At 41.0% G+C, this 288,358-nt stretch overlaps 1 protein-coding gene across 4 annotated transcripts; it reads left to right on the top strand.

Annotated features, from left to right (window-relative positions):
* Positions 1-8,524: 8,524 nt before the first annotated feature.
* On the top strand, positions 8,525-209,650 carry NTRK2 (neurotrophic receptor tyrosine kinase 2). 4 transcript variants are annotated; one of them, XM_072859244.1, is made up of 17 exons: positions 8,527-9,342; positions 26,378-26,452; positions 26,684-26,755; positions 33,837-33,905; positions 37,618-37,772; positions 50,981-51,117; positions 54,096-54,228; positions 55,784-56,083; positions 61,023-61,055; positions 66,129-66,229; positions 67,484-67,583; positions 126,478-126,666; positions 159,583-159,713; positions 165,976-166,148; positions 169,758-169,992; positions 208,014-208,172; positions 209,034-209,650. In XM_072859244.1, exons 1-17 carry the CDS (start codon positions 9,134-9,136, stop codon positions 209,217-209,219), a joined length of 2,457 nt encoding a protein of 818 aa, XP_072715345.1. In that variant the 5' UTR covers positions 8,527-9,133; the 3' UTR covers positions 209,220-209,650. The 4 variants fall into 4 exon arrangements, 3 of the variants coding, with proteins under 3 accessions (XP_072715346.1, XP_072715345.1, XP_072715347.1); XR_012042107.1 differs by having other exon boundaries at positions 8,530-9,342; positions 169,758-169,855; positions 209,034-209,173; XM_072859245.1 differs by lacking the exon at positions 61,023-61,055 and having other exon boundaries at positions 8,525-9,342.
* Positions 209,651-288,358: the final 78,708 nt, after the last annotated feature.

The following is a 288,358-nucleotide window of genomic DNA, read 5'->3' on the forward strand; positions in this document are numbered from 1 at the left end:
GTGTCTGAAGAGCGAAGGTAGGATGAGTAATGAAACTGCAAATGATGGAGGAAAAACAAGTTTAAATGCTTTATATTGGCACCCTCAATAGAAGGTCCTGAATTTCCTCTGCAACTTGCCACCAGTAGAAAGGTTACTAAAATCTGCAGACTCCATTTGGAATGAGTGAAACATCTTAAGATGCAGGGATCCAGCCAAAGAGCTGGAGCAGCTGAGTCACTAAGTGGAAAGCAGTGCTTGGAAGGGCAATTGGGGCTGGCTCGTGGCAGGTTCTCAGAAATCTGCTGAGGTAAATCTGCTAGTGGGCAGAGAAAGACTGAGCCATCACTCTTGGCTTATGCGAAATTACAGTCTAACGCAAAGACCAATGAACTCAGGGACACAATGATGATGGACAGATGGACATTTGGATCATGCCCTCAAGAAAAGGAATGCACTTAAGTGGAATGCAGATTTTGATTTTAGGCTTCGAAAGTGTTAGCATAAACTACGGCAAAAGAAAGCAAACCCTAATCTTCAATTTGCATTGACAGAGGTAAGGACGAATTATCCCTTTCCTTCCCTCTCTCCTTTTTTGCTCTGTAATTCTTGAATGAAATGTTCAAGTGAAAAACATATTTAGTGAAAGTTCAGGCATCAACATGCAATGTGAAAAAAAATGCAACATGGGAAGAGAACATAATCAAATATTTTGGGCATGAATAGACTACATTAACGAGAATTTTCATACATCTAAAAAAGATAATCCCTACAAAAACCTCAAGCAAATTGCACTGAAAGCAGGTATAAACTTTTGCTGCATTATCAGTTCAGGCTAACAGACGGAACATAAGGCCAAGGCTAAAAAGTACAACTCAAACAGCATTTAACTGCTGAGGACTAAGCTGTGCGAGATAGATAAGCTTCAGTTAAGGCAATAGGAATCTTCCACCGAATTCCGCGTCAGGACCTAAGCTGTAAGGTGAATTCACCTTAAATGAATGTGAATACTGTTCACAGTCAACGGACACTGCTTCCTGGGCTGAATTGTACGTGATGTGCTTCATGCAATAAGCCCAGCTGCTTGGGGGAGGCAGCTGGACACTGCCTTAGCTAAGAGATTTAGAGAAGATACCAAAAATACCGAGATTAGTTTATGCTAAGACTTTCAAAACTCAAATGTTCTCGGATTGTGAACTTTTATGACATTGTCTGTGAACAGAAGGGTAACTATCAGCTCTTTCTTTGATCCAGATGTTGCCAAGCCACAAGGCAACGTTGCTTGTTTGAACTTCAGAAAACTGACACCAAATGGTGCCTCTGTCTTACCTGGACATGACAGTGTGAAAAGCCAATGTTATCTGAATCTTGTGAAAAGGAGTAAGAACTGATGATGATGGTACAGCTTAAAATGTCTCCTGCTCCGTGTGGTTGCTGTGGGAAACCGAGTGAAAGTACCATAGAAACCCGCTGAACATTATGTAAGAGAATCCCTCATGCCCTGTGACCAAATCCGGGTGTTGTTGGCAGGAAAAGGCTCTGGAGGAGAAGGCGAAAAGATCACAACATCTTGGTGGCCAGCAAAAGCTGTGGGAGCCACAGAAAATAATCAGCAAGGGAGTGGTTTTATCCATGGAGGGGGAGGAGGGGGGAAGGAGAGAGCAGGGTGGAAAAACTATTAATCAAAGGGATCTGCATAGCTTCCACTCTAGACTAAATCCTGAAATTAAACTTGAACAGGAAAGCCTCCAGATGATAGCAGAGTTAGCAGAGATAGCAGAGATAGAGGCTTAGCACAAACTTGTCAATATGTTTTCTCAAGTCAGGCCAGAGGGTGGCAAGGAATTTTATCAGCATCAAGAGATGATTTCATAAACAGGGGACAAGACAGACATTTTCTGAGAGTAAAGTACTTCACTGTTCTGTAAAAAAGTTAGCCTGTCTTTTATAACAATTCTCCTGTTTTCTTCTTGCTCAGTCTTAAAAATAGTTAATATCATGTAATGTCTTCTATTGTACAGAAGCTGTCCAAGCACCTGTAGAACATCAGTAGACACAGGCAGAAAAAAAGGAAACAGAAACTGCTAACAAATACTACATTTACATAGTATAACCTCTAGTACCAGTATTTTTAACTTAACCAAAGAAAAAAAAAAGAAGAATACTCCCATATACCTGGATTTCAGATAGAAGGAGATTAGCTTTACCAAGCCATTCACAGTATATTACCCATAGGATAAGCGGAAGAATTACCTCCACTTCCAGCCACAGTACTGACCACCAGGATCTCTCAGTCCTAAATGGATCAGTTGAAAACAATTGATTTCTGACCTTCTAGGTGTCTACTAGTTTGACTGCTTATCTCTGCTCATGGCTGTTATCTATGCCATTGTGAGAAGAGACATGCTCAGACATCATCAGTAGTTTTGGAACAGAATTACTGTGTCCTGCCTGTGCCATCAACAATAAGCACAACTGTACAAGCAATATTTTCCCTTGGAGAAACAGGCCATATATTGAGATTTGACCTCAGTTTGAATGAGACACTAGCATGGCCACAACAAGCATATCTGCACCATAAATTAAATGATTTCTATCTATCTTGAGCAATAAACTACAGAGCTTTCTTTCTCGAGGTCAGTGTATTGCATTCTATTGGCCTAGAAGGACAAGGAGTCAAAAATCATGTTCACCTCTCACTTTAAATGATCGCAACCCCATAATCATGAGCAATGCACATTCATGGTATGTAGTCCATGTGAATGGGGAAAAATAAATGATGAGAGCAGCAGTAACTCAGTAACTTCTGATGCCAGCTGAAGTTGGCTTGCAATGTTCCAACAGCTAAGTTTTCAGATGATTTCTGATCCTTTTAATTAGTGTACTGGAGACTGGGGTTTGGGTACTCTTTTTTTTCCTTTCTTTTCACTGATTACTGTAAAGGAGGATTCAGAATATCATCAGCTCATCATGGACAAAAAATCCTTACTGTTTGGACTGCTTTTAAACTGGGAGAAAACTGTCAACTGTCTATCAGATTTTTATTATGTTGGCATTTGCCACCTGTTGAACCCTTGTAACCAGAAAGACAAGCATGTCTTCCACAACAAAATACGTGTGTGCAAACAGGCGTACAGACAGTCAGCTGGATTATCTGAGGGAGAAACAATTTCTGTGAACTGCGCAAGGCCATGCATTTGATACAAACTTAACTTGAACATGTACCGTTTGACAAAACCAGCAAACCAGAACATTAGAGCTGATCAGCTGCTTTGGGATTCCTGCTGCTGAGACCTTACTAGTAAATACACCATTTACATTTGCTGTCAGAAGGTGTCCAGAAGGTGGTAAATGGATAGTTGCAGAATCAACAAGCTGCCCTGTTTGGCTGGCTGCAGAGAGACTTAGACAAGTGGTGGATAAAATAGACTGAAGTAGAGGTAGAAGCTTGCAGTGACACAGAGGAGGCAATCAAGCATGGGGTGGAGGAAGTAATCCTTTTCAAGTCCTTGTTCGAGTTTTACCACCTTTGGGATGATGATTGCTCTCACAGCATTACTAGAAAGCTACTTGTGGAGTCCTGTCAGCCAGAAAAAAAGAGTGCTGCCTTGGACGTCAGCAGAAAAGGGAGATCCATATTCCTTACAATCATTATTTTTACTGCCACCTCAAAAAATACTTTTTTTTATAAATGAGGAGGGTCCTTCCCTCCACCCTATGATGTGCTTGCTTATTGATAAACAGAAAGTAGAGCTGCTCTCGTAGCAAACAAACGTGACCAAGGGCTACCAGGAACTCTGTGGTTAATACCTCCAGCCATCAGACAGGCACAGACTATGGGGCAAGAGGCTAGGTTAAGTGTCTCGCCGTCATTAGGTCTCGGGGGAGGCCACAGCTTTCAAACCCTGTGGGGATATGAAAAGTGACACTCTGTGGTGTGAACAGTGCCCCTAGAAGAGTGATTGCACTTGTGAGGAGGTCCCAGGTAGACATCTCAGGCAATATCGAATTGGACCCAACCATTAGACCCTCAGGCCCTCGTTTAATTCCTTGTGTATGAGAAACATGGTAGTTAAGTTAACTTTTCCTTCCCCCTTCTGCCTTCTTCCCTCCTTCCCAAAATAAAGAGGTGTGCTAATTTTCTTGAGCACAAGGTGGCAGGATTCAGCTTCACTGTAAAGCCTGTAAGAGCTGAACAGTGCTTGAAACAGATAAGGTAAAAATGCTTCCATTATTCAGGAGTGCAAAATCAGCTATGATCAAGTAGCTAGAGAAATCTGCAAATAGGTGGAACATTGGAAATAACAAAAGCCAGGCTAGGACGCTCAGAGAGTGCCTCGTGTTTGTTGGAAATTCAGGAAAGGGCTGTGTGGAAGCCGATTTTTGTCATTGAGGGAAAAGATGTGGGAGGTCAGGGAAGAGAGGCAAGTACATGTCGGGATAGTTATTACCCCAGTAGATGCTGGAGACTTGAGTTCACATGCTTGCTCTGGGTCACAGAGCAATGCATATCATATGCAGCCGTGTGTCTCTGACCACAGTTCTAGCTTGAATGCAAGAAAATCTTCATGTGGAAAGTTTCATGGGAATCAGGATATTTCTCTGGAAAACAAAAGGATTCTGATAAAACCAGGAGTTTCTGTGAGCTGTCCAAGCTCTCCCTCTTGTAACAGCTAAAAATCCTCACAGTGTAAACAAAATGTAAGCAGTTTATTTCTATGCAGTTTTGGTAAGACTGGTCTCTCTCTATGCACGCCTTTGGACAGGATAGGATATCCTAGTACACACACAAATCATGCGGCCCTTACTTTTTCCCAGACTCTGTGGGATAATTTCTTATTCCCCCACCTAAATAACAGTACTCTCACAGGGATTCTTTGAGTTCTCAGCTCCTGCCTCTTTTCCAGAAATCCACATTTGCACCTTTTCAGATATTTACTATAATTTCTGTGCTATGATACAAAGATACTTTACGTACGGTGTATGAGTTAGAGTTCCAGAGTGATCAAACTCAATTTCAGTACAGAAATTTCAAGAAAACACTGAGTATTTCAGCATCTTCAGGTTTTGCTTGTAATATATTCAGATGAATGTGCTCTCATAACTTTATCTATGAAAGTAAGAAAAATGGGCAAGGAAATGTATTGAAAGGGAACAGAATCTCTGGGAGGTCATGAATTTGTTTTCACCCGCCTAAGGCAAATCTGACTCTACTTCACCTGCTCTGGAGAGATGCTCACCTCACCTGCTCTGAGAAGGCTCTACTGCTCAAGATTCCGGCGTTCTTCAAGGTGATCTATTTGTTGTGCTTAACTGTCCTTTCCATACACAAGTTTTCGTAATGTCAAACATGAATCTTCCTTGCTGTAAATCAAGTGCATTCTTGTCCTATCCCATAGACAAGGAAAAAAATTATTACCTGTCCCTTTGCATACCCTTTTACATATTTCAGAAGTGTTATTGCACTTTCCTTCAGTCTTTCATGCACTGAAGAAAGCCAGTTCTTTCAATCTTGACTAAGAGTTCATATTTTCTAGCCTTCTGATCACACTCTATAGCTTTGTCATATTTTCAAGTCTTTGCTCTAGTTTTACCACCCTCAGGATGATGTTTGCTCTCACAGCATTACCAGAAAGCTCCTTGTCTCTAGTGGTTTAGTTGTGGCTCTCCTTTAAGTAATGGTTCACAGGAAGTGTTTGAGCACTTCTTTCCTACTTCCTTTAATCTGTGAGAAAAACCATAGAAGAATGCTGTTACCTTTATAAATAAAACTTATCTATGTAGAAATAAAGTCACAACTTATCACAGCAATTCATTGTACAGCTATCCTTTTGTAAATCTAGAATTAAAAGACTCAAAGCATCTAGCTGTGCACATTGAAAGAGCTGCTGTTTCCCTCAGTAGGCCAGCAATGGTATTTCTTGCTGGATCATTCCCTAGCTTTCATTTTGGCAACTGTGGTGGCTCTAGCATAATACACATTCAGTTTGTTATCTTCCCATATTCTCCCGCTGGTCTATTTTGATAAAATACTAATTTTAGGGGGAAATATATTTTTAACAGAATTTGGTATTTTACCAACATGTTTTCACACCTGGTCATTTTTGGCATTGTCACGCAGAAATCTATGTGGAGAAGTCCCAACCCTTCTAAGAAATGATTACTGTACAACTCAGCAACACTCTTGTGAGAAATACCTTTGAGCTGCAGAAAATACAAACTGATGTTTACCACAACAGGTGATAATACCCCTTTCCAGTGTGTGCTCTAGTGTTATTTAACACTTACCTGCAGCCTTACGAGTTCTTACCTACAGAACTTTACCCTTCCAACACTGTTGAATTACCTAATTAGCCAGTTTGATCCAACGGCATGGTTTTATCTGAAACGTCTTTGACAACTTCTCAGTTTCCCGGAATCACAGAAAATAGACATAAGATGCCCATGAAGCAGTAAAGTCCAGTATGCGCCCATATACATGATCAGACAGCTGTGAGCTTATTGTCATAAAATCACTAGGAGTATTATGATGAGTATTTATTGCCTTAAAGAGCTGATGTCTTTGTGTTCATCCAGGAGAGAGAGAGGGAATTAAGCATATTTTTTGAAGTTGTAAGCAGAGTTGGCTGGAGAACAGTAATGCAGGTTTTGCAGCAACTTCCAGGGTTTCCAAATTTTATTTCTGTCCTGCATTAGAGACCTTTCTCAAGGTTTTTTGAAAATGGAATCATATTGCAGTGTATGCTATTAATTTTTCTTTTTCTCTTAAACACTTTCCTCCAAGTCCTTTAAAAATCCCGAACTATTTTGCCTCTAGAAAACTGTTCCATTAAATTTTTATCTTACTTGCTATCCTTCTGTAAATATTTCTGTTTAGAGAACTGTTTTATTTTAAAGCTATTAGGGCCGTTTTTTCCAATTTTGTATTACCTGTAGACAAAATGCCTTGTGCTTGAATAATATTTTTTATGGTTCTTCCCTGTTTTTGTGCTGCATTATGTGGCTTTGTTATTCCTTGGGACTCTCTTGATCTTCCTTGTGTTTTATTTAGAAAGGACAAAGCACTGAACTTGGTAAGGAGGAGATATATTCTAGGTACAAGAAATGTATCTATATAACAATTTTACTTAAATTTCAAATAAACCTGGTTTAAATATGATAACAAGATTGACAATATTTTCAATTATGTCTCTTTATCTAGTCTTCACTCATTGAGTTATAGGGAGGTATAAATCAGTGTTTCAGCTAGGTATGGCTATGACTTGCTTAGTAGGATGTTCTTTGCAAGCTAAACCAACCCTGCCTGTGACTATGCCAGGCCTACGAATGCACCCAGTAAGAACTGGATTTTTCTGTAACCTAAGCAAATGCAAAAAGAACGGAGTGTGCTTTCAATTAATAAGTGCCATGTCAAATTGATTCCTGAGCACTGCCTAGCAGTGTATTGACTACTTGTTCCGTACCTTTGTAACAAAAATTCTGTAACCTACCTTTCTTTAATTCACCCTGATTTAGTCATTTCAAAATACTCAGCTCAGGTAATTAGATAAGAAAGGACTGTCATCATCTTTGGATACGATGGTACAGAGGTAAGTAAACAGCCCGCCAACACGAAGCGAGGACTGCCTGTCTCTCATTTATCAGGCCAGAAGGAACACGGCCCCAGAAATGGCAAGGGAAGAGCACCGTTAGCAGGCCCCATTTCCCAGACCAGACGCTCTTTGCACCTGCGAACATGCCGTACGCACACGTGAGCCAGACCTGCCTCAACCGCGGTGCACGGAGACGGTAACGCCTTGCCCCCCCGCCCCTAACGCGGGCCCTGTACTGGCCCACAGGGCGGCCGGGGGTTAATTAACCCCCCACGCTAACCGCAGCCGCTCGCCCCGGGGCCGGCGCGGCACGGCGCGGGGCGCGGGGGGGTGCGGGCAGGGGCGCGGTGCACGGCGGCGGCGGGACGCGCGGTGGCGCCGGCGGAGCGCCCAGCGGCGGGCACTGCGGCGGGCCCCCGCGCACCGGCCGCGCTGCGGAACACCCGCAGCCGGCGGGGGAGGGAGCGCGAAGCATCCCCGGCCGCGGAGCTGCTGAGGGAAGGACCAGGCGTTTCGGGGAAAGAACGAGGCGGTGCAGGGTCGCTCCTCCGCCGCCTGCCGGGGCTCTTACGACATCCCCGTTTATCACCCGGTGGCGAGATCCCGCCCTGGCGGGGATGCCCAGTGCCCCTCGGCAAGGTGTCCCCGGCAAGGCGTCCCCGCCCGCGCCCGGCGGGGCGGACAGTCCGCCCCGACGGCGGGGCGCTCCCTGTCCCGCGGGGTGCGCCCGCGCGTGTGGGCATATGCGTGTGTATATGCGTGTGCGTGTGTGCATGTGTGTGCGTGTGTGTGTGCATGCGTGCCTGTGTGTGCGCGTCTGAAGGCTCAGGCGCAGACTGCCTATTGGTATCTCCTCTTCGGCACCCTCCCTTCTCTCCCCCTCCCCCCTCCCTTGTTGCTTTTCTTTTTTTTTTTTTTGGATTTCAGGCTCATTTTGTGGAGTTTCTGCCCCTCTCTGCGTCAGCCCCACGTCACTTTGCCGGCAGCTCCCCGGCTTGGGCTAGAGCCGGAGCCGGGGCTGCTTTATTATCAGCTGGAGGGAGGAGGAGACGGTGCGTAAAGCGGCGAGCACGGCGCCCCGAGCCCCCCCGCCGCCGCGGGCTGCGCCTCCCTCCCTCCCTCCCCGCCCGCCCTCCCTCCGGCGGGCAGCGGCCGCCCGAGCCCCCGCAGGTAGGAGCGCAGCCTCCGCCACCTGCCCCCGCCGCTCCGCGCGTTTTGCAGCATCATCGGGAGCCGCCGCGGGGGCAGGCGGCGCCGCTGTCCGCCCGCCCGCGGGGCCGGGGCAGGTGCCGCGCCGTGCCGGAGGCCCCCTCGCCCCTCTCCGCCCCGGTCCCGCCGCAGCGCCCGGCTCCGGCTGCCCCGCGGAGCCCCCGGGCGGGCAGCGCCGCGGGGCGGCTGCGGCTGAGGCTGCGGCTGCGGCGCGGCGCGCCCATGTGAGCCCCGGCCGCGGGGTGCCCGCCCGCGGCGCGGAAGGCTGCGCACCCTCCGGGCGTGCGCCCCGGCAGCGGCGGCGGGAGCAGGAGGAGGCCCGTCGGGGCAGCGCTGGAGTGAGCGGGGGCGGCATGGTGTCCTGGCGGCGGAGGCCGGGGCCCGGCCTGGCGCGGCTGTGGGGCTTGTGCTGCCTGGTGCTGGGCTGCTGGCGGAGCGCGCTGGGCTGCCCCGCGTCCTGCCGCTGCAGCTCCTGGCGGATCTGGTGCGCGGAGCCGGCGCCGGGCATCGCCTCCTTCCCCGTGCCGCAGCGGAGCGCCGAGGGCGACAATGTCACCGAGATGTGAGTACGGCCCGGGCCCGGCCCGGCCCCAGCCCGGGCGCGGGGGCGGCGGGACGGAGCAGCCGGGGGGGGGACGCTGCGGGAGGGGGCGGCGGGCGGCGGGAACTTCCCCGCGCCGAAAGGCACTTGCTCCGCGGGCGGACGCGGCGGCTGGAAGCCTAAAAGCCCGGCGTGATTTAATTTGGACGCGACTTCCCAGAGACACCGCTGCGAGCCCGTTTAGATGATGAATCCTAATTGCCCGCGATGCGGTTCCCGGGGAGCGGGGCGGGAGGCCGGCGCGGGGGTCGGCGCCGGCCGCTGCGGGAGCGCGGGGCAGGCGGGGAGCGGGAGGGCGCGCTGGGGTGCTGCCTCCGGCCGCGGCCCCGGCCCCTACCCCGGCCCCTGCCCCTGCCCCTGCCGGGGGCGCGCACCGCCCAGACCTCACCTCTGCGGCGGCAGCAGATGTGGAAAGGGACGCTTATTCTATTTATATTTTTACTTCTGCTCCCTCAGTTTATTCCTGCGAAGCGATAGTTTTGGTGGGTGGCTTCCCCCCCTCCCCAGACCTCTCCTGTACTCGTTTTCTATTAAAAAAAAAAAAAAAGCGAAAAGGAAGGGGGAAAAAAAAAAAGGAGGGGATGCGGCAGATTCTGGTGGAAGGTACAGCAAACTCTGCCCTGGCCGTGGACATCCGAGCTTGCTTTGCCCTTCTCAGTAAGGTGGCTGGAAGGAGAAAATAATGAGCCTGCAGAGGAATGAGCATTGTGCTGTATCTAAGCAAGTGCTGGAGGATTAGGAAACCGTCATCAATACTGAGGAATGTGCAAAAAGTTTTTTTTTTTTTTCCCCCCTCTCTTACCCATGCGTTGCTTCCATCCTTGCTTGCCTGCAGATGATATTCGGTGAGGGAGTTCTGTAGCTTTTCGTGTTCAATCCTGCATCGTTTCACAGCTCTGTACTCTGTGGCGTCCACATATGTTGCCTTAGAAAAGCTGCAAAGGCTCTCGCTGAGCAAAAAATTTTGGATACTGGACTTGTAGATGATAGATCTGGGGGAAAAAACCTTCTAAAGCTGTTTTGTCCTTCTCCATATTTCCCAATCCGTGTTGTTTCTGGATTGTTTCCCATAGCATTTTTAATGTAAAAGATACCAGAATATTTTCCCCAAAATCTATACAAATTTCTCACTCTTTGCATTCTCCATCCTTCTTCTCTTTCTCCGTTTCCTCTAGAAACAATATAAAAATACCGTGAAATACTGTGTGATTTTAGATTAAATTCTAGCCTTTGAGCTACCTTTCTGCAGTTTGCTGAAGTCAATTTGCTGCATTTCCCTGCGTGCGTTTGGGGAAAAAGCTGGAGACGTTGATATCTACTACTCATATACGGCCTACCTTTGGTAGATTTTTAGGACCTATGGTAAAGAAACAGTCTTTCTGAGTTGTTACAGCAGTTATTGTTTCAGATGTTTAATATTCTGTGGATTGCTTCATTAAAAAAATTGCTTTCAGCTATGCATCTCTTGCTCATTTTCATAGGCTTTGCTAGCCTTATTATCTGGTACTTTCAATTTGGAGGTAACAGAGCAATTTCCCCCTAGAATTTAAACTCTTTTTAAAAGGCCAGAAAACACATATGTAAATATGTTTTCCAGCCATGATCAACTTAAAACATGTCTAGTCATTTTACGGTGATGCTTTTGGTTTTCATTTCCCTGTGTTTTTTGAGCATCACTGTCTTTACAGTTCTTTTCAGTTTTTACTGTATCATTCTGTGACATTGCACGTTGTTGTGTTTGGTGATCTAAAAATAATTTTGAGTCACGGATTTCTCAGGAGATGCTGTTGCACGTATTTAAGATGGTCTTTTCATGCGTACTTTTAACATAAAACACAGAGGCCCTTTAGTTTATTGGCATAAATTAAAAATCGGACTGCAGTAGCTGTCACGTTACTTCATTGTGGGAGCTCAGTAAACAGTAGATATGTAGGGAAGCGGTTCTAATATGGTAGATACAGATTGTGGAAACATTTTTTAACATCGCACATCTTGCTTTGTTCTAGCTAAGAAACAGGTTTAAGAGGCTGGGGCGTTGCATTTTACTTGGGAAGCTTCAGGCCTGCTCCTTCTTTTATGTGCTCTATAGATACAGGAGCACAATTCTATTGGTCTCTGGTGAAATTACTCCTGCTATAAATAAGAGTGAGAAAAGCGTAAGACAATTAATTTCTAGTAACTGATTCCTATGTATTTCCTGAGTGCGTTGAAACCAATCCTTCATTTGTTGCTTATGTCCTGCTCTTGACGGAAGTGGATCCCGCAGTCCTAGGCAAAACATCCACAGGCGCCTGGGGCGCGTGGGCTGAGTCAGGGTCCTCACCTGGGCCACGTCCAGTGGGAGTGTTGGGGTAACTGCATGGTTAGGCTGGGCATGTGAAACCCATGGTGGTGCAGAGGGTTGGCTGTGGGCCAGGTGGATGGCACCGAGCAGGCAGGATGTGAGTGGGCAGCGAGGGTTTCCCCTTGGCTCCGAGAGGTGGGGGAGAAGGCTGCGGTGGTGCTGGTAAGAATAACAGAGCTGCGGTCCCACGCGTCGGGCAGCCTCCACCACTTGATACCCAGGTGCTTCAGCTCTGTTTTGGCCCGTAGGTAAATTGTGGTTCAGAGCTTAATAAACACTGTCCTCCCAGGCCAGCTATTTCTTGATTCCTGGTTGGATCCCCCATCCAAATCTACTGAGAGCAGCAGAAAGACACCCAGAGCACTTCTGCATCAGCCCTGTGAGGGCCAGCTGCTGAAACTTGGTGTGGGAGGGCATAAGAGTATTTGTGCCTGGTGCTCTTCTTAGTCATCTTCCTCTCTCTTTCCCTTCTGAGTTGCTTTTGCATAGTTTTCTGTTAAGGTGAATAAAAGACAGATTTTGGAAATTCTCTGTTTCTAACAAGATTTTAGATTTGTCCAGTTGGCTAGGGTGCTGATGTGGGCTGGTCTTTATCTGGAAAGCATGTGCCAGTGCAAAAATCACTTACCATAACAGAGCTTAACTGTAACAATTGTTTGGTAGTTTTGATATTATTAGAGATAAATTGAACTCCAGAGTGAGACCCTGAATTAAAATCATGGTATCAGTCATTGAAGCTCACATTAAGAGCCAAGGACCAAGAGTGGTGAGAGCAAAATGAGTACATAAGTATTGTTAAATCCATGCATTGTAGGCACAATAGCAAGTAAGTAGTCCTTGGTGAGATCACTCAAACGAAAATATTAATAGGATAGTAAATGAGTCATTTTTAAAGTGTTGAGGACTTCTTGTAAAAGGACTGGTCTAATATTTTTTCATTATCTAGAATGTATTGTTAGTATATCTCAGCGTATATGACTCTTCAAAGACTTTGATTTTAAAGTGTCTTCTTGCAGTGCGAGTATATTCCTGGCCTAGTTTCACAGTTCTGGTATCAAGTCATTAATATGTTGACTTACGATTATTCAGGTGAATGGGGTTTGAAATTAATTGGTGTATTTCAGGAAGAGCTGCTTGCCAACAAAATAGTAGGTGACTTTTAAGCTCTTGCCTATTAAAAGAGAGGTGATTGTGTGTTGCGTACATTTCAAAACCACAAAATAAATTTCTAATGCAGTTATATAAAGCACTCTAGAATTGTTAATAAATAAGACAGGATAAGTAATTTATAGAGTAAATTATTTAACAAGTCATGTGAGCTTGTGCTAAAAAAAAGGCATGTTTAAATTCATATGAAGCTCAGTGCTGTTGGTATTTTGGGTCTCTTTCATTTTAGATTTCTAGGCTGTTGTAATTGAATATAATATAAAACCGTCCACAAGGCTCCTCAACCCCCAGTCCCTTACTCCTCAAAACAACTTTTGGCTATGCAGCATTGCATGGGTTGGCTGGATTGAAAAGTTATTTCTGGTGACTTGGAATTGTACAATAAAGCACAAGGCATTAGGCTACAAATTACTAAAGGGGTTTTGGACAGTAGTGATACAATAGTGGCTTTTAGGAATTTGTCCTTTTTTTTTTTTTTTTTTTTAATCTTCCTTTAAAGATCTGGGTAATTGGTTAAGGGGATTTGAAAGTAAGCATTATGAAAATAATTTTTGTAATTTCTAGGCTCTAAAAGTACTCCAAATATCACAAAGCATTGGGTTTTGTATATACTGGGGTTCTTTTTTTGCTCCCAGGAAACGTTTTGTATGGCTGATTTTAGTCCTTGTCCTTTGGGTCGATGAGGATTGATGGGGCTCCTGGGGGTGCCCACTGGGGTTGTCTCCAGCAGGCGAGGACGAAGCAGCTCACGCTGGAGGAGGGCAGCATCGTTCAGGAGGTGCTCGGCGCTGGGCAGGGTTGGGCTGGCAGAACGCTGCCCCTCCCTCTATGTCTCCGGTCACTCAAGAGTTTTAAGAGAGGTTTGGGGTTTATATACTAAAATGAAAGCCACCTGTATGAATTCAAGGATTTGGTCTTGAATATGTTTTTTTCAGGAAACTTCCACTTCTTTCCATACTAAAGAGAAAACAGAGGGCTGGGCAGTCCAGCCTGTGATATCTTTAGGATAGTATTTTCCAGATTTCTCAGGTTCTATTTTTGCTTTATTATTTTTATGCTGACAGTGTAAAGGAGAGAGTAGCTTGGCAAGATGCTAGATCCCAAATCATTGTAAACCAAAAACTTTTACTTAACTAAACGAGGGCCTTATTTCTCTATTTTGGATTTCATTTTAAAGTAAGAGGGCCACCCCCCCAACCCCGCCCGTTCTTTTTGGATTGTAGTTCTCTCTCTCCCCTGTTTCTCATCTGTCACTGCAGGAATGTCTAACAATATGGTAAGGAAGGTGGCCATGCAAATATCCTTGCCCAAGCTGGATGAGTGTAGCAGGTAATGAAGAGTAATAAAAGATGAAAAACAGAGCAGAGAACTCTTAATACCATCTCAATGCTTTATTGATGTTAAACGTGTATTTAGCTTGTTACGTGTGAAAAACCTCTCTTTGAAAACTGTCCTTTAAAAAGTGAGGCACTGGTTGTATAAATTTATTAATTTCTTGCATTTCAAATGGAAGAATAAATTCACAGAGGTTTGAAAGCAACATGCCTGTACTGCCTGGGATGTGAGTACCCTCTGTTACTGGACGCTGCTTGTGTTCACTAAGATCTGTTCATCCAAATATAAGTAGGCACATAGCTGCTACTAGAATCAAATATAATCAGGATACACCTTAATTCCTGTTTGATTGTGAGCCTATATTTTCAGAAACTGCATAAAGCAAACCAAACTATTCCCCCTCCTGAAATACGCGTATGGAGATCCTGTTTTTTACATAGCTACTATTAACTGCAACATTGCACAATCATAACGGACTTACAGGAAAGGAGCCATGCCATGGAAATTCTGTTGTGAATATGCAAATTTTTTTATTTTCCTGGAAGAAAATGACCTGCATTGAGTGTTAATCATCAACAGAAGTTATAGCTGAAACTTAAATATATTTAATACCAATGCAGCTCTTCTTGTTTCTGGCTTGTGTTGTCGTCGGTAGGTTACATTCTTGAAGATCAGCTTTCAGGTCAATATTCTTTGGTTCCTAGACAAGGCCTGAAGAAATGAGATTTTTTTTCAGAAGTAAGAAAAAGTGGAACAAGGCAGGCCCAAGGCATTTTCAGAGGCAGTTTAAGAGATCGTAATCTCTGAATTGTATGACTTGAACCAGACTTTTGCTGGTCCTGATCCAGCAGGTTACTTAGATGCCTTGTATTTCAGGGGGAAACTGAGGCTGAGATTCTGGCCTTGTTAAAGTCAGTGGCAAAACTGGATGGAATTATTGTTTCACCAGGGTAGAGTAGTTTAGAGGACACGTCTGAAGGATGAAAAGAACTTTGATTCAAGCATTTTCCTGCCTATTCTAAGTTTGGAAGAGAAGGGGCCTGTTGCTCCGTTACTTGATGTGTTTTTGACTTGTGGCTTTTCTTGGACCTCATGTTTTTTCCTGCTGTGTGAAGACTAAATATGTTGAGGCAAGAGGAAGTTGAGATTGAGCATTTTAGAGGGGTCTTTTACAAAGTTTTAAATAATTCTCTACTGAAATGAACCTACACTTCCATATGCAAAACAGTAGCAGCTGCAGTCACTACAGGAGCTTGTGCTGGATCCATAGAGGATCTGTGGTTCACTGTATACAGTTGTCTGATGTATTAATAAAAGAAGGGCATTACACATTACATACATTAATCAAAGTTAGTCCATTGCCGAAACAGAAGAGCAGTGAAATGGCAACACTTCTGAGCTCCTTATGGAAGAGTCTGTCTATAGAGCTCTAGTTGGGGCTGGGCAAGTTACCTATTTTTCCTCTTGGTTTGACAGTTGAGCCAGAAGTAATATTCCAATTTTAGATTTAAATGAAATTATTTTTACCTTTTTATTTCCTAACCATACAAGTAAAAATAATTAAGGCCATATTCAGCAGATACGTTGTGAAGCACGGATATCCCACATTGCACAATCAGATGCTGTATTCCATATGAAGAGTGTATGGGACGTGACTTTTCCCATTCTTTTGCAACAACTGTCTGATTTTCTGAATGCCAGACGGCACAGCGAGCATATGCGGATAAATCATGTGCACATACTGGGCATGTCAGACTTACTGGGCATGGACTGGGAGACTTTTCACAGCATGTGCTGTGGGTGTCATGTGCTGGACTTGCTAATCATGTCTGGGACTGTCCCAGGCCTCAGCATTTAAAATCTGGCAACTCCCTGCGAACTGTGTAGCGAAGGCGCTTCACTCAGCTGGCAACTCTCCTGCCAGCGATGGAGAGCCCGCTTCTTCCAGGAAGTGATTCAGGAGGCTAAATTAGGTTCCTACTGAAAATTACCCAGTGGAGGCGTCCCCTCCTCTCTCCACTGAGTATAAGAAAACCTTGGGGACTTAGTTCATTAGGGTGAGTGGAAGAAGCAAGACCTTCCTTTTAGCGAGCAGGATCACGCTGTGGAGTAAGATGTTGGTGTGGTCCCAGATGAACCATTTCGGAGTGCATGTGGGGAGCTGCTCTGCTTGAAGCAGGGCATGGGTCTGAACAAAGGTCTTGCATGTCAGCATCTTAACTGCTGTCCTGTATGGTGTACAGATGTGGGCTTGCCTCGGTTCTTCCTTCTGAGTCACCTTGCTTGGCATGGAGTATTTAAATGTGCTTTTGGGTCAGAGAGCAGGACAGTCTGTTTAGCTAAGCAACTGTGACGCTTAGTTGTGTAGTGAGGCACCTGGGTCCTGCTCCTGCTCCACTGAGTGTTCAGTTACGGCACAAATTAGAACAGCACGAACAGGTAACGTTGAGACTGCCCTCTCTGAGGTTGCTTTGTAGTATGGTATCTTCTGAGAGCTTGGGATCACATTGCCTTAGGGAGAGGAAGGAATTTAACCTGGTAATCCTGGATGCTACTGGAGCATTACTTCCAGCATTTCTTCCAAATCTGTGGTCTTCTACCTCACACAGATGTGTCTTTTTTTTTTTTTTTTTAAAACAGGTGAGTCTATTTGGTGAATATGGGTCTAGTTCAGGAAGGTGAAATTCCTCCCCCCGCCCCCGCTAAGTGGGTGAATAGTCTATTGCATATTCATCTCCTACTCCCCTCTCCAGTCTTGCCCCTTCCTAATTTTTAGAAACAGGTTTTTGAACACATTATGGATACTGTGATCCTCACCTGGTAAACACATAACACTGTACTCGCCTCCTGGGAGCAGTTCTGTTGACTTCATGGGACTAACTATGTAGCGTACTTAAGCATATGCTGACGTATTTTACAGTGTAGAGTGGTAGCAGTATAAGTATCTTTTGAAGACTGTGTATTGCACATATATTTATACATATACACAAAATTTTAAACTTTTTGGGTTGGATTCAGATAGATTTACAAACATTTTGCATTGGCACAAATCCACATGTGACATCAAGGCACCTAAATAGAAAAATATTAATGCTGGATACTATTTCTGCACTAGACATCACTGCAGATCACGGACCATGTTTGTGCAGCGACTGTCTTGTTGCCTGGAGCCTGTGTCATTTGGGGGATGTGGACCTAGGTGGCACAGCTGCAGAAATAGGTACGCCTAGTCCTGGAGATGGGCATGGGTGGAAGAATGACTCTGTTGATCTTTCCTGCCCTGAACGTTTCTCCCAACCCTCCATGGCATTCCTGTCTGCATGGAGACAGGGCAGTTGTTCCTTCTGTTTGCTTGGTCCGGTTGTATGCATAGTTTTCGCCGGCTGTAGGGCACTTCTGCATATTCTTACGACTTTTAATGAACAGTTTAACTTGAAGCAGTTTTGCTCTTCACAGTGAGTATCCGAAATGAAAGGTTTAGGAGGTGAGAGTCCTAACAGTTGGAGGTATCATTGAAATGTCTGCTCGATCTTGTATAATTGCAGGTGAACACTTCACCTTCACCAGACGCATCCTGGGGTGGGAGGAGTGCTGCAAAAAGGCGTGTGCAGCAGTATGATGTGGTCTTGAGAACCATAAGGAGAAACAGGCTGGCGGATGAAAAAAATATTACTCTACTCATAAGCAGTGGCAGGGACAAAAGCTGTAAAGGTAAATGAGGAATGCTATGAAAGTAGTGGTGGGTAAGGAGAGGGCAGCTTTGCAGAAATAGTGAAGAAGTTTGAAGACTACTGTAGCAAAATGTGTCACCTTGTGAAAGAGGTGTGTGCAGGGTGAGAGTTTAGTTTGAAGAGGAAATGGTAGAGAAGATGATCTAAGACTTGAAATGATGTTAAAATGGAAAATTAATGCTTACAAAATAGTATATTTTCCTAAAGTATAACAATAAAGACATCCACAAGTGGCTTTTTAAGTAAAGTTGATTTCACTCTAGAAGAGGCAATGCGTATGTCAGGCAGCAGAATGAACAGAAATACAAAGAAAAACCTGAAAGGCAGACACAGGACACTTGTCTGCCTGTACCATTGCAAGAGAGAATTTCCAAAAAATCAAACTGGCCAAGTACAGGAACGTGGAAAGTTATGGAAACAGTGGCAGCGATGTGGCAGTCAGCATGAGTATTCGAAGTACTCTGGATACTGACAAATGTGCAGAAAGTGTAATAAACACATCATTATGTTAATATATGCAGTGCAAGTAAGAAACTACTTATATTAAGTGAAGAACAGGATTCCTCAAGTGAAGAGAAAGTGCTTTTTTTAGGAATGCTAATGGAAGAAGCTATAAATTCAAAAGATTGGCCACTAAAGAGGGGAGAAATGGACTGTACAGGACAGAGAACGGAGTGGAAATAAACATGATAAAAGAAAGTGAAATAGGGAACTGTGAAGAGCACATAAATGTGGAAGAGTGAAGAGTCCCTCTGAAAGGCTTTAACAAAGAAGCAATTTTAGTGCTGTTGAAATGCTCTCTGAAAAAATGCATTGGTTAAATATAAATATAAATAGTAAGATTGGTGTTGACATACAGAACCTGTTCCGGGCCTAGAAGAGTGAGGTAAACGTCAAGAGAGTCAATAACATGGAAAGTCAAAAAGACAACCCATAACCCTTTTGGAATGCATTGGTAACATAATGTGAAGATGTATTCATGTATGTGTTCCATTAGAAGACAAGATAGGGCACGGAGAAGAGACAGATCTGTGGTAAGGGCTACATACAATGTTTCACAGGTCTTGCGAAAGAGGCTAGGAAATCCATTGTGAACCATGGCAGCAGATGGTATCATTTGAAGAATGGAAAAACATCTACCAATTGGGTTCTCTATGTAATAATTGCAGAGAAAAAGGGCAGAGATTATGACCATATGTAGACTTTCAAGACTTAAATAAAAACAGAAGAAGGAAAATTTTTACTGGCTTATGGTAAGGGAAATATTGTTTGAGATGTCAGGAGTCAAATTATTCAGCAAATCTAATGCATTAACAGGATATAGATGGATTTTCCTGGATAGATGGCTTCAAGTTTTGCAGTTTCACTCCATTGTTTGGAAGTACTATCTTTTGATCTCTATTTGGCATGAGGTGTATTGCATGCAGTGAATTGAGACAGTGGATAGTGTGGCAGGTATGGACATATGTCTTGATGATCCAGTGAATATCGGAGCAGATTGAACAGAGTATTTGACATTCCAAGAGCCAGTAATTTTAAACTGAATAAAGCTAAGTAGTAATGTCAAACAGTGGAAATAATATATGTGGGGGGAAGACTGACCTCAGACGGAATTTCAGATGAAATTTCTTAGGCAGAATCAAAGAGTCAGGGAATACTGCACATGTCAAAACCTGGAGATAGAAAAAAGATTTAAAATGTTGTGAAGCATACTGATTTACATCAAGAAGTGCTTATCTAACTCTGAAGGACATGCAGCTCACTTAAGACATCCCTTCCACAAAGTCACTGCCTGAGCATGGGTGCCTGGAAAGAAGAGAATTCAAAGGTTTTGCCATCAACCAAGATGCTTTAATGTTTTGATTCACTTGAGGGACCTAAAAAGATGCATATAAAGGATGGTTAGGAACAATCTTACTGCACTGTTACGGAACTGATGTTTTGCCATTCTCATTTGCATCAAGGCCAGTGACAGCTACAGAGGTGGTGCATGCAAGTGCTGAAAAAGAGAGTGGTTGTGTTAGTAGTCTTTGAAGACTACTAGGTGGTTCTGTAGGAGAAAGAAATGTCAAATATATTTGTTTGTATTTATACATTCCTTTGAGATGCCCTTTCTTCCTTGCAAGCCAAATAATAATAATAAAAAAGATTAGTCTTATGTCTGCTTTCTGTTGAGAACTAATGGAAAGCCACATTCACTACTCTCCTTTTGTGTGTCATTTAATGTGTGATTTTTAGTGTATTTATTGTAAAGAGACTGTACAGGAGTTTAAGCCTCTTCCTAACGGTGTGCAGAGATGATTTCATACACAGTGGATGAAATGTGGTGTTGTAGATAAGGTCAGTGATTAAGACATATATTTTTTAATAAATAGGTTATTGTCTGGCCAGCTGATACTTTTTTCTGACTATATCAAAGAATATCAACATTTCCAAAACGTCTTTGCTAAGGAAAAGCTAGACTGTAGCTGTCAGTTGTCCTCTAGAGAAATGTCAAAAATTGATGTCTTGGTGAAATATCAAATGTACGAACTTCGTGGAGCTCAAGGGGGAGGACAGGTCTCTGAATGGAGAAAATAGTTAAATAAGCTTTGCATGCATTTTGGGAAAAGTAGTTCTGAAGGTGGAGCTCATCAAGCGCATGAATCTTAAATCTGGAAAGCTGCATGAAATGTCTTGAGAGTTTGCTTGATTTGGTTGTCTGCGGTTTGAAGAGAACAGAACAAACACCTTGAAGCCAAACCAGAAACGTAAGTAAGCCCAAGGGTGCATTACGTTTCATTTTCCCTGCCTCTAAATATAGTAACTGTTTCCTTAAACTCTGCATTGCAGACGTATTCATTTATTTTTACTTTTGCCTTTGTGTTTGCATACTGTAAAGAGGGAGCTAAGGTTGGCTGGCAAACCGTAGGCTTTCCATTTCCCAGGGAGCTGTAGTCATAAGCGAGTACGGATTCGCTCCTGCAGTGCCAAAACAAGATTGGGATCTCCACTGAATTCCTGCTTTCTCCTGCTTTAAGCTGGTGGGTTGGCACTAATTGTTCAGGATGACGGCTTTGGAGAAGCTATTCCCAATGGCAACTGTGTACTACTAATTGGATACTACTAATTGGGTAATCATAGTATATTGGCATGGAGCAGAATGTCTGAGTGCCGTGTCTCCTTGGCAGTTGACACAGCCACACATCAAGAACAGGGAATTCTTGAAGGTAGCTGTGATCTCTGACCTTGGCCGTGAGATGCTCAGTTCCAGATCGGCCTGAACAATGCGTTATCTGAATGCGGGATATATGCAGTGAAGGATTTGCTCAAAAAATGGGTGTGCCTGTGGGTGTGAAGAAAGATCCCAGAGTTAATTATGTCAGCTCCAGAGCTGCTGTACTGACACGTGGAGAGCTGCCTCCTGTAGTCTTCTGTGACTCATGGTTAAATACTCTAAATGGGAGGGAAAAAAACCCTGAAGGATGACTTAAGGAGCCTGTGATAGTGGCAATCAGTTTTTCACTCTTTGTGAAATGCAGAGTGATTCACAGTTTAAAAAAAAATACCACCACAGCACTTGCTCAGAATTTGTCAGGAGACACCAGACAGCTAAGGAGTTGAGCACCTGTTTGTAAAATTGCTGAATGCTAGGTAAGTCCACAGTGGACTAACTCGACACGCTGCCTCTTTCCCGAGTTATGGCATGCTCTTTTAGCAATAGAAGTTCTGTTTCTTGGGGTTGGCTTAATGAAATCTGGTGCTGATGGTACCAGATGGAGACAGCAAAATAGAATAAAATAATTGGAATAAGCCTGTGTATCTGTAGAGAGCTTGTCACTTGTAGGTGTCTGTATCATGCTCATTGCCTGCTGTTAGAGTTTCCTTCCTAGGGCGAGCTTGGTCCTATGTAGAAAGATTTCTTGGTTGAGCGGAGATTATATCATTGGTCCCTACATCTGTCTGAAACCTGGCATTCCTGATGTGCAACATTGTGTAGCTCTATGCTTCATTTTCAAACTATGTGAGTTCACACCCCTCAAGCATTATTTTAAATTTGGTTTCAGAGGGACTGCAAATGAAACCCATTTGAATCTGCCAAGTTTCATCAAGTATTATGTCAAGCTTACAAATTTTGCATGATTTTGATGCATAACCATAAATCAGCCCAGGTGTGTTGAAAAGGTCCCTAACTTTTAGCATAGCTTTTGATGAACTTGGTCTGACATTTGAGTTTGTAAGAAAATACAGCACTAGGGAACTTTGCAGTGTTTAATTGGCGATGTTGCCATACAGATTTCACAGTAGTGTAGACTAGGGACATACGTGACCTGTCATTAAATGGTAATTTGTCTACTGACAGTTCAATGTCTGGAGTGTGCTGCCTTTTTCCCTAAAGATTTAGTGAAAAAATAACTCAGAGTATAAAGTTTTCCCAAGGTTCAGAAACATTTCACCAGGGAATGTTTATTAATTTTAAAAACTATTTTCCCAGCTGTTTGAACCAGAGCTAAACATATAATTGATTTATTTTTTGGAGTGTTAAGAAAATATGTTTCCCATAAAGGGAGTTTTCTGGCAACAGAAATACTTCTGGAGCTGAATTACAGTGTTACTTGCTTGCATCTATGTTGTTAAGACTAGTGTACGCTAGTTTTCCAGCATGTCATTATAGCTCTAAATGGAGTAGTATACCTTAACATACATTAATCCAGAGTAAACCAAATAACTTAGGAAGGCATACTTCTGCTGACCAGTTTTTTTCAGGTTAAGGAAAAGATTTGAAAGTTAGAGTGAAATCCTTTTTCTTTTTTGAGCTATTGAGGCGCAAAATAATCTAGACCGCTTTAAAGAGCAGAACCTGCTTTCTCTTCATGCTCTTGCAGTTCAGGGGTTGCTTCACTGACGTTTTACAGACTGTATCCGTAGTCTTTCACATGTGTAATGAGCAGAAGTGAAGACCACCCTCTTAAAGGAGAACTTATTTGGAGGAGCTAACTCTTTTATGATAGGATTTTAAAATAACCTTTCCAGAATGTTGCAGCAGCGGTGAAGTATGAGTGTGTGACATTATTCAATAGCTGCTGGAGTGTGCCGAGATGAACGTGTTATTGTAGGTTGCAATGTGCAGTCAGTAGGTGTCTGATTCTGAATGCCTTTATTAGAATTAATCAGTAGCTTACAAAGGGGAGATGAAACTAAAGGTCTGAAAACAAATACTGTTTACTGATGACTCATTGAAGGAGAGGCAGAATGCTATAGTATAATCAAGCGAATAGTATTGTAGGCAGCTGCGGGTTTGGTTTAGAGGCAGCAGTCGGCATTGGTGAGCTGATTCGTGTGATCCGGCTGGGTACTATCCAGGCAGGTTTTGGCGGTGCTGCACTTCGCTGTGGTGTGCTTCCAAGCTCCTCACGTGACTGCAGCCAGCTGTGAGTCAGGATGTTTTTCTTCCGTGCTACAATAAAAACGTTCAGTTAAAGAACAGGGTGGATATTCTTAAGGGCAGGCAGGCAAATTACATTTCTCAGCGTCGCCCACTGCAAGTCAGAGCTTTTAGAGTATTAATGTTTGATGATAAGTAACATCACGGTGGAGTGGTTGTGAAGAAGGTAAAAATAGACTTCAGTTAGGGAGAGGTTTTATTTCAAACCTCCCTCTAAATTAAACAGAAGAACAACTTCCCCTTACAGTGTACAGCTACAGTCATCGTACTCCATTCTTTCTCACTGCTATGAAATAGCTGCAAAGGCTTAACTTAAAACAGACTTGTTAAGCAAGTAAGGAAGTGTAAGAGGACGTGACCTGTTTATGGTAAATTACATCTGACCACTCTTTCTTCAAGGATCTCCAACTGCGTGAAATTAGCTTGACTGTCATGTTCTGTACTGAGAGTGTTTTTACAAATGTATTGAGGAGCAGTTATTGTTTTGAGTTAGTCGCACTTAGCCAGAATTTCTTCTGGGTCCCTACCTGAAGTATGGTTATGGAAAATCAGTGGTTTATTTTGGTTATTTCAGTTAGGAACTGGAATCATAAATCATTCACCATAAAGAGACTAGTACCAGCTCAGAGTAAAGTATGCCCCCTCTCGCTTTTCTTTTAAGGGATGCAATAAGAGAAGGAAAGAAAACATCATAAATTCATGCTGCTGCTGCTTCCCAAATATCATACTTTTGGTTTGTTCCCTAATGGACCAACACTGATCTTTTTATATAGGTTATGTGCTCATACTCAGATCTTCGTCTGATGTAAATTGTGGTAGCTTCATTGACTTCAGCAGAGCTGAGCTGTTTTACACTGGCTGAGGCTTACCACAGGATATGATATACTAATGTATTTGTGTGATGCTGTAAGTTATGTCAAGTTCTGGGGCTTCTTGTAGTGGGAGGTTTTGGTTAAATGTTTTTATGATTAAAATTGCAATGTCAGATTTGGATGGGTGATAAGTGCGTTTAAATGATGGACCTGTGTTCTGGCAGTGTTTGTCGGATGTTTTTTTGATGGCTTAATCTCCAGCTAGTACAACTGGTCACTCAGTTTCTTTTCCTTTACTCTTCTGAGTCTCTTTTCCCTCTGTGCTCCTCTGCCTATTTTCCTCAATTCCTGCTCTTCTGTGTTTTCCCTATCTCTGTCTGGTCTTGACAGGATTCTCGTTGGTTGAACACTGAGGGCAGGATGAGGAAGGTATCTTCGATACCTCGTGCATAACTTTATGTTAGCATGATGAGGTCCAAGTGATGGAGAAGGTGTTACTTAATTAAATTATGAATGCTTCTTCAGGGCAGGTTCAGAGGAAGTATGATCATTCATTTGCAGGACCCTCAGGTGGAAGAACAGATAGTCTTTTATAAACTACTTCATTGCTTTTACTTGGCAAAATACATACATTTACCAACCAACAAACAGAAAAATAGATTAGTGAACCCAAGGGAGTAAATCAGATTGCCTTAGAAAATCCAAGGAAGGAAACACAAAATACGAAGGACTCTATTGTCTTGTCATGGGGTACACCATGTTAATCTTATCCTAAGAAGTCCTGCAGAGCACTCAGTGTCATATGATGCTGTAGTAATGTGCTTTGTCTGGTGTCATGCATCGTCTTTTTACTGCCCTTCTTTTTCCCAAGGGACATGAATCCCATTAGGGGAAACTTTTTGCTTTTCCTGGTACTTGGCAAGAGCATAGCCCAAGTCAGCTTTGCGGCTTTGGAGGAGAGCCCAACCCAGCTTTTGGGATTCTCAAGCTTCTGTTGGGATGTGGGCACATAGTGAATTTCACTAACACACCAGTTGAGATAGATGGGTTGCCTTTGGGAAAGCAATATGCCTTTCCAATTCAGCAGAATTCCCTTTAAATAAAAAAAAGGTGCTTAAAATGAAGACAAGTTTTATTCTAGCAAAGAAAGACTCCTTCTTTTTAGGAAAACCTGCAGATTTGGTTAGTTCTGGATGCTCATGAAAATACAGGTCAGTCTCTGTTTAAGTTTCTCTGGAGCTGGGGTTATCCTTTGAAATGCATGGACTCTTTAGCGAGGCATCTCTTACATCAGGCTTACTTTTCTGCCCATAATATCAGCTGAATTGCCATTTCCACCGATTTCTTCCTCTTAGACTGCATGATTTGCACTGTGAAACTTTTTCTTGCTGCAGAAGAGGTAACAGATTCTATATCATCCCATGCATTATCTGTAAAACATTTTAATTTTGAGTCTGTGGGATGTCACTGGTTATTCATAGATCTCACATGATGATAACACAAAGGCCTGGCTTGCATGCCCACATCCTTTTGGGGTTCAGGCAGATATTCATGGTGTCTGAGTGGACTCAATGCTTTGGTGTACTATGACAGTTTCTCTTGTCTTAATTTCCGCTTGTGTATGTAACATGATGAAGTACAGCCTCTCTTTCCTCAGTTTTCTTACTGCCACACCTTGTAAATAGAACTGAAACTACTTGTGGCAGGGAGAAGATCAGTTGAACAAGTGATTAAGTTAACAACACGAGAGAAGAGACTAGGCCAGTTCGATCCCCCCTCAATGTAAGTGGGGTGACTCCACTGCCACCATTAAAGTTGGCCCTTTTGCTGTTGTGAAATCCATGAGGTAGGGAAGTATGTCCTGGAAAATAGTGACACTGTGATGCAGTTTTATTTACTGTGCCTTCAGGGTGACTTGCTTCCGTGATAAACAGGGCTTCATTTCCCCTGTGTAAAACTCAACTGTTTCTCCTCCAGCCCTGTCCCACAAAGTACCATTTAAATGATGCGGAAGATTTTAAGGAGCACTTTCGCTCTGCAGATGCTCTGACTAGATCTTAGTGTGAGTTGTAGTAGGTCAGCAATCACTGCTGACTTTCAGACATCAGTGCTTGATCTCTGAACAGTCAAAGCCATGGAAGGATCCACTTTCATACTTTTTTCTTTCTTGCTTTTCCAACAGTTATATCGCAAACCAGAGAAAATTAGAAAGTATCAATGACAACGAAGTTGGATTTTATGTTGGACTTAAAAATCTGTGAGTATATGGGATGCATATTTTATAAAGCTATTTTTTCTTTATTTCTTTTATAGAAGCATATAGAGACCTCATCAGAGTGTAGGCCTAACTTTGTGTGTTATAGAGGACAGTTGTAGACCTTGTGGTTCATCTTTGTTGAGATTTCACCCACACTCTTATTTTAACCATTATTATCATTATGCTTTCTATTATATTTTAAATGAAGTATTCTTTTATTTATTTTCACAGGACCGTGGTGGATTCAGGCTTAAGATTTGTGTCCCGTCAGGCATTTGTGAAAAACGTCAACCTACAATACATGTGAGTAAGGATAGCGTCTGCCTTCTACATCAAAACTGCCCAACTCATATTAATTTATTTAATTATTAATGTATTTCTCTCTTTTACCATTTCCTTCATATAAAATGTTTTAACAAGACAGACTTATAATGATTTTCTGTCATTAGTGCACCCTGAATAAGGTATGTATAGTAAGGAACTGGCAGAACATAGGACGTGCATGGTAAGGAACTGGCAGATCATAAGAACATAACGTTGGATGGTAAAAAGACTGTCCAGTTCATTATCCTGTCTCTAACAGTGGCCTCTGGCTGTGTCTTTTGTGGTAAGTAGTGTAGCACAAAGAGTGCCTCTCTCAGCTGAGTCAGTTGGTGCCGAGGGTATGATGTCACACTATGCATCACACTCAGTGACATGGGTTTGACTAGCTCTCGTCTGATTCAATGGGCTGAACATGTTTTAGCAGCTGCGGTGCAGTAGGTACATGCACGGAGCACATCTAATGTAATTTGACCAGTGTGTGTGCCCAGAGACTGTGGCATGACTGTGAATTTAAGTACTGTAAGTGAGGATGATCAGGAGATTCACTTTGGAAGCTCACTCAAGATCTGAACTAATGCACCCAAAGCAGAATATAAGAATGAGGTTACTTTCACACCCAAATGCAATTTGTGGTTCATGAACTTCAGGAAGCAGAGTTGGTGCCAGTGCAGCGTTTTGACTGTGTTTTTCTAGATTACTTATACTTTAGATTTATAAAGGATGAACTGATCGAAGTTCTTTATAAAGGTACAGAGAAAAATGATCAGCTAAAATGAAAGACTTTGTTTCTTTTTAGTATAAGTACATGTCTCTGAGGGACTGTAGTGCCTTTTGGTGGGACAGACATGGAGTAGCTCGCTTTGCTACTTACATGGAAAACTGTGGATCTAGTCCTTTAAAACATTGAGATCACGTGAGGGTCTCAGTTCCTCACAGGTACCCGCTTTTAGCCAAGTATTCAAGTGTGCGTTTCAGTCCATCCATCTTTGTTAGATGTATTTAGCACTTAACCCCTTGCTTTTTTTAAAGTCCTAATGAGATCAGGAAGACATAAGGCCAAGCCTCAGGCTTGTAAGATGCTTCCTTGTAATATGGAAGAGCTGTTGAACTGAGCACAGGGCTGATGGCTTTGCTAATGAAATGGAATAACTTTCTGCACCTGTGTTTTCCAAAGAATGGCAATTAATTCATGTAAGGAAGTGGACATGAATGTCCCTATCTGCCTAAACAGTAACTGCTGTCCTTAATGTGGAACAGTCACTGGAGGAATGTGAACCAGATCTTGTTGGACTATGAGGCTTACGTATTACTTCATATAGTAATTCGTAAAGTAAATAGCTTTTACTGTAATCAGTTGGCCATATAAGGGAAGTATCTTCTAGAGTCAATTTGCGTGTTTACCTGTGTAACAATTGCTCAGTGAATTATGGTTGTAAAAGATGAAATTCCATAAAGCCAAGTGCGTATGCACTGGCTGTGGAAATGCGCAGTAGGAACTTACTGGCTGAGAGGCACATTTGCAGAGAAAGACTTAGTGGCTGTGCTGGAATAGAATCTCAGCGTAATGTGGCAGAACAGAGCAAATTCACTCTGGATGAAAAGGAATTTTGTGTTAGATTTTTACATCTTTTGCTATTATCTTAGCTGCTGGGAAGGCACCTATCAGAATACTGTATATAGATTAGGACACTGAATCTACCCATCTTGAAAGATACTACAGAGAAGAGCAACAGAGCTATAAGGAGCTTGTAAAGCAAATAATTTAAGGAGGCTCAGAGGCTCAGTATGTTCAGTCCAATAAAGAGAAGACTGAAAAGGAACATACATCTTATCTTTAGAAGAAGAGCAATTATGATGAGGAGAGCAATCAGTTCTCTCCATGACCATGAATATAGGGTGAGAAAGAATGCGTTTAATTTGGAGCACTGTAAATAGATATTTGGAAGACCTTCCCAGCTGTATGGGCAAGTAGACACTGCAAAAGGTAACTGAGACAATTGGTGGGATCCTCTTGATAGGCTTTTTTGCCTGTTTCCTTAGGGAAACGGGGTTCATGCAGTCACAAAGTGTCTCTGTCCCCAGTGGTGGCTTCTAACCAAAACTTATACAGGTAAACAGGTTTTCTGAAAACTGACCATTGGACAGAACAGGGAGACCCTATTAGAGTTACCACTTAAGGGAAAAGTATCATTGTGCATATATGACCTGCACTACAGAACCCACATGGACAAGGTGCCTTTAAAATACTTCATCCACAGGAAGAGCTTCAGCTGGAGCACGCAGTCATATGTGGAATACGTATCTGTTGGTAAGCAGGCTTTACTAGATCTGTAGTTCATGAAGCTGCTTGTTAGAAACAAATTAGGCTGACTGACATTTGTTCGGTTGATGTACATGGAATCCTGATCTGGAATACTTAATGTTATGAACCAGGAGCTTATCCAGTCTCGTCCTGTGTTTTCTTTTGGTGGGATGTTAGCAGACACAGGATAAGCCCAGATAAGATGGAAGGTGTTAGGTGGCACTGCCTGCTCTATACGCATGTGACAAAGCAGTAAGTATGAAGACACTTTTTGCCGAGGCTGATTTGTCAGCCCTGCAAAAAATGCATTTGTTTGTTTTCTCTGGGAAGTCTTGATGCACACCAAAATGTTTCTGAAAGCCCCAGTGAATCACTGCTTGTTGTCATCAGCCATAAAACTCCTGTTGACTGCACTGGGAATGAAGTGCAGCTCCTGTTGTGGTTGGGACAGTGAAAATTATTAAGAGCTGAAATCATTTCACTTTGCAAGAGTAACCTCCGAGTACAGGTCTTTGAGAAGTCTTGCATTTTATTTTGAAACAACAGTTCGTTACTATCCTGTAAAGAAAACAGAAACTCTAAACACTTTTCTGAAGACTGATGTAACTGTATAAGCTTTAATTTTGCTAGGAATACTATGACAGTTTTCTTTTTCTTCTTTGAAAAAACTTTTGATGTAGTTAAGGAGCTTTATTATATGAACGTAGTATTTATTTTATGAATCATATATGAATATCAGATTATAAGTAACTTATTAACGCACATTTCCTTAAGCCCTTTTTTGTCATTACCTTATTTTCTTGGCCAAACTTCTGTAGCCCAGATATCTTTCTAGAGATATGTATGATGAGAAGATTTGAGTAATAACATAACCAACAGGAAAAGAAATGCTCTAATAGGTATTACTTAAATGTAATTAATAGCCTTGCTCATCTAATTCTGGTATTCTTGTTGATCTTAGACTCAAATTAGTCAACAGTCACATTTAACAAGCTATTAAACAGTCCTACTTTAGTAGTGCTGTAATTTATAAGCTTATCTGCTGCTAACAGTAATTTTAATGGACCTGTGTAATACACGTCCATGGTGTACTGTCAATACCTTTAAACATAAAAATACATTTCACAGCAAGTGTGTATTTCCAAAAACATTAAAAAATAGCTATTGTTACATGCCAGACTGTGTATAATTGCATCGCTGAATCATAGATTTGTGACTGTAGTATATATAAAGCTCTAAGTATTAAGGTGTGTTTGTATCTCTACACTGTTCAGGTTTAGGTAAGGCAGCCAAATGAAACCATTTGGGACCTTGCTGCAGATTTTCCCTTGCTTGCACACAAGGCTGGCCTCAGCCGTAGGCAGAGCAGACAGTTGCCTGTGGAGGGAGTCTGAGCGTAGTAAAATGGCCATTTCTTCACCTCTTCCCCCCAGTTCTCCTTAGATCTGTTCCCTGCTCTTCCTACTTGCCTCCCCTTGCCAGGAGCAGTATAGGCAGTAGATCTGTGCCTGTGTTGCTAGCTGTGTGAGTATTTATGCAGCTTCTCAGGCTGCTTTTGCACTCCTCACATTGCCACAGGTTTGCTTTTCGCTGAATTAGGTCTAGCAAGTTTAAAGCGAGCTTGATATTCATGTGTAAAATACAGGCACCCTTTTGACTGAATTTGGGTCATCTCCTTAGGTATCGCTTTGGAGCCAGGCTCTGTACTCCCGACTTTATTACTTTTTTTTTTTTTAAGAAAAAAAGGCTTTAGAACCCCAGACGGATCTTCTTTGGGCTGCTCACCATGACCTTTTTGTGTGTAGTTGAATTGGGGAACTAATTTATATTCTCTTCCCATGAAAGTGGAAGTGTGGTCCTTAACTACTCCATAATAAGCCTTGTAGTGATTTTTTTCACTTAACATGAATTAAAGAGACCACAGCAGGCATCTCTATAATCAATATAACGTGCTCAGTTTATGAAGAATATATATAACATTAAATTTATTGTCTAACTATCGTTTAAGGTGATAGATCTGTAACAGTAGTCTGAAAAATTTCTGTTGAATTACTTGTCAGCTTGAAAAACCTTAAAGCACTAAACTACATGGGAGAAAAGGCTACAGTCTTGGAAGTACTAAACGTTTCAACCCATGATCAAGAATATAGGCACAGGAATTTTTTATTACTTTTCTGACTGTTCTTATTTCCTTTTTGTGGCGCGTGTCAAGCACAACTGGTAAAAATCTGAAAAGACAATTAAAGCTATCAAGGTGCTTTTGGTTTTTCAAAACTGGAGTTGTTAAAAACAAAATAATGCCTCTTTATTCTTTTGATAGTTTTACTTAAATTATCAGTCCCATTTTTTCACTGGCTCACATGGAGTCATTGATACCTGCATGAAGTGTTCAGAAAGTAACATACCTGGTGACATTTGAGCAATAGGTCTGGCTCACAAATCTAAACAAGGGCTATTCTTCTGCCTAAAGGTTTGCAATAATCCTGCAAAAGCAATGACTGGCCTGAGGCTAAATGTCAAGAAGATATAGCTATGGCAGCACCTAATTCTCACAGTCTGCTGTCTGATAGAGTTCATAGCTCTGAAGCAGGCAGCTCAGCACCTCACGAAGAGATGGGATGAGTTAGATGACCATAAGTTGAGCAAGGGAACATGCAAGCAGCCAGGAGGAAATCTTCAGGAAAGATGGGACTTCAGTCCTGCCCATTACGTAGGTGGGCTCTTATGTCCACGCTGGGTTACTAACAGCAAACCCTCTCCCACAGTCAGTCGTTATTTAAGATATTCTTGAAAATTTTATTTTTAAGGTGTTACATTCTTAAAAGAAAAAAGAGAGAAATACTGTCTCAGAGGATGGCTGGGGCTCTTACATAAGATGTTTGTAGCCCATTTTCAGATTTGTATTGTGATACTTCAGTATTTAGAAGGGTTTCAAATCCTCTTTGATTTGCCTTGGTCTGGAATAGGAGCTTGAGCCTGGCTCTCCCATTAGGGTGCCAGGGAAGATCACACGAAATTAAATGGCTTCAGCTGAACAGAGATTTCCCGGAGGAACCTGTTGTCTGATGGTTAGGGAGTCCTGCTGGTATGGAAGAGCAGGGTCCTCTGCTGTGTGGAAACCAGGAGTCAAACCTGGTCATCACACAACCTGGAGTATGCTGCCTCCCACTAGAGTAGTGAGTGGCATGGGCACCTGTCTGCAGGTAAAGCCCACTGTGTATCTGGTTTTCTTTTGGGAAAGGTGGGATTTAGTTGCTGTGCAGGTAAGAGAAGCAGGTGCATGCCTCGTTTGGTAATACCACAGGGCCATCTGCATGTGCTGCTCGGCAGCGTCAGAACTGGAGGGGTTCTCCTGCATGGCAAGTGAAGAGTTGCCTGTGGAGGGATGGGGTTTGATGTGCTTCACATTGCCTCGGTGCTGGAGACAAAAGCCCAAGTCCGTGTGAGGATTCAACTTCTTTCTTTCAACCTCCCAACATATGGCTTATACATATTAGGGAAAAAATTATAGTGGCAGTTTTTACTTAAACATGACTTCAGTCCTGTGTGCAAATTGTACTTTAATTTTAATATATCTGACCAGGGTCCATGAGGCGTTTCCACCAGCATCTGCTATAGGGCAGTCCAGTTCAGCTGACTAATGAAATAGTAGCTCATCTGTTCTGTTCTCACACATTAGGACTAGTCAAACAATTTCAGGCTGTTGTTTGTCAGAAGGAATCAACGAGGAAATACAGTAAATAAAATCTCTTAAAGATTCTGTTCTAAATGTTTGTAGAAGATCCAACTTGTAATTTCTCTGAAAATTATCTCGTACTTAGAGATCAAGGACTGAAAGTTTGGGAAGTAAACACTGTGTTCCTTGGTCAGGGAAAAAAAAAGAGGTTTAATCCCTGGTTTTAAATGCAATGCAACTTTAACTGTGGAGCCCCTATGGCGCCTTTATAATACCACATAAAACTCATGTGGTATTTTGGCTCATAACACTGATTTGCACTGTACTGCTGGCAGTTACACAGTTTACTGCTCTCACTGTCTTTAATTGGTGGACTGATAAGGCTACAGAAAAACAGCATTATTTTGCTTTGGGGTGGAGAAAGCAATTTTGTAAGCCTGGGAGGGGAGGAGTATTTCTGATTCAGATGAACGTTTCTTTGCTCTGCATAATGGGAGAGGACCTTTCACTTAATTACCACTGGAAACCGTAAATGCTTAATTGACATAAAAAAGCCCAATATAGGCATTTTACAGTTTTCCTTTTGATCTTCCATGTGGGTGCGTATTGTACATGCAATTTGAAAAGAATAACTAAAAGGCTCTGATGTGGATGTGTGCTAGCATGTGAGGAGGGCTTATGTGAGTACAGAGTCTGGTGCGGCATCAAAGGAAGGGATACACCCATTTCACTTATGAATAAATTGAGCATGTAATTAACACCTGGACTTTACAAAATACTTTTGAAACACAATTAAATCTGCTGCTTTTCTGCAGTGAACAGAAGTGCTAAAAGTGAAGATACTGACCCCTGCTGAGTTTGATTTTGAATGTATTTGACTTCAGATGCAGACTGGATTCAAACCCTTGAAACCCATCAAACCATAAAACAAGACTGAGCACCATTTCTTTACAACTGAAATCAAAACAATGAGGCTTTTTAGAGCTGGTTTGAGTTCTTAATTTTTTTTAAAAGACACAAAATGTATTTTCAGTGTAAGAAGAAGCAATTCTAATTAATGCAATCTTTCTCTTTTCCCATAGCAATTTATCCAGAAACAAACTCTCAAGTTTGTCCAAGAAGCCTTTTCGCCATCTGGGTTTGTCTGATCTGTAAGTTGTCATTTCTTAAAATAAAGTTTATTTTTGGCTGGAATGGAAGAACAAGACTTTGAAGTTTGTTCTGTTGAAGGTAGAGGTCCATCAATGATTAGGAATGAAATTCTGATCCAAAGAAAGCAGCAATCCTGGATGCTTAAATACAGAGAGATTTTCATTCCAGGGCTTCAAGAAGGTCAAGTGTATCTTTTAAAACAATGTAGAGCTCAAAATAGCCTCTTCCCTTTAGCTTTAAAATATTTTATTATGAGATTACTTCACACAAAACTATTGGTGTTTGTATTAAATATTTGAGCTAGTGAAAATACAGCCTTCTACAGATCTTCAAATGAAGCCTCCCTTTCGTACTCTTATATTGGCCCCACAGCTGCTATGCTTATGGCTGGCTATTGAAGAATATTTTTATTTTCTCAGACTCTTTGAGTTGCATTGTGCTTTATATAATCATTTGGTAACGAAGCACTGGTAAACATATTTATTAATTATTTCAATATTACATTTTTATCCTCTGTTCCATCAAGCAGAATTTCTGTATTGGTATACATTCCAAAAGTTTGGTCATCTTGTGCATTCTTTGCTAATATGTGGGACTGCAGAGAGCCTGCGGGAGCTTTGGGAGGGCTGGGGCTGCAGAGGAGAGGGAGAGTGCTCTCCCAGAGCTCAGAGCAGAGTCAGAAGTTGTCCAAAACGCCAGTCCAAGAATTGCAACACCAGCCTTGCAACCCTCGACCTCTTCTGGTGAACTTCAGCAAGTGAGAAATGAAATCGGCAAATCCCAGTGCCACAAAAAGAGGTTATGCCCCTTAAGTATGTTTTGTTGGTAATTAAGTTGGTATAATCACTATCTTTACAACCCAGGGAACATTGCTCACAGGAATTTTCTTTCATGACTTGGCGGTTGCCGAGCACTCTGATGGAGAGGCTAGCTAGTTGCAGAGCACTCCCATTGCTGTATGCCCTGCACAGGTCTCTTGGTTCTTAAGTCCCTGTTTCTTCATATGCTGTATTTAGTTCCTGCCAAAAAGCCATTGTTAGTGTGTACTTGGCCGTAGGTTCTGTATTTTGTAGTTGTCATGACCTCAAAAAAGTAGATACAGGACTCAGGCCAGTGCACAGTGTGAAGCTTGGGCTTCTCCCTAATTTTTCTAAGCAGTTAGTGGAGAAATTGAGTAATCTTTGCCCCTCTCCCTGGGTTGCAGAAATGTAAGAGTGGGTGTGCTCTAGCTTAGGAAGCATGCAAAAAAGGAAATTACTGCAATTTTGAAGGCATACTCTGCTCCCAGTTTCTTGCAGTTTGTCTGCTGCCAGTAATGGGTTTATTCCAAAGCACAAATCAAGCCACTCTTGAACCTCTCCTTCTCAGGTGAACAGCTTATTTTAGGCTGTGGGTAGAGTGAGTGCTTACAAAGATTTTGAAGCAGAACAATGTCAATGTTGCTGATCTTTCTGAAGAAGTTGGTTTGCTCCTGGGCAGAAAGAAGTAAGAAAGGATTTGGGACAGAGAGTGAGAGAATCAAATGTTTCAAATATGTGATGTATGGAAATGAAGTTTAATGAGGCAGGGAAATAGCACTTAGAGGCAAAACAACTGGCTGATGTGAATTAGGAGTGAATATATTTGTGTTGTTAATACCAGAGTTAAACCATGGCCATTCAGTGTCATGGTAGTAGAAGCAGCAGAACAGTACTGGGAGTGAGCCAGACATGGGAAAAATGGATGGTGTGAAGGTTAAACTGAGTAGTATTTGAGGTATGGAGGCAATGTGTGATGGGGGACAAGTAGAGAGAGAGAGAGGATACAAAATTGAGGTAGAGTGTTGTGGGCTTGGGAAAGAGTTGGAGTGTAGGGACAGAAGAACTGAAGTTGTGCAAACAGAGATTGCGATGAAGTGAGATAAAAAGGTGTGGGGGAAGTGAGGGAAAGAAAGTGGGGGGAAAAAGCAGGGCCTGAAGGGAGGAAAAACAGTGATGAAATCAGTATCAGTTGAACAATTCTGTTGATGAGCTGCTAATGCATAGGTGGAAAATCAGGAGAGAAAGAAGGGTATTGGAAGAGGAATCCAAGAGGACAACAGTGCCATAAATAGCTTCTGAAGAGCTTCCTCTAAATCTGATGAACAAGCGTCCTGTTGTTAGCACTCTTGTAAATCAAAACATAAAGGGATGAAAAATTGAGGATAGGGTGAAGTAGAAGATATTCACCAGGTATTGTAGAGAAGGAGATGCTGCTTTGAAAGACTTCTTCTTTTAGAACAAACTGTAGCTGCAGCTGTAAAATTACAGCAAGAAAGATAAAGACACATCATTTGCTTTTACTAGGTCCTGGTTTTGGCTAGACCATCATGCCTCTATGCAGCATCCTGCCTATGATGTGCCTAACTCCCTTGGTGGGTTTAACGCAAAACAGTGGAAGAAAAGGAGTGTTCGGCCACTGGTCAAGGGAAATTTCTCTTTTACAGGGAAGTTATATGATGAAACAGAAGATGGGAAGTAAATCTTGCTGTTTTGAAAATGTGTGTTGTAGGTTTTGACCCAAGGGATCCTAATGTTCATACTCTGTCTTGCATAAGCAGTTCTTGTCCATGCTGTGGTGGTGGTAAAGTCCAGCAGATGACTTCTGTGAATACGAATTGCTCCTTCAGAGGCTTGCGAGAATGATCCCTGAAGCTGTTAATCCTCAAAGAACTGCAGATGGCTTTTGGGGGAACAGGTTACAGCTCTGATAAGCTGAGTTTTTCATGATTTGCACACTTCATGTCCTCAGGAGGCATTTATGAGCATTGAGTTTGGTTTCTGTACATCGAAAATACCCGTGAATTTTGTTAAGAACAATTGTTCTCCTTGTAATGAGATGCCTTAAACAGTCACTTGCACATGCTTTATTGGATCTCATCTATGCCTGTAGGAGAAAAAAAACACTAGGTAACTTCTTACGTAGATATTGAGATGTTTCTGTTCATATTTTACTTGGACGTTATTGCATTACAGTGTTGTGTAGTTTTATTAAATTTTAAAACTAGAATTTGGTAAGTTTGCTAACTTGTGGTTTAAATTCCATGCAGCATACCGTATAGCTAGATGATACATTTCTGTTTCAGGGCTGTTTTTTCAGTTGGTGTTTCTTCATGACAGGGTTTTACTGTGAGATTTTCTAGAGTGTTGTAGCGGATGAATTTTGAAGGTTAGGTAAAATCCTTTTTTATGATTAGAGTTTGTTAGAGCTTACCTATAATCCGTGACTGTTTGACTCTATAAAGAATTTACCACCTCACAGCAGTAAACCATTTCTGGCATGGTCTTTCTGAGGTAGCTGAGCAGAAAGTCAAGCGTAGAAGAGAGGAATTCTGATCTCTGCTTGACTCTTATGAAATAAAATGGAGCTTGATGGAAAGCCCAGTTCTCCATGTGCTCCTGATTTACACCAGCGAATTGGAGATAGTAGTCGAGTCCCCTGTGTGATCTCTCCAATCTATGACAGTCTGGATTCTTGGTGCAAAGAGAGTTTCATCCTCTACATGGAAACCGTTATCCACTTGCAGCTTGCATTGCACTAAGGTTACTATGGTTGCATTCCTTATCCTTCTTAACTAAAGGGGTCAACTTCTACTTTCACCCAGCTGAGTGCTTGGAGTCCCCCTGCCCCCCATTTTTTTCTATATGCATGACACATTCTGCATTGTAAACAAATTGGTTTTTTTTGCTATAGGATATTGGTGGACAATCCATTCAAGTGTTCCTGTGAAATTATGTGGATCAAGAAATTTCAAGAGACCAAGTTTTACACAGAAACTCAGGATTTATATTGCATAGATGACAACAACAAGAGGACAGCCTTGCTGGATATGAAGGTCCCGAACTGCGGTAATAGTCTTTTAACATAAAATTACTGCTAAATTATTGTGAGACAGGAAAAACAAATGTGCTTTTTTACAAGGTACCTATCTGGATGACAACAGCACTGCTAAAGGAAAAGGTTTCAGTGGAGATATTAACCACTCAGTGATCTTTCACCCCACATGGAATAATTCTGGGAGCTTCACATAAAGCTTTTTTTTTTCCCTTGATCCTTTAAGAATGTACCATTATTCATGTGCAGGAAAACAGAACACCGATTATAGATAACACAGAAGAATTATGTAAAATGCATGTGCCTTTGTTAAACTAAATAGTAGTGCTTCCAAGCTCAATAGACACAAGATTTTTACCTCCTTGATTTTTTTTCAGGTATTTATGGTTAATGAAGTCTTTATGTTCCTTCAAAAATACAAACTCTAGTGCTATAACCATAGGAAGAAAATTCAGAAGAGCTGCCTGCTAATAGAAACAAATCAGCAATAGCTCTGTTCTTCACACAGATAAAACTCTACTGAGTTCACTTGTCAAGGCTATGCAAAAGAGTTAGAACAAGCTTAGGTCTGTAGCATTTTGCAGCATATTGTTTTCAGTTAGCTTATATGGATCTGGAGATAGTGGAAAAGTGACGTAACAATAAGGCTTTTTTTGTATACAACTTTGCTGCCTGTATATGGTCCTGGGACAGCTGGTGAAAGGTTTCACCTACTAGTTGAAGAGATTTCTCCTCCTCTGTGTACGAGGGGCAGAGGCTCGGTGTTTCTGACACGACGTGAGACCTGCTGGAGTCTGGAGTTTCCTTTGCAGAGCTGGGAGGTGGGGTGCCCAGCAGCAGGCAGGCAAGAAGGAAAAGGAGCAAAGGTGTCCTCATGGAGGGCTGATTTGGATTGGGAAAGCTGTAAGTGAAGACGAATAGCAGGAGGATCACAAAAATGATGCCTTTTCTCCTTCCACCTCTGCCCATTGAGTGTCCTTTTCTCCACTGCCTATATGGAGGGTGTGACACCCTCTGATAGCAGCTGCCAGTGAGGAACAGCCATGGAGGGAAGCTGCTGCAGAGCCAGCATGTGTGGCATTTAATGGTACACAGTAATGCATTTTATGGCCATGTATCATGCTGTTGGTCTTGTGTCCAGCTTCCTGGTGGGGCCAGGCATCATGGTGTATTCACGACAAAAATGATGCTAGTGTCTGGTGTGATCAAAAAAAGGCAACCTGTTTAAGGAGTCTTGTGAGCTGCACAGTTGGTCTTGTGTGCTGCAGGATCTGATTTACCTGAAGTGGGAGATGATACCAAGCTGAGCTAAATGGACCCAACCGTCTGCTCCTTGGACTAGAAGGCAGATTAATCTGCTGGGTGTAGAAAGGTCTCCTGGTGGATTGGGATCAATTAATACAAACCAGTAACTCCAGCATAGCCTTTTGTAACATTCTTGGCTGGCACATCTAGAAGCTACCAGGAAGCTTGGATTTTCCTTTGAAAACTTTTGTTGTTAAATGCCCAGAATTAAACCTATGAGGCTTTATTTCTTTCTCCTGAGTTCTTGACCATCTGCAGTCACAACAGACTTGTCTGTGACCTCTTGATGCTGTGTAGGTGCACGTGTTGTGTACACGTGCGCTCATCCTGTGGGCATATCTTGACTAAAATACTTGCTATGACAAGGGAGGGTGGTACTTCCAATTAGAGGAGGAAGAGGAGGAGGAAAGGTGAGTATATATGACATTCAGATTGGAATTTCCAGTATGTGGAATTTCCATATGGGAAACATGCATTTTGCTGAAGATCCGTGTGGATGTCAGCACATGCCTGCAAATTATCTATGTTAGTTTACAGGGTCCAAATATGACTAAATTTTACATAATTGGGTTTTTTCCTTTTTTTTCTTTTCTTTTAGTGGGTCTTTCCCCTTAATCTACCTTTTTCAAAATGAACCAATGCAGGACATAAGTTTTTAATAAAGATGACAACACAGCCTTTTCCTAGGCACAGAATAGAGAATCCCAGGTGAAGAGGAATGACTGGCTTGGTGAGCATGGGCTGTGTTCTGGAAGATATCTGAAAGATCCAATGCATGGCTCTTGCTTTCACTATCCCTGCAGATATTTTTCTGTGTTTAAAAGGACAAGACTTAATTTCAAAAAATCCCACTGATGAATCTGGTTTATTTCATTTCCAGAACTTTCTGAGATGCTAATAGGTAGAACTGAAATAGAAGAATAATTCAGCTTTTGACATATGTGAACTTTTTTTCCTGTGAACTACGTGACCTTTTTAGCTCCTTTTGATGTCAAGAGAAATTCTTGGGCATGCAGGCCTTTGAATTTTGTTAATAAAACATATTCTAATTTTCTCTGATAATGAAATGGTTTCATCCCATCTCTCTGGTTTGTTATGTTTTTTTGGTTTAGAAACTAAGCAAACATGCTCTCTTCTTTGTGTGCAGGTGTTATTAATTACTTCATAATATTTTAGTAAGTGGCCTGTACAGTATGTGGTAAATGTCTTGGTAACAGGACGTCTTGCTACTGTGTGCTGTTAATAAATCTCTTGCTGGGAAGTTGGAAGAGGCCACTGTGGTTTCTTGATCATAAGGCTTTGGTTTGTAGATAATTGATGTGAAAATTAGCAAAGTTCTGAGGTACTTTAATTATTGTTTATATAGTGGAAGTGTTCATTAATGTGCTGATTAAAGGCTGGTTGCAATTTAGATGCCATCATCTTTGTGATTTCTTTTCCTGAGGTTTAAAGTCAGGTATGCTTACTATCTAGAAGATCCTTTCCAGCTGCAATATTAGAAGTGTCAATCAATTGTTATGATGTTTGCAGAATTATTTTTTCAACTACATTAGAAATGTATTTATGTATGATGAAAATTGTCAGATTCTTTTAAGTTTTAAATTCACACTTAATTACTATGTCAAAGGTTTTTAAGTTGCATGTACCACAGTAGTATTAGTAGAGCCTTCTATGTAGAGGAATGGTGGTTTTTAGTTTTGCCATTTTCACAGCATTTGCTGGTTGTCTGTACAATATGGACAGCATTACCACCTAGGTCATCCTCTTTTTTTTTTGTTTCCACCTGATAAATAGCATTAGAAAATCAAGAAAGAGAACTAACTAAATAGACACTTTGTTCTTATTACTACTGTAAGCTCTGGCAGCAATTGCCACGGGTGTATTAACTCCTTAGAAGTGAGGCATGTCCTAGCCTGTGGTAAGGTCACTCAAAAATCCTTCAGTTTGCATATCACCTGGAGCTCATCGAGTACCAAGGAGGCAAGACCATGTGTTTGGGACTGGTTATTAAGGTGTTGGTTGCTCCCTCTGGTAGGCATTCAGTTAGTCAGCTGCTATCATTGAACCCACTGATACCGAAAGAATTAACTTTTTTTCTTGTGGTATTTTTGGGAGGGGCCTGGCTTCTACAGTTCTCTCTGCAGCCCCATGTGGATTTTTTGTTGCTCTGGATCTCAGTCTGGTAATGGCATTTTGCCTTATCTGGCCAGTTTAGTTAATCAGATTGTTTTGTATATGCTCGTGTGGTGCTTGATCTGGCTTTCAATTTTGCTTACTGTCCCAGCTTTGTATGCTTATTTATCATATATTGTTTCTGCAGATGTTTTCTTTCTTGCCATTGGTCATGCATGCTAGCTAAAGACTGCTGAACAAAGTGGCAAATTAATCTCATGTACTAATTTGTTGTACATATAACAAACCTATGTTCAGACTGGCTGTTTGTTTACATACGCAGCGAGTCAGCGGAAATGTTGTCCGATCTGAGAACTATGGGATTTTGTGAATGCTAACATTTTTTGTCTATCTCTTCCCTTGCGTATGAAGTACTGTGGTGTAGCTGTTAGTGCTGCTTCTTTTGTATGACTGACAAAATTTTAGATGTTGTTGTAATGTAGAATTACAATCTAAAGGGACAGGTTGCCCATTTCTTGCTTGGTTGGGAAAGCCATGAATTTTTACAGACAATTGTTCAGATGACTCCAAATGGACTGGACTGAATCTGGTTCATTTCAGTCTCTTTCTGGTGATAGATTTTTGTTGTAGAGGGAAACAAGTAAATGGTAGACTGGAGGCAGGTGTTTATAAATTCTAAGGGGGGAAAAAGGCAAACTGAAGGATTGACACGTTTATTTCTTTGAATTTACAGAAAAGATTTGTCATGTTAGTAAGTCAATAAAATAAGCATTAGATCTTAGGCAATCACAGTACAATGCAGTCTAAAACCACAAGCAAAGGCATAATCCAGTGGGTGTTGACATTTTTTTCCATTATCAGCCAGACTTCACAGATAAGACTATCAGAAGGAGAACATTACAGGCAGAATGAAGTGAGTTTAAAAAAAGCCTTAAACATTCTCCATGTTTACCTTTCAGAATATTCATGGGCTCTCTAGCCTATGTTGTTTATTTTGGCTCAAGAACTAGATGTTATGCATGATGTATGGTGGCAAACTGTTCTTATTTTCTCTGTAAGAGTTTTAAATCTTATCTATGATCATGGGCTGCATGAAAAATGTTTTTTATGAGAGTTTTGACAGTAATGGGGTTTCACTGTTGTTCCGAAGTGGAGTTAGAATTTTCCAGACTTAATTAAAACAATTTTCATTATTCCAGCTTTTAAGTGAAAATAACCGATAATTTATGGATATTTGAAAAGGCAACAGGAATCTCATTTTCAAAGACATGTACATAACTTCCTTGTGAGCATGCACACTTTTATCTGTTCATGAAGCAACCAGTAACTTTCATACAGACGTCTAGGCACATGATATGCAAATCAGGGCTTGTGAATGGTGATAGTTGCATGTATGTGATGATGTGAACTTCTCATATTTAAAAAAAAAAAGCAGAATTTTGTTTTATAATTCTGATTCAGTTTCTGCTTTAACTTGAATGAAGCAGGTTTATAATACAAAGCAGGTTAGAAATAGAAAGAAGTAAGGCACTGTCTAAGGGAAGGAAACATGTCTTGATTGCTCAGGTATTGTTCCTGAACTCAGCGCATTGTGCGGGTTTGCAGAGGTACTCTCTACGCCTGACTTGACGCATCTGCGTAAGTGTGGAGTACTGATCTACTGAGGGAGAATGGCTGTCTGACTGTTGGCTGGTGGTATTCTTACTTTGCTCTTATAATATAACTAGGTGAAGACTGATAACTAGATAACTGTATTCTGAAGTCTAAGGAAAGTACTTTTTTCGATTTAAAAGTGGAGACATTTCATGAAGGCATGCCTTCAGCCATATACTTGGTATACGTGGTATCAAGAGTGAAACCCGTCATTTTACTCATTTGTGTGCTTCTCTGAAAATGTTTCTGTTTCAGGATCACGTTTATCACGCTGCAATATTTGACAGGTTGGCATTATTTTCAGTATTTCCTGGACACACCTGAAATTCCCCAGTTAAAGATACAGGAATTACAACTGCGTTACATGCACTTAGTGAGTAAGAATCCATTTGTTAGAGGTTTGCATAAACTAGTTTAGGCCTCATTAACTTGCGTTACAAAGGCTGTTTAGCTTTTGCTTCATCTGTTAAGCTTGTGGCAGCTGTATTCAGCCCAACTGCACTGAATGTATTTCATTTTCTTTGGAAAGTTGTTGTGGATAAACTGAAGCTTAAATACCAGTTAAGAACAGTTTCTCCAGCTGTAATTTAATTTCCTTAACCATTCAGGGAATTTGAGAGAAAACATGGCTGGGTACTTTCAGGAGACTGCTAGCAAGGGAAGTGTTGATAAGGTTGGTAGCCTCTATAGAAACATACAATCTGAAAATTCTTCAGACAAACTGTTGATATTAGTACTGGGGACGAGGTCGATCAGATGATTCAGGTGCTGCAAGATCCTTTCTTATTCAGCACCTTCCTACTAGAACCCAGGTCAGGCCTAGGCACCTTAAGAGAAAGGTCTTGGGCAGAAGTTAAGAACCTGATGTAAACCTTGGAAACATAAGCCCTTCATCTGGTTTGAAATGTCAGCAGCAACCTTCAACCTTCTGCACAGGTTGACTGCAGAAGACGGCTTGCTGTCCAAGTGAATTTGTTCTGGTGCATGGCTTTTGGTGGTTTTTGCCTGCATGGCATTCATGATGGCATTTGAAGCCCTGGATGGGGTGACAGTTCTGCAGAGGTTGCGTTTGTTGCTGTAATTGTGAAGAAGAGTTAGCAAGTTTTGTGGTCTTTGCTGTGGCACACACTGGCTCTACTTACAGAAGTTTGATTCTAGTGATAATTTCAGTTAAGCAGGGAGTGATGGAGTGTTTAAAGGCAAAGTAAGGGTGTATTGGCTCTGGGAAAGCATACTTTAAAGACTCATCATCTTCCGGTAGAGCCTGTACTTGTTTAATTATTTTCTGTAAAGGTTCCCAGCTGAATGTGACAATCAGGCATGTCATGATTGGAGGCAGATTTCTTTTAGTATTTTAAAATATTTGGGTGTCTCAGTGAGCTGCCACATCACTCATTCTGCTTCCCAACAGAAAGACGTTCCTCCATAGACTAACAGGTGGGTGTTGTGAGTGTCAGATCTGGCACGGTAAGAAAAGAGAGTTGGACTTCTAAGAAGGTATGCTGAAACAGCAAGCACATCTAGCAAGAAGAGGTCCAAAATGAGCTTGTTCAGTGTGTGTGTATGCCTTCCAACTGCTCATCAGGAAATGCTGAAGGCATAGGAAAGCCCTAAACTCTGGTCTGAATGACTCTCCTCAGGGCTTTGGCAAGGAGCCTCTCCGTTTGGACTCAGTCTCTCCCAACGGTAGGAGTTTGTGCTTTTCCTTTCAAAAGGGCATAACAAGAACTACTCTCTCTTTTTTTTTTTTTTTTTAAATTAAAAAAAAAAAAGTAGTGGCTACAGGAGGAGCTCTTGTCATCATTCTCTGGATTCAGGTTCAGCTCAGGAATCTAACGTACAGTTTTGGGGATAATGTCCTCACCACCAACCTGTAGAGTGTTTGAGACTATTCTAGATTAGCCGTGTCAGACCTATGCAAAATACCATGGTTGTTGTGGAAAACACCCATTAAGATTTGCTGTGCCACATGGTGAGCATATCTCTACTCAGTGCTCTATTCAGTGGCTATATATTCTCCTAAAGAGTTGAAGAGGTTTTGGTCTGGAACAGTTTCTTTAATTTACATTAACACTCAGTGGGCAGAGTATGGAAATGTGCTGGGGGAAAGGTTCATAATCCAGGATTCCTTTTCCTGTTTCCCCCTTATATGTTTCAGATTAGTGTCTCTACTTTTAACTTGAATCCAAGAGAAATTTCAAGTTTTGTTGTGCATGGCAAAGTTACAGTGGGGAAATGGAGAGTAGTGCCTGGTGATTAGAGCAGTGAAGTGAGAAGTTGTGGGCTTCTCTTCCCTGTAGCTGAAGAGGAAAGTGATCTTTGGGCTCCAGAAAAAAGAAGATATATGAGAGATGGTAATTTTTTAAAATGTTCCTTATTTCTGCTAATTCTGTATTTTATTTGCCTAACAAATTTTTTTAATTTTCATTGAATATGGTTGTGTTTGTCATCTTGGAGTAACGTCTGTGAGATTTCTGCAATTATCTCTATGTATTAAGCATTTTGATTTTGTGGTTGTGATACAACAGGGAATGGAAACAATGATTTATGTTTCTTTAATTCATGTTTTGCATGTAAAATTTCAGGGTATCCTGTTTGTAGTGCTCTAAAGACACAGCCAGGCTGATTTTTGGCCCTGTCGTTCTGCAGACTTTGGTGGAAACATGCCCACTTAGCCCATGACTGAAATTTGGCTCAGAGGTTGTTGGCTGCAGACAGTTGCTAAGTGAAACACAGGAGGTATATCACATATCCTACAGTTCCTAGCTTTGTAGCTAGAATTACTAGAAAGTTTTTTGCTTTGTTTTTTAAACCCATAAAGGCCATAGGAAAAGACCTTTGGAATTTGTAAGCATTCCTCTATTTTCAACCAAGGCAGAATTTTAACAGAATGATGTAAGAAAAATCTGTTTTTTCTTAAATTTTATATTGGTACAACCTCTTCAGGGCCAGCAAGACCTCTGAAATTTGCAGATCCATGTGCACAGTTCTTAACAAATTGCATTGTCAACCATCCTGTTTTCAGGCTCCAGACAGTACAAGTAGTGGGTGTTACCAGGCTGTACTGTAGTGCTGTAATTAGTTGTATGTTTTCTCCCTAGAGAGAAAAAGCAAAACCAGGGGAGCCGAGAACCTTGGAGTGTATTGAAACCTTATGTGAGGCAAACAGACTGGATTTGGGCCACTGTATCTTAAGAATTACAGGGGATATTTTATAAATTAGTGGTTTTGGTAGTCTGCATTTACGTGGTTCAGTTTGACAGATGGTTACTGGCTCAGTATTAATTTAATCATTCTGGGTCTGATATATTTATTGAAAAGATGACTAAGGATTTCAGGTAAGGATTAAAAGGACCTTACTAAAATTCAGATGCAGTTGGCTAGTTTTGAGAAAAAAAAATGTCATTTTTTTCTTGGTAACTGCTTGTTCTTATCACAGAACAGGTTGACTTGCAAAAAGGTGCCAAGCAATAAAGAGATGTCATGGGCCACATTGAAAACCATTTAGTGACACTGCATCGTGGCTAGACTCCCGGGAATTTATCGACAGGCCGATGAAAATCAGGAGCTTAGCGTGCAAAGGATGGCTTAAATGAATGCAATATTGGATTTATGGTATTCTCTCAGGTGGTCCTTTCTTCATCATGTCATTTCTTAGGTATTAGTGACGCTAATTGACCCCATATTGAGAGAATTTTTTTGTGAAGCTTTTTGAGCAGCTGAACAAATCCCAGAACTGAACAGATGAAAGTTGAAGCTGAAAAAGTCAACCTGGAAATAATTTTGTAAAAAGTTTTGTACCTGTGAAGATAGCTAACCAGTGAAACAACATCTTGGGTGTAATGGTAGATACTTTTCTCTTTGCTTAAGACCTTCTTATTCTAAAAGTTGCTGTAGTGTACTGGCTAGAGCATTAGCTTGGTGCTGAGAGTTGAGTTAGACTACAGAGTTTGTATTAATACTCAGTTATTTCTTAATTAGGTCATATCCTTCCTTTGACATAGAGTGACAGTCTGGCTCTAGCAAGGCCAGTGTAAGTTTTCTGTAGAAGGTAGTAAGTCGCAGCATGAAGACTTTGAAAGCCCTCTAGGAATTTAGACACATTCTTTTTATTAATTTCCATTGACAGTTGTGTAGCTAGACGTTGTAGTAACCTTTGAAAATTTCATCCAAAGTATTTGGTTTTGTGATTGCTGAAGTCTCAACTGTGCACAGTGAAGATATGAGTCATGCCTAGTGATGCTTGGCAGTTCCACTGTCTGATGGCCTTGGGCCATCAGTTTGCACTGATGACGGTCTCTGAAGGTAAATAGCCCCCCCCCCTTAAAGGAAGGTTTGTTCCTTCTAAAGCATGAAATGATACGTGGAGAGACTCAGCTGACATAAATGAGTTCCTCCTGCTTTGTCTCTGTTGTGTCCAGTTGTGCTGGGGTGAGGGAATTGACTGCTTATTCTAATCCAGAGCTGCGAATTTCTGGGAATAAAGTGTTATCCATTTGAATATGAGAACAGATATTCTGTATGTGGTGAAATAACATAGCTGTTATACACCCATACATAATGAAACACATGGATTTTAGTGTACGCTTTCATCTATTGAACTGCGTAACTCTCTACAGTTTAAAATTCTCAGTAGCGGGTTCTGTCCTCCCATTTTTGTAGAGATTGAGAAGCTTTGGGTAGATTATTGAGAAGAAAAGGGACTTGAGAAAACAAAATGAAACAGAGTGGTCTTAAGAAGATCATTCAGAAACTCTCTTTTCTCTGTCCCGTCAGAACAGGAGAGCACTCAATGAATTTGAACGTCACAGGCAAATTTCAGAACTCGTAAAAGGGAATGGCTCTTGTATATGGCCTGGACAGTACACCTGTGAAACTCATTGCTGCATAAGGCTATTAAGGCCAAGAATATAACAAACCTAAAAAAGAAATCGGATACTAGCAGGGTTATTACTGATATCCAGAATTATAATAATTAATGCTATCAAAGTTTGAAAGAGATATTGTGTTTCAAACTTTGGGGCACAGGGTAATCCCTGTCTGACATATCAAGATGAGACTTGTGGAAAGATGATGTCATGTCTACCTTGTATGGGCTCTTATACTACAGTATAAACTTACTATGCTGGCAGTGTACAGAAGTATTTGAACCTGTTGTCTGATTGCTTGTGTCAATTACTGTATCCAAAGTCCTTTAAAATGTACATCCATATCAACAGAAGTGACAGTCATCTAAAACACTGTATTTAACCAAATTAAGTCAGGAGTAAATGCAGCATGGTTGGATATCTTTGTAATTGTGTAGGTGTCAAAATGCTACTGACTCGTATAAATGGTCTCTCACTACACTGAGCATACATACTGAGCATATGTGTCTGTTAGGGTGCATTGTGGTTTTTTAAATAGTTATTTTTCAGTACAGGTTTTGCTGCTTAGTCTCATTGCTTTATTGGTAGGTCCAGTGTATCACATTTTCTAGATATGAGGTCTGACACTACTGTCTGCTTTTTCCACTTCTCAACTAGCGTGTATTCTGCTGTGGAGCAGTCTGGGTGCCACTGGAAATAAAAGCCAAAATGACCTTGCAGTTAAAGTTCACTAACTCAGGACACGCAACCAGAAACAATGAATCCCAAGGAAATTCTTGTATGTGTTTCCCACCCACTTCTTATGACTGGGAAAGGGAATAAAAGAAAACACACACAATAATGTGATTATTCTATTCTGTTCTATTCTACTTACACTTTTTTGCTGTAATGTTTTCTGCCGGGTCTTGCAACTGGTTTTTAGTGTAACTTGCGAATCTATAGAATAATAAGCACTATTATTTTATAACCTTCTGGCAGGATACAAGCATGACGTAGCTGTTTCCCTCAGAGATACAACACCAACATGACATGTGCAGACTTTTGCAAATAAACAGAACTGGATCTAATTCTGGGTGGGAACCAGAACCAGTACCAGAGGAATTAAACTTCAGTTGCCTATCCTGTAAATAAACACACTGCAGGAAGAAGTTGTCTCGGGATTTAACAGCTATTAAAGGAGGGCTCTGAGGGACCAAAGTTGTTTTTATTTTTGCTTACATGAGAGGTTTCATGAGAAATGGTGTGTTAGTAGGAACTCTGCAGGCTTGCACAGTGAAATGCTAATCTGTCATGTAGACCTTGTCCCAAGTGCTTGGGTCAGGAAGAAGTGGGGAGCTTTAATCTCTTCGCACGTTCAGATCTGGCAAGAGTAGTTGGAATGGTTTTCCGAGGTGGTGTGGAAGTGTAACTTTATAAAGCAAATGATCTCATTACTTCTCTCCTTGTTCCCTAACCAGCATAATTAATATCCAAATGTTCCCTAAGATTAGTTTTATTTCCTGCCCAGCTAGTCGACAGACACTGCTGAGATTTGAATTCACAGCAGGCGAGAGCAGATGGCTACCTTCGCTAACAGATTACTGTATCAAAGCGTACAAACTGTCCAGCTCTGTCTCAATAAACTTCAACATATGATTTATAAAGTGAACATAATAGAAGAAATCCATGATGCCTATAACGGGAATCATATTACAGCACTACTTAAAGCACTGGGAGAATTGCCTAAGCAGTTATTGTATACTTGTGCTGATCTTCAAATCTTATTAGGCAAGAAAGCATTGCCTGGCAAATTATTTGTCTTGTCTTTGGTATTACTTTCTCTCATTTAATTTTTATTGAACTAATTAAAGGGAGACTTCCAATACATATAGCTTATATTGAAGTTCTAGCAAACATATTAATGTGTTCACACTGATTTTATGGTTAATTGTTTGTATGGGACTTTTAGATAAGCAAAAAAGTCTCTGCTAAACTTCTGTATCTGCAAGTCCATGGTGAAACTACTGTACTCTTAACTAAAAAAAAAAACAAAAAAAGAACCATTGCTGCAGAAAAAGGAAAAGTCGTTGCAAGATCATGCATACATATCCATGCATGCATACAGCACAGCAGATATGCATGCATACAGCGCAGCAGATAAACTTGATTATTTGAGATGATAAATTGCAAGTAAAACTAGCCTGGAACAGTTGATGAGAAATGCCTCATAAAGGAGGCCAAGGCTTTTTACAGAGTATAGCAGCTCCAAATGATGGCACAGTATCTTTTAAGAAAGATACGATATTTCTAGCATGTTGCATAATTATTTGCTATGTAAATAAATATGAAATGTGAGGTCCTCTGTGCCTGAAGTCTATCGATATTGCTAGCATTATCTTTGAAGAGGGCCATTTGTTTTTGTAAGCATTCAGCATATATTTACTCTTCAGGAAGCTCCCATTGCTTTGGGTGCTGAAGAATGAGATACAGAGTTGATTTATAGCTCTGTGAGATGGAGGGGGAGTCCTGATTCTTGCGAAATCTGGGCTTGTTTCCTGGTGAGTGGTACCATCTCACTGCTTTTCTGCTTTCCTGAGAGCAATGGCTAAGTCTGCTGAGATGCGTTGGATAGCAGCTCTGCGCAATTGCTAACCCTCTCTGCTGTCCTTTCTGTCCTCTGGTTTGATCTGTTTAGTGGTCTGTTTCCCTCACTTTGTACTTATCTAGGTTTTGCCCTGCTCTCTGTGAGCTGTGTATGAGAGGGAGGGCTGCAATCTTTTGTGTGATACTGGGAGCTAATGCAATTTTCCTGTTAGTGGTGTGGAGAACAGTGGGGATACCACAATGTCCATTTGTGGAAAATAGAGATTGCTTTGCAGCTGTTACAAAGAGACAGATTAAATTTCCTGTTTTAAAGAATAAGGGAAGGTTGGTTTTTTTTCATTTTGCAGTTAAAAATTGAAGTTAGGATAACTTCTGTTTTCCCACCTGAAACATTTCTCTATATAATTAGCTTAATGTATTTCCACACACAGTAATGTTTTCTTAGGAGGCTGAAGCACACGAGGTGCAGGGAAATGTTATGTAAGAGCTTAAAGATTGTAGTTCTACGTTTCCAAAGATGCTGTTTGTACTCCCTGACTGAATAGCAAGTGACCATAGTGAATATCTGATTTAGCGGTGTTTTTGCTTGCATTTATCCAGCTTGCTTAGAATTGACTGCTGTCTATTTCTGTGAAATACAAATGCATGTGGGTTTTTTTTTGTTGTTGTTTCTATCATAGACTTGCCCTCAGCAAACTTAAGCAATTACAACATCACCGTGGTAGAAGGAAAGAGCATCACACTGTACTGTGATACTACTGGCGGGCCACCCCCTAATGTGTCCTGGGTGCTCACTAATCTTGTTTCAAACCATGAGGTAAGTTTCATATTCAACTATGTGACAATTCAGAGACAGGAGATACCTGCTGAAGGATGGAATGAAGGTTCATGTCCAGCTTTAGTGAACTTTTTATTAGAAAGATGAAATAAGAAATTAATGTTGGGATTACATTTATTTTGCAGTTACTTTCAATCCAGGGTGACTGCCGCAGTGGTTTTGGAGAGTGGCAGGCATTTGCTCCTCAAGACCCTGATTTGAACTCTAGTTTTTGGATGCTCACTTGTAAATGAGAGTACTGTAAATTTTTGAAATTAATCTGGTGAATCGGGATACTGAAACACAAGGCCTTTCTTATTATCACTGATACCTGTATACAGAGAATATATCTAATCTACCCTAATAATGTAAAAGGCTTTGTGTCTCTAATTTTATTATATTTTCATGCCAAAAGATCAGTGTGTTGGAATTTGGTTGTAAATATTTTGTGGCTTGTTTAATTTTCCTTCAACAAACAAAGCACCAACAGGAAGCCTTGGAAATTGAGGTGAAGGTTTTACTAAAAAGAATGGCAGTTTTTTTAATGAAGTATGAAGATGTTTTCTCAATAAAATGATCTAGGAAGGCGGAATTTTGTTTTCTGAGATCTTTGTATTCTGTGTCCCTAGACTGTGTGCACACAGGAGATAGAATGATTAAGTTGTTTCTGATGGAGGTGTTGAGAGGCATATAAGCAGATCTTCAACATGGAGCTGCTGACCTCTTAAATTGCCATTATTTACACAGTGGGCAAGACCCTTTGTTATTTACAATTTGATGGCATTGGCTTTCCTACGTTTATGATGGTACAGACTGCCTAAAGCTTCCTGGTCTGTACAAAGTCTGGCATGTGTTCTTCCAAAACTGTTCTGCAGTGCGGAAGAGACAGGACCTCTGGGGTCTCGTAATCTCTGTACTTTCTTCCTTGAGGTCATTATATTGGGCCTGTATAGACTTTGACTAGCCTGTCTTTCAGCTCTCATAAGAGCTCTGCAGAGCTCTAGTTTTATTTTTAAAATTTTGTCTGATCTGTAAAACTACCCAAAGGCATCAGTCGTCATCAAGAACAAGAAATTAAAACAGTTTGGGGAACCTACGCCAAGTTGTGCTCCTTTTTTTTTTTTTTTTAAAATTTTTTTTGAGTTATGACCCAAAACAAATGTGGGATGCTGTTCAAAAAGTGAGATCACCTCATTTTTTAACCCTCCTATCTTTGCAATGCCATGGTCAGTTTGCTTCAAGCTTTCCAGAAGTACTCTGTGCTGGCATAACTTCATCTTGAGAGGGGCTCATAATATAGGCTAGCTACAACCTTAGCTGTGGAACACAGTAGTCTTTTCAGTAGCAGAAGAATGAGTGCCTTTTAAACCTCATTTGCCATTCACAACTATCCTTCCTTCTTCTGTGAGTGTTGGTTTTGGTTTCCTTTTTCTCACTTCCATATCTCAGTTTCTGCCTCCCTTTTCTTCACCTCCTATGCTGCTTTTGCCTGTTTTCTCTCTTTCCTGTTTTACAAAGAGATACATTAACAAAAGTTAAAACTAAATTCTAGTCCTGCAAAGCTAACTGTATGCTCTCAGTTTCTGTGCTGATGTATAATCAGATTTACGTTGGTTAGATTTTTCTTGCTCTAGATTTCAGCCCTGAGCCTGCGATTGAGCTCCTCTGCTTTCAGTCCAGCTTTGAGCACTACTCACCTCTGAGAACTGCACATAGAGAAATGTGTAATGTGATGTTTGCTTTTCCACTCACCTCCCCTACTGTCACACTGAAATCAAAGGGACATTTAACCTAAGTGGAGATAAGGTGTCATCTTGAGGTTCAAAATTCTGGTCCCACAGGACTGTATGCAGGAGTGTTCCTGCATGTCCCCATTGACTGCCACTGAAAGTCACTGTGGTTTTTCAGATGCAGTGTGTTATTTGTTTGTGTTCTATGCAGCACTGAAGTGTATGTGTACACTGAGAAAAGTACCTCAAAAGTAGTTTTTAAAAATGATCCTAATTATTGTTTATTTTCTGAATGTGTTTTGGTTCCTTTCCTTTTTAAGAAAATAGTCTCGCATTTTATGAAAAATTCAAGTATGGAAATAGTAATTATTTGGAGATCATATGAAGGACCTGATTTAAGAAAACAAGAGTCTTTAACAACTAGCTTTGCTAGCTTTTTTTTTTTGTATTTCAAACCTATTTGCTTTATTCAGTGTTGCATAGCTGCATATTCAATATGGCATTTAAGGCTGTAAATGGGCACTGAGCTTTCTAAGTATCGTAAGAGTCAAGATTTCTAAGAATCAGAATTCTTACCTTAATTAGCCTGTGCTTAAACACATAAAACAGTACTTGGACAGTAGCTTAGGTAGTAGAAGATATGTAACTTCTTGTGGAAGGTTTCATGAGAAGAAGCAGCTTTCAAGAGAAATTGGGCTGAGGGGGAAGGAGAAGACACATTGTTGTCAGGGTGCAGTAGAGCTCAGAAGGCAGCAGGGGAAGAGATGTCAAGTGTAAGTGCAAAGGAAAGGGACAAAAGGAAGAGTAAAGCAAGGATTGAACAGAATATAGGTGGGAAGAAAAAGTTCAAGGGGAGCAGAGATAGACCATAGAAATCAGTCATGAAGTGGAAGAGAGGGATGAGCAAGGGTGTGGGTAGAGAAAAAAATGTTTGTGTAGAGGGGAAGAAGCATTTAAAAAAAAGGCAGAAACTGAAGGTGACAGGACAGAAAAATGGTTGAGTGCAGTGTTTGTAGCAGGACTTCTGGAGCTTTGAATCCACTGCCACTGACGGTTACAATTGGTTCTGTAGGTGTTTTGTGTCTGTTTGGATAAGACACTAAAGTAAGGCTTTGATTAATTGTGGACTGATACAGTTAAAAGGAAGGAAAAATGAAAAGTGCCATTCAGCTGTGTCAATGATTCCCTCCCTCTCTCCTGTTCTTTATGCTGCGGTTGACACATACATGTTTTTGTGATTGCTTGTAGAGTGACACAAGTAAGAACCCTGCCTCGCTAACCATAAAGAACGTTTCATCCATGGACAGCGGACTGTGGATTTCCTGTGTAGCAGAGAACATTGTGGGAGAGGACCAAGCCTCTGCCGAGCTCACGGTATTCTGTACGTACACAGGCCTCCATACAGCTCCCAACAACAAACTGCCTTGGCAGGAACTGTTTTGGGTATAAATATTTTTTGGGCACACAGGTTGTTGAAACAAAAGCCCTTAAGGCATGTAAACTATCTACTGCAGTTAATGCTGGGAGTAGCCCAAGCAGCAGTTCTTGTATTTATCTTTTTCAGCCCTGCATTCTGCAAAAAATGTATTTCTAAATGCTTTATCTTACAGTTAGAACGATCTGTAAGTAAAGGTCTGAAACCCAAAATACTCAATGGCACTGTCAGTGTGGGAAGGTTTGTAATGGTGTGCATGTACATACGCACTGTCGTAGGAATTAGGAAGTGTGAATGCATCAAAAGGCTCATAGAATTAATTATAAGAGACTACAAATGTTTAAGTTCTTATTATCTAAAGCAACAACTGCTTTCTTCAAAAAATAACACACTTGCAACATTTGTACTGCCAGATGTAAATTTATTTGTCATAGCTTTGAATAATATACTTATTTGTCTGGGCCAAGGAAGGGGGAAGGGACATGTAGTGTAGAGGCACTGGCTTCTTAGATCTAAGCTCCAGCCTGAATTCATTGTATGTGAACTAGACAGCATGTTTTCACAAGTTGCAACCCTCTGTTTAATTGGAGATGGGAGTGGAACGCTTTGTAGATGGCAAACTTTGTTCAGCATGTGCTCATGACAGAGTAAACTAGAAAAATCACTGTAGATGTAGGTTTGTAGGTTGAAATTGGATATGTAATAGCTATGGGAAGGGACATAAACCAGAAGTGTTTGAACAGTGTAAATGAGATTCTGAGCTTGGCACTGTTATGAGTGATAAAAGGGAGTATAACTAGATGAAATTGGATGCAGTTAAGAATAAGTATCAAGGAAAATTTCCCAATAGTGAAATAATGGGCAAGGTGTTGGAATAATCTCCTGAGGGAAACAGAACAAGTCTGTAAACTCGAGGCATTTAGCAGGTTTGAACAAAGAATGAGAAAATGTATAGTAGAAAATTGTCTTTCCCTGACAGAAGAATCCAGGGAATTAAGTCATCTGTTCTGGCTTTGATTCTGTGAAGAAAATAATCTGAAAGTTTGGATTCCTAGCTGAATATATTTCCAGTACTACTTGCTTTTGGCCAACTTTTAAATATTTTGAATACTGTTGTGTTCCTTCAGCACTCCTCTGCACCATTTTTCAGCAGAATAAAGCTAAAGTGTCTCTTTTCCCCTTTCTCATTGATCCAGTGAATGAAATTCCCACACCTTACAGGGTTTAAATGATTTAACAGGTGTTCAGTCATTGTCTGAAACCAGTTTGTTTTGTTTCTTTCTAAAGAACAACTTCATTTCAGTTGTGAGCGTAGTACCCTAGGCAGACCAGGTGGGTTCCTGTGTGAGTATCCTCCAAATAGGTATAATTCCTACAAATAATATACTTCTGTACTGATGAATGAAAAATACTTGGCTGATAACTTTGGGGGGAGGGAGGGAAGGGAGGAAAGACGTGTTCAGAATATTCTGATGTTCTTCACTCTTTTTTTCCAATATAGTTGCACCAAATATCACTTTCATTGAATCTCCAACCCCGGACCACCACTGGTGTATTCCATTCACTGTGAAAGGGAACCCTAAGCCCACATTGCAGTGGTTCTATGAAGGGGCTATACTGAATGAATCTGAATACATCTGTACTAAAATACATGTTATCAATCAAAGTGAATACCATGGCTGCCTTCAGCTGGACAATCCTACCCACCTGAATAATGGTGCTTATACCTTACTGGCAAAGAATGAGTATGGAGAGGATGAAAAACGGGTTGATGCCCATTTCATGTCAGTGCCTGGAGATGGTGAGTATAGTTTTTTTTTTTTTTTTAATGTTAGCAATTGCAAATTGATGAGACTATGGAGACAGTGCTCCTGGCCAGTTTAACTCTTTTGGAGGAAGCTTTTAATATGCTTTTGGTTTTTTTCTCTCTGAATGAATGTCTTCAAGATTAGTTGTAAAATAATGGGGTTTTTGAGCATTTTCTTCTTGTTTATTGCTTCTCAAGGGAGGCCACGCTAGTGCTCTGTCAATCTTTCCCTTCCCTCAGTGCTAGCTAAGGTTGCTGTTTCTGAAGTGCTTTCTCAAGCCTCAGTTCTGATCCTGGAAAGCACCGAGTGGCAGTTCAGCCAGTCTGTAAGTTTGCTGCACTGAGTATGAATGCAACTAGGCAGTGTCTTCAAAGATACGGGGAATGCCTACGTAGCATATAGTGCCTTGTGGCAAAATCAGTAGTGCAGTCCAGTGAGTTGATGATTATATGGTAAGACACCAGAGGGAGCTGGCGAGAAAACAAGTAACCCAGAGGCAGGATGGACAATGTCTGAGGTCCTCACAGGCATTTCGATGTCCAATTCCCATTTTTTCCACTGGAGGCTGGGCACCTACATGCCTAGGAATATCCGTACTCAAGATGGTTGCTGTTAAATATATGCATCTTCAGCTGCTCTAAAGGCTTTGCCTCAGCCCTCCTAAATGTTATGTGAGCAGGCTCAAGGTGGACTAACTCATTGAACTGCAGGGACTAATGTAATTGATTGATGTTCACCATGGTTTGATCTTTTCCCACATCTTCAAAACCATATGTGCAGTGACTGTAAGAATAAGAAGGCATCCATGTAAGCATATTGCTTTATGTGGAAAAAACTCTGAGTGGACCTTACACAGCTGGAGTGGAAATAAAGGCCTGTTTTTGCGCAAATAATTGCACAGTCATATCTGAAAATATGAGCATGTGTGTACCTTTGGCTTTTTAGCCATGGGATATAAATAGCTTTCTTTTTTGAAACAGCAATGTGCAGTGCTAATGTTATCTGGCAGAAAAAAAAGTGGATATTTAAATTCTCTCTCCTACATTGCAGGGTACAGACAGTAAAAATATGGTCTGTATTTAACGTTTTTTCCCTATCAGCTCAGTCTGCTGTAGGGAGAGAGATGGCAGGTCTTTTGCTTTCCCACCCTTAGAAGAAGAAGGTGAAGAGCTGATACAACCAGGCTTTATTTACTCCTGCTGTCCTTAGTGCTCCTCTCTTCTTTTTTTTCTCTGGAGTTCTTCCTTAAATAGACTTATTACAGAAACATGCCATGGTTTCAGCTACTGGCATCCTCTAATACTGCATTATAATGGTTCAGTAAAACAATTCACCTCATAGATGTTCTGTGTGCAATGGAAGTTCTCTTACACCCTGATTATTTAATATGAACCTGCTTCATTTTCTTAACAGAATAACAGTTCCTCTAATACATTTCGGTGAATTTATCATTTTTTGTCTTTGATCCAAATCCATTTTACTGTTCTGTTTTTTCCTTTATGCTTTTCTCTCCTGTACACTGAAAATTTCCCAGTTGTGGCCTTCTAAATCAGTAAATAGAGCTGTAGGTATCTGCCAAATTAGAAAGACAACATTATTTACTTGTTCCATCCTCTTTATACTCATAAAGAATATAAGTCTCCCAAAATAATCTGTGCTGTGTTTCTTAAGCGTTTCCCAAGCTCTGTGGTGGATTAAGCTTCACAAAAAGAGTATAGAGGGAACTGGACTATGTATGGACAGGATGTAACTGTGTTAGAAATCAGTTTATGCATAGTGGATGGCACTAAACCAGCCTTAAAAATTAACAACAGAGGAAATTGCTTATCTACTTGGGCTCCTCAATATTGGGGTTTTTAGTGAGGCTTTTTCCTATAAGAATCATGGCATTGAGCTTTAGAAAACGTCACAACATTGTCTCCTCCACTGAAGCTGTCATAAAAGCAAATGTTAAAAAACTAGAATCCTCTGTTGTGCATTGTATTACAATTTTTGTTTTAAACTATTACTATTTAAAGCACTGTCAGGCTTTTTCAGACCCTTAAAAGGCTTTTTCAGTGCTGTCATTACTGTGTAGTTTCTTCTTTTGGCCCACATATTGTACAATGAAGCATAAAGATTAAGGCCCACGCCCTGGTATTATGTTCATTTCCATGCCTTCATGACTGACTTAAATACCAGCCCTGATGTTTCATGGGGTGGGATATACTCACTGAGCTTTAAACTGATTCTGTAGTTATTGCGTCACTTAGGGGCAAATGCTCTGAAGGTAAAAACAAAATAAAATAAAATAAAAAACCCCCTCACTTATAATCCATATGTCTAAATTAAATACAACTAAGTCTGAAGCATGTTCTGTCATCAACAGTGTAATACTCCACTTTCAAAGTTGCATCAAACATGATGAAGGCATGGTTTGTGCTATGATGCTCTCAACTTCCAGCATGCTACTTGCAGAACATGTTTCACTGGTCTGAGGATGCAGGCATAAAGGAGAGGAAGGCATGTGCCGCAGTGGGATTTGGATTGAATTAATGATAACACAGTTAATGTTGTAAATTAAGACTTTATTTTAAATACGAAGGCCTGGAAGAATAAATTTTATATTCTATTAGCTAGATTTTTAGCTAGCTTTAATCTGCTAAAGTTCTTGCATTTCTGTGAAGCTGTTCTTGCTGAGGATGACTTGATTATTTGAGACTACACTGCAGCAAACAATAAGCAAGAAATCTTCATGTTTTATTCTGGATGCTGTTCTCACAGGTGATCTAAAACAGCTAATGAATGCAGGAGACATTTTTACCAATAATGAGTATTTTTAATTTAACTTATTCATCTACCAGCTCTCTACTCTAAAACTCAGCTGAAGGAATCCAAGTCACATAATATCTTGTCAAAATAACAGAATATGTTAAATACGCCTCAGAAGTAGCATCTTGCTTGTGCAGCATAACAACATGGGGCTGTTTTGCCGAAGTGTGTTTTTTGGATTGAGTCTTTTGCTGCTGCTTTGTTTTGAAAATGTTAATTTCATAAAGAAAGAAGCAAGCAAACCAAGTGTACTTGATGTAGTTTATAAAGATGAGAGAATAGGATAAGTCTCTTAACAGTTTGTTTACACAACAACCTGTTCTAACAGGGACCAAAACAACAATGCTGTTCTGTGTTTGCCTTAAAAATAATGGTGTGTAAACATGCAAAATTACTGTGGTGAAGTTTAATGTTAAAACAGCTTCAACTGATGTTTTGATGATTGAGTAGATATGTTTTTCTGTAGGGAATACTAAATAGAAATTTGGGTTTCATCCAGTATCTTGATTTCTGCAACTTTGAAGTGAAGTATTTAGTTATGTGAAAGGTATTTGAATGGAGTTGATGACATCCTAGTTTATATCCCTGGCAGGAGTTAAGGGTTAAAGTAGTCTGATTACTTTATCCCAATTCCAGTAAGCAGTAACAAAAATGGTGCCATTTAACTGAGGAATAAAGGCCTGGGAAGTTTTTGTTGTTGTTTTTCCCTTGATATTACAGAAGGTAAATTTAGAAGTACTGTCTTTCAGCAGATGGATGTTTCATACTGGAAAAACTGAATCCATGAACTTTTGTGGACAGAAAACCCCAGTCAGAAGTTGCTTGAGGACAGATAGTACAAGATTTCTTCACATGTTATTTACTTCTGCAGATTGACATGACAGTTCTCATGGGGTCTATTAACCTCTATCTCTGGATACTAGAATATCTTCAAATGCATTTAAAAATAAAACTAATTATCTGCTGCCATTCTGCAAATTGGGTGCAACTCTGTTTAGTATTTTCAGAGCAGAGTCTCACGCTGTTGACATAAGCAGAAACAATGGTGTTCTGGTCATGCTTCACAGTGGCTTTATGCCAGTGTAATGCTACTGCTATGGATTTACTGTATAGCTCTATAAACAGAATTATGCTTTTTGAAGTTTGGTTCATCTTTAGAGATTTTAACTATCTGTTAATTTTATTTCCAAACCAACAAAAAGAAAGAGTAAAAATGTGGAAGAGGTGATTAGGAGCCTACTACATAAGCTATGCTATAAATACATTATAGACCAGAATGAATGGGTATGCTGAAATACAACACAAATATCTTTCAAGGCGTGAATAGTCTAATAGTATGCTAATTTCAGTGGGCTTTCTGTGCATTATACTCACATATGTGCTCAGCCTTACATATGTGCAGTAATTAGAAAAAGCTGCAAACTGGAACTAGTAAAATTTAGAAAAATGTAGACTAGATGGGTGTCCATTTGCTTGTGTAAAGGCTGGCTTCTCAGACATCTGACTTTTGGTAAGAGTTCTGCCTGTGTATCAGCTGTGCAGCCAGCTTCTTGGAAGCATCCTTTTACAGAGTGAATGAAATGGTGCTGCTTAGGTCATTGCTATCTCTAGCCCTTAACTTGCCAGCTCACAGCTAAACTGGTTTGCTCTCACAGTGGTTTAATAGCAAAATTTTTTGACCAGGTAAAAGTCAGTGATTGTTAATGTTTACTGAAGTCTGCTTCCGCTTAAGGTCAGGGAGAATTTTACCATTGATTTTTCAACAGAAGTAGTTATTGGTGCACTTATTCCAGGTATACATTAACAGCGGAAAGCACAATTTTGCCCATTTGGGAAATATGCCTGCCTTTGCCAGAACTAATGCCCTGTGTGTTAGCTGTGTCACATGAAGGAAAATACTAACCTTTAGGATAGCTCTAAAATGGTTGTAAATGTAATCTCATAAACAGATACTGCAATATATTGATGTTGCTTTGCATTTGTGTAGGTACTGACCATTGCTATTGCAAATAACATGTAAACTCTTAAAAAAATTCCTAAAGAAACTTTCATTCTTCCAGCGTTTGCAATCTATTTACAAAGGCTTTTTCTTTTTTTTTTTTTTCTCTTCTCCATGTACAGGTAGTGGCCCAATTGTGGATCCAGACGTTTATGGTATATATTTGATTTCCTTTTTCTTTTCTTTTAATGATAGAAATGAAGGAACTGAAATCATTAAAAGATTGAATGTCAGGCTCAGTTAAACTGAAATGGCACATATTATAACACAATTCTAAAAGGTACTTTGTATTTTTGGTTCTTCTCCTGCCTTATATCATTTAAGATAAACGAGGGCAATATGATGTTTTACGTACTCTGCTGCTTTTGATTCACATTAGGAGAAGCATAAATCCACTGCTACAAATGGTTGCACTTGATCCTGTAGGATGACAGCTGTCTGATGTAGCTCACAGGCATGGGATTTTGTGAACCTTTTAGAGGCATTTCTTGGAGGAAAGAGAGTTTGTGATTTCTCCCTATATAACTTAATTTATTTTTTCAGAGATGATTCCATTCTTGTTTTGCCTCCAAAAATGTACCCCTAAATCCCACTTAAAAATGAGGTTGGCACAAGTAAGTTTTCCTGTAGGCAATTTATTTTGCTCTGTCTGCTCATTTGTACCTTCCCTTAATCTGTCTTGCATAAGCAGACCATCAACTCAATGATATCTGAGTGTGTGCCAGAAGCTTTGATGACATAGTGTTCACATTAGTTTTTTAGTTAGGCGTAATGTTTTGGTCTGTACCTAGTGAAAGCCAGTGTGCACTAGAATAGAAGCTGCAGAATGAAAAGCAACTGGTTAGTTTTACATAATACTTCTGGTATACTTTTGGTGAGTAGGAAAGTCCATCCTAACCGACATACCCAAACACCCTTTAGCTTCCAGCAGAACCTGGATCCTGTTTGGAGTACTTTTTATTGGGATGAAACAGCCCATCACTCAAATTTCCTTAAGCTGATTTAATGTTATTGCTTTGATTCCATTCCGTGTCATTAAACTTTAGCAAATGTGCAACTGAAGCGTCAGTTTGGCTTTAAATGCTTAGAAATACTAAAGGATAGCTTCCCCTCCCTCTCTTTCCAAATTCTTTTTTTTTTTTTTGGCGGGGTTGGGGGGTGGGAAGGTGGTGACAGTTTGCACAGTTTCTTACATGTGTTGCATTATATAAGCTGTATGCATGAAGATTTTGATTCTGAGCTGTTTATCAAGGTCCTGATGCCTGTGTATGGCTTTTACCATGTGAGTGCTGTGCTTCGATTGTCTTGGGTAGGTTTCTGCTGAGATGTGCACTTTGAGTTGCGCTAGTGGATCACAGCCTGCAAGACCTAGTCCTGATGAAAGCAGCCTTCCTTTTTAGTCCTGGCTTTTCTTTCTGCTTTTTGAAACTGCTGTCTTTGATCTTTGTTTCAGTGACTCCCTGCTTGCTTTGAGAAACACTTTGTAGTCCAGAGTGCCTCCCTAATTATTCCAAATTCACAGGTCCAGTTAGTGAGGTGAATAAATGAGTCTGGCTGGAAAGTCTAGGAACTGATAACGCTTCTTCGGAGAACCACTGCCTGCGTGGCTGACAGTGGGACCCATGGGATGAGCTCCCCCTGAGAGGTTGTCATGACTTTTTTTCGGGCCACTCTATGCTGACCTGTTTACCCAAAACTTAGATTATGTTGGAAGGAAGATTTAAAGCACCTCCCCCCCCCCCCTCCCCCAGTCTTCACTTTAAAATGCATTTTTTCAGAGCCCCGTGCTAATCATGTTGCGAAAGTGCCCAGTGTAACGGGTAAAGATGGCGGCAGAGGATTTGATCCTGCTGGGCACTGGGACTGGCTGTGTGTCTGTCAGTCTGTTGGCTATGGGCAAAGTTAATGGGAGCTGCAAGGTACTTCCCTGCAAGTGTTGGGGCACCGCAGGGCCAGGGGCTCCCCATGGGGGTCTGTCAGGGCAGGGCCTGGCAGCCAGGCCCATCCCACCACCCAAGTCAGGAGCGGGGCAGCTGGGGGACCCATGGGCAGCCACAGCCCCAGGCACCGGGCACTGCCCTGGGGCCGAGGCCAGGCCACGGGCCCGCAGGTGGGTCTGACTCAGCAGGGCTCGTGGCCGGGCAGGGCTGGGCTGTGAGGAGATGGAGGGCAGGGGACCTCAGCCTTGAGTATCCCTCTGTGCGGAGCAAAGCCCTTCATAGCTGGGTTTGGTCTGTCCCTTGGGAATTGACCTTCTGTGTCCTGCGCTCCATGTGGGGTGATTTCCAAACATTTTCCATTAAGTGTTTTGAGCATACAATGGGAAACAGAAGAACTGATGAGGTCGCAGCAGGCTGCATGACATTGTGTTTGCTGGGGGCAGTCCCGGCTGCGCGGGGCAGTCCGCCTGCCACAAGCGTGGAGCCGTCGCTAGTGCCTCCAGCTCACCTCATGGAAAAGGCAGAGAGGAGAGGCTGTCCTGGCCCCATCTGGGAAGTAACTGAGAGAAATAAAGCGACTCATCTGGGCTGAGCAGGCAATCAAATGCAAAGCCAGCTTCTTTGCCTCCAAGTTCACGTTGTGTGCCACGCTGCTCCTTCTGACGTGGCTGTAAACATAAGAGACAGCATGCCCCGTATCGCCCAAGCCCCCAGAGGACTAAGCAGTGTGACCCCCCCCCCGGTGCTGGTATGACTGTGCTCTTCCCTGTATGCCAGCTGCCACGCGCCTGGTTTGTAAAATGGCTGCAAAATACTGCCTGGCCTCAGCTGCCATTCACGGCAGTTGGTGTAGTCACAGGTGGCCGCGTGAGGTACGCCGCACCAGAGAACCTGGCCCTGAACTGGTACGGGTCCCACATAGTGTCTGTCAAGAAGCGTGACCCTGTCTGTATCAGAGTGCTCAATGTCTATGTCAGGATTACATAGTGAAGTGAACAGGAATTTGTTTAACTCTGAATTCCCAGTTTTGGCTAGATAGCTGTTGTGCATGTTTTCCTTGCCTGGCTCACCCATTTCAAGAGGCCTTGAAGATCTGGCTCTAGTTCAAATGCAAGTGCTTCACAGTTATACAGCGGGGAATGGCATCACCACACCAGTGTACCGACGTGGCCTACTTTAGCTCTTGCCCATTTTAATATAAAAGTGCATTCTGAGGATTTACAGACCGACCTGAAGCACTCTGCATAGTTCTAATTAGTCCTTCAGGGTGTGATTTCCAGTAGCTTAGTACAGACATGAGCATAAACAGAACTGCAAATAGCATTGGCTTTTGTCCACCGCTATTTACAGGTAAAATTAAGAGCCAAAGATTTCCCTCTTGAAAGTTTGTATTACAGAGCCAGAGCAGTGAAGGCTCTAAATATTTATTTTATATATTGGTCTTACAAAGCTACCATAAATACAGGGTTGGTCAAAACTATCTTTGTGAAGATTTTGCCAGCTAATTGTAAAGGAAGCCCAATCTTGTAGGCCGAGATACTTGTTATAAAGCGGGCCCTTGCCTGCAAATGAATGAAGCAGAAGTCTCCTCCTTTGCTGTGGCAAAGCGTGTAGTCACGGTGGCAGATGGTCTGCACAGCTCCTCGTGCGAGTGTCCGGGCTGCTTGTGCAGGTGAGCCATTCGGGCAGGGCTTGTGCTGCCCGGAGTGAGGAGTGCTGTTCGTTTGCCTCTCGCTGCTGTTCTAACTTTGCTGCATAGGAAGCTATAGACATAGAGATGCAGCGCTGAGTCAGAGAATTCAAATGGTAAAAGACCAGGAAATTACATTTTGTTTCTCATGAAAGCTCTGTATGCTTAATATGTATTTTGGCTTGAAAGAGTCCTATCCTTCAGCATGCATGGTGTAGAGCCAAAATAGACTACGTGAGCTGATTAGACAACCTGACTGTACTGACTGGAGCACTGGTGCCAGAGGTAGCTGCGTAGCTTCATATACCAAAAAATCTGCAGCCTGCTGAGTGCTTTGCAGAAAGCAGATGTGTTTGTGCATGCGTGAAGATCAAAAGCCCAGTGCAGCTTGTTGCTAGCATTGCCAGCTGAGCTCTCCAAAATGGCCTTGGGAGCTAAAGAAGATAAACTCTGCTGAGGCGCCGGCCCTCCCTGCCCTTGCTCAGCAGCAGCTCTGTGGTCAGAAGAGTTCCTGCCTCTGTAGTTAGAGAGAGCTATGCCTCTATGCTCTGCTTTTTCAGATTCAGTTAAAATTTCATCTGTGGGCTTACAGCACCGTTTTTAATCGAAGTGTGTAAAGAAAAACGCAGTTAATTGCAAATTTAAATTACAATGCTGGAGGTGCATTTTGTAATACATACAGTTATTGCCCTTGTTTGTTTCTTTCATCTGCACACATTTCAGTCATAAAATTAAAATGTTATGTATATTTCCAGATGTAATCATAAAACGTATGCATTTTTTATTTTATTTTAATGCACCTTTCTCTAAGTTTGTATATATATTATTTAATTTTTTAATCTCATTTGAAGAGTTTTGACAGGAAATAATGGGCTGTAAATATCTGTGTTTCATTTTTAAATAATTATAAATAATTAAGCCATGTTAATTCTTTTTGATGGTTCTGGATTCACCCCAGCAGACCTGTCAGTAGAATTATTTTGATGAATCAAATTTCTTCATACCATCTCAGGCATTTAATTTTTTACAGGTTTACCTGTGTGACAGTTTATGATGCTAGACTGTAACCTCTGTGCACACAACAATATTTTGTATTATTTTTTAAACAAAGAAAAACAGCTATTTCACATTTGATAGTAACAAACTAGCTAAAAACCCATCTGCCAAGTTCTTCTCAGCTACACAAAAGTCCCCAAGCTAATTTCTAAGACTGTCCTATATTTGGCTGAATACAAGGCTGGAGAAGTTCAGTGTAGAGGGCAGTCTTTCATTTTTAATGGGAAGTCAGAAGCACATAAAAATAGCTTTATGGATGGAGTTCTTATTTAACTCTAGTTTTTCCAGTAGAGATACACATTATGGTGTAGATCATTTCTCTTTTCAGGTTTATCAGTCACAACATGTTTGTTCGATTATCTGGCACAGGGTTCCTCCCAAAATGTTCCAGCTACATTAGCAATTATGTATTGTTTCCAAAGAGCTCAGAGTCCTGAGAGTTGTTGGTGGCCATACCATCTTACAGAGCAGAAATAATAAAGACAACCATTTCCCCTCTAAGGTTATGAAATTATAAAAGCAACCTTTTCTCCTTTCCTAAGAATATGAAACCACACCTAATGATCTTGGAGACACCACAAATAACAGTAATCAAATCACTTCTACGGATGTTTCCAACAAAGAGAATGAAGATAGCATCACTGTAAGTATATACATTGTTTCCTGATCTGTAATCTTGGCGGATTTTCTGGCTATACCACTCACAAAACTGCGGCGATTGTAATAGGACCCTGAGCTACCGGAACACCAGAGCCATTACTGTGTTTTGATCAAAACTCAGAAAAAAAGAAAAAAAAAAAAAGGAAAATCAGCGCTCCCCATTCTTGCCCTCCCCCCGTTTTTTGAAACAGTGAATCACTTTTCAGTCCCAGTAAAATTGGTAGTTGTTTTCTTTCATGCTTTTTCTGAACAACTAACTAATTTTTTGGCCTAAGACTTTGTTTCCAATTTTAGCCAAGAAGAGCAACTCCTTATTTACAAAACAGAGACATCCAAGGTAGTTTGAAAATTGTTGTTTGAATTCCAGTCCTTGAGTCAGCTCCTCCTTACAGAGGGGGTGTGCTGTAATGAACTTTCAAATTCTAGTTGTATGTTTTTAAACCATGATTTCATGGAGGTTTTTGATCGAATAATTTGCAGTAGATTTTAGTATAAATAGCTGAATTAGCGGGCCTCCTCCTGTGCTGTCTTGCCTCTTGTGCTCTCCTAAACTGAATTGTTGGAAACTGGTAGTGGGTGGCTGGCCTGATTGATCTCTCAGCCTCCCTGCATCAGTGACTCTGTAAAGCAGCAGGCAGTGGAGAGTGTGAGCATTCGTGAACTGGAGCATTCGGACTGTCAGCTGGGACACTGTGCTAAAAATCTAGGAGGATCCCAGGCAGTCTTATCTCATCTGATAACAGAATCATTGAATGGCTGAGGAAGGGACCTCTGGAAATCCTCTGGTCCAATCCCTCCGGCTTAAAGCGGGGCCTCAGGGTTTTGTCCACTCTGGTTTTGATGTCTCCAGGGGTGGAGATTCCATGGCCACTCAGGGCAATCTGTGCCAATGTTCATCCACCCTCACGGTAAAAATTTTTTTCCTTATATGCTTTTCTTACATGTTTTCTTATAACATGCCATGCTGTTGGAAGGGAAAGGGGTTATGTGCACTTCCTTCCACCTGCCTTGAATGTGTAGGATGTTGAAAAAGTTGTTCAGATGTGTCTGAATCTCTGTTCTGTGTAGGATAGAAGAAACCTCAACAAGTGGCTGTTTTCTGTACTCTTTCATCTGGATGCAAATGTTTCCCAGTTAAAATGAATCTCTCTAACTAGGTTAATCTGAATGTATGCTGAATGTCTTTGAAGTTCATGAGAACAAAACAAGCAGATCTGTTTGTGTCCTGTTTTTTTAGGTGTATGTTGTGGTGGGAATTGCAGCACTGGTGTGCACTGGCTTAGTAATAATGCTCATTATTCTGAAGTTTGGAAGACACTCTAAGTTTGGGATGAAAGGTAAGTAGGGTTGTTTTTTATACCTTCCATAAGTGTTGTGGGTTGTATTAGCTGATACTATAGGCTTCTGCACTGAGAGCAGTCAAAATAAGTAGGTTAAATGCAGTCACATTTAGTGTTTTGTTTCTTCATCAGGTAAGTAAGGACAGAGGCAGATGTAGACAGTGTAGAATTTTGGATCAAACTCTTCTACTTCTCTTTTTTTCTTATGACAAATCCCGTTACGCTCCCTTCTGCTGCAGAGCCCCCTGGGACACTTCCTGGAGTAAAATATTACTTGCGTCAGTGTGGGTAGGAAGATAAGAAATGAAATTTATTCTGATATGAGTTTAATTACAACAATTTGATGAGAATCTATGCTGTATGGAAGAGGTATTTCAGACCATACTACAAATGTCATGTTAAGGTGATAGATTCAAGAAGAAACAATGGCAAGAGCAGAAGGTGCATTTGCAGCGAGTCCTGTCATACTGGTGCTTTCTGCCAGATGCATTTTCTTGAGCTTCTGTTTGTATCTTGGGAAGTAGCAGCTGGAGAGAGTGGCTAGTGCTCTTGTCCCTGTGGCAGGGGGAGATCTCAGCCCTTCCATTTATTCCTTTATTTATTTTACAGCCAGATGGAGGTATGTGTAACATGGAGGTACCTGCAACAACTCCATTACCATATTATTTTACTGGTATCATCAGTCTGTGTCTGGCAATGTGGGTGAAATTGTATTAAAAACAGAAAAAGAAAAAAACACTTGCTCTTTTGTTGGGAGGTGCTTTGCTGTGTGCTAAAGGAGATGAGCTTTTGTTCTTAAGGTGTAGTTGAGGGTCAGTGGAGAGAATGGTAAGTAATCCTTTGGTAGGCTCTTGTTACCTGCGTGTCCTTCCTCTCAGCTGTGCTTATGACATAGTATCACATGGATGTATATTTTGGTACTCCTTACTTGCTCTTGAAATGTGCTCTTTTCAAGAGATATCTACTGTATATTTTGGGTTTCTATATTCTGTTTAGAGGAGAGTTCCTGGAACAAATGAGATTTGAGCAGAGCAGAAAAGTAGTCGATGCAGATTAGCTTGCTGGGATGGTAACCTTTTCTCTTGCCTCCTTCTGATATGACGTAGTCTCTGCTCTTTGGGGTGGCATTAAAAGAGGACAGTAATTGTGAAATATCCTCAATAGCAACATGGAGCCAGCAGGATAGAGTTGCAGAGTTTTGGCCAAAGACTAGAAAAAACTTTCTGCGACTTGAACAACAGTTCAGCATAAATTTTATTTGTATCTGAAGCTTTCTGAATTGCATTTAGAGAGCTGAAGTAGGTGGAAGCTAAATGAGAGCAACGATGAGAAATGTCTGATGTTAGCTCTTTAAAGCTGAATGCTTGTTAGATTTTTCAAAATTTGCATTAAATATTTCAACATTACATTATTGGAGGAACTAGGAAGTAAACTCTACCCTGAGGGAGAATGCACGAAGTTGTATTTTGTGCGGTAACATATTAAGTTACCTTCAAGGAAGCTCTTTAGATGGTGGTTGGTTTTTAGTATCTTCAGGTACAACTTTTCTCACAAAAATAATGCTCTTACATGATCTGTAAGTTTGACCTCAGTAGTTTTTTGTTGCAGAATTGTCCATGTAGATCATATTTTAGTAAGGATACACTTTTGGGGAAATGACTATATGAAATTATGAAAAGGCAGCAACCTCATATATGGTGTTTATTTTATTCTTTCAGTTTGACCAGGGATGGTTAGGAAGATCAGCAAAATGAGTTTACAGTTCACGTGCACTCCTTCAAAAACTAATCACAGGCATGGTATGTGTGGTAATGGTGAAATGTCACTGTGAGCTACAAGTAACTCTTGAATGTTTCATTAGAAAGGATTGACCTTCAGTTGTCCCTGAAGTCCTGCCCCCTCAGACTTCTCCGAAGTTTGCATTCACACCTCAGCTTCACAGTCTGGATCTACCCATAGTCCAAAGTCCCAGAAACACTCTCTCCATTTATCATCATCAGTACTATTGAATTTATATTAAAATAATATTTAAAGACCTGAGATTAGAACATAATCTCGATATGTAATACCCAGACTAATAATAAAATATTACCTGCTCTGGAAAGCCTGCAGCATAAGTATATATTGAGAAATCATAAATGAAGATAAACAGAGTGGGGTATTTGAGCATGAGGAAAATAAGGCAAAGGTGAAGAAAAATTTTTTTGCAGTCAGTATTGATCAGTACAATACATTTAAAATGTGTATCTTGGAAATTCTGAGTAAAAGGATCAAGCCAGCTACCTGTGAATTCCTTGAGTTGTTTGCAATTGAATTAAGGGACAGCAAAAGTAGTCCCAACTTAGCATACAGACATCATGTTTTAATTGGTGGTTTAATAAACAGTCTTAGTAGGGAAGTTGGAAGGAATAAAATATCCAGATTGCCATTAAAAATATTTATAAACAAGATTAAAAAAATCTTTTCAGATCTTCCCCAAAATATTAATGAATATTTTGCATTCATAAGAAGGAACTTCCTCAGTTACATCAGACAGAAATGCACAAAAGACTGTGCTTCATTTTTCTGTTATCTTGTGAGAACACAACATGGTCACTTCAGACACCCTGTCATTAAATGTCTCCCCACCCTTCTTCAGCAAGCAGTTTGGAGAAAAACAAAATAGTCACTTAGTAACTGGAGCATTCAAACTGGCACTCAATGGTATTTTTCATGTAACCATGTACTAAGAGGAAAAAGCTGTTCCACTGAAAATCAGTGAAAGAAATGTGTAAATAGACAATCAGCACTGTCTGAATGCTGAGTCCTTCTGCGCTTAAGGAGCTTGAGCATGGTTGGAGAGTGGGACTGACAGTGAGAGTGTCCCCAGAAAGAGATGTGGAACGGGTGGTTGTATCTGAGCTATGCTGCATCAGAGCTGCCTGTACCTGAAAGCACTGCACGTGCTGAAGAGCTGCAGAGACTGCCACAAAGCTCACATGCCCCCATTGTCGTCTTTCCATTACTGTACTGAGCAGAAGAGTCCCGTTTAAGTGACAGGGAGCACCTGGTCCTCTGGGAGCTTCAAGAACTCTGGCAGTACTGATCAATCTCTTATCAAGATCTGTTGAAGAGCTATATAAAAATAACTTACCCTATCTTTTGGCTTCTCTCTTCGTTTTGTGTATCTAAGGTGAGGGGACAACTTGGGATATGTTCATTTCATTCAGTTACCTTTACAAATTGTAGTAGTAGAGTGTTTTTTCAGGTAAGGAGGACAAGCAAAGCACTTGTTCACTGCTAGTAACAAAATGAAAACATTTTGTTTGTGATATTATGGATTCTGGTTAAAGTTGGGTTGCACCATATGAGGCAATTGTTTTAGTTCTTGCCTTGCTTCTTTTCACTCTGTCTTTTAGAGCTAGGAGAAATAGCAGGTTCTGATGATTAACTTTAGGAACAGTATTAGTACAGAACTGGTCTGTGGTCTGTGCTAGGAGAGACTTAAAATAGACTTTGGTTAGTACCAAAAAAATACTGTTCTTTCTACTCTGTGGATAAACTCTCATGTTGTGCTAGACTTCCAGACTTCCATTGCAAAATTAATCAGAATAACTGGTGAAACATAATTCTATTTCTCTGCCTGTGTACATTTTAAGCACCTTCTTATACAGGTTCTGTTGATAACAGCTTTATGTGCAAAGCTGCTTTTAGTTGCTTGAATCTGGAGGTGAGGTTTTTACACCCTTGCAAGATGCTGCAGCATAAATGGTGAAAGCTTCAGTTAATTTCTTAAATGTATTCATTAAGATTTGTGGGTTGCTCTTACAAAACACCTTGGCTTGCTTGCTTGCTGGAGGATGTGAAAGTACTTGTGGTGGGAATTCACTGAAGGCTGCCAAGACATCTCTTATCATTTTGTGTGTATTTCTGACTCTATCTAACCAGCTTATGAAACTGAAAAATAACAAGGGAACTGGAGTAGAGAGGGCAGGGGAAGGTTTGTGAACTTCCTGAGAGGATTTGTGAAGAATAATTCTAGTCGTGTTTTATTCTACCTCCCATGTTGAAAAATAAATGTAAATAAACAACTAGTTGCAACATAACCAACCTGATACACAGTTTGCAAATGTTAATATAGCAGCATGCCACTAAGCATGAATGGAAGCATGGAGGAAACTGATGGAAGATAAATCAGTCGATAAAGTTTGAAATGGCATAATTCAGTTAAAAGGATGAAAACATTTTTGCTGATTTTAGCACATTTTTAGCACAAGGTGTCCCTGTTCCAGCAACAAGGCAATATCCTTAGTACTCCTTGCTTGCTAGGAAAGCTGGAAGTGGATGGTTACGGACAAGACTATTATCGCAGCTGCTTTACTGTAGAGATAAATGGAGTTTCTCTAGTTTTTACCAAAACCAGAAAGGAGAGACAACCTACTCCTCCCCAAAGCAGCCCCTTCTGTCTTTTAAGAAGCTAACAAATAGAGTCTGACAGAAGGAGAGGGAAACGTATGTGAACTTAATCCCTTTGGGGTGAGAGGGGTTTTTTTGAACATTTGTATGAAGTTTCTGTCAGTGCTTTGAGCTGTGTGCAGTAGTGCAAAGGTAAGGGAACAAACTGAGTCTGAAATTCCCATTGTACTTAGGCAGTGCCAGCTATCTTCTTGTGTCTGTGGGCTTAGGTGTCACGCTTTGCAAGGTGCTTCTCCTTCCTCGAGTGCTCTCTGAACTACCTACCATGTCTAAACCTAAGTCCTAGAATGAATGTTTCTCCCATGTCTAAACCTAAATCCTAGAATGAATGCTTCACCCCTTTCACTGTCTTTCAAGTCTGTGCAGTTCAGGGTATAGAAATTTGTCTTGCTCTGATCAGGTAATGAGATTGCGTGGGTTGATTTAAGAAAGAAAACAGTGTCCCTTTTAGGATGAACACCCCAAAATACTACCTTTCCTTCCAGCCCTTGCTAGCTGCTTGTCATAATTTTCGAGTGTAAGTTTAAAATTTGGACTATCAGTCAGAAAGCTGTGCTCTGTCACCAAGCTGATTAAAAATTATGAACACACCCATGGATTTTGCCTGCCAAAGTCAAAACAGGGTACTTTCTCCCACTTGATAGCTTTTTCTCTCAAGTGATTTCTGTAACTTTTGTGCTGGGCCGTGAACTTCCTTGAAAACTCTTTTAATTAAAAGCATTGGTTATTCCAACAGGAGCACGTTCATAGTCATGGAATACTTTTTCTTCTCTGTGTGTCATTCACTATGTTGGTTTTGCTTGTAAACTCTTGTTACACTTTGAACTTTGGTCCAGAAGACAGTGCAGGAGAGGGCAGCGTGGAACTCGTCTTCAATTGCAGCATATTTCTCAGTTGTCTTACAGTATTTTAGTTTGGGTAAGAAACGCTGTACAACTGCATGATAAAAGCCTCCTTACAAAGCAATATTGTCATTCTGACACAATGCATCCGTGATGATTTAAAGTCTTTAACCCTCATTTACCCAAGTAATCATATTTATATGACTTTACATACAGTGCTGTCCAGGTAAGAGTGGAGTGCTTTACCGTTCTCTCTGACTGTGACCATTTATAGAGGCTTTTGCATATTCTTTTGGATGTAACTTTAGGGCCAGCAGGAGAAATACTCTGTCTTCTTTGTCTGTAAGCATATAGCAAATGGTCATTGTATTCTCTGCTTTAATACATTTTACTTTACTCCATGTTGTTGTGGGAGAGAGGGTGATTGCAAAGGACTTCAAAACAAACCCTGCTTCATTCACATTGGTAATTGAAGAGTTCAGATTTTGGAGAGTTTAGGTGATTCTACACGAATGAAGTACTGATACGGGAAAAGGGAAGGCTGTTCTGCTTATTATTAACTCACCCATTATCACATATCTTACTTAAGCAATTGGGTTGCTTATAGACTAGGAGAAGAATGAAATGCAGTTAGAATAGAAGAGCTTTTACTCCTTTTAATTCTGAACCAAGTACAAAATAAAAGCTTTGCCTCTTCAGCAAAGACCTGCAGTTTGACAAATATGATCTAACGTTCAAGTTGGTCTGCAATAAGCTTGCAGTGAGGGCTTCCTGGACAATTTTGCCTTGTTTGCCAGACAATTAAGAGGATAATTTTGTAGCTTGGGAACACGGTCACTGCTTGACCTTCATCAAGTCACTGAAACCCTGAACTTTTTGAGTTTCCATTTGTACCTATAGAAGTGATTTTGTACCGTGTTGTACCTACCCAAATGCCGATTCTGTGGGTGTCGATCCCTTAATGTCTTTAGAACATTTCATTGTTTAGTGAATGAGCAGAATATAAAAGAGGGATTAATTCATGTGAGTCAGTGTCGTAAGATAAGATGTAGAAAAAAATGAATGTGCTCAAATCTGCAGTATTTTTAGTGAGTAGACATGTAAAGGCAATGATAATGTGGCTCATCTGAACCACACACAAGAAGCTATTTTTATTGTTTGACATTGGCATTCCAGTCCCTGCAGTCATGGACAAATCATACAAATTGTTTGTCTCAGGTACATCACTTGTGTAATGGGAGCAGTAATATTTACTTATCACATGATAAGTAATGCTTCCAAGTACCTTACTCTGAAGAAGCAAATTGCTATAAGTACTTCAAAGAATGAGAGTTCTTATGAACTGATCTGTGAAAGTAATTTTGTGTAAAGGATTTTACAAAGATCTTAAAATATTTAAGCCACCATTCTCTTGTGTTCCAATAAAGAAAAGCGGTGTCTCTTAAAGCACTGTTCTGGGGCAATGTCACCCTATCAGAACATACTGTTAGGCATTTCTAGCTTTCCATTGTTGTTATTTATATAAAATTTTGTCTCTAGGTCTCAGCTTTCTGTTTCTGTCTGCTACTAGTTTTCCTGAGTCTGATCCTAAAGTGCAAGGTATAAGAGAGGGATGTAGCTCTGGTTCTGTAGTAGGAACAAGCCAGTGGATGACATGTCTCATATATAACAAAGGATTTAGGGAGACATCTCAAATCTGAAGGTAGGGAATTTTTAATGATGAGATGGTGCATTTGACTATGCTCTCCTTTGGTTGCAAAATTCAAACTCAGTTGTAATGATTGAGGCAGAAAAGGAGTTACTGATCTGTTGAGAGCTTTTAATGATTCAGACTACTATACTGATGGATATTATTAACACAGGAAAATTATCTGAGGCCTCGTGTCTGCTACTAGTAAAAATATATGGAAAGCAAGTGTAAACAAGTACCTGTTGTATTCCACTCTCTCCCCCAAAAAGAGGTATACAAGCAGGTGGCAAAGGATAGCAAAGCCAGCCTATGTTGTTTATTTATTCATTTTTGAGTGGCCCCAATTTTCTAATACTTTAAGCACCACTTACTACAAAGTACATATGTGCTTGGTTTTGATCACCATTTGAGGAAATGTTGAGGCCAAATGATGCTAAAAAACTAGATGCTAAAACACAAGCAGTTCCTAAACAGCATAGGTGAGAACATGAACAGTAGATAAATAGAAGGTATTCCTGGTAGAGAGGAGGTCCATTGTATGATCTCCAGCTAGGAAAAAGGCTAATATGGAAGGGGCTGCCAGCAGAAGCGCTATTAGAGGTTGCTCCTGGAGGCTGATTGAGCTTGTACTGACTTGCCACAGAGCAGCTGAGGCTGGCAGGCACTGAGAGTGTCTAGTCCAACCCCCTGCTCAAAGCAGGGCGAGCCACTGCAGGTTGCTGAGGGCTGTGGGCAGCTAGGATTGAATATCTCCAAGGATGGAGACTCCACAACGTCTCTGGGCAATGTGTGCCAGTGTTCAATCACCCTTAAGTGCAATTTTTTTTTTCCTTATGTTTAAATTAAATTTCCTCTGTTTCAGTTTGTGCCCATTGCTGCTTGTCCTGTCATTTGCTGACTTGCACTGCAGAGGAACAAAAAAGGAGTACATAAAGGTGGCATGTGGACAAAGACACTTTCTGAGGTGTTCTGTGTTGCTTTTGAATACTGGCTTAATTGTGAAGACAGGGAAATACTGAAAGGTTACAGTAGACCGCATGCTATTTACAGTACAGTGACATCTTTTTCAGGGAAATTATTTGGCTCAGGTATGTGAGTCTCAGTTGAATAACACCACCGGGGATTACAAGTATATGTTGCTTAGGACTTTGCTCCACTCCTTTTACAATACCTGTTGGATTTTATGTGAGTTTCCTTCCATTTGTGTTCCTCAGCTTTCAAAGACCGATGTAGGATTCCTCCTCTGATCGAGTTGCATTGATTTCTGTTAACATCTCTGGAGTTTGAACCTTTTTTAAAATTTTTTCTGGAGCTTGGGACAAACCCTGTGCTTGTCCTGAATAGTAGATAATACAATTACTCTGCTTCATAAAGTTCTGTTTCTAAATGCCTGGCCATGTTAGCTACTTATCAATTCTGTTAGCAAATGCTGAGATCTTTTACAGTTGGAGTGCCCTTTTTTTTCGTTCCCATAAAAGCATTCAGTATTGAATTTTGCACAACGGGGAGATTCACCATGGGCTCAGAGCCTGGCTGGCACAGAGCACTGTGCTGTAGCTCTCCTCATAGCTGTTGTCGTTCTGCTTCCTGCAGTGGAGCCATGTCTTCTAAAGTAGCATGGACAGAATCACAGAAAAAGAAGACTTGTTTAAGTATGTTCCAGGCAAATGTGTGTGTCTAAAAAGCCCCACAAACAAAAACTGCTCAGAGATTGAATATGATTTTTAAAGTTTTCTGATGCTTATTTGAACTTTCCCCAAATCAGGCAAACTGCTTGTTCTTTCTTGCCAGATTTTGTAAAAACACACAGGAGTAGTCTTTTATCAACAGCTTCCTTTAATGCATCTGAAGATGCTTTTGTTTTGTTTGTACAGTCTCATGGCATTACACTCTTTGGATCTGAATATTTGGAAAAAGCATCAAGAACAGATTTTTTTGCCAGGTTCATGGCGTTTCTTCTTTCAGAATGAACAAGTGCTGTAAAGCCACTGTTGTAGCAATGCTGTTGCTGCTTAGGAAGAAATAAGAAAGTACAAAAGTTCACAGGAATTAACAAAAATTAAGACAAAAGGTAGCTAAGCTGCTTGAATTTCTAGTAAAAGGAATACTTTAGGTTTTGTTTAAATTCTGGGCAAAAGTTCAAATAAGATTGTTTTATTTGAATGAATGAGTCCTTTTCATACCTCTTTTTTACCCTGCCCCCCCCATGCATGTTTATTGTCTCCCAGGATATCTACAACCCAGTAGCAGCCTTGTATATTAGCTGTTGATGCAGCCCCACCACTGCAGCCCGTGAGTTCCCCAAGGTGTTTTCTTTATGGGTGGCTGAACACACCTTTTCCAAGTGACTCATAGCTGTTCTCAGTTGTTCTCTTCCTGAAGATACTGTACCTCCCCACTGCTTCCTCACTGGTGTGATATAAGTGTGCCTCTCTGCCTCACAGTGGCCACTGTTTAGCCTTTCACATTTATTTACTTAAAACATTAGGGCTATATTCAGTCCTCAGCCTGGATGATAATCCAGTGTAAAGATCAGAATAATATATTATAAATAATGCCTCTTTTCCCCATAAATGAGTAATGACATGAAGTGGGAATGGTCTTCTCTGTTTCCAAGTAGCTTTTTGTGCTGCCCCAAAGCCCATTTTCCCCTAACACCTGTTCTGTATCCTACAAAATTGCTGTTCTGTATCCTACAAAATCAAAATTGCCTTTTTAAACAAGAGTGTCTCATTCTCTCTTTTTTTGTCCTTGGCCCTGTTTTGTCCCATTTAACACTGTTCACTTTGCCAATACCAGAAACCAGGAAGGATTGATGGACTTCCAGTATGTGAATGAGAAACCAGATCTAGCAAAATGAGATCAGCCTTATTTCTTTGAGATTTTTTTTTTTTAAATTAAGGTGGGGTTGGGAATCTTTCTGTTTTGTTCTGTTTGATTTTTTGGAGCTTCTTAAAAAAGGCGGTGGGGTGGGAGCAATGTAACAAGGTCCTTTTATAATTAAGGAAAATGGACAAACTATTTAGTAACTATTATTTATTCTAGGTCAGTTTTATTCTTAGTGTTAAAGGTTAATGCCACTGTTTCTTCAGCTGCCTGGTGTAGCTGAACGCCCTGGAGCACAAAGTGGAGTAATGCAAACATGCAAGAAGTATTTCTAAAAAGTCCTTCATGTGTCCCTGGTAGATGACAAAGTATTTGTCGTGAAGCTTCACTTCTTCATGTCTTCCTGGCAGTTCGGCCAGCCAGTCTGACTGCAGTCCTCCTCCCTTTACCAGCCCCTTTCCTTCTTGCCCGCTCTGAGCAGTTCACTTGTAACCCTTGTGAGGAGTGCCTGTGTTCATGGAGGGCCAGCCCCAACAAGGAGACGTGCCCTGTACGGCCTTGTAAAGTAGGAGAAATTTTAACTTTGGTTCTGGTTGAATTACTCACGTTTTCCAAACTTGGAGAGAAACACTCCTTAAAAATCAGTGAATTGAGTTACAATAACCCTTTGTTTCTCCTGAGAGTGCTCAGGCACAGGAGCTGGTAGCCACGGCTGAAATGTGTGTTACCCAAGGGCTTCTGAGAAAGGTTTGTGGCCTAATCTTTCTATATTTGTGTCCTTTCAAAAAGTTGCAGTTCTGTGATTTGTAAGAATAGGCAGCAGTAGAAATGTACCTCACTGAAATATTCCTTTTTCCACAATAGTGTCTGAACCAGAATTTCTTGACATCCCTTAATTTTTTTGGAGAGGGCCATTGTAGTGTTCCCTTCCACAACCTCTAGAGCTGCACTGTCTTTCCTTTTCCTATGGCATGTAGGATATGTACTAAGAGCAGCCCATGTTTTAGGTCTTCAGCTGGCTCTGATGCAGTTGCTCATTTGTTGAATGTCTCTCACACCCTAGCTGCTTGAGGGTCAAATTAAAAGCAGCAGTCAAATTCTGTGTTTGTGGTTACCACCAGCTAAATATTTCTGGCCATTGCCATCCTCTTGGAGGTTTCCCGTGAGCTCTCACAGCCCTCAGGCACTTTGAAGAGCGGTAGATAGCCTCTCCTGCTAAACCTCTTTTTCTGTGCTTCTGAGTGCCAGTTTGCCAGCTAGGCAGGTACTGTAACTGCTTCTCGTGGTGCCTGAAGCTTCTGCATTGCAGCTACTCTTGCAATGGCCTCTCCCTGCATGCTCCAGGCAAACAATAATGCAGGCTATTCTGCTGCTATCAGAAGAAGTCATGCAACCTGCCAGTGGCACAGTAAACCCCAGGTGCCCTGTGGGTGCAGTTTGTGAGCCAGGTGAATGGCACAGGGCCTGTTCCCTGCCCAGAGGCTGTGAGTTTGAGTGATACAGCTGTTAAGCATGAAGGCATCACCTCTGGCACATGAAATCTTTGGGCTGCAAAGGTATTCTGGATAAGTGTGACTATGTGCTTGCTCTGTGTTTACATGATCCCTCAGGCAGATAGTTTTGGCCCTTGTCAGAGGCAGGGCAGTAGATGTTCATTTGGTTGGACCGACACGGCTGTTACTGCGTTCTACACCTGCTGCAGACAGGAAGGCTGGCAAGGAGGAGAAAGTTTCCTCTCTCTGTCTCTTAAGCACCCTGTTGCTTTGGTAAAGAAGAGTATAAAATAGGTACACGTGGCTTTATTTTAGCAAAGTAATAGTTTGGAATTTCTTATAGTTGATTTAGGGTGCAATTCACCAGATGATACAGCACGAGTGCAGAGGAACCAGAGGAAACATTCTTCTTTTTGCTCCTTGGCAAAGCAGCCTATAGCTGGGTCTTGCATGTGGCATATGTTACAGGCCATGCAGCATGCACAAGAGAAACATGGTAGCAAACCAACAGAGCAACTGAGGAGTGTTTATGCTTTCAGGCTGTTGGACCATACTTTCCTGGGGCCACAGAGAGACTTGGATAGTTTGAACCCCTGCTTTTCCCTTTTGGACAGTGTTTGGACAGTTCCTGAGCACAGATCACAGTCTGTGTGTTCCTGCAGGGATTGGAAGCGTCTGTCCAGTTGCATGGTTCAGGCCCCAGTGTGCCAGATTTGAATCATGAGGAGCTGATATTCCTGGGAGAAGGATGAGACTGTCTTACTCTGCCTTCCTGTACCTTCCTTCTATGGTAACAATCCAGTGCAGTGCTGGTGTGGCCTGTGGCAGCTCTGGGCTGACAGTTGTACCCTCGTGGTGCCAAAGGGAGAGGAATTCCTACCGTGTGTTTGCAGTCTTTATGCAATTGGCTGTGACCCATCTCTGTACTTTGAAAAATGTTGATGCCACAGTAGACATTCACTATTAATCCCAATGATATCGCCTAGCATTTAAGTGCTTAGGTACTGCAGTGATGGCAACTTTTGCAAACTTTGATTTGCTCCCAGCAGTCAGGACAACATTTTTGCTAAGTACAAGCTATGCTTCTACAAACAGGTGCTTTGATTGCATACACTATAAAGCTGAGCACTGTTCTCACTGACCACTACCTGTACAAAAAGGATGTTCATGTGCACCGTTGTGTACACCAGCTGGCCTTGGAACAGTGATCTCTTTGCCACTGAGCTCCCACACTTTGTGCACAATAAATTAATTCCTGTCATTTATTACTTGCCTTTTAAGTGCAAGGCATAGAGCTTCTGAGAGTTTCCCGGTGCCTCTTCCAGCTGTCCTAACTCCCAAGTTTACTTAAATTTTAATTAGATACTTCAGAGTTAGCTAGTTAGATACCCTGTCTTTTTCCAACTCATTCCATTGCAGCTGACTACTGATAATCTTTCTCCCCTGTTACAATCCTGAAAATGCATTCAGGACAGTGAGCAATATTATGGAAATGCTTTAATTGAAAAGTTTTCTTTCAGTTCAACAACTTGGTCACCAGTTTGTTTTGCTTCAGTGTGAGGGGAAAAAAAAAAGAACAACCTCAGCCACAGTGGAGTCTTCAGAATTCAGTGTTTATTACTGTTACTTAGTCAAAGAGCTGTCTTGTTAATGTTTAAAACTGAAGTAATGTCCTTGCTAAGTGGGGGGGATTTTGGAAAGGGGAGGAGGAAGTGGGCTGTATAGAATGGATGATTGGTATCTAAAGATGTTGGTATGCTGATGGCATCCTTCATTTTTTAAAAAAAAAAAAAAAAAAAAAAGGTCAGTGAGCCTGACTGTTTTTTACACAATGGCCCCTTTATACTACCCTGCTGGTAAATGAGTGTAGATAGGAATTGGACTCATTTAGATTGATGGGGGTTAGCATTTCTATGGGGAGAGAAATGCAGCAGGCAGAGGTCCTGCGGTTGGCTGTGTCAGCTTCCATGTGCATCTAGGAAAGTATCTTTGTAGTAACATGGGAAACTAAATCCTCCCAGAGAATAGGTGGAACTTAATCTTGGCCTTTAGCTCCTCAATTAACCTTGGCACTGTAACACACTGGACTCTGGATGAGGGAGGCATCTTAGAGTTCTTAAAAAGCTTCTTAAACAGGGGATGAAATATCAGCGTTTTGCTAGAGTACTGCTTCCAGGCAACATGGCAGGACTTAAAAAAAGGTAACAGAAAAGAGCTCCAGCTAATAAGTCTCTCCTGAACCTGCTCTGGACAAGATATGGACCAGGACCAATTCTCCTAGGTGAGTCTTAGCCACAAAAAGGTAATGGAAGAGGGAGTTTCAGGAACTGAAATTTCAGAGGGTGCCCCTACGTGCACTTCACGTGTACCTGACTGCATTGGCTGGTGTGTGTGGAAAGCACAAAAGGTACAGCAAAAAATATTTTGCTGATGCCAGTAAGAAAACTGCATGTGTCTAGTGGTAGGTATGAACACAGGTTTTAGCCTGAACTGATGAATCCTCTTTACACAGACTGTACATTCATATTCATGTTCATGTATGCTTACACATTCCTGGTTTGGTGTATAGCCTGTCAGCTATAGGCAGATAAATATCTTCACGAATGTGACTCAAAATAGTTTTCTGCTTTGTTTAACAGAACTTTATAGTGTTTGAATATTTTTATTTGTCCAGTATAGTCATAGCTTAGTCACTTAAAAACCAAATATGTCCATTTTTGGAGTACTTTATGGCTTCGCTGCTTATGATTCACTTTTTGAAATGTGGTTGTAGCTCTCACACACTTCTGTTGTTTAATTTCACTAAAAGGGGTTGCTAATAATGCAAAATAGGTCTACAATTTTAAAGAAGGAAAAATAAGAAAAGTGAATTTTTCATGAGTTTGCATGATTCCTGCAGCCAGACTGAACAGATTCAGTTTTCCTTTTCTGCAAAATAATGTTTTGTAGTTCTTTGTGTAGATTTTCATCTCTCTTCAGCAGTAGTACAGGTGGTTGAAGATTCCTTGTATTAGCATCACCTTGATTGCTACTTTGTGAAGAAAATTACATTTTCTTCTTTCTGAGACTGACTGTAAGGAATTCAGGGATCGTTTTGTAAAGAAGTGTAGTGTGTGGCAGTTTGGATTGAACAAATAGCACTAAACCATGGGTCATGCAAAACTCTTAGCACAGAAGGTGAATGATGTGTTATGTAAGGGTAGTAGGAAATACAGTCATGGGTCAGGTCTATGCTAAGGTCTTGGATGCAGACCAGGGAGATTGTAGCCAGAGGGCTGATAGTCCAAGAATAAGACCAGGTGAACCTCTTGCAATTCATTCAGTGCGCTCAGTGAGAAATAAAGGTGGTAGTTTGAGAGACAGATGGGATTACTTTTTTTGAAAAAAAAGGTAAGATCAAAGCCTGCCTTCGTTGTGAGAGAAGGTTGGGCTAAGTGAGAAGTCATAGAGAAGAGTGAGGGCGGAGTGAAAAAAGAAGTAAGGGAAACTAGGAGATGAGATCTCCGGGTCCAAGTGAGAAAGCTAGAACAGGTGAGCAGGTAGGAAATTTCTTAAACTGCGATGGGGAAAAAGGGAAAGGTTGTAGTATAGTTAAAGAAAACATTGTCATGTGACTAGGGCAAAGCAAGCCAAAGAAGGCAAAAATCACAACCTTTTCCAGTTTTGTATGGCAAGGATTGATTATATTTTGAGTAGAAAGAGAAGAGCGGGAGGGGATCAAGACAGGAGCCCAAAGTTGTGGAGAAGTTGCTGGGATTGAAGATGCAATATTTAATTATGATGAGGAAGGTTAGTTAGGAAGGTTAGTTAATTATGATGAGGAAGGTTAGGAAGTTAGTCCCTAACTTCTGTCACTTGGAAGGATGACAGAAACAGGGGTAGTGTGATTTCTTGTCCATCTGGGAGGGTCGGGGAGGTCCCAACCTGGCTTTGAAAGTGGGGGCCCTTATGTCATGGAGAGAAGCAAAAATATCAGTGGGAAAGTGAATAAAGAAAGGAATGAATTGGTAACCCTGTCCAATGAAAGCAAGAAAAAAGATGGTGAGGGGGGAGGATTCAGAGCTATGGAGAGTATCAGCTCTGACAAACTCTGATGAAGCGAGAGAAAGGCCAGATGATGTGTCCCAGAACAACAGTGTAAGAGTTTGTTCTAGGTCAGGCCAGTATTGGGAATGCATCCTCTACAGGAATCTTGCAAAGGTAGCCAGACCTAGCGCAGTCACCATAACCGGGGCCAGGAGCTGCTCTGAGCTCTGTAACAGCGGAGCAAAAGCTTCGGAAGCTGGCTTTTCTCTCCTGTCTAACTGCTACCAACCTGGAATAAAGCTCTTGTAGTCAGTGGAACTGTATGATTGTGAGACTGGTTTGTTAGTGTGGAATTTGATACCAGAAGGTATGTATGTTTCAAAATAATATCATGGGACCAGAGGAAGAAATCTTTGCTTCTGTTGGGAGAGATCCTGCTCCTTAGCTAATAACAGTGTCCTGCAGTCACCTGTCTTTTGCAGTGCCCCTCGCTGAGTCCACATAGTCATGAATTCCTGTGCACCTTTTTAAGAAAACAAAATGAAAAAGAAAAAATGTCAACTTGGGATGAACCAAGGCCAGATCAGTGACAGTGAAAATGGAACAGCTAGGGCCAAGAAATGTGCTTCTTGTGCCACAACCACTACAGAATCAAAAAGATAGGAAGATGAGAAAGCTTATTTTGCAAAGCTTTACACAGTGGCACTCAGCCTGGCCCTAGCCAGGACACCTCTGTTGGCAGAGGTTTACTTAATCTGACCTGTGTTGTTCACACATGGTCACAAGATTGAATGTGAACACATCAAAGAATACAGTAACATATGCAAGCAGCAGCCAGACTTTCTCTGGATATTTCATGGAATACAGTGAATTTCAGTATGTGCAATATGTACAATTAAAATAATGAATGCAAAAAAAATGAGGCCTCCTCCACCCACCACGTGCAAATAATTGTGTACACAGAAGCAGCTGAATAGAACTGTGGATCAGCTCTGTTTAAATCAAAAGGATGGCTAGTTGTGTCATGGTGATGGGTGCTGCAGGGTTCAGCCAGCAGTGAGAGCAAACCTCTTTGCCCTAGCCTGGCTGCCACCTCCTATTGCTTTTTCAGCACCGGAAACACCACTGATGGAAATAGGAGTTACCAGTCAGTGCAGAATAAGCACTGTGATAGACTCCACAGATAGTACATTTGTAGCATGCATGGAAGAGGAGAATATTGCCCTTGGTCTGTAAATTACAGACTTATGCGTAGGATTGTGTGCAGCTCATTTTTTAAAAATCATTACACGTCCTCTCTGATGTCAGGTGGCTCTAGTAGCAATAGCCAAGATTGTAAACTTTTTTTACAGAGAAATGTTCCACTGCATTTTATTCCTCCTCAATTTTGTGTAAAGTCTACGGAAGAGCCATGGAACCGAAACACAACTATGTAACCAAAAGCAGGAAGGTTTGTAACTCTTTGAAATGTAAAGGGAACAAGATATTTAATAATGGTCTTTCGATTTGGAATATTAAAAATTCTGATTTTTTATCAGAAAATTAATTCATAGGTCTTATAGACCCTTGGATATGATGTTTAGATATTGTCCAATTCACAGCACTGAAACACCTCATTATTCATTAGCTGTGTCTTACAGAACAGGCAATGGTAGAGTGAAAATGTAAACTGAACAATAACATTAGGAATGATTCTTCTCTTCCTGCATAGCACCATGTAATTCCTGATGGAAAGCTGTCCATCACCAGATTCTTGCTAAACTTACTGTGTGGTCGTACTGCAGTTTTGGACTAACACTGAAGATGCATTGGTTTCTGGCTTTGTTAGAGTGTAGGTTTGCACATTGTCCTTCATGTGTAGTCTGTCACTGTAATCCACAGCTCATCTCTTTCTCTCTTGCTTAAATGAGTGTCCTTATTATTGCCTAGCTCGCTTACCTATGATCTTTTAATCTTTTTGGATGTTTTTTCGCTAGCATACAAAAATGTAAATTTCCATGGTGAGCAGAACTGTTATGTTTCAGAGTTTAGGGCAAAAGGGATAATGTCCTTTTGAGTGTGATTTTGCAGTATAGAATTTACACTAGAATTTATACACTTTGTATAAATCAGCAAAAGAATTTATACACTTTGTATAACATAATGGTTAGCATTTTATTTTATTCCGTTAATTCAGTAATCATTAAGTATAGAAGCAGCAGTGTTACTCTAGTGGTTTTTTATATCCTATTACTATAGAAGGTACCTGAATTTAATTCCAGTAGTAGTAATTCTGGCCTTTGTCAATGTTACTGTATTTTCCTTGAAAAAGGGTATTTCTAAGGAATATTTCTGATCTCTAGACGGTGGAAATATTGGTAATTAAATAGGCAATTAAAGGGAACCTAATCACATGGATATTTTGAAAATAGCCAACTTCCTACACATGCAAACTCACTGTCTTTGACAGCACTGAGCACTCCTTTGTGCAGATACAGCCTGTAGACTTTTGCCAATGCACTGATGTGTGGCAGTGGGGACAGAAGTTGTTGCATGTATTCCTTCCTGTAGTGGATGGTAAACGGAAAAATCTTTTCATATTTGCACCTTGTTGGTATACCTTTCTTTGCTGAGCATCATCTCTCTGCGAGAAAATGTCTACAGTCAATGATCATTTGGCTGTTCGATGGTTTTCTTCAAGTTCTCTTGATTTGATCCCATTTATTAAAAAATTCAGCTTAGTAATTTTCCAATCTTTTAACATGGATGATTGGTTTAAATAAAGGCATTTTGAAATTAGAAAAGCAGTTATATAATCTAAATTATGACTTCTCTGTAGAAATACATTAATAGAGAATGATTTGCAATAGGACTGCTAGGTGATCCAAGACTGAAGGAGGAGGCTTTCTTTGTGTTGCAGTAAGTAGCACAGTAGCTGGACCTACCCAAAGAAAAGCTATTTGGAAAGGAGACTTTAGAAGAAAACCTGAAGACTGTATTGAGGAGGGAAAACTCACTAAGAAGGAGGATGTAGTGAAATGTAAGATAAATAAGGAGAAAATTATCATACACCTTCCTGTGTCTCGTCTAATGTTTGGCTTTCTGCTCCCCATTTATGCTTCTATATTGCTTTAGTGCTAATCAATATAAAACAGCAGTTATTTGGATTTTTCCTGCCACCCAAATTATAACTTTTCACATAATTTTATTTCATTCCGTTCTATGAAGAGCTATTAAAAAAACCCCAAATTCTCCTTTTTTAGGGCCAAATGGGTATTCCTGATAGAAAGTATGCTCAAAGGCCTTTCAGTCCTAGGAAAGATCCGAAGACTGGAAAATCATATTCTGCATCAGTGGGTACTAATGAAAGCCCAGGTAGTGGCACAGGCAGTCAACAGCATCTTTTAGTTGCTCGCAGTAATGAACATAATATGTATAAACACACACACATATATATGTATATTTTTAAAAATATATAACATATGTTATTATGTATTACATTGTCTAAAGTACACAAAAAGTGACACCTTTGAGTTGTTGCCTAGAGGTACTTCATGTTGTCTTGAATGAATTTGCAGTTTCTTTTCATGAGTAGTTTGTAAACAGGCTGTTTTTGAGGAAGCCTGAAGAAAGATCCACTTGGGTATGTAGGAAAGTGGAGTTAGGAGCATGCTGTGGGAGCTCATTAATGATTCAGGATGGTTGGTTTCAGTTTCCCCTCCTTCCTTTCACAAGGCAAAATCCGATCGATACTTTTCTTTCAAGGTCACAACTGATGCTTGGTCTCTGTCCTTCTCACAACCCTTGCTCAACCATATGAGTGTTTTGGAGGATTTAATTACTAGTTTAATCGAGGTTTACATCAATAACTCTTAGCATAGTCAGGCTCGGACAGAAAGCCATATTATTACAGGAGAGGGCTCTGCCCTCATCCAAGTGCAGGGGTGCTGTGCTCGTGAATGGCTTTGTGTCAGTCGTGAAAGGGGCTCTTCCCCTCCCTTCTTATCCCAGTAATCGTGTGGTTGCATTATGAACAGGAAAGCTGTGAAACTGTGGTATAGCATATGTCGATATTTGATTTTGCAAGATTTGTAAAACAGAGTTGAGTTTGAGAAAGTTAAGCTTCTGTCTTTGCGAGGGAAAGGATGTTTCCACTGCATGGGTGACGATACTTCTTAATGCGTTTCGGCAATTTGTTTTCTAGAACTACAAGAGAAAGGTATATTTAAAAAAATATTAATGGGGTTTTTGTGTACTTTTTTGGTACATTTTTTGGTACTTTTTTCTTTTATTTAGAAATTGGTTCAGTGTAGACTAAGTAAACTTGTTACATACTCAATAACTAACCGTGCTTCCTGAAGATGTATTGTCAGTCCTAAGGGGAGTAACAGATTCAGTATTTTAATTGCAGGAAAGGAAACAATGTTCCTCTAATGGGGGTGGAAACCTTTGTCCATGTAAAATAGCTTTCCTGTTTTGAGAAATATCATAAGCAGTCACAAATACAGAAGAATATATTAATATCTTAGTATCTTTTGTTTGGAATCCTGTTTGAGTATTCTCTCAGCCAAGCATTGTATTTCTGAATATGCTGCTAAAACACAGGTTTGATGCTTTGTCAAGAGGCAATCAAGTTTTACTTATATCTTTACTTAACATGCTTCAGTTTTCACATAGACATCATATTGTGGAACAGGGTCTGCTTTTTGAAATTTAAATTCTGTCGTATAAAAGTGATATTTAAGATTTGTGAACTTGAGTAGAATGAGCTGGATGTGTTTGTATGAGCTAAAAAAGTTGGTCCAGTATAATTTTTATGTTTGCTGAAAAATCTCAAATAAAATTTAGGGCATCATCTCTTCCTTCTCCTGCTTTTTAGGAAAGTCTGGATAGGGTAAAGGTCTGAAGTCATGACAGAATTTGGAGTTATCATAATAATTTCAGGAGCAAGCTCCTGGAGGTCAGCTTTATTGTAGAATTTATGAACACAGTTAATCATGCTTGTTGAACACGATGGATCCAAATGTGCTGTGGGTCATAATCCCTAATCAGTCAAAGATTGTCCACAGTTCACTTTGCTCATTCTACTGGCATCGTATTTAATATGACTTAAATCAGTTTTATATATATTCTGTTGTTTTTATGCTGTTCATAAAATGCTAGTAATAGAAAATCTATTTCTATTACTTTTTTGTGTGGGACTAGTACCTTAATGTTAATACAATTTCCAAGGAAAAAGCTGTTCAGTGACTCATATGAAATATGGTGGAAGGAATTTGTATATACATATATATATAAATGTGCAGCTACACAAATTTTCAAGCACTATAATTTAAGTAGGTGATTTAAGTTGAGCACTGCCATTTGGCTGGGGTTTGCTTTTATATGTTTTTTATTTTTAGACAATTGTCCCTACATTGAATTTATAATATATGTCCAGGTCTGCTGGCCACGGGTCCGTTGCCTTTGCATGTGAAGTTCATTTTTTCATGTTGCAGAGAATACTTAGCACTGGTATCTGAAAACTCAGGACAGAGAGGCTTGAATTTGCAGATCTTTTGTTTATGTTCATTGTGATGCCTCGTACTGAACTACCTTTGACTAGAACAGGAGGAGACATGGAAACCTGTTGTTTTGCTACATGGGTACCTCTGGCCTTACAGGAAGCAGCGAGGGAACACCAGGGTCTCTGGCACAACAGATGGAAGCTTGCAGAAGCTTCAGGCAATGCAAACTGGTTAGAGGTTAATTTCAGTACTGGGAGTAAGGAGTAGGGCCAGGTGTTGAACAAGCTATTTTGATGTTAGGTCATCTGAGGATTCTTTAATGCAGTGAATTACTGGCTTGGCTGTTAATGAATCGGGTCTTTGTCAGTATATGATCCCCAACAAAAGCAAAAGCCCCAGACAAAAACCGTAAACCCTAAGCAAAAAAAGTGCTCCATGCAGTATGACTAAGTGTTGACCCTTGACTTCAGTGGGGGCTATCTGTACCTTAAGTTTGTCTTTGCAGGGCAAGGATATACACCAAGAAGAATTTGGCCAGTGACTGAAGAGTATCTCCTCACTGCTTGTCATAAAGCATATTACAATTTTTTCATAAATATTTTAAAGCCATGCATGTTTCTATAGCTCTAAAACACATGTACAAGCTGTGTCTGGTAGAGTCCAGTCCAAAAAATACCAGTTAACAGTGACAGCCCCCCTCATGGTACACATTGTTAACTGTGAAAAATGTGAACTGGGAACAGTCTAGAAGTATCACAATGGATGTTTTCTCTCCTGCAGAGTAGGATGGAAAATAAAGTAATTGGTGAAGAAATATAAATATAAAAAAATAGTAGAATTGGCAATTGCAAACCAAACCCTTGACAATTGCATTAATGGTAATGCATTCCATTCCAGTTCATGGTGAAGTAAAAGGAGTTGGTCTGGTAGATCAAATATGGCTTTCTTTTCAAGACTGCGACAATGAAGGTGAGATGATAAAGCTATTCAGACTCCTAACCTATAAAGAGTAAAGACTGTATCATTTTTAAATATACCTCGTGAATTTACTGAATTATTTATTAGAACAGATGTCATTATAAAATACTACATTTATTTTCTGTTATATTGCTGGGATGTATCTGTCCTATTATGTATATGTATACATCCATGTATACATATATTTTTGGTCGAAAAAATATATATGCAGCCAAAATTGTGAATAATTAATGATGCATGTTAGGGTGCCTTATGAATCTGGGAAATCCTTTTTGTGTAAATGTCAGAGCTTTGAACAGGGCTTGAAAGGGATTTTATTCTATTGAAATATTTGATAAATTGGGATGGACTGAATAACAGTTTGAGACTGTAACTTGCTGTCTTGTTTTGCTCATTACAAGTATATTGTGAAGCAATTGGTAAGAATCCATTTGGTGTAAGCAAACCCAGCTGTATTTCTAGGGAAAAGTCCCAAATATCAAGTTTAGACTAGTGTCTTTAGATGAGTGGGTTTTGGTTTCTTGGGTTTTTTTAAGTTTGCTAACATGTTTTCAGTCATCATCTTATTTTCCAGTCCAGACGAGTAAAATAACAGGTACTTGAGAGCTCTTGTGAATACATTTTTCAGACAGAATGTCAAAAACTGCTTTCTGTTCCATCAATATTGATTCACGGCACCGAGCCTAAATAATTAGAACTGGTCAAATACCAGGCTTTTGTGTCCTACATTAACAAAATTGGTACAATTATTTTGAAAATTATTTAACCAGTTGCAATACTAGCATGCATTTCACGTACCTGACTCACCTCTTCCATTGTACTTCAGGTAATCAGAAGTAACTGAATTCTGTATTACCTTTTAAGTGGTCTCCCTGGAGAGTAGGCACAGTGTGTGGTTTGCATGTACTATGTAATTTCACTTGGTTCTGGGGCAAAGCACAGCAGTGTTCAAGGCTACCAATATGCCATCAAAGCAAATGGGGCTAGGGTACATTCTCTGAGGTACATGATCTATACCTTAGGGAAAGGCATAGATCATGTTCATATGTTTAAAAAACTCTCTTCTCCCTCATCCCTCAAATAAGGTGGCCTCATACATACTATGTATTGCAAATAATTACTGACCCATGCTCTCCTTTGAACCATACTGGGACATTGTCTGGGAGAGCGCTATTTATCTTATATAAATTAATTAATTGTGGAGAAAAAAGAAGATACACCCTTGCTCAAGCCTGGGCTCTGGCCTTTTTTTATTTACTGAAACAAATATGCCCTGAGCCTCTTTGTCTTTGAAGTTTTCAGCTTAGCAGATGGGCCCTTGGTAGTCTTGCACATCCCGTTTACACTAAAGAGTTTTTGGCTTGTTAACTGCTGTTTGGATCTTCTTGTGTGTCTTCTCCACATCTGAATTCACACAATTACTCTGGTAGGGTGGAGTCATTCAAGCTCTAGTTTGCAGCAGCCTTGCTCCAAGTAAGTCTGAGTTTATTTTCTGGGAGGAAGTTGGGGAGGTGGGGATGAGATGGGAACCCCATCTCATGAAAGGAAGGCAGGTGTCAGCCCTATTGCTGATTCTTTCTGCAGCAGCAGTAGGACAAGTGGAGAGCACCACCTTGGCCAATGCTGGCAGCATCGTGGCCAAGGCATTGCCGGGTTCCAGGGACTCCTGACCTGCAGTTGTTGCAGGCTGGGGCCTGTTTGATTTCTGTAGCCCAAAGGTAGGCAGTCATTCTGTTTGCCTGACCCAAGAAGAGCTAGGCGTATTGGTTTGGCTATTTATTGATTGAAAAGGCAAGGGGATTGGACTATGAAGACGGAGGATTCTGGATTTCTTAGAGAGTGCCTTTAAGGGGAATTGTCACCAAGTAAAGCATCAATCTCTCTTCTTTCAGAAGAAATATCATTTATTTTGAATGCATTTCAAGCATTTTGTTAACCTTAATAGGCCTACAAGACCACTCTTTCTGTAGAAAGAGGGAAATTCAGAAGGCACACCTTGGCAATGCTACAGAAATAACTGAGCAATAGCATCATTCCTTTCCTGGTTCTGTCCCTGCAAAGTCATATGACGATAATATGTTTGGGAGTGGCTTTCTTTGGTTGGGTAACAGGACAGGAGCTTGTTCCACATGCACAAAGAGGGAAAGGATATTTCTATTGCTGTTCACACATCTTGGAAAGTTATGTTCCTAGTGCATCAGTGGTAGCAGACAAATAGGATTCGAATAGGATATATAGTGCATATAGCATACTGTGTGCCAGACATGGATGAGAAACCCAGCAGCTCCAGTTGCAAGAACACAGTTTCAAATAAGAGAACAGTCTTATTCACTTACTTGCTAATAGCCTCCCCTGGCAGTTACGGCAATAAGAAACTAAACATGGTATCCATTATAGACTCATGTCTAATTTATTTCATGTTAATTAAGTTTATAATTACATGGTATCATTTAGTAAAATGGTTTACTTTCTCCTGTAAAGTCGCTGAGTCTTCAGATGGGGCTTTATGGCTGTAATTTATGTGCAATTAGCCTTTTAAATATAGTATGTTTTTTGTTCTGTCAAAAAGGTGCTGTAAAAGGTAGCTTTCGTAAATACAAAGAGTGGGATCTTTCCTTTTTCCCAAGACCATTTTCCTTCTCCATTCCTTGGTGTATGCTGTGAAGAGTGCTTCTTTGAATGGAGATCCATTTTGTGCCCATGTAAAACAGAACAGAGTGAAGCAAACCAAAGCCAGACGGGAGTAAGTGCACATTGTTTTCACTTTGGCTCCAAGCAGCTGTGATTCAGAAGACTCAAGCTGCTTCATTTATTATTGTGTTGTACAGTATTTTTTCCTTAAAAATAATCTCCATCTTCTGTGTTTGGGTGGAATCACAGGGACATTCACAGCCAAGCAGTGTCTTTGGTGTGATTCCCTCTTACTGCAGTATGTGGGGAGAAAGAAAAGTCCCTGGAGCCTTGGAAGAGGTGCAGGACCTGAATGTATATACTTCAAGCTGCCTGCAAAATGTGTGCCGCGCTTTGAGATGGCTTTTCAGGAGTGTAAATCCAGACCACAAGGTTCATGAGGAAACATCCCCTGCCTCATCCTTCTCTTTCCTCAAAGCCCATGCATTGCTGTGGAGGAGGACTGATGTAGATAAGTTTCAGTGGAAGGCAACTGTAAGATTGCCTCTTCCCTGTGCTGTGACATTAAGATTTGTGGTAAGAGATAGTTAGCAGGGCTTTTGGGGTATTTTGGGTTTTTCCCTATGGGACCAATGTCTCTAATTTTCCTATCAGGAAAGAATTTGTGGGGTGAAATACTTGAGCCAAGATTGTATCAAAATGCGGCAGTGATCTCTGGCCCTGAGACCTTAGAGTCTGCACAGGATGGAGGAAGAAAAGATGCACAGAAATGATGTAGTAGTGTTCATTGAACAAAATAGTACCAGGGCTGGCTGGGATTTGGCTCTTTGTTGCTTGCTGTCAGTCCATTATCCCGATAAATTGACCATGCACAGATCAGTTTTTTTAAGGAAGATGGTTAATTGCCACATGGAAGTGCTTGAATAGTAGTGACTGTAAAGGAAGGCAGTTGAGATTAATGAAATAAAAAAAAAATAAATCATTTTACCAGAGGCTCAGTTTACTCAGTGCTTAGGATATGCATCTTGTAAGAAGTATTCAAACTTCACAGACTCAAGGTAAAATGTCATAGAAAGGAAGCTGCAGAATTGCTCAGTAACAGCTGTGAGGCCTGTAATGATCAAAGGATTTAATATTGTTGTAAGGCAACAGTAAGCAAAATAATCCCATTATAAATGGATACATATGATATAGTTCCATAACTCTTACTGTATTGGAATGAGCAACATTATTTCCCTAATTTGTATATAAAAACTGGCTTGGCAGTTCTTGTCAAAAGGCCATATATTGAAAATGTAGAATAACTATTGATCCTTGGAATTATGCAAGCTAACGTGATAGTAGAGTTGGCTTCAATATTCAGGTAGAGACAGAATGGTTTCAAAGTTGACAGTGATTCTCTTTTCCAAAGGGATAAGACATAATTATGCTGTGTCCTTCATGTGCTCTGATCTTCTTTCTTGTGGCTGTAAACTGACACATGTCAAAAGTGTATCTGTGTAGTAGCATTTCTGTATTTTACATGCATACCAATGAGTGTATTAGGCAGAAATGCTAAGGGTGTCATAAGGTAAACAGCCTTTTTTCTTAATAGCTTTGACTTTTCAAGTACTTGCAGAAAGCTTTGAGAAAGCGTTCCTTGATATATTGATTGATCTCTCAGGCATACAGTCTCATGCAAATGAAGTGTAAAGTAACCTGCAGATGTCCATGCTCTAAAATGTGTATGCAGATAGTAAATGCTATGCCCTTTCCTATGAACTGGGTTTCTATTAATGTGCATTTTCTGTGGTTCTATGGGGAGCTGCTGTTACTGCAGAGTTCTGAGTCTGAACAGTTGCTTATTCACACTCTCTCTTTTTCACTTTAACCTGTCCCTGAATTAGAAGTTGTACAAAATATATGCACTGACTAGCTCTGAGCACTGGTGGTTTGAGCTTCAGCTTTTCATGTCCTTGACTCTCACTAATCAATAGCAAGCAAAACAACTACAGCATCAGCAGCGGTACTGTAAAAGGAAACGTCTGTTGGATACTGTGCTGGAAGACGTGAGGGTAACGACTTTCCTTGAGAAAGATGCAATATTTTCTCCTTAAGAGTGCTGAGCACGTGTTTCATTTTCTGCTGCCTGCTTGGAAAATGAGCGTGTCTTCCAATATATCATACTGGGAAATAAAATAAAAACTCCAAGTCAGACTAAGGAAAAACGGATAAAGATATTAAATGATCCTTGTTAGCAATGTAGAAGACCGTTAGCCCAAAATATTTTTGGCCTCTAAAATGCTGAGTAGAAAGGTCAAGTTTTACTATCTTTTGGTTCTAACTCATTTCACACTGACAACGCCTTTATAGGGTTCTATACTAAAGTACATGTAATTGTTTGACCCCCTTTCTCATTTTATGAACTTGTAGATCAATGAAACAAACCATCAAATAGACTGAATGCTGCCTGCAACACTAATGTTAATGGCTCAAATTTTATTAAGCCAATTTGGGAATCTCATACAGGTGGCAGCATCCATAAGATGACAAACTATGTATCCTTATCTGTGGAGCATAAATTTAAACATTAGAGGGAAAGCTAGTGTTAGTGGAAAAGAAATCTTTCTAAGATATTGCAGTATTTTGAAAAATTGTAAAGGAGAGCAAAAACTCTTAAGTTTTGCATTATTATAAATAGCCCTGAGGTTAATATGCTGTTGTATTGTGTACAGCCTTCCTGTTGTTGCAAACAGCTGGAGCATATAAGAGAGTCAAGACTCTTTATCTTGATGTACAACTTCATGGGATAGACTGTTCAATATCTTCTAGTCCTAGTTTTTCCAATTACTAAGTAAATTCAGTTATTGGAAAATTTGATCTGGAAAGAGAAACTAATGTGAAATTCAGATCCAGAATTTTCGGGGAATCCTTGGTCCCTAATAAGTTAAGAATGTGTTCAAGTCTGTGTGGGTTTAGGTCTTTGGTTTTCATTTGTTTGTCTTCTATCCATGATTTTACCTTTAGGTAAAAAAAGTAATATTTACGTATGTCATTAGGGCTCTTAATGACATGAATGAAAAATACTTAGTGCCTCATGAGGTAAAAGCAATGTTTAGAAAGAAAGAAAAAGTTGTATTAAATGTTTATGTTACTGTGCTCTGAAACACGAGGCAGTATTAAGCCTGGTACATACAAAATCTGCAAAATCGTGAGAAAAAGTATGAATTTGTTCAAATAACTTTATCTTCTGCTGCTGTGTAGGCACTGCTCTAACGAGGCAAGACATTATTCTTCTTTGTGCAATAAACATTCTCCCGAAACCTATCCAGGAGCCTCTCCTTCCTTTCCAATAAAAATGAGGTGACATTTTGTCCTCATTTTGCCACAGCATTAGCCAGCACTACTCTTTGAAGCAGTGGCTCAGATCCAAGAAGCACATAAAACTAGGAATGAATTGCTTCATTTAATTTTCTACTTGAAATCAGGAACTGACAAATTTGATAAGAATACCTTTTTAGGTAATGCAACTACATCTCTCTTTGCTTTCCTCCATTCTACTCAGCAATTTGAGCTTTCTCCATATAAATCACTGTACATTTAAAAAGACCAGAGATACATGTCATCTTATGCTAGATTTATCCAACCTGGAAAAAGTAAAACTGTAAACTGATTTTTGTTTCAAAATACTCTGTTTGGATCAAGGCCCCAAGTAACATGCTGCTTAGGATAAACCGTGTGTACTTCATGAAGAGAGAAAGTGTAACAAGACTTAACATCATAGAAACTTTCAGTTGCTCAGCACTACTTTTGCTTGTGGTTTCCCTTGAGTGCTTGGGTTTACATACATGACCTCCAAATTTATGCAACTCATATGTAGAGACATATTTGGAGAGTGGGATGTGAGTATATGAAACTTGGATTTGAATTCAGTTAAGTCATAATTATGGGGAAACTTTTATTTACTCTGGCAGACTTTAGGTTAGGTTCGTAATGACCAAGAAAGTTTGCCTGCAGACCTCCAATTTATGTACAACTCATCAGAATATATTATTTCATATCCTGTTGGAATAAAAAGGATTTCAGACAACTAAAATTTATCATCTTACTTTGTGAAAAAAGTTCAGAAGATGACCATGTCATAACATTTTCCTTCCTGAATGACTTATGTGAAGGCTTGTAGGGAACATAGCCAGTGAGAAGGGGCATGATCAAGATTGTTTGGGACAGGTAGAAATTGAGCCCATGGATATGTGACTATGCCCATAACAGTGATGTTCCCAAATATGGCAATGCATTAGACGTTATGATGCCATTAACTGCTCAGTTCTGTGTTGTGTGCTGGTTTAAGGAGGAAAACAATTGGCTTCTTTACATATAAAAAGGACTGTGTTTATGAAAGGCTCTTTTTTCAGAATGAGTTCAGTATGTATAAAAATGTGACTTTTTTACTATTATACTTTTCTTTTTATGCTTTCTTCTCTAATGAATAGAAAAGCTAAAAACAATTGGTCTTAAAGGCATTTTATCCATCTCCCAGTGAGAGTAAACTCTTAGCAAGTTACAGATCATCCAGTATCTGAGATACAGATCTGCAAAGCTCATGAGATAGTCAGATTTGGTACTTCCAAAAAGCCAATTGTAGGATTAAAAAAAATCCTCCCTGTTGGCTCAACTGGATCCATATTAATAACATAATTCAAACTACACTTTATGTAGACCATTCTCTTTGGGGGAGAGCAGTTAGACTTAAATTTGATGTCCCCAAAATAGTGTATTGTAAAATCATTATAATGTTTGTTTTAAGACTGATAATGAATACAGCGCTCACTTCAAAACTCTCTGAATGAAGATCTGATATTGGAAATAAAGTATCAGCAGGTTACATTTTAAACTACTTATTTTCTTTATTGTCTTGGATACATTTGCATCTGAGAGAGACAGATACATAATGTTCCCTTAAAGGTTGAATGAATTTCTGTCATTCCTTGTACAGGGAAGATGGATAGCTTTTTTCCTCTCTTCCACTTTTATTTTGAGTTTTTTATTTTTATTCTTCAGTGTACTTTTCTCTGCAAGTCTGAGTGGCAGCTTACATAACAGCAATGTTTTTTTAAAACTAATATTAAACTTGGAATCCAGTGCCCCAGCAGCAACTCAAGCCAAAATCAGGCTTTGCCTCAACGTGCCTAACTGACTCCTTTTGAACTCTGAGAAGCCAGATGAGAGGTTGGCAGTTAGGACATGAAGAATCATCTTCTCAATACCCAATGCCCATAATATTTTGCCTCTATTATTAGCTCCTTGACTCCAAATAGTCAGAAAGCTAGTATAAAAATTAAGTCCAGATTGCCTGCTGCTTAATGGGTTTGTAGCTTTTTCTACTTTCCCTGGAACCATTTTTTTAAAGCACTTCTGTTCAGCTTCTGTGTCTTTACATTTCAGTCCTTTTTCCTCCCTCAATGTTACCTGTGCCCTGTCAGAGCCTTCCTATCCTCCCTCCCCCCCACAGTTATTCTGTATTTCTGTGTCCTTTTCTACATACTTAACTGGTGTCTTTCCATGTTTCAGTGAATAAAGTCAATAGACTCGGGTTTTTTTACCTTTTTCTTTTCTTTCCTTTTTTTTTTTTTGGACTCCCTTCTATTAACCATTTTTTCCTTTAAAAGATGTATTTATGGAGATTAATTCTTGTGCCTTCAATAGGACTTGCAGGACTCCCTTGTGGACTTCTTGACTCCTGTAGGCTGCTCAGGTCCTAGGTCTGAGTCTTCTTCCATACTGGTTATTTTAGACATCACTGTTGACTGCTAGAGTTACTAATATGCATGCAGATGCAACTAAAAATATAAGCAGATCTACTGTCTACCTGTGTTTTGCATAGTACTGTACACTTAATAGGAGTTTATCAGTTTACTTCTCAAATGAAAATTCAGGGGTGACACTAAACACAGCAATGTGATTCACTGTGATTGCAGCAGACAAGGTAAGGAACAAACTAAAAGGCCAGAAAGCTTTCACTTGCAATGATTTGCTTTAGTGTTAAAAGTGTGGTGTAGATGTGTGTTTTTACATAAATACATATATCTGTCCTTTGACTTAGTGTCCAAGAAGGTACGCAATCTCACAGTTTTAAGGAAACAAAACTCCACAGAGAAGGTCTGAATGGCCTAGGAAATTTGAAGGGAAGGTAACAACAATGCAGTAGCTTTCAATTCTAGACTACCAAAACCCTGATGATACTTCTCTTCTTCTGTCTAACCTGTAACTTCCAAACATCCTTCAGAAAATTACTTAGGAGATCATGATTAACTACAGTGACTCAGTAAAAATATGGCAGAAAGGCCCGGAAAAGCCTGCCATCTTTATACCGTGTGCAGAAATGGATCCTCAGTCTTCCTCAAACTCTGTTAGATGGAGTTTGCAACATGCATATACAGTCATGAAGGTCAACATATTTTACAGCTGTGCATTTTTCTTGACATTACAGTAGGTTTTTAAGGCTGTGATGTTAATACACTCCATGATGAACTGAATTTTCAATGATACAGTTTGGGTTTTGAATTCTCTCATTGAGAATTTCATGGTATGGCAAAACTATATTAATTCACTTTAAGATATTTTATGTATGTGAGAGGAGGCACTAGAAGTAGCAAGGACCCAAATGATGTAAGCTTCAGTAAGAGCACAGATTCCAACAATAATGTAGTGTTCCTTACAAGTTCTTAAGATACTCCTTACTGCATGTGGGTATGGCCATAAGAAACTCATCTTCTCAATGTCAGTCTAGCTTAGAGCCTTCCTGTTCAGGTAAAACAGTCCCTGTGCAGAAGCCTAGCTGTTCTGAAATGATGCTCCCTTCAACTGATGCTATATTTTTGTCTGTGAATTAGCCAGGTCCCTTTGTTTTTTCCTTGATGCCTTACACTTAAACCTTATCAGTTGTTTCAGAGAAAAGGAATTTTGCCACACCCATTTGGAAATATGCGGTGGCTCAAAGCTGGCATGTTCAGCTTCTGAATGTGCCGTTACCTACTTCCAGTAGAAGTACTAAGAGTGCCTCAAGCTTAGAACAAGCAAGAAAATGCAATGTAAATGAATTAGTCATTGTTACTTAATTACTAACAATCAAATTCAACTTCTCTTGAAATTGATAACATAAGTCCCATTCATTTAAGGCAAATCAAGATTTGGCTCTGAATTGTTGTTTAAAGTGCTGTGGGATATAGATAAGCTTTCACTCTTTGTAAACATTGAGAACTTACTATATCAAGGTTTAAAAAAAAAAAACAAACCCACAAAAACAAAACCAACCAAACAAAAACTACTGATGAAGTTTACATTTGCAGGATAATAGTAAAACTCTCACTTTTTTTTTTTTAAATGTCATTAGAACAAGTAATGGTGACTGTCAACAGTGATGTACATAATAACTCAACTGCATCAGATAACAACAGACTGGGTAAGACAATGCTGTTCTAGGAAGTATTTATGCTATAGAGTTGGATAGTTGGATTTCACACAGGGCCAAGCTGGATTTCTCACAGGGCCAAACATAGCCTTCTTTAAAGTTCTTAGCCTTAGTCGGTCAGGTGACATTTAGAGGATAGGTGCACAGGGTTTCTCCTTCATCTCAGAACAGAACATGATGTAGGGGTTTTTACTTGTGTTTCAATGTGCCATCATATTTAGTTGTTGATTTTTAAGTTCCTGTTGATATTTAGAAACAATAAATTTAAAGATAATTAACTAATATTTCCCCCAGCTCCACTTTTTTTCTGCCATTACAAAGTCATTTAATGACATTAAGGGCAGGAGCCTGTTTGGAGCAGACAGAAAGGATGATGTGCACAGAGCTAAGGCGTGAAACAAAGGTTACAGAGGAACCTGGTGTTGTACTTACAGTAACTCTGGTATAGCGGGGTTCCCTTCACTTAGTTGATGGACCAGACCAAAGACAGAGAATTTGATTGTGCACCCAGGCTTGTTTACCATAGGCCTTTGCACAAGGCAGGACACCTGACTGAGGTTTTTCTGACCCATGCATAGTACAGTCCCTGGTTGGAGAATTCTAGATTTATTGCATTACAGCTCAATATGAATATTTTGATACATTAAAGACAAATGAGTAATACGCCTTACACATTTTTAATTAAAGAATAAAATCATTGTCTACAAGACAGAGTTAATGTTGTCATTTTCATAAATTCATGTACAGCTTTTATTTAACATTTTATGTATGCTTTAAATGCATTTTATGTTTATATGTTTGATTGTCAAGTATTCATTTGTGTTTGGACTTCTGTATTAATTTTTCTTTGACTTTTTTTTAAAGCATTGTTTCTCATATTTTATTTTGTTTCTTTTAGGTTTTGTTTTATTTCATAAGATCCCACTGGATGGGTAAATGAAATAAAGAAAAGATGAGAGAGGGGCTGTTGAGCTTGTGGAAGCTGTATGCTGCACACTAGGGAGTGGACAGTGTTCTTGCCCAGTGAAGTGCCACATCCCTTGGACTTCTGTTTTAGACATTGGTTGTGTTTGGAGAACTGTAGAAGTACATTCAAATGAGTAGCTGTTTTTTCAAGAGCAGGGCGAAGTGAAGCCCTGAGGCAGCTATAAAACTCAAGAAAGTCCAGAAATAAGCTATCACACTTTTTCCTATTGCCTTGTCCTCACTGTGTCTTCCAAAATGACACTGAGATGAAATTACATTATGTTGTTTCCTCTGTCAGTTTTTTTCTGTTTGAACTTAACTGGAAAGATGTTGTTTTTATAAGTAATATTTATCAAAGGTGAACTGCAAAGTTGCTTTTATTTTATTGCATTAGTGGCTCTGCAAAACTTCTACAAATGCCTGATTTGAGTGTGTGTGTAAACTCATTGATTTCAATGGGAGTGCTCACATCCTTGAAGTTAAGTTCTTGTATATTTTCAGGATATGGCCTTAAATCCTAAAGCAGTAAATTGCAGAGCTGGCCCTGCAAAACTTATTTATGTATGTGGTTCCACTGACTTTACCAGGAAGATGGAGAGTATGAGCTGTATACAGAAAGGTGGCAATACTGTTTGTTAGTGCATTGGGGTATTGAACCAGTGCCATCACTTACACATTCAGTTAGGTCATGCTTATTCAATATAGTCCATAAGTTTGGGTAAGTGTACAAATCTTTGGTAGGCTGGAATGCTGATTCTGGGCCAAGAGCAAGAATAACAACACTATACGGTTAGTCCTTCAGACTGTATACTTACAGGCCTGTTTAACTGTTCATATTTAACTGTGAAGTATACTTCAGAGTATGCTTCAGTGTACTTCAGAGGAGAGCCTACTCTCTTCTGAGAAGAGTTTACTATAACAAGTAAAGCTAAGCGAGGGCACAAGCATTTTGCAAGAGCAGGGACTGCATTTAGATACAGTGCTAGACATTCATTTTCGTGCTACTTACTTATTAAATCCTGAGTTTATAATTTGATCTTTTCACTTTAGGGAATTGTTGTAAGAAAGGTGAAGATTCGGGTTTTTTAATGGAGAGTTAGCTATGAAGACTAGCAGCAAAAGACTGAGATAGATACTTACATTTCTGTGCATTTTGACTACATTTCTGAGCTATGGTTTGATTTTAATTCCTTACAATTACATTTAGTAGGAAGGAAGAGATGGTATTGTTTTCTCTCCTGTATTTGCTTTTCATTGTTTTTGCTTTTTAATTTCAGCCATTTCGACTCTTCCATTGAAACACTGTTGTCTTTTCTTTTGCTGTGGTCTTTTACAGCATACACTATCTCTCTCTTTCTACAATACTGTCTTGACTCTTGTTCTCTCTCCCTATACTTACTTGCTTTTTGCCTTTTAAGACTCTTAGTGCTTCGACTTTTTTCTTGTGTTCCTTCAGTTTCTCACATCCAAGTTCTGTATGCCTGCTGTGCTCAAATTTTAGAAATATCCTTATTAGTCAAGAAATATGTCCACGTTTGCATTCTACGCCTATGTAGGGAGACATTTCCTTTCTCTTGCCGGTGGCTAGGGAAGGGGAGTTGCAGTTGCTAAAGTGCTTTCTTCACTTCTCCAAAATCTGTCCCAAAGATGTGTCCTTCTCCCCACATTAAAGAGGGCAGAGCTGGAAGTCTACTGATGACCTAGGAATTGTGGTGTCTTTGTCGCCCTGCACGTACTGTGGTGATTTGGGGAGGGATGGCAGCAATTAAGGATATCCATCATAGTTCCTGTTTGAAGTTAGATGTCAACAAGTGTTCTGCTGTTCCTCAGAAACAATATTAGGAATGTCTGCCTTTTTTCCTCCCTAAATCTATGTGGGCATGGTCTTATTTTAGAGAGGTACTTTCTCGTCTGCTTACTGATTCTCTTTTAACTTCCTTTTAAATTATTTTCTTCTCAGGCTTCTTGCTTACCCATGAATCTCTCCTCCTGTTGAAATAATATCTGATGCCATTGAGCTGATTCTAAATCAATGGAGAATCATTTAGGTCAGCAATATTTGAACTAAAGTCAGTGGAGTTACATTAAGTGTAAGCTGGATCATGAGCAGAGCTTGACCCAGTAGCCCAGATTCCAGTCTTAAGTTTTGCTGGGACAAAGTCAACATGTTTCAGTTATGTATTCATAATTTATTGCCAAATAAATGAGGTGAGAATCTGAACCCTTTTCTTTTGGCAGGGAAAAGGCAAACTTGCAGAGCTGGAATTTGGCAGTAGATTTTTGAAATATTTAATTTTAAAAGGTATTTCTTTCTGATTCATAATATTTATATGCATAAATGTGCACAGTTATTGATTGGGGATTTTACATAATTTTTTTGTAATTTATTTTGTAGCACTTTGCAGTTCATCTTTATGGCATAGGAGTAGGTTTGACCTTCAAATATTTCAGCATGTACTGACACAGTATTTTGGATTTTATGTAATCATGGAGGTAACTTTAATAAACCACAACTGATTTATGCACCAGTGAAATATATATTTTTATATATATATATATATAGTAGAATATCCTTCTTACATATTTTGTACTATATCTTTTATATTAGCCACTCAGTGCACTATTACTTGATGCAGATATTCACAGAACCTTATGGATTACAGCACGTGATTCGTTACTAATAATGTCTTAACGCAGATGTTTAATGCTTGATGGAAAAAGACTATGTGTTCTTAAAATGGTTTCTTTTCGGTATGTGGACAGAGCTTCTTAAAGCTAAGGGAGCTAAACACTTAACGTGGAAATTATAGTACCCACTAGTTCCTGTCTTTCAGCTTGATTGTAAGTGACATTGCTTGTAACTGTAGAGATTCTCATCTGCCCAAATGGTGTTGGTTTACAAAGGGCTCAGTTAATTATGAATTCTTGACCTCCTTAAAATAAAGTGAGACTCAAACTAAGAATCATGCAGGAACCATTAACGTGGTAAAAGTTGCTGAACATCTAGGATTTGACATTAAAAAGCTTTTATATTGTTTCACTGAGCAATAAAAAAGGCTATGAAACGTCTAAGGACAGAGTTGCTATTTTTTTTCACTGTGCCAGACATGAAACTAAAATAAAAGCATATTTCTAATGTTCTGCTAGAAGATGTTTGTTTATACTAGAATTTACTTTAAATTGACATTTAATATACTCAGAGAAGTACTGATAAGCCATTGTGCAGTTTGATGGGCAGATTAGTTGGGGGACTGAAGAGGAAGCACTGCTGGGGGTGTTTTGGTGTGAGGCAAGGTATATCATCCGGTCTGTTAAATAAACTGTTTTGTGTTGAATTTGGTGAAAGTTTGACCAGTGGCCAGGTCTATGCTGCAAACAAACACATTGTTCCCAGGCAGAGCCCAGGGTCTGTGTTGTGCTTGCTGCAGCTGCCTGCCATGCCAGGCGAGGTGGGGGCCCTGATGAAGGCTGTCTTTTTTTGTTGGGAGTCATGCGACCTCACCACCAGGGCAGACGAAGGCTGCTGTGACACGTTTGCATGGCAATATGTGTGTGTCTGAGTACCCTAACCTGTGCAAGGCAATCCCCAACCTTTCCACTGCCTTTGACTACCAGCTGGGTCTCTCCCATGCAGCAGTGAAGAAAATCAGTAATTTCAGTGGGAGCAAGATCCTTGGGAGCAGACAGTGCCAAGAAAACCTGCGGACAACAGCTAGTTGGAAACAATTTTACTTCAGATAGTTTTTGCAGGAATTGCTCTTTCTTTTTTGACTGCCAGCAGAAGCACTAGAAATCTCTTTCCTAGGGTGCAGCCAATCCCTAAGCACAGTTTTTTCAAAGATTAAAAAACTTATGGAGGTTTGCCATGTAGGAATGACGGGTACACTTCCTGCTGGCTCTTTATGCAACAGCATTCATGCAAAGGTGCAGTTTCTCAGTCCCTTCACCTGGCCATCCATGATAAGCTGACAATTAATCATCAGCATGAACAGCAGCACTTTGTTTGCAGCTGTTTGAATGCCTGAAAACTTGCAAATGGTTTGTAAAGTTGGAAGCCATTATCAGACAGATAAAAAAATGCGTCCTTTCTGATATATTTTTAATTCAGCCCTCCTTTTTTGGTTGCATACTTAACATTTGAAATAATTTGAAAGTTATTAATGGATTGGGCAGCTGAGTATTTTGTTCATCTTCATTTCAAAAGAAAACCCCAGAAGCTTACCTGAAGGTTTTTAGTATTTTCTTCTCCTCCTTCTTCTCTTCTTTTTCTTCTTCCTCATTACTCTCTCTGGCTTCTTCTCTTCCTTCCAATTTTCAGTGGTCCTGTCTTTCCTTCTCTTCTGTTCTTGAGAGAGCTGAACATCCTCTTCCGTGAGCTGTGGTAAGCTCTCTTCTCCATAGGCTACAAATGTGCAGGATCTTTGAATATCCTTTTGAAGGGCTTTGCTGTCATTATGTGATGGTGTAAAGTATTCCAGATTATAGTGTAGGTCCACGTTGTGCAAGATTTTGTCAACTGATCTCCACAGCAAGAGTTTGTGGATGGTTGGAAGTATTGAGAACTATAAATACAGCATTACAGGGAGCACAGAGAACATTGGTACTGTGTATTTCACATGTTTCACAGCCCATTTCATTGTCCCACTTCCATGGGAATGTGTATCCCCAAACTTTTGAAGCTGGCTTCCATTTGTTCTGTTTTTCTTTTGTACATACAGTTTAAATGCGCTGTGAAAATAGAAAATGATGCATTAATTGGAAATCAATATAGCTGTTTAGTTCCTCAAGCATGTAGACTGTATGATCAAACTTGTAGAAGATGTTACTGTCTTTTAATCAAACCTCAAAGTTAACTGGTTAATTTATTTTCATCAAAAAAGATAGACTGGAAGAGCCCACGTTACTGTGTGTATTGTTTTGATATGGACATGCCATATCCTTCTAATTTTAATAGCATCCTTCCATGATTAGCTATATTTTTGCAGCTGCAAGGCACGTGGTGCATAAGCACATGTGTCCTGGCCTGGAGCAGAGTTGCAGGCAGTGTAGAGCCAAACTGCTTTCATTTTGAAGAGGGCAATTCCCCTATAGTCCCTAGAGGCAGCAACTCACAGCAGTGTTACTAAGCAGATTATGTCTTAATATAGGAGGAAACTCCCCTCATTGCATACACATTTTCACTATAACTTTGTTCCTCAGCTGGAGTGACAAGAACAACCATATAGGATTTCAGGGAGCTATCTGATATTCAAGCAAGTAGAGGGTGAAGTCATAGCCTTCTTGTGATGGCTTTGATTTTTTCCTTGATGTAGGCAGTGTAGGGCTCACTCCTCAGGCATGTCCACAAAGCAGGAAAAGAAAAAAATCTCAGGAAAAAAATCAGAATTTAACACAGCTATTTCATTGATATTACTGGGTTTACTAGTGTGAGAGCAGAATTGAGCTGCCATGCCACTGCACAAACCTGAAACCAGAGTCTTTGGCAAATATATTTGAAATGTCTTCCACTGCTATTCGGAGCCCTGTGTTCCTTGGTGGTCTTAGATTTCACGTTCAACTTAAAAACAGGAAGAGAGTGATTCTGTTGGTATTCTTTACTAAAATCTGTTTTTCACATGTTGAAAAAAGTAATATTCTAAATTACAGCACAAAAATGCCTTCTACCGTAACATCACATCATAAAAAAAATAGTTCGCTGTAATCCATCAGCAAGCTGTGAGTCTTTTCTCTCTCTCTCCCCTCTAATTCTTCATGTTGAAACTGTTTTATATTTCTTAAAAATAATAGACCATCATTGTTTTTATTCCCAAGTACTACCATAACAGTTTGGACAATCTATACTTACAAAAAATGTACTTGATGAACTTACTTTTAACAAGCCAATAAAGTTTTATAATTCATTATCATTGCGTCTTTCACTTTCTGTAAATTGATCACATCTAGTATTTCATTAGTGCTTGTGCAGTGTATTGGAAAATATGTGAATCTTGGAGTTCCTCACCTGTTACCTGTTGTTATAAACGTGCTTATTGTTGTTTTGTTTTCTGATAAACAGTGGGATTCAACTCCTTAATTATATTTTTATAGTATCTTGAATGGTCACCCTATTTAAAAAACACCCTCTGCCCTCCAAAAAAACCTGTTTGCAATAATTTTATTTCTATTTAATTTAATTTAAATGTATGTGTGTTTAACATGTACATTCAATCAAGTTTGTGTGTATTCGGATCAAATGACTACATATTAGGCTGCTGCCCATAAGACAGCAAGTTTAACACGTCAGGCCATGCTTCATCTATGCGGAACTTAAAGCAGAAAAAGTTGGTTGGTTGAATACTCAAGTAAGCTGTGCTGATTTTCCAGACTATTTTGAGGAAACATCAGTGCTGTGTTTGAAGGGTGTGTTTTGCTGTGGGACTTCTGTTTGTTGGCTTGGACCATCTGGATTTCTTGACAGACCTAATGAAACTGTTTACACAAGAATGTTGAAATGGTTATGTCACAGTTTAAGCCCAAGTTTTTTCCTTTTTTGCTTTTTACTAGCGTGTGTCATTTTTTCCCATGAATTTGATTGCTGTATTTGGACTATAGCAGATGTGGATATTGCGTTACATGTTCATTTTCTTGCTTCTGAAATGTTTGGTCACATTTTTCTCTTCTGGGAGCTCAGCACATCTCTGAGCATTGTACCAAATCTGCTTTGTGTGCCTGTAGGGAATTTTGAATTTTTCACCTGTTGGCACAATTGTGATGTCATGTAGTGTATTTTACACATATGCTTTTTTTATCATCATCCCTGTAAAATATGCTTTTGGAACTAATTTGATGTATCCTCCTATCTAGAAGAAACAGGCTTGATGTAAAGGTCTGTTCTTTTTCTAAGAGAAGCTTTCAATAAGACTTGCTATTACAGGTAAATTGTGATATTAAGCTGGTAGATACAATTATTTTAAATAAAGTATTCAAACAATATAAAATATTAGATTAATGAAAATGCTTTACCAGGTAGAAGAACATATTGCAATTGGGATGCATTGGATATTTTTTTGAGTGGTAGCAAGCTTGCCACTGAAATACTCTAATATAGGGTTTGCAGCCTCAGCAGAGCAAGAAGTTATTATCTAGGGAGAACAATCAAAAAATTAAGCTGAGTAAAGGCAAAAGTGAAAATAGCCATTTACACTGCCCAGGAAATTAGGAAGTCAACAGGATAAGAAGTAACATAAAGTCTTAATGTTCTTGATAATCCGAATTAGTGTAAAAATGCAAACAAGGGTTCATTTTTTAATGATCATGAATTGTAATTTAACAGCATTCTTGCAGAAGTAAAGTCTTTATTTTGTTCTTTTAAATGAGAAAAAAAAATACAAATAGCATGTATTGGATATTTGTATCTTGATAAATTGTTATTTCTGTCTAATTTCCATCTAATAATCTCCATTAACATCTGCAAGAATAAAAAGTTAATTTCATAGGTTAGTTTATACATCTGTTACTATTTTAAAAGTAAAATGAATTTAAAGATGACCTTTCAGGTAGAGTAATTTGTTTCTTCCTATATTATGTTAGTAATCAGGCCCTAAAGCAAAAATACAGAGCACGTAATAAGTAGTTCTTTGTATACTGCAGTTTCATGAGAATGGTTGCAAAAAGTCACAAAATTCTGGTTTCTGTTATTTAGATGATTCTATGAAACCTTTTTGGCAATGTGTTTTACCTATAAAAAGCAAATTTAGTGTGCAGGTTTCTAAACTAAGTGTTCTCTAGCTAGTTTGTTGAAGGTGACAGATACTTTAGATTTAAATGATAATGTTTTGTTTGGCTTCTGAGTTACTATCCAGAGCTCTAGGACTTTCATCATCAGAGCAGAGTTAACAATAAAAGAGCCAGATGTCATTAAAGTCTATAAACTGAAAATGGAGTTTCAACTAAAATAATCCCCTCAAAATGTAAAACTGCAGTTCATAGTGTATGGTAAAAGACAAAAGTGGGTAAAGCGAATAAAAAAGTGCATTTGAAAGAGAACTGAAAATTAATTGGGATTAGAGTTCTTGTTTGGTGCACAAGTTGATACTGTGCACCAATTTAACATGAACTACTTGCTCTGGTAGTTGAAAACCAGTAATTTAAAACCACTTGTTTGTTTTATTTTTGCAATTTGCTTTCCTACTGTAGTTTCAAAATTCATAGTTTATTCCCATTATGCCATTTTTATGATGTCATTATTGTGTCTTCGTTTTTCATTGTAGCAAACTTCAGATATGGTTCCCTAATACATTACAACTGTAATCAGGAAAATCCCAAATAGTCTCTCGGAATAAGTTAGAATATGAACGTGGCAGTGTCTTTCATACCATAGAAGTGCTGTGCTATTTACATCTCCAGAAGAAGCAGAGTATTCAACTGGCTGTTCTAGCCATGACACTTTCCCAAGAGAGCTGATATGCAAAAGGAAAATGTGCAAGTGTGTGTTGGGAACCACATATCAATGACACCACTGATCATAGTTCCTCAATAACTCTTAATAACTAATATTAGGTATGAGAAGTTAGAGAACAGAAAGTGGTGAAACTCTTTGCGGCCAGATGGGCAATTGGTTGTGCAGTTTCTTGATGACTTGATGTTTTCCCCTGGAAGGGTATTAGCACAGTTTCAGTGTCTACAGCAGTGAAGTCGATGATGCCTCAGGAATAGAAGCGTCATCCCTGCCTCAGGGAACGTGATCCAAGAAAACAGCTAGTTCTATATAAACCTTTGTCCGAGGGCTGGGTAACGTTTCTTTCGGTTTATTGTCAGCCCATGCTGAGTTTTTGTAATGTCTTTACTCCAGCAGACATCCTAGCATAGACCTTGCTGCCTAAACCAGAATTCGCCTTTCTTTTTCTAAAGATGCATGCTGTGTAACCAGTTTTAATGCTTCCTCGTGAGACCTAGCGTGATGCTGAGGTCAGAGCTTATAAGTCAGCTTACACTTTTCTGCCCCAGATGGTCCCAGAGTGAAGGTCCATAGGGCTAGCCATGTCAGAGATTCCTGGTCCACTTGTACCTAATTAATGCAGAGTCATAAGAAGTTGGTTCACTTCTGTTAAATGTCGTAAGACTCCTAGGAAAAATTCAAGGGCTGTATGTACCTGTACAGATTAACTATTAGAATTAGAACAAAAAATGAATTCTCAATAAGTCTATGCTTTGTAGAAGAAAACATTTACATAAGATTCCCATTTTCATTCAGATTCAAAACAGTGTATGTTGTCTTAAATATGAAAGACAAAAGTTAAAGTATGAAAGAGTATCAGTGTTGGCTTCCTCCTGGTAAGCCCTGCTCATTGATTTTTCTATTAATGTCAGGTGATTAGATGAAAGACCTAGGAAGTCAGTTTCTCTCTTAGTTTTAGAAGCCAAAAGTAAGTTTTTGGCAGTCTAGGGTACTACCTCTGTGTTGTAATATAGCTGTGTGCCTGTCTTGTTGAAGTCTGTCTTCTGGGTACCAAGAGACAGATATCTCGGTCCCTGATGGGTCTTGTGAAGGCTTCTGCCACACAAGCAGTAACTCTGTGTTATTACTAATTGCTCAGCTGTCTCACTTTTCAAAACATGTAATGTTTTTTAAGTATGACCCAAATCATCAACTCTGCATTTGTTTGCTTACAAGAATATGAATCAAAATCAGGTAAGTTGACTGAATTGCCTGAGCATTTCCTTTCTCCAGTAACAACCAGGCATTTGAGGTATAGTTTTTGAAACAGAATGCACAGAGACCAGCTTTCTACTTGCTGTGTGGTATATAACAAGTTACCTTTTCCCATACGTCGGCATTGGTTTTCACTTGGGAGTTGGCATAATCTCTTTCCAGGTACAGAGTCATACTTCATCACTCTTCATCATTGTGTTAAAAAAGGCGTGAAGGGCCACGTGCCTCTTCAAGAGGAAGGCAAAGATTTATCATAACTACTTTTCCTTTCTAAAGAGGATGCCAAGTTTCCATTCCCTGCTGCTACTTCACACTTCGTTGGAATCCAAATGTATATAGAACCCTGTTGCTGTTGAACTGGACTACCCTGGGACTCAGGTGAAGTTGTTACCTGTCGTTAGGAGGTGATGGCGTTGCCTCTGGGGGCAGTTGTTCCTAACTGTGGGGCTCTAACATTTTTTGCTCCTGGGTTCTGGTCTGAACTTTGCCCATGGTGAGAGTGGCTGTAACCACTAGTGATTTGTAGATGGCCCACATGATAGCAGTTTGATCGGTGATTGCCAGGGGACAGATACTCGTGCCAGGAAAGGGCAACCTTTGGCAGACAAAGCAGAGAGGCTGAGGATTGATGGCACAGCGACTGAGTTATCCTGTCATCAGTCTAATTACAAAGGGTTTGATCGTCTCTAGGAGGGGAATGGAAATTCCAAAAAGCTTCTGATGTTTTTTTCCGCATTTGGAGACATGCAGGTCTTGCTTTGGGTGCCATAAATCAGGCTACTGTGAGATTTATTTGTTTAATACAGAATATAAATGTAATTTTAACTCACTACATTCATAAGGAATTCCATCTGCATGTTGCAGGATGCAAAGAGTCTGTGCAGATGCTTGCCTGGTTACGCCAGAGCCCTGGCTCTGACCCCAGATAGAGCACAGCACTGTATTCCCCGATAAAATAAATCACAGGGGCGTTTATTCATCTGAGATTTTTGTCATCACTGCAGTTACAGACAGGAGAAATTGTGCATGCGTGTGTGGTCCTGCCTGGAGTCACATCCTTCTCTTACTCAAGTAATTTTATCTGCTTCAGGATTCTAGGGACGGCTGTTAAGTGTACCACAATAAATTGTCCCTGAGTAATGTGTAACTGCTTTCTTTAGCATTCTGAAACTTTTTGTCATTGCTACCTACACATCGCAACTGCAAGCGCACAGCTTGTGCAGCCTGATTCTCCCATGTCTTTCCTTGCATTGAGTTTATGTTTATGCCATGTGACTGTAAAATGCTAACAGATCAATCTGTCCAGCAGTGAATATATCTGCATGGGATGCAAAACCATGAGGAACTCAAAATCAGTAGAGACTGAGAAAGGTATGAGTCAGATCCTTTTAACCAATTCACATCAGCTAAGAGATCAACTTAAATATTTGCCATTCGTAAGTACTACTACTCCCTACTATTTGGGAATGGTAAATTTTAAAGCTTGAAATTCACTGTCTGTGAACATTTGTAGGAGTAAACATCTTAGGTCTTGCCAGACATTTAACATAAAAAGGAAATGCCAACAAAATGAAGCAATGCGATTTTAATTCCAAAACTGTAAGGTTTTTGTGATGTTTAATCCATAATAGCCAGATTCCATGTAAGTTCTGTATTTATCTGTAGTTTCGTTTTTTCTACAAAATGATCTTTTAGGAGATTATGTAGGTGTAAAATAGTGCTATATATTACAGTTTTAGTCATGTGTTACTAACAGAGTGAATAAAGTAATCTCATTTTTTTTACTACCAGTATTGAATGAGTTTATGTATGATATATTCTTTGAAACTTGCTTTAGAACCCAGATCAGTGAGTTTAATTCAACAGGGCTAGCTTATTTTAAATTCAGGACCCCAATGTCTTTATGCTGGTGTTTGAATCATTAGTACTGTATTGATCTTTATTTTGCAAGTGATTTTGGTCCCTAAACATATAATGCTTAATGAAAAAAAAATATAAGAAATATCCCTGGGTGTGAATATTATTCATATTCAATAATTGCTTGGCAATTTGAAAGTAAATTGGTGCCAGATGGCATTGCTTAGTGATACAAAACATCAGAAATCTGTTGTAATCATACTCTTGAAAATGAAGTTTCACTTTAAAAATGACATCTGTAGTGAGAGCCTACATTATTCTTGCTTTCTCATAAAAATTTAAATGGGTGAGGAGCTCAGGACTTAATTTTTGCTTCATTTTGCAGGCTCATTAGTTAACTTAGCTGTTTCAAGTTCTCATATCTTTGTTCCTTGGGTTTTGCTACCACATCATGAAAACATGGAGAAGTCGACTGGTAAAGTAAGAAAAGTTGGTACTGTCTTAACAAACCAAATTCTAATTCCTCTGGAAGCCGTATTGGAGAACAAAACCATCCCAACCACGCAGTCAATGAACCATGTACTTTTTTTAAATGAGTTTCTGTATCCATCTAAGGTAACATGACCAAGTGGAGGGAGCAGCCAGCAAAACCCGAGGATGCCGAGGCAGTGCGGCATACCCTCCCTGCAGAGCCAGGTACCCCCCTAGGGATAACGGGCTCCTCTGGTTACTGGTGCGGTCCAGCCGTGCCCAGCAGAAGCCCAATTAAGCTGTTACGTGTTGGCTGCTTCCTGCCATCTCTCTTCTGAGGTGTGTTATCTCCGTGGCACAGAGCCCAGCTTAAAGCCTCCCAAAGGGGTGTGCGCCCAGGCGTGCTCCCAGTGCTGGAATGGCACAGATACTGTGGATAGCTTCAGTAGGTTTGTGTGATGATGAGTGCTGCACTGCCTCCAACTAGTGCTGTTTGCTAAGGATCCAAGCTTGCTTCTTTGCCCCGTTCCCGCTTCTTGTTGGTCCTGGAGGAGGAGGAGGGAAGGGAGATACTGCAGGAGGGATTCACTTCTGCTGGCTCCCAGCCTAGCGTTAAGCACTCTCCAGCAAGCTGGCTTGTCCACCTTGCATCCATCCCTCCTCTGCAAGTCCACATGACTGTGTGACTGAAAGGCGGAAGACCAAAATCCTGCTAATTTTAATAATCCCAGCAGCACTGTAATGAAAACCTAGCTCTGAAGCTTTTACATTTCTGGTAGGATGCAGCAAATTGTACCGTCTTTAATCCTCTCCCTGGCAATACTCCCACTGAATTCAGTGGGAGTTTTGTCTGAGCATGACCAGAGTTGGAATTGCAGGTTTGGTCCTGTATTAATTTCTCAGCAAGAAAGAGAAATGGATTTTATAGATTTTCAGTTAAACATTAGGAAGACATGAAAGTGTCATTCTCTATAATGTAGTGGTACAAATATGGGCAATTACCTTTTTGGCATTGCCTCTTGAGAATAATACAGATCTATTACTTTAACCCATTCCTAACGTAATTCATGTGCAGCCATATATTATAGATGCTGCCTTTTTCAGTGACACAACTAAATGCCACAGCAGCACAAGACTTAATTTGCCAAAAAGGTTGTCATCATTCTTAATACAGAGACAGCAGTCCTGATTCCACTGTCATTCATAGAGATTTTTGCACCGATTAAATTTAATAATAAATTTGTCAATTTAATAAATTACTCTTGGTTGATATTAAGATGAAGGGAGTTAGACTCTCGATACTGCTATTTCACTTCTTCCGTTCATAGGATTTCATGCTTCATGTTTGGTTTCACTCTTTGACCCTATCCCCAAATTTGTGTTTCTCTACATTTTTGATGAACTAGCTAATTGGAGCTTAGCACATTATTTTGGGTTAAAAAAAAACGCCAAACCAAAAAAAACCTAAAACCCCTCATCTGGCAGAGTCAAGTAAAATGTAGAAAAATCTTTGGGGGAAATGGATTCTTTCTAAAGACTGTGAAAATGAAAAACTTTGTTTACTGAAATTACGGTATAAATGTGGGGACTCCAGAGAATGAAATACTAAGTGATTATGTTCCTGCATTGAAGTCTGGTTCTTGGTTATTTAGTATTGTTGTGCTTGAAGTGAGGGTATGCGTTTTTCGTGCATGTGGGAAATGCACGTCTGCCTTTTGCAGTCTGGTCCTTTGAGACCTGTTTGTATGTGACCATCACAGACTCCAATTTTTATTCTAGTCCAGTGCAAGAGAGGATTGTGGCTGTACATGGTTTGTTTTGTTTTGCAGTCTCTGAAGGCAAGAAGATTATTTTTGCAGATTATCTCAGAGATACACTAATTAGGGAAGTTTATATCGTCTTCTGCTTCAGTTGGTGCTAATGTTCTACACATGTTCATTAGATTCATACAGAATTACAAAACCATTTTATTCTGCTTTGTAGTATTTGCTTCTAATGGTGGTCAGGAATAAGGCTATGTTATCAGCTTCCTTTAGCAGTTCCTTTTTGAGAGTATTTGATTTCCATGCAAATCTGTTCTGATAAATCTGTTGCTAAGAAACAGCCATGACTGAATTTTTGGTAAAAGAGGAAGTTACATTGAGAATAAATGAGTGTCACCCTAAAATACTTGAGTTTAGCAAGTACTAATGCTATTTAACTCTAACATATAAATTACAACATCACAGGAGGCCATGTGGACAATTGGGAACTGAGTATTACAAGGTGATAGGAAGCTGCAGAGTTAAGAAATCCAGGGAGATGTTAGAAAAAGAGAGGATAGATGAGCCAGTTGGCCAAGAGAGAATCAGTTAAGAAGAGAGAGGCAAAACTCTTCATAAAGGAAGAAGTGAGTGGATAAGCAGAGGAGGCACATCAGAAAAAAGCTAGGGGAGAATACTTGGTAAAGTATTCAGAAGTAGTAGAAGCAGAAATGATTTATGAAAACATTATGTGCAGCATGCTGAAAAAAGAGAAACACTGCTTTATTTAGAGCCCTGCAGAATAGAAGCAGTGATGCTTCCAATATTTTAGCAAAACCTCATTGTGGTTTCATGACCGGTTTTGTGACCGGTTTCACAATTAATGTGTCCATTTTCAGATCTGCTGTAGCAAAACTGTCAGAGCTTGTTGTGTAGCGTGGCCACCGCTGGGACAGCTGAGCTAGCTGGTACAGTGCAAGTAGCTCTGAGTGTGGGACATTTTCCTGCTTGCCGTAGAGGCAATTTAAAGGAAGGCTGGCAGGAGAGAGGTGACAGGAGGAATCTCCAGCAGATAAGACGTTATGTAGCAGGGAGGAGGAGGTGTCTGTAAATGTCAGTAGAGGATCAACATCTAGAGGCAAGTCAGTCAATTTGTGCAGCTAATCCCATAGCTTGTGAGTGATGCTGCTGGGACAGAAATTTGACATGTTGCCTTTCTATCCATGAGTGTCATTTGGTCCACTTCAGTTGTTTTTAGATCTGCATTTGAAGAAGGTTTTGAGCATGTAAGGCTTCACTGCCATAGGAATCGTGCTTGGGGAAAGAAGGGTGTTGTTTGGAGGCGATTCTGCATCTTTGATCTGAAGCTTTATTGGCAGGGATATTCCTCCAAACAGTCTGTTCAGCTCCCTCCCATCTCCAAAGGTGAATTCTTTTTTAAACAATGTCCCAAAAGATCTAATTGAGCATAATCCAGAAGTCTATAACTGGAAATGGAAAGTGATTAATAGAAAGCAATTGCTTTTCTTTTCTTTATGATTTCTTAGAGGTGCACAAAACTGCCGGATGCTAGAGTGAGTCTGTTGCTAAGGCTATTCCACATTGGAGAACATGGCAGATGCTTCACCTCTGTATCACAAGAATTTCTAACGATACATGATTGCTGAGCACCAGAAATCTTCCCAGAAGTAGGTTCTGGCCAGTCTCTTGCTGGCCAGCAAGGTTTTCTAAGCAAGGGCTGTGATCTCTGTTTGAAGGCCAGAGCTGGCCAGGGTGTAATTGCTGAGCGCTCCAGGGACAGGGGCTGTACAGAAAGCCACTGAAATGGCTGCTGTGGCAGAGACACAAAAGGAATCAGTTTCACTGTTGCTAAGTAATCTAATATAAATTGGAATAAAATGTCAGGCATTGATGCTCAGGAAGAAAAGTAAGCTATCTCTTGCTTTGTGCTCACTGAGGGTCAGTTTTGGACAGCCTGTCTTCTGTACTGAAGCCTCCTACCCTTCCAGCAGCTCTCTTCCAAAGGCCAGGTACTGCCTCCCGAGCACATGCAAAATTTGGGCCATCAGGACCCAAAGCCTGTTCACCCAAGGAGAGCATGAACTACTTGACAAGAAATAGATGGTGGAGTGTTAGTTCACCATCTTCCCATGCCTTCCTCTTCAGGCGTAGGTGGGACTTTGAATTTTGCTTTTAAAACCTATTTCAAAGGATGGGGAATCTTTGGAGATAAGGAGGAGCCAGTCCAAGTCAGTGCAAGTCCAAGAAATGTTTAGTTGGGCTGCAAGATCATCTCAGTGAGAGCTGAGTAAACAGCAAACAGCAGATTTCTGCAGATGTTGTTTACAATTTGAGCATGATGTTTGGGTTGATTGTGTGCGATCATTTAGTTTTGCTTCTTTGCAGATTGTCACGTTTAAGGTTAGCTAGTGCGGCTGTAAATGAAAAATGAATTGGAAGCTATTATGCTGGAATGCTTGTTGAGAACAAATTGAGAGGTATATTTCAATGTAGGACAGTGTTGACTTCATAATTCGTGCAGTTTTGGGGGCCTGTAAGAATCTTCCACTCACAAAAAGTGAGAAATGATACAAGACTGTGTTATAGTGTCATGTAGTTAACACTCCCACTAATGAAAACTGTTCAGAAACAATTCAGGGGGAAAAACCCACTGAAATAAATTGTATGTAAAGAGTGCAATTAAATAATGTGTGTTCGAGTAGAATAACCCACTGTAGACTGTGGATTCGTACATCACTGGTGTGCTTCTCACCTGACTAAACCTGTCTTGATTCTGCAGCCTGGAAAAGTAACCTGCTAATGCATTGAAAAGTGTGTACTTTATTGCTATGTGCTATCTATTTGTGAGCTACAGGTCTCATTCAGTTCTGAATAGACATAAATCAACATTTGAAGAACCCAAAGTGTTTTCCATAAGATCACTCAAGGTCTACCTTTTAGTCATCATGGAAGGTTAGGGCTGAAAGGGGACCTTCCCTGTCCTAAGCTTGTATCGACTATATGTGCATCTTTTCCAACAGATATTTTCCTGATGTGGCTTCAAGATCTCCAGAAGTGGAGATTTCTGAGTCTCGTATGAGCAATTCCAGTGCCTGAGGATGTTTTCCTAACTTTTTACCTCAGTCTTTCTTGATACACTTTTGTCATGCAACTTTTCATTCCTGTCCAGCATAGGCATGAAATAAAGAGTGCTCCCTTATATTAGAAGGCTATCCTTGTGCACCTCCTCAGACTTCAGTTTAGGATAAAAGAAATCCTATTCTTCAGTATTTCCTCAGGTCTCTGAGTATTTCTAGATTTTTCCATATCATGTTTTCAGCTGATTTGCTTGGATGGGAGAGGCCTGTAGATAGTATCTCTATACTCCCAAGAAATAATCAGGGAGGGTTTAAGGAAGGGAAATTGTTTCATTAGTAATGCTTTTTTTTTTTAAAAAAAATAAAATAGGCACACAAGCAACAAATACCCGTTTAATCTCAGGGAGCATTTCTGCATATCTGCCGTATCATCTAACCATGTCTAACTAAACAGAATTTGGAAAATTATTCAAGTTGACTACTCCAAATAGCTTTGCTGTTCTCTCAGATAAAGACTGACTGCCAAAGCAGCATGGGGAAACTTTGTGTTGCTTCTGTATACATTATATTTACCTTCTAACAACAGAGAACATCATTCCCAGCCCTAGGAATGGGAATGCTAACACTTAGATTATTTATGAGAAGTGTGGAGGGAAGCGATTGTTAATTAAATAGTTTTTAAATTAAACGAAAGGCAACAAGGATTTAATTTTGGGTGAGTTATTCTTTTTTCCTTAATGCCAACAAGTGCATTCCAACTGATCTTTTTTCTTATTGCGGTGATTTTTCACTGTAGTATTTTTGAAGGATTGTAATTTCACCCACGTTTCCGAGCTATCCAAACCTGCAGGTGGTTATAATGAATGGTCTTGGTGATCTATATTAAAAAAGATAAATCATTTTTTCTTTCCTTCTTTCACATTTTCCACTGCCTTGTATCCTTACTTCTCTGGCTCACATATTTGTATTGATTAATACACTACATCCCTGCTAGATTTTTGTCTCAGGTCTGTGTTTCATTTGACTACCAATAATGAGAGGCCATAAATTCCTCATTCTTTATGATAGGGCACATCATCTGAGCTGCAGATACTGCAAACGTGTCCACGAAGCAGCGGGCAGCTGTATAGCTACCATTCATCCTACAGCTGAAGGAGGGCTATAAGTCCTGAAGGGCTCCGTGGTTCGACAGCCAGGGCTGGCAGTCCCTCCCCGGTCCTGGTCATGACTTTGACAAAGATCCCACCTGCAGCGCTGGGCAAATCAGCGAGCTGCTCAGAACTCCTCCCGTTGCCTCCAAATTGGGAATAATAGTAGCATGTACCTCACCAAGGACAAACTGTGAGGATTTATTGGTTATGGTGCTTACGAGCTTGAAGATGTGTACCAGATTGTGGTTGTGAGACCTGTTATACAAATGTCTCCCGTTCTGGCTGAAAGGAGAAAGAAATCGGCAACCTTTGTGCCGCAGGCTGAGGCTTCGCTGATGGCATCGCTGGGGGAGAGCTGGCCCTGGAGTGAGGCCGGGGCGGAAAGGAGTCACGCACTTTTCGTCCTGCACAACAGTACTAGCAAAACCAGTATGTATTAGAGACCTCATCCTTTTTCTTACAGGGTTTTGCAGTGGTGCAAAGGAGGTTTCTTGGGTGAACTGCCTTGCCAGTCTGACCCAGACCTAGACACCTGTGTCTTTGTCCCTGCATCCTGTAGGTTGCATGGCTTTCAGGGAGTGTTTTGTGTTATGAAGAGGTCCCCCAGGTTATCCTAGGGAGCCCTCCCTGTTTGGAAACCTCCCTTGCAGAAACTATGACCTCTGGAATGCTTTAGGCTCCTGTGTAAAAGGATGTGTGAATGCGTGCGTACAGGGGAGTATAGACGAGGTTGTGAGAAGAAAGGCAGCTGAAAGGAACTGACTGGGATTCTTTCACAGTCATGCTCCAGAATAAAACTGAAGCAAACAAATATGCAGCTGTGGCTCTTAGATTCAAAGCCACAACAAAAAGGCCTGATGAAATACTTGAGTGGCTAAAATCTGTGCACAGTCATTTCAGTGGAAATTACCCAGATTGCGTGTTTGTTGCTCTCTAGAGGAGTTAGGCATTTTAAATAAGCTTTCCAGCAAGAGGAACATGCATTGTAGGGGAAAGGCATTTAAGTCAGTGTGACTGACCTTTTGACACCTAGCAACACTGAAAATTTGGTACTGTAAAGCTGAATAACATAGCTATTATTTCACTAGACTCAAAGGTATGCATTACTTAAATTTTTCTACATAGGAAAGAAAATAATCCAGCACTGTAACTTGTTTGCTCTGTGTGAAAGTGATACAGTGATAACAACGCAATTTAGTCATCTTGTGAAGCTGCAACAAATGAGGAAAGAAAATACATTGATTTTTCACATTAAAACAAAAGCAAATGGATTCTTGATCACCCAAATGAAACATTACATCAAAGTGGTGTGACTTCATCATGATTTTCAAACAAATGTCTCTGCTTTGCAATGGTTGTAAGTGAACAGACTTCTAAGGGCTGCTTGTTGAGTTTAAACCTTCATTTTCAGCCACTTACTCCTGCAAGAGACCTCCAAGGAGCCCCCTTCCTTCTGTTAATCAGAGATTGTTAGAAGTGCATGGTGACAGGCAACAGAGGCATTTGTCTGCTGGGTGTGGGGAAGTTCTCCAGCTCTCCATTCTGGTTCCCCCGACTTCCTGGGAGCGTGCTCTTGAATGGGAACTGAACTTCTTGGGCAGTGTCAGAAAGTTTTTCTCATCTAATATATCAAGAAGCAACAGAGTACAAGCTTCAACAAGCAGTGGTGGGTGCAAATCAGTTAAATAGACTAATGATACCTGTCAGAAGATGTGAAATTATTTATCCTCTAAACACCCAAGCCTGGCAAGTCTCAGTTTTCTGAGTCACAGACTTAATGTCTGCAGTGTGGTTTTTGGCTCAGTGTGCTGTACCAGGATAGAAGGACATGCACTGTTTGAGCTGTGAAGAGCAGTGTGCTTCAGCAGGATAGACTTGGGTATAATGTTGCTTGGGGTGATCTTACTCTTGTGTTTTCTCCACCACAAACAAAGGAGGATTAACTCCATAATATTCATTTTGCAACTGATTGTGACAGTGACTGTTGAGCTGGCTTCACTGAGGCTAAGACTAATGGCTGTTTTCTGGGCAGCTGGCAGGGATGGGGATATGAGACAAGAAGGGTTGGTCGGAAGGTGGGGAGAGGCAAGAAATGCTATTGCTCTGCACAGCTGAACTGAGAAAGCATAGGAGCACCTTGCCTTGAGCTTTCCCTCATTAAAAGCACCAGCAGCTGCAAAGTGAAGACTGTCATTTTAATAAGCCCACTCTAGATTTGCAGTAGAATCTGACTTTACTTTGAACAGCTCCACCAAGCAGAGACTAAACTGGTTTCTCTTTGGGAAGATTATTCATCTGGCTTTGAATTTATTTCCTTGTGTTCTATTTATGCTTTTTAATTCAATTCCCTGTATTCAGCATGCAGTATTTTAAGAGACCAATAATATAAAATAATGTTTCTGTAATTGCATTACTTTCTATTATGCTGGGCTCTCTTACCCAGTCTAATAGAATTGCATAAACATGACTCGATACCACAGTTGCATGCAGTTGTTGAACTTAGGAATGCAAAGGAATATTCAAAGTAAAGCTTATAGCACCTTAGAAAAAAAATGTGCCAAGCCATGACTGATGAGTTGTCTTCCAGAGGGAATGAAAGATAAGATAGCAATTCAAGAGTTAAGCTAAAAAGATGTCTGTTCTGGTAAGAAAGTTGGATCCTAGCTTGATAACAAGAAAAATTGAATATCTGCTCTTGCTGAAGCGTAAAACTTACCTTTTAATCATGCAGAAAAGAGGAACTTAGAATCTACAGCAAATATGGGAGTCTCATGGGGAAAGAAATCTTGTGTAATTGCTTTTTCAGAGCAAGGTATTTAACTAGTGAAAAAATACACCCCTCCCAAAAGGAAAAAGAGAGAAGATTCAGCATGGCCTCGAAATTCAGCAGAGGTGATGCTTACTGATGTGACATGGACTCAGTGTCCTGCTTTTGGCTTGATGGTGTGCTATTACCATGTCCCGGCACAGACTGGTCTCTGTTCCCAGAGGAAATAAGAAGAGCCAATGCTAGCGCAAGGTCAGTTGAGAAATTTTGCTAGCAGTCAACGTCATTTTTCACGGAAGGAGCCACAGTTATTAAGGCATCACAGCACAAAATCATCTCTATAAACAATCATCTTTACCTGAGCTCCCTCGTAACACTTGACTAAGCAGATGCATCCTTGTAACTACACAGCTCCAGCCACAAAGCTAAAATCGGCTGGGTTTTTGATAATTATTACTCCTATTGTTTCCCAGTGTGCCTGAGCCATTAGTAGTGATTTCAGGGATAATTGGAGTGATGTGTGATGCACAGAAGTGTGTTGTGAGGAGGATGCAGGATATTGTAGCCTCTAAGAGATCTTGTTAGAGCTTGGAGAGCAAACATGCAGAGTAGATTGCTTATATCTTTGACACAGTAGGTGGAGGGAGAAGTAGATGGACACAAGTCTCATTTGTGACCATGTAAACTAAAGTCTGAGTATATGTGCTTGCAAGGCCATGCCAGGTGCAAACAAAACCTGTATGTTCTTTCTGATTCTGCATTTGAGAGTCTCTCCTTTTTATTTTTTTGCCTGAGCCTGCTTAGCTGAGTCATGCTATTATTCACTTTGGGACTCTTTCTGTGCTTTGATACACAGGAAGATCGTGTGGATTATTCCAGTGGCAGCCAGTAGTCAGATGTGTTGCCACAGCCAACCACCTAAGTATTAGCAGAAGTCTGAAATAACGCAAAGCAAAATGTAGCCCCAACAAATAGCAGTGTAGATAGGTCTTGGTAGCGTGCATGTTAAAGCTGCATTAACTCTGATGGCAATAGGAGCAGCAGGAAAGGCTATATTTTATAATTATGAAACTCCTTCTCCTGGCCAGAAATAGCAGCACACCTTGAAAATAGTTAGTTTTATTAAATTTTGTTTCTAAACTTAAGGAAACTCATATCTGTTGGCACCACTGATGTCAAAGACAGTGCAGAGATGCACTATTCAAGAGGTAGCACAGAAGTGGGTTATATTTCAGGGAGGAGTGCTGACTAGTGAGGGTAAACCATGACCTCACCCCAGCAGTGTTTGATTGTCTCCAGTTTTCTGTGGGATGTGCAGTAAGAGATGTTTGCTGTTTCTGCTTGTCCCCATACCATGTGCCGAAGATCATTCACAACCTAAGTGTGGGAGTTATTTTGGCTTTATTATAACTTTTCAGTTTCAAATATAATTGGTTCTCTTACATGTCACCACTTTTTCAGAGAGGTGCTGTTTTTTGTACATAGAAAGGATTTTTCTTGGGCCTAGCTGATGCAGAATGGACAGGTTTTTAGCTCAGCATCAAAGAGAGGAGAAATTCAGCCCTGCAGTGTATAGCTCTCATGTTTCTTCTCCAGGGCAGGCTACGATTTCTCATCTGGCTCTGGCTTCTACCTTCTTAAGATAAGAAATATGGTCTAAAAATGAAATCAAGCTAAAATGTTGGGCAGCATATTTGAAGGTGGAGAAGGCCTCTGGAGTTTTCTTAAAAGCTCAACCTGACTGTGAGTCAGCTATTGGCAATAGCTAATGGCTATTGACAACCCATGATTTTCACTCCCACCAATGACATTTTGTCTAAAACTTTCAGATTTCAGGTGTGAAACCAACAGCAGATTTTATAAGAACCAGAATCAGTAATAGGTGACTGAGGGTAATTATAATACTCATTCTGCCTTTGACAAGTAATTTGGTGACCTCATTTTGTCTGGACGAAACCATACTTTAAGGCGCTTTAATTTTGAGTTCAGTGCGTATTCAGAAAAGGGCAGCTCTAGCTTCTTGTCAGCACAGGTGATGGCCTCATCTTGCCTTCCAGAAAATGGTTTTGCATTACTAGAATATCAGCTGCAGTGCTGGCCTGTAATTGTAATGGGGCTTAGTGCATTCAAAAAATGAAATGTAACTTTATGGTAAGTGAATAGTCTGGCAAATAGGCAAGTGTGGAAACAGTTTATGTACCACTTTGCTGATGTTGACAAAAAGGTCCCAGCAAAGGGGAAATTTGAAAGGATGTGAGCTCAACTGCCTCTAATACACAAAAATTTCCATCTGTTGAGTTCTCATTGTCTTAATTAGAGAATAAATATACAGGAAATAGTATTTTTGAACCCAAACAACTACTTCCAAAGACCATTGCGTGAGCTGATTACATGCTAATAAGTGAGAGGGATCACTAAGTGACATAGCACGAAGTTTGTAGAGTTGAATTTTTCTTAAACTGTTTCATACTGCCAGAAATTGCTTTAGAAATCACCTCATTTTTCAGTTTTTCCTCACCTACATCAGAGAGCTGAATATAGTTGGACCCTGTTTCATACCACACAGAAGACTAGTTTTTACTAGTTAGCCTAATTGAGTAAACAGATTTACAGAACAATTGTCTACTTTTCACCTGCAGCACTTTGAGTTTTATACTGATTGACAAAACAGTGCACCATACAAAATTGGGTCTTGGAGTAGTGCAGAAATGATTTGATGAACAGAACGAGTTTCTGTTCATTATTCCACTTAAACACCTAGAAATGTGTAATGGTCACTTTTCCTTACCATCACCGGATGTGTGGTGGAAGCAAACAATGACAAAAGAGCCTCCTCCTGCGCAGCGGAGAACAGCAGGGCTGAAAAGGACTTAGACATGCCTATAGTAAATTACAGAGCCAAGAGAATTTGCCCGTTTGCTGTAAGAGAAGGGATTTGACCCTCATACTAAAGTTACATTAGTATAAAAGGACTTTTTTTTTCTCAAGAAAATATGTATTTGTTGGCATGCTTTTTGGAGCCATTAGCTTGACATTCAGAAATGTCAGAGATGTAAGAATGATGTCTAGAAAAAATTGATGAGGTTTTAAATGGGTTCGCACTCAATGCCACTGCACACAACTCTCATGCACCTGAAAAATGTGTTGTGACTTCACGTAAGTATCTTGTGTGCCATCTGAGGGACCCTTTCCCACAGTTTGTTAGGCTCTGCACTTCACCGGAGAAATCTTCACCAAAAACTCTTAATCCTGGCAGCTTTCCTAGTAGAATCAATCTTTTGAGGATCTGGGTGATCAGTAATGACAAAACCAGCCTTGGTATTAGTATTTCACTTGATAAATTGCAGAGATCTAGGCTTCACTTACATTTGTCAACAGTGACTTTCCAGTGAAGTGCAAGGTATTTGAAAAATTACCTCTAATGTTTCAGGCTAGGGGGGGAAGTACTTTTTCAAACTATGTGAACATTTCCCTCATGCACCATTAAACCAACTGGGGAGAAGGGAAAGCAGGACAGGGGTGGGAGTACACTTGAGTCTCTAAAGGTAGGGTTGAATAGCCACATGCCAAATTATTTAAGTTTTATTCCTGTGAGCCATGCCATGTAATGAATAAGTGTTTTTGTTAACGATACAGTGAGCCACAAAAGATCAAGAGTTTCTTTTCTTTAAAGCTGCCCTTTCTTGGCTGCCATGTCTGGGACTGTCCTAGTTCTCATCTTGTTCCTTAATTGTGTGTGTGCTATGGTGGATCCTGCCCATCTTCTCTCTTGTCCTCAGTGGTGCATCTACAGGAGCTGCTGCTGGTCCCTATTGTCTCTGTCTCTCTCTGCATCCCCTGTCTATCCTGCAGGCACAGATGCCATCTATGTGGCGGGTTACTGAGCTCTGTCTTGCCTCTGCACTGTTCCTTCTGTCCAATCTAAAACTCAATCTGGGGCTCCAACATTTTGCAATGGGGTGACGGGCAACTTGGAGTAAACCCAGCTTTTCATCATCCTCAAGGTCCTCTCTGCTGCCCCCTTCCCTGGGGGGACATTCGGCCACGTGTCGCTGCTGCCCGCGGGCTAAACGCAGGTGTCGTCTGAAGATGCTGTTCCAGGATAGCCCCTTTCAGAGGGCAAATTTTTCCATCTGTTTCTAGTATTGTCTTTTGATTGTTACAATTAGAAGATGTGCATGCCACCTCAAAAACCCTGATTAACATGGATGGAGAATTAAGTGAAATGTGACGTGTGTGATCTCTGCTGGCTCTTCAGTGGGGAGATCAGGCAAAGTGTCGTCGCTGCTAAATGGTGATTCTGGTTTTCTTTGAATACTGGATGTAAACTGGAAGATGTAACGTGGAATTTAAATGTCAGGGTTAGATGGCAAGAGTTCAAATGTTACTTGCACTGATCTTGCTGTTAGATCAAAGGCCCCTGCAGCTCACAGAAGTGGGACACTCTGCTGAGCAGGATTTTTTTTACCCATTTACAAGGTTTTATCTCTGTGGCGCTTTCATTAAAAATATAAAGCACAGAGTGAAAACCAAACAAAAACTGTCACTGAATTACTGATCAAAGTAAACCTCTTTCTGGAAGGTGACCAGACTTGGGTGTGGATGGGGGAGCCAGTGGGATGTTCCTCTGGGCTGGATGAGCCCCTCTGCAGTGACCCCAGATTTTGCAGTGGGGTGGGATGTGTCTTTCCCACTACTCTTCTCAGCATCTGCTCCACACCTTCTGTGACTGTTCAGATTGTCCCCTGGATTTTGGATCTCAACCGTGCTGTCTTTCAGAAATTACCAGCTTCCCACATCAGGATGAGCCCATCTCCTCTGTGTCTTTTGTCTTGTTATAACGCCACCTCAAAGGGAGGGCAGGCATTTCCCGGATTTGTGGTGATTATTGCTGTGTGATCCAAGTAGGGCATAAGGTAAAAAAAGTTAATGCATGTATTTCATAGCTTATTTCTGAGAATGACAGAAGGAGTTCAACAAAGTTGGAAATCTTTCCTAGTTACAGACTATGCTGGACCCTAACGCATTCAGTCTAGGTGATCTACCAGTACAAAAATTTGTTTCACATTCCAGCTCCTAATGGAAAAAACCCACTGTTCTCTATCTGCTCCCAGACATATAAAATTCCTGAGGTAAGGTCAACAAGGTACACAGAGAGCTGTTGACTATGGGGATGGAGGACAAACTAGTCCAAAAAAAAAAAAAAGGAATCGTCTGAGGGAAGGGAACCATGTGCTGAGTTACAAGAAAATCTTTTGTTTCTAACTCTAGGTCCTTCTTCAGTTATCAGCAATGACGATGATTCAGCCAGTCCCCTCCACCACATCTCAAATGGCAGTAACACTCCGTCATCTTCTGAGGGTGGTCCTGACGCAGTCATCATTGGGATGACAAAGATTCCCGTCATCGAAAATCCCCAGTATTTTGGAATTACCAACAGTCAGCTCAAGCCAGATACCTGTAAGTACAAACAACTGTATGTGTTTCAGTTATTCATTTTACCTGTGCAAGTGCTGGGGCTCCTTAACAGCTCTAGCAGAATAAAATGCTCTAAATTCCCGGGACTGGAAGAGTGGGGTTAAAATGTATGCAATTTGTTAAAGGTACATGGGATGAACCGCTTTACATCTGTCAAAGCCAAATTCAGCCCTTGTGATGAGTCAATGAAGTCAGCAGTGTTACACTCACAGCCCAATCCATATTCCATCAAAGTCACCAGTAGCCTTTCCATTGATTTCAGTGGTCTTTGGCCGGTCCTGTGCACTGAATGTATTCTTGGGAGAAAACAAATCCTGGGTCAGAAGCAGAAGTCAGAATTATTACATACGCACTGCTTTTAAATTGATCGTATTGGCAATGAACATAACCTAACTTTGAAATCTGAGTATTTGTAAAGTTATAAGAATGATAAGGGTTAAAACTTCAATTCTTTTAATTTCATTGTATAATTCAACCTCTACAGCTGGAAAAGATGTTCAATATTTAAAAGTAGAGCAGAAGGTTGCATGATGGACAATAAATGTCACATACAAATTCTTTCATGTTCAGTTAGAAGCAGGTGAAATGTGAAAAAATATGAAAAGTTAAACATCATTAACTATAAAAAAAGACTATCCCTAACTTCAGATGCTACTCCTCAAACCTAGTAACAGTTTTAGAATTGGACACGTGAAATGTTGATTTTTTAGACAGTGATTAGCATTGCAGCAGATAACTGAAAAAATACCTAAAGGATATTGTGATTAATAGTAACTGCACTGCTTACTATTTTTCATCAGTACATTAAGGTCTTTTAAGTGTTTGAGAGAAGGCTGTTTCTGCCTCTTTTTTCCTCTTTTATTTGTGTGAATGTACATATATTTCTGAAGTGTTACTGGAAGTCTGAACCATTTCTCTGAGGAGTCACTTTAGAGATTCCCAGTATAGCTGGTGAGCATTGGGCTTGCAACTAAGGGACGCTACATTCTACCTGTATCCTATCCTGAATGATACCGCTTCATAGCACAAACTGTAGTCTAGAGGCTTACCGCCAAGGTCAGAAACCTTTGCCTCCAACTTTGCGAAGCTTAAATGCTGTAATAGGAATCTTTCTTGACCTGTGCATGAGGGCGTGCATACATATGAATATGCATGACTTCTAAGGTTGCAAAGACTGGTGCTGGACTACCTATGTATCTTGTGAATATTAATGCTCATCTACATCTAGATCATTGCACTAAGCACAATCCACAGAAGAATGTTCCTGCAATGCAACAGAAGGTCTCTTTCTGCCTTTTTATTGTACATCCCTGATGTTCGCTCTTACCATAGCTTTTTTGTGTGGCACTATTTTGTGATTAGAAATGCCCCATTATCTCTTCTACCAGAGGATGTTTGAATAATCTGGCCTAGCATATGCAGTGGAATGCATAAGGTAATCACTGAGTTCCTGATACTTGATCAGCACAAGGAAAATGTTATACAGATGCATTCTGATTAGAACATTAACTCCTGTGAAGAATAGAAGCCGCTAGGGAATCGGAAATGGGCAACATGCCCACTAGAGCTCTCTAATGTTATATAAAAGGCCATGCTTTTAAATATGAGGCTACTGTACCTCCGTTCCCAGCATTAGACAACATTATAATTGTTTAAATAAACATCAGTGACTACAGAGTATTTAACTTTCAGCATTAATGTTGAAACAACATACATGGTGTTCTGGGGAAAAACCCAAACTGTACCAAAACACAGAATTCTCTCACATTTAGTAAGCGGCACATTAAGTACAGATGCATTAAATCACGGCTGACTAGTGCAAAGTAGGTCCTGATCCTAAAAATACATAAGTCTGTGTTTGGTTTTGTGTGCTGCAATGAAACCCACATGGTGTCAGGAAATTAATCACAGTATATGAAGTTCAGTTTGTGCATAAATGCTTGCAGGATGCGGTTCAAGACTTTGCTATGGTGCTCTAAGGAGATTTGTGGGGCTGATGCTCTGCATTCTGCCACATTGCCATGGTGGTCCCAGTCTTTGTGGTTTTATTGCTTTAGCAAAGAGAATCAGGTAAACTGTAGCAGTGTACAAACCAAGGCAGATTTCTCCTACCACATTGAGCATGCATCCAATAAAGAGCGTAATTAAAATTGTCTTGGACAAAAATGGTCTTCCCAGAAATAATTTCACATACACTCTCTTTCCATCTCTCTGACTCGCTTATTATTACAGAGCTGCACTTGTCCTTTCTTAACCTGCCAACCTCTTCCTGATGTGTATATCTGGTATTTATAAACTTCTAAGCTAAGTAGCTCTCATACCTTTTTCCTGTTTACAATAATGCCAGCTCCAGATGTCATCTGGTTTCTCATCTCCAGCAAGATAATTAACATTTATGTTTATTTCCTATCTAGTCTAAGTTCCATTGTCCACTAGCATTAAACACAGCGATCACTGACAGTTATGCTGGAAAAGATTCCTATGTATTTAGCCTATGTTGGTCTGTGGAAGGAGGTGAGACTTCAAGCTAGGTGAAACTGTACGCAGATCATATTGCACTTGTCACAGAAGTTGAAGGAGTACGCCTGCTGTGAGTAGCAAGTGGAGTTTCTTTTTTGTTATCTACTTAAGCCATACAGTGACTTGTCTACAGATAGCCATTTCTGAATACAGTGTATCAGGCTCCATTGCAAAGTATTAGAAGTGTATGTGTTTAAAAGAAAATTAAAAAGTTGATCACGATCAATTTAGTTTGAAATTCCATCACTGTATCAGTAAATTGGTACTTTCTCTACTGAATAACTAAATCCCAAGGAGTGATGACTTCTAAAGAGTCAGTCTCAAGCTAAAAGTTATAGCACTTTCCTCCTCTTGAGAGACAGCTTTCAAGGTGGGAAAAGCAAACTGAGGAAGACCAAAGACCCATCGACTTGATAGGTCGGGTTCCAGTCATCACACAGAAGGACTGAATTTTTGTCCCAGGTTTCAGCACAACTGTTCATCTGTACCTTTAATTGACATAACGGTAGAAAATTACTCTTCATCTTCCAGCTGGGACTGGCTGATATTTCCCACTCCAGCTGCTCATCATCTTAACTACCCATTTTCCTTGCCAGCAAATGCACTGATGCTTCTTCAGCACTTGTCTGTCTGACACCCTATCCCAGCACTCCTGACTTTTCCTTTTCCTGCCATGTACCCTTGGTTGCTGCTGGCTGGTGGGCTCATCTGCCACTCCAATATCTTGAATATTTCCACCTTGAAAGTTTACAGTCTGTGGTGCGCAGACATGTTTCAGACATGTACCAGACTTCTTGGTTCCTTTTTGTGTGAAATCAAAAGATGCTTCCTCTTTGGCAGTACTTGACTAACAATGACAACTCTGATTTCAGATGTGTGAGAGAGTCCGCAGCCTGGACTTGGTGAAATGCTCTTTGCACCTAAGTTGTGATAAACCAGCTTGTGCTTTATTAGTGTCAGCCTGCAAACCTCTTGCCTGGCAATTACCAACAGTGTTCAGTTGTTGCTGTTGAAAATTAGGCCATAACTTTGTAGTAAAGTAACATCACCAGGTGCAGAAACCTTGCATAGATGGCAAACCTTGCAAAGACTTTTGTCCCCTGAAATCAACTGGATGATGTGATACCTTGTGGGCATAGATGCTAACTATTGCTAGATGGTTAGCTTCACTAATCTTAGGAGCTGTCATAGCCCCTAAGCTATTTGGTATTTTTGTTAATACCATGATATTTCAAAAATTAGTCTTCTACATCTCTGCACAGAAATTGTAGTTGCTAAAGTTGCCAACCAAGCCTACCAGACCTGTTGAAACAGGACAGAAGAAACAAAGCCATTTTCCCCATGAACGGCTATGGCCTTTCTTCATTCATCACTTAGCTTGCAGCCCAGTGCTTGGAATATATCAGCCCATTACACTTTGGTGATTAATGGTGGAAATGCAGTCAGTAAATAACATTGCTGTATTGGTAGTAATGTGAAAAGCAAAACCTGAGGAGAGGGCATGCATAAAATGTCATTGGAAGTGTCCAGGTTGAGACTGTCAGGGCAGAACAGGGCAGGTAAGAAACTGCTTGCAGGTGGGTTTGGGATTTTGGGAATCAAATTGTTCTCTGAATCTCACCCTAGTAACCCCCACCCCCGCCCAACAAAGTCACCGTGGTTGGTTGATTGCAGCTGAAAGGAAGGCTGGAGCTTTGCCCTTTCATGGAGAGGTTTGCAAGCTCCAGGTTTTAGGCCCCCTAGGGTGGATAAATAGCAGCTGCACTGACATCAGTTTGATACTTGCAACTCACTCCATTTCATCCCTAAAGATATTACCAGTGATGGAAAATAGCATACTGGGCAGGCTTGTTGATTAGTCAGTGGGTGGTTTAGTGGCAAGATGTTTTCAGTGGCTGGCCATACATATAGCCATTGCATTTCAGATGATGTGGTGTGGATTGTGGCTTTCATATGGGAAATTTGGCTATATTAATGAGATAGTCTTAATATTTCATCTGTATTTCTGCAGTTTGGGATTGTGTTCCTTCAAGTACAGGAGTGTGAATGTGCAGTTTAGATAATTATTGTACTTCCAGTTGGCCTCTGGTAGGGAAATTCTACAACTGATTACAAGTTTGTAGAAACAGTATTTGTAAATTAATTTTGATTTATTTTGCTGATATGAAAAAATGAATTTACCATCTATAGCTCCAGTTCCACACTAAAATTGCTAATTGCATGTGTGATGCTAATTTTAAAGGCCAAAGTTTTGAGATCATCCCTCTTCTATCCCATTTTGAGCACTGAACTTTTCAATTTATGCTTAGGGACTTTCATTTACATTTTAGGGATTATTACACCATTTAGTTAAAGGTGATCTGAGTAATTTTCTGACTTTCCTTGTTCTTTTACTATAGATTTCTTTTTAACATATACATAGCCAGACTTTGGTTGTCCCTGTTAGGCAGGAAAGTTACAGAAATGCTCTGCTTCAGTCTACCACCTTCTTGAATTACTTTTAAGGGAGAAAAGAAATAGGAGTGTTATTCTTACCATTTTGTCATGACTCCCACAGTACTGGACTTTTCTCTTTAAAGCCATAGGTCTTGGAGTCTGGTGATGCCAGATTTCATTTTAGAATGAAAAAAATGTGAAGAAAAGCTTGAGAGTGTGAGCCAGACCCCAGAAGGCTGAGAAAACAGAAAAAAAAAAAAATCTGGATTTGTTTTTCTTCTGTTTATTACCTTGTGATTCTTTTTAAACCCAGTTTCATGATTTGGGAGCATGTGAGGGTGCAGAGCTGGCCCTGCTCTGCCAGCCTGGGGAGATGGCCCTGGCATGACCACCGCAGAGAGCAGAGGGGAGCAGCCAGATACTGGGACCCATGGAGCTGCATGTCCTCTCCCAGACTGTTTGTGGAAGGGTGCAGCTACTTATAGCTCAATACCCAGTTGTTTCTGTGGCTCTGACCACTCACACCCTGCCAAGGCAGACTGGTTTCTCTTAGTTTCGGAGTAGGCTGACAACCTTCTCCCCAACCCTTGGATCACTAGCAACGGGCCATTTGATATGAAAAAAGAAGTAGTTGTCTGTATTTCCAGAGTAGGTTCAACAGAAGGAGGGGATGTGGTCACCAGGTTTGTATTTCTCAGGCATCCTTGCCCCAGGAGTCCCACGGCACTTTATTTGCCACGTAACAAATTATGGCATATTCCGGCTTGTCTCTGTCACCCTAATCCTACAGTTTTGAGGAATAGGGATAATTTTTGACACACATTACGGGGTAAAAAAACAGACTGAGTTGGTCCCTGTGCACAGAAGAAGGGTCTCCCAAGAGAAACACTCTCTTCTGAAAGGCTTTTATATCTGAGTGACCACAAAAGAAAGGCTGCTGTAGTTGTTTCTTAGCCAGTCTAAGCCTGGGGATTTTCTATCAACTCCCAAAGTCTGCAGAGCTGAAAATTTATAAGCAACTCATTTTCCTATAAAAGACACCATGATCAACAGCCAGGATGCAGAAGAGCAAAACTGATCAATCTTAGTGAAATCCAGACTGGGAGGAAAACCTTGCTGTCCAAGCTGAACTTGTTAGTCTTGACATTCATTGGTAGTCAGGATTCAGAGGTTGGGAGACTCAGAGGGCACTCACTTCAGGATCTTCAGATGCTGAAAACAAAAAAAGCTTTAGATGCTGAAAGCCAAACATGAATGAGGTTGAGATTACAAGGAGGGATATGCATATTATCTTTACTGCTCATCCTCATCCCATTGTGTGCTTTACTCTGGAGATATTTTATTGGCTGGGTAAATCTGTAAGAGAGATACTGGCTGAATAAAGATATATGAAGGTATATTTTATCACCTTGACTAAATAATTTTGTAGTTTGATTGCATGTTTTAATCCCTGATTGCAGCCACCATTTAAAAATTGTGCCTTTGCAATTGTTCATCAAGTCATACATGTGTCAGAAATGTCAGCCATATACATCAGTGGTGTATTTCATTAGTTGCATTTGACTTTTGTTAACTGGCAAGAGATTTGTCTCCCAGACCATAGCATACTGAGTCTCAGATATTTTTCCCAATAATGTGGTCACATATTTCCTTTGCCCAACAAATAAAATGTAGCAGGGAATAAATAAATCTGTGAGAAATTAGATTTTTTTAACTTCTGTCTCTCATTCTGAGATTCAGCAGACCTGCATTTCTTTTGTTTTCTAACCAGATAGAATAAATTCTCCCAAAGGCAGAAGCATTCAACTTGAAAAGCGTGGGGTTTCTACCTCCTTAAAAATTCAGAATCGGAAAGAAAGGAATATTTCCACATTTAGTGTAGAGATGAACCTATGGAATCACTTTTTCCCCCAGAAGTTACCTGTGTTGCAGTCTTGATCTGTCCATGAAGTCCATTTACATCTAATAAAAAAGGCAAGAAATCATGCTTTCAGCAAAATATTTGCATTTCATCACACAGAATGTTGTTCTGTGACCTGAATTATTCGGTAAACTACTTGCTCTGAGAGTCCAAATGCTGGAAATGCAACTGCAAGAAAGAGCAGCTTGGACTCTGATTTTTAATTTATGAATAGCATGACTGTTTTATCACCTGGAAATACAGCACATGAAACATACTAAATAGTGGATGTTTTAAGGAGATCTGAGCAATGAAGATCCAAAGTATGCATTTCAACTACAGAGACAGAGTACGAGGCAAGGCAGCAGGAAACATGCACTCTCAGGAAAGTGTCCAGTGCCAGAATTCAGGAAGAGCACGCACCTTCTTGTGTAAATCTGTCAGGTAAACTTCAGATAAGCAGACTGTTCTTCAGCAGAGCACTGGAATGCACTGTCAACATCAAGGCCAGCCATGGACTTCATGTAAAGGGTACACTTAAGGACTTTATGAAAGCTGAAATTAAACACATGCACAAGCATTCTCAGCAATTTAGGGTATTAGTCAAGAGCAAAAAAACCAACATGCTGCTTTTTTAGTAGGTGTAATCTCAGTGGCATTGCTACATTCAGTTTGTCATTTGACAATACATATGTATCAGAAATACATGCACTATTTTGGCACCAAAATACGTAGCTAAATCAGTAATACGTAGATGACAAATAGCACTGTTTATATTGTAATGATTAAATTATGCCTTTCAGACTCTGTGCTGCATATGAAGTTCTATGGATGTTGATTATATATACAGAAACCTGCATATGTATGTAAAGGCGTAATGGGAAAATAACATGATGGAGGTTAAATGGGTAGTACTTAAATATAAGTTGAATGGGGAAAAAAAGTAATCCATTGTGAAAACCTCCTTATCATGAGCCTAAGCATGGGAGCAGGATTAGGCCTTGGATTTATTCCTTTGTGTCAGTGAGAGTTTTGTCTAACTAAGAAATACACATCCCAGGGAAGCAAGGTAGTATAAATAAGAATAAAATGAGAAATTTTAAGTCTAATAAATACGAAAGTACTTACGTAATTTTTAGCCAAAATTATTTCATAAACCCTACTTCTAATTTTCTTGAGTTCATCACCAAGCAAGTGCATTGTTATTAAGAAACATGAGTATGTAAAATGCAGTTAGCCCTGAGCACAGGCTCACCCAAAGATGCATTTTGGGACAAAATGATCAGGAATTCAGTTGCCCACAGTAAGCATCAGTTAAGACAGGATAGTGTTTATCGCAGTTGCAGTGTGAGCCATGTTGTTTTTCAGCTGTGTATAACATCTTCACACCTCTTGCCAGCAGCTGTCTCTGAGAAATTAAGCCTGTCAGTGCTTTGAGACTATGACTTCTGAGAGCGGTTTGTGTCCTGGAGGAAACCGTGCGGTTGGCTTTGCAAGTTTGCAGACCTGCCCAGTGCAGGGAGGCTCCGGATGGCAATGGGTTACGCTATGCCTGGAGCCATCAGAACTGCAGAAGGGCCCACTGCCCACTCTGAATATATGCATGCAAGAAAATATGAATAGATTTCTGTGTTTCTGTGTATGAATGAGGGTGTATTGGCTTGCATGGCAGCCCAAGCGCACAGCAGGAGTTCACCTGCTCTGTCCCTCCCTTTCCTACATCATTTGTACTCTGGCTATCAGATTCTGCAAGAGAGGTGCTTGCTGGGGGATCCTGCTGGGGGATCCACGTGGCTGGGATGTGGAAAGCTCATGCCCCTGCCCCTGCCCCTGCCCCATCTCCCCCTGCAAGCAGGAGTGCTTATCAGCTGTTCTGGGATGGCTAATCTCCCAAACCTTTTTTATTCTGTGATCTATGCAGCTTGATTATCATTCTGTCTTGAGAAACCTTTCCCAGCAAAAATGCCACCAAGGTTCATAAGGTCCAAGTGCGTTTGGTTTGGTTTTGACAGGGTTTTGCTGGGGAGCTGCTCTTTGTCTCAGGCTTAGCGGCATGTGTGTAATGGGCATGGGGTAGGCCAGCAGCAAGTGGAACCTAATAGCCATTTAAAATGTCAGAGATAAAAGTAACACAGTTGGTAATATTCTGTAATGTTCTTCAAATATTTTTTTTTCAGCATTAACTTGTTAATTAAACCTCTCAACAAGCTTCTCATTTTCCACAATAGCACTTGGGGAAAAATGATAAGGCTGTTTTTTTCTCACTGGAAGATGTTTAATTAATATACGCATTTTAGTTTAGACATATATTCTCTATAATAAAATACCTGAGCTCAGCATTTTTGACTCATTTAAAAAATATGATTGTGTGGGTAGACAATTCCAGGAACACTCTTCCATCATTAATTAACACAAATAAAAGACCAACTGCTGAAAGGTATCTTTATGATCACCTTTTAGAGCCCTCACTTTCTCAGTTTTCCTTAAGCTAGTTTTTCTTTTGGTTTGTTGGACAGAAGTGAGAGCACCTTTCAGTACCAGCTGCTCTCTCTGCCAAGGATGCCAAAGGGACCTCTCCTTAGTGGAACTATGACTGAGGGGCGCAAGGAGAGACAGGCAGCCATTGAGCTCAGTAGTTCCCAGGCTGTGAGGGCTGGTATGAATTTCTCAGCCTGTGGTTGAGCAGGACGTTCCACAGAGAACAGGTTATTGCTTTTCAAAGGCCAGTATGTGAATTAAGTCATGAGGCATACAGATCTGGTATGAGGTGAACACTCGCTTGGTCTTATCTCTAGCCCACCAGTGCCCATAATAATTGAAGACTATTACTTGCAGATTGCAGGTAATCACTGTGATTGAAGTATAAAACCCCTGCAGGGGAAAAAGGTGTCAAATAACCTAAGTCACGACCCTGCAATGAGGTCTGAAATTGTTAAAGTTCTGTTGATGAAAAGTTGTGCAGTACCTCTGGCTAGCGACTTGCTCATTAGCTTTTGGGTGCAGTTAAACATTTAAATGTAAAACGTATTGCATTGGGATATAGTTTGCATTTAGAAAAAATATGTGGTGTATGCATACCAATTATCGCCTGTTTCTCTAAATTGCAGCATATCTCTGTATAACTAATAATCTCTCTAGGGATTTTTTTTTTTTCTTTCTGCATTTGGGGAATCTAAATTCCATTCTCAGATGTCAGCTAGGCACATGAAAGGAGCATCTCAAAGGCATTCAGGTGCTAAATCAACGACTAACTGGTTTTCTAAAAAGTCCCTGAACAACTTGGAAGTGTGAAGTCTGGTCAATAGAAATCAGAGTGTTAGTCAGCTTAGTACTTTGGACAATTCCAGTAAATGATTGCTTCACCTTTAGCTACCTAAATGCCTTTGAAAACTGGTTGCTGGAAACTATTGAAAGTCAGTAATGGTACAGGTCACAGGGTGCAGGAAAAGGCTTTCAGTCTCCAGAGGATCCCTTGAGTGGCAGTGAGTGATACTGGAGGGTTGGAGTCAGAGCTAAGGAGATGGGAAGCAAAGCTGTCTTCACAGCTGCACTTCCTTCCCCTCTACCCTCCTCCCACCTTGGTTCATTTCCCATAGCACTGGAAAGAAAGAATGGAAAATGAGGTGGTTGTCTCTATCATGTATTTATTTATTCCCAAGACTGGACAGTGAGAAACCAAAGCTAACTTCAAACAGTCTCCAATTTATATCATTTTGAGGGAAATACAGATTTGACAGAATTTTCAACTGCCGTTATGAATACTACTTTGAGCTACAGTTTCAGTTTGAAACTTTCTGAACTGAAGCCATTCCCACACAGCTCCTCTCATTTCTGAGTGTTGCTTAGGATTTGTTTAGATTTGGTTTCTTAGGCTGCCTTTCAAAGATGTGCTCTCATTTTTTTGGTGCCCACAGCTTGGAAGGCCCATGGCTGCCTTAACAACAAAAAAGAAATAGCTGAAAACAATACCCATCAAGGGGAACATGTCCCACACAAAGTAGGGAGGAACAGAAAAAGGGAGAAACAAATGGAAAAGAAACAAAAGAACCTCAGTCTCAGCCTTTGGCAAAGAAAGAACAATACATGACTGATTCGCTCCAACCACTTGTGCAGGAGGACATGATTTGTCTTGTCTCTGTTTTATTCTCATCAGAAGAAAAGCAACTGCTTTGCAGTATTTGCAGTCTCCACTCAAGAGGCTGTTGAGACTGGAATGGCAATGGGATTGCCTCCGGACAGAAATGCATTGACCAGCACTGTGTGGGAAAGCTTGAAAAGCTCCTTCTTGGGTGGTAAAGTGCAAGGCAAAAGCTTATGGGCTCATTCTTCATCCTCTGATTTAGAAGTGGAAGTACCCTGTTACACAGGGTTGCTCTTTCCAGGACTGTCCTTGCTGCCATGTGCTTGTGTTGCTTCCGTCTATTAAGTTCACTTGTGCAATGGGGAGTGCACAGAGGTGCTGTATCATCAGGTGAGAGTAAAATTATTTGTGTTATTGTTGTCCAGCAATGCCGTTCCTGTCTATGCTGATGGTAAATTCTCACCTCATTTTGCATACTGTATCTGCTCACTTCAGGAATGGACAAATTGCAACAGTGGATCTTAGTAGTAACTTTTCTGGTACCTAAAAATGGCTAATACTGTACCTATTAGAAACCCTTCATCAAATAAGTATCTAATAAACCTTAAAGAGTATATTTCTTCCAGGTTTTCCAACACGTAGAGATTGGCTTATGCTCTGTGACGTAAAGATTGATGTCCTTTTTTTAAATACTAACCCTGTATAATAAACCAGCAGATAGTCCCTGTATGGTATGTAGCAGCTTCCCTGTCGTTAACAGAAACATACTTATATCCTCCTGTGGCCGAAACCCTCAGGACCAGGAGAGCAGAGGAGAAGAGGGATCAGAAGCAGCTAAAAGGCCAGAGGCTCACAGCTTGCCTGCACCCCAGCCATTGCAACAGAGAGCTGATGCTCATCTGTCCCGGCAGGCAATGATGTGAAAGAGTGTTAGCATCATCAGAGGTACATTAGTGTCCTGCACCCAACATAATGACTGGGATGAGCCTTTGGCACTGCCCTGAGGGCTCTGAACCCCCACTGCATTCACAGTGTACCTGGAGAAGGGACTGCTGCCCACCCCTCTGCAGCTGGGAATGGGTAGAGGCAAGTTCACTGTCCTTCAGCTCCTGGAGCCCATGGCTGACTACAGCTGTAAACTGCCTTTGACTTCCAGGCGCATCAGTTCTCTGGCCACCATTGGGGAGGTTGGATTTGCGGGGTGGACTCTACAGCCAGCCCCAGCAGGCATCAGATATGAAGCCCAAGAGCTCTGCGTTCAACTCAGCCTTGTAGGAAGGGTCCTTCCAGTCTTGTGCCTGACCTTGAGAGGAGACATGAGGTGCAGGTTTTCAGTGAGGTGTGGTTTCAGACACCGTAAATAACAGTTCTCATCCTGAAGATTTGGTGTAGGAGCACAGACTTAAGCCTCAAATTCACATGGTTCTTCTTGGAGAACGTATGTCCTTTTTGCCTTAGCTTTTGCTTCTGGAGAGGAAGGCACAAGCCTTTTGCCTTCCTTGCAGATGCAGTGAATCCTTCTGCAAGTTAATCTGAATTCAGCTATTTGCAGCAAAACTTATTTTACTAGAAGGTGACTATTTCCCAACTCATTTAAGTCTTTTGCATTATGCATGCTGATGCAGCACGTTTCCTTGCTGGAATTGGTTTCGCACATTTATGACAATGTTGTATTGCACTTTGTTACAATTTTTTGCCTCTTTTAATGGCAGCGTTTTAGAGAACCCTGAAATTGTATCAAGCTGAGGAATAAACACAGTGCAAAATAAAGTATGTCTGTCAGAAATGAGGAAGAAGAGAGAAGTCTCAACTTTTCTTTGCAGTGATAGAACCCCAATCCAGAATTGATTTCCCATTTTAATCAATGTGAGTCTGTCCAGCCTATTAATCTCTGTGTGTTTTGAGTTTGGCCTCAACATCTGAAACAGGACTGTGGTAAACGGCAACATTAAACAAACTGGTAAGAGATTTATCTTGGACTGGTAAACTTTCTTAACTGCAAGAAAGGATGGCTTCCAGGTAGAGCAAAGCACACAGGTGTTCATTCCTCCGGCAGAAGACAGCTTTGCCATCTCAACTTTGCAGCTTGTGTTTATTGACAGAACATGTACACAGAAATACGTAGAGCGATTTCTATGGGAAAAGCACAGAAAAGCATCAGGTGTTTTTCTTAATAATGGAGAGAAAGTGTACAGAGAAATCTTTGCATTTTATTTGTTTTGGTCTAGTCTTGGGATGGACTCTCTGCCTGAGCGTGCAGTATTTATTTTTCATCATATATAAAAGGCTGTGCCCACCCACAGTGAGTTCTTGGCCTCATAAGACCAGTCATCCCATTCAAATGTCCATAAAAGCTTTTAAGAAACACTTTGTTATGCTTTCTCTGACCTTTCTCTATGGGTATACTGTATAGAAGCATACATGTTAAAATCCACAGTATTCATTAGCTAAAGCATCTCAAGAGCTGTCTTCTGAAACTTTGATTCTTCCACAACTGCAGCCAAAGGCTGTGCTGGGAGACATTTGAATCGCTGAGAGACTAGTGTCTGCCCTATGATAAAGAAATATGGCAGCAGACTGCAGAAAAGTTGTCAGAATAGTCCCCTGAATTTCTCTTCTCTTACAGAGGGCTTTTTTAGATATCCCCCTCAGAAAGACAAGACAAATTCAGAGAAGTGCTAAGAACAAAGCTGCTGCAGAAACATACCTTGGTGCCAGGAGTTTTCATTTTTAAGAAAGAAGGGCAATTATTTAAATGTAAATGCAGTCTAAGGAAAGATAGCAATCCTGGGTTTAAATCTTTCCTAGATCTCCACGCTCTTGTAATAAGAAAAGGAAGTATTAGTTTACAAGCTTGGGTATAAACTCTCTGTGATCACAAGCTGCCCATCTGCTGGCAGATCATTAGAAGCTGTGTCAGTGCTGAGCTGGACTTGGAGTTTTGCACGGCGTGTTAACTCCCTGGGTAATCATGCTAAGAATGCCATAGATCAAAGCCTATTTGAACACATTCGAGCCAAAACCAGTGAGCACTGTTTTCTTTGTATCTCAGATTCTGTGATGGAACAAGCTTTTCTAACCTCATCTGTGACAAACTTCATTGTCTCTGACAAGAGGGTATTTGGAATTAGCTTCTGGGTTGTTGCTTTTAAGTAAACTAATGAGCCATTTAATACTGTGCAAGCTAAGCATTTCTGCATCCTGATACACTTGAATTATTGAGGTTCTTGGTGTGTGTTGTTGTTTAAGTTGTGCAAGCTGTAGGATGACTGTAAATAAAATGGCACTTTTGGGCAGCTAGTACTCAGTCTGATCCGCAGAAGGTGATGGTTTGATTCATAGGAGACAAAAGCTGCTTCTCCCCTCCTCTTCAACCCAAAGAAAGGTGGTGGAGCAAAGCATCAAGGAAATAGTGTGAAGACTTACGAAATGCACACTGTATCCATGAATGCAAAAAATATGAAGTATATGAATATATTCAGTCTCTTAACATGGTGCTCTCTTAGAGCAAGATTACGGAACAAAGGAAAGGCAATGCAGACTCTTAATCATTTCGCTTGTTACTTTTAACAGGCAGCAGCTCTGTATGGACAGAATTCGCTCTATGTCCTCAGGCTTTGTTACAGGGAATATCTCCTATGTTGCAAACATGGAGAAAATATTCTTATCTCTAGGTATTGTTTAAGCCAGCAAGCATGTTGTTAAGGGTGACACTGTTCTACACATGGCATCATAAATATAAACCCTGAGACACAATTACTAATAAAACTCATTAGACAAGACAAAACCAAACCAGCATCACAAAGGTTGAGCAGATGAATCGTGCTCAGACAATAGGGAAACTGCAGGGAAAATACAAAAGCCCATGGTTTGCATGTATCCAAGCAATAACCAGAGAGGGCTCCAGTAAGAAGTGGTACCCTGTGAGACAGTGATGTGTACAAATCTCCCTCTCCCAGGCAAAGAGAAGGAAGGAGAGGGTGGGGGAGGAAAAAGGAAATAAAAGATAAGAAAGACAACAGGGTAGGCTTGTTGGTCATTTACTCCAATTAAGCTAGTATTTTGCAGCTGTACTGCTCCAAAGTTCAAGCAATTAAAGTCACTACCTAGGTTTTGCCCTCCCTAACAGCGTGACTTCAGGATTTGGATTCAGGGAGCAAAAGGATTTGGGCAAGTAGGCTTTGCTTTTGATACATTACCTGACTTGTTAAAAGCAGCAGTGTTTGATTAAGGATCTTTTTAATTGCCTTTCACTAGGCTGATATGTTCATCGAGCTTTCCCTCTTTTCTGCATTTCATCCTGATGGCCAACTAATTGAATATCCAGGTCAGGTTGGGAAGGGAATTTTATCCACACGCCTCTGGAGCCTCAGTGAAGAGAACTGGAGGTCGGCATGGCGGGGCCTTGTATCTGCAGCTTTATTGTTGTTGTTATCTGCAGCACTTGTTGATTTGGTTTTTTAGGTTTTAAACTGATGTTTATTGCTTCTCTAGATGTTCAGGAGGGAAGTCCTTTTGAATCCCTGATGGCGTTTCATTATGGTCATAATTATAAAATATCTCATATCTTTGGGGAGTGTGAAAGGATCAATGGTGTACAAGACAGCTGAAGAACAAAAAGCTCTTCTGGGTCACCGTTTATTTCTGTACCCGTCCGGCACTCCACCTCCAGACCCCAGCTGCTACTTGTGCTGCTGGAGATATGAGGAGAAAGATTGTTAGGTTGCTGGGATAAAAGAAATGTAACAGCAGTGCTTGTGATTATCAAAGAGACCGGATATTTAAGAGATACCATAATTTGCACTGGTTGCTGAAAAGTGGAGGAGCCATTCTGTGGATTTTTTTGTATTAGGAATATTAATGTAACAGCACCAACCTTATTGAAGATGAGATCGCCCATCATAATCCCAATGGCGGGTTCTAGCACAAAAATATTGCTGTATGCAAAACTTTTGCTCTTCCAAAGGATTTGTAAATTGATGAGTATTTGCAGTAGCATAGGAATTAAATTGCAGAATCCTTCTTTGATGATTATAATTTTGTTCAGTCTGGGAGAGATTTTCTGAGCAATTACTTCAGATCAGGACGTAAAGTTTGTCAAAAGTAATTTGTATTCAAATCTTGGGTTTTGGTTCAAACTTCTATAGCTTCATTAGACCTTGCTTACAACTTTGCCATGCTTAAAGCCAGTTTTAACTTCCATTCTCCACATCCTTTCCATTTGCACATGATTTTTACTGCATAAGTTTCTTGGGAGTCAAATTTGGTAGCCTCTGGATAAGAATGAGGATAATGATCAGTGGAGCAATGTGCTGATGTGCAGGCATCCTGCACAGGCTTCTGTATGACATTGCCATCCAGTTCTTCATCTGATGATAGCCTTGAAAGAGTGGTTCCTCCACCATAATGCAAAGTGAGAGAGGAAGGTCCTAGTGCCTTTACCACTTTGTACAACCAGAATAATGCAGCCTTTACTGAATTATTCCATATTCAGTACAACTCCTCCCCCTCCAAAGTTCCAGGGTAATAGCTGAGATTTTAAATGCACAGAAGTAAAGCTGTTCAAAAATAGAATTTTCCTCCCATGGGAGATTTCAGCATTTCAAAATTACTTTCTGCTTTAAAATCAGAATGTAAGTTAAAGCAGAAGGCGCTTGATTCAATTTTATCTCAAGTTTTGAACTGAAATGTTGAAATGGAAAAGTGTGCATCCTCAATAAAATTTAAATAATTTGGTATTTTAAAATGAAAAGTTTATTTGGGCAAATATTTTAAAATTATGGGCAAGATTTTTTTGTGTGTGTGTTTTTTTTGGGGGGGAGCTTTTTTCACTTTGGAATATTGAATTTGATTCTTTATTTTAGAAAGCCAAAAAGATAACTGAAAATCAACATTTTCCTGCTGTTGATTCTTTGAAACTTTATTTTACACCATTAACATTTTTCAGTCAAATTTTTCAACTGACTTTATGCTGAAGTCAGTGCTGTGGGAATCAAAATTTTGAATGTCCTGATTTGTGTTCAATTAATATTTGGCACATTTTCTTTCGTTCCTACACCTGTTTCCATTAATTTTTGTGTTGAACTTATCTGGGAAGGGGAGGGACTCTAAAAGACAGAAGTAGTTGTATGCAACTGCAAGTGACATCCAATAAGTCGATACCTTCTTGGATTAAAGGGTGAAACTCCACTGAAGTCAATGGAGCTTTAAATATTGGCACCAAAAGAAAATTTGTCCCATGTAGTGCAATTGCATTGTCACATCTTGAATGCTCATCATTCTCATGATAGACATTACTAAAGGAGTCCCTTTTCAAGCACTTATGCATTTGTTATTTTCAAAACCCATTTCCTCAGAGAGGTCAAAAGCCCTTCTCATCACCATAGGGAGCCCATGGGAATTTTGGCATTCTGAAGTACAGCAGCTATCCAACTGCATTAAAATGTTAACGCCTTTTTCTTTTTTTTTCTTTTTTTTTTCTTTTTAAACCATGCTTTGGTTTTGTCATGAATCAAAAGTGGTGGAATCTAATTATTTTTTGATTGGAAGGAAAAACATTCCAGCAGGAAAAATGTCACATTAAAATCAGATTACTTCCACCTAATCCATAAAAGAAATTCCTCTAGTGAAAAGGCCCTATCCCTGATTGCTTTGTATCACTAGTGTGATGCTATAATACCATTTTTATACCGTGTTTTTGGCAAGTTTTGGTATTATCTATGCAGAAAATAGATGGCAGATCTCCTCTACAAGCCAAACGTTTTCTCCTGCTTGGCTGTACAGTAAAGCTGGAGTTTTCCCTCCTTGCCTATGTTGATATTTTTCCTTAAGAGCGGAGAACAAAGCAATTATTTATTTTTATTTGTGTGTGTTACTTTAGAGCCCCAAGGTCCAAACAAGACCTCACTGTGCGAAGCATTAAGCGGCCCTGCAGCTGCAAATAACCCCTGCCTGAAGAGCTTTTGGGCTATGGCCCTGCTCCTGTAACCTGGAGCTAGTTGGTTGGCCTGTGGGCAGGTTACAGACCTGGGGCTTCACGCACAGGGTGAAGAATGGGGGAAGGATGCTTCATTGTCCTGCCTGCACGAGCCGGGAGTCCCAGGGCTTAAATCCCTTGCCCCAGCTCACGCAGGAAATCTGTGGCCGACCCTGAGGTGGAAGCCAGATCTCCTGCGTGGCCCCCTTGGCCCCTGACCCATCCGTCCTTCCTCCCTGGTGTCATGTTGGCCTCCAGCGCAGAAACTTCTACCCGAGGAATTTTCCATTGACTTCTGCTGCTGATGAGTTTCTTTCTCACCAATAGGTGGAAACTGACAGCCCGGTTTCTCAGGTGACACAAGGAACGGTTCTGCCATCCCAAATGAGGCAGGAAAAACATCACGCAGAACAAGGAATTTTCCATAAGAAACTGTACCATAGCAACTGAAAAAGACGTTGAAGCACATTACACTTTCTCAGCTTGTTGCAACCTGTGCTTTGATGCAACAGGACATCAGAAAAGCGAAGACTTGGTTTTTTTGTTTTTCTTTTCCTCACTTATTTCTTTGGCCAGGAGAGTGATTGCTTTAACTGGTGCTGCTTGATCATAATGAATTTATTGCAAAATTGTGTAACCTTTCCACATCCGTCTCCACAGTCTGTGCCAGAGCCTGTGTTCTGGCATGCATTGTCATGCTATAGCTGGGGAGGGTGAGGGAACTACATCTGCAAACTTCTATTAGAGATCACAAGCTTTTGAAATTGTAGGATAACTAACCAAATGGGATGCAGAAATATTTCCAACAGGCTGGCAGCTGTGCAATATGTGGCATCGAAATAAAGTTGAGTCACTAAGAAGTAGTGATAAATAAGCTAGCAAAAGTTTCTGTCTTTTTTTCTAAGCATTGTCTAGTGTAACAGAAAAAAACATCACTGTGCAGAAACAAGTGGCTGTGACGTTGGTTTGGATATGGACAAATTCTTGCTGTACTAGGGATAGCATTTAATTAAAATGTTGTATAAAATCTTTAAGGGAAGTCTTTGCAGGGCCGATGTTTAGCTTGTTCCTGAGCAGCTGTAACAGGCTGTTGAGGATGAAGAAATCTAAATTAACAGGCCCTAAAATGCTTAAGTGAGAAAACAGGAGAAAATCTGATTAGTATTACTAATCAACTGAGGTTTGGAGATTCCTTTTCTTTTGAACTGGAGCAGTTTAGTCATCTTCCTTTTCTTTTTTCCAGAGTTCATACTGCACCCTGCCCATATTTAATCTCTCCCTTATGTCCCTTCTCAAGACCATCAGTAGTTCAGTCTTGCGCTTCTCACTGGAGACCATAAACTCCATGGTGTGGATGATCCTCCTCTCCTATATATCTGCAGACAGGAATTACTGGGTGGAAAGCTGCAGCATATAGCACATTTTCTATGTATGTACTGTCTTTTCATTCAAACTGACAACCTGTCCAATTTCTGAGGTATTTCTGAGGCAAGATGTACCTCTTTTCTGTGAGACTGCTTGTTTGAGGTTCCCCTCAATGTCAGTGACAAGCCTGTCAGTGATTCGGGAAAGTTGTATCAGACTCCTGCAGAGCTGGGCTTGCACTAAAAACGCTGTACTAGAGCAGGAGTTGTCATGGCTGTCCTTAACTAGGGCTTTCAGCAAGGTCCATATCTGAAAGCACTGTACTTTTTGTGCAGTAGCAGGGATAATGCAGGTTCTGGAACCACTTGCTCCTAGCTACTGTAGCTAGCTTTCAACTTGGTTAATTATGGGCAAAAATACCTTTTAAAATAGTCTTGAGAAGAGATTTTTCCCAATGATGTTGTTTGGATGCTTAGCTAGAATAGCCCTCATTAGGATGCAATTGGCCATTTTCCCCAATTTCCACAACAACTGGTATTTCTAATGCCTGCTTGGCACAATATGAAGGAAAATGATTCCAGTAGCTCCTGTTCAGAAATCTTCATTTGTTTACATTTATGAAGGTGTGGAAAGGGAGCTACAGCAAGTAGGTTTGAAGTGCTGGTTGTGGTATGTTAATCCCTGAGGGCCTGTTTATTTTTATGCAGGATGGTACATAAAAGACTGCAAACTAACAACATACAGACTAGAATAAGCAAAGAATTAGGGCACTTCGCTAAGCAGCAGACCTCACATTTTCTTTTGTTCATGGCAAGTCTTTTTTTTTTTTTTTAATCTTAAATTAGGGGATGCTATGGGTTTCTTAACTGCTTTCTTCAGCAGCTTCTCCTTGTGACTGTTAATCTAGAAGGGCTCCACTGAGTTTCCCAGTTTACATTTTGTGAGTGAGAGCAGGATTAGTTTCATGGCATACAAGATAACACTGAAGGCAATGCAAGAGAAACAGTGTTGTTGTAAAATCTTTTTACTGAATGTATTTTTTTCTTTCCAGTTGCTTTTATTTTTGACTGTGTTATAATGCACTTAAACTCTAAGAAGGCCAGAATGTGTAAAAATAAAAGAAAGTATTCATTGTAGCCAAATCCATATCTGAAGAGTTTCCACTAGAGATTTTGAAATTAAGAAAGTGATGGCAGCAAGGAGTTTGGGCCTTGGTTTTCAAAATACACCAAATAAGAACTTTGATGAATGCAAAACCTACACTTTATAGCTTTGTGACACTGTCCAAATAGAAAGTAATTAATATTTAAAACCCACCCACTATTATGAAACAGCTAGGTAAGCATTTCTGGCCTTATTTTCTAGGTGTGGGAAACAACGATAAGGGATTCACTCAGCAGAAGCCTCGTAAGAGTTGTTTGCCGAAGCGCTGATGACAAATACCTTTTCATCTCTATGTGTGCGTGTGTCTAGGTTTCAGAAGCAAACAATGTTGCCTCTCTGTAGTTTCTCTGTAAGGAAAAATGCAAATCAGTAGTGGTTATTTTTGCAGTAAGAGCCTGTTATTCTTGGAACATGTGGCTGAATTACCATCCTCGTATCCATGAAAATGTTACAATAAGGGAAGAACAGATGTGACAGAAGCAATGGTGAAAGCAACACACTAGCCTGTAAGTTAGTTGAGAGTTGTGCATGGGAAAACACTGGAAAAACTACGCAATAAATCTTGAAGTTGGTTTATAAATAATGATGTTAGCTTCTGACCCTTCCTCTTCTCCTTAAAATTCTGACCAAAAGGGCAGGCTAGAAACACAGAGTCCTGGAAATTGCTCGAGGACCATTTTGTGGATGTTGGGCTACCAAAATGCAAAGTAGCCCTCCAGCTCCGTAACAGGCTTCAGACCAGTCCTTCCTAAAAGCAGGTCTGTACTTGCCCTCCTGCTGATGGTGGTCGTGCAGGAGGCAGCAGTTAATCAACACTGCTTGTAAAGTGGTCTGTTAATGTACCCTGGTGACATCTTGTCTGTAGGGCTAACAATAACACTTTGTGTACCTCAGTGTTTTAGTTGAGTGTAGACAGCATGCATATCAACAGGCAACACCCGTTTCCTTAGCTGCAAGTGCCAGTTCTGAGCAACTTGAGACAAAAATCCAGCTGTTTCACTGGTAACAATAAAAATTCTGGTAATTTTTAGTATTACCTTTACTGATAAGCACATGGGGTATTCTGCCATTACAGTTCAACAAATATAGCAGCCATTTGTATTGGTTACTGCTGCTCAAAATGGCTTCCAAGTACATGAGTATGTAGGCAGCTGGTATTTATTGCTCTGGGAGAGAACTTGAACTTCAGAAGGAAGGGGAGAGAAAACCTACATTTTGCATATCTTTGTTCTGTGCAGACTACAGTTGCTGTAAATATCATGGTGTACAGTAGTTGGAACAAAGCAGTTTTGTTTTTTTAAAAGCAACAGTCATATAGATGCTAGGTGAGAAGAGAACTTTTCTGGTCCATGCATTTTCGGTTTCTTGCAGAGGCTGCCAGAATTACATTTGCATTAATTTCAGTCCACAACAGGTATTACAGAAGATTCAACTGTAAGTACTTTCCAAATATAAAAAGCGCAGGGGAGAAAGGTGACTATGATTTATGGTGACATCTATTAAGCTTTTACAGAGTATCATACATGTGTACTAGCTATCACCATAAAATTAACTGGTACTAATTGGTCAGAGCTGCCAACTCAGTCTGCTTATGAGTGTAACACTCTTCTTCAGGTCATGTTCATTATACTGACATCGTATGTCAGATCCTGAATAAAGTTCATTCAGCCATTTCTGCCGTTCTTCTTGTTTGCCCTGCTCTGTGTGTGTGCTGCCATCAGCGAGAGTTCACATCTCAGCAAAGACGGTCTGTGTGCTTTGGGAAGTACGTGTCTCGGGTATCTGCCCAGTGGCCACTTCTCCAGCAACAGCGGGGCTGTGGGAGGGCATCCTTCGATTGAATCACGCCTGGCGTTTTCCTCTTTCTTGGAAACTGGCTGGAACAAAATGTTCAAAGCTCTTTCTTCCTCCCTTTCCTCTTTTTTTTTCCCCTCCCTCTTGCTGTCTTTCACTTCCATGCCTCAAAAGGCTGTAACTGGGTTCATTATTGTGTGATAAATCAGCAGTAAACTTCTATGCGTTTTGCTTCATTTGGGCAGCTCCTGTTCCTTAGTGACAGCTGCTTGGCTCAGCACACTGCAATTATCAACTCAAAACCAAGATGCTTTTAGGTGCTGAAAGCATATTGGCAGAGACTGAACTTGTCCTCAACCTCGTCATGGGCCACAGCTTTAAAAGATCCCATTTAGTTGTTGTTTGGTTGTGTTGTCGCTGTTGGTACTGGGGCTCTGACAGTTCATTATCACAGTGGACCCTGTGGGACAATGTTGTTATCCTAAAGGAGTACAGGTCTTTGTTTTTCATTAGCTGCTGACATATCTTACAGTTAACTTTTGATTAATGTATCTGTGTTCATTCTCTAAAATAAAGTTTTATTGATATGTGGGAGGGGATTTATATGTGTTAGTGAAAATTTATGAAGCCCTTATTTAAACAGATGTCTGAAGGGAGCTTTGCTGGGAAACAGACCTGTTGGTTTGTTGTTTATAGTGGGACCAAGGCACTCTCTGCTCCTACTTTAAGTCTATCTCTGTTTGGCTTGGTGGCTGGACAGATGGGCTACGTGCTGACTGAGCAACTGGTGCCTAGCTGTCCACAGCCACAGGGGCATACAGAGCATGGCATTGCCTCTGATCCACTAAAGGGCAAGTGGCCTTGGGCTGTATGTTGTGCAGACCAGTTGCAAGGGGCTGTCAGTAGTTGAGACTTTTGCTCCCTCACCAAAGTTGTTTTAGCAAAGAAGGACTCCTCCTCATTTGTCCAAAATGTAGAGAAACATAATTTCAACTGACAGATAACACAGTCCAGAGCTCAAGTGAGTGGAAGGAGATTTCTCATATTCTCTGCTAGATGTTAGCTAGATGTGTTAGTTTTCAAGTTACATGAAAATAACATGCAGACCCAAGAGGGGAGAAGAGAAAATACATGACATTTTTTGCAAGAGAAATGATCTGGGAAGGTCCTGCTGTTCTCATTGTCAAGCCACACCTTTTCTTTTCTTACTGTATCCATGGGGCAGGTTGGGCTTTCTATCAGGACAATTAGAATAGGCACCTATCCTGCTGCTGTTAAAAAAGACTTTGAAGTGTTCTTAAATCCTGCTGGGCTATAGTTTAGTGTAATTTACAGAGCAGTTCCAAGTAGGAGCACCACTGTTTGCTTAAGCAAAGCTCAATGCAAGGGGCATGACACAGTCTCATTTGCATCCTTCCCTAGGGTTTGGGGAGGTTGTCAGACCCTGGAGAATGGCAAGAACTCACCCAGGCTATAGAACCCTCATAGAATAATAATTTGTGGTGTTATCATACAACAAACATACACTTTATGGTCTTGGTCCTTCGGAGGATGCAGGATGGAAGAACCAGGTCAGCAGAGGAGGTGATGTGTGGTCTACGATAAGCAGATCTTTTTAAGCTTGAAAGATGAAGCATGTGCTACATTCTTATGGAAACAGAGGAATATTTTTTTCCAGTGCATGTGCAACAAGACAAAAGAAAAGTCATCTTTTCTTTGCAGTTGTTGAGGATCTGATCCTGAAAAAACCTCAGCACGTTCAGTCTTGCAAACCCTTCATGACTTCATTTGGATGATCTGTAAGTGAGAATTTGTAGGGATTTTGTTTGAAGCTAGTACAATGTAATAATCTTTTGACTGCATTGTGGCTGCAGTAGAGGTATCTGGCACAGCCCAGCAGTAAAGACTAATTTTCTGGGTGTACCTTGCATCCATATGTTGCCAGTTACAACTGCCTTTGTTACCCATAAGCACCGGGATTCTGAGACTGTAACAGGGGCCAAGAGGGAAATGCCTTATGGGAACATAAGCCTCCGTGGATGGCATGCCCTAGCAAAGAGGTTTGTGAGCCTGTCATTGAAACAAAAGCAGAGCAAGAAGTGCCTCACCATGGAAGGACGCAGAAATGCTGAAGGACAGCAGCCTGTAGAAGAGAATAGCCACTTTTCCAGGTCCGTTCACCTTTTATGATGGTTTTGCTCATCACTCCTGTCGCATGGGGCTTTGGGGCAGTACAATGGTTAGTGCTAACCCATTCTGCATCCCCAGAGGACAGAGGGCAAACTGAGGTTCTTTCCTTTTCAGTGTACAGGAAGACTCAAGACTTGTTTTCTCTCCTTCCTGCTGATTTTGTTTCTTAGTGAGTAATACAGGGATCTGATCAAAGGGCGAGGAAGGTTTCTTCTTTCGTTTGTTTGCAATGACCAATGCCTTTATATGTCTTTTGTGGGTCCTCCTTGGAGATAACCAAACCTGTAACTTTTCTCTGTGTTTAAAGGCCACTTATGGCAAAACCTAGGAAAGGGGACAGTACGCACAGAATCATAAGAGCAAGTAACCACGTAGTGGCAAAGCCTTAGTTGTGTGCAGTTAAGGAAGCAGGCAGAGACTGAACCTCCCTCTAAGGGAGGAGTTTACTTCAGTTGGCCCAAAGAAAGCAAAATATGGGCATGCCTGAGATTCAGCTTTCCTCATGGAAAGCCACACAGTGTGCTGCAGCCTGATAGAACTGTAAAAGGTGCTCTGAAGCAGGACAAAAATTATTAGGAAAAGAGTAAATAATATGCTTAAAATTCATATATAAAAGACTGGGTTCTGTCATGCTCCTACGATGTCTTCTCTATTGTTCCCTTTTCTTTCCATGCACAGTTAGCTGCAACAGGGCAGACCTACCCATCTAACATGGCAGATCAGATGCTATGCTATCTTTTAGTAAAATAGTTCAGCAAAAGGTAAAGATTAAGTATGCGCTTAACTTTTATATAAGGGGATAGAATCTGGGACTGTGAGCTACACACGTGGTTTATTCCTTCACAGGCTTGAAAGCTCTGTTTACTTTTCATATTTCCTTTTGAAAGGCCACCAGTAAAACCCTTCTGTCCTCCCGTATATCGACGTACAAAATGATTTCCTTTTCCTTTTAAAATGAGAAGAGAAAAAGCAAAGCAGAGAAACCTACATCAAAAATAGGGCAATCTCCTTTGAATTTCACCTTTATACCCACGTACACAAAGCTTGAATATGGCTTAGTCTCTGAATGTATGATGTTTCTTTCAGGTCCTGCTTCTCAGACTGGCATCCTGGGATGCTTTTCAGACTACGCCTGTTTCTGAAAATATAGAAAAGAGTTAATACTTTGAAGATAGTATGTTTACTAGCCCTCCTGCCCTGCAAGCATCTATCATATGAGATATGCTACATGGTACTTCCCCATCCTTTGCTGAGTGCTTCTCTTTCTGCAGCATAGAAGATCCCTAAAGATTAGTATCATGCTGAGGGAAAGGATTTCCTGGTCTGAGCTAAGAGAAGGGTGGTGGTGGTGAGATCATTGTCTCCAGTTAACTTAAACATGGAAGACAGACCAGATTTGCCACAATAAAATAATACTAGCAGAGGTTTTACACAGCAACTCATGCACAATAGCCTTTAAGTTTTACAATCATTAATCTTTACGAAGAAGGGCATTGAGACTGGCATTTACAAATTAAGTCTATACACATCTGCAAAGGCAATGTTTGGTCAAAATTCCAGCACAATTGTCTGCTTAAAGCCGATTTACCATACTGTGCTGAAAAGCTGTTGTAGGCTGGAAGCAGCATAGAAAGAGAAACGCAGAGCGATTGGTATCTGCTATTTATTCTGAACATAGAGCACCAAATTTAGCTTACAGTTATTCTGATATATCCCAATTGTTCTAGCATGTAACAGATCAAATCCATATTTAATACGTATTTATAATTGAAATAAAAAAGTTTCAGGTTGCTAAGGCTTGAAGGCCTTGTGTACTTTAGTTTTGTATGCAAGGGCAAATTCATGCCTGGAAAAACTGTCAACTTCATTATTCTTGTTTTCCTGAAGGGTAAATTTAGCTCATAAGGCTCATGCATTTAAAACAATGATAGCATTGTTATTATAATTTATTATTAAGTAGTTCTTATTTGATTATAAGGACCTAGTCAAGTATGGCAATATGCCTATCTGTAGCCAAACTGAGAGGATCTTGGCCAACTAAAACAAATCAATTACTGTAACAAAAGAGTAAGATAAAATGCCTCACCAGAAATCAAATATTAACCCCAAAAGACAGCAAACACTTGTGTTTCAGCCAGAGAAGAGCCATGCCAGCTACAGCAGAATGAGTTTATAGTGGGCAAAAGCTGTGGTGCCCCTGTCACTGCAGGCAGGTGGGGAAGGACTGGGCAGCCTCCCAGGAGCTGCAGCACTATGTCACAAAGGGAAGCATAATTCTCAGCCAAGACAATAGAAACTCTGGGGTTTAAAGTATAGATCCTGTGAGGATTTAAGTTGTAAACGAAGCAACTGAAAGGTTAAGCTGTAGCAATCACAGGTTTATTAGATTTATCATGAGATGTAGCTCTTGACAGCTAGGAAATCCCTGGGAATTATGCCATTTCTGTGAATGCTCACAGGTTTGCCTTTCATGAACGTCTCCAGTTCTTCCAGGAAGATCACTGCCTGTTCGACTTGCCCATTAAATGTCTCCTCAAGGCCCAGTTGGGGTCTGATGCCTGTGAAAAATCTGGCAAATCACTGATGGCCACTCAGGGATAACTGTTTTACCGCTGTTGAATTAAACCGTTCTTTTTCAAAGTAATAAAACAAAATTCAAAGTGATTCAGAAGCCATACTTGTACAGGTAACGTGACAAGGCCCAAGTGCCTTTCTGACATAGTTCTGTGGATCCTCCGTACTCAGTTTTCTATAGCCTGTACCAGCACCTTTCATTTCGAGCAGAGTACCTGAGGAGCGGGTTTTCTGTCAGCTTATGTTCCTTCTGTTAAAGAGGTGTGAGTTGAATCTCAGCTGCGGACTATATAAATGAACATGCTGTATTTTTGTTTGTGCCTACAACAGCTGGGCACCAGTCTTGCACGAGAATTTGTTGCTGCTGTATGGTAAAAATTAAACAACAGTAGCACTACACAAAAATATATAGAGAATAAGAAATAATGAATGTTGTATGGGACAAATACATCAAATAATCAGAAATATACTTTCAGAACTGAGCTGGCCTATTTCTGCATCCAGGCAATGCTGACAGGTTAAAAGGTTTAAAAAAAAAAAAAAAAAGTGGTTGCTGTTCCCTTTTATTACCATGTTAGAGAGTAGATGCCTCAATCTGCCAAAATTTCTACTCTGGCTATAGCATGCAGAACTGTAGAGATGCTGCTACTGCAGAATCTGATGGCCATCGGGCTAGACTTGCTGTCTGCAGTTCATAGTGATTTTGTATCCTCCTGCTATGGGATTCTCTCCGAAATTCCACCCTTCCTTTTACGTGTGTGACAAATGCTGTACAAATTTGGTATACTATTTGAACAATCACTCAGCCATTTACACCTGCTTTTTCTAGCACCATCTTAGAAATAGTTGAGTCTTCGCAATTGCAAGAGAAATGGTGGGAGAAGAAATGAAGAAACTTGCAAAATGTCTTTCTGTGGCACCTCATGTCACATCACAAGCCGAGTCTTTTCTGTGGCTTCTTTTTTCTTACGCAACTGTGAATATGTTTATAATACTACCTTGCATGGTTACTTGGCATCTTGAAGACCCTCATTCTCTTTTCAGAGTCCTGGCACAACACATTTCATCAGGACTGTTCCACACGTGCACCACTAGCAAAATTTTGAACAGTATCCTAGAAAGCAGACTCAGCAGATGATTTAAGTGGGCGTGCAACACAACAGGATCTTCCAGTGTTGGTAGTTCAGTGAGCAGTGATGATGGAGCCTGTCTGCTGTGGTTCTTACTGTCCATAAAGCAGTGAGTCTGTGTTGCAGCCTCTCCATAAGGACAGATCTCTCTTCTGCTCTGCTGTTCTCATAAGGCATATGGGAACACCTCTGAAACTTACAGCACTTGTGATATTGTAATTGGCTGAGGTGTTTAAGATGAGACACGCTCATGCATACCACATAACTATGTAATTTTCATGCTCTTTAGGAAACCCAGCCTTAAAAGGACTAGTGTGATCTTTGGATGTGCAGAGATACAAGGAGCTGATTTTATGTTTTTATCACAACCTTGTGGAGAGTGATACAAGAATGTGGCTTCCCGTTGAGAAAAACAACTGGAAACAACTTCTTCTAAAAGATTGTTGAAAATTTTTCCAGAGAAGAGCCATGAAAATGACTGGCGAACTGAAGAGAATGTTTTCCTAGGAGGGGCTCCCATTTCTTTGCCTTACCAAGAAGAGCAAGAAGAATGTTGATTGTGTATGTTTAATACCAGACCTTAAAAGGCTGCTCAAACTAGTAGAGAAAGTCTCCTAAAACCCAAGGGAGGGAGATGCAAGCCAGACAAGCTAAAAATTAAGAGACAAAGAAAAAGGCATGCATTTTTATTAGCAATGAAAATGAGTACACATTAGGGCAAGTGAATAGTTCAGACTTTCAAATCAAGACCGGCACAGCCACTTTCTGGAGGCAGTCTCCTGCCAAGCTCAAGTCATTTAACTCAATACTATGCTCTGTGCTGTGTAGAAGGTCAGCTTAGGTGGTGTAACGGTCACATGTGGTGGTGAAATGTTCAGACCTATTGTTTGTGACCAAGGGGAAAACACTTTCGCTCTGTCACAGCATTTCACTTTTTAATTATGTGCAGAAACATTTTAATAATTTATACTGCTGAGTGTCCTGCTGTCTGTGGCTGGAATCAATCACATCCAACTCAGTGAATTCAATGTGGTGAGGTGACCCCAAATTGCCTGTTTTGCTGGGACCCACTCCAGCACGTGGTGTTGACCCTCTCTGTTCAGCCTCGCCATCAAAGGTAGGTTACCTGGGGAGTGCAATCCCATGCTTTCAGATAGCATTTGCAGGATAAGGCTTTGAGGCATCATTTCCAGTGCAACGTGCTGTTTCTTGGTGAGTGAACACCTAGAAGTCCAGCTCTGTTGGTGGGATGTCTCTGAGACCTTGAGATGAGAAGAGAGCCCTCTTCTGCAGTTGTGCTCCCTGTTGCCAGCCAATTCCCTGCAGTCATCCGTGGGAGCCCTCTGCTTGTATGGGCACAGCTGTGTGGTTATTATTTAACACCACAGCCTCTTTTCAGCATTTACCCTTGTTTAATTTGCTCGGTCTCACTTCATATTTTATGTTTCATTTTTCTCTTTAAGTGTTTCAACTCGACTTAGCTGTTAGCTCAATGTAACGTATTTTTTACAGTAATCAGACAAGATCTTTTAAACCAGGGGTGATGTGCTCTTAAAAGTACAAATGGCAGCTCAAAGGCAATAACCATTTAGAGTCAAAAGGAGGAAAATACATAGCTGCCTTCTGAATGTTTGTGTATCTTTGCCTGTGAGACAATGTTATGAGACCTCTTCTTTGTCAATTCAGTTCTGCCACCTCTTTGGCCAAATTCTGCTTCGTTTCTTCAATGTAAATCCAGGATAATCTCTTGGACTTCAACAGAGATAATTGGCTTTATCCTGATATTAACTGAAAGCAGATTTTGACCTGAATTTTTCAGTATATCTCCTGCTGAAATCTCCTCCCACTGAAGACGGTGTCATTATGGCTGGGGCCCTGAGTGTGCTAAACGGATTTTTTCCTTAGCTCATATTTCCATCACATCATATGTGTTTGATTTACTTACATTGTTCTTATATTTAATCTCTGCCCATTTAGTCACATTTACTGTCATTTTTTATTTGTTTAGTAACTTGGTGCAGCTCAGAAAGGTAACAGGGACGGATAGAGCATGACAAGTTGCAAATATATTCTGCATAGATCTCTTTTGCAGCTTGCTGTGTTTCGGTTTTGACAGTGGTTTATGGGATGGGTTGTTTATTCAAATGCTTGGTTTATATAAGAGCGTTTAGGAGCAGCTCTAAGTGTACTACAGAGAAGTATTTGATATGTTTCTTATTTATTTTTACTCTGTTGTTCGTGAAGTCCTCCAGGAACTTCACAAAAAAGCATCGTACTGCTAGGGCCAGCGCTGGGGGTGTGCTGGGTTCAAAACGTAGAGGACCCGCACAAAATTCAGAAAGTTGTCCGTGTTCATCATGAGGTCTTTGGCAGCTGTGGAGGGAACCAAGTGAAAAACTGCCTCTGCTGGAGTTTTGCTGCTGACACCCATAGGACAGGATTTCAGCCCTACTCCCTGCCTATGGGCTTTGTGGACATTTCAAGATGGTGATACTGGTTAACGTGGAGCTGAACTTCTCTCTCTAGGAAAGAGAGAGAGGCATCCTCCTGGTGATACTGGTCAAGCAGAGGGAAAGAGAAGTATTCCCCAAGAGGCAGCATTGAATGGCAGGTTTGGCGGGGGTAGGGGGGAGTACTCATTTATTAGTAAGTATTTTCTAAGCGCAGGTCGCGAGGCGTGCCACGCTCCCATGCCCAGGCAGTGTGCCGGGGCAGCGGTCCTCCCTGTGTGTCTGCCTTGTGACTGGTACTAGCAGAGGCGAGGAAGCCAGTTACCTTGTGTCCGTGGGGAAAAGGTGTGTTTTAGTTCAGGCCTGTCTTCTCCTGACTGCATTTTGTGCTTTACTGGAAAAGCCAGTGCTGAGGAGGAAATGCAAATAAAAAGCAAATTCCTACTGACTGCAGGGGAGCCGCACAGGTAGCTGGCCAAACCAAGCGTACCTGTATTAAATGCATTACCACAATAAAACCTAATCTTACGCTAGACCAGAGTTCAACAAGAGTGAAAAACGTTGGTACCTTGCAGTCTCATTTCATGTGTACTTCACTATTACTGGGATGTGTGGCCTCTGCCGGGAGGCCTGGCGTCGAGGAGGGGGCAGGCAGTGCTCCCCCGGTAGCCGCCAGCTGCAGGGACAGGAGCAAGGCCTGGTGGGTCTGGTGTGGCACGGGGAGAAGCTGGCTTGCCTCACTCTGCTCCCAGGGCATGGTGGGCCTGTTGGCCTGGGGGTTTCTGGCAGGTGCCAGCTGGGTCTGGCGGAGGTCTGCTCCTCGGGTGCACTGCCCGCCTGGCAGACTCATGATGGAGGCGCCTGGGGACATCTCTCGCTCTCCTGGCTTGCTCCAGCACTGGGCTGCACTGGCACGTACTCACATGCATACAAAGTGCATTTACATGCAGTGCACTCGGGTTACGTTGCTGTAGGCTCAGGGTGTGGGGGACGCATATTTTTCTTTCATAGACTGTAGGCCCTTTCTCCAAATGCTAGTGACAGCAATGGGGACAGGCTGTGACATTTCTTCCCACTGTTGTTACCAGCAGCCCTCCGTTTTCCATGTTTTAGTAATGGAGACAAGGTGGTTTTTGCGTAAGTGGTCACCCAGTTTGGAACAGATGTGTGGCCAAGCACGGAGGCAGAGGTTGGTCTGCATCTGAATATACTCTAAATTATTGGCAGGGTTCAGTCCTGGTCCCTGCAGTTAAGCAGCCAAGGTGAGATTCATGCCTTTGCAGAAGCCAGCCTGATGCCTGTGCACCACTATTTACTTCACTGTGTTTAGGATTTAAGTTGCAAATAGACTTTGTCCAGGCAGGGTTACATTTCAGTGTTTGCAAAAGCAGCTGAGTGCATTGAGGTTAAATTCATCCGTAGATGCTGACTTTTGTACAATTTCAGCAACACAAGCTGTCAACCCTGTTGAGTTGGCCAGTTAAACTGCCCTTACAACTGCTTTATTTAGCTTGAACATTGCAAATTGATAATGTATTCTACAAAATTTGGTACAGTCTTTTAAATATTAAATCTTTTAATGGAAGCTTGTGCTGAAAGGAAAATGTAAAATGAGTTGAACAAAAATGCTCAAGGACTTTAAAGTCTGAATCAGTTGATTCTGGGCAGCAATTTAGCTAAGGCTCTGTCCACTATGCTGACTAAAACCTTTGTCCGTCTTTTATTTCTTTTACTTCAGAGCCGTACTGTAAATCATGTTTGGGAGAAAAAATTTCTATCTTATTGTAGCTGTAGTATAGCACAGAGAGGGAAAGCAGTTGAACAAGTGGTAAGAGAACCAGAGAGTGAGTTGGATTTAGTTGAAAGAGGGCATATTTTGTCTTCCTGGATTAGGTTAATTTTAAAACTTTTTGGCTTTGGACAAGAGAGTTCAGCTATTGTTAGAGCTACAAAAATAGAAGTGGTGTGATAAAGGTTTGGTTTGCTTTCTGATTCTTTGTCTTCATGTTTTTAAAAAAGCAGCGTTGGCTGTTACGTATGCTCTGCAGGAGTCATGCTAACATGATGATAAATGGCCTTTTCCCAGGTTACTCTTAATTCCATGTCTTCTCCTCCAGCAAATGCGCTACTTTCCAAATATATTAACTTGGTCTTTTTGGTCAAGGCACTAATGAATGACACGTGGGCACTTTGATTCCTTCCACAACGTGTACCCCACTCTACAGGCAACCCTGTCTCCATGTGGCTGTAAGCATGGGCCCTGTCCCATCCTGGCCTTGCAGCTCACTTCTGACCTCCGTTCTGTTTTCTCTTCACAGTTGTGCAGCACATCAAGCGCCACAATATTGTTCTCAAAAGAGAACTGGGAGAAGGAGCCTTTGGGAAAGTCTTTCTGGCAGAATGCTATAACCTCTGTCCCGAGCAGGACAAGATCTTGGTGGCAGTGAAGGTAAAATAAGCTAGGGTTTCCATTATTAATTCATGGTTGCAACTCATGCTATTTTATTTGTAAATGATCATGTTTGCCTATTCTGTAGCCCTGTGTAACTGCTCTGATATATGTGGAAGGGTTCACAAGGCTAATGGAATGTTAAGAGAATGCGATATTTGATCTTGCTGTGGATTATAAAATGAGAGCATTTCATAAGGAAAAGGGGGGAAACAGACTGTGTCACAAAGGGGCAAAATCTTTTATGAACTATCTAAAATTTAATTAGTGAAAAAAAATGTCTAGGTCATTAAAAATACATGTGATATATGTGTGTCTAAAAATAATCTATTACTAGCTAAGTGAATAGGTTATGTGTATAATTGCTAGTCAAAGAAGGCCTTTCTTTTTCAGGATTGTGCCATTCTTTCAGTTAGCCACTGAAATTATCTGTGGGTAATTGTCATTAATATAGCTGCCAGGAATGTTATAACAAACTTGTGGATAATATTATCATGTGCTGTTAAACACTGGCTGTATGGAAATCCAGAAGTCATGATATGTCAGAGCTGGAGGAGTGATTCTTGATTATACAGCTCCAGTCAACTCTCCGAAAGTACAGCCCACAGGAAGAGGAATCTACATGAAAAGAGCTATAACCTTGGAGTTTCAAGTATACAAAATAGTTCTCACATTTCTAGGGAGAAGAAAAAGGGATTTGTTTGGTTCTCCTGAAGGGCACATACTACATGGTATGTTAGGAATCTACCAAGGAATAAGAAGATTTCGAGCTTGATCTCAGAGCTTGGACACCAAACCCACTTTACCATACCAAGCCTTTTTGTCCCCCAAAATGGAAGGGCTGAGGTTGGTTGTTGACCTCAGCTATGGATGTATGCTAGAAAACAATATTGGTGAAACTACACTCTAAGAGTTTGCAAAGTCTCCCTGGCAACAATCTCTTATCTCCATCTGTAGTGTTCTGCCAAAAGCAGAACAAGGTGTTCAGCATTTGAAGTATCTCATTAAACACAGGGGGAATGCACATTTAGAATTTGGGCTGTGCCTAGGGATCAGAAAATAATTTTATTTGACCAGTCAGAATTAGGCAACCATGTGTACATTTTGGATCAAACAATACAGTAAAAGAAATTGAGTAGATAATCTTTTTGAATTTGGAAAAAAGAAATAGAGTTTTGGATCTGGCAGTGAGAGAACATGAAAGGAGGATGGACTTGTAGAGTGCTTTCTTGCTCCATCAAAAATAACACGTTTTGGGGGTTTGCCAAGGTTACAAGCTTTTTGATACTTCGGAGTTGTTCAGTCACGTTGACTGGTGAGAAAAAATTAAGCCCTGAAGGGATATATCATAGACGGGAGAAAGCAAGAGATAGGAGATGACAAAACTAGATCTGAATGAATTTTCTATTGTATTTTGGTGAAGCTAGAGTGGAAATTGCCTTTCCTCTATCACTTCAGGGAGCTGCTTGATAGCAAAATAAAAGTATTTCCATTCACTTGCTCCCTTTGAAAGTCCTGACCAAATGGAGCCTAGCACTTCTGCTGTTGAATGCTGCACCGCGCTCGCTCTCTGCTGCTCTTTCTCATTGTAATTCACAAGGAAGAGCATTCAGCCTTTAAAGGGAGAGATGTCTCCATGGATTTAGATGACAAATCCATCAGTTTTCTGGACCAGTTGTCACACTATTTTTTTTTTTTACCAAATACACTCTTTGTAGTGTCCTTAGTAAGGATCTTGCAGGCAGCTATGGGAAGAACTACCTCTGGGGACAGGTTATGCACATTTTATATTTCTCTTATTGGCTCTTGAAGATGTGACTCTGGCTGCCGTCAAAGAGCAAATTTTTTGGTGAACTATGCCATTGGATTGATCCCCATATAACTGAGGGGTTAATTGCCTAGCGCTTCTCTCTTTCACCATGGTAGCAACCATAGCTCACAGGTATCCTCCAGTCACAGTGGAGGTCAAGTGATGGGACCTCACCGGTGTGCAGAGAGCCAGCCAGAGGATTGTGTCCAGATCCCACCACTGGGCACAGAGTTTGGCAGTGAAAATGTGTGATTTTTGGGGTTTTTTTTTTAGTCTTCGAGGAGCACACCTGGATGCTAGCAGCAGAGGGCAGCTCCTCCCAGCATACAGCAAGGGCTTTAGAGAGCTTCACCCCCGTGGGCAAAACCACAGCACACCTGTCTCTGTGAAATAGATTTGGTGAGCCCAGTGGGAATATGTCCTTGGTGAGGAGTAAGGCAGTGCCAGGGGTATTTTGGCAGCGAGGAGGCATGGTCTCTCCTGCATGGGCTGGATCAGGGTGGCTGGTGGTCGCCAGGGCTGCCTGTGCCTGCCGGTTGCTGGGCAACTGCGCTTTCGTGTCTGGCCCTGAGCATCAGTCCGTCTGGTTCAACACGCATCCTTCTCCTTTTTGGCCAGCCGGTATCCAAAATGCTGACATTGCTGCAGCAAATTATTTAGGAGCTAAGAGGCCCAGAAAAATCTGGGAAGATATAAAATCAGGCTTAGCATAAACAACCTAAAGTGCTTGAGCTTTTGCTCCTTGGAAGAGGAGAAAGACAATTTGTTTAAATTTGTTTCGACCATCAGGCTGTTTGGGGGGAGCACTGGGTGTTTGGAAATGCTTTCTGTGGGTCAAACCCTGTCAGCAGAGAGCTTAACCACAGGTTAAGCTGGGTGCATGGGCATTGTACTAGCCTTCCCCCCAGGTGAGTTTGTACATCACATCAGTGCACCATTTGCTGCAGGCACTTTTACAGAACAGAGGATGGAGGAAGGAAAAGTTACTGTTTCCTTGCGGGCCGTTTTGCCATGCCACAGTGGTTGTTCAGGCCTGGATCAGAACTGTCTCCTCATAGGATTGGATCCCCAGGCATAGTCTTGCACTAGGTTAACCTGGCTGATGTTGGAGGTGAAGATGACTGTCAGGGCATAGGTTAGCAGCTGCCTCTGGCTCCCCTGGGAGGTTGCAGGGGGATTCACCCTGTGCTGCTCCAGGGTTGTTCTCAGCTAGCAGACTGCTATGTGCATGAGGTGAAGACCATTTCCACGGCACCTGCAGAGGAAGACCAAAGGTTTTCAACTCTTCAGGTCTTCAGTTCAGAGAAGGGTCAAAACCACTCCTTCATTTCTTGAGGAAATATACCACTCAGTGCTTATATGGTGATGGGGAGCAATAGTAAGGATTTCATAGGGGAAGGCTGAAACAACATAAAGGACAGCTGTTGTGAGAGTTTCATTACCAAGTCATACTGATGTTGGTGAGAGCCACATCCCCCTGCTATTGCTCCAACTCGCCCGTGGATGCAGCTCCGTGGTGTCCAGGTGGACTAAGGAGCTGGTGGTTTGCGCTCGCTACAGAGCACAGGTCTGCAGAGACCAGATGGTACATGGATACCTGGGCAGGGGCTCTGTGGAGGTGAATAAGCATGGGGTGGCGGTCCAACTGTCACAAGGGTGAACTCAGCAGATGTGGAGCTCCTGTAATAGCCAGGGGGTCCCTCTGTTGCCCAAGGGAGCGTGTCCCTCCTCCTTATTGCTGGCCTGAGTGGTTGGATAGTACATGTTGTTGTATCTCAGTTCCTACTCAAGAAGAACTGCTATTGACTGGTGAGAGTGCTTTGTATGCAGAGCTTTGGCATACTTGTCAGTAATGATAATAATAATGAATATGTCTTACTCTCTCTTTGTGCTCTTACAGTTTTATTTTGGTTTTATTTTTTCTCTTGCACTGAGAACAAGCTAAATGCATTAGTCAATGTCATTTCTATGTAAATTCTACATACTTTTAAATTTTTTCACTTTCCAGTCTCCTCCTTGCCTGACTGTGTCAGCTGTCTCTCATGCATTGTGTCTATTCTGTGCGCTGCATGAAATAATGAAAAGGGGTTTTTGCAATGGTGGGTGACAGAAATTCAAGTCGCCCCTTGGTAGTAGAAACCCTGCCTGAGTTTTACCTGGGTTTTAGACCTTTCTGCATTTTGCTGTTTGACAGAAAATGTGTAATTGCCATGGCAACTGCTCTGTCATATGATAATTTTGCTGTTTCTGTGAGATAAAAAGCATCTTCTGAAATATACAATATGCCATCCTCACAGGGCAGAGCTGTCAGCATTTTTGCTGTCTTTCCAGGGAAAGAGCCTGCTGGAAAGAGTATCAGCCTATGCTTCTCTCTGTCAATTTTTTTCCAGGTTGCTGTTATTTAAAAATGTTTTTTATATGAAATGTTTTTCTAATTCTGTTGTTAAGAAGAATTACAGTACAATTGCTTTATACATGAAACCACCAGAGGAAACTCAAGTGACAACAGAATTGTTCCCAGTGATTTTGTTATATAGCATAGATTGGACTGTGGGTTGGTGCCTGTATCATGTTAAATCATCATCCCAGAGCCCAGAAGCGTTGGAAGACATTTCAATTTCAGTCCTCGCTCAGTTCAGATGTGGTTGTGTGGGGACCATAACGGGGAGCCAATGTGATATCCACCTTAGATGATATAGCTGTGTATACTAATATAGCTTGTAAAGCTTTGATGATGCAATATCCTTGTTGCATCATTATTGGTGAAACTTGTGGAAGAAGGGTTCTGGGCCTGAAGACACATGAGATTCATAAGTGGGTCCCTCAGGGAAGGGTCATCTGTGGCATGAGTGATTTCTATTGCCTCTAGGATCCACAGATCTTGAAATCCACAGGGAAAAGCCCCTGAACTTGGTAGATGGCTATCCAGTCTGCCCTGCTCTTTGTCCCCCCATCTAAACCTTATTATGGTAGCTGTTCATTTTTCAAGACCTGCGGTTGTAGTTTCACAAGTAAAGCAAGTGTTTTGTCCAACAGTCATCTTCTAGTCCCTTCCTCACACATGTATACGTGTGATACTAGAAAAGTGGACAGAATTGTCTCTGTTAAAGAAAAAGCTTGAACAAACCATGACTACTGCAGCTAAAACCTGGGTTTGTTGGCAGAATGATTGCACAGTATCAACTTGTTCTGTGTCTGTTCTGAGGAGTGTGGTTGGTCCCATGCTCTGTATATGAATTCAGGGTAGAAAATAAAGTGACTAGATGGCCAGGAAAAAGCATCTTTAGTTAAAACAATGCCACTACTTTTGTGTCTCATCTTCCTTTGTATTAAGTCTAGGTGTAGTTAAAATTCAGAGGTACAGAGCCCAGACATCACTTTCTGTGAATAATAATTTGTGAACATTGGTAACCTGCTATCTTTCTCTTACTGTTTTAAAAATACTGTTTGAATTAGTATAGTGCAACCACTGTACCTTTTGAAGGTAGAGCCTAGTAGTGGTTTATTGTCAATTATAATTATTCCTCATTTAATTGGTGTCAGAATTTGCCTTTTTTTTGGTGTGTGAAAGTGTTTCCTTGCTCAGGAATTGTAGTTCTTAAGAAGAGATCTAAAACTGCCTATGTCTGGCAGTTAAATTAGCATTAGTGCATTATACAACATTTAAGTCTCCTATTTGATCCAGTATTGATATATTTCCTTCAAAATTAAATTATGCAAGAGTTTAGAGGTGTATAAATAAAAGGAGGTGAGAAAAATTGACACCCCAGAATTCTGATCTGCATCTACTTCCTCTCTGTCAATTTAGGATTGATCCTCCAGTTACTTGTACACATACTTAATCTTAGGCATGTGAGTACATTTACTGAATTTCAAAGCAGTTTCCGGCTGAAGTCTCAGGTTGCAAGTTCTGGTCCAGGGACGTACCCTTGTATAAATCTACCTAATGTATAGCACACCGTAGGGGCCAACATCAGCAATAGTGACATTAGTAATACATAAAGAATGCATCTACGTTCCCATTTTAAGCAAGCAGAGTTTTATTTTAAAGAACGTACGAGAAAGGTAAATACCAACAGGATACTAGGGTTTGCCTGAGTTAAATGCTAAAGGATATGAGCCAGCTGTGTACTAGTATGTTTTTTGGATAAGATCAGTTTATTTGTTCTGTGTTTGGAAAAGACTGGGCACAGCAAGATCATGAATATTCCTACATCCTCTTAGAAAAATCATTGTTTGGAATGACGTGTGGCAGGAGAATGAGAATTGTACTGCCATTATTTAATTGCACTTCAACATCATATCTGCATTTCTAAAAGAGTTATTAAGAAAGTACTTCCTCCATCCTTTATGCAGTAGAGTGTCCTTATCTTACCCTTACAGTGCCATCCCACATGTTCGCTACCTTCTGCAAACATCTCCCCTTCCTTACATTTTCGTTTTCTCCACCAGACACTGAAGGATGCCAGTGACAATGCCCGCAAGGATTTCCACCGCGAGGCAGAGCTGCTAACTAACTTGCAACACGAGCACATCGTCAAGTTCTACGGCGTCTGTGTCGAAGGTGATCCGCTCATCATGGTCTTTGAGTATATGAAGCACGGAGATCTTAACAAATTCCTCAGGTAAATCCACAAACACATATTGTGTTGCTGAGCCAGAAGCGGGCAGAGAAGGTAGGCGTTACTGGTACTTAATGTCAGATTAACTACTACCACTGGAAAATGCTGATACCTAGGAGTGCAAATCTGTGCAACTCTCATCTTCCATACTGGGATGTGGGGATCATTGTTTCTTCATCTGTTTGGAAGTACCATTAAGTCAAGCCTTATGCTTTGCACCAGAGGAATGGGAACCAAAGGAATATTGTTTCCAATATATTTCAGTGTATTCTGAAATGTTTGGTTATAAATCTTACAGTAGGAATCATTTTCTTGCAGGCTTTCTGGTAGCATTTGGGAAGATCCCACTCAACACCTATCACTATCTGTAGGCGTCTAAGAGCTTTTGAAATCTAACCCCTTTTCTCTTCCCTCCTCTCAGTGTTTTGGAAAGACTGCCATTAATCTGAAGCAAGAAAACTGTGAGCTGTGGAAACGTCAATGCAATGGAAAATGCTACATCTTGGGGTCCAGATTAGGGCTTTATTTCATAAAGCTGTTCAGGAATGTGCATTGGAAATTGAAATTTGGCAATAAAGCAGTCATAAACAAATAGATGATACCTAAAGTTCACAATAATAGGTAACTCATGAACCAGGAAGTTATGAACAGTGGCCTTGTGTATGTGCTATTTCCACTAGCCTGCGCTTGTTGACATAAAAATAAGCCGTTAAGAGGTAGCTTTTGCTCCTGTGTAAAAAAAACCATTTGCATAAGGGACTGTTCTTTCAAGGTCTTCTATGTCATTTTCATCAAAGAATATCACAAAGGCATTTCAATGTACTGAGATCTCTCCTGCCAAAGATAACTAGGGGTACCACCATTTTGGAAAGATACCTGTGATAAAGCTGTAAAACAATCAAAACTGATGTCACTTTAAATGGGTTCAGATTTTCTGCCTGACTGAAATGGCTAGTGACTGCTAGTGTCGCTATTTATGCATTTTTGATAGCCTATGTGAAATGAGTTTGCTGTCTTTCTAATCTCTGCTGAACAAATAGCCACACTGTAAAAGCAAATGACATCAACTAGCATCCTCCCTTATTGTCAGGCCTGCCAGGTTTGGCAGGGAGACCAGGGCCTGAACTGGGGATGCAGAGCAAACGCTACTACTTTTCCCAGACTGACTGTCTCTCTGGCAGAGGATTTAAAAATATTGTCAGACCTATGTCGGGGCATTTACATTTGCCTGCTTGGACCTCTGCTGTGGATCAGGAGGGAACTGCAGTTTCCTAAGATGCCATCCCAGTATTTTTTCAGAACATTGCATTTCCATTAGAAGCCAGATTTGCAGCTGATAAGAAATAGTTTCTTATTTCATAAGAAATACTTATTCTTTGATTCTTTTTGATTGGCCTTTTCTTACCTCATAATGCTGATTTTGAATTATTGTACAGAAAGGTAGTTCAGCAGACAGTATATTTCCTACTTTAGGTCTTCTCTTTTTTTTTAATTATTAATCAGCCCTTGTCTTTAGAACATAAAATGATTATGCTGGGACAAGCTGTTAAACCTAAGCTCTCATTTGTCATTCCTCTCACATTTGCTGCAGCTTGTGCTGCAGATGAGAGGTTAGTTGTAAGCGGGCGGTGAGAGCCTGTATTTCTTACCCTGCAGCGCCACCAAAGGCTGTCGGGGAAAAATGAATCCGAAATTTAACCCAAATGAGCCTTGCCGTCTGCATGCAGCCAAAGGCTGTTTCAGATCTAGGACTAAAGCCTCAAAGTCATGCCTGGCCTGTGCTTGTTCTGGCTAGTGGAGGCTGATGTGGATCCAAAGAAATCTCTGTCAGTGTCCTTGGCTTTTGCAGAGACTGAGGAGTACCTCATTTACAGCCAGCTCCAAGAGGACAAGCAAGGTGGATGGAGTGTTAAGAATAATCCAAAAGTTTCATTAGATACAGACCATGTCCTCAAGGAAACTAGCAAAAGATGAAGAGTTCTCTAATTTAGCGTCTCAGAGCTTCATGTCTGAGAGCAGTCATTAAAAAAATCCATGCAATGAAAAGGTACAGTGCTTTTCAATAGGAATTTGCCTGTGAGTCTTGGTTGGAGATTTCATATCCTCCCATTTATTCCTCCCCAACCCAGACTAGTTGAACAGCTGCTTGTATGTACCCTGTGGCAGAGAGCTTCTTTGCCTGGTACCAGATGCAGTCCCAGCAATGCTACACACCCTCCTTCGTTACTTTCTCACATCTGTCACTTTGCTCATGAAGTTCTTCCCTTGGGGCAATTTTAATATCATATTTCTAATAGGTAGTGTCAGATTTGATCTCACAGATTTTGATTAATTTGCAACTCTTTTCCAAACTCCTGTGCCCTTCCCCTAGGGATGAATTAAGGCCTCACCTCTATTGATTAGAAAGGTAATTCTCTGAAACTCCTCTTTGTAGGAAGGAAGGACTTTTGAGAGAAAATAAAAATCAGTTCTAGAGTATTTTTAAAAACAAAAAGTTGAGGAGGGAAAAGGAGAAGTGGTCTTTTAGAAAGAATAGTCTGCAGGAATGGAATAAAAAAGGCTTCCGAAAACACAGAATAATGGAATGGATGGAAAGGGATATTTAGAATATTATAAGGTGTATCAAATGAGGAATGATTGCCAGATGACCTCATTAATTGGATAAGGATTAGCTAGTAATGCTTACTATAAAATGTTGTGTGTAGTAATGTTTTTATCTGTATCTTCAAGATACTAGGATGTTACACATGTACACCAGAGCTAACATAGTTAAGATGGGTGAAGCACATATGTTCCAGTACTTAGCTGGGCTTTCCAAATGCAGAATGCTGGAGTGTATACAAGTTTCTCATTAATCAGTTGATTATTGCATCTTAGGGACTTGCTAGGTCTTGAAAAGGTTGTATTTCTGAAGCTGTTTAGTTGTTCCAAACAGTGTGTGTTTTGTGTCCTCTTCCTGTTGTCAAGGATTCCCATCTCAGGCAGGACTCATCCTTGGTAATGAAATAAGCAAAAACGGTTTCATGCTGTGCATTTGGGTAGGAAATTAAAAGTGTAAATCTGAAATTGCTGTCCTTGTTTCTCAGATGGCATCTCAGAAGGAGTTAGCTCTTTCTTCTTTAAGAAAAGATGGAAGGCTCAATGGCCTGTCCCCCTGTAGAAATCAAGGAATGCCAGTCATAGGAAAAGTGATGCTATGCATGCCACTTCATTGCTTTTCACTCTGTCACCTTTTATGATAAGGTTTTCCTCAGTTACCAAACAGCTACATTTGCTAGCCTTTCTCCAGAAAAGATTTACTAGAATGGAACAGGAGAAAGGTGGTGGTTGTGGACAGAGGGGTATTATTATGAACACATGTGCCTTATTTCCATGAGTAATATATCACCTGTTGTGTAATGCTCTTCACACCACCTGTCTTTCACACAATGAAGGAGAACAATAAATGAAAAAAAAAAGATACAAATTTTCCCTTATTTCACCAATGAATTTGTAGCCCTTTTTGTTATTATATTTGAGCAAGTCAGTTGTGTATTTTTAGTCTCACTAATGCCTTTCACCTCTCCAGCTTACAAGTGGCCTATCTCTTAATCAGCCTGTATTTTGGTGCAGGGCACATGGACCAGATGCAGTACTGATGGCAGAAGGCAACCGTCCTGCTGAGCTGACCCAGTCCCAGATGCTTCACATTGCCCAGCAGATTGCAGCTGGTATGGTTTACCTGGCGTCACAGCACTTTGTGCATCGGGATCTTGCTACCCGCAATTGTCTGGTTGGTGAGAACCTACTGGTGAAGATTGGGGATTTTGGGATGTCTAGAGATGTATACAGCACAGACTACTATAGGGTAAGTGAACTGCTGTAATTGTTAATAACCTAGGTCTTGTTCAGTCATCTTACCACATTGATGTGACTGATTCTGCTTTTACACTTGACCGTCTGTCTGTCAGGTAATGTAAAGGCTGGCATATGGAGAACCTGGTTTTGAGATTCAAAGTTTTGGTAAATTTGGAGTGAGTAAATCAGAGTAAGATTGGCATGTCCAGTTATTTATATATGTTGGCTTTATATTCTAATAATAAATCACAGAAAGGTCTTTTTCTCTGGGCAGAAATTTTGCACGTTCGCTTGGCTTTAGTGAAGAAGAAGCAGCAGCAGATGAAAAGGAAGAGTGGGTAATCAAATTTGGCCCAATACTTTGAAGTAGTTAAAATATGGTCTTATATATTGCTAAGAAAAATGGAAATTGTAACTTTCGGGTATTGTATAATGTTTCAGTTTATTAGAGGAGGTGTAAGTACTGGACAGCAGCACTGGACCAGTTATTTTACTCAGGAAGAGACTAGGTGAGAAATTGTTACATACTCAGCACCTGAAGGGCTGTCAGTAAGTTTTTCCTGCCTTAAGCCAGGTCTTTAGTCATACTGCTTATGGTTGAAGAGCTGTTTTGTGGTGGGTAAGAGTAGCCCATCGCGCTTGTTCATTCTGGCCCAGGCCGTTTTCCCTGAGCTTGGTTGCCATAAAATGATCTCTGAAGTTTGCAAAGGGCTTCTAGGATCGCTAGGATAAACAGGACTGTGTGCAGTAATTACTGTTCTTGATGTGGTCTTTGTACTATGTGGCAAGTCATGTAGTTGACCACATTTGCTGTTTGCTACCGCACTTGTAATTTCATGATTGGAACTGAAGGTATCAGGTGTTTGTGGCTTGGGGAAGGCAATCTGTGGCGAAGCTGTTAGTTTATAAACCGTAGAGTTCATCCTGTAAGATAAGCCACTCAGCATCTTTAAGCACATTTTCTGTGTCTGCCTCTCATATGACTTGTTGCCAATGAATTCCTTATAGATAAAATGAAGGCCTCTTCCTTAGCTACCCAATTTGGGCTGCTGTGTCCATAAAGGAGAGTGTCACCTCAGCGTCAGTGTTTGTGGGATGCCCAGAAAGAGATTGTCTGTATGTCCAGCTGAGGTTGGACAGGGCAGAGGAAGCTACACACCAGAATTATTGTTGAGTGTTGAGAAGTAACAGTCTCCTCTGTTCTTTGTCCTTTCTTTCAAAAGGCAAACCTAGTATTTAGTAAACGTATGAGCCAGATCCTCTTACATTTTATTATTTTGGAAACTTGGCACTTCAGGCTATTTGGTCAATGTAAAACAAGCATGACTGCATTTCAGAACTTGGAAAAATACACAGGATGGTAATCACTGCCTCTATTTGTGTTTGCAAGGACACTAGTGAGCACCAAAGGCCAGGGTTTCTTGATTTTTGCATCTGAAGCATGAGCAATACTTGTTGGGACTGGAGGTGTGTCTCTGTTCTGTACTTCAGTGAGACTGGATTTGTTTACCATGTTCATCATTACACTTAAGAATGAATGTCCATGCTTAACAGTGAGTGTTTGCAAAGGCCTTGACAGTCAGAGGCAGCATTTTTGAACAATAAATGCTCTGCTTATTTTTTTGAAAAATGACTAAAATGCTGCAGAAAAACTACCTGCAAAAAGAGATGGAAGCTAAGTAATTGTATGGGCTTCCTGGCAACAACTGAGGTCTAGCACAGGCATGTGATAGTGTACTGACTCTGGCATCATCTTACCTGCTCATGTTCCTCTGGGTTTAATCCTTGAGTCTTACACATGAGCCCTCAAGCAAAGCTTCTACCCAATGAGGCACAAATTTAGAACAAGACCCATGACCTGGAGAAAGCAGGTGTTCACCAAAGGAAATTCTGGGTAACCTGGATAGTCCTTGGGTACCTCTCAAAGGACCTCATTCAAGGGGTACACTGCATTTCTCACTGTTTCTTATACAGAATCACTCTCTTCTTTACTTCTTCTCTTCCTCTTCATCACTTTTTTTGAGGCCAAGGGAGGATCTGTGGGGTCTAGGGTGTAACAAAGGAGAACAAAGAGGGAGTAGTGTGAAGAGTGTGCAATCATGGATGTGAGAGAGGGGACAAATAAGGCAAGAAAGGTGTAGAGAGGTCTTAGTAAAAGACATGAGTGTGAATGGAGAAAGAGGTAGACAAGTGTCAGAGGGAATGAATGGAGACGTAAAGTAGCATGGCTCCATCCACATTGATGGTGTAAGCTTGCAGTATGATGATTGGGTATGAAACTTGAGTAGTTGCTTGTTCTTCACAGTGAGAAAAACAAGAAGGACCCTCATGTAGCCCCTCATGTTCCAGCTGGCTTCTAGCTGGTGCAGGGGAGGGACAGAGCCACAGGCTGTTGTGCCACCATATTTCACAGTGATAAAAGTTGGAAGTTACAGTTGAGCCTGTGAGGTTTTGGCCTGCCCTGCTTGGGCCATATGTGTGCTGGTCAGAAGCTGGTCATGAAACAGTCAAAGCTATGATGACTTTCCAGACAGTTGCCTGGAGAATTATATCCATGGCAGGCCTAAGTAATGAAACTGTCAGCAATGACACTGGGATGGCACTGACCTACCATACCTAATTGTTTATGGCAGGCTAAGTCTTTTTAACTGCTCAGGCTTGATCACATACATAGAAGCAATTCTTTCCCAACCTTGACAGCTTTATCTGATGCTTGTTGGAAGAATTTACACAGCTCCAAAAAGCTCTGCAAGAAATGGTTCAGCGTTTGTGTTTATTAATACACTGGAATCAGTTTTTTGGGATCCTACCACCCTGTCAGGATGTTAGATTTGCTCAAGATGATTATTTATAGCTTGCTTCTGTAAGATAAGGATGATCCCCAGTCCTTGTTCATTGTTAGATTGTTAATGACATTCTGCATTGAATCAGCTCAGTTGTTAAGAGATGCTTCAGGGAAGAGGGGGAGAGAAATAACCCTTGGGCTGGCAATACATGTGATGCATGGCCCTCATTGCACAAGCTTTCCTTTTTCTCCTCCATTCTTTTTTCCTTTCTTTTGCATCAGGCAGGAATCTTGTGGGTGGGGGGAGCCCTGGAGTACATGCTAGCATTCAGTGTAACAGCAATAGTTTTCAATAGTCAGACCATATGAGCCCAAGGACATGAAGAAACTGCAGTGGCTTTTCTTACCCAGCACTGCTGTCCACCCCAGGCCAAACTAAAACAACTGTCAAGTAATTAGTTTGGTCTGTGTGCCAAACAGCTCCAGTGACACTCTGCTGCGCTACAGTCCTTGTAGCACAGTGGATCATTTCACAAAGTTATTTACTTGCAGAGCTTAGGGGCTTTTATTTGTTTTGTTGATGTCTGGTTTTTGTTTGGACTCCCAACCCCCACACGTCAGGGTTTCCCATCTTTCCCTCTGATACCCAAGTAGTGTGACTCAACAGCAGCTTTCAGTGGCTTAAAGTATTGACACCAAAACATGGGAACAAGTACTTTGCTAATATTTGTTCTTGCACTCAGAGATAGTATATCAGGCCTTTTTTAGGATTCCAGTTCAGGTTTGCAAGTGGTTGCTCAGTACTTGGTCTTAAAATACTTTTATGTATTTCTTTATCATAAGCAAAAAGCTTAAAAAAAAAAAAAGAAGGTCGCCTTATCCCAGTACTTGGAAAAACTTAACAGGGATATGCTCTAAATATCCAGCCTGGTCAGCCAGCTACAGGCTTGAGCCAAGATTTTGGATGAAACTGTGATCTCACCAGAGTAAGAACAGCTTTGCCATTAACTTCATTAGGACCAGAATGTCACCCTTCCACATTTTTATGTTTGTCCAGTGCAGGATAGAGACTCTGTTTCTGGTTTAGATTTATGGAGCTCAGTTGTGTAATCCCTATTTAGCTATTGTATAACTTACTTGCCTTTATGCAACAGCGCAAGGAACAGTGGAGAAAATAAGGACTCCTTTCCTCCACTTGTACAAACTGCTCAAGTTTCTGTCAAAAGACTGGGACTATTAGTGAGTTTTCCATCTTCCTTTAGGCCCAACTCGCCCCAAAGGGACAGAGAGGTTCATAAGTCACAAATTATTTTCCTCCACTTCTGGCACAGGTGGGGCAGAAGAACCCAGGAGGATGTGTTTCAGTATAAAGTCCAGAGACCTGATTTCCCTTTAAAATCATCTGCACATTTTGTACCATGTTTTGCTATTTAAAGAGAGCATAGCATGTAGGATTGGAAGAAGCAACATAGGTTACTGAGGCCAAGCCTTCTCCTCTTGCAGGAAGCCACGCAGTAGGTGTTAAAGGTAGGAGAAGCTACAAGAACCTCAGACCTCCTCAAACCATGTGGAAAACCCCAACACTCATTAACACTTTAGCCCCTTCTATATAAGGCACCAAACCCCATAAAAATTCCAGTCTGACAGCAGAAAAGAGGAGGAGATGTCAAGGGTATCAACAGTGTCCTAAGCCCCTAAAGAGAAATGACGTTTGGCAAAAATTCCTGAGAGATTTTAGGAAGCCAGTCATGCCCAACATGCAACAGAAGGTGACAGCAATCCCCATCAGTCTGTCCGGTGAGAATTACCCTCTGAGCTGGCAAACTGTATAACGCTATGAGTGCATGAGCCAGCTGCACCAGCCTGTGGCATTACAGGGGTTTGGTGATGCCCCTCAGAGCACATCTGGTCCTGTCAACTGTCCTCAGTGCCTCAGAGCGGTGTGGGAACCAAAGTTGGCCCAGAGCCAGATCATACAGCAAGAGGAGAAACAAAAATGCAGGTGACCAACACAAGTCCTGAAGAAAGACTTTAGTTAAATAAATGAATACGGAGCAGCCTGCAAAACCCTTCTCAGCTGTCTCTCAGGTATACCACAAAGTTGGACAGCAGCAGTCTTGTGTCTCTGAAGCTTGAATTTCTACCTCCTGGATCACTCCTGTCCTGTCACACAGCCCCTTCCATCAAAGTGCATGTTGCACATAGGTAGGATCCTGCTGCCAGGGCTTTCCCCAGAAGGCTGCTCCACAACCTCGCTGTCCTAATGGCTGCAAATTTTCTTTTTTATCAGCAACCTGAACTAACTCATGACCAATGTACACCTACTTGATCACATTATTCTCCTCCCTTCCTAGCCTTTACATCTCACGTGTATTTCGAAAAACTACTCCTGTCCCCCCCTAGACTGTTTTGGAGGGTTAAAGAAGACACACTGTCTGGAGAAAAGGTTCTTCATTTTTCTTCTCCTCATAGTAGCCTTCTCCCATGGCTTTCAGTGTGTGAAACAGCAGTTTCCGTGTCTCTTTCTGGTACAGACATCACTAGGACTGTGAGCAATATTTTCCAAATGAGATTTTACCCGTTCTTGGATCAGAGGTACTTCCCAGCCTCTAATGAAAACGTGCTGCACGGTGCATCCTAGACTCCGCATAGCCTGTGTCATTGGCACATGGTCACTGTATTGTCAAACAGTGCCCTGGGCCACTCTCATCTTCCACTCCTTCCAAATGAAGAACATCCCCTTTTTTTCAAGTTTTTGGTTTCAATCCCTCAGTGAATGCCTTTGCAGTTCTTACTGGCACATTTTGTACCTCTAGTGGTTGAGAAAGACTGTTGTCTCTCTCTTATTTTTAGCTTCTTTGGGGGCTGCTTTCTTTTAAAATTCAGGTCTTGTCTAATTTGGTGGTGAGTAAAGAACCAAAGAAACAGAATCATGGTACCAAAAAGTAAACAGCTGAGGGAGTGAGAAAGATTTGTAAGCAAGTTTCCTAGATTTTTGTGGCTTTGTTTCTTAATGTTTTGTTTCTCGATCACTTCTATTTAATGTTAATGTTAAGTGAGTATTTTGGGAAAGGATGTCTTTTTAAAACATGGAGTTCCCATGCACTTTCAGTTAAGACGTGAGAAGTTATTACACTTCTTAGCCTCCCAGGAAGACTTCCAGAAAAACTAAAGATTACACAATTTGCTATTCCAGGCCAATTTTAAAAATACCCAGCTTTCAGACCTTCTCTCTACATAAAAAGGTCAAAAACCTTTTTGAGAAATTGTTTTGACACTTGGGAGTATTATAGTCCTCAGCAAACAGTCGCGATTCTGATCTCCACTGTTGCTTAGCAAAGCCAGAGTAGCAGTTTGAAGACAGTGAAATAACATTAGGATTAGAGTAGTGAAATGGCAAAGAGCATCTTGCCCGCTAGGTATAGTCCTTCCTTCATGTGTGAACCTAGTACTGTAGAGTGTTGTATTTCTGGCAACTACATAATACACTTTTCTGGTGACTCTCTATACGAAACATTTGCTAAAAGATAGTGCTAGTAAAATAATCACCAGAGAGTGATCTCGCTTAAGCTATTTCCAGTACCAAATGTCTATTTGCAAAGAGAATTAATGTATGATAGCAAGGGGCTAAAAAAAGAAAAGGCTGGTTTATCATTATTTGGGCTGTAACTAGCCAGGCAAGCACCACGATACAAATGTTTACAGTGAGGAACAAGTGTCTGTCTATTCTGAAAGGCCAATAGCAGCAAACACCTGCAGGTCTCAGCTGTCACTACAGAGATGAATACCTGTGTGGGGGAGTTTGGAGGAGGCTGCACTAAAGAAAACAAGAAAGAGTTACTGAGAAGTCAAACAGCTTGTCAAGGCATCCTCGTAGGTGTGTGTATTGAATTGTCACAGTTTGAAGGCACAGTTTGAAGGCTTTTTATTAGCTGCTATTTTTGCTTCCATTGCTCAAAAGGAAATTATCTGCTTCCCTACAAGGACTTCTCGGCTCTCCTCCTCCGTCAGAGGCTCATTGCATCATGTGTAGTGCTGGGGAGGACAGAGGGTTCCAGCAGCCCTGGAGGACATGCACAGATGATTTAATGCAACTGGAAACAATATGGGAAATAATGGGCCAGCTAGAGAGATGTAAATCTGAACTAGCTGCCTTGAAGTCAGTGCAGTAACTCTGAACTTACAGTAACATAATCACAAGTGGAATTAGGCCTAATGGTTTTAGAGGGCTTTTAGGAGCTTCCTAAAGGTCACCACAATGTCAGCATTTAGAAACTTGTATGCACTGGGACATGGCATTATTCTGATGCTAAAGGTTTAGCAGTGTGGCTTGATGCCTGTTACTACTTGCCCATGCCAGAGTATATTCTGTTGTGTGCAGGAAGCATGCTCTTTCCCCAGATCTTACTTGCGCATCCTTGACTGCTGGTGTTTTGTCTGGAATTGCAGTTTTCTAACCTGCTTAGTTCTACACAGAGAGGCCAAATTCAGCTCTGTCTCAAGCAAGTACAGTTCCATCTATTTTAGCATGTCTATAGATGTAGTCACTTCCCAAGTGAAGTTTTCTCATCATCTTTACACCAGGGCCGTTGGTCTTACTTACAGTTCTGTTTCCATCTGTTTTCACTGACACAGATCCTAAGAGGGGAGTCCAAGAAAGTTTTCCATATTAGTGCTAGGAGAAGGAACATCAGATATCCAGCATGTATAGTGTGCTGCATTTAACAGTGAGTTCTTACTAAACTCCATCTTGCAGGGTTAATGACAAGACAGTAATAAAGAAAATGAGATTTTTAACTAGGAGGTTGTGACATACTTTGTTTTGCCAGATTTAAGCCCCCTATCACATGAAATGTGCAAGTGGGAAGCCAGCTCCACAGCTCCTAGAACACATTCTCCTTCAGTCTGTGAGATCAAAGAGTGTAGAGAGGGCAGAAACAGAAAAAAACAATGACTGATTAAAAGATTGAAAGCTGATTAGAAGACAAACTAGAGCAAAGTGACCTTGCTTCTGTGACCAGTTACTTGATTACCCATTGAATTTGGGTGTCTTAATTATTCCTTTGTAAATCCACCCCCACTAGATTTGCACCAGCGTGGTTCTCATGGAGGATGTCAAGAAATAGATTCATCTTGAGAAAATAAGTTCAGCCAGGAAGCAGCACCTAGAAACATATGCCAGGAAATGCAGAAATCATGTTGAACCACACTATAGGTAAAAGCTCTGAATGTATGTCAATCAAAAACTTAAAGTGTTTGGAAATTTTCAAATGGAAATTTTCCCTCTGCTTGCTTCTGTTAAAATCTTTGAGAATATACTGTTTGGTCCCATTTTGGTTATAAAACAGATATTACCATTTTCAAATGGACGGAAATGTTGGGTTTCCCACCCCATTTTTAAAGCATTTTAATGGTGTGGTTATCAGCAGGGTTACCCCCTGCTGTATGCAGTTGGTAAGAGCTTTAGGATCCATGTGCACACCTATAGAATAGCAGGAAGTTTACATAGTCAGCATCACCGGTGGCTGACACAAGCTTTTCTGTTGAGGGGCTCTTAGCACAGATGTTCATTAACTTAAAAAGTCCTTTTAAAATTATATATACAAACTGAATCATTCTCAAAAATAACCACACATATGGATATAAATTGCAGGAAAGCAATGATTCACACATTGAAATTAGCTTTACGAACTGCAATTTGGAGAGCTTTGCAGAACGCTGATCAAAATCGGCTCATTCAATTAAGTAGCAGCACAGCTCTACAAGCCATTTTTGCAGGTGCTGAAATGATTTGACCGCTGTTTAGATGTTTAGCACATAAGAGGGCCACGTCCTCAATCCCAACCCTGTTCACAATTTGCTGGATTGTAGTTGGAGTATTGGTGGAGGCTTTTTCCGTTGACTTTACTAGAGCCAATGTTCTGTTTGGGGCTTTAGAAAGTGAAAAGTTTACAGGCAACATTTTCTAGAGACCAGGCATGGAACGGCAAGAGAAATGATGAAGTGATTTCTATAGTTTTTCTTCCTGGGCCAGGTCTTTGTGCAGACCATTAATGCCATTCAGTAATTGTGGGGAGGAACCACATGTAAATATGTGGAGAGAGAGATACTGTACTGTAGTTATACAGATTGTCACTTTTGTCAGGAAATCTGCAAAGCAAATGACAGAACTCCAAAGGTTAGCAGCTGAAGCTGTTGACTTTGTGATGTGTGATGCACACAGCGTGAGGAAAAGATGATGTGGGAACAAGACTAGGAAAAGATCTCTGGGAGCACTGTGAGCACAGGCAGAAACTGGAGCGGCAGCTCCTGGCTGCTGCAGAGCACTGGTGCACCTTGTGCAACCACACCACTGCCCCCACTGATGGTGGGGACAGCACAGAAAGGCCACCCTCAGGGAACAGGACTAAATGAAAGTTCTCCTTTGAGGACTGATCACAGAATCAGCTCCCAGCAGAGTCTTTGCAGGCTTCCAGCTGGAAGGTTTTCTTATGCAAATGGCCTCTCTCCTTGCAATAAGGAAAGCAGTTGCTAGGCAGTTTTCCTAAATATGCATTTTTTTTCTTGGGCCCAAAGGACAATGGGCACTCTTTTGGCTCACAGAACTCAGGAAGCACGGGAAGGAAGAACTAGACTATTAGACTGTGAAGTGCTATGTGTAATGGGATGGATTGAGAGGATGAGAGGATAGCATCACCTAGTAATAGAGCAGAGCCTACAAATCTGGCTCTGCAGATCAGTGCATGCATAGCAAAGAGCTACTGATGGTGAGTGGAAATGGGGAGCAAGGGAAGCAGTATGTGATACTGCAGGTCACTTAGATCTTCACTGCTCTCTGGGTCCTTCATCTGTCTGATGGAGCACCTGGCCAGCCAAGCAGCTTGCATGTGTGCACCCCAATATGGAGGGGAAAGGAAGTCATTAGCGAAGAGTTGGGTCAGTCTGAGCCTGTTGGCATTGGTCACAGAGAACGTGAACATACTTTAGGTTACCTATGTAGTTGTAACGCATATGCCTTTGTGAAGGCCTTTCAGTATCAAACATCATGAACAGTACTGAAGTTTTTGACAAGTTGTCAGGAACAGCTCTCCAGGCCTCACCGAGAAGGTGATTTTGCATCTTGCAGGCTCAGGAACTTCGCAATTAGACTTCAGAGATAACTTGGCTTTGCATTAATCTAGTCTTACATAAAATGGAGCCAAAACACTTACAAAGTGCTGTCAAGCTTCTAGCTGTGGCTTAACTTTAGGAAGAGATGAAGGCCTGATTTAAGGTGAGTGAGGGAATATGTATCTGATATAAAGGACAGATAAAAAAATTAGAAAAGATCATAATGACTCAAATGCTTCTGTTTCCATCAGGTGGGTAAACAAATCTGCAGAAGAAAAGCCACATGAGTGGGAAGTAACTTCGTTCTTCCCAGTGTACTGAAATGCTTTCCAGAAACATACCTAGGTTAATACCCTTGAATTTACTTTCAGAAGTTACTATTTATTTGTCCCTTAACAGTATTCTTGCAAAGCTGCTGTCCAGCCCTTGAGGATTTGAAGGGCTTGCATTAAATTTGGTATACAATCAGTTCCTACTTCTCTTCTCCAGTTCATCTCATCCAGGGCTTGATATTGCAATAGTGCTGTCTCATGTCTTTGGTTTGGGAGCGTAGTCAGACCCATTGAAATGCTCGGATAGAGGTATCAACCCTGAGACGTGATGCAAATGAAGTTTCAAAACTATTCCTTCTCTGGTGAGACATAAAAGTTATCTTGTCTGTTTTCAAGCTATTCCCCAACGCATATTTATGTTGGTCAAAAGTTTAACACGCTGAGTAGATAAGCCTTAGTTTAAAGCCTATGGAAGCATGACTTTGCTCAAGTTACATCTTCTCTCTTTGCTGATCAATGTAGTTAGCTTTTAAATTGTATTTTAACTCTTGATTTGACCTGGAGTAATCATGGTTTTAATTTGCTGTGGCATTTTTTTCTTTTGAGACAATTATGAGGAAAGACTAAGTTTGGCTTTGTTCGCAGAGCTACATTCCCGTATGCATTATGTGACCAGGAACTCTGCAAAATTGGTTGAAACTGATCCAAATGGGTAGCAAAACATAGGCAATCAGAATACTTTTTGAGATTAATTTTACTTCTGAGGAGTTAGCCTAAACCACCTTATTCAGAGCTGAGTCATGAAGAATAGTGTTGTGGTAGGCCCCAGGTTAGAAAGGCAACTAATGAACGGTGAGCAAGGATTTTCAAGAATCTGTATCCTTGCTGATGTAGATGAGAGCGAACCATTTTTAGCAACATTACAGAAAATACATGTGCTGCCATTTTTTTCCACACCAGGAATGCTACAACATTGCTAGCTCTAATTTATTAAAAGTAATCGTTAATTTAATCACTTCCCTACCCACCAACTCAGAAGAACAGCTTCAATTCATACACTTAAACAAGCAAACAAATGCTGGCTTCTGTAAAGTGTCTTTTCCTTCCTGGGCCCTTTTGCTAAGGGCAAGAATTGTGAACAAGAAATATAATGGGGCAAGATGTGTATAATCAGGAGGCTAAAGAGCTATTAAAGCAAAAGGTCATTACTGTCTCAGAAACAAATGCGTATGCACTGGCATGATTGAAAGTGTAAGTGAGAATTTTGTAAGTATAAGAAGTAAGTCTGGAAGAGCCCTTTCAGCAGGAGCGGCACGGAGCACAAAGAAGCCCAACTACTTTCAAGGTAGAAATGGATACACTTTGGAAGAAGCTTAAATGGTAGTCACCTGTGATACTTGGGGCTTATCAAACCCTACTTCAGTCCTCTGTTCCACGTAGCTGTGTTCAAGCTTTTCTCCACAACTGTGAGTCCTGGAAGTGAACATTTTTAAATGAATGTCATTTCAATTATTCACATAATCACATGCTTAGAAGCCAGGACTTTAAGGAACAGCTATAGTGGGAGACTTTTGATAATAGAGTAAAAGGCTGCAAATCTACATCTACAAAAAATAATGAGCCTTTGTAATAAAGGAGTACGTTGTGAAAATAGAATGGATTAAAAGCCATTTAGAGATAAAGGAACCTTGAGATTGCAATACTTTAAAGTACAAAGTACTGGGTTTTTTTCTGTTGCTATTAAAAATGAATATGATCTAAGCAGTTAGTTTTGTAGCCTATACAATTTTTGTAGAAGACAGAAAGACACTGGTATGTATTCAAAGAATGAAAACTTGTCCAGCTTCCAGACCAATGAGCAAACTGGCATTGACATCATTGGGGGCAGGATTTTTAACTTTATCCTTATTAACTGAAAATTTTTAATGGGTTTACATCTGTTTTCACTTCTGTGTTCATTGCTGTATCTAAAGGGTGGAAAAAAATCACATCAGCCTGTGATCCAATCCTTGCATGCCACACCATCAAGCAAACAAATGTTTTGCTGGAAATGTAAGTTGGGGTTTTTTTAATCTGATTAGTAAAATGGGACGCTGTCTGCTCCTCCCTTAGGACATTGTTTTGTAACATCATTTAGTCCATTCCAAGGTGTGTGTGTGTGAAGGGAGTCCTTCAGATTATTTTATGAACTGGAAGATTATGTCTCTACAAATCTGGATTTAATGGTGTACATAGAAAGGGAGAAATCATATCAGGGCAAAGAAATCACTCTCATTTTCTTTCTCTTTTTCTTTTTCATTTTCTTTTTCTTTTTTTGGTGATAGAATTTTAGGAAGGTGAAGAACCATTCATTAAATATATTGCCAGATATTCTTTGATAACACATCAGTGTTGCAATTGTTTCACTGCCAGTATAAATATAAAGGGGGAAAAAAAAAAGAGGCAACATGAATGACAGACATGACGGTTACAAATCATTTGTCCTAATATTTTTGTCTTCTACCTTCCTCATACTGCCTCAGCCCAACCCCACAAAATAAAAATGTGATGTTATCTGGAGAATATAGATTCTTTCCAGATTGATTTACCAGATGCCTGTCACCACCAAGTCACTTTGAAAGGCTAACTGATCAGCTGGGCTCTTTGCAAGTTACTGCTCTGCATGCAGTCCTTTTGCAGCTGAGTATGCTGCAATTATTTTCTGACGGTGAGATTTAGTGCAGCATGGCTGGCTGGCAGTATCCTTGTGGGAGATTTTTCTTGCTTGTGAGCTAAGGGAAGGGCAGGGTCCTGCATCCTTGGCAGCCTGTCATATGCATGAGCTGTTTGTTTTCTGGATTCAGCAAGAAGAGTTTTAAATCATCTTTAGCAAAACAGGACAGAGAAAAAAGAGAGATCAAAATAGAGCTGAATATTTCATGTCATAATTTTGGCAGCATGTCTCGTCTTGTCTTCTACATTGAAAGCACCAATGAAAAAGGGAATTTTGCAGTTTTCAGTTGAGTGACTTTTCCATGCTCCTTGAGTATCCTCACATATTGTAAGACTGGTCTCTCATGCCATATCAGCCATTTTTCAGAGAAAAGAATCTAGTGTTGAGTACTTGTGTGGGAAAAGCATAACCATGTTAAAATAAAGCTCAATGGCAATACACAGTGAGTGGAATGTGCCTCTCAGCAGAAAGCCGATAGATACTACTTGAATCTACAAAATAAAGCTTATATGTTTTTTAAGATATACAGGGCCAATATTGCCATTTTCTGCAGAGGGGAATTCTCTTGAAAGTGATCGAAAGATCCATCTCACACAACTCCTACCTGTTTGCATAGACACACACAGTTGTGATTTTTTACATCAATCATGCTTGGAGGAGCATACAGTTTTGACCAACAAATGTTTCCATGGCAGTTTGGAAAGGGACTAAATGGTGGGTTTGGAGCTGAGCCAGCTTGTATATGCCTACATATTATGCAATATTAACCCTCTTGTTTTCTGTCCTCATCAGCTTTAGTTAGTAGAATAAAACACTAAATAGAAAAGGAGGAAACTGAAGGCTGTGCTGTACTACACACAGTAAGAAGCCTTTCAAATACAGCTTTAAGCACAGCTAAAATGACATAAACTAGGAAATACAAAGGAGTTTCACAGAGAGGTTTATAAAGCTCCACTGTACAATGTGAGACTGAAGGTATGTCTAGTCTGCAGGCACTGCTAGCTCTAAAACTGTGACACAAGCTTCATGCAGACCTCAAAGCTATTGAGAAGCAGGGTGAGTGCTCCTTTTCTGGAGCATATACTTCTCTGCCTGTGCTACTTACAGAGTCCAAGCTAGCTGCTTTAAAGGTAGTTGTGTTTGTATGTTCTCAGTCATGTCACTAGGGATATGGAAAACAGCATTATGTTAATTAACACAATCAGAAAAAAATATGTAAATAATGCTTCTTTCCTAGTTATTCCTTTTAATCTAGCAGCATTTTACAACATCTTAATAGATTTCTTTAAGATAAAAGGCAGCAAAAATAGAAAACAAAAAAGGAATAGATCTGGATCTGTTTAGCCTTCAGGTTACATAAAGTAGGCAGTTACTCTGCACCTGTAGTTGAATAATTTCCTAGGGTAAGTAAAGCTCACAGGGGTCGTGATGGATTTAAAAACTGCCTGGGATTCTCAGAACTCCCGTCTTTGGAATAATATTACCTCAAAATTTTGGGAGTAGCTGTTTTCTTACTGTCCTTCTACTGCTATTTCAGAGGATCAGCTCTGAGAAATGGAGGGAACTAGTTGTTAGGATCAACTTAAGTATTGGGGAAATGTGGATATTCTTTAAATAAAAGTGCAGAAAGTAGTTGGCAATTGTGTCCCTAAATCAGAGGAGAAGATGGGGAGCAATAGGTTGCAGAACTATCCATTATTTCACCTCATAAAGGACGCTGGGAGTAAGCAAAAACATGCAAGAGGGACAGGCTAAGGGACAAAGAGGGATACAGTGAAAAGCACCAAAAAGTATTTGAGATTGACTTTGAAAAGAATATTAAGATAAAGAAGAGAAGGTCCCTTGACTCTTTTAATGTAAAGAGAATGAGGAGGAAAGTGTCACCACTACAGACATGATGATGTGGGAAGGAGAGTTAGTTTGGCCAGGAAGCAAAATTAATTTTTAACATCAGGTCTTGAAAGGACAGTGATGAATACGAAGATACAGGTGAAGTGGCTAATGGGACTGACAACATGAAAGCTAAACCTGGAACAGGCATAGAGAAGAGATCCTCAAACAATGTGGGACGTGGACAGCCTGTTTTATGACAGGAGACAAAACGTTCAGCAAACTCCTTAAGCAGCATAAGCCAGCCCTGCCGCCCAAAGAGAAGGTCCTGCTCTCCTGCTAGTCTCAACAGCTAATTCCTGCATCATCCTATTTTCTGCACCAGCACAGGTGTTGAGACTAGCAGGAGAGCAGGACCTTCTCTTTGGAACCAAAACTACTGATTGTGTCAGAAGTATGTGGTTCAGCAGAGTGTCAACATGAGTAGCAGTTTCAAGCATAGATACTTCATTTTGTCTGGATCAGTTCACCCCATCTTTAGTTTGCACAGACTATTCAAAGTAGAGTTACTAGCATTTGTGAAAGATGGCTTAAAGTGGCTGATGTTTCATGGCAAGGAAAAAGTTTTGAAGATAAAATATTTCTTATTTATGAAAATACTTACCGGTAGCTCTGCAACTCCTACTTGTAACTTCTTAGCTTCTCTCACTGCTTACGAAACCACACACAAAACAGAAGATCAGGCCTGACTTTGTATCCTCTCTACAACTTTGGGAAAATCTGTTCTTTAATTCTGCATGCAGTCTTCCCTCCTTGACTTTGATTAGACTTAATTAGACTTTAACCCTCCACATTCCAGGCAGGGTGGGTTCTAGTTTTGCAGATGCTTCTGTTTGACCATAGGCAGAGCAAATATTGCTTTGACCTTGTTGTTTCCCAGTGTCCCAGTGTTAAAGGATGAAAACATGTAAACAGTTCTTCTTCTGCTCCATCTGTATCTCCCTTCTATTTTCTTCACATTTTCATTTTTTTCAAGAATGGTGACAATTTGAACTTTTCAGCCTGTGCCTATCTCAAAAACATGAGTGACTTCTATTTGTGACAAGGTTTATTATGACCTTCATTGATTCAGCGAGGTGGAAGTTACCTTTTAGGTCAAAAAGCTACATCTTTGCATGCAAAGTGGTAAGAGCATAGGGGCTTAATGCTGGATTATGCCAGGTTCTCACTGGAGTTTCAATGTATAGCAGATTCATCACATTCATTATTGCATATTATATGCCCTGCTCCAAGCTTCTTTCACAGAGAGCATGAAGCCATTACAACCTCAGCCACTGTCTAGAGCTTTCAAGTTCTGGAGGTCTGTTCAAGTGCTGGAGATCCCCAGTGTGACGATGAAGGGAGCAGCAGTTCAACACTGATATGACAAACAGGACACCCATATGGTAGTCTTACAGAGTCTTGCATGGTGGAGGTGGGGAAATGGACTAAGGCTAATTTTCCTGTCAGATATAATAGCAGAAGATGTAATAAAGCAAATCAATGCCTGTTATTCTCAAAAGGTGAATGGTATTTTTGTCTCACTCCACCTTTCCCTACGACACCTAGAACAAAGAGTATTCTGCTAGAAAGGGACCAGTGGAAGTTGCCTTAAAGTTCACTTAATGGTTCCTCCTTTCTTCTGTTGCTGAGGCTGTGACCAGGTTGAATAGCATCAAGATCAGTTGCTTGATTTCCAGTAGGTATCTGGGTGCATTGTTCTGGTCTTGCTCTTCATTGCGAGCATTGGGAACCTTGAGTAGCAGGAAACACAAGTCCCAGGGTGGTAGTGGAGCTTTTGCTCCACATTAAAATCCCAGAGAGTATCTCTCTGCAGCTGTAATTTTAATTATATAGGGTGATCCTCTGCATTTTACAGAGCAACTACTCAGAATTTAAAAGGAGTGTGGAGTCTTCTGGGGATAGGCAGGTTAAATTATAGTTATTACGAGGCAGCTATTTCAAGATTACTACCCTCTGAATAGCAAATCCCTCACCCCCATGAAACACAAACAAAACAAAAAGTTTACTTGTCCTTCCAGAATTCTTCTGGCATTCAACTCATAACTTGCAATTTCCAGCCTTTCACCTCCACACTTTCTTCTGCTTTGTGGAAAAAACCTAATCATTAGAGTTTCCAGTATGTCAGACTAAGGTCCTGAAATTAAAAGACACAGATACTCATTTGGTTTCAATAGGTTTTGACATGTAAATGCTAAAATTGGTTCTTTCATATGCATGAAAGAGCAGGGGGGTGTGCATACCCAAATCTGTACATTATTGTTGTTTGCATGGGTGTGGGTTGCTAAACGCTTCCCAACGTGTAAGGTACTCATAGGCTTCTCCACTGCACTGCTGAAGATCGGGCTTGCATGACTGCCCAAGCCACTCCAGCACACTGCTGAGAAGGGCTTGGCTCCCACATCAGTATCTGGAGAAACATGGGCCATGTTCCCTCCTGCCACAGCTCTCCCATTGTATTCCTACCAAAGCAGCGTATCCTCCTCCTGGGCATCCCACAAGTGGGGTGACCATCTGTTCCTCTGAAAGTCAGCAAAGAGGCAACAGGTTTGCTGTAACCACTATGCCAACGCTTGGTCCCAGTACTGACCCATTCTACATTCTTTTAGAATGTAGAATGTCAGTTCAGAGACAGCGTAGTTAGTCCGATAGATGAGGAACCAGGTGTCTCTGCTCTGCAGTTTGAACCTTCCATGGTCAAATCCCGTTGCTGACATATTGCGGGGAACTGTTATGTCTGCATAAAGTTAAATGTGGAAGAAGTTAGGCAGGTGGCCACACACCGAGTGATGAGATTCAGAAGAAATATGTAACAGCTCCCTCATTTGCTGAGTACAGTATTGAACAGAGATTCTGTGGAAAAACATTATTAGATCCAGTAATTAAAAATGTTTTACATAATGCATATTTAGATTGCTAGTGGCACTGGAATCTTTCACTCCAGAACAAAAAAAACCCTTATATATCATATATGTGATATAAAAAATATTTATACAGAAATGATACAGATGTAAACATGTGATCAGTTGCACTGATGAAGTGCATTCACAAATGCTTCTGCCTTTATCCATGACCCATAAGCATGTTTGCCCGCTCAGAACCCCGCTCCCCAGGGCTCATTGTAAAATGCCAAAGATCTTCTAACATTTTATTACATTTTAATTCAACAGGCAGCGGAGATTTTTTCATTTCCCTGGGTTTTACCCGGTCCTCCTGATGTGAAATGCACATGGTACATCACAATAAGCAATAAAGTGAGGTGCAGACTGGGCCCATCTTCAAAATTAGACATCTTGTAGATACATGAGGCTCTCCATTCTGGCCTAATTCTCTCTGACAAGGCAGATACTGTCCTGACTGTCCTGACCTGCCCAAGCAAGCTCAATATGTGTGTGACTCTCCAGCCTTTCTAAAAAATGACTAAGCTTGTTCTTAAGTGTAAATCACATTTGCCTGTAAGCTATCTGCCCTATCTCTGGCTATTTTTTGTGGGCATTTTCTTATGCTATTCTAGAATCTATAATCTGTGGATGAGGGATATTAGAGTGCATTCCTGCCAATTCTCATTCCTGTCTGTTTATGAACCAGTTGTTCATGAATTTGTCTAATCTTTGTTTGCACCTACCGATACTGTCTACCTTCATAACTGTTCCAGAAGTTCCAGAGCAAGTTCCAGAATTTTAATACCCATTATGTAAAAAAACACTTTTATCTGTTCTGAACTTATCTCCTACTAATTTCAGTGAGTGTCCTCTCTGTATAGTATTTCAGACTTTGCTAATAACAGTTGTGCAGTTGTTGCTGATTGACCTCACTTTATCCGTCACGTTAATGATTTTGTAAGCCTCAGCTTAAGCATTTCAGTTCTCCTTTTCTGTGCCTCTCCAATTACATTACATCCTCCTTGAGCTGTGGAAACCAGAACTGCACAGAGCACTAAAGGTTGTGGGGAGCCCATGGCTGTGTAATGTGGCAGAATTATGCCCTGCGCCGTGTTGTTAGTACCTGTGCTGGTGATGCTCAATGTCTTGAGTTTTTCTGGCAGCTGCTGCTCACTGAGCTGTTGGTGTCAGAGATGGCTCCAAATCTCCTTCCTGAGTTGTAGCTGCCAGTGCTGGGTGTAAACATAGGTTACTAGGTTATTATAACTATTTATCATGCATGTAGTTAACTGCATTGAAGCTCATCTGCTGTCGGCTCTCTCTGTTTTGTGAGATCCTTCTCAAAAAAGCCTCTCCAAGAGTTTAGTATCACTCCCACACTTGGACTAATTGACAATGCCCTCTCGTCTCCACGCTGTTGATGAAGATGCTGAATGTAGCTGGTCCTGACACTGACCTCTGGGGACTCCACTACTGCCTCCTCTCTATCCTGAGAAGTGATCTTGAAGTCCTACTTGCTGCTTCTTGTCCTTTAACCAGCCTTCAGTCTATAAAAAGGCCCCTCCTGAACCCTGCAGCAGCTTAGATTTTTAATAACCTTCGATGTAGAGCCTTATCAACAGTGTTTTGAAAATCCACATATGCTTTGTCTGCTGGATCACCTTTGTTCACATTCATCCTGACTCCCCTGTGGGCCACTGCTAGGCTGGTAGAGTGGCATCCCTTTCTAGAGAAGCTTTTGTTTCCTGCTCTGCTCAGAAAGATACAGACAGACTGGTTTTATCCATGCATCAGCTCTCTGGCACATGTGCTCCTATTAATGATAGTCATACACCTGCAGTTTTCCACCTGCATACCTTCAGACCCAGGTGAATGCCATTTGGTCCTGGTAACATTAAAAACCAACTTCTCTATTTGCTTGAAAAAAAATCTTTTTCCCTTCCTGTAATCCTCTAACATTTTCTGTTTCAGCCATTATTTCTTACTTAATAAAATCATTCTCAGTTGCGTGAGAAGGGAGGCTTACACAAATGCTGCAAACCCTGTAAAACAGTTTTCACTCTTAGGTTAGGCATTCTTGTAAGTGACTTGCAAACACTCCTTCTACACTTCCTCATCTTTTATGCACCAATTTGTGCTGTAGTAGCAACTCATGTGTGACAGACCTAGTGTACTGAAATTTATAATGGGGCAGTCCTCTTCCTGTCAGTGGGAATTCTGTCTCCTTAATGGCAAGATCAGGTGCAAGACAACATAAAGTCCCTAAGAGAAAAAATCCAAGCAGAAGTCTCCTTTTGCTGGTCTTAGCGAAAGAGGAAGTATCCCTGTGGGAAGCAGGTTGGGTTGTCCATAGTGGTCATGCCTAAGACCTGTCTCACAGTGCTCCCTGTCTCCCTGTGCTGCAGTAGGTTCCCCCTGCCTCACAGGAATGCCAAGTAGGGCCTTTGGGTGCCTTGGGTACTTGAGCTCCAAAACCGTGCACCGCTTCATGGCACAGCGCATTCCGACTTGGATCTGAAGTAAATTCCTAGCATTAAACTGGTTGTTCAAGTGGTTGGGACAGAGAATGAAAGTTGAAACATTTGTTATGTCCTTTGCGTGAGAGGGTCTGCCTGGGACATAATCAGCTCCATCTAATCTTCAAAAAAGTGCTGACCCAGTCTAAAATTTTCTGAATATTCCACTAAAAGAACAGTGGGGGTTTTTTTCTTCCTTGTTTTGTTTGTTTGTTTGTGTATTTTTGGGACCACGCCAGTTTTCTTGACCTTCTGAGGACTCCATGCATGAATAAATCATATCATGGGGAACTTTGCTTAGATAAGACACCCAAGGAGATTCTCCACTGCTAGCCTGAAAGCTTACAAGGAGACTGGCTGCAAGTGAAGGTGTCCTTCGAAGGCTGAAATTTGTGTGCTAACTCAGATTTAAGTGTACACTCATCTTACCCCAGAATGCCCAGAAGTCCTCAGGAGGCAGAACTGAGGACGAAAGTGCAGTTCCCATTGCCACATGGCCTGAAGCGGAGTCCAGAAAGCTTTTGGACACAGACCTGGAGTTGAATTAGGTGCCTACCCAGAAAAACCATCAGTGCACACAGACGGTGCCACAAAGGCTGCATTTCCATGCGACTGCAGTCACGCTGCTAGCCTGGGAAAAGGAGGCAGGACTGAAAGGCTGGGCACGGGATCACAGCCTTATTGCCTAAGCAGGGGTTTGTCCTCTGCCAGCTTGTGCTGTGGAGGGCCTGAGGCCCCCTTGAACCTTTTGCTCACTGTAACCAGCACTTTTTCTGGCTACAAACAGTCGTTCAGATGTGTGAGTCATATTTCAGATTGTCAAAACCCCTTTGATGACGTGGCCTGTGCATGCAAAAGGGTATTTGATCCAACCTGTAAGTGGATGGGAGGGAGGGGGTTGAGAAGCATTTGAAACGTTTTGAAGCAAAGTGTAGGTAATAGTGGGTTAATCTGTTTTTGCCCTGAATGTCTGCTTTCTTATGCCCAGTGTACACTCAGCTTGTGCAGTGCCTTGGCAGAACAGCCCAGACCCACTCCCACCACAGTCAGCATTACCCCTTCCCACTCCTCCACCTTTACGCCCCCTCGAGCATCCCCTGTTTTGAGCTTCACCACCGGAATCTTCTCCAGAGGTTGGTACAGCAGGTTCAGGGCGTTTGGAGGCTCGGTTTCCATGGCAGCCGGGCTCCTCTGCTCCCAGACGGCAGCTCAGGAGGAGAGAGAAGGGAGAGCAAGAGAAAGTCATTAAATGTGCCAATTAGTATGCAGGGCCAGGGCTGCTGTGGCAGGCAGTGCTCGCAAAGGCGGGCAGCGATAGGGGTGCCCTGGCTGCACGGCGGACCAGGGGAAGATGGAGTAGTAGGCATTTGGCTACAGCAAGCAGGAGCTGAGGGGCAGCTGCCCCTGGCTGGGGAAGCAAGGAGCGTACCACACCGTACGCATACCTGCTCTCTTAGGGATGAGCTCTCCAGCAACATTCACACCCTGCAAGCTAAATGCCCCAGAAATAGTGAAGCCCCTAATTTCCTGTTGTGCAGGAACTGGGACAAAAATTATGCATTCTGAAATTTGTGCATTCAATAACCAGTCAGATATCATGGTGACATTCATCTGGAGAACTACAGAGAGGGGAAGGAGAAGGGGAACTTAACTCAGATGAAGATATGATATTTTCTCTGCTGCCACTTAGCTTGTAGTGCATGGCAGGACATGACTTTTAGAAAAGATGCAGCTTGGAGACCAGGATGCATTTTCATGGGAACAGACGACAGAGCTTTGCTAGATTCCGGTTGTGATGCTGAGCGACGTGCTGCCCCCTCCTGTAGAGCATCCAGTTTCTGTTGGACATGGTCTTTTTCTTCATTTCCCTGTCTAGTCTTGTTTTTTTTTTAGATTCCTCTGTTCCGTTAAATGGTTGCCATATTTTGTCCTGCGTTAACAATATTTCAGTCAGAGCTGCACGTATTTTATGCAGCTGTACAGGAGCTATAAATGTTTTGCAATGTTTCTGAATAAACAATGCAATGTAACAGTCGGAGATTGTTCGAGGGATTCTGTTGTGACACAGATGTGCTAAAATACTTAATCTGTAAAAGGAAAGCATTCTAAGTATCTTAATAGGACATTGCTGGTGCTATTTCAGATTTTGATTTTCTTTTTAACAACTGCTGATCACTTTCTCCCATCATTTCACTTTCCATGGAAAGAATCTGCCTAGAGAAATTTCAGAAGGATTTGCCTATTAATTAATCATTTTGTTGTTGCTGGTTTTTGTTTAGGCTGTTAGGCTATATCCCTTCCCAATATATGTTTGTTCCCTATAGTATGTTTTAGTGCTTTATCTGGGATCTAGTTGTTTTAAGACATGGTTTATTGTTCTTGTGTGAAGCTTTCTTTGTTTGGTTTTTCCTGTTAATCTCTCTAAAACATGCCTTCCCTCAGTGCAGATCTTGAGTATCTGAGTTGTACATGGAGCAGTTTTGAGCAGGGGAAGAATTCCTCGAGGAATTCCTCCTGGAAGTTATAATGGAAATAATTTAGAGACTAGGGGTATTGCATTGAGCTGCTCCTCATGCCCCTGCCAACCTCTCACCATGCCAAACTGCCCAGGGCCTGAAACACATGGGGAATCCCCTGGATGCTGGGCTCCCTCATACTCAAGGAGGTGCCACTGTCTGCAGGAAGCTGCCCTCCAAAAGCATAATGTTCTCTTCCACCTCCCAGCCCTCCAGCAGCAGAGACTGCTGAGATTTTTCTTAACAGACTTCTGTAGGTCTTTGCTTCACTTCAGAACCAATTCAGAGGATGCACAATATCAAAAAACATGTTGTAGAATGTATGACCTAAATTAGGTATCAGTCATATTTTATTTTTAATTATCTGAGTACATTTTCTTTTAGGTTTCTATTCAAACTGAAATCTTTAGGGAGCATCTGGCTGTTTTGTTTTGCTGGAAAACACCAACATTTTTCATTTCAAAATTTCTTGCTGAAAACTGTTCCAAATACTTCATTTTGTGAAAATGTTCAGTACTTTTGCATGATACAGAATCAAAGGCATTTCAAAACATCAATAATTCTCACAAAGAGCAGAACTTATTTTTTTGACCACTGTGGATTTGTTGAATAGACTAGTAAAGGTGACTATAAGTAGCCTAGGGAGAAGTTTGTATAAATCAGTTTGGATTTCTTGGGAAAGAGAAGTTTAAGGGGAGACGTTCTCAATCCAGAAGAAGCAAAAGGTGAACTTTGCTGCTGCCTTGTTGAGTCTTATTCTGGTTATCCCATCCTCACACTCTGCTGCTTCTGATACTTCTGAATCACAATGATAGTCAAGAGTTATTGTGATTCTTCTATCAACCAGTCCTTAGACTAAATACAACCGCCTCTTCCTTTACAGAGATAATTTTCTCTTCTTCTTTGTATTGGCAATACAGAACAAAAAGGTCAAGGGCTCAGTTCCATATGGACTGTTTCTGGATACTATTGCACACTATAAAAATATTAACCATTTCTTTAGAATAGTAGAAAGAGGTTGAATTCTAGAACCTGCATCCCAGGTCATGCTTACAGATGCAGCTCTATCTTTCATTTAAGTTAGTGCATTTTTCTCTTTCTTTGCATATATAATACCTATTATTCTCATAATTAATATTAACAGTGATAGTATTTTATTACTTTATTTAGTATTAACATCAAACATTAAATTTTAAATATCTTTAAATATTAACAATCTTGACAATATTAACTATAAGATTTTCCCATTATTCTATCATGTTAAAATTAATTATTCTGGAGATGAATTTGTGGCAAATACATTGTAGTGATTGGCATCCATCCCAGTGCTAATAGTCAGTGGAAAGTGCATGGTAGTTCTTCCCTTGCCCTCCAGCTGAGAGAATCATGAGTGACTTGCATGGCATGGCCTTGGCATGATCCTGCAGAGATTAATTTGACCCTTAGTGCTAAAGCATGATCACAGAATGTAAGCCTTGGACAGAAATAATAAAGATATCTACAGGTGCTGAACTTGCCAGTTGTGTATTTCAGCTTAGGCTTCTTGGAGAACAAGGACACAGATAGTAATGATAAAGGATCGTTGGCTCTGTGTTAGACGTTGCAGAAGAAATTCCTGGTGCAAATGCAGAATAACCAAAAGCTGTACTTCTGCTGCAAGACAGAATGCAAATGCATTAATTGTTTTGGAGGGAACAACTCCCTGGGGTGGCAGATGTAATCCCAAGACCCCTAGAAATTTGGGGTCAGTCTGCATGCTGTGGTTCCTTCCCCAGACCTCTGCCTGAGTTTCACCTAGGGAGAGTCCAGAGGCTCACCCCAAGAGGCTGTGCTCCCTGACTGAGGGGAAAGCCCTGCTTCTGGTGGTGACAGCTGAAAAGCATAATATCATCAGGGCTGTGACAGCCGCTCACAACCTGTGAAATCCCCCAGGAGCCAGTGGAAGTTGCCTTGTCTCCTCCCAGTAGGGGCCTGTGGGGTCCTGCAGGGCAGTGAAAAGCTGTCTCTGTGTTCTCTTAGAGAAGGTACTGCTTCTGCCTTACTCTCTTTTATTCCCTACCCCTCTCTCGTGGAAGAAAAACAAATGAGCAAGGACACTGCAGTTTTTGTGTCCTACATGCTGGAGAAGTGAAATGATATTTATTATTCTTATTCTGAATATTGTGTTCTTTTCAGCAGTGTTCATTCTGAATATTGCATTCCTTTCGCTGAAGCAGGAAAGGGTTGAGGCTTTTGGTAACTTGGCAGTGTTTTGACCATAGGTCACCTTATGCAGGAGGCTGTTAATGTTGCTGGGTATCTACTGAAATAACTGAAAGGCACTTGCAAGATTAGGGCTGAAGGAGTCTTCCCAGGCTTCAGCCCATCCATAAGGGGACTGAGTGCAGTAAGTGAGAGGGTTATGTGGGACAGAGTGCTCACTGATCACTGCTTGTGTGCTTGCTTATTGGAGATGCTTTGCAATAGATAGAAGGCTGACTGGTCGTCCATTCCTGCATGCCCTGGCCTATGACTGTGACCATTTTGCTTTTTTCCCAGCTCCTCCCATCCCCACATCCTCTTTTCTCTTCTGTTGGTATTCATCTTGATTCCTTTCCCCATTCCCCAGGGATAGGCTGTTGAGTTGTTGCTTCGTTTAGTAGATGCTTCTTCATTAAAGTGCTCCTGCTGAGCATAAAGAGGCCCTTATTTGAGTAAGTGCCCATCAGGGGGAGTAACCCATATTAGGTTTGTTTAACAGGGAAAGTTCTCCCCTGCTTTCCCTAGAGCCAAGACAGTCTTGGAGACGATAACTTCCTTCTGCTGTTGTTGTGTCAGGCGTGTCACAGGAGGAAATGGATGCTGGGAAGCTGTCTGACCTTAAAGAGTAAGAAGTCAGATTGAATTTTGTTCAGGAATTGTCAGATTTAATTCCTTTCTGATAGAAGCATGGTCCATATTGGCTCAGATATGATACTCATTGTTATCTCTTCAAAACAGGCAAAGAAAGTACACGTAGCATTATTTTTGCGTTTCAAATGGCTAACTCCCACTTGACTGTTTCTGCAGCTCAAAAATTCTCACAGGAAATTGGAGCCACCTCTCACTTTCCAGCAAAGGTGTCATACTGACCATAACAGTAAGATCTCATTAAGACTTAAGTAACCTTACCAAATACACTGCAGTGCATTTACTACCATGCTATAAATATTATCCTATGTAACTAGATGTAAGTAACATGTCAAAGTTAAGTGGCATACATTTTGTCATGTGTCTTCATGATCTTGAATTAATCCTGTTCCTTCACTACCTAGTTCATTGTTCTCAGCAACAGAGCACCCAATCACTCATACAAGGGTAACTATGAAAAGTGTTCAGAAGAATTGAAAGGCAAATTAAAACAGATCAAATACACAGTTCAGCAACTTGGAGGACATTAATTTAAGATGTCAGTATTCACATGGAATTGCCATGCTAGCAAGGCACCCTCCTATATCAGTTAGCTAGTGAGTGATAAGCCAACTGATAAAATGAACATGAGGCTTGTATAACACTCATTTTGGATGTCCTGGAAGGCCGGAGCATTCATACAGAACGGGTCTTGCACAATGCAGTGGGTTTCCAAACTCAAAACCATTATGGCAGGAGGAAGATCCTTTCAGGAGAGAACTTAGTGGTGCACCTGCTTTTTGTTAACAAAAATCTCTTAGCTAGCTCAATGACTGAAGTATCTTGAAGGGGAACTCCTATCTGGGAGAGAGGAAAGGAAAATAAAATAGAGCTCCAGCCTAAGTATGGGGTGAAGGCTAATGGGAACCCCAGCACCACGCCCTTACTGTAGGCCATGGTGAACCATAAAATGAAAATATCCTGATGGATACAAGATACAGGGACATCTTCAATGGGAGTAACCACAGAGGCCAGGATACAGGGTTAGGTGAAGATAACAGCCTAATACACAGAAAGAATTAGATTTGCCTGGCAAGAAAACAAAGAAAAATACACACTAAGGCCTGAAGCACATAACATTTTAATGAGAACTTCACTGAGTGCATTTGATAATACTCTGTGTGGATCATCCTAAACATGTCCAAAGAGTATTATAAAGTAGCATGACTTTAAAAGGAAATGCAGGCTTTATGGAACAATATTTCAAAAGTTTTCATCTGAAGGAGATGAAAAATATTCTGAAGTACAAAGACTCATGAACAGTATTAGGGCTATATTAACCCCCTATCATATAACAAAGTTAAAGTGCAGCCGCTATGGTGAGCCCATTTGTAATTTTTTACAAGTGGCTAGAAAAAGTGTTGTTATTGTGTATGACATGTACTGCAAGGGTGTGTAGGAGCTTCGTGTAGATCAGGACTTAATTGACCTAGGCATTATACAAGCATAGGTCAAAAAACTAGTGCCGGCCTAATTTAAATATGACTTGTTTTAGTACCAGATTTTCACAGAGATTGATCTGGGAGTCCTAGCCCAAAGTATTCCTGAACTGTCCAAAACACTGGGGCTGTAGGCAATCTCAGAAAACCCCAAACAAATTGAAAATGTTGTCTTAACAGTATGAGACATTCATTTCCCACTTGGCTTATTTTGAATGTCTCCAGGACCTCCTTGAATCTAGGCAACTCTGGAGTCTGGGAATGCTGCATGTAAGATTTATATTGAAGATCGTACAGTTGACCTGCACTTTTAACAACAGAGATCTCAAAAAATTAAATGACTGTCCTAACTGCTTCGGTGTAAAATTGCAGCCTTTTTTAAAAAAAATGGGGCATCTAACCTTTGAGCTCTCAGTTTTATGCAGATCCTACTTTTATTTGAGCAGTGAAACTAAAATTACATTTATACGTTGATTTTGAATTAATTATAGTATTACAGCAAGTCCTCAGCAAGCAGAGGACTCAATGTTTAATAGGATTCTTATTCATACAGGGAGGAAGGTGAGCATGCATGAGGAAGGAACCACCTCAGTGCTGCATGGTTACAGTAAGGAGTCGCTTCATCCTAGGAGGAGGTAGAAGGTTTTCTGAAATGCTCCCTTGGGGCACTGCAAAATGTGTGAGGGAAAAGCAGGGAGAGTAGGTGTAGTTGTGGGTTTCTTTCCCACCCACCTCTTCTCCTTTGTCCACACACCACTAGCATTTGGTGATGGATGTGAGGAGTGTGTTGCACAGTCCGTGATGTGGTGTGGAAATCCATATGTGTTAAATCTTCAGAGCACCCTTACCTGCAATGCAGCAATGCTGGTGCAGAGTCCTAAATCCTTTCAAAGATCTTCCTGTGTTCCCCAGGACGGCCTAGTAATGAGCAAGTTCAACAGGCTTTATGTCAGAAAGCCAAACCTCTGCCCTGATGACATGCCATCAGGGAACGGATCCACCCAGGGAAATTTTAGGGGGCATTTCTTACCAGACTGACACCTTCTGTGAATGCTTGCATGTCAGGAGATTATCTGGCCTCATTTCAGAGGCAGAAGGAAAGATGCTTCAGCATCATAGGCAGAATTTACAGCTCAGTGTTGGTGTTAAACAAACACAGTCATGTGAATTCCAAGAGCCATTGTATACACAAAGCAGTATAATGTTTCCCAAATGGGAAATGACAGTGCTGAGGGTAGAGACAGGCACTGAAAAGAATTAAGGAAAAAAAAAAAACCAAAACCAAATACAAAACCGAAAACCAAATTCGTGGTTCCAAGCCCTCTGCTGGTGCAAATTCTCCCTTTACACCAGTGTAGAAATTCAGCCAAGAGCTATACAATTATTTCATCACTGCTTGGGCTATAGTTTGGCTCTTGTGTCCAAGAACACTATTTTAAGCATGGCTTGAGGAATAATTCAACATATGAATTTGATAAGAACAGTTTAGAATTTTGCAAGCTCCATAGGAATGAGTAATTTTTTTTTTTTTTTTTTTTTTTTTTTTCAGTAATACCAGTTACTGGTATTTTTAATGATCATATTGCATGTTGTTTGATGGATGCCTCATTTCAGAGCAAATGCCTGTTTCAACTCACAGAATGATGTCATGGTACAAGTGAGGAGACAAAAACTAGAATTCATGGAAGGAAAACAACAGAGAATTTTTTCTGTTCTATTTTAGTGAAACTTTTCTGTGTTTTCCAGTTTATGTAAACAAATTATGGCCCAGAAAAAGCGAGAAGCAGAAAACATCATCAAGACTGCAGAGGAGAAGGAAAATGAGCACAAGGACCTCACCATTGCCTTGTTTATTAGCATCTGGCTGAGGACCAGTATAATTTAGCCTCTCTCAGGTCCCTGCCAATGTGGCTGTCTATCTGCATAAACTTAGATTAGACTGTTGACACTATCAGTGTAGACATTCCCAGTGTGAGCTCTGAAGACAGATCAGGATTGTGGTTGTGATCATGCTTCTCCCTTGCTCTTTAGGCAAGTAGACATAAGTATTCACAGAAAAGAGCAATTGCTAATTCTCTGAAATACTAAGATTATAGGTCTTCCTTTGAATTCATGAATCCTTGCTCTGCCTTCTTGATGCTTCTGGCTGGAGAGAGTACATCTCTGAACTCTCTTCAGGCAGTCAGTAGTCGACATATTTGATCTGACATGACTTGCCCAGTGTCATACAGGTAGTCTGTGAACAAGCCAAAATAGCTGACATAAAATGGTTGACTTATTTCCCTTTTGCACTGATGGTTCAAAACAACCTCTTTCACTTATGGGAGAGATGTGGGAACTGAGTACGTTTGCCCATGTTCTTAGGATTAGTGAAACTAAAGACCGTACTCATTTTGTTGCCTCCACATATGTGTGGCAGTTCATTAATCTTGGTACTTGTAAGCCATATGATAAATTAACCACCCAGGGAAAGGGGGAGATGCTATCTAAAAAAATTCAGAGAACTGGAACATCTGAGACATTTCAGCTAAAAATTGTGGTGCTCCCATGCGGTGTACATTATAGAAACACTTTTGTGACTCACAAGGGAGAAGTAAAGCTACAAACCAAGCTCTGTTGCTCCCCTCTTCTCCTGTGATGTAATTTGACATGACCGATAGAGCCAGACATGCTATGTTAACCTACAGTAAATTTGAAAAAAATGTGGTTTTCAGTAAAATAAATATGGGAAAAGGTTGTGATCTCTAGTAGTTGAGAAAGAGCTTTCAGACTTGACATCAGGAGTAGAGATTTCATAGTGAACACAAACTGGCTTATGTGGTATGATACTTGGCTTTCAGAGTCTGCCCTCGAGTAACTGCTACTTGTTGATATTGACTGTGCAGTTCAGCTAGCATCTCATCACATTACACCTCAAATCCCCTATTTAAAAAAGCTAACAGAAGTTAGGATTTCAACTGTGGTACAGACTTGTAGAGGCCAGTTTTCCAATGCATATTAAAGGTTATTTTTAAAACCTCCTTGGCCTTGGTAGCCCAGACTACTTGGGATTAATATAAAAGTGGAATTTGATATTTTGTAAACTCTTTGCTTTGAAAATCAGAAAGGCAGTAGCTGTAGTTCATTAATATTGCATTGCAAAATTGTTTTGCGGTTGACTTGGACACATTAGATGATCATCCCAGAGCCTGTGAGGATTTTAACATGAGTTGTTCCAGCTGCATGTCTGCTGGTACCTGATACCTCTCTTCATCCACTGGTACGACCAGCAGACGCTCAAGTGTGCAAATGGTGGTAGGGTACAAGTGATATAGTGACGACTTTTTGTAAAGCAAAACACAGGACTTCACACGAGCTCAGTATTCTGAGTTGTAAGTCGTGCCACTGGAGTGATCAGTAACTGTATGCTATGCCATAACTTCATATGGCAAATTAGGAGAATACAAGGTGTTTTAGAAAGGAGATGCCATCCGGTTCAACATGCCAAGTCTTCTCTGGCTTATAGTAATCCCATCTCCCTGCTTTTTCACCAAGGTCCTGAATTCCCATCTGCAGAAACAAATCTAGATGTCCACTGAATTCATTGAAATACACTGTTCAAGTTGTCTTTCCTTTCAATTTACCACAGTATACCTCCCTTTCTTTTCACTTATATAATTTATTAACACTAGAAATTCTTCTCATTTTAAAGTAAAAGAAATGATATTTTAAAACTATAGACTTTTTTTCATTCATACACACTTCATCCTGGGACACGGAAGACCTGTAATCTGTTAATTTTCAGTGCTGCAGATTTCTACTCAGTTAACTTTCCTTCTGTCCCTCTGATAGGGGACATTTCTTTTAATCAGAAATGTGAATCATGTCACCTTCTTCACAGCACTTGTCTGATCTTACCTCCAGGGCACTTCATCTTCCTTTCTTGGAAGAGTAAGTGCTCTGTAATGCAGTAACTACTACAGTTTATTAATTATCCTGTATATTTGGCTGACCCAATATGATATTGTGTTGTGTAAACCACAACAATAGATACAGTTTCTGTATGCTTTCAACTCATCATTTGAAAAGGTCTTTGGAAGATGCCAAATTGTAAGATACATTAGGTCATTCACATATTTTAATTCCATGTGGTATCTCTCCTTCATTCCACCCTTTTGGCAGAATGGTTTCTAGCCCTCCATAAGCATTGCTGAGAAGTTTGGCAAGAACTGCATATTGCAATATGTGGCCCATCTACGTAGGAACATAGGAATAGCTTCTCCAAAGGCCTCCCTAGTCCAGGATCCTGTTACTGAGTAACCGGTGCCTGTGGAATAGTATGAAAACAGCTTAAGCAGGTATTAATATTTCCCTCATGTACTCTCTTAGTCTCCAGCACTGTGCAGCTCAGGTGTTTCCTGGGCCAGAGAATGGTACCTTTGTGTTTGACAGCCCTTGTCAGATTTTATCCTCCATGAGTGTGTTTAATCACTTCTTGATTGCAGGTAAGCCTTGGGGGTTGGCAGTATCTTGTGGCAATGAGTTCCCCAAGCAACTGTACATTATGTGACAGGGTGCCTCTTTTTATTTGTTATGAATCTGCCATTTACAATTTCATTTGTTGCCTTCTGCTTCTTGCATTATATGAAACTCTGAGTAATTGGTCTTTCTTCATCTTCTCCATACCACTCATGGTTTCACAGAGACTACCAAGATTTTTATCTCCAGCGACACAAAGTTGACGCACAATATTGAATGATGTTGCACAACTGAAGAGAGAATTTACAGTGTAATAAATGTTCTAGATACTGTTTCAGTTTGCTGACAAGACCACTGGTAAAATTAATTAAGAACTTTAGACATAAGCCCCTTTTGAATAGAGATGAACTAAAGCAGGGTTAAAAGTGAAAATGAAAGGACACATCTTTAGCTATTGGCTAATAATCTGCCTTATTTTATAATTCAGTAACCCCATGTGCTGGAGTGGTATGGCTTGTTATGACTGTGAAAATAATATATTGCTTTTCTGTAAGTGGACATGGCAGGACTGATGATATTTTAAGAGGAGACACTGGCTTTGTCTGCAAGGCCAGGGCATGAAGAAATGAAAATAACGATTATTGATTTTTTTTTTTCTTGTGCTGAGAGAAACATTTGCCAGCATTTTATGAGGGAGAAAGAGCAGATGTTCACCAAGAGAGGAGAGGTTTTCCATTTTAGCAATAAGACATGATAATTTTTGCAGAAAACATTTCTTTGCAGTTATATCATCCTGCGATGGGGCAACAAGTCAGAAGACCAAAACATAAATAGGGAACACTACCCTGAAATGCTGTAATCCCACAAGTATACAGGATGCTTTTTTAGGAGGGGGTGAACAAATTAATCAAAAGGTATAGCTTGGTTCCAGTTTGGCAAACTAAGATCCAGTTGCGTTAAAGAGACTGAGTATATACTTGTCACATGATAGTTAATTTAAGCATATGCTGAACTGTGTTGCTGCTTTCAAGACTACCACCCTAAATTGCAAAAGGTCTGAAATCAGCAGGGCTCTGGAGACATGCAGCAGTCAAGCCAGGCAGGGCATTGGGCAGGATGAGGGCTGAAACCCGTGAGTTAGTCATTCAGGTTCATTGGGCTCACAAAGTAAAAAGATTACTTTTATCCTGTTGGCAGAAAAAGCATCACTAGTCTTTAGAGAATATACAAAGCGCTGTGACACATTACTGCAATGTCACTCTGTGGGAATCGTGGGAACCTGGGAACGCTGAACGTAAATGAGGAAGTCTGTTTTCCAAGGCTCTGCAACTGGTTGCTGTGCTTTTTACTGCATGAATTCAGAGTAATCAACTACTTAAAGCCAGAAATTGAAAAAAAAAAATGGGGAAAGGGTTATGTAATACAATGCTTGCAGAAGCTGGGGGTTGGATTTGACGTCCTTTCCAGGAGTGCTGGAGCCTCTCCAAATATGGCCACCAGCATTTATCAGGAAGAGAGATTACTCCCTGTTCTGGCTAGTCCCTGTCCTGTCCCTTGGTCAGCCCCTACAGCACCCTACAGCATGGAGCCCCAAAGCCCTCTGTTGAACCCTCAGCACCACAGCTCCCAGTGCTGCTACAGTAAGACCGGTTGCAGCTGGCATGCATTGCAAAAGAATGGCCAATCCATTCAGCCCTCTCTCTTCATGGTACAAATGAGTAAGGCATAAACCTGGTGTGAATTGATTGAGTGGTCATCTTAGAAACATTATTTCTTGTGCTTTTCCCAGCCAGTGGCTTGCATCTTACCTGTGCAGCCCCACGTACAGGGTGGTTCTTCCATATCTCTGTAGGTTGGCTTCCCCCGGCTCCACCCACAGCCTCCTGTTCCCAGCAGGAGCACTTCTTCTGCTTGTTCTTTGTAAGAGAGCATACCCATTTGCTCACAAACGTGGGGCAACAGGGCTTTGGGTTCCCATGGCACTTGGGCAGTAGAAGTTGAAACAGTGTCCAGGGCAGGGTATCCACAGATGCATCTTTAATTGGCATAGGGAAATTGCAGTGATTGCCTGCCTTTAGCTTGATGACAGTCAGCTGAGGGCTCTTCTCTGTAGCAGTAATATTCATGTGCAAGAAAGCTGGGTTTACATGGGATGGATGGAGGGATGGATGGATGGATGGATGGATGGGTGCAAACTCTTGGGCAACAAAAATCAACTTCCACAGGATTTTGTACAACAGGCCTGGTTTCCTTCTTAAAACTGAAATTTCTGCATTAGACAAGCGTCACCATTTCCTAGTGCCTGTGAAGCAGGATATGGAACATATGAAGCCAGAAAGTGAACAAACTTTAGCAAACTCTAGAATTGGATGCCCTGCTTCAAGGCTAGGACATGGTGCTTCTACAGCAATCCTTGAAGCTTGATGTTTGCAAATAGATGAAAATAATGTTCAAGGTTGGCTTATCTGGCACCTTTCAAAGTACTAAATTCATTTAAAAGATGACTGCTGAAAGTGGTGACAAGTGGAATGACATTGCGTTGTTGAAAGTGCAACATTTCATACGTGGAACAGTGTGGCAGTTTCCCCTTGGAAGTGCTTCTTTGGAGAACATCGTAGTTCACTGATCTGGCATAGCAGTCTCCTCCCTGTGGATAGTTTGCACATTGCAGAAGCAAATTCACCAGGCTTTCTGGTTTAGATTCTAGCCCAATATTGCTAGTAAAAGCAACTAGTGACCATAATACAAGGCTACGGCTGGGCTAGGGAGTGCTTGCTTTCATAAACTGACATTTGGACGCAAGTACTTAAGTCCCAGAAAGGATCTGTAGAAGTGCAATTCTAAATAAAAATGAACCATCGTAATGCAGCTGCTTTCAGGTAAGCATCAAGAAAATATACCCTAATTTGTATCCATAAAACGGTCATTTTTGCAGCATTTTTACAGCTACAGTATGGATTTTAAAGTGATAGCATATTAAGTTAAAACTGTACTGCTTTTAAACCTGTTATAACCTTAGCTAGACTGAATATAAAGGTGTTATTTACCTGCAACTTCAGTCTGCTTAGCACACAACCATTTTAAAATTATGTGTATCAAGCAGCACTGCAATTACAGTGTGCATAGCATAGCAGGTACTTTATCCTGCAGAGTGCTGATCATTTCTGAGAGCTGTGTAATACTTGCGTTTCTTATTAAAGCATAGGCAGAAGGCATCCCTTTGAAGCACTCAGCACCTTTAAAGTTTGGTCAGTGTAGTCATGTTTTCCTTCATTGGTCCTTCTTGGAAAACACCCCTTAGCCTTGATGAGAGTTTGGCAACAACAGCAAAAAGGCACTCCACCTCCCTTCACTGCTATTATGGCACAACTGTGAGTGCTTGGACTTAACAGCCCAATAAGGATGGGAAGAAGCTCAGAACTGTCTGGCAATTTGTTTCAGGCATCCTGTGAACAGTGGTGTTAAGTTCTGGGCTTCAGTTCAAGAAAGTTCTGAAGCATGTGCTTCATTTTAAGCATATACCTAACACAGCCCTTAATGCTCTTCTGTGCTGAGTGAGTGTTGACTCAGTAACCACTGATCATTAATAGAGAAGGAAATGTGCATTTAGAAGAAGTGCCTTTGTCCAGGCCCTGACCTGTGCTTTTGATGTGGCTGAACTGAAATCTGAGTTGAAACTGAAGATGCTCTTTGGACCACAGCTAGATGCTCAGCCTGCCACAGGTGATGCTCAGTGTTGCACAGATATGCTGTTGTCATTGCAATGCCATCTATCAAGAAGAGCACCCCTTATAATACTTTTATTGATACTTTGTAAGGCATTAAATACTATCTTCATAAAGATGCTGAGACGTTGGAAGTAACTTTGCCTAAAATGATTGATATTGGCAATGATAGAGATGGAGAAACCTCAGGACTTCTCAGTCCTGGACAAGTACTCTGCCCAGTGAAGTCTTCTGCCTTCAAGGACAGAAATGGACACAGGCCCAGGCAAGACAATGTGGGAAGAACAGCAAAGAGTCCTGTGGCTCTTGCTTATCTGTAAATTGAATTCTTGGTGTCAATACTGATGAGTCAGTCTTGCTATGACAGCGGAGAGAGACAGCTAGGTCTGTGATATTACGGATCAGTTCATCGCAGAGCCATCATTTGGTGGCAGTTTATCATCATCACTTTAGAGGTGTGTCATTCATTTTACTGAATGATATTGGAAACTCAGCATAGAGTCCTACCACAAATACACTGTAGTTCTGTAGCAAGGGACCAAGGGAAAAGAAGATTTGGAGGGTGGGGGTTTTTAATTGCTTTTTTCAAAATCTCTTGATGTAGGATGTGACAAATAAGAAAAAATAGAGAGACGTATTTTATTGTTTATAGCTTTCATTAATTTTTAAGGAATGAGTAAAAGAAATTGCTGAAAAGAACCAGTAGCAGAGGCTATATGATGAGCAGATCTAACAGCCATTTTAATATTTGATGAGACCAAAAGCTTCTCATCACTAACCATCTTTTAATGGCACTTGCCCTTTGTCTGGGTGTATGTGGCTGCATGTTTCTAAGGGACTAACTTTTCTGACTTTTTAATGATATACCTCTCAAGATGGGGGTAAAAGCAGTGGTTTGGAGCTGTTTTGTTGCCATGTCAGTTTAGGTTATGATAAGGTGGGAAACTGAAGCTTTGTTTGCATCTCAGCATGTTCCTGTGTTGCTTCAAACTCTCCACATCGAGTGACTTCTCAGTCGAAGATGATTAAAAATACTGATGCACAGTGCCATACAGCCAGTCTGCCTGCCAGAAGGGTAAACTGTAACACAGAGAAGAATGGGCCAAATTGAGCAAAGCACTTAAAAATGTGTATCCATTCTCTGTTAATTGAGTGCTCATGTGTATGTTTTTAAGTTAGGCGGAAAGCCACAGGAATTGGGTCCCCTTTGAAGGGCTGTGAAACCTGTTCACAGCAACTTGCATTGAGTCAGAAGCCAGGAACTGAAATCAGGAGCCCTGCCTTTCATTCGGCATCCCAACAAAAAATACTCCTCCATTGCTCGCATAACATCTCATGTAAGGGGGAGGAGAGGAAGAGCCTAGTAATAGACCAAGTCTATGAAAGTTTTAGCATGACTTTCTGTTTTTATGGACTCAGTAGCAAGCATTGACTTGTGGTGATGCACAGAACAGGGTTGAGTTCTCACAGCCGTAGCTGTGTTTTTGGTATGCTGCGCTAATGCTGAATTACTGACAAATAGCTGGAAATGGATGTTCTGCGTGATTTAGAAATAATGTGAACCCTGACTGAACTTCTATTGGGTTTTCCTTCCATTTGCTGTTTCAACATGAGAACAAGGAGGGCATTATTTTTAACAACAAATGTAAAATTCCGCAAGTACAAATGATACTTTGAATTGACAGAATCTTGAAAGTGCCAGTGTGGTTTCATAACTAAATATGTTTTCAGACAGGAAAATAAGTGTTAGTCAAAAGTTAGATGTCCTTGAAAACACTTTCCTTTTTTTTTCTTAACTTCCTTGGAAATACTTGCAGCTGTCTTGATACAAAAGTAACCGGAATATCTATCTTTCTATATCACAGTATCTCAGCAGTTACACTATTTTAAAAGTACTTGAGTGGATTTCTTTATTGATGTGATCCAGTCAGAATGGGACATATCAGGAACAATAAATTGTTTAGAAACTAGAAATAAGAGATTTTTTAAAATTTAAGGTTAGGAAACCTAATTTTAAGGAAGTATAGCATTCTGGGGAAAATGAAAAATGTTTTACGAGACTTTCAGGAAGGCATTCTTTTGGTGAAAGAGCCCGTTCAACGTGAGTTGACTTGGGATAGGAGTCCATGTCTTAGAAGTTGTTTATTATTGAGGGAATATATCCAGAGGACTGAAAATTTTTTTAAAGCTGTGTAGGACTGGGTTGTTAATGTGGAACAAAATAATTTGATGCATTAACTTTGGAAACTATTAACAGAAAATAGCATTGCTTTAATCACTCAAAATTAGGATATTAAATCACACAGATCCTGATGCTACTGTGTTGTGCAGTCAGACTACTGTGTCTTCATGGATTTCAGTTGATATCACCAGGTTTCTAGGAGAATCATCAGTGCAGGTTTCATTTTCTGAATCTTTTTTAGTTTCCTGAGTGTTAAAATGGAGAGTAAAACTGGCCTAATTTAAAGTGTGTTGATAGGCTAAATTAATTAATAATTTTATAGAGCTTCCTGTTCCTTGGGTAGAGTGTGCCAAGTAAATGTTAAAGATAAGTTTGCTCTTCAGAAACAATGTCTTTGGAGATTCTGTTGAGAAACCTATTGTGGTAGGTATTGTTGTTGGGGGGAGAGGAGTTGGGACCATGGACTGTGAATCCCTAGTTCTTAAAAGCTCCTCAAAGTGAATAGTGTCAGATGGGAAAAATGAAACCATGGATTCTCCTTATGTAACATCCTGATACTCTTCCTTGTGAGGGTCTGGAGGAATTACTTATGCCTCTTTCATTTGTTTTTCTCAGGTTGGGGGTCACACCATGCTGCCCATTCGCTGGATGCCTCCGGAGAGTATCATGTACAGGAAGTTCACCACAGAAAGTGATGTCTGGAGCCTGGGGGTTGTATTATGGGAAATCTTTACCTATGGCAAACAGCCATGGTATCAGCTCTCAAACAACGAGGTGTGTGTAATACATTCTCAAACTGCATTGGGAAGGCTGGCACGTTAACTGTTGGTGTAGCTTCTCCGGAGAAGAGACAGCAACAAATTTATTTAGTAAAGGCAAAACCCGTGGTATCAGGTATTTATGGTATTGTCATGAACTTTGTCATTGAATTTCTTCCTTTTCACCCTTTTCTCCCCAGGGTGGATGGAAGTTGTCCAAGCAGAACTATACCGGTTGGAATTTAGCTTTTTCCTTTGTATAGGATAGAGTCTCCTCTGGGTATTGAGAAAGATTGTGAGGCAATGAAAAAGAGCTTAGCTATCTCCTGAATGGGCTTTGGGTGATTTCAGTTGCATATCATACATGTCATTGTTGCAAAGTGATTGTCCAAAACCATTCTTGAATAAATGGAGGTAATCTGGAGGTCTCTTGATTTCCAGGCAGTCACAAGTAACCCGTTTCCAGAGATTAGCCACAGTGATACTCGTAAGTGTAAGGATGGAGGGAGAGGCACTGATGCTCTGTGTTGAGCAGAGTGAAAACTTAGCTTCCTTCTGAGATGAGGGGAGGTTGATAGATGGGTAGAGAGGAGGTATGGGATTACTTCCTGGCTATCATTCCCTCATGAGTGGAAGGGGCAACGTGGGTGAACTTAACATAGTGAAGTTACTGCTCCTTGACAACTTACATTACAGTGATTTTTCCAGATCGCATCCCGCTGCTCATGTGTCTACCTAGAAATGCAGCCCTTGGCAGGGTTGGCTGGGTGACTGCCACCAGTGAGGCTGCTGTAGCGATTAGCAGTTAACTCTTCCGTGGGTGACCCCCACATAGTTGGCACAGCTGTGCTGATCCTTTCCTTGTGATTTCTCATAGGTGATTGAGTGCATCACTCAGGGCCGAGTCCTGCAGCGACCTCGCACATGCCCCAAGGAAGTGTATGACTTGATGCTGGGCTGTTGGCAACGGGAGCCTCACATGAGGCTGAACATCAAAGAAATCCATTCCCTCCTCCAGAACTTGGCCAAGGCATCTCCAGTCTACTTGGATATTTTAGGCTAAAGTCTCCTAGCATTTCTTCGTATGGGCTGCGGGAATGAATGTGTTCAACTGCCGCTGAACTCCATTAAAATGTGTTCTTAACTTTGACAGTATTAATGACAAAGTTGCAGAGAAGCTTTCAAAGGGCAAGCAATGTGCACTTCTCCATCTGTAGACACAGTATTGACTTTTTAGACATTACTGAGACGTATCTCCTCTCTCTCTCTCTCTCTCTCTTTCAGTTTCTATCATTTTTTTCTTCTCTCCTCTCTTTCTAATCAATTTGGCTTCTGCATTATCGTAACTCTGCATAGACAAAGGCCTTAAAAACCTGATCTGTTATATCAGCAGACTCTTCAGTTTGCCCACCACAACTAACAATGCCTTGTTGTATTCATGCCTTTGATGTGGATGAAAAAAAGGGAAAAATATATTTGACTCGAACTTTGTGATTTCTGCTGTACAGCTACTGCGAGTTTCTATGGATTCACCTCAATTTTTTTGCTTCGGCATGTGGGTGGAAAAAGAAGACTGGTGTTCTCTACATGAAGCATGTTCCTTGCGGAGATAAAGCCAGATGGAAAGAAGATAGTCTTGTGTGATACACTATCTGGAGGAACAAGGGGATCAGATGGCATCCAATGCCACAAAAAAAACACTTAAATGATTTGATGGAAGGCAAGAGGGGGTTTAGCACTTTCCCTGAAGAGTCTTTCTGAGGACTAAAGGGATTGTTCAAGGAGGTGCTTTGCCAGCACCTTTCATTGCTAGATACAAGTAAAAGGGAAAAAGATGCTGCCTGCACTGCACACAATTATGTTACAACATGATAAACTAAACACATGCCCTTATTTTGTCTTCTGGTAGGATATTGTCATGCCACTGGTATAAAAATGTTCTCCAGCTAGTCTTTTTTAATAAAGGCTGAAGCTAGGCTTATTAATGTACAGTATTGATTTCGGGATCACATGTTGAAACTAAGGATTTTGATAAGATAGGACAAGCTATAGATGCTGGGGCAAGTGTATCTTATACTCTGCTTGTCCTGCAGCATATTCCTTCCTTCCTCAATCCCTTTTCTTTTTCTTTAACCATGCAAGCAAAACTGTGCATGGTCTTTGTCGATTAATGCCCTTTGTGCAGAAACTATCACTCATCTTGTAGTACACCCTAGTAGGCATAGCGAACTCATAACAATATAACTTATATTTCATTAGAAGGGGCTAATGGAGGACATTAGCCATGTTAAAATGCCTTTACAATGTTACAGATACAATAGGCTGATATAACATGAATAATCTAAAGCACGGAGATCACTGGTTATGTTTGAGCCATGGCAGGGGATAGAGATCTCTAGAGAAAACAAATTACTCTGAGGTTATGGCTCACTATTCAGCGTGCAAAGACCCTGAGCTCGACACCATGTTTGTATTGGTACTAGTGCTGTCATTACCAACATCCACTCTTTCTTACAGAATTTATTTTTGGTTGGATTGGCATTGTATGTGTACCACATTTGCATGGCCACTGTGTTGATGACAGCTGCATGGGCATATCTGTTATTTTTCAAACCAGAAGTTGACGATTTCAAATTTAGAGTTAGGATTATTTTTAATATGAATTCTTACAAATTAAAACCTACCTTACCTGTTCCTCAAGACTTTTGCCTCCCTCTGTGAGGGGGCGTTAGTGCAAAAAAGTGATCTTTCTTTCCGTTTTCTCTTTTTGTTATTTCTTATTGATATGAGCCAGATCAAAATAGTCCTTCATCTTTGTGTTGGGGATATTTTATTTAATAAATTAAGCATTTTATTTTTGTAAGTGTTCCCATAGCACATTTAATATATAATTTGCTTGCGTATATTATTTATTGAGGCACTTTAGGTTTTTCCTTCAGAAGCTTTTAGAGCTAGCTCATGAAGATTCTGAACATTTTCAAAAGAAAACAGTTCACTGGACACTGATGAAGTTTTACCCTTCTCAATGTCATTGAAAAGGCAGCATTACAAATAAACATGACAGTGTAACTATAAAGCCATACTCAGTATTTCTTTAATAAACTAGATGTTATTTCTTAACCACTACTGAACTGGAAACACACAAAAAGCCAGAGGAAGATTCCAACAAAGTGGGCCTTAAGATTTTATCTAGACTGTCTTGGAAGTTCACGCAGAAAGCTAGATAAAGACAGAGCATCCAGTGAAACCCATTATCTTGAGAATCTGAATGTTGTGTTTTAAAGGAATTTGAAATTGATTTTCAAAATAACAGTGGTGGAAAGAAAGGTGTCAGAGTCTGCTCTTACTGTGCAGTGGGAGGAGGCTGCAGGTGGTGGAGGGGGGTGCTAAGTTTCTACCTGCTGTATTTTGTCTTAGTTTCTTATGAGCTGAAGAAAAAGGCATCTGAGATGCTTCTTTTATTGGAAAGCAGGCTGCAGCCTGAAAGCAAACAGGTGGGTTTTGCAAGCACTGAAAGAATGTATACCAAAAATAACCACAAAACCCTGAAAATGTACTTAGTGGCATCTTCTTTTTGATTTACTAGTGAGACTATTAGAGTCATTTCAGAGAATAAATAGTGTTACAATGCATTGTGCAATAACATAGCGGTATGTTAAACTTTTAAAGGACCAAATGTTCTACAGAGCCACCGGTATGGATAACCTTGACCTATATCATTAATGTTCTTGGTAGTGCATAAAATGTATAATCACAGTAGAGAAGCTATAAACTGTAGCTATACATAGTTTGCGTTTGTTCATGAAAAGGTGGGTAAGTGTAGCAGAATGAGCAGAGAAGAGGAAGAAATATGTTCAAATCACAATGAAGGGTGAGTATATGTGCATATTCATCATGCTTGCACTGTCAGCTATATCGTGTACACTGAGTAAATATGACAATCAGGCTCATTTAAAAAGTCTTTCTGGACTGTGCTATGAACTGATCATATATATAATATATGATATATGTGTGTTTGCATATGGCATATATATATACACACACATAGCATATACATGTATGCCTATGTCTGTTGTATTTTATTTATATATGTGCAGACATGCATGCACATTATGTATGGGCTGTGTGTATATGTATAAATTTACATACACCTACGTTATTATAAATGATGATTAGAGTGCTATTAATAAATTGATAAAGTCTGCTGAGTAACCAAAATACTTTTTTTTTTCTTTTGATATTTCTTTTTCTATGTTTGTAAGCTTCAACTTTTTAACTGGTGTGCAGCAGAGGCAGTGCTAGAATGCCAGAGATATAACAACAAGCACTTTTCTTCCCCAGATAATTGCATAAAAACATTCTTCCATTCCCATCTCACTTGTTGATTTCTCACAATGAAATGAACAGACAACCTTCCAAGCTCGGAAAACGGAGTTTGTTTTACTGTCATTTCTGGGTTTGTGCTATTGTTGTTTTATTGTCCTGGAATAACAGTGCAGCTCCATTAGTATTTTATACTCGTCTGCAGTAACAAAATAATTCCAAGAATGAGCTGGACTATTCAGACTGCAACACAACTTGTAGGACAATGAGAACGCCAAAATTCAGCAGTAATAATAGCAGCATTCGCCACACTCTGTCCTTCACTGTTAATAGATCTGCAGAGCTCAGAACTGGCCATGGATAACAGATACTTGTAAAGCAACGGCACCCCATGATGCATGATGGAGTGTACCCTTTTTAAAAGGACTTACTTATTTTGATTTGTAAAACAATATACCTATATATTGCCTACAGTTTAATAAGTAACTGCCTATTTTTTCTCCTTTTCATAATTTCTTGCTGTTTCTTTATCAATTTCTTTCCTTCTTGCTCATTTACTCCTTCTTTCCTTCTTCTTTTCTCTTCCCCCCCCCCCCCCCCTTTCTGACAGATTGTTTTTGTTGTGGTTGATGTAGACTTTTACAAAACACTTTAAAAGAGAAATTAAATAACCCAATAAAATGATTAGGTCACTGGATGACTAAGGTACAATGCATATGTATTAGAACAAGTCTGTGTCTGGGTTGTTGCAGCCTGTAACTGAATTTCAAATACTGCTATAAAATGTGAGGGAGGGGAGTGGGGAGGGGCTGGGGAGCAAATCGGGGTTTCTAATCAAAGATGAAGGTTTTGATAGCACAGGAAGTTGTATTTTCTTGTTGTGAGGGCTGAGATGAACCACTGCTGCTTTGAATCAAGAAGTCCTTTAGAGCCTTAGTTAAAACACCTTTATTTGGGTGGGGCAGGGGGGGTGGGTGTGCTACATTCATCACAAATATGAAGCAAAAAAAAAAAAAATCTACATGTTGCAGGGAAAACACTGTGAATTTCACAATAGCAACCAAGTGACTATTTTGCCATCTTTTAAACATACGTCTCAGGAGAAGAAATGGGAAATGATGGGTGTGTTATTTTTCCGTCTATGCATTCTAGACCAGGTCTGTGGGGGTTTTTTGTTTGCTTGTAGAAGGTTCTGAGTGATGACTGGCTGGTATTTTATAAACACTGAATACTTTGGGCAAGGATAATAGAAGCTGCTCGTAGTGAGGCCGTTTGATTGGAATATGGGAGAAAATGGAGATCAAATTTAATCTTTCCAGTGGCCTATATCTTGCAGCTTATATGTATCTTTCTGTAACTTAAAGAAAAGCAGCTAAGAATGTTTTATATACAAGTAATTTAATTCAACATTGATGTTTAATTGAATCACCAATAGAGAGAGAATCAATTAATTATGAAATATTTGTCCCAGCCCTGCTCTCCACCTAGACTTTATGTATATATATATTTCTAGGTATCGCTCTCTTTGTCACTTAAGGTAAAGAGGAAGATATCTATATATAAATATAAATCTCTATATTGTCACCAAACTGTGACCTGGTGTGTAGAGCTATCTTTCTCCTTTCATTTTCTTTTTTTTTAATGTGATGTCTCCGTGGAAATATTTAGTGCTTCTTGTTTTGCAGTTCGTTATAACAAGTCATTGCTTTAAAACTTTCATTGCATCTTGGCTGATTTCAAAGTGATGCCTAGGTATCAGTGTTAAAAGTTTTGTTTGTGAATCATGTGACCAGCTTCTCTCGACATGACATGGAAAGTCTCTTGTATTACAGTGTATTTAATAAAAATTATGTCTTACAATAAACAATGTCATCCAAAAGAAAGATAAAATTATTACTTTAAAAAACCTAAAAATGTAATGAAGTGTTGTGTGCTATTTTATTTTGTTTGAATGCCTTTGCTTACCTCCATCCTTTTTGAAAAGAATGAAATTAAGGAAAAGTTTGGTAATGCTTACAAACATGACATATTTGCACTCTAAAACTCTGAATAAAATACAGGTCACTGAACTCATAGTTGATGAAAGAGGAGACCCATAGTAATAGGGCAAAGGAATATCCAATCTGAATGTGATGACAGACTCTTTTTTTTATTCTGTGTTTTCCAAATGAAGTTCCTGTTTGAATGCTTGTTCATTTGGGGAGCTGTCTTAGCAAATACCTGTTTATCTTCTAGCAGTAACAGGCCTTCAGACGTTTTCTGGCATTTTGCTAAAAGTGTCCCTCAAACCACAGCCCCGTGAAAAATGTAGTTTGTTCTTTTTAACTCATGTCAGTCTAGAATGAATATATTGTGAACAAATGCAGCATTAAATCGAAGTCCTTGAAGAACTTAATTAAGATTCAGAAAGCAGAGTGCTTAGACATCCAAAGGAAGGTTCAGCAACTTGATTAAAGATCCCTCCACAAGCTATTGATCTAAACCAAGCCCTTCAAAGTTAGAGTAAAACAATATGAGAGCCACTTTGTGACTGCGTCTGCTTCCCTCTGCCAAGAGACCTCTTTGAGATTGGACGAGCTGGCTACAAGCATTCAGAAGGTCAAAGGAAAATAATTGACTGAGAAGAAGCCTCAGAATAAAGTCTGTCCAAAGCTGTGAAAATATCCTGGAACCACACAAAAAAGATTCATTGGCAGTTCGTGTTCATCCAGTGACTTAGAACTGCCTTACCTGCTTTCGTGATAAAATCCAGATGCCTTCCAGACTCGGTGGGTTGTGTTGCCATCCCAAAATGAAACACCTCACTGCAGACAACTGCTGCAATGAAGTCTGTTTGGCAGCATCATTCAGAAACTCCCAGCGCCGAGCCTGTGCAAGCATCGCCCTGCAGTCCCAGCAGCACGGGCACAACAGCCAGCACACCATTCCCTTTCTCCAGGGATTCTTAAGGCCGGGGACACGTAGCAGCAGCAGGGACTGGACGTTGCCACTGCGAATGGCCGCTCTGCATCACGAGACACGAAGCCAGATGAGCCAGCAGGGCCCATGGACAGCCTCAACAGTACACTCGGTATTTTTGCACCATTGCAACAGGGCAGGTTGGTTGTTCCTCTCCTGTGCAGCCCAGCCCCCTCAAGACTACAGTTTGAGCTTCCTCTCCCCAGCAGCCCTCCCACCTACCCATGTTGTCCCAGAGCTCCTTCCCAGCTCATCCCAGCCTTCCCAGATGTGCCCTTGGGCAGGCAGGAGGTGTTGATACGTTGATACCCTTGCTCATCTCTGGTTTTGTGTGTTTTCCCGTCTTTCCTACCTGGGCGCGTGTGGCCCTGCAGTGTGCACCATGCCGCAGAGCAGAGGCTCAACTTAAAAGTGATGACTGGTGCCATTTTTATTGCCTTCTGTTCACTGCAACTGTAAGGGTAAAGGTATTAGTTCAGGCTGCACAAGGGGCTTGCAGAAGACCCTTAATGAGGCTGACGAGCTTCCTGATGCTCCAAAACGTGTCAGACTTGGTAGCTTGTTTAAGGTCACTGGTTTCTGCTGCAAGGTGCACAATCAGCCGAGCACCCTCCCATTTGCTGCTCAGCGACGGCTCAGCAACAGTCTCGCAGCAGCCAAAGACTCGTCAGCTCGTCCTGTGCCTGCCTTCTGCATAAAATCCACAGGGAGTTGTGAAATACCCAACAGGCCAGGAGGGGATATGCAACACAAGTCCTGTGCCCGTTTCTGCTAAGGCTCAACAAACTTCCATAATTGATTTCATGATGAAGAAGTCTTTGTGCTAAATGCTTGCTATAACTGGAAAATCAATCATCTTGATCACTGTATTATTTTAAAAGTGATTCACAGTGCCTATTGATTACTCCCATTAGTATTTTTTAATGGCTATAATAATTTATTTTTAAATCAGTGAGAAAGTTTATGTTACAAAGAAGAATGATGGCCCTAGAAAGGACAAAAAGAAATCTTGGATGTCATTAGGACAGGGTCAGGCAGACTCTACTAAACCAGCTCACGGGTTAGCTTACCAAAGCAGCTTATTAATATTTATCATAAACCATAGGTTCTGACAGGCAAGACTTCATGCAAGGAAGAAAAATATTTGAAGTAATCAATCACCTGAAAAATCACCCAGCTCATTTCCATGCTAAGAGCCTTGTGCTTTGACTTCTTGAGGGTGGTTTGATCTGCACAACACGCACAGGGTTCCTTCAGCAACCCTTGCCTTTTGAGAGTTGAAGATTTTGGGGCTTGGGTTTATTTTTATCAGTGATGCAATGAAGAATACTAATAAAAAAGACCATAAGCAGAACAAGAGAGGTGTGGAAAAACAATTGCTTTACTTTCTTGAGCTGATAGTCACATTATGCAAAAAATATGTACGATCACAAGTTATCACAATTTGAGCTAAAACTCAGCCTAGACTGGGGATTAATAAAGATGCTCAGAACAGAAAAGCTTGTGCTCTTTCTGACTGGGGTCTATATTAAATGGCATGCAAGGAAAGAAGAGATGGATGGGAGAAGATCACAGACTAAGTGAGCAAACCCTTGTTTAAAATTTGATGTAAATATTAGTTTTGCTGTCCTAGTGTCTGACCTTAAAGACAAATAAAAGAGACACTTGGCAAATTATTTACACATATTTTGAGCACTTCTGATACAGAAGATGTTTCTAGGCCTAGCAGTGCTTTGTTATTATACAATGACTGCCAGTCTCATGGAAGGTCCAGGTCTGCCACTCTATTATCCTGATTTTTGCCCTTTTTTTTTCTGAAACAGTTTGTTTAAATACATAAAAACTGATACTGCTGTTCAGTGTGTCACAGCATGGGCAGAGCCAGCTCCAGGGTTAATTAATCTGAGTTTGCCAGCTAGCCCAGTTAGAAACTGTTGGGAATGAATACATAATTTACTGGTGATTAGCAGAGAATGGGAATATTGGCACAGGTAACTCCCAGGGCAGGTTTCTGCTTGGGGTAACCCAAGTCCTCCTCTGGAAGGTTGGGGCTGCAACAGGAATGACAAGGCATTTAGCACCTTCTCGTTCACGGTGTGAAACCAGTTTACAATTGGTTTGTGATAGCTGATCAAAGGGAAAAAAATCTGCTCTCTAGAGCACCTTTCTGAATGCCCTTCTAGCCAGTGCTACCAGCCCTGGTCCTGGGTAACATTTAAATTGAAACTTTTTTCTTCCCCAGCATCCATTAGCAGGGCAGAGCCTTCAAATTTGGCAGAGGCGATCAACTTCACCCTCGAAGCAGATGGTTCCTTGCCAGTTGGTTTTCGCACCTGTAAGTGTCCTTTAATTTCTGTGCCCTGATACTGCAGAGACAGCAGATGCTCTCAACACATGTGAGGGCAGGTGAACAGTATTTATTGTCCATGCAATAGAGAGGAGAAAAAACATGCAAGTGGGAGCCAGCCCAGGCTGCAAAGCTGAACTTGTGGTCTCCAGCCCCTAAGCAGTGTTGAGACGCCTGTGGTATCTACTGAGGAGCAACGTGGGAAGGTCTTTTGTCAGCATGTTCATGTCTTACCCACCCAACACAAATGTTTCCCTCTCCCCTCATACCCCGCAGTACAGGAGGGGTAGACCAGCCACAGCATGGGTGTCTGCACGGAAGAGAGCACAGCCTTGGCCCTCAGGCTCATGCGGCTTTTGGGGAGAGTCCTGGCAACCAAGAAGTCCCTGTCCACAAGTGCCTGCACTGATTGGATTTCTGCGTGTCCACATCCTGATAGAGGTGATGGGCATGATTCCCCTTTGCTGGCAAACGGTGGGTCCAGTGCTGACAACAAGCCTCCTGTCCGTCTGTGGTGAGTTGGCGCTGTCCCATGGGATGCTTGCAGAGGTGGCGTGGCGTATCTCCAGCGTGAGCAGGGTGCGTGCGGATGTGGAGAGCCTGGAGCCTGCAATCATCCTCGACTCTTTCCTGTGGCCTCTGGAGCATCCCAGGGATGATGCTGGAGAGGAGGAGGGAGGGAACACTTTCACCGAGACAGGCAAAGGGCTGAGCGTGAAATGGTCTTGGTCTTAGGTGAGTGGGAAAAGATGTTAATCACTGCAACTGGAATTGCCTGTCATCCTGTTCGTCACAAACACCCTGCAGACAGCCGCCCACATGCCTGTTTTCGTGTGCTGCTGTGGCATCAGAGCACCCAGCCAGCAAGTGCAGTGGCTGCGAGGGCTGCAGAGCTGCCCGTCTTGGCGTGGGCTGGTGCTCGTGACCGTGGCACATCTCCTCAGGAGTTTTGGGTGGACCTGCTGGCTGGGGAATGCCACTCATTGCCACCTGGGCAGCCCCATGCTGTTTGCTGTGCAGAGGGCTGGCAGCTGGGCTTGGCCCTGTATCTTGGTCTTGGCCATTTTTTGGGTGCCTTGGGCAGCTGCTTGCCTTGCCTCCAGCTGGGGGTCTGGTAGCAGGGAGCCAACTGGGTCCCAGCCCTGCACCAGGAGGGGACCAGATCCCTTCTCTCTGCGAGGCACTATCTAGCTTCTCCCTGGCACGGCAGCTGATAAATCACCCAGTGGGGAAGCTTTGTAGCTTTAATGATCTCGAGATTGAAACACCAACATACCTGTCCTGGTTTTATTGTACCGATTAAATACAGTCCTCGGAGGCAGACGCAGTCACGTCACCTCTCACGCATTTCTCTCATCCAGGTGACCCCCTGGGTGGCACCAGCAGTATCTGCACCTGTGTGCCTCACCACTACCGGCTCTGGGCCCACCCTCCTTGGCCCCATGCATTCCCCCCGCTCTTGCTGAGGTTGGTTTTGGGAGCCAGCACACAGGCGCCTGGACAAACCCACTGCTGGGCACCCTGGCCGACGCAGCACAGGGTGGGCAGAGGTGCAGTCCTGCGCTCCTCACGCGAACCACTGGCGCATTTTGCTTTTGCTGCAGCTGATCACTATTTCTAAAACTGGCTTTTTATTCATCATTCGGGTTTTTTTCAGCACTTAAGTTAGTCTATTAAGAGCACTGCTGACATCCCCAGCTCCTATAATTAATGTTTCAAGAAAAATCACGGCCGGGAACGGCAAGTCTTTAGAAGACAAAATAAGACAAACATATGGATCTCATATCCCCTGCTCCCCTCTCCTCCCTCATCCCCGAACATGGGGGTTTTGGCGCAGAGTCTGTTTGTCTTCCAGTTCCTCCAAGCTGTTACACAAGAAAGAAAGTCTCTGCAAACAATCCATTGTAAACTCGGGTCATCTCTTTCCGCTTATGGTTTTTTTGCACTGCTTTGTGATTTGGGGAATTATGTTGACAAATGTCACTAGCACCAGTCATTTTTAGCAACCCAGAATCTAAAGAGGCTTGGATGAGGGAAAGCAGATGGAGAGTAAACATGGTGCCTGTGATACCACAGAGGCCACTAAATAAATATACACTTTGCTTGGTTAAAATAACACCTACTGGCAGTAAATGTTGTTGGTTTTTTTATCAGTGGTGGGACTAATCACTCTGGCAAGAGCTACGTGCTCTGCAAGCTGTTCCAGGGCTCTTTTGGCTCACTTCGTCTTGTACAACCTTACTGACTTCCATACTAGAAAACCAGGTAGAGATTGGTGAATTTTGCAATATCAAACTGATATTGCAGGTCATGCTGTTTTCCCAAGGTGTGCAAAATCCTATCGCACCATCATACATGTTGCTTAGAGGTTATTTTCAGACTAGATTTGCTGCTAAACACCTACTTGTGAACGTGACTCAGGGCAGGGTTCAAAGATGGCTTTCCCAAGCCAGAATGGTAGGTGAGGCAAATTCAACTGCCAGCTCCTCTTGGACAAAGCCAACATTTTTTTTAGAAAGCCAGAAATACAACCAATGGACACAAAAATTCTGGATTTCAAGCCTGTGGCACCAACATGCTCAGCCTGGGTCTCACCACGATTAGCAGCATACAACTGCAGAGCTGGTGGTGGTGGGAACGGTAAAACCCAAACCAGCAGAGAGTGTGGGCTGTGGCGTGAGCAATGGGGATGTCTCCTGGGACCCTGCCCAGGGATCAAACCCTGCTGTTGTTTTGCCTTTCAGAGGTCAAAAGCTGGGGTATTCAGGGGAGCAGGTGTGATGAGAAAGGACTTGGGAGGGGATTAGATAATCTCATGCCAGACTAAGAAATCAAGCAGGGGCAGCCCAAAAAAACCCTAAAACTGACCGTCGGTATCAGTACCTTGAAATGGTAGCAAAGCTGTTACACACAAAGTGAGAACAACAGTAGTAGTGGAAGGCAGCAAAGCGCTCCTGGCCATTATTACTGATGGCACTGAATAACACTGTCAGATCAAGGTAACCCTTCCATGCTGTTATTTTCTCTTTAAAACATGCCAGTGATTAAATCTATGTGAGCAGCTGGCATCTCGGAAACTAACGCAGCACAGATTTGTTGCATTTTACTTTAAAAAGACACTGCCGGCTGCTGCCTTGCCTCTGTTCTCGCCCTGCAGTCGGTGATTCCCCAGTGAGCAGGACACTTGGCAGGAGGTGGACACACCAGCTTGTTTTCTAGTGATGCTTTGGTGAGGCTAATGCTGGCAGCCTTCATCTCACTGGCGACCCAAAGTTCAGTTTCTGCGTCTTCCACTTCTGCTCTGACATAAAGCCTTTGTCAAGAGAGACGAGTTACCATGGCAGTGCCTCTAAAATAGAACGAATCCAACACACATCAATACCTGTACAATAAATACAATAAAGTACTACTTATAATGCATTATTCTGCATTCACTGGGTAGTAATTTGTGCAGAGGGCTGCAACTAACTCTTTTTTCATTTAATTATGGGAAAGCAATTCTTCAAATCGGAAATGCTCTGTGCTTGGGAAGGAACAGAGCAGAACTGCCGGGTGATTAAAAAGACAGAGCTCCGGTTGCTAAATTAGAGCCACTAACAAGGTTGCTCTTCATGGATAGGCTGATCTATCTTTCCCTGACCATAGTGGGTGCTGGATCAGGCCCATACTCACAGAGAAGTGCAGGCTTTTAAGGGGTTTTAATAAGGCTGTGTTTTATTTTGCAGGAGATCGTGGTTGGTATTCCCGGTCACTGCAGGCCAGGGTAAAGATCTTGGCAGGTCAGGACACACAGCCGTAAGCCAGGCAGAGGGAGCTCAGCCAGGTTCCCTTCCCTGAGACGCGAGACATTCAAAGGTGACTAGAAAACCAGCTATATTTATGCAGGTGTGAGACCAAGGCTGTGACATGATATGTTTCGCACCAAGGAGTGAGTCTTCCTGGTTTGGGCTGCACATGTCACAGCCATGCCAGGACACCAGGAAAAGCTCACAGAAAATGTCCATCTTTGGATATCTCCTAGAGCAAGAGAATAACTGTTCTGCACGGGTGCCTCAAATTGAGTACCTGACCCAGGGCAGATCTTCCAGCCTTGTTACTCCGTGCTGGGAAGCTCTTGGGTCCCACTCAATTGCTTCCAACACCCCGAGGCTTTCACATTAGAAGTGTTCTTCCCAAGCCAGTCCAGACCAAGGTGTTATATTGCTTTGCTTAGGTGAGCATTATAATTTTTTTATTTCTTTTTTTTTTTAAAGAAGACTTTGCGTATCTTGCTTTGGCACTTTTAGAAATCCTGATAAACTGGTTTTCTGGTTCAGTGGTTTGCTGCTCTAGTTGACTGTGAGCAGTGTAAGGTCTGTAATGAATATCTATGGGAAAACCTTTTCCCTCCCTCTAGCAATAAGTAGTAAAACTTTCTTTGATGCAATGGGTGAGACTTGGAAGAGGTGAATTTATGTTCAGACACTCCAATGCCAGCCTGAATGATTTGGTTGAACGAGCATGGGGGTGTTGTTCAACAAATTTTCTATTCATTTTCTCATTCATCATTTAAGTAACTGTTGTACTGATGCTAACACACCCATACAAACTTGTCATCCTGAAGACAGGGCAATTTCCTGGCAGTACTTCTGAACCTAATTCTTTCTGTTATTTTCACAGTGATTAGCATTTACTGTTGCATATGGTGCCACTGAATGAGATCTGCGAGACAGTACCATAAGGACCTCTGCCCCTTGCATCTTCCCTGATACTGCCACAGCGGTATTCTCAGGAAAACATGGCCTGCTCATGTGCTTATTCCTTGCACTATTAAAACAGTTAATGTTAGGACAGTTAACAGTTTAGGACTGGAGTTCGGTAGTTTCATTTTTGAACTGCTGCAACATAGTCATGATATTCAGTAAAAAAACCAATGAATTATAAAGAGGATTTTAAATAAATTAATATGTGAAAAAAGTATCAGTGATGCTGTTAAATTGCATCTCAACGTCAAGATAATACTGCCTTTTACTTGCTGGTGTTAAAAAATGCATTATTTCAGAGAAAAATTAAGTCACTTCCATAGACTTGTATAACATAGCAAAAAACCAGCAGCTATATGAAATATAGCAAAATACAGGCATACCCTAGGAACAACCAAAACAAGGTTCAACAGAACACAAGTGAATTTTTTCAACTGTATGCACAAAAAAGCAGAGATAGAAGAATCCATGTTGCCTTTATAACATTTCATAACATGTTTTGAACTTACTAGTGACAGACTTTCTTGTTCTTTATTACAGACTGTCCAGCTCTTAAGGGCAGTTTAATTTTTTTTTTTTTTTAACAGCTAAAATATATTTCTGGTAAACGTCCTCATACAAGAAACCAGTCATAGTCCAGAAGAAAAGCTGGCTAGCTGTTCATTAACATTTCTCTGTTGAGATATAGACTTTCTTCAGAAATAATATTCCTAAAAACATATGTATGTATCTACAAGACATCTCTTTTGAAAGTGTAATTGTTACTTTAATTTCTCTCTCTTTCTGTATATATGGATATATACACATGCATACCTTTTTTTTTTTTTTAAAATCACCTCTTTCTTTACCTCCTGTTCTGCACTTTTTCAAATCTTCTTGAATTCTGGAAAAGCTCTGACAGTGGAGGTAGGAAGGGCATGGGAGAAAGCTCCAAGTAGCAGACACTGCTGGGGACTTGGGATGAGTGAGCACTGTGAGGAGTACAGATAAATCTGCAATGGGTGCCATCCAGTAGTTCTATGGAAAAATAAGCAAGGCCAGGGAAGTATGGCAGAGGGAAGAAGGGAGGTGGAAGGATGAGACTGAAATACATGGAAAAGTATAACTGTGAAATCTTTACACTTTCAGAATTAAAAAAAAACAAAACAAACCAAACCCCAACAAAATTGGTTTGAGGTATCTTGGTCATGAAAGAAAAAAACCAACGTCAACATGATTGGCTTTTACCCTCTACTTTGGCCATTGACTTGATGAAGACAGTACAGCATGAGAGTAAATTTGGTATTCAAGATTAAAAACTGCCTGCATAGCTGTTTAGTTGTGGAATAGCTGTTTTTATTCTAACAGTGAAAGTTTATAGTGTGTGCTTAGTCTTCAAGAAAAGTGAACCATCCACTGGTGTTTTCTTATGGTTAAGTGGTGGTTAGGCAATGCCTTAAGGCCTGGCAGAGCTTTCATTTAAGTCAGTGGAAATCTTCCTGTTGATTTCAGAGGGCTCTTAATCTGACTACTGTGAATATAATGCTTTCACACACCCTATGCCTGCAACAAACTCCCAATAGATATAAGGGTTCTGCCAAAGAGAAATACTGAGACACTGGACATAAAAGTATGGCTCTCTCTAAATCTGAGATAATGACCATTTTGTTGCTCAGTTCATCAGCCATGCTAGCACCAACACAGGTAGGAATTAATATGAATAGAGAAGGAACAGAAAATATCATTGTGTCTATGAGTAAATCTTTACTTCTTAAATGCTGCACGCATCTCAAGCAGTGCTGTAGAACTGGAGACAATTCAAAGAAGGGCCACAAAGAAAATCCAGGTTATGGCAGCACCTATGATGCAAGAAATGCCTCAGCAGCATCCTAAATACAGTCCTAAGTCTTCAGATTTGAGGAGGTTACAGTAGAGAATTGTCAAATCCTGAGTGGCATGGTGAAAGTGAGTACAGCATGACTATTCATCCTTTTTTCAGATACAAGTGCTGAGAGCCATCAAAAAGAAATAAGAGGATGTTCTGGAGGCAACAAGAGAAGATACCCCTCCACATCTGCAGTTTAGCTGTGTAACATGACCAAAGCTTCTTATGGGCACCAGGAATGAAAGTGGGTTCAAAGATTGCTAGACATATTCATTGGAAGAAAAATCTACCAAAAAACTTTAAAAAGTAAGAAAGACATAATCTCTGACTGGGGAGGTCCCACAGCAATCAGTTTACAGCCCACATGAGGCTGGGAAAGGATTCTGGTTATTACTGTGTGTTCCTCCTGTCCTTGCATCCTTCTCCAGGCACCTGCCACAAGTGGCTCCTGGGATGGGGAGACCTTTGATCTGTCAGGGTACAACCACTCTCACCTGATTATTTCTGAGAAAGAAGGGTTGGGATGACTGCAGCCATGGCTTTCAGCAGTACAATTTCCAACAATACAAGTATCACATGAATTATGAAGTATTGGTTGCATGCTAACAATATTCTTTAACATCATTGGTATCTGACAATATTGCTTCTGAAGTGGAATTAGGATTTTTTTTCCTTTTAAATGTGTATTTTTGGTGATGAACCAAAAAGAACCAAGAATGAAGTTTCAGGTTGAATAATTAGAAAACAATACCTCTGTATTCAAGCGAACTCAGTCTTAAATGAAATGTCCTCAGACACAGTAAGTACACAGCCTCATTAAAATGGAAACCATGTTTTTACTTCTTTCTCTTGTTCATGAGCATTCTTTACATTTTTAATGCTTTTTTATATAACTGTTTTCCTATTTTCTACTTGTTTTCTCATGTGAAAGGTGCTTAGAAGTAACTGGAATCTGTAGTGAAAGTGACTGTAGCAATATGCAAATTACCAACAAGTGTACACAAAGGAAACAAAGTGATGGAAGAGAAAAATTTGTGCTCATACCCTTTTCGGTTACATCTAGTCATTTTCCCTGAGATTACCCAGACACTAAACTCTTATCCCCTAAGTGACTTACAATAAAAATCTCAGCTAGGTGTTTGTTGTACCAATGACAGGTTAAAGTCCTCAGATGGAAGTGACATTAAGTGAATAGCTCCCCTACTAAAAGTCAGATGAAAAAAAGCTGACATTGTATGATCTCTGTTCAGGTCCCTGTGCTGCTTGGCTGCAGTCCCCCGAACCTCCCAGGCTGCAGGGAGCAGGAAACAGTCTCTGCTCCAGGTGGTACTGTCCGTACCATCCCAGACTTCTTATACAGTGAGCTGATCATGTCCCAAAGCTTTCAAAACTGTAGATTATGTGTGGGGAGCTGGTTGCTAATATACTGTATATTCCTTTATAAATACCTGTCTCTGTAGTACGTAACATGGGAAGAAGGTGACATTCCTCTGAAGTGATGAGCAGGACAGCTCACTATTATCTTCACTTTTGACATTTTAACTAAAACTAAGGCTTCTTTTAAGCTCTTACATGTTTATTCATGTGTTTTGTATGCCACTGTATGTTCATCTCTAAACCAAAATAAACAAAACACTGTCTTTTCCTGAAAACTGATGAGTCTGGGATAGAAAGAAAAATTTAAGACATTAATTCCAAAGTAAAATTATCTTCCAAATTATTAAATAATTAATGGTTTAGAGAAATAAGAAAGGAAAGGAGCAAAACCTAAAAAAATCCCACAAAACATGCTGCTGTTTCTTGTCTGGGTATTTCTGCCACGCAGTACAAACCTCAGTGAGTAAACAGAATACTCATAATTATCTTTAAAAATGAAAATAAAACGAAAAAAACCCCAAGTAATAAATAACAGGCACTTCACTTGTGTTTCTGAAGTTGTTCTTTGGATGAGATCTCCAAGCAGAGGTTTACATTGAGGATGGTTCCTCCTCTGGTGGGGATGATGTTTATCTCAGGGCGTCAGACAGAAACAAACATAATTTATAAATGAGCAAAGATTTTTGCCTATAGTGGATCCCAGACTGCTTGTTGGGTATAATGTAATTAATAACTAGCGGAAAAGAATGAGGCCAAGTGAGCCTTATACCACCGGAAAACATTTTAAAATCACCTATTTACAACAAATCCTTTAAAGGATTGGGTTGACACAAATGAATAGTAAATCGCACTAGTTCTGTCTACAAAACATGTAGCTTCTTTCTAAGGAAGATGGAGCCTGATGCTCATGTAGCCTGATGTTTGTTTCTCTTCAGAAACACTGTTGAACAAAAGCATTGCTTATTCTTGATGCTTTTGTGGTCTCCTGTTCTTCTAATCTTTTGCTTTTCTGTTCGCTTGTGTTGAGCTCTGAGGTTGGGGAGGTAAATAAACAAAAAAAGCATGTGTAAGAATGCATGAAGATTTAGAAGAACTGGAGGATGTAGATGCAGAGGATTGCAGCTGGGGTAATCCATCTCAGCAGGACATAAAGGGTGAATCAGGCAGAAAGCATGGGAAACCTTAGCAGCCTGAGAAAAAACTACCAGTAATGTCAGAAATCAGGTTTCTGTGAAGAGGCACTTGATTGTCTTAAGTGACTGGGAAGTTGCAGGACATTTCACACTGTGCAGGTCACCTGTGTTCAAGGCAGCAAGGGATCAAGAGTATTTGTAGATAGAACTAACAGAGGCAATCTGGCACAGACATAAGATAACCAGCTTATATGTTCCCTATTTTAAAAAACCACCATTCACACTGTTAAGCTATTTATACAGTGATAATACTCTGAATAGAGAGATAATTGTGCTAAGAGTTTCCTTATGCTGTGCAGTACATTACAAGCCACTTACATTGTATGTGGCAGACAACTAATTCATTCCCACTTGAGTTTAGGAAGCTATAATTCATCCCAAGCACGTGAGCATTGACTCCTCTTCCCCTAAGCAGAGCTCCATGCAGAAATGCTGCAGGATGGGATATTGGTCGTAACAATCACTAACAAGTAACAAGCCCATAGTCTTCAGAGACCACCCCTAGAAACTTTGACACAGGCACTGTGCTTTTTTAGTACAGTGAGATGGTACTACAGTTCAGGACTGCACTGCCATTACAAATTGAAGAATATCCAGATTCCTTTGTCATTCATACTGAGTAATAGCCCTGTTTACTGGATGGCAAGGGTGCCACAGCAAAATTACTTAGTAACTGAAATTAACAGCTTTTCTAAATGCCTGTATCCGCAGTACCTAAAACAGAAAAATGGTGACATGCCTCTGAAGCAATGCATAGGACAGCTCGCCGTTACCTTCACATTTGACACGCTAATTTAAACTAATGCTTCCTTTAAACCCTTATATATTTATTCCTGTGTTTTGTATGCTATAATTTGTTCTGCAGTATGTGTTATTTCATGTCTCCTAACTATCACCAGAAAACAAGGACAGATTGATGCAGAGGCAGAATGACACCAGTCGGAGCAGGGAAACAGGGATATCATGCACAGCTGCACACCCATTCTTAGAAAGCAACACAATGCAAACATCTGGAACCAGTTAGCACATTGACTCCCAAATCATACTGCATCTTTTGGAGCATCCTTTGTCAAAGTAATCACAAAGCTGTCTACAACCTTTCCTGCCAATTTTATCTTTTGCCCAGCCCAGAAGTGGCCTAGGGTTTCAAACACTGCTTTGCCCAAGTAAATGGGGACAAGGGAGGTGAAAAGTACATGAAAAAAATAAGCGCATTTTAAAATGTTGTAGTGCTAACTAATTTTTCTTAGATGCCATTCAGCTGTCATCAGAATAATAGTTTAGAACATTACTGGAAACACTGTAGAAGAAAATGAAATGAAAACCGAATTGAAGAGAAAACATCAGTTGTAGCTGCAGCATGTGACAATTTCCTACTGAAAAATTTGGCACACTGAGAAAACCGTGCATTTTCTGAAGTAGTAACTGTATTTTAATCTTTATCTGTTAGGTCCCTCTAATTAACACCAAGGCTGTAATGGTCTGTGAAATAACCTTCAAGAAGACAGTGGCCCTCATTAAAATCTCAATGCTTTGTTCACAGAATCTGAAAAAATCTCACCAAAAAACCAAAGGTTAATACTAGATTAGCAGAAGCAGCAAAGTTTGATTGGTAATCTTGAGAGGTCTTCACTAAACACTACGTAAATTCTTACCAAGAGCTTCATTTTGTTTTAAGACAGTTTGAAATCTTTTTTTCTCTGTTTTGGCCTTTTGTTTTTGTTTCCTCGTAGGGACATAGGAACAGCCTGCTGAGTTCATCTGCTTTATGGCAGTCAGAAATGTCTCTGTACAGAGCAGAGGGAAAGGAACATTGCTAATGAAAAAGACTGATTTAAGTAAAACAGCAAAATTATTCTGAGCATATAATAAATAAATCCTTCTCAATATTTGCAAATTATTAAAACTACTGAAAAGTTTAAAAGAGTAATTAAATCCATAAAACAGACCAGATGATTGAATTTCCAGTTGCTTTTGTATCATTCACTTAAAGTGGCCTAATAACACATTTTGCAGAGATGTATAATTTTTCCAGAAGCGCAACGCACAACCAAACAAGTTTCTTCCTTGCTTAAATTTTCCCAAAATATTTCAGCTTGATTGAAAGCAGAAGGGCTAGAAATGGTAATCCAATTAATTTCACCCACTTTTGCTCAAGAACAAGACTCCATACATGTGGATCCAAATGCAGAACTATGATTTTCAAAAAGGATTTGAACACTAGTTCAAATCACCCACAGCTTCTGAAAAGTAGTGTATTTCCCTGATTAGATTTTTTAAAATTGTACGTTATTGATGGCAAAGGATACATTTAAGGAAGATGCTCTTTCTTCTGGTGAAAAGCTCATTGACATTTTAGGGTGCAATTCAATTCCTACTGCACACCATTCAAAGTGCCCCAAAAAGCTTGGAGGCAACTAACACAGTATTACTTTCCTTCACACATACTTTCATACTGTAGAGAGAAGAAAGAAGAACAGAACTAGACTTAAGTCTGTTGTCCACTCTAGTACAGTGCAGAGTGTGTGCCAAAGCCCAAGACCATTCTTTCTTGTATTAAAGTGTGTTAATTTGTCCAAAGCCCAGGGAATTCCATAGGAATATTTGCAATTAGCTGACTGGCCTGAAGTCAAGACTCAAATCAAATGAGACATTAGTAATCAAAAAGGTATTTAAGGATGGTTTTGTGGTTACATTTTATACATATAAGTATTTTGGAACTGTGGTATGTCACATAAATTTAGAACTAAAAGTCATTTATGAAAATGACTTTCCAGTCATTTATGAAAGAAAGTAAACATTATTTTGCTTTTGATTCATTTTAATACTTTAAGTTTTTAATTGCAGTAAATTTTGGCAATTGTAAAGAAAAAAATGTGCATTTTATACCAGCACAGAAAAATGCACACACACACACATGTATGTAAATCCATAAGCACTATTTAAATTTTTCTGCTCCTTGTTGCATTCAGCATGTATTTAATGTAATGGCACATGAAAGGTACGGTACCTCGTTAATTTTTTTTAAAGTGAAAAATAATTTATCTACTATATTATATGAGCAAATACATCTGCATGTAGGTATTTCTGCACATAAAACTACAACAAGCTAGCAGTGACTTTTGTGGTCAGCAAATTGCATCGGACTGTGATTTTGAATATAACTAAGTCACCTACTTACTCACATGGAGAGCAAGAAGGGATAATTGTGTTAAATAATTAATTAACAGGATGAAAGTGTAACAAAGATATCTGAACAATAGGGCAGAATTTCAAGGTCTCATCTGGAAATAAACTGTGCTAGTGCTTTTGCTGATTACATTTAGATATAATTTCCAATACATTAGAGAATTTACTATGCCCTTCAAGAGCTGGGAAAGCATCAATTCAAGGCACTTGGTTTTGAAAGTATTTTAAATATTACCAAGGAGACAATTTTCTTCCTGTCTGATGATGTCCTTTTGGCTCCAGTATCAAAATCATTATATGTTTTTTGTAACCATAAAGCCATATCAGAATGCCTCATCCTTCACAAATGCAAGTTAAACTTCACTTGTGATTAAATTTGAATGAAAGGGGATCGCTAATTTCTAACAAACTTGACGGACATCTGTCTTTGTTGTGATGCCTACAGAAACTGAATCTCTTAACAAGTCAATCAACTCTACACAGAAATGCTAATATATAGGAGAGCTTGGCAGGATGAAGAAGAAAAGCATATTCTCCATTGCACAAAGCCCCTGAAGCAATGAGTAGCTGCCTGATGAATGTAACGATGAGATTGTTTTTCAAATGAGACAAACAGCCTTCAGGCAGAGTATCCTTCTACCTAAAATACCTATTTTTAGGGTATTGTTCTACAGGGGTTCAACAAGGACTTGTGGCCCATTCAGCATGGAACTGGAGCAAGGCCACACTCAGGTGAATGTGTGGCCCTGCAGATGTGGGTACCAGCTCATGGACTTTCCTAACAATGAGTTTGGAAAATAAGAGCCTTTGACAGAGCCTTTTACACTTTTTAGGGGATAAGCTAGCCAGGACCCTGAAATCCCAAAGACCTGCTCCAGAAACAAACAAAAAGCCTGAAAGCCAAGCCCTGTGCTCTCCTGCATTGTGCTGCTCCCGACATGTGTAGGATGCCAGGTATGAACCTCTTCCCAGCCACCTGCACTGCTCCTGGCCCTGAAATTGTCCTGGATGATGCTATCGCCCTGGATGCTGCCATCGCAGTGAAACTGGAGTGGGAAACTCAGAGCCAACTCTGGTCCAAACAGGGAGCTAGCTCATGAGGGCAGCTTGTGAGAAATGATTTATGAAGTTTAAGGTCAGAAGGGACCATTAGATCATCTAGTTTGACCTTCTGTACATCACAGGCCATTACATTTCATCTAGTTAGGGCTGTATTGTGCTCCATTAACTTTGTTTTATTTATGTGTGCTTTCCTGTAAGGCAGCTAGACTTAAAGTTGGGACAGGGAGAGCTGGATACTCTTCACTTCCCTTGGAAGTGTGTCTAATGGCTGGTCCCTCTTGGACAAGTAAGGAAAGGTGTGCCCTTAGTTTTCATCTAAATATACAGGACCTTTTTGCACATGCTGGCTTTGTTGTGCCTTTCTGCACTAAATTAAAGATCCTGTGAGCATTGCCTATTTTCCTTCCATCATCAGATTATTTCTTGTTATTCGCTTCAGTTGTTTTCTGATAAGATAAGCCGAATTTATTACGTTACTGTCTGGAAAATGCTCTACTTGTTTCAGCCCTAGTATCAGTTTTGTGTTTCTTCAGTTTTTTTCAGTGTTGATTTACAATTGTGCAGGATTCTTCTAGTAGTCAGCTTTGTACTGTACAGGGAGGTAAAATTACCTTAATCTCCCCTCCTATTCAGTTCTTCCTTGTTCATACACTCAATGCTCTTATTAACTTCGTTATCACATCAGTGGAATTTCTCATGTTGAATTGCTTTTTGCATTGTGTCCCCTAATGCCCATTCAGGGCCATTGAGCCCAAGGATATGTTTCCACATACTCTCAGGACTGCCTGCCTTCTTTGCTCCTAAGCATACAATCTAACACTTACCATACATTTTGTTTAATAGGCCCTGGGCCCTTCTGTATGGAGTTGTTTTGCGTTTTTTTTATCACTTAACTCCTTTCTGTGGTGAGAAAACTATCAAACTCTATAGGACCCTCCCATAAGTGGCATCTGTCAGCCTCATGCCACCCGGTGATCACATTAGAAATGAAAGTGCTAAGGCACCGCAAAGTAACTCTGAGGTCTCTGAATTCAAGGCCTGTTTGTGTGCTTGGTCTTGGCGACCTCAAACATTTGCAACTCAAAAGCTTAAGACTGGACACAAAAATTAAGATCTTGTGTGTTATTAGCATTCTTAGTTTTGAATCCTCCACGACTATGAGATCACAGTTTCCATGCTATTTCCATTAAGACTGAAAACATGCAAAGAAGAAAAAGAAGACAATTGCTTATTCAAATTAGAATGTAAGATCTTAAAAATGAAGCTACTACCCTATTGAATTGGAGACCTTGACGGACTCGCAGAAGCCAGCAGAACTGCAAAAAGTTACTGAAATGCTTTGTCTTAAAAGCCGCTATTTTCTCAGGTAAATTTAGCAAGGCCAACATGGTAAACAAACAGTTAACTGGAGATAGGCACCGTGGGATTTCTTTGTTCATGTCAGTTTGTTCATCCTGAACATAAGGTCAATGCCATGATCTTCCTTTTCTAAGACTACAGCACGCTCCTGTGAAAAAAAGAGGTGGTGTTTTTTGCCTTTATGTTGGTCACAAACTGGAATTAGCAAACTCAGTCAACATCATGTCCCATTGCTGTAAAGCTTATTTCATTTATATGCATTTGTATATCCCCTTTTATTTCACGGAGGTGTACTTCAGCTTTTGAATGCATTGGTGGAAAACTAGAGACAATGTGCACTGAAGCTGGAAAAATCCCATGTTTCATAAATCAAGGTGACAATCTGGCCTTCATTATGGAAAACTCAGGGTGAAATCCCAGCTCCACTGGAGTCAGTGGAAAAAATCCCATTGAATTCACAGAGGCCATGGTTTTGCTTTGCTTTCTAATGTGAGTGTTGGAGAGATTAGTCTGCACCTCTCATGTTTTCCCAGGTTGTAGGCTCACCAGCCTTCAGTCTGCAAAGCAACAAATTAATTGAGACGCATCCAAATAATTGCCATCTTCTCACAATCTTCAGTGTCTCTCTTAGGGCTAGTTACAAGCTGCACTCCCGTACTTGGTAATAAATCCTGATGTTTAGCTAACAGACTGCAGGGCAGCATTTCCTGAACTCTTTCACTTCTCCTTCTCAAGAGAAGTATCTTTTCCCCACTCCCACCAAGTTTCCCTTTCACCTCTCTAGGTGTTGGGCCTGGGATGGAGGGTGCAGGTACAGGGTCAGCCTGCTTTCTGCCCCGGCATGCAAGGCCTTGGCAAAGCAGCAGCAGCAGAACAGCTTTACTTTGTGACAGATGGATGCTTTCCTCAGTGTATTGCTCCCAGGATACATCACTAGAGAAACTCATGATGCCAGACGAAGGGATGCAGTAAGAGTGATTGATGCATGTGCTGTCAACTGAGTAGATATACCCATGTACTTTGGGTTAAAAAACACTACTACCAATGCTCGCTACTCTGAATACCCTGTGGTTATGCACACCTACTGCAGACAGGCTGTTCTCTCAAGGTTTTGTCATCCAAAAAAGCTGCAAAAATCTTTTCGTGTGCAAGAAGGAAACCTCTGCGCCCCACCCATAACAATGATACGTTTCGTGAACAACTTAAGAAAAGTGCTGTGACAGGGAACCACATCTGGACAGTGCACATGAGGGCTGATACCGTCTGATTTCTGCCACAGAGAAGTACTGGGAAGGGTGGGGGAGCAGGGTGCAAGGAAGCAATGCTGCCCTCGGACCTGCTCGTGGTTCCCTGCAGCCTTTCACTGCGTTTGTTGCTTGGCAGCTCATTCTTGTGCCTCCTGGTGCCTCCCTATAGGTGCCTGTTTAAATGAAACACTACCTGAATAATTAGTTATCCTTCCGGATCATCCTGCTTGTTCTCTTTGATTTGTCAAAAAAAACACCAAACATAGAAGAGCAGGCAAGTCCTGTCAACTGGCACAGAATGACATTTCTCTTGTGTTTTCAGTTGCCACTCACAAAGATGGTGAGGAGAAAGCAGCGGTCATCCTCTCCTGCTGAGCCAGGCATTAAATAGCATGCTTGGACGCAGGAGACCTGGCCTGAAGTCCTGTCTCAACAACATTCAGAGCTTGGATTAGAGACAAATGCAAAGCCTATAAAATTCTCACTGTATGCAGACCCTGCGTGTTCTTGTGATTTTTAAGTCCAAACCCAAAACAAAGCTTTTTTGTGCTTCCAGAAACATTTATTTTCTTTTTCTTCAGCCAACACAGCTCAACAAAATAGACCTAACTTCACAAGTCACTTTGGCTGATCCAAAAGTTAATCTGTGCAGTGCTACGTGAAGCAGACCAGTGGCCAAATCTCCAGTTGGTATCAATCACTGACCCTCCGTTTAAGTCAATAGCCAACAGGGGTAGACATCAGCTTTATGGTCTGGTTCCTGCTATTTCCCTGCTCCTATTTGCACATGCCAAGTGGGTACCACGAGGCAAAGCAAACACAGCCCCAGATTTACTTTTCTGTAGGTAGTAGATCTGTGCAGGAAAACGTAGAGGCAGGCCAGGCACAGACTTTCACTTCTGTCATCCAAAAGTGGAGTGTGAGCTCTTTTTCCTGGCTATACTTAAATGTTAAGAGAGGAGAGAGACTAATCCTAAATTGATCCAAGCTGCATGTATCTTATTGCAGCTGTCAGGATCTCCAGGGATTCTCCAGGAGTCCTAACCTACACAAGTCCAGGGCCATCGCTGTCTACAGGACAGTTTCACTTACTTACACTTACAAAGGCTTGCTAAAAGTTCAGCCCTTTATAAGTATTTGGGTAAGGGATACACATAAAGATGCTGCTTATAATGACTGGGAGTAATTAACTCTGTGTCGTTACGAATGCTGGCTGCCCATGGGGGACCCTCCTCTGACACCCCGCCCTGAGCAAGAAGGCGGGAGCTCCTGACGAGGGCCAGCTCTGACTCGGGGTGGGCAGGGACAAGAGTGATGGGGCCAATCTCTCTCCCGTACAAGAGCAGCCCCCCGGCAGCGCGAGCAACCAGGAGCACGGCGAACGGGACGGGCAAACCAGGCGTGGTGCGTCAGAAGGGCGTGGGCAGGGCGCGGTCTCTCTCCGAGTTCAAAAAGCCTACAGTAAGTTCAAAAAGCTCAGCTGGCGAGAGGGAGCCTAGCCATGGTACCCACCCAGCGGAAGGCTGCATCCTCTGCACCGGCCAGAAAGGATTCATCAACCCAGACTGAGCTCCCAAGAAAACACGCAGCCGTCCAGGTGCCCGGCTGCAGGGAGTGCCACCACCGGCTTGCGCTGGAATCAGATGGCAGCAGAGGGAACAGCTGTGTGGGGTGCGATCAGGTGGACTGTCTACTCTGCCTGGTGGCAGAGCTAAGAGAGGATGTAGATAGACTAAGGAGCATCAGGGAGTCTGAGCAAGAGCTAGACTGGCGGAACCGCGCTCTGACCTCCCAATAACACGAACAGAGACAGCCACCAGAAAAAGCCCCTGATCAAAGGGATTCAGTATCCCCCTCCCCCCACCAGGATGTAGGCAGGGACTTAAGGGGAAGCAGCGAGTGGAAGCAAGTCCACAAACAGGGCAGCAAGCGGACACCCTCCTTGCCCACCACTCCTCCCCAGGTGCCTCTGCACAATAGATATAAGGTGGAGGACCAGTCAGTGGACGATGAGGATGTCAATCCATCTGCACCAGAGGAGTGTCCAAGACCAGGAAGACATACTCCCCATATTACTACAACCTCCACAAGGAAGAAAAGACGCGTCGTAGTTGTAGGAGACTCCCTGCTGAGGGGAACAGAGGGTCCAATATGTCGGGCAGACCCTCCTCATAGGGAAGTCTGCTGCCTCCCAGGAGCTCGGGTTAGAGATATCACTAGGAAACCTCCTAGCCTGGTACAGCCCTCCGACTACTGCCCATTACTGCTCTTCCGCGTGGGCGGTGACGAAGTTGCAGTACGTGGCCCAAGGGAGGTTAAGAGAGACTTCAGGGCCTTGGGACGGTCAGTGAGGGGATCTGGGGCACAGGTGATTTTTTTACTCCCTCTTTCCAGTTGTGGGCAGTGACACTGGAAGGAACAGGCAGACCCAGTCTATTAATACATGGCTCCGTGGCTGGTGTCAATGTCACGATTTTGGGTTTTTTGACAATGGGGTGGCCTACATGGCACTAGGCTTGATGGCATCAAATGAGAGCTACCTTCCTCAAAGGGGAAAGAGGGTCTTTGCCCAGGAGCTTGTGGGGCTCATTGACCAGGCTTTAAATTAGATGTGAAGGGGGAGGAGGAACATATCAGGCTTGCCTGCAGCAAGCCGGGAGGACACAAAATGGTTAGAGGGACGGGGTGCTAGTATGGGCCCTCAACCTGTTGCCCAGGGGTGTGCTGGGGACACTGCACCACAGTCAAAGTCTTGTGGAGATGAGCTGGGGGCTCCTGAGGTAGTAGGAGCCAACAAGGAAGCTTCTGTGGAACACCTGAAGGGAAACAAGGGGTGTTCCACTAGGAAGGTGACAAGGCTGACAGCACAGATGAAGTGCCTCTACACAAATGCACGCAGCATGGGCAACAAACAGGAGGAGTTGGAAACTACTGTGCTGCTAGAAAGCTATGACCTGATTGCCATTGCTGAAACCTGGTGGGACGAATCCCATGACTGGAGTGTAGCTATCGATGGCTACAGGCTATTCAGAAGGGACAGGTGGGGAAGGAGGGGCAGAGGTGTTGCCCTCTATATCAAGAAATGGATAGATTGTGAAAAGCTGTCCCTGAAGAATAGCCACGAGCAGGTTGAAAGCTTATGGGTAAGAATTAGAGACTGAGGCAACAAAGGGAACCTTGTGGCTGGTGTCTACTACAGGCCACCCAATCAAGAGGAGCCTAATGATGAAGCCTTCTTCCTCCAGCTACAGGAGGCTTCACACTCACAGGCTCTCGTCCTGCTGTGGGACTTCAACCACCCTGACATCTGCTGGAAAAGTAGCACAGCGAGCTGTAGGCAATCCGGGAGACTCCTGGAGTGCATTGAGGATAACTTCTTAACCCAGGTAACAGACACCCCTACGAGAGGGGATGCAATACTGGACCTGATGGTCACCAATGCAAGTGAGCTCATCAGTGACGTCAAGATGGGAGGCAGCCTAGGCTGCAGTGATCACACATTGGTGGAGTTCAGTCCTGAGGGATACGGGACAGGTAAGGAGTATAGTCAGGACCCGCAATTTTAGGAAAGCAAACTTCCAGCTCTTCAAGGAGTTAGTCAGTAGGACCCCCTGGGAGGTGGTCCTCAGGAACAGGGGAGCAGAACAGAGCTGGCAGATCTTTAAGGATGCTTTCCATAAAGTGCAAGAGCTCTCAGTTCCCAGATGTAGGAAATCAGGCAAGGAAGGCAAGAGACCAGCACGGCTGAGCTGAGGCATGCTGGTCAAACTAAAGAGCAAGAGGGAACTGCCCAGGCAGTGGAAGCAGGGACAGATAACCTGGGAAGAGTATAGGGATGCTAGCCTGCTTGTGTAGGGATGGGGGGAGGAAGGCCAAGGCGCAGCTGGAGCTGAACTTGGCAAGGGATGCAAAGAATAACAAGAAGGGCTTCTACAGGTATGTCAACCAGAAAAGGAAAGTTAAAGAAAGCATACCTCCACTGATGAACAAGAATGGTGACCTAGCATCAACAGACGAGGAGAAGGCTGAGGTACTCAACAACTTTTTTGCTTCAGTCTTCTCTGGCAACCCTTCTCCTCACCCCTCCCGAGTCAATGGACAACATGCTGGGGACCAGCAGGGTAAAGCCCCTCCCACTGTAAGAGAAGATCAAGTTCGTGACCACCTGAGGAACCTAAACATATATAAGTCTATGCGACCTGATGAGATGCATCCCAGAGTCCTGAGGGAATTGGCTGATGCAGCTGCTAAGCCACTCTCCATGATATTTGAAAAGTCATGGTAGTCAGGTGAAGTCCCTGGTGACTGGAAGAAGGGAAATATTATGCCCATTTTTAAAAACGGTAGAAAGGAGGACCCTGGGAACTACCGTCCTGTCAACCTCACCTCTGTGCCTGGGAAGGTCATGGAACACATCTTCCTAGAAGCTATGCTAGAGCACATGGACAACAGGGAGGTTATTCGAGACAGCCAGCATGGCTTCACCAAGGGCAAGTCCTGCCTGACCAACGTTGTGACTTTCTACGAGGGAGTTACCACATCAGTGGACAGGGGAAAAGCAATGGATGTCATCCATCTGGACTTCTGTAAGGCCTTTGACATGGTCCTCCACAACATCCTTCTCTCTAAATTGGAGAGATATGGATTTGACGGGTGGACTGTTCAGTGGATAAGGAATTGGTTGGATGGTCGTATCCAGAGGGTAGCAGTCAATGGCTCAATGTCCACATGGAGATCAGTGATGAGTAGTGTCCCTCAGGGATCTGTACTGGGACCAGTGCTGTTCAATATTTTCATCAATGACATTGACAGTGAGATCGAGTGCACCCTCAGCAAGTTTGCAGATGACACCAAGCTGAGTGGTGCAGTTGACACTCCAGAAGGATGGGATGTCATCCAGAGGGACCTGGATGAGCTGGAGAAGTGGGCCTGTGTGAACCTCATGAGGTTCAACAAGGCCAAGTGCAGGGTCCTACACCTGGGTTGGGGCAACCCCCAGTATCAATACAGGCTGGGGGATGAAGGGATTGAGAGCAGCCCTGCGGAGAAGGACTTGGGGGTACTGGTGGATGAAAAACTGGATATGAGTCACAATGTGTGCTCACAGCCCAGAAGGCCAACCGTATTCTAGGCTGCATCAAGGCTGCTTCTTTTGATGCAGCCCAGGATACAGTTGGCCTTCTGGGCTGCATCAAAAGAAGCGTGGCCAGCAGATCGAGGGAGGTGATTCTGCCCCTCTGCTCTGCTGTGGTGAGACCCCAGCTGCAGTACTGCGTCCGGCTCTGGAGCCCTCAGCGCAAGAAGGACATGGAGCTGTTGGAGTGGGTCCAGAGGAGGGTCGCACAGATAATCTGAGGGCTGGAGCACCTCTCCTACGAGGACAGGCTGAGAGAGTTGGGGTTGTTCAGCCTGGAGAATAGAAGGCTAAGGGGAGACCTTATAGCAGCCTTCCAGTACTTAAAGGGGGCCTATAGGAAAGATGGGGACAGACTTTTTAGCAAGGCCTGTTGTGACAGGACAAGGAGCAATGGTTTTAAACTAAGGGAGGGCAGATTTAGACTGGATTTAAGAAAAAAATTTTTTACAATGAGGGTGTTGAGGCACTGGAACAGGTTACCCAGAGAGGTGGTAGATGCCCCATGCCTGGAAACATTCAAGGTCAGGTTGGACGGGGCTCTGAGCAACCTGATCTAGTTGAAGATGTCCCTGTTCGTTGCAGGGGGATTGGACTAGATGGCCTGTAAAGGTCCCTTCCAACCCAAAGCATTCTATGATTCTATGACACCATCAGTGTGATCAGGCCTGGCTTTGTACAAGGCTGGAGAACATTAAAAGCAAGGAGACAAACAGGCTGGTAGAAGGACCTGGAGAGGCTGTGACATGTGCACGCGTGTGCATGTGTGCATGTGTGCATGCAAGCAGAGGGACACAGGCAGCTCGGTGCAGGGGGCTGCTTCCTCAGCTTCCCCTCTCCCCTCTCCAGCGTCTCTAGATTGTGCAAGTGGGTATGAGAAAATCTGTCCCTGAGCCTTTGTGGATCTTTGGTTATAATCAGGAGCCCATTACCAGTAAAACTATTAATCTTGTCATAGCCATTTAGAGAATAAACCACAAACCATGCAATAACAGCCAGCAGGGAGGGATGAAGCGTTAAAAGGGGGTCTGTCTGTCAGAGCCCAGTGTGAAACCACAGCTTCAGGGCTCAACCAAAGAGCAGTGAGCTGTGATCCCTGCACCCCCCTGGCTCCCCAGCAGGGCCAAGGTTAGAAACTGAAATGTGACCTGCAGGGAAGACCTGATCTTGCAAATGCCCCCAGTCCGTTTGGCTGCATGGGGACTCAAGGAGCCAGTCTGGCCAGGCTTGGGCAAGGGACCTTCAGAGAGATTCAGTGGTGGGTACAAGTATGGGTCAGCCCAACCCACTGTTAAGGGTCTGCTCCTGATGCATATGATGTAAATTAATTAGCTTAATCTTTGATATGAAATTCACCATGGAAGAAGCATTTTTCCGGGGTATGGCTGTTTTTAAGGAGCACATGAACACCTGTTCAGCAAATGTGCCATTAACTGGTGCACTCATCTACCAATTATACCTGATTTTTCTCTTTGGTTTATTTTAAATATTATTCAGTGATGCTGTTGAAGCATCATGTGGTCATTTGGCAGCTATCTGGGAAAACAAGAATTAGCATGTAACATCACTAAGATGTTGGTGTCCTCATCTTATCTGAGCAAAGTCTCTATCCTTGGGTGGCTTGACTTCCCCTTCCCATTACACCATCTCCAGCAGAGCAAAAACAACTGCCTCTAGTCCTAGCCCTAAGGCAGTCAAGGAGGAACTGTGAATAATGTAAAGCAGGCAAAATCTCACAATCCAACAAGCTGAAAATACTGGTGGCTTCCTCTAGTTTCAGCAGAACTGGCAAAAGCTGAGCTTTTGTCTTTCTTTGTATTGCAGGACATCTTCTCTTCACCTAGCTTTGTCATTGACAGTGGGAGAGGTCACACAGATTGACCCCGTGCCAGTATTACTTAGGAGGATGGATGTTTTCATAGGGTCAAGAGGAAATCAGAAGTCAGTGATTTTTGCTTACCTCACTGTCTCTGAATGTTTGCCCACTGGTGGTGTTTATTTCACGTCCGTGTAGAGTAGGACGGACTCCTGCTTGTTGAATCTATATGTCTTCATAAAGCAATGGTTGGGTCTTCAGGATCATGGTACATGGGACATACACACCATAGTCAAGATGTAGATTCCCCTTGAAATGCACCAGAAGGGAGTTGCATAGGACAGGTAAGCTAGAGGTACACTGATTATCAGGGACAGCAAAATCTGTCCTAAAACCAAGGCAAATGCTCAGACCGTGGCCTGTACTCATCTCCATCTTACTCCTGCCACAAAGATTTCTGGACAACCCAAGCAAGAGAAGAACCATTGGGGTTTTAGATGTAAGAATGTAAGTACTGTTCAAAAGAAATAAAAACTGGCCCTAAAAGAAAATTGAAGGCATCACTGATTTGAAGATGACAACCATCTCCTGTTTGCTTAAACTGTGATCTGTACACAAGCCCACATGTACACCACAGCTGATTAGACTCCTATCTTTCTTGCTGAACATGAAAAGACTGCACACTCTCAGAGGGTAACAAACTAATTATCCAGACCACTGGTATCCAAGATACAGTCTATGAAGATTAATGTTTGCATTTTCCCTTAGAGTGAGAGATAGTGGCCTTAAATAAATTGCACTGAATTGCAGTAATGGACAATGAGAATAAATCAGTTTCCTATTTCATTTCCAGCCCTATTATATAATCTCCAGCTATCTGAGGTGATTTCCACAGCTGGCAGAATACGGTGATTACCCCTGGCTATACTGAAGTGGGTAATCTCTTCAACACAGCAGTAAAGACTCCTGCAACACTGTGGCTTCTGCTCTCTGAACCCCTGCCCTCCCTTTCCCCAGCAAACCCAGCACCAGCAGCCGTGGGAGCAGAGGCAGCAGTACTTGAAAAGGTCCACCTGCCTTCCCCATGACCATTTTTGACCCCTGGAGACAATGTGGTTGCTCTGACAGTGGGCAATGGAAGCTGCAAGAGGAGTGGTGGGATGGAGGAAGGGTTCCCTCAGGAACCCAGCCCACGTGCAGGCTGCCCCATCCCGACTAATTCCCACCTGATCTCAGCCGAGCGGGTCATACTGATGAAGTCTGACGTCAGCGTGAGGCGGCAAAACCACTATGGCCCTGAGGGCGGATCGGCAAGAACGAAATGCCTCAGTGATGGTCACTGCTTGGTAGCAGTCTTTCCAGTCTATGAAGCTGCTATGCAGGCAAATGCTGAAGAAGGCAGTAAGGCCTAAAACTGGCAGACAAGTAAGTCAAAATAAAATAAAAAAGAAAGAAAATGAAGGCTGGTCTTGCTGTGACAAATAGTCGCAAGAATAAGTAGGAGCTGTATTTTCAAAATGTCTCTATAAACAAAGACCCCCACACTCAATCATTTTTATGGTATGGGTTTTGTTTTTGCTCTTGTGAACACAAATAAGATATGACTGTACCCAAACTGCCCTAATGTTAAGAATTTCCTGGCTGCGGTAAATGTAGCTGTTAGCGTACAGGCTCTTCAGCAGTCGGGCAGGATGGTGAGCCTGGGCTGAGCTGCATAGATCTTCCCCGACATCCCTAACCAGAGAAGATCTGGGGACAGCATGTATTACACATGCGGGCAACCTGATCTTGGGGCAGAGAACACAAAAGACGTGAGCCTTGTCATGCACAATTCAGCTGGAAGCTAGATCAAAGATATCGGGACATGCTACTGTAACACTGAAATGAGGTGCTGAAGCATGCATAAGGCCATGTCTGCATATAGTCGCATATACAGAATGCAGCCTGAAATGAAATGGTTTTGAAACCCAGGCCCTTTTTGGAAAAGCGCTCCAACAGTCTGCTTTCAAATTGGAAGTTGCGTCTAGGACATTATCTATAGTTATTGGCCATCTTAGTGTTGCCTCAGAGGTTGCCTGAATGAATAGGACTGGGACAGTTGATGTTAACAATAATTTATAGATGTATTTTTGCCAGTCTGGAGAGAAAAAAAAGACTATGTGGGGCACAAGCGGCACATTGTAGGTGAAACTGGGGCCATGCTGCAGTTATCTTTTAGTTTAAATAATTTTGGAAATGGTCTGTGTGGTTTTTTCCCTTGGTCCTGGGTTGCGGATTTTTTTTTGTTTGGGTTTTTTTTTTTTGGTTTGGTTTGGTTTAATCTTATAAACTGAAAGGTGTTTATTTATGGCTTTGTTGGTTCTTGACTTGAGTGTTTTATGTGCTGTTGCCTTCTTAAGGAAAATTACAAACAAGTGAAGTGACACCCATTGTACTGACCCTTAACAGAGCCTGAAATGTGATGTTTCAGTGTGTTGCAGAGATGATGAGAGCTTCAGGACAAGCAGCATGTTGTAGCCCTGAGTCAGAAACCTATGCCTCTGAACACACATTGAAAAAAATACCAATAAAATTGAAGCAGAACTTCACTATGCTTACATCTTATTTTATATGGCCACTATACATTTAATTCTTTGGTTTGGGGCTTTTCAAGGGGTGTGTGGGAGTACAACTGTGTGTGTATGTATGTATACACACACTCTCACACATAGAGAGCTGTTGGAGCTACTTTGCAGGCACACATTGTCTAGCTTATTGGCTGTCACAGGCACTTGTTGATTTTATTAGCAGAGCCAGCCAAATTTAAAAAAAAATCCAAACAATCTGATGTCTTCTGTACAGATCCATCACTCCATGACAGAGGGTATTTTTGTGTTGGAATATTTATTGATGTGAGACCTCTGAGACCCCTGCACACTGTGTAGAAAGCATGAAAAAGGATTAATAATAGATGTTTGGTCAGGTAGTTACATACATTGATTGGCACCTATTATTGCTTGCCTTCAGGGCTAATTTAGTGGCACTAGTTTGTGAGACAGTAAGTAACACTTTCATTTTGCCAGACAAATTTATGATTGTTTGCAAGCTGTAAAAAGAATCAAAATAACAAAAGTTCATTCAGTCAGTATTGATTTTAGGTTCTTTACAGAAGGAACTTTTGGCCATGACGTCAGATAATTAAGAAATTAGCCATTCTGGTGGGTACTAAAAGCCTTTCTGAGAACTCCACTGGGTGCCAGGGTGCTTCCATGGACACTTAGGTACATTTTACAAATCTGTCCATATGTTTTCTCTTGTGTTTGTGCAGTATCTACCCCTAAGGACAGAAAAGGTAATCTTAACATCAAATTATTAAAATATCAGATTGCACGGCCATTACTGAAGGGCTCATTAATTGCTTTGTTCAACAGGAGTATTTTTACTTACCTTGAAAACTCCAAAATAATTCTAATATAGGCAGAAGTATATGAAATTTAGCTAGATTGTATTTCTCTAAGACTATATCAACAAATCTTTTGTACAGCAGTATCCTTCCAGACTTCTGGTTTGGGTAGCATCAGGTAAGCTTTAAGCTTGTATTATTCTCTCCTTATTTTTTCTGTTCTCTGCTTTGCTATAAGAGATATGGAAATAATATTCAGGATAAATAACGTAAAGTCATTGCTACTTGTCTTTCTTTCACTTCTACCAAATGTTGAGGCTTTTAACCGTAAACTAACTTGCAAGCTCCTACTGCAAAAGCTGTGTGTGCCTCAAATCAATCCATTCCCCAGAGAGTTGGTTTATAAATGTCTCATGCATTCATAGGACAATGGAGGTGGTTTTGGTGCATTGTCTAGTCTAGGTGAGCAAACAACTTTTCTAATGTTTGGGAGAGCATGCTGAACGGCCCATGGTCAACCTCTTAGAAATGTTGCAAAGAGTGTCTTAAAAACTCCATGTGTGGGAAAATCCAGTGGTACACTGTTTCACTGGTAACCACCCTCGGTGTTAAAAACATGACTGATTTTTGGTTTGCATTTTTTTCCTTCAAGTTCCACAACTGAATTTTTATCTGCTTCTTTCTTACCAGTAGTGTCATGAGGATTGTCTTACATTGGTGTGTAAGACACAGTTGTGTGCTTGAACACAAGAAGTGGAAAGCACCAGTACTGGTGCATGTTTCTTGTGCAGGTTAATATGTCTCCCAGTCTATCCTCAATATGAGGTAAACACATAACTTTATACAATTTATTAATTCTCATCTTCCCCTCAATTTCCAAAAATAGGTGTTCCCTGCTCAGTTGAAATGGTAGTTCCTCTTATTAAAAGCAAGAAGCTTGCTTTGATCTTCCACTGCTTAAGCATAATTGAGTCTAGACAACCTTCCAACTAGCTTGTCCAATGTATAAATGGACAAAGAAGGTACATACTAAATGTTTTTAAGGATAAATAGACCAATATTTAAAAAGCACTAAGAGCCCTTTCACTCAATATGTTCCCAGAACACTGTACTATTTCCAATTATCCTGCTTTTCTTCAAACCTAGAAACAACAAATGAATAACAGATGTCAACTTCTATTGAAGGCTACTTACTGAATGCTAGCTGCTCTTGCTTATTAGAAACCCTTTTAGAATGATTTCCCTTTCTTTCTGTTACCATGACAATATTTGGCCTAATCCCATGGCTTTTTTTCACATCTAAGAACACTGTGTGTAGGCAAGTGGAATTATCATTAAAATGAATCCTATTCACAATTTATAATGAATGTATTAACTGTGCCCTTGTTTGTAAGCGTTACGTTCTTAATATGATTCCTTCAGGAAAGATAGTATGGAAAACATAAACCTTTAACTTCCTTTGATTATAAACAGTTGATTGTTCCCTGGCTGTCGTAGCCTATGCATCACGTTGCTATGAAAATACTCTCTTGTTGTGTTGAGAATGTTCTGCTGTCCTACAATGGGACAAAGTTACCCTGCCACACTTACTTTCTTCATGAATGTGTAAAGATCAGCCTCCAAATTTATCTAGATATCAAAAAATCTATCCAACTTATCTTGTGCTCAAAAACAAAGATTGAATTCTAGATATGATTTCTTTTTAAAACACCTCTAATACTGAAAGTACATTAATTTGTAAATATAAATGCTAACACATAGATACCTAGCTATTCTACCCATAAGCCCCCTCCACGCCACATCCCCAAATCCCTGCAGGCTAAATTGTAGTCCATTAAAAAATATGCTTCTTAAAACCTTATGCAGTAGAGCAACTAATATGGGAAAGAGGTACATGCAGTGAGTGGAATGATATCTGTAGGAAATACATTTTTCTCAGTTTTCCTTTTGTGTGCTAGCAAAAAATCAATTACTTTATTCAGGGTCACTTATACATGTGGAAATCATTGGTGTGGGCATCCACAGGAGTAGGGGCCTGTAGTACAATCAACATAAGCTTATTTTAAAAAATACATATAAAGCTAGTTTGATATTTTTTCTGCTGGGGTTACAGGTTTGACTGTTAAAGGTAATAGTCTTAATGTAATGTATTTAGACTTCTGTAAAACATTTGGTCTGATACCACATGACATTTTTATTAAGAAATTAGAACAATACAAAATCAACATGGCCCACATTAAGTGAATTAAAAGCTGGCTATACTATTTATTAATGACTGGGAAGAAAAATGAAAATCTTTACCAACAGAGACAGCAGATGACACAAATATTGGGGAGAGCTAAATAGTGTAGAAGACAAATCACTGAGAGAGGGAGTGACCTTGGTAAATTTGTCCGTCCAAACAAATGCAGTTTAACAGAGCCAAATTCATAATCATAGAGACAAAACTCAGTCCATGCCTATGGATGGGGGCAGATCAGGGGGAGACTGTGGATCTGGAAAGGTTTCAGCAGCTGCAGTAGACAAATGGTTCAGCTTTTGTGTTTGACTCCTGTAAAGTCACTCCTTGAATACTACGTCCAGCTCTGGAAAGGATCAGAGATGAGCTAATGGTGTGATCAAAGACAGGAGAAACATGCTTTGCAAAAATACCTCGAGGACTGTCATCTATTTACTGGATTGAAAAGAAGGTTAAGGATTGATGTGCTACAAAACCTCTGACTGCCTATGCGAGGAATGTACATTTGATGTGTTTGGTCTTTTGGAGAAAAGTATATGTCTCAATGCCTGGAAGCTAGAACGGGCCAAGCCAACGTTAAAAATGAAAAGGAAAATTAGAGCAATGGATATTATTGACAGCCTTGAAAGAATCTGTGAAAGGCTGCAGTAGATTCTTGATTGCTGGTAAGTTAAAGTACTGTTGAGCTGAATTTCTAGAATTTATATGGTAGTGCAAGTGAGATCTGATATAGGGTAGTCCTCTGATCTACATAACAAAAGGGAACAATAATAAGAAATTATGGTTTTGGCCACTTATAACATATAAAAGCAAATTTATGAAACTTGGCCCTATTACCAACAATAGAACAAACAAAAATTTCTCTTAGTGGCAACTTGGGTCATGAACTGTAGTGGTGCCTATGCATGTAGGGCAAAATCCAAATAAAGAACTTGCATCTTGTGGCATCAGGGAGAATGACAGACTTCAGCTCTCCCCTGTACTCCAAACATTGTGTATCAGTGTATAAGGTACAGCAGATCTCCTTCCTTCTGGGGTGGGAACTGGAGGCAGGACAAGATTCCCACAGGCATCTCAGATGGCATTCAGCACCTATTCTTAGGCACCTGAATGAAATTAGGCACCCCAGCTGTCTAAATATCTTAAAAGACTGAGCTTCAGCCCTTCCTACTGAACACAGGGCTTTTGAGCAGAGGAGATGGAGTAGTAGAGTTTGTTGTCAGACATTGCATCTACTGCCTCCTTTTTTTTTTGCATGTGACATCTGGTGAGTTGTTGAGAGACTCCTCGCTAAGTGCTTTTCATTTTCTGTGAAAAAGTAAAACAGGATACATTCAGATCACTCAGGTTTGTTAAATACAATGATTCCCACTTCTGTTAATAAATTAGATATGTTGTACTGATTTGATAGTTTGCTGGTTTCAAAGAATCTTTCAAATGGCACATTAATATTCAGTTAATTATTTTAGCTTAAAGAGGAGCATTCCAGGGAACTGCCATATTTACATCTGTCTTTCTGTGTTATAAGGATGGCTTTTTGTGTAATGTAGGATGTACTTTCCATTTCAAATGCTTCCTCATGCCATTTGTTTGCCTGAGACAAATATTGTAACTTACCAGCAAAGAAAGGGCCATTTCCAGACCATTTTGGTGAGTAACAAGCTGGCACTTTCATACCTAGTTTTTGTGCTAATTCACAATCTCTAGCTAGTTCATAACCTTTTTCTATGTGTCTAATACCAAAGTTATGAGCTCCAGAGGAACACTTTGTCTTAACATAGGCATACATGTGTCTGTATGCAACCGTATCTGAAAATTTTAAAATATGTTCCAGGGGAACAAGGAGAGGCAGGCATCTTTGGAAGGTGAAATCCTCATTGATAAGCTTCCCTAAGCCCTTCTTGTTAGTGAATGAACAAAAGCCCTGGGTGCTCAGCCACTGGGGTCCAGACAGTCTCCTGTGGTCCCTTCCAGTGGCTTCATTCCATGGGTCTGTGAGTCTTAAAACTCCATTGGAGAGAGACCGTCTCATGGTAATTTCATGCAGGTCGACACTTCCTGAGAGCTCTTTAACTTGGAGCACTTGGCACCTCAGTGACTCGGCCGGCTTCTTCTTATCAAGAAAGAAGCAGGTCACCCTCAGGCTGTGATGCCACCCATTTTAAGTCCCAATTTGTTGTGTTTCTGTCGAGTATGGAAATTAAACCTGGTCATCCTGTGTATAAGTTTATAATGTCCTAGCTTAGATGAACTTCTGAAAAGCCTGGTAGTTCTCTTTGGAACTGAAGAGTGGGCTGGGATGCATAGGTACCCAACAAATCCTAAGGGCCAACTGTAGTGAAGCACTTAACAGTACAGCACCTCCTATGCAACATCTGACAGTAGACATTCTCATTATTTATTTTATGTATATATATCTATACACACTTTTATATGTATGCGTGTATGTACATATATGTGAACATTTTAATGTTATGTATTTTATGTACATATTTATAGACACATATCCATACATACATATGTAATCCACTAAAAAGAGCATCTGTATGTCATCCTAACAAGTTTCTGACAATTCTTAAACCAGTGCAAATCCATTCCTTTTTTTTTTCACATTGATTAGCAATTTAAAATCAGATTTTCTACCAGAAATTTCCCATTCCAGGAAAACAAATGGGCTTCAGGTTATAATCTGAATATAATAGTGAATGATAATGTTCTAAGGGTACCCTGATATTGCTGTTACACAGCTGATCACAGTGTTGAAGAGCATAGCAATCTAGCATCTGTCTCACTCTATCACTGTAGTACTAAAACAATGTTACATAATAAGCATGGGAGGAAGACCGCCTCTCCAAAAATGTGAACAAGTACTCAGTAAATAATGTTCCTAAATAAAACAAGGACAATGTGGCAAGAGATCTTCCTTCCCACTTCTTTACTTCAGTCAAAAACTTCTTTACTTCACTCCATGTAATTGCAGGAAGGAATGCATTTTGTTTTCAAAAAATGTGTCTTTCAACTACACTCCAACCTGTACCTGGGATATATTAAATAAATGGACCAAAATGGAAGGAGAGAATTCAACTTAATTTCAGTCTTGATATTATCTGCTCAGTCAACTGTATTTCTAGGATTAGAGTCATATAGTATTTTGAAGCAGGAAAGAAACCTATCTGTGTTTTCTTCCAGAATACAGTTATTAACTGGAGCTTGAAAATAAATTTTGAAAAAATTACCTGAGTATTACAGGGCTTTCCTGAAACTGCCAGCTTTCTTACCCTGCCATGAAGCCTAAATTTCAGAGGTGGTTAGCACAGAACTGTCTTAGAGTGGTACATTGCTGTATTCAGTTGCCTGACACAAAATAGGCTTGCAGCGGCCCAAGGCATTACACTGAGTTACGTGCCCACCTGTGGTATGTGAGCAGTCCCACTGATTTCAGTGAGGCTACTCATGTTCAAAGTCTGGCCAGTGATTAACTACATTTGCTGCATCAGGACCCACTGTGGCTTTGGACTGGGCTCCGAAGCTAGGGAAAATGGGATTTTCATGTTTTGTGGTAACAGGAAAAGGAAGATGTTTCAGGATCAGAGAAAATACCTATCATAAAAAACAGTCTGCATGACTACTTTTTGGTTGGTCTTGAGCTACAGAAGAAGAGGCTAATGTCTGAAAATTCATCCATGTACTAAGAAACAGCAAAACGCTTACAAGCCATTTCGCTTTTACTTCACTACGTATGTGTGATATACATAGAGTATCCAGGGCTCCCCTGTGTACAGGAATTATTGTTATTCTGTGTACATAATGGGGGAAAAAAAACCAAGGGAAGAGACAGGAATGGGGTGGTAGGGGGAGAGGAAAGGACAGAGAGTGATAGGAAAATGCATTATTCACAATTATGTGGATTAGCGTAGACAGAATGATGTGGCTTCTGTTCTAATCAAAGGCACAACTTCCATATGAGCACAGGTCCTGACAAGGATTACCATGATGGCAAATACTGACATATCACTACAATAAAAGCAACAAGTTGATGAAGCAGATCAGCTAGCTCACCCAGCATAAAAACTCATTGCTTATAAACAAAGCAGCTGGCTTCATGGAGGTTAATTAATATTTTTGCTGTCCCCAGTTGTAGGTTAGACACCTACCACCTCCAGAGAACATCTAACTGTGTCTAACTGTGTTTGGCATCCTAACAAGCTGCAGTGCTTTTAGCTGCAAAGGCATGTCAAAGTCCTAATTATTTTGAAGGGGACACAACAACGTACTTCAGAAGATGACCAGTATCATTGCAATGGCCTGAAATCTTCTCTCAGAAATGAGCTTTTAAGCCTGCGACCACAGAAATATTAGTAGAGTGAAGTAGATATGTTCCAGCAGTACTGTTGAGTATGATTTCAAACATGTAAAAGCACAAGCGTTTATGTGTGTGTGGTGTGAACTTATATATGTGTATGTAACTGCATCGACTATATGCTTGTAGTTAAGTATCTTCAATGGTTTGCACAAAAGACTTTGAAGAAAAGCTGCTGTTTTTTCCAGAGAATTACCTGTAACATACTGGGTGAAACTATGTCCCCTTTGTATGAATTTCAAAAGTCCCAGCTTCACTAGTGCCAATTCTATACTTTCTTTGTGTTCTGAAAGGAAAATAATGGCTTTTCTTACATCAGGAATAATGAGTAGAAGATGATGTCAAATTTCTGTTCCAAAAGACAAAGATATAGAAGGAGTTTCTTCACTCTCTCTGAAGCATGAAGACTAAGTGCAACCAGTGCCTCCTGGCTGCAATGGATATATCTGGAATAGCATCAGAGAGCGTATTTTTCATTTCCTATTTGATATTATTCATTAAATGGATTGTAACTTTACACTTAAATCATGTTAGCTATGAGTAAGCAGCAACTAAGGCATGGAGGTATTTCCCAATTGACAGAACAAAAAACCAAACCACCTTGTAAACTGATCCAAGAATAAAATTCCCAAGAAATAGCTTTAATAGCTTCTGTGGCATTAGGGGACCTGAAAACCAAAATCAGTGCAATATTTTACATTTATTAAATCAATTCTTAATGTCAGAAGGAAGCAAAGCACATACGCAAGGGTCACTGTAAGCATCATCCTTGTTCGGATGTGTCTGCATGTTCCAGTGGGGTTGTAATGATTTCCACATCTGCCAGACTCACACAAGGCATAGGAGTAGGTGTAGCTGCTCAAGCAGGTTGCAGCTGGCAGAAGTCATGCAAATCTGCCAGACCTGCACAGCCACCCATCTTATATTTTTGTGTAATTCTCTCTATTTCAGTGTTGGAGCATTTTACAAATTTTTGTCTACTCACCTTCAAAAAACCCTTGTAAACTGAGACCTACTATTGCTGTCATTTCATTCAAAGACACAGCTACCAGAAAAAAGACACACGCTGGTACTGTCAGGGTCTGGGCTGTAATAACTTCTCCCTGGCCAAAGGGAAAGTCCACAAAGGAGCACAAAGTTGAAACTGGGTCTTTCTGAATCTCAGTTAAGACCTGAGCTACTGGACTATGTTTTATTTCTGCATGCCTTCATCCTCCAAAGAATTCCCTGAGTCTACTTCTATGCCACTCAGTTTCAATGGGCTTGATGAACTGCAAAATCAAGCACAGGTATCAAGCACAAGCCTTCACCTCTGACAGTTTAGAAGAGGAATAATTTCTAAAGAATCATGAGTTACAGAAGGCAAGATTTTGACATCAGTCTTCTGCAAGCCTGAGACATGCGACTAACAGGAACCCATGCCTGGAAGTAGCAAAACTTTGGTATTTCATGGGTGATTTTAGCAAATTAATTATTGAAATAGTAATTGAGAATACATGTCCGCAAGGTCCTTCTTAGGGCTTCCAAAAAGTTAGTTACTGGTGAATTGGAGTTTTCTCCTGAAAGGATTCAAGCAGATGCGTTAGGCTTTGTAGGATCCACACTGCATCTTCTGACTGTCTTGCACATGCAGGGAGGTGATTAGTTCGTGCTGCTGGAGGCGTCCTGAGGAAACTGCCAGTGCTGTGAACAAGTGTGAAAAGTTCCTGCTGCCCATACCAGTGCTGGAGCTACCGCTTAGCTGCTGCACCCAAAGATACCATCAGAGAATTGGCTGTTTGGGACTGTTTTGTGGGGGGTTTTGTTCCTCTTCAGAGAAACGCAAGTGCACTTGGTGAGGGAAAACAAAAGATTTAGGCTGAGAACTTTTGCTTCCAGCAGTTTTCACTGAGATGTATTTAGAACAAGAAAGCTCTTCCCTCGTAGTGCTGATAAGAGCTATTTAATCTAATTGTTGAAGACATGAAGCAATTTCCAGCCCAAGTACATTAATTGACATTCAAATTACATTACCTTACATTCTTTCACTGGTCCAATGAGAAAAAAAATAGAAAAAGATAATTTAAATACGTTTGCTGGCATCAGAAAAGCTGGCCCCAAAATTTGACGGGCACGCAGCAGAGCTCATAGTGTGTAAACTCGAATGTTGCTGTGCTTATACTGCTGTCTCTGGTTATGTGAAATATTAGGGTTGGAATTAGGTCTGCCAAAAAATGAAGGTTTGGAATGTCCTAAATAATTCTTGAATTTGTGTCTAGTTTGTCAAGTAGCTCAAGCTAAAAGAAAAGAGATCTTTTCTGGAACGTAGTGTTTTGACATTTTCAAAGTGAAATGTTTCAATTTTTCACTCTAGAACAACATTTTGTTTCAAAACTTATCTAGCAATGATACGTGAAAAGCATTCAAATACCAAGAATTGAGCTAAACATTTTGTTTCAGGTCAAGGAAAACTCCTTGTTCAAGTCACGATCCTTTTTCCTTAAAATATCAGTTATTTCCGTGATGTTACTCCTGCAGGCAGTAGGTAGCTAGCTGGTCCCCTGACAATGACAGACATATGCAGTTGGGAAAATTTTCATTGCCTTAAGGAAAAGCTGGAGGGAAATCTGGACAGTTTTTGTTACAGTAACATAGAAGTGTGTGTGGGGAGAGAACTGCAGGAAGTTTTATGCCAAATCCCTGACATTACTGTTTTACATTGGGATGATCCAATGCCTCTCCATAAAAACAGGGCTGAGCCTTTTAAAATTGCTGGGAAGACCTTTTGCAAATCTGGCCTAAGAAACAGGAATGTCTGCAGACGTGATTTTTCATCCTCGTTTCTTCTGTGAGCACCTCTGTTCCCACAAGGAAAGAATAACCAAAGTTTTCCTTTTTAGCTGCCATTTATTGCTAGTGTTATGTCACAATAGACTGAGCTACTTAATGTAGCATCTTACGTGAATATGCTACAGTGAAAAAAAAAAAAATGCAAATGAAGCTTGAAGTCTTCAGATTGCATATTTAGGGTGAAATGAAACTTTCAGATCAACTGTCTGTTCTTGCCTTGATCTTTATTTAAAACACGCTGGTTTCTGAAGCCTATGTTCTTATATTTCACATGATGGTTACCAAAACACAAAAGCACATTATAAGACAATAGGAATGCCAAATGCCTCCTGTTTGATAAGATCAATGACTTTAGAAAAGCAAATTATGTGACATATCCCGTACCTTACCTTCAAGGGAAATCTGGGACACTTTTTTTTAGACTGAAAAGTTAATACCCTGTTGTTCAAAGGCCTACTTACCATGTGGCTGTAGTATGTCATTTGTGGCAAATTTGCCCTTGTGATTATTTATATTCTTTGTAGACAGAACATGTTTTAAAGAGTGGTTAGTTTCTATTAACAAATGTCACTGCTTTGCTATTTGGCCACATTTGAAGAAAATGTACTTACACTGTTGATCTGAATAGCTGTTAAGTGCTATATGGCTTTTTCCTTTCCTTATGAAACACTATTCGTTCAGAATTTAGGTTCAGCTTTGCTGCTTGAATGGGTTAGGAACTGACCAAGCTAGCTAGAATAAGACCAGAAGCTGGGCAATTTTTACTGCCCAATTTCTCTGAATCTTTCAGTTTTTGCCAATCTTCTTTCCCTTGGGCTTTGGTGATTAGGGACTACAGCTCATTCTAAGAGATGTTTTTCGGATGTGACTGCTCCTTTAATGAGACTAAGCTAACCCCCCAGACTTGTTTCACTTATAAACCCTGGCTGCGTTTGTCGTGATTGCCCTAAAAGGATTTAATCTGCTTACTCCCATGCATATCATCATCTTCTAGGAGGCAGCACTAACTATACTGGCATTTGAACCACACTGTGTACAGGAAATAGAAATACTGGAGTTGTATGAGAAGCAAATTAAATCTCTCTAGTGCTGGAAGGTCAGTCAGCCAAATGATCTTTCAAAGCAAGTAACAGAAGAACCCCAGTGACTTCCTTGGGCGCAAACCCTGGTCTTATTCCCACATGAGGTACAGTGGGACTCTGAGTCCAGGAGGTGTAGGGCAAATCCAGAGAGTGTTCTACAGTCTGGAAAGGGCCTCTGCCTTCACCAGGGATCAGACATGGGCAGGAAAAAAAGGTGCAGTAACATTAGACATGGATAATAGAGCTTGCCCTCATCTTTCATTACAGACTAGTTAACCCAATGCTAAATTCTTATGAGAATTTCCCCCCACGCCCCCTTTGTATTTACAGCCATCCCAAAGGACGGGAGCTTGCTGTGCCAAACACTTTGCAAAGCTGTGGGAAATAAATGCTGTCACAGGAGGGAGGGAAGGTTGCAATCCACTGCGTACAGACTGTTTCTGCTTACAGGTATGTGTGCAAAATTTTCAGTATTGCAAAGGGCCAGCAGTGTTCTTCCCTCATAGGTGGGTCTCTCCACTGATGTAGGCAGGGGTGAGAAGAGCTGTGAAGGAGGTAAGCTTAGGGACCCCCTTGGTGATGAAGCAGTGCTGGATGGGGGGCACCAGCGCAGACAGGGCTTGGGGACCTTCAGGTGACAAAGTAGGAATGTCAGCTCTGGGATGGGAAAGGATTGGGCAGGGACAACACCTCACAGGTGGAAAGGGCAGAGTCATGGAGGGCTTCGGAGAGGAGGAGGGGGAGGAAACTTGCTGTGAGGGATGCCCCACTTGGTTTAATTTCCAAATGCATTTTCAGTAAAGGGTGTATACTGCCTCAATGACACTTTTAATCCTCCTTAAGCTTGAAGACCTGTTGTTCTGATTGTAAGATTCATATTTGCAGTACTCATTGCTGTCTCAGGTAATTCCAAAAGCATCTAAAGACTCAGAAAGAGGGTGGTTTTTTTTTTCTCCTAAGGCAGAGATCTGACATGGGATAATTTATATTTTATATATGATACGAGGAGATGTGTGAGAGAGAGAAGCAGTTCACCAGGAAGGTGGAGGTGAGAGCCATATACGAATAGGGCCAGTGGGTTTGTGCTTTTCTCTGATGATGTACTAAACCTAGTATATTAAAAAAGAATCACCTTGTAAGTCACACATTTCAGATAGACAGTAAAGGTATATGCACTCTTGTTTCAGTGGTATTGAAATCTTACCGTGCAGTAAAGCAAAAGTGTCCAGCTGCTTCAGATAACTTCGGTGCTTGCTACATATAAAAAGATATATAAATAAAGTCCTGAGCCAGATCTGTAAAGAAAAAGCCACATTTCCAGGTGAAATTTTCACATAACAAGGGTTTACACACCTTCCTTATCCCTAGCCCCAGGAGGTAATCATCTGGTTTGACAAAAATGCCTGGCTGTCCCTCATGTGGCTGACTGGTACCAGTCTGAGGTGAAGCAGTCCCATTGAGTGTTTGAAAGTGTTTCACTGATAATCCATAGCATCTCTTTCTCTGCATAGCTGGCATATAGCGCACTTAACGGCACATAATGCACTTAACGATGATATTTCATTGTTTTAGGTGCTGTTCCATTGTCAGAGATGTCTTATTAAAGCTTATCATTACATGTTTGACATTATTTTAATAGCTTTGGCGACCACGTATATAAATACATCAGAGACATACAGCAAGGTCTGAGCTGCCTTTCATGTCACTTCCTGACTTAATTCAGGACTAACTTTCCCCAAAGTTATCAAAATGTTTACACAATATATAAGAACCAGCCCCTTTTCGCATTTATTTTCACTGTCTGTGTACGCAGATGGAGATCTCTCATACTGGAGTCTGAATTACACAGCTGTTCCAAGACCCTGAATCAGCAGAAACTGAAGACCTTTTATTTTCGTAAAGGATGGTGTTATCAAAACAGGAAGAATTTGACTGAAAGAACACTGTGTCTTTTATATTCCTTAGCTTCCCAGTTCCCATTGAACTGATAAAATGTTCCAGGAACTCCATCTCTCTGGGTGGGTATGAAAATATACTGGAAAGATTTCTTTAAAGAATACTACCAGGTGGCTGGAGATCAACAGTTTGATTTTGTTTTAGAAAGAGCTGAGTGTGAGAAAAACTGCTATGAATGGGAATTCTCCCTCTCTCCTTCTCTCTCTTCTTTCAAGAGACGATAGATAAAGTGTTGGTTCTAAAGAACAGAATGAGCTATGGTATTCTAAGAAAATGAGACTTTCTCTGAATCAGGGGAAAAATAACCCCATATACCATGTCTACTCATTAATTACGACAAATACTAATAACTTGGATGGGGATGGCGGAGCTCAGTTTCATTCTGGTGGAACAGCGGAGCAGATTACCCAGCAAACAGCATGCAGGAGCCTTCCCTGATTCACTTAAAATGAGCAACAATCGTTTAGTTTTTTCAGCAACATTGTGTGGACTCCAGTCTTGTAGAAGAGCTTATTGGTAAGAAAGCATGTCAATGCCACTCTTGGAAACAGTCTGTGATATCTACTTATCATAAATGACAGACTGTAAGTACATTCTCTTCTCAGTTATTTGAACTTTTAAAAAAATAAATTATTACCTGTTAGTCTAACCTCAGTTCCTGGTAAAATTATGGAGAATATTATTTAAAAATAATGCAATCATCAGGCACAGTCAACATGGGTTCACAAAGGGAAAGTCCTGTTGTCCTGTTTAACTAATTTCATACCCTTCTATGATAAGGTCACCCACCTAGTGGATGAACAGGAGGCGATGGATGTAGTTTTTCTGGATTTCAGTAAGGCTTTTGATACTGTCCCTCACAGCATCCTTCTGGACAAGTTGTCCAACTGTGGGATGAGTGGGTTTATGGTACGCTGGGTGAAGAACTGGCTGAGTGGCAGGGCTCAAGGGGTTGTAGTGAATGGGGCTACATCTGGCTGGTGACCAGGCACTAGTGGTGTCCTCAGAGCTCAGTTCTAGGGCCAGTTCTGTTCAATATATACATCAATGATCTGGATGCAGGAGTTGAATGCACCATTAGCAAGTCTGCTGACACCACCAAACTGGGAAGTTCTGTTGACTCTCTTGAGGGACAAGAGGCCTTGCAGAGGGATCTAGATAGATCGGAGCATTGGGCAATGATTAATGGGATGAAATTTAACAAGAACAAATGCGAGATTCAGCACCTGGGAGGGAGTAATGCGGGGCACAAGTGCAAAGTGGGAGAGGAGTGGCTGGAAGGCATCCCTGCAGGAAGGGATGTGGGGGTGGTGGTTGACAGCAGGCTCCATGTGAGCCAGCAGTGTGCCCTGGCAGCCAGGAGGGCAAACCGCAGCCTGGGGTGCATCAAACACAGCGTTACCAGCCGGTCAGAAGAGGTGATTATCCCGCTGTATTTACCAATGGTGTGGCCTCACCTTGAGTACTGTGTGCAGTTCTGGGCCCCACCATTGAAGAAGGATGTGAAGGTCCTTGAATGCATCCAGAGGAGGGCAACAAAGCTGGTGGGAGGGCTGGAAGGCATGTCCTGTGAGGAGCGGCTGGGGACCCTGGCTTTGTCTAGTTTGGAGAGAAGGAGGCTGAGGGGCGACCTCATTGCTCTGTACAGCTTCCTGAGGAGGGGAGGTGGAGAGGGAGGTGCTGATCTCTTGTCCCTGGGATCCAGTGACAGGACACGTGGGAATGGTTCAAAGCTGCGCCAGGGGAGGTTTAGACTGGACGTTAGGAAGCATTTCTTTACCGAGAGGGTGGTCAAACACTGGAACAGGCTTCCTAGAGAGGTGGGTGATGCCCCAAGCCGGTCAGTGTTTAAGAGGCATTTGGACAACGCCCTTAATACCTTGCTTTAACTGGGTCAGCCCTGAAGTGGTCAGGCAGTTGGATTAGGTGATCATTGTATGTCCCTTCCAACTGAAATATTCTATTCTATTCTATTCTATTCTATTCTATTCTATTCTATTCTATTCTATTCTGTTCTGTTCTATTCTATTCTATTCTATTCTATTCTAAAAAGGAGGAGCTGAGATTCTAAGAAGTATTTGTCTACCACACTAATTCTCATCCTCATTTAATTCCATACTTTGACAGCTCCTGAATTTCAGCCCAAGACCCTAAAGCTGATTTGGAAAATTACTCTATTTCAACTGTACCGTGTGGTTGATTGAAACCAATTTTCCCTGGTTTACTTGTCTTTCATTCAGAGCCAGTCAAAATATTAAAGTGGCATTTTTTTTTCTGGCATGGAAAAGAAAATTCCAGTTAAAATTGGAGTTGAAAACAACTGTTTCTAAATATTCTGAATAAAATAGTGCTCATTTTGTCTATGTTACGATTTTTAAAATATATGCTGATTTCTATTATAAAAGCAATAATGACTTTGTGGAGTTTTTCATTAACAAAACCTATAAACCAAATACTTAATAATCACCAAAACCTGCTCCAAAGTGAGAAGCAGATTAAAAAACCTGAACCATATTTTAAAAAAACTTAAGTAGTTCAGTAACTCTTAATTATTCTGGTGCAGATCAAAGTAAGTTGTACTGAAGTAATCACTGATATATAACATGTACATAAATATGATATATGGAATGATTTAAAATACGTCAAGGGCTTCCACTGTATTTTTCTAAAACGAATAATCCCTCTACAATGATTGAGGGAAAGACTCAGTAGTCTCAAGTAGCTTGAGTTGTCTTAAGCTGTTTCGTGCATCCACACTGGAACAAGCAAAGGATTATTTACCTTATTATTTTGCTTCTCTGTTCTCAGACACCTATTTAATTGCACTGTGGTCACTAGGCAATCTGCATGCTAATATTAATAAAATAGTTTGATAGACAGCATCTGGCTGACTTTTGTTTTAGTGTACATTGTGCAGGCACAAGTCATTGCTTACCTTCCTACCTTCTTCCAAAGCACTGCATCGAGAGCACTGCATTGAATTGCTGTCTCATCCAAAATCCACAGTCCAGATCATAAATGCCTTTTTCACACGTAAGAGAAATATGTGATACCTGTTCATACATAAGCCTATATTCACCTTGCCCAAAAGAGAGTCTTCATCTCGACAATGGGCAACCTTCCCAAGGAATTGAGTTGTCCCCCCCTACACTTGCTCTCATTCTCACTCTTTCTTTTCTAAACCACAAAAGTTTTCTTCCCTCCTCCCAAGGCACATTTGTCTCTTTCCACATCTCCTCCTGAGGCTGGTTCTCTGCCTAGAAATCAGGCAACCAGTGAAGAGAACAGGGAAATGTTGGAAGAGCTGAAAGAGCACCAGCATTGCATGGTATTAAATAAAAGGTTTGTTTAAGGTGTTAATCTAACAAATTCCTGTGTGCAAAGCAAACTACTGGGATAGATAGATAGATAAATTATAACTTCCTGCCTTTAGGATTCTGAATTGATAAAAATCTTTAAGTTCCATGCCAAAATAACTGCAACCTTTATCTTCTACTATAGCTTTAGGGCCTTTTTTTCTCACTGGTAACCACTGTTGCATGTCCGCGAGGTGTGGAAGGCTACAGACCTGATGTTGGAAAAGCTGTTACGAGGCATCCTTTTACTGAAGGATCTCAAGCTATAAAAACCAGATCTGTTTCTCCTCCAACTGATATCAGCAGGAAGAGCGGAAAAGACCTTTTCTGTGACTATGAAATATGCATGAAGTGACAACCAGCTAAGTATGACAGCATTTTGCCTCGTATTGTCTCAGAGTGCATCCAGATAAGCTGTGGTAAATTGAGCCAAGGCAATTTAAGATGCTGCGCTCTGTGTGCTGGCAGTTACCCTCACTGCGGCTAAGCAGGCGAAGACGGTAGTAACCGCAGGTTCCTTAGCACTGAAGTTCACAGCCTGACGTATTAATTTCAGGTGCCCTGTGTTTTGTTTTCCATATGTGATGCCAGATGGATGCACTGTGAGAGAGGCCAATCCATGTGCTTTCAGGAAGGTTAACGAAACCCAGTGAAAAGCGGATAGGAAACAGCATAGCCTGTCTCATCCTAGTCCTATTAGTTACTGAGTGGTTTGCATCTCTGAAATACTTAAGATTTTCTGACACCTTTTTTTCCCCCTTTTGCATTACTATTATATAGCTTATTATACAAAGAACACATTCTCTCTTCTTTTTGAACTTTAACTTTGAACTACATTCTTGGCCAGCAGGGCAGTCAGTGGTAATGGCTTCCACAGTCAAATTATGTTTTGTATGGGATAATATTCCCTTTTATCAGGTCTGAATTTGCCACCTTTTGATTTCTTTGAATGCTTCATTGTCACGTGTGTTATGAGACAGGAAGGATAGAGCTTTCTGCTCTGCTTTCTCTGTAACATTCATTATTTTGTATGCTTTTATCATGCCTCTTCTTATTCACAGCCTTTCACAAATAAACAATGCCAGTCTTTTTAATCTGTCTTCCTAAACAGTTTTCTTGTGTGATTAATAATTTTCAGTGCCCTGCTCTGACCCCTGTCTAATTCTGCAATATCCTTTCTGGGAGGGGGTGCTGGGTGCAGTAGTTGAATACCAGATGAGGCCCTGCCATCTATGTGTATTCCCTACCGTAACACAAAGAGCAGAAGTCAGTTTAAGCTGTTATGTTATGGAAATTTCATAAAAGACCTAACTTTTCATAATAGCCTAGGCAGGAATAATACTGGGCTTATGTTCTATTTATGAAAGAAATCTCCAATATGACTTTATTTTGTGCAGCATTCCTGATGCCAGCTGTATCTGGAAATGCTTTATGGAATAAATATCAGAACAAAAGGATTCTATAGTAAATAATGGCAGTGAGAAATAGCAGCTAAGGATAGATCTGGAAGAGTATTTAGACCCCAAACTCCCACATAGTCCAAGAGAAAACTTTGGTTGCTATAGGTTGCTAAATGAGTCTATATTCTCATAATATTTCAGCTGGGGTGTGTGCTTTGAAGTGAGTTTCCTGTTTGCCCCTATTTACCACAGTTTGGTTCTCATGGCAGGGCACTCTCATCAAGCAAATGGAGCAAGAAGAAGATGAGTCTCAGCCACTAATGGGTGTCCAGCCCACAGCCCCAGACTACAGCTAATACGAAATAAAGCCCCTGTAATGTATGTAGTGTGGACTTCAGGTCCTCTGCATCCCGTGGATTGCTCTGCAGACGCAGTCCTGTTGTGCTGTACTCCTTGCCACTGCCAGCTGGCCAGCGCATTCAAGTAGCGGAGCCAAAGGCCCAAAACATCCCATAACTTACAATTACAATCAACTTTACTCACATGAATAAGTCTCCCAACACTGTCTCTACTAACAAGTGAGGAAAAGTGTTGTCATTGAGATAGTCCATATCAGGAGACCTTTCAGTGCTTAACCCCCGTGTGCTGAAGGAGAAGAAATACCTGGGATGTGGAAGTAAGGGTTTAATCTGAGCTTGCTTAAGAACAAATTCTGGATTTTGGCTGAGAAAGCATCAGTACAGAGCAGTGCTGGGAATGGTTTTGGGGAGCACAAGGAAGGACAGGGACCGTTTTTGGATACAGGGAGTACTGTACCACCACACACTGCCTGCAGTTAGCGCAGAGTCACATCTCGACTGCAGGTGCTTGTATTCACCTCCAAAAAACTGTAGCAGGCCCTCCCACACTCCCCCAGCCACAGATCTGCCTGTGTGGAGATCAGGCAGGAGTTAATCCCATATGGCACCTGTGGCTTATCCTCAAGGTCCTGCCCAAAGCTTTCCAGGAGCAGTGTGCATTGGTAGGAGGCAGTGCCGAAAAGGTGGGGGAAAAAACATCAAAGTGGGGGCATACCTTTTGTGCACCTTTGCAAGTTCTTGTTACTTCATCAGACTGAGAAGCTGAAAGCAAAAACCAGGGGGAATGAAGATTAGAGGAAGGGAGAGGAGATAAAGAACAAATGCCAAGGGAAAATACTTGGGAACAGTAGTAATGGGGACAAGGTAGGAAAGGGATCAGCCTGGTTGCCTACAAACCCCATTGATTAGCAACCCAGAAAAACTCCTTAGTGCTGTATCTTTTTCTCCAGACACAGAGGGCAATGGAAATACAATCTTCTGTTTGCAAAGCAAAAGCATCAGAGGATAAAGATAGGGCACATATGGGAACATCTGCTCTTCCTGAAAGATAAGCATGCAATAGGATGGGGAGCTACGACAGAATCACAGGCATTGTTTTACCAGCCGTGAAGCAGGGAGGAACTAGAATTAAAGGCAGCAAAATGAAGGGAAAGAGGCTGAAGTTAAAAATAGCTACGAAATTGAGGGTGCAGCTTGTTCTAATAATCCAGAAGAAATGTCCCTGCTTCTTCCTTACTTGTTGTATCAAATATTACAACCAAAAAGTTCTGCCGATTCCAGAAATCCTTACTACCAGTGGTCAAAACTGGGAGCAATACTAAGTGTTTACAAAGTGAGCAGATGTAACTGAATGAGAAGAAAGAAAATTCTTGTATGTAAATATAAACTTATTTAGGATAAACATAAAATAGAAATAAATATAAATATATAGAATACATGCATATTGGATAAACAGAAATATTTATAGTATATAAACATATCATTATAGCATACCATAGACATGAATGGTATAGCTACAGGCGTATTGATATTCGTAGTTCCAACCAGTGAGACTCTGATACCTCTGCTCAGAGAAGGAGAGTGCCCTGATTAGGCAGGTGTGCCAGGCAGTCTGATAAGGGATAAAATGTCCATTTAAAAGATTCGGGTTTTTTCTGCAAATCTTCTATAACTGCATCACTTCGAGTGTGTACCCCAAGCCATGCTCTGTGGAGAATAAGGGTTGAATATATGAGAGGAAAAACTGGAAAACAAAGCGAGATAGTAACAACAGGCAAACTACTAGCATATCAAAGTATAAACCTAGTTAGCATAGGGGCAGTGGATAATTAAATCGCAGGAAAATCCCTAAGATTTGTGATAGAAAAGAACTCATCTATATTCAAGTTTTCTGTCTTAGCAAATGGAGGTCTATTCCAAAATTAAGCAGGCTGTTTAAAACAGTTATTAAGATTGTCTGATTTTCTGTGTGTATACAGCAAGTTCTTGAGGCACTCTTCCTCTCTTTTGAGTTTCCTTGGTATGTCATAACTATGTACACAAGGCCCCATGCAAAACAGCCACTGGTTTATTATATCTGAAAGATTATTTTTATACTCTGAATAAAAAGGCATAGGCTTTTGCAAAGCAATATTATTAGTGGCAGAAGCCTTTTGGTTTAAATCTATGCTATTTTTTTGTTTTAGGTAGGAACTGTGCAACCACATTCACTTTCTAAATTTGATAGCACTGGGCAGACATCTTCCAGTTTAGGTCTGATGGACTCGGGCAAAAGTAAGCAAAAAAGAGTGTGCGTGCATGCGTGCGCACACACACACACATACTCTACACGTATATGCAGTAATTTGCAGGACTGGAGCCAAAAAGTGGAGTATACTGTTAAATGTTAATGCAAAGAGCAGCTGGAGGATGCTGTGCACAGCTGCTATATGCATTGGTCTTACAAAACCCAAAAATGATGCCAACTTTTACCAAGTGCCATCTATTGGTACCTTCCTTATTTGCATATATATGTATGGCATGTGCTTGTAATGGTTCACTTGAAGGACTGAGAGATAAAAGACATTGATAAAGGGCTTTCAAAATGTTTTTTCCAATTCTTGTCATATATTATTACTGTTTTGAGAGGACTGTACACCAAATGACAACTGTGGCTTCAAAATGAACTAAGTTTGGTTATGTTAAAGTGACATTCACATCCTTATTTAATGAGCTATAATATTTTTGCAATTGAAAATTTTCCTTTTGATCGGGAAAATAGTCTCAGAATTGCTCCCTTGATGATAATGTAACTGTAAGAAATCTATACTGATGACATTAGAGCACAGTTACCAGCCTCTTGTTCATACTATTCCAAAGAGTAATGGGATCTTTTGCAGTGATTTATCCTCAAATATTCTTTCATGGTCAGAAATGCCAATCTCTGTACAGAATATAATGAGAGGACTTCTCATATGCTGTTATCACTTAAGGACTTCACACAGCCGAGTGAGGTGAAATTAAACTTACATAATTGCATCATCTAGGCTGGAGAGATCTCTCAATCATTGCCTTGCTTAAGAGTAATCACTTCCCTGGGTTCTGCTTGTGGTTTGATGTGGTTTGACTGCCTGCATTGTCTTCTCCCTCAACAGAGCTGGTCAAAGACAGTTTGTGGGAATTTTTTTTCCTAAAAATCATGTGTCTGAAAACAAAAAGATTTTAAAGCCAAAATATTTGCTCTCTCACATGCACTCAAGCAGAACACATTATCTGCTGCCTGGGGCTGATGGACTAACTTGAGAAGTCAGTCCAAGAGATGAGAAGTATCAGCTTTTATGTTGCTGATTTCTGAGAATCATTTGTATGGTTGAATTTTGATTTAACTTTGAAGGGATAAAAAAGGGTATAAAGAGTTCAGCATTTAAGTTTAATTGTCATGTCCTCATGGCTTTCATAACAATTCACAAACAGCATCTGAAATTGCTCAGAAACAGACTATCGTTATTCTTGCATAGTTGGTAACTTTTCCCTATTGTTATTATATTATACAGATATTAATGTGGTTAAACCAGAGGTATTGCACTTGAACTTTCAAACACATAAGCTATTTTGCTTTATGGATCACAAAAAGCAAAACTTTCCAGTAAGCCATGTGACAGTGTTAAAGGTAGATGAAGTTCTGCCCAGGACACTAAAACCTTTAAAAATCATTGGAGCACTTATCTCTACTCCTTCTAACTACCAGGAGGGCAGCTAACAGTATCATTTACAGAGAAAACAGCTCATTTTCTCTCTCCGTCTCTCGTCCCTTGCTCCACAAATTTCATTGCAACTGTAAGTTAAAGCAGTGCTACAAAAGCTTGAAAAATATGAAATTTAATTATTGTACCTGGCCAACCACAGTAATGAGTAGCGTGAGAGTTTAACTGAGAACAGACTAATGAACAGAATGTCTGTAATCCATCAAAGGATTCACCAGGACTATGCAAGACTTGTGATGCTGCAGGAGGGTGCATAGACTAAGGTGTCAGCACGAACTGGACACCTGATGCTGATAATAGCTGACATTTTAATGTGAGCTTAGGATAGGGATAAAGTAACTAATCAGTTAAAAAGTTAATGGAAGATGCCTAATGTGAGCTTATAAGTAATAGGAGAACGTGCAATGTTCTGTGTTAGGAGAATGTGTTATGTCTGAGGAACTACTTAACTACATTTTAAGATAGAGTGCTGTTTGGACTCTCTGTCTTCAGGCTTTTGGGGGAGTGAATGACACTGTCACCGGTACATGCCTGAAATTATGCTGGCACCCTGGGTAAAGAAACCTGTGTGATGAAGCTGTGCTGCATCTTTTTGGATGCCTGAGCCCACCTGAGAGTGTCCAGTCATTGAGTGGTGGGCTTAGAAACGGACTCAGGAGCTGTCACCTGTGACCAAGAGGTGGTCACTGGTCACAGCACCTGTGACCAGCACTTGTCCCCTGCGGGACAGTGGTCCCAGCAGTCACTGTGATGCTTTTGGAGTAGGGGTGTTGGTGAGGACAGACTTAAGAAGGAGCAGCCAAGAGCAGCATTTTGGTTTTTAATAGAGAATAAGGAAATCCAGGTCAGGGACAATTATGTTGCAGTTATCCCCATATGGCTTCTACTCCTTACATGGAGATTGTTATGAAAATGTTTGCGATACACATATGCAAAACAGCTAAATTGTGCTGAATTGTGTTATGACAAACCAGGACAAACCCTCAGTAACCATGGAAGAACTCACTAACGACCTTCTTTTGAGAGACAGTAATCTGCCAAAGGTAATTCATATACAGGGATGATTCTAAGAACTGTATTCAGCCTATGAATAAATGTGTAACTATTGGTGACTGTGATATACCTCCTAGAGAGAGAGACTCTGAAACTATAGCCTTCAAATCTAAATCATTTTATTTCCCATGTATTCTGAGAATATAATCCAGAGGTTTTAGTTTGATTACAGAGGTTTTAGGATCCTTCTTCAAGGTTTAGGACCTTTCCAAAGCACATGGATGTACTTCAGTCTGTGGTCTGCATTTGAGGCATGATTAGCTTTTCTTCATAAATGCCTTTATGAAAAGTTTATATGTGAAGCACACAAAAAACTGTATATGTTTGATGATGTTTTCAGTATTAATGCTTTAGTATAGTGAGGGAGAATGCTTTTGATGGACTGACTTGAGATGAAATGGAATGGCAAAAAATCCCTGAAACCCTTAGGAAGAACAGACTTGTGACAAACAATGATAACAAAGCTAACGTGATTCCTTAGGCTTATATTTACTTCTGGACAACTGCATCCCTGTTTCACCCTGGCAGGGCATACAGAAAATAGGCAACAAGGCTCATGCTTTACAATCTGGATCCAATTCTGAATTTCAAATTCTCAAGGATGAGGATAAAAAAATATATCTTTGGTCTCCTATCATCCTGCGCTGTCTGGACTGTTAGCCGGCTTCAAGTCGAGCTTTGCAAGCTGTCCCCAGCTGTGCAGACACCTTACAGGGCTGCCTGGAAGGTACAAAGTGACCTCCACATTTGAAGCAGGGAGCATGGTCAGAAGGTTAGGCAGTCAGTGACATTATTTTGGCAGCTATCATTGGAAGACTGAACTCCCATAGAGGCATTTTCTTGCCTTGTTGCAATCTTTCACATCTGACTAAGGCTCTGACTGTGCTAAAGCCTAATTGCTCTATTATCCCACCGTTACTTCTGTCCCTTTTGGCTCAGTAGGAAACGGTGTAATACACATTTAGTCACAACACAACAGACAGAGAAAGGAGTCTGCATTGACCTCCGAGACATTTCATCTAAGTTGCCTCATAACTTTAATGTCATGTAATGAATTACATAATTACATAATATAACGCTTTAATGAATGTAATCTATGTGCTTACCTGTCAAAAACAGATCTGTCCAAAACAGATTCCCTCTTCACTGGAATATCCTGCAGTCTAAGCCCCATGGTAATTTGGTTTCAAGACTGTCCAGTGGATGAGCTGCAGGCCCTGTAGAGCTGCCTGAGGAGCCAGAGCTCCCAGAAGGAGTCTGGGGGCTCTGACAATGTGAGACAGGTGGCTCAGATGAGCCACCAGCAAAACGAGAGAGGAAAGTAAGATTTCTTGCATGCCCTTATCTCTGTACAGATCCATGTCATGCTAGTCTAAAATCCAGTCTTACCTCTGAAGTTTCAAAGGAATAAAGAGGGCACACATATTGCTGTACAACAGATTGAGCCTGTCCTTCTTGGTGCATCGGAACATCTGGATTTATGTAAAACTTGGAGAGAAAGCAATGAGGATTTGGCTAATGTTCCACACGGGATGAATTTCACTTCACTTACATAAATCCTAAATAACAGTCTTTTACGGGCTGGAGTGGAGGTGTCAAAGTGTAAGGCTGTAGTGCTCTCTTTTCTAGTGCAGATGCTTCCAGTCCAGTGCTCGACAGGCAAGAGTTAAGTGGAGGAGTCTACGTTCACAAGTGTCGGGTCTTTTGCCAGGACCGCTGCTGAGGGTTTCCCCACTGCTTCAGGTGGAACAGGCAGTAAGGGTCCCATCTGGCCTGGAAGTTGCATTGAAGACCCTTTCTCTTTCTTTGTTCTAAGAGCTGACAGACTGAATGCAAAAGTGTTTGCTTTTTCTTTTTATGTAGAAGTAGCTGATATCAAACTCCAGCTGCTTGCATCTTTGTTTAAGGGCTGAGGACAGTCTGCAGACACCTGCGCCGTACAGTAGATTATTGCATGAGAGTCACTGGCTGGTGTTCTGGCCTCTTCTACCCAGAAGAGCACATCTAGCCTATAGCCATCTTCCGACCTGGAAAAAGACTAAAGTAAAACCAGAGCTCCTGAGCTTTTTGGGGTATAGCTGTCTGTACCACTGCTGCTTTTGGTCCCTGCCATGTTGCTGGGCTGAAGGTCTGAGCAAAATCGAACATAAATCTCAGTTCTGGCATAGCTACAAGGAGGACAGAGCACTGTGCATGTTTCTTCATGCATGCACTTGGTTCTTGAAAGCAACAGCAGTGCTTTTTACATGATTTTTGTTTACTAACACAAGCTTCACACTTGCTCTTTCCCATTGTCTTTCTCTGTCGCTTCCATGCACACATACACACACATAAGAACGAACAAGCTCCCATTATGCATTCATTAAAAGCCTGTAATTTACCTGCAATTGCATTTAGTGGGGGCACACAAAAAAAATCAATGCTGGGAGACAGCCGCGCCAGGGCTAAGTAATGAAAGGTCTTTGGGAGGTAAGACCGTTGGAGTCTGCCCAGAGCAGTCCCAAGAGCACCCTTCGGATGGCAGCATTAATTTCTGTAGTTACTAAACACTGACAATTAAGAAAGGGACTGGAAATCAAGGCCCCACCTTTGTGAATGTAGTGCCCGCCACAGAAGTGGCCTTCTGTTAGCAATTACCTTGCCTGTGTATACAGGCTGTGTTGGATGGATGGCATGAGGGCTCACAGGAAATACAATCTCTTTCTAAAACACAGACTGGAGTGAAAGACACATGTGAAAAGCATGTCCCCAGAGGAGACTGAGGGATGGTTGATGAATCAGGGAAAGGAAATCCAAAAAAAAGGGATCTTTTCAGGAGTTCTAGGTGTTTTAGGAATGTCCTGGGTGTGGGGGATGGTCAGTTCATTTCTCGTGTAAGTAAAGGCAGAGCCACTACAGATTTGGAGGGGAGCTCTGCTCCATAGCACTGTGGAGAGCAAGCTGATGACCTGCTTTCTGAATATCACACTCTTCCTTTGTAGTCTTGACATGTTCACCTTGTGATTCAAAAGTACCTTTGCAGCACTGATAGACAAGCACAGGTCTGAGCAATTGCTCATTTCCACTGGCTTGGGCTTTGTACAACATTCTGTGGGCTGAGAAGATCTACCAGGGACCCTGGAGCTACATTATGGGCTTGCCTTAACTATCAATACGTGCCCCCTAGTGCCCTAATCTCATGGTTGAATTTGGTTGGTGCCCTCATAGGAAAAGTAGAAAAACTGGAAAACAGGCAAACAAGGAGCCATGTAGAAGCTGCTGAGGAGGTTTAGCTGGAGATGGGCAACCAGCAGGAGCCAGATGAGGAGGTTAGAGTCTACAGGACTTCCTGATAAAATTTACTAAGAGTTATGGTTTCGGATGATAGGGATTTGTGTCTGCATGAGAGCAGCTGCATTTCACCTGAAGAGTTGTATAGCTCAGCACAGTCTGTGGACCTTGGTAACTTCCCTGTGCTCACACATGGGAGATATCTTCCTGTGGCTTGGGATGCAGCTTGGGTATCCCCTGTGTGATGAGGACCTCACCAATGCCTAAAGGAGCCGGGCAGCAAGCAAATCTAAATCAATGGAGCACTGTGATTCCTTACTGACGCCCTCATGGTTTTGGTGCGGTGGGTCCAGTGCAAAGCACATGAGTTTGCATGCAGTAGAAACACTGATTCAGAAACTATTGACAAGAACAATGAGCTATGAAACATAATGAACACTGACATCAACTCATGCTAGTGGAAGCATATATGTATCCTAGATGACTATAAGCATTTCCAACCTAGTGTTAGCAAGAACAATATTAATAGCAACAGTGACATAATGGATGGGGACCCAATACTCATTCTTTATTAGGAAACTATGATGGTACGTGGAGAGATGTTCTTATATTTACAAGCCAGAAAACATAAATACCATTGATTTGCTTGTGGTTTTCCCTGATAGACTAGACTGTCTAAAGCTCTTCTCATAGAAATCAAGACAATGGTGTCTGTAAAGTCTGGCTAAGGATATCACTCACATCTTGCTTTCAACCATGAATCACATCAAACAAACATCTTTTACATAGCACTGCCTTGGCCTCACTGAGCCCACTTGAGTAGATCATCGGAAAAAATAGTTCATTTTAATTAAGTTACGCAGATTTAACAAAAATACAGCAAAGACAGAGCATTGTTTAAGTAACATAAGGTGGTCTGGGCTGACCCCTCCAGAAAGCAGAGGCTTCAAAAGCCACAAGTAAATGGTGAGTTGTTATGCAAATGAAAGCCTACCTTGTCATACCTTGGTCCACTACAGCCATTATCCTGGAGGTGTCCTTATGTGACATGAGCCCTGGCTTCATCAATAGCTCATTCACTTTCAGTATGTTCATTTCAGAGGGAAAAGTACCCTGAAAAGGTATCAGTCTTTTCCAAGGGAAAAGGGTGGGGCAGGATGCACAGTGCAGGGAAAATGGAACTGTACTACACAGCTCTGCAATTTGAGTGCTGTCCTTTCCCTTTTGGTGGCCTTGCTACCTTAGAGAGGGTAGCAGAAACACAAAGGAGCTGTTTCATCCCTGTGCTGTGGTCACTTTGTGACACCCTGCACCAAATAATCATCTGACCTGAAAGACAAACAAACCATAGATGTAGCAGGCTCTGGAAAGAAGCAGCACTGGAGCATTTCTTCACCCTCGCTCCTCACTACCTTCAGCAAGGCTTGGCAAGCTCATGTGCCTAAAGGGAATACCAGAGTGACTGTGGGATAGACATGAAAAGAGCTTACTGAGAGGAAGGAAGAAAAATGGCAGGTGGGGGAGAATAGTTGAAGTGATACGGCACGTCTACCTACTAGCTCTTAATAAAACAGGGAACCACGTCTCAGTGAATCATGGGACAGAAGGTTACATTCAATGCATACACCCTTGCTAGTCTTCTTAGCTTGCCTTGGTAAATCTATATCTGTATTAATGCTTTTCTTTTATATCAGTTTACACAGAATTAGCATAAAGCAGTACATCACAAAACACTCCTCCATTTATAAAAGTCCTAACAGTAAAGTTTTTCGTCTTGTCTGTTAGTCCTTTATTTTCTAGGATCAATGATTTTTAGTCTAGCAATTCTAAAAAGAACACTTAGCAGATGCTTAATCTGTACTCCTGCTATAATGCCCTAAATTCATATGCCAGTAACTTTAAAATGTTGTCTTTCACAGAAGAGTGAAGGTTTTCTGTGACCTACATTGTATTTTTTTTCCCCTATTCCAATCTAACAAATTCTAGTGAGGGTACAAAAATGAATTTTTTTCTTGCCTAACGGTATTTCAAATCACCAAAACAAAGAGTCTGGGATGTGAAAGGAAACCAAAAGAACTGTACACCCAGCTCCAAGTGCAAAGAAGATAAGCACATAGCTCCTCTCCATTTCCATGAGATCACAGCTACACACTCCAAACTGTCTGTGAATGTTAGAAAATAGACCTGAAGAAGCTGTCAAGAGGTCATCTTGTCCATGCAGTTGGCCCAAAGCAGAATCAGCACTCTTTCCTCATTCTTGAGAGGTGTTTATCTGCTCTATTCTTAAAAACCACCACTGGGCAGACACAACACAACCTTTTCAAACGGTTGATTCCACTGTGTTACTGCCCTCAGACAGAGAAAAACAATTTGCTTCTGCTTTGCAGGAGTGTTTAGTATCTTTTAAGACTTGTCATGGCCCTGCATTCACCCTATCTCTTTTGAAGCTAAAAATCTCAATTTCTTCCAAGTTCTTGCATATCACATTTTTTTGAAAGCTTTGAACATTTTTGTTGTTCTCTTCTTGCCTCACTGTAATTAGTCCACAGCTTTCTGGAAGTGCCATGTGCAAATGAGACACAGTACCCTGAATAAGGATGTGCAGAGTGGAAGGATTATTTCACACATTTTGCCGTAAGTCTACTAAAACTCCTTTCTATGGTGTCTGCCTCATTTACAATAGCACTACACTACTGACTTGCGTTTGGCTTTCCCATCCATCGTAACTCCTATACCATTTCTGCTATACTACCTCGCAGTTCCATCTCCCTCATGTATTGTGAAGCTGCCTTGCACTCTTCTATACTCCATAGTCTCTTTTTCAGAAGTAATTTCTTCAATTTCTCCAGATTGTTTTTCATTTTTATCCTGTACTCCCAGTTGGTGGCAGTGCCTCCCAGTTTGCTTGCATGTTGCGTGTTTGCAGACATGCTTTCTAATCCAGCATGTTGGTCATTAATTGCAAATCCATCATCCAGTGCAAATCCTCTGTGGTACCTCACTCAATACAACCTTACAGACTGCTGATAAATCACTGGTAACAGGTGTCTGCCTCTTAACACACAGCTTGTACTCATCCCAGAGAAATTTTATTGTTTGCTTATGTGAATGGAACTCTGCTAAGCTTGGGATTTAAAAACAAAAGAAATGGGGAAATAATTTGTGACCATCATTTAGACATTAGCTAGGATTTAAATAAATCAAAATACGAGACTGTTTTCTTTGACTTGTCAGTACTTGCAATAACTTTACCATGGCTTCAAGTCTTCTCGGTATTCATCTCCTCCAAGTAGACAAGTTTTCTTAAACTATATGTAGCATATCTACACCTACATTTTTTTAGATAATGACAATGAAAATTCAAAATCACTTGGAATTTCTACAGCTTTTGAAGGGGTTGCTTATTCTGTAATGCAGATGCAAACGTTAATGTTCAGCATCTGCTGTTGGTAAATACCACTTCAAAACAGCTGTCTAGGGACACAAAAACCCCTCTGATCTGCCTCAAGTCTTTGACTAGACCTAGCAATAAGTGCAATATTCAGTGTGTTACAAGCTTTGGGCTTGCAGGATTGTGCAGGGACAATGCAAGTCGGAACGCCCGGTTTTCTCAGGCAGAAAACCAGCTCTGCACCCACACAGGGAGAGCAGAAGAGGAACGTGGAGTCCTGTCTCATTCTACTCCCACAGCTCTGGGGCCCGTGGTGGCCAGGCATCATTCCTAGATGGGGTCCTTAATCATATTTCCTTCATTTTTTTTATCATTGCTACTGATACTGGCATTAATTAGGTACATTTGTTCAATTAAACTCTAAGTGGCAGCTTCAGCCTCATAAAGGTTACTGTCTAAGCTCAAAAGATATAACCTAAGATGAGGACAGAAGCAATTGCATATTCTTGCTCTGATTCAGTCAGGATGAAGCATGATGAATCAGAGTTCATTATTTTGACTTTCATTTTATTTACACCTTTTGCAAGAACCTTAGTACATAAGTGCATGGGGTAAACACACACAGCTGGCGTAACAGCACAGATGCAGACTTGAGCTACACTTATCTTTTCTGTCAGTTCTTCATAGGGGCTTAACATACAAATTACAGTCTCAGCAATTTTCCATCATGAGGGAGTCAGCGATGTTGGATTCAGAGACATAGATTCACAGCACAGACCAGTTTCAATGGATCCTTTCAGCAAGCTCGCACTCAGACCACGGCTGTCAGTTAACAGGGCAACATCTGCATGTTTGCCAGGAGCCCCATTTCCTCCTTCAGAGCATCTCCTCCACATCCACTTTCAAACTGTGTCCCTGATGGACGTCCTCCAGGGAAGGTGCAGGCGCAGAGCGAGACAAAGAAAACAGCAGGCCATTTCATTTCCTTGCTCACATTTTTCTTCTGTGAAACAAGAAAGGGTTATGTCAAAAACCACATTGAACTGCAGGCATTTTTCCCAGGTTAAGGTTACTTGGAGTGTTGATTCCTCTATCTTGTTCTGACTCCATTTCAGATTTGACTCCACCTCAGGTTTTTGTTTGGTTTGGGTTTTTTTTGTTGGTTTGGTTTGGTTTGGTTTTTGTTTAGAGGGTCTTTCACTCCCAAGAAGTACTCAGTGTACTTCAGAAAAGAGGTACTATCATCAGGCCATGGGTGGTTGAGAGTTATGTTTAAAGAGCTGCAACCTAAAGAAAGAGGGTATAGAGAGATTATTTTTTTGTCTTATCTTCTCGACACGAAACAGACCCTATGACCCAAGATCACAGTCCAGAATGACATGAAGAATTCATACTGGAATTACAGAAACTTTTAGCAGTGCTGGAATACCGTTAGAGCTCCATCTACTCTGCCCATGAGGGGCATGAAGAATTTAAAAATAAAATTTTGATACCATCAGACAGTTTTCTCTTTTTAGAGCTGTGCATTTCTAACGGCTTCATTTGTTACTCATGGCAGAGTTTCCCAAAATATGTTTTGTTGTTTGTCAGTCAACACACAGGGCTTTTTCTTGTGGACTGCAAAATTAAGTATTTCAAAAAGCAACTGAGTAGGGGTTAGAATAAATATTTGCCTTGAAGGAGATTTGTGCACAGTGTTACATAAAATGTAAAATGATGCTATGACACCCTGAAGAAATCCACATGCTTTCTGGGGAACAGCATCTTTCTCTTTGAGAGATAACCACTAGATAAACCATTTCTGATATACTGACATCAAATTAAAACTGAGGAAGGGCTCTGCTATGGAAATGTTTATCAGTGCTCCCTCAAAACAAGAATACAGAGTTCTCTTTTGATGGTCAATTATGTAATGTTCTTCCAAAATCTTTGACGTGGAAGAGGTCATTCTCATTTTTAAGTTTGGCTACTCTCTAAAGAGCACACAGGAAACGCAGTACTACAAAAAATCGGTACAATTGCTAATAAAACTTTTCAGAAAGTATACTTTGGAGGTTCTCACTGTGCCATGTCAGCCTGGGAGCAAATTAGAAAGAAATCTGCAACTACTCCAAACTATGCCAATGTTTCAAGATCAATTTCATCAGGTAGCCCCCTGTGACTGCTTGGCTTTAACCATTTTGGCCCTTTTGTAATTTAGTCTGGCACCAGAAAGGTCTAGCCTGCTGTGGTCAACAGGCTAGAAAGAGCTGGGTAGTTGGTAATCTTAACCCATAGTCATTTCCACTGCATTGACTTTTGTCAAAATGTTTTTGAGGTCACTCATCAGGTATTTTGTCTGCAATTTGTCTGTAACCCAGACTCTGAAATATTCGTGGAACCTGAGGGCACTGGAATTAAGGGGCAAAAAGTTGACTCTTGTGCTGCAACAGAGTCACCATGAGTCACAGACCCATAGGAAGTTTATTCTAACATGCAAACACATCAGTGTGATGTTAGACACACACTCTTAAAAAGCCCACTTACTTATCCTTGTGTCACTTCTTTATCTAAGCACTTGTAGCAACGTGGCCTCCACAGCATGCTATATCACTGGCTATTTCAGTGTATAGACAGATCCTTTGGTATAGACAGAATTTCAGTAGGTAGTGTGGGCAGTATGTAATTCCATACTGTGTTACAATGCTGTAGGAAATGGGAGGTGCTTGCATGTTCTGTTTAAGCTGTTCTCCATTTTGTGCCCAACTTGCAAATTTGAAAATATTAATGTGAAAGGACAGTGGCATGTTTCCGGGCAACATGTTTCTGTGTGTTAGAACAAAACCCAGGGACCGGGTAATGAAATCTGTCTTGAAGACTCTTCAAAGCTCCTCTGTAAGGCATTTTGAGGCATATAAGATGGGTGTATGCTCTTCAGTCCTTCAAGTCTCCAGTGGCCACAGTAGTGTGGCTTCAGATGTTATGCTTTCTCTCTACTAGCAGGAAAGGTTACTGTACAAGCTACTTTTGTAGGACAGGTTTGTGCATCACTGCTGCTGTGTAGTGCAGGATTACAGAAGGGCAGCCAAGGATGTGCCCTTGCTTTTAAGAAAAGAGCCAAGTACTTAAAAGAAAAAAAAAAGCCTCTGTCACATATTGTATTTCAGTCCCATTCCACTGAATTGGATAGTTGTAAGACTATTTGTATTGAAGATTTGATCACTAGGGATAACACTGTCAACAGCATGGCATTGCCACCTATAGACAGCAAAGAAAAGCCAGTCTTAGACTGAGCAGCTTCACAGAGCTTTCTAAATTATTTTGAGGGGCATCTCAGAAATTCCACAGAGGCAAGAGATGTAAAGGATCTGGCATCTCCTCCCAGGCTGGAAGTCCTGTTTCGTCCCTTAGATATGTAGGACTGGGTCTCACCAAGGAATGTTTGTTGAAGCATAATTTTTTAAAATCACAACAGTGTCCTTTCCACATCACCCTCTATAGCACATCAGCCACTGGCGAACAGATTGCATGCCAGTTTGGAAATGTTTTAGCTGTTCACATGTTTTAAAAATAACAGCAATAATTTGCAGCCAAACTAGTATTTGAAAGCTGTGGATAGAGAAATGCAGGGAGAAAGTTTGGACAGCCCTAATTTAACTTTATCAGAAATTGTCCAATTCCCATCTCTTTTAGATGGACAGAGTAGAAAAAGTTGGAGATATACAGGACCCCATCTCCTAGAGAAGAGCTATTTCCATCCAGTCTTTCTGATCAGTCATAGCATCAAACATCTCTCTCCCTGCCTAGTTAGCACTTCCCTTCAGAATTACTTGTATAAAAAGATAGATACCTAACGTAGACATGTCACTTAAGCGGGGCATGGCCAACCCTTTCTGAAACAGTGCCTCTGGCTGTATGGAAAGGTAGCCTCTGGCAGTTTGGAAAGGTAGCATATTATCAAAAGCATCTCAAGAAAAAGCAAAATCAAGAGGCTACAGCTGACGTACAGGGCTCTGGTTCTTTTATGCACTGTTCCTCAGAGGGCAGAAGTCACTGTGCCCTATTTCACCCTGTTCAAAAAGGATCATGTTTTCACATGTGACTGCTGGTTTTTAAGCACCCATATCTACATTTAAGCACCTCCATGAAAGCAATCTGGTAACATTTAAGCTAGCAAGTATCCCAGATTCAAAGTTGCAGGTGTTTAGCATGGCTAATAAAATGGCTGACAATTAAGAACCTTCTTGGTTGACACAGATATCCATAGTTAATTGCATAACTTTTATCCCCCATGTAGACATTTGGGTTTAACTTTCTATATAGTATAATTCTTGTATGTTAGCCTAAGTCCCACTGAAAGATCTGTAAGCCATGGCAGGTTCTTAGGAGCATTTTCAAAATAGGGAAAGATGCTCTGTTTTTGACAGCATGACATAATTCACACTCTAATTTTATTTAGGTTTGAGAATCTCTAAAATAACCAACAGTGGGTAACGTCTGTGAAACCACGTTTGAAAGCAATATAACTAATTTTGTTTTCTCATGTTTCTGCCAATAAAAATTAATAAAACAAATCCCTAGAAAAGTTTCACAATTCTGTAATGTTTGCCAGACAGACAGAAGTTATTTCTTTAATGTGTTTTTAATAGAGACTCCCCATAATCGGGGAGCACTCTGTCACAGAGAGAAAGATGGTTTTGCCCTTCATGCATTTAATATACAACATGCTCCTCAAGCCCTCTCATTTCAGTCTCTACATGAAAATACATTATCATGAGGGTAAAGCACTTACTTAGGCAAATTGCCTAAACAATTCAAGCACTGCCAGACAGAAAACTGTCTGGGTCTGCTCTTTTGCTCATTGAAGTCAGGGTCCTTCAATGAGGAGAGGAAAGAGGGAGACATCAGACAGAACAAGAAGATTGTCTGAGAACTTATTTGATCTTTGCAGTCTTGTCTGGGAGACTTTATAAGATGCAGGTAATCTACAGAGCTTCAGAAATACTGAGCTGAAATTTTAGCACGTCTTGCAAAAACAAATTATTGCTGACTGTGTAAACTTGTTTAACTTTTCATTTTGTAGTACTTCACTTAGTACAGTGATGCAAATGTCGGCAAAAAACCACACAAATTACATTTAATGACATCCACAATAAAGAGATAATGAGAAAGGTGCTTGTATAATAGGCATATATAACATAAGATACATTACTTGGGGCCGTTATAACTGAGACACAAAGTATTAAATACTGCACAGACTTTAGCAAGACTTGTCTCTTTACGTACAACGCATTGGCTTCTCTGGTAAACCTGTGTACACACTAAGAACCCAGAGTCATAATGCACAGGGAGGAAAAGGAGGGTCTGGCCAACCTGGATGTGTTGCCCAGACATTCACGGACAGAATGTTTGTTAAAAAGCAAACAAACAAACAAAAAACCCCCACCCGATTTATTGGGATCTTTTGCATAGGATGATGTTCTCATGAGGAACTGAAGCTTTTAAGCAGAATGGTCAGTCAGTGTCCAGATGGTGATGGGAGTCTCCGTTGCAAAGGTCCTGGACAGGGCTGTAAATTCTCATACTTCAACTGAGCACCGCTCCCACCTGAGCATGTGGTTCCTCGTTGTTGGTTATCTTAAACTACATAAAAAGCATATCCTAATTCTCTTAATTATGAACAAAAGACTGTCCTACATGACTGTTTCTGCACCTACAGGAACAGGTGCTACTGACTACTTAAAATCACGTGCGGTTTGGTAAGTCCTGCAGCGGGAAATGCCTGAGGCATCGCTGGATGGCCAGGCTGTCTGCCCAGGATGTTAACCAACACACATGTACACACAGGTGGTGCCTGCCTGCTGGCCTTCACACAGCAGGACTGTCCAAAATCCCTGCCTGGACACTCCTGCAATGGTGCACAGGACTGCTTGTGACGAAGCTCTGCAGCCCATCACCTTGCCTGCACTCAGCCCATAGGCAGAGATGGGCTGGGGAGTTTCAGAAAGAGGAAAAGTTTCTATGAACCTGCATTTAATTAAATGCATTCAGTTAAGTTATGCTCCCCTAGCAGATTGCAATCATGGAAATTCCAATGGAAAATAAATCCATATTTGTCCACCTTCAGCTCAGGGTACAAATGTCAAGGTCAAGGACTTTTTAACTGACTCGTTAACAGCCAGCTGTACATTTCACCATAACCTGTGTGTTTCCCAGGCATATGTCTCCCACAAGCGCTGTTCCTTAGCTGCTAAGTGCACAGTGTGTATACTGAGCCATTGCAGTATCTGCCTCCAAAAGTAAAATAAGATCACCACTGGCAAGTGTGTATTTTCCATTATAGCTACTTATACAAAGAACAAAAGACAGCCTTGAGTGGGATGACTTCAATTACAGATTGAAGGGGAAAAAACCCAAGCTAGAAGGAAGAAACTAAGTGGAGGAGCCCAGCCAACCAAACGAATTTAAAAATGAGGAAGGTCCATTCTCCTCTAAATATCATGAGCTTTGTTCAAAATCTGTGAGATTTTAAAAATAAACGTTGGCTCTTTCTGTACACCTTGGCTGGGTCTCAAAATAATTTGCAAAGCGGAGACCCTGCTATTATCATAATTTTTCAGACCTCTGAGTACTAAGAAGTAAATTATTCTGTGATTCACAGTAAAACCAGAAGAACTGGTAGAATGAAAAAATTGCCCATAAGCAAAATTTTGGAGCGTGTGTCCCTCCGTGCGAGTAACTACCTCCATCCTCAGCCACCACCCCAATCCTCACAGGGACAGATGACCAGATTTGGAAATCTGCACGTGGGGGGTCCTGGTAGCTGGTACATAGCCACTGTTAAAAACTGCATTTCCGCCTCAGCTCTGAGAAAACTGCAAGGGCTGCTACAGCTACCCAGATTAGTACCAGATATTTGATTTATAGGTTGTATTCTTAGCTATGAAAAAGAAAACAAATGCCCCTTGCATTACTGATCATATATCAGATTGTTTATGTCTTTCTACCACAAGGACAAACTATCCTTGAAACACCGAGTGGTTCATAAAGTGAACAAATGATAGAAACTGTGCAGTAATGTGTTACAGACAAATACAATCTGATAATCAGTACTTTTGGAGGGTCTCACATTTGACAAGGATGTTTCAAAAGCACCTGTATTTATAATCTCACTCGCTGTGGCAGCAGATATATTTCTAGTCAACCCATTGTTTTGTTTTTTCACTTTACAATCGTTCCCAGTCTTTACAGTGAAGGTTATATGAGTACTGGGCAGGACTTCCATGGCAAAATTATATCCCTTATTGGTAAAGTTAGATTTCATTCAGCGTAGAGGAAAGCAGGGGAAGGAAGCAAGCTTTACATGGCTCCTTTCGGCAGCAAAAACGTTTTAATTTACACTTGTGATGCAGTCTCTGTTTAACACACTGACCCAAACCAACCAGGAGGATCCTCGGCAGAGTTTTGGAGTGGGAACGGCCCCCAAAAGCCATCAGTAGCAAAGCTCCGGTCAGGAAGAGCAGCGTGGACGCGGGAACATGTCCTTTCAGCCAGCCCCACGGGCAGGCTTGGGTGACAAATGAGTGCCAGTGCCAAAAGAGCAAGGAAGAAAACAAGACACAATTGAATGAGAAAGAAGGAAAGGCAATGGATACTGAGAGAACAACTTATTTCTCTGCAGATCCATTTCAAAATCTTTTTTGGCTGAAAAGCCTTACCCTGAACTCTTCACTTATTTATGGCACCTATTTAAACAACCTTAACAGAAGGTTACAAGAGCACATCAGATTGCTGTGGGCCTTTTGTTTCCAGTCTGGTGTCTCATTTCCCTCAAAGATCACTCACCTAAAGCCTACACAGCAGCGGAGCTGAAAGGCTAGGAGGAGGAAGTGGAAGGAGAAACAAGAAGGTTGGTAAAGAATCAGGATTTTTATGATACCAAAAAATTCACACACTCTTCTAGAGAGATGTCCACTGTTTCTTAAAGTCAGCAGAAGCAGCAACTCCTTTACAAACCACACCCTGTTACATTTACTCGGCAATTTGCTCTTTTTTCACAACTCCGCTCCAGTGCCTGGCTGACCATTCACGAGGCAGAGTTGAACCCTGACATTAGTCCCAGACTCTACCGACTATCTTTCCTCTTATCCTCCCAGGACAGGACTCATGATTTTCTGTGTGAGACATCTATGGGCAAATTTATTTCAAGGGTTCACTACCTTGCAAGGCAAAAAATTATAAAACAATATTTTGAATAATTTCCTCTATATTTGTGAAAAGATAAGAAAACTGTTGCTCTCTGAATACTCATGCCAACAAAGGCATTCCAGCTGACCTCTGCTTTGAATAAACAGAAGTTATTTTCTAACAGTACAAATGATTTAAGAGGAATAAAAAAATAACTTAAAATATAGTCAGGAGAAGTTTATTTATAAACAGCTTCCAACTGTCCTGGGACTTGCTCCTTAAATAATTACATCTCTCCAAGGTAATTCTTCAGCAGCTGAAGGCTTTCAGACTGCAGCAATGTACTTAAGACTACCTACTTTTATGCACATATTCTAGTCACTCTAACTTCAGTGGAATTGCTGTGTTTAGGGTAAGGTATGTACTGAACTGCTGCATTAAATCAAGCCCCCGAGTGGAGGTCACTTCACTGTGCATTTGCTAAAGAGGAAGGCCTTTCACAGTCTCAATTACTTCTTAGCCAGTGCCTGTTTTTAGGAAAGGGGTTTTGGCATGGGCAAAATTCTTCTTATAAAAATATTGCACTTATTTACAACAACGTCCCCCAAGCATTGTGTAACATTGCAAGTCTACTTTCAGATGCCTTACTATAGTGCTGTGATGCTCACTTTCAACTAGAATTATTCAAATCTAATACCTAAAGGCTTATATAGCCACCTACATAAAATTTTGAGCTTTACTGAGAAACAGGAGCTTCTCCAACAGAAAACACAGACACACACACGACAAGTCTGAAAATAATGTCGCTATTTAAGTCCTCAGATACAGATTTTATTTGGTATTTGATTTGGACACTTCAAAATCTCAATTAGCTGAATTTCAATTGTCTAAGATGCCCCATTATCTGAACAAGAGTGTTATCCCCAAATGTCAAATTCTTCTGAAAATTGTCTTGATTACCACAGCTTCTCAAATACCAGTTCAGTGGAACAATTTAAACATGCTATTAAAGCAATTAAGGTTCTATGTTGCACAGTGTTTTATTAGTGTTATAAGTCAATAAAACTTTAGGTGTATGAGTAATCATATAATTATAATAATTAGAACTATTTGCATTTTTCGTGTTGCTGCTGTAACATACAATTGAGTGACACCGATCTCTTTCTACATTGCCTTAGACATATTTGCATAAAAATCCTTCTTTTAGCTGTAGTACATGTTAGTGTTTCTATTCTGAGGCATGAAAGGAGAATTCCAGGTTTTCAGGTTTTTGAAAGGTCTTGTAATTCCATAGCTTTCTCCACCTTCCTTGTCTGATACAGAGTTTCACCTGAGGCCTTTACAAAAAGTGCAATATTTTGCCCCATTGCAGCAATTTAGGCAGAGGTTCTACCACAAACATACCCAGGAAAAATTACTTTACAGTAGACCATAAAAGTGTGGTCACACTGTGGACTGAAAATGCCCTGTGTTGATTCATTTTAGGTCAATCTGTTATTTGTTTGCGGTTTGTAACAGATATAAGCAATATTGAAAACAGATGTCTTTTTTATTTCAGAATAGGAACCTGGGCCTGGAAGACACCAGGTCTGCAAATACAATTCACCCCACAGACGTGGGATACTTGGCTGTTTTCTGTAGCTACAGCTAGGGTCATCCCCATAAAGTCCAAATGACAAGGCCATAAAACACTTCCCTGTAAAAAAGCTGAAAGATTAAAAGCCACAAAACCTACAGGATGCTCTAGGAATATTGCAGGAGATACCAAAGTTTTTTCATTATTATGCACCAAAAGAGCAATAGTTGTAAGTTCAGTCAGGGTGTGTATCTGGAAGTCTGTGTATATGTAAGACTAAAGCACTACAAATCCTTGTCTGTATATGCATTTCAGCTCAAAGACAGTTAATTTAATTTCAACACAGATCTTTTCCTGATGAAGTAAAGCTAAATGGAAATAAATCACCTTTAAGAAGGGAGCAATACTATCCGTGCACATTCTTTACCATAGTTTAACAGCTAAATCTGGTGAAACTCATGTCTGAAATCCATGTTGAAGTGTACATGGCCTGCCAAAGAAACTTGGGAAAAAAGGTGGAACAGTAGAATTGTAGAATAATTTAGTTTGAATGGGACTTCCGGAGGTCATCCAGTCCAACCTTCCACCTTGAAACAGGTCCAGTTAGAGCAGGTTGCTCACAACCATATGCAGATGAGTTTTGACTTTCTTGCCTCCAAGGATGGAGACTCCACAGCCTCTCTGGGCACCTGGTCCTCTGTTTGGCTAACTGTATGCTGAAAAAAGGTTTTCCTATTACCAGATCAGAATATCCCATTTTCCACCTTGAGTCTTTTGCCTCTTGCCATCTCACCATGCATCTTTGAGAAGCGTGGCTCCATTTTTCTTTGTAACCTCCCATTATCCATAGAGAGCAATGTTGGGCAGACCAGAGAAGAGTTGCTTCTGAAAGAAGAAAACTGATTGATACTTTTTGTTGGCATGGGTTAACTTCCTGTGGTCATAACAGAAGTAATGTAGTAGGAACTCAGATGTGGGCAATGGGATGGAGGGGTATGTAATTAACACCAATGTGTCAGAGAGCCAGGAAAAGCAAGAAATTGTCCTAACTGGGGCATCACAGTCCTTGTAATTTAATAGTTGTGCCCTGAAAATTTACATGTGTTTTGTTGATTGAGTGAATAGGATAACTCATGCAATAGGGCCAGAATAAAGGCCGTTGCAGCAGCTCTCCCACACACTGGATGGGAGAGCAATTAAAATGACAGGTTAACTGGTTCAGAAGGCCCTGCACTGAAAAATGCAACTTTACCTGAACTCTTCTGTGCAGTAATATAGGGAGAAAAGTATGACCAGTGAGGACACTGGCCCTAGTCAGCAGTGTGAGGATGATGAGCTAGGTGAAGGCTCCATGAGCCAGAGAACACGGTTCAGTGGTTAAACATTTCAGTCAGGTCCCCAACTGGCCTTTGCAAACTGTCTCCCACATAGTTTGCTTTTTGCTTCTGCTGCTGAGCAAGGGCTGTGATTTGGTAGGGGAGTCTGCCTACTCTTCTCCTGTGCAGGGTCAGAGTCAGCAACCCTGAGTCGGGGAAGAAGTGTGGTCCTGGGAGGGTCTTCACCCCCTGCCTTGCCCCAGCTGCTCCCTCCACTCCCTGCACTCTGACCCTCTGCTGACAGAACATTTCTGCCTGGGGACTGGATGTTTAATTTAGAAAAGCAATAGTCAGAGGTGAAAACCAAGCAGATGGGCCTGGACACCTGATTTGGGGTCTCATTTGCATTTTCTAGGACAAGAGTTTAGAGACAAGGGGAACACATCTGCCTCCTGCATAAGCAGAGAGCCAAGATTAGCAGTGCCTGAGGATCCTGGCTGAAATGCAAGCTCCCACACAGATTTTGTTAATTTGGTCATGTTTGTTTAAGGAAAAAGTAGGAAAAAAGAAAGGGTTTATGTGAAACACAATCCAGGGGCTTACATAAATGACACCTGCTCCAAAGCCAGGTTGTAGTCCTGCCCTGGTCTGCTCTGGTTGGGAATAAGGACACGCAGACAACAGCTGCATTTTCTGTTGTGTGTTGTACTTTTCTCAAGACTGACACTAACACAAATCACTTCACCAGCACTAAAACACAGCTAGATCTCCCAGAAAGTTTTTAACAGGGACTACTAGAAAATATCACATTCTTACAAGTGTGACGGCGTCACATCTGCCTAAAGTCTTAGTGGGAGCCAGGTATGTAGATTTACTTCAGACAGATAGGAGCTGCTATGGCCTTAAGTCAACACCTCCCTAAAAGCAGCACAGGACTTTATTGGCAAATACAAGGGCTGACATTTTGCCTGGAAAATAGTGCATCCAAAACAGCAGCTTACCCCAACATGGTGGGTTGTTGGACTTAGAAGTTGGAAGGTGTAACATCACAGCTTTTCTGAAATGGTGGGTGACTTTTTCAAGCAGAGGCAAGGCTGATTCAGGGAGCTGATCTGTTGAGCCTTTCGGGGGCTGTTTGTTTTCTGATTAAATTCATGTATTTTCTAAATGGCAGCATGTGGAATGTGTCCCTTTCTGCTGAGGTTTCCTGCTGCATAGGTAATCCATCAACTTTATTTGACAGACATCTTTTTTTTAGAGGAACGGCTTTTATTTCAAAACAACCAGGTAGCTATAGCTTCCTCAAAAACAAATTACTATAGTGTTCCCTTTTGCTTTCTTCATGAGGTTCCTCAAGAGGATGTTAGTCTAAAGAATCAGCCTTCCCAGAGGCAGATGGGGAACAGGTACTTTCTTTTCATTCATTATTACTTATATGGGGTGACATCTGAGCAATTGATCTGAGATCACAGAAAACCCCACAGTTTGGGCAGAGAGAGGGGAGTAGCTGGCCTTGCAGCAAAATTGAATTGGGTTACTGTGAAAATAATGCATGAGTTTTCATCTGAATTTCAAACATCTGCTTTTTTCCCTCAGTGTGGATGCTCCCTCTGTGCATCTACAGTTATTTTACATATAAAGTATTTTACCTCTACTTCCCTTAACTTTATTTATATGTGTGTCCATGTACATATACATACATACATAGGTACAGGTATAGACAAAACCTGTATATATAGTTACATGCTGCCTTACTACTTCAGAGAAAATTCCTCTACTGACTCCAATCGCAATCCATTTCTTATTGTCTACCATCTTCCAGCTAGCCCTTTGTGCCTTCCAAATTATCTTTGAGCTTTTAAGCAACTGAGAATGGAAGAACAAGAAAACAAAAGTTCTTCGGTATTGAATCTGTTTTTCATAGTGAACCTGTCCTCCTGCATACACTTGAAAGACTTAAGCCTCCCTAAAGAGTTTGTTGAGATGGCCTGCAAGGAGCTGGTTGAAATGATTAAGTATCATATTCTCTAAAAAAATGTCCAAGCTGAAATATGTCTTGCTCAAGAAACAAAGAGAAAGAAAAATAATTTTGTGCTGTTATTAAAAATTCACCCACAATCTGTCATTGTGCTATCAAAGACGAGCAGAATAAACGTGACTCAAGTATATTTAAAGATGAATAATAAAAATTAAGGTAATAATAATAAAAAATAAAAATAATAAAAATTTTCTGAAAAGGAAGTGAAGTTATGGGAAAGTTGTTGGTCAAATGCTGTATAATGACACCTACAATATGTTACTTATATATATGTTACATCTTACAGAAAAAAATGGCTCTTCATTATTTGACAGGCATTGCCTATGATATTAAAAATTATTTAGAACACTGTAGGACTCCAGTAAATCTCAAAGCATTTTTGTCCTTGCTTTTAATAAAAAACTTAGGCCTAATGAAATGCATAAATGAAAAAACTCACTGGCTAAAATACGGTTTTTGTTGGAGTCAGTAACAAAACTTCCATCCAATTTCAGACATTTAGTAAATTATTCTACATAGCTAGACAGAAGAAACTTAAATATCTTACATATCTTTTACATAGTATTGTGGTTTACACAGAAGCGGACATAGAAATTTCCATGCACAGTCACTATATCTTGAGGTAAGATTATCTTCAGGTACAAGAAGGCATGTCCATTTTTAGTATTCCAATAAATGAGATGATTTCTACTAAACTAGATTGAAAGAAATTAAAATGTTGCCTTCTGAAAAATTCAGAGTTTATTTTTTTTTTCTTTCAGACTTAATAAATTTGGCCCACTGGCTATTTTGGGGGGAAAATGTTAAGGGTTCATTTCTGATTTTTAAAAAGTTAAGTTCTATTAGGAAAATATGTGTGTGTGCATTTATTCCTGTATGTGTAAACAGATAGATTGTGCCCATACATGAATTTTCACACCAAAAAAATTAACATTCCATAATGACTTCCAAGTCGCCTTCCCTCTACCTCCTATTTGTTTGCTTTCCCTCCCTTCCAGTCTGCTCTTTGCACACAAGCTGGTGCACTATATATAGCTCTGAAATTGAGTGGTGTCTTTAAAAATGCATTTCTTGTCAAGTTTTGCTGGAAGCAGCTCCATGTGGAATGCTTGCTGCAGTCAGGGGCTTACAGGGACTGAGAGGGGAGGCAGGGAGCAGAGGAAAAATTTCTTCACCGAAAGGGTTGTCAAGCACTGGAACAGGCTGCCCAGGGAAGTGGTTGAGTCACCATGCCTGGAGGTTTTTAAAAGACCTGTAGATGTGGTGCTTAGGGACATGGTTTAGTGGTGGACTTGGCATTGTTAGGTCTGCAGTTGGACTCCATGATCTTAAAGGTCTTTTCCAACCTAAACGATTCTATGATACTGTAATTCTATGACGGCAGCTCAGGTGAACAAGGGGAAAGGAGTCACTAGCATGGACTTTGGTTGGCATTTCCAGAACTGCACAGACAACTTTCCCATGTCCTTTGGTTTTCTCTCAACTTCCTGCCCACCTCAGCAGCCTTCAGCATGCACATCTGGGCATCGGTGGGACTTTTCCGTGCTACTAGTTTAGTTTGGTCTTGCTTATGCACAAAAGGAGAGAAATTACAATCTTGATTTTTTTGTTGTTGGTTTGTTTTTTTTGTAAAACTCAGCACAGGATCGTTTCAGTGGTGTGACTAAATAGGTGGCCATATGTACCACAGACCCTTGGACTTGTGGTGGTCATCCGTTGCCTGTGGGCCAGCACCTACCTGGTGGCAGTGGAAGATGAACATGCACACGTGGAGACCTTGTGGGAGGAGACTGTCCCAGACCTCAGGGAGCTCATGCTGCAGACCCCCTCACCTCCAGGTGTTTGAATCTCTTGCAGAGGTCTGAACCAAAACAGAGGCACATCCCAGAGACTGAGTCTAATATAAAAGCAACACTTTCCCATCTGCCCCAAATCTCATTCTCAGCTCTCCTGCCACAAGCACTGAAGAATTTCAACCCTCACCTGTCTGGCGGACATGTGAATTTCAGCCAGAAGTTAATAAAGTAGGTTTCAATTGTATCACTGAGGTTTGAATCTCTTCACAGTGATCTGGC

This window comes from Ciconia boyciana, chromosome 4, assembly GCF_034638445.1.
Source record: "Ciconia boyciana chromosome 4, ASM3463844v1, whole genome shotgun sequence".
Lineage (NCBI taxonomy): Eukaryota > Metazoa > Chordata > Aves > Ciconiiformes > Ciconiidae > Ciconia > Ciconia boyciana.

What these genes read in the sequence shown, in the direction of transcription:
- NTRK2 (XM_072859244.1), top strand. Translation starts at nt 9,134, where the DNA reads ATGGTGTCCTGGCGGCGGAGGCCGGGGCCCGGCCTGGCGCGGCTGTGG. An exon ending in TATGTTGGACTTAAAAATCT is followed by an intron (nt 26,453 to 26,683) that starts GTGAGTATATGG and finishes TTATTTTCACAG; the next exon opens with GACCGTGGTGGATTCAGGCT. An exon ending in AACGTCAACCTACAATACAT is followed by an intron (nt 26,756 to 33,836) that starts GTGAGTAAGGAT and finishes CTTTTCCCATAG; the next exon opens with CAATTTATCCAGAAACAAAC.